Below are 288,358 nucleotides of genomic sequence, written 5' to 3' on the forward strand. Positions count from 1 at the left end.
GCTGAAATGTAAACAAAGTTTGTCGGTCAGTGGTTGTTGAAGAAAGTGTGAACAGTTCTAAACATTGGAATATTTTTCACTCGGTTTCACTGACAGTACTTCAGTTTGGTTGGCAATTCGTTTTTTTTCTAAAAGTGTAGCATATAAAATGTCTGCAAACATACCATGTTTGATCTCATGTAGTCCATCTACTCCAAGAATATGAGGCAAGCTTACACAGTGTCTTGTAGCTTATCTAGAGCCACCAGCCTTGACACCTTCACGTGAAGAAACTGTCTTACAGAGACACAGTTGAATAAATCTGTTAAATGATACACACAGACCATGTTAACACGGCTCTATAGTTCTGTTCTTCTAGAGGAATGTCTAGTGTAAACCATCTGAAGGCCCTGCGCACACTAGCTGTTTGCCCTCAGAAGACTGAGTCTATCGACATGAGGAAGAGCAGAGCCGTATGGAAAAAACACAAAGACTTCATGTTTGTGTTGATACAGACAAGATATATAAAGGCTATTTTTAGCATATACAAACAGTGCCAGCAAATGCTTTTGATTGGAGTCAGGTCTCTCAGCTAATGGGAAAAGCAGTAACAGAGAAAACGCATATGTCACATTTACATATGGAAATAATACTTGGTGAATCTCAGTTGAGTCATATTCCACCCCCAAATCAAGATAATATACAAAACTTTAAATGTAGATATTTTCATGACTTAAGACATAAATTAAGCACACTCCCATTACTGTAATGTGAAAAAAGTGGAGTTTTTAAATCAAAATACTAAATTCAGTACGACATATAGTCCTAATTTACTTCCAATTATATTTATCTACATAACAGTAGATTGCTGACACTTGGGAAGGGGATTAATTGTTATGAAAATAATAACGAAACATGAATGGTCTGAATAACAGTTCTATTCTATTCTATTATGTAATTCAAATAGGCCCACTAATAATTTCACTTTTTTTTTTATTTGGAATGAAATATGATCCAGACATTTTCATGAAAGTTTTCGTAATTCATATAAAACTATTTTAATGTCTCTCTTCCTATTCAAAGTCAGTCACGTTTTATAATTTAAACAAATCCTATAGAATCTGCTTCCATCTTGTGGTCGTGTGTAATAACGACAGGATGGTTTTCGTCATTTTACGACAGTACGCATTACTTTACGGTAAGTTTCCAGTAGTAGTAGCAGCAGCATGGCGACTGCAGCAGCAGACATAAGCGATGGGGCTTCACGTGAAAGTGATAAATGTAAAGAAGATGGAGATAATAACCCAACACCGAGCCAGAGTTCATCTGACGAACAGAACACAGAATCGAAACCGGTGTGTCTCATAGTTTTAGGCATGGCAGGGTCAGGAAAAACAACGTTTGTGCAGGTAAGACTGCTATCACATTTTTCAAATTACATAGCATTTAACGTTACTTGCTTATAGTAAGATTCTGTCAGTGTCAAATGTGATAAGTAATTCTGATAAGAAAATCTAATTATAAATGATCATAAAGAAATCCAAAACACATTAACTTGAATTTCTGATGGGCTATAATTGTTTACGTTAACGTAAATATGATTATTTTTTTCTATCAGAGGCTCACAGCTTACCTGCACTCCAAGAAAACTCCTCCATATGTTATCAATCTAGATCCTGCAGTTCATGAGGTCCCTTTTCCAGCCAACATTGGTATGTCACTGTTACTCTTTTCGGTGCTGGTTCTCGTACCTGAGCAGGTAACGATACGTGCCCCCGTTTCTACAGTAACCATGACGTAACTAGTAGTTCTCACAACAACTACATCCCTTTGTCTTGTCGCTAAAGTAGTGTATTTATAGACTAGATATGAACGATCATGCGAAGCATATTGTATGTTTTATAAGCAGTGAAATAAGCATGTATTTGACCGAAATTCCAGAATTGTCAGCGAACTGCATATATAGCGCGTTTGCTACATTTTATTCTTTCCGACATTAAAGCACTTGAATACGACAAACTTCATAAGTGGGAAATAGGACATTTCCGATAGCACGTGAAGGCAGCATAAAACGCTGTCGTTGTTTACGAGTTTTAAAAACAAATAAAAAAAAAAATCCAAACTAGATTCATTCATAATTTTAGTAATTTTACAAGTTGTCACTTTACTCATGTTTTTGTGTTTGTTAGCATAAAATAAAAATGTAAAATTCAAGATATAAGAATTTGAGAACATATTTAAAGTTCAGAATGATTTGATATGACAGATTGGGCACTGGAACCAGCACCATGTAAAAGCAGTGGAGTTTCGCTTGGGGTTAATTTATTGATTAAAAAGCTGAAAAATAAGACGCCTTTGGAATTTATCATGGATAAATGTTCATGATTGGTGAGCATCTTCGTCTGATTGTGTTTTTCCTTACAGACATCAGAGACACTGTCAATTACAAGGAAGTCATGAAACAGTATCCTTTCAGCTTTGTGCTGTGAATCATAATTATCATGCATATTTTCACTGAAATTTGGATAGTTTTACTAAACATCTAAACCTTCTCTTTACAACAGATTTAAGCTTCTTCACAGCCCACAGTCATGGAAAACTTGAAATATCAGGGATTTTTAAGATTACAATTTCCAGGCCTGGACAAGTTACATATATTAAAATCTTTTCTAAATATTCTTCAGTTTCTAAATATTTTTTAATAATGTAATTACGCGCAGCTCTCATATTATTTTTTGATATACGTTACTTTTAGTGAGTGCATTCTCTATGGAATAATTTTTAAAGATCCTTATCCAGTGAATCACAAATGACTGGAAAAGTTATGGAAATTCATCGGTCAAGAAGTGTATGAACCCTGGTTAGATTTCATGTCATCTGAGTGGATTGTCTTTGACTCTAGTACAGATATGGTTTAGGTCCAAATGGAGGAATCGTCACATCTCTCAATCTGTTTGCAACACGATTTGATCAGGTTTGATGGATCCAGTAGATGTCACTGTTTTACACTTTTACGTGCACATACTTCTGTTTTAACTTACCATTTCTGTGCCTCCTCTGTTAGGTCATGAAGTTTATTGAGAAAAAGCAAAGTAACCACCGGTAAGTTTGTGTTTAGTAGATTTGCTGATATCCTTACTAATTTCTTATTGCTACAGTCTCATGCATTGAATGTTCTATTTTGTAGATATGTTTTGATTGACACTCCTGGACAAATTGAAGTGTTCACATGGTCTGCATCTGGGACCATCATAACTGAAGCACTGGTATGTGACTCTCACTCTAGTCAGGTTTATTGTTACTTGGATATATTTGCATTGCTTAATTTGGAGTATAAAACAATATAAAGTTTCCTTTCTAGGCCTCTTCGTTTCCCTGTGTGGTTATTTATGTGATGGACACATCTCGAAGTGTAAATCCGGTCACCTTTATGTCCAACATGCTCTATGCCTGCAGGTCAGTGTCTCAGACTTGTTTTTTTTATTTTATTTCTTGTTTATGCATTATTTTGGAAATATAAACTGCACTAAACATTTTCATGTTGTTTTCAAGTTCAGAGCACTGAGTGTGCTTCTGCACTTCTTAGTGTTACATTCACACTGTATAATTCAGTGTTAACCGCAGCATCAAAGTTATGTCATGATTTCAGTAGATCTTACCAAAATATATTTTTTTTTTTTTTTTTTTATTCTAGCATTCTCTACAAGACCAAGCTACCTTTCATAGTTGCCATGAACAAGGTAAAAATAATAATAATAAAGCGGTTATGCTCATTTTTAATGGTCAACTGATAGGGGTTTCTCAGTGGCCAATGCTGATAACTGATATCTAGAAAGCAGGATGACCGGTATATACATTGGTTGATACATTCAAGCAAATTAGATGTATGTAGTATTTTCTAAATAAAACTAAGTTATTTAATTCATATTAATTTTAAAACAATAATATAAATATAATTATAAATAAATATTAACAAATATATTTAATTTGGCAAATTATCAATATTTACATGTTTCTTAGTATTTTATTCACATTAAATACAGTGCCCTCCACTAATATTGGCACCCTTGATAAATATGAGCAAAGGCGGCTGAGAAAATAAATCTGCATTGTTTATCCTTTTGATCTTTCATTCAAAAAATTCACAAAATTCCAACCTATCATTGAAGTAAAACAATCGAAAGTGGGGAGAAAATCTCACGATGAAATAAATGTTTTTCTCCAATGAATGTTGGCCACAATTATTGGCACCCCTAGAAATTCTTGAGTAAAATATCTCTGAAGTATATTCCCATTCATATTTACATTTTTTTAGCACGCCAGGGTGACTAGGAGCATGAAATTGTCCAGCCATGACTTACTGTTCCACAGGATTATAAATATGAGGAACACAAATTCCCTTAATCATCCATCACAAGGAGTAAAACCAAAGAATATAGTTCTGATGTGCAGCAAAAGATTGTTGAGCATCACAAAATAGAAAGTGGCTGTAAGAAAAGAGTTAAAGCATTGAAAATCCCCATTTCCACCATCAGGGCAATAATTAAGAGGTTACAGTCAACTAAAGATGTTAAAAATCTGCCTGGAAGAGGACGTGTGTCTATATCGTCCTAATGCACGGTGAGGAGGAGAGTTTGAGTGGCTAAAGACTCTCCAAGGACCACAGCTGGAGAATTGTAGAGATTAGTTGAGTCTTGGGGTCAGAAACCTAAAAAAATATATATATCAAACATCCCCTACATCACCACATGTTGATCGGGAGGGTTTCAAGGAAAATTCTCCTCACTCATCCAAAAACAAACTCCAGCATATTCAGCTATCAGACACGACTGGAACTTCAAATGGCACTGATTTCTATGGTCAGATGAAACTGAAAAAAGAGCTTTTTGGCAGCAAACCCACCAGATGAGTTTAGTACAAACAGGGATAAAAAAAGTACCCCATGTCCACGGTTAAATATACTGCTGGATCTTTAATGTTGTGGGCCTGTTTTTCTGCCGGAGGTCCTGAACATCTTGTTCAGATGCATGGCATCATGGATTCTATCAAATACCAACAGATAAAAAAAATCAAAATCTGACTGCCTCTGTTAGAAATCTTATAATGGGCCGTGTTTGGATCTTCCACCAGGACAACAATCCTATAAAAACATCAAAATAAACACAAAAATGGGTCACTGAGCACAAAAATAATCTTTTACCATGGCTGTCCCAGTCCTCTGACCTGAACCCTACAGAAAATGAGTGGGGTGAACTGAAGAGAAGAAGTACTAACATGGAGCTGTGAATCTGAAGGATCTGGAGAGATTCTGTATGAAGAAAATGGTCTCTGATCTCTTATCAGGTGTTCTCCAAACTCTTCAGGCATTATAGGAGAAAACTCAGAGCTGTTATCTCGGGAAAAGGACATTGCAATAATTGGGTGCCAATAATTGTGGCCAACATGAACTAGAGAAAGCATTTATTTCACAATGAGATTTTCCCCTCACTTTCAGTTGTTTTACTTCAATGATAGGCTGGAATTTTTTGAATGAAAGATAAAAAGGATAAACAATGCAGATTTATTTTCACAGCCGCCTTTGCTCATATTTACCAAGGGTGCCAATATTAGTGGAGGGCACTGTATATGTATTATTGAATTTATATGAACACAGTTTCTGTTCAAAGATTAAACAGCAGATAATATCCATTGGCCAGGCTGTTGGTGTATAACAATCTCATCTCCTGTGTTTTTAGTTTTAAATAGAAAAATCAGTGTAAGTTATTACTGCAAAATTATTATTATTCTGCAAAACATGTATTTTTCTGACTCCTTATCAGACTGACATCATTGATCACAGTTTTGCGGTGGAGTGGATGCAGGACTTTGAGGTCTTCCAGGATGCTTTGAATCAAGAGACGTCCTACGTTAGTAACCTGACCCGCTCTATGAGTCTCGTCCTGGATGAGTTCTACACCAACCTGAGGGTGAGTCCGAAGCTCTGGTCCAGTTAAACTGCATGCACATGATATGGATGATTGTTAGATAGTTGCTTAATAGCCCAAGCTGAAGAGCCTAGATTTGTAAATCTAATTGCTTAGAAAAAAATGTAATTCTTTAGAGTTAAAAAAAAAAAAGATGTATAACTCTCTCAGTGTCTGAAATTTATTGTTTGGCTTTAAGGTCACAGATGCAATCAGCCTTTTGTGCCTTTGCAGGAGCATTACAGACTCTTTTTGTGTCCTGTAGGTTGTCGGTGTGTCTGCAGTCACGGGTTCTGGGCTTGATGAACTGTTTGTACAGGTTGCTGATGCTGCTAAAGAGTATGAAACGTATGTATCCCAACACTGTGTAATAAGGAAATTCAAACTTAGACTATAGACTAACATTTTCGTAAACACTGTAAATAATACTAAAATAGCACTGCTATCTACACTGAAAACACTCAGCATGGACCAAGAAGCTGCTCTTCAGAAAGAATAAAAATTAAATCTTCTTGGTCTTTTTAATTAGTGCAAAATTGAATTTGAATGGACCGTTTTAGAATATTGAATTAATTTTACAGCTTAATAAAGTTATAAATAAATTGTTTTTTTTTTAACTAGCTGGATTTGGTCAAAAGACCATTTTAATAGCACTTCCAGCTTGGTGTAATATAATGGAAATAGGAGCAGATTCATTTTAATGTGAATTATAATGATGTATGTGTTGTTAAGGACAATATACATTTATGTTTAAAGATAAAGTTTTTTGCAAATAGTTGATGTGTTTTACTGTTTTGCAGCGAGTATCGCCCTGAATATGAACGTCTGCACAGAGAGTTGGTGAGTAATCAGTGGTGTAGGCTGATGTACTAGTCATAAATCAACTGGCCATTCCACAAATATCCTTCCAGCACTTATTAAACTATATATATATATATATGTATATATGTATATGTGTTGTTTTTTATTTAAAAGGCAAATAAAAATGTCCCTTTTTCGTTCCATGAGAAAAGGTCAAGTCTGACTGTTATTAATGCTTTCATCTCATACTCAGGCTGAAGCTCAGACTCAGAAACAACAGGAGCAGTTGGAACGCCTTCGGAAGGACATGGGAGCAGTTCCCATGGAAACTGCAGTTCCTACGGGTACATTCATTCAGAACGGTCACGTCTCTGTTCATTCAAAAAAAGATATTTGAAAGTCATTAATCAACTTTGAACTCTTGACATATAACGTAAGATCCGATATTTAGATGAGAACACAAATGTCTTTTAAATTTGTTTCGTAAAGAGAGTGGGTTAACAGGTTTGGTAACACTACTGTTCAAAAGTATAGGGTTGGCAAGATGTTTTTGAAAGAAGTCTCTTATGCTCATCAAGGCTGTAAAAACAGTCATATTGTAAAATATCACTGCAATTTAAAACATCTTTTCTATTTTAATATACACTGCCCGTCCAAAAAATAAGTCACACACTCTAATATTTCGTTGGACCGCCTTTAGCTTTGATTACGGCACGCATTCGCCGTGGCATCATTTCGATAAGCTTCTGCAATGTCACAACATTTATTCTCGTCCAGTGTTGCATTAATGTATTTAAAACAAATCTTACTGCGCCCAAATTTTGAACAGTAATGTATATTTTACTTTAAATGCTTTTTAGAACAGGTGCATATCCTATTTGGCTCTTTCTGCATTCATCTGGTCTTTGAGAGTGATTCGTCATTAGCATTGTTTCCTAAAAGTATGCATGTATCCTGTATACACTGGCTATTTATTCTTCAAAAGCCCCAGATCTTGGTGGGCCCAGTGACCTCATCTTTACTCGCGGGAACCCTGATGAAGCTGAGGAAGACCAAGACAGTGATACTGATGATATCGATCACACAGGTGAGGATGCTTCAGATGGCTCTTAAAGAACCATAATCGCTGTCACACCATGTAACACACGTGTTTGTGATGTCACTTTTTCCCCAACAGTCACAGAAGAAAGTAAAGAGGGCGGTGCTTTCAGCAGCTTTCTGAAGGAGAGAAAGGAAATAGTGCAGGTGCGCAACAGGAAGTCAAAGTGAGAGCAGGAAATGGTCACTATGTATGTATACTGTTCCCCAACGTTGACCTTTCCACATTGAAAGACTCTAAAATAAGTCGTTATAGATCCTTCTGCCAACATTAGCTAGTCTGCGCTGAGATTTCAGAACTGCAAGTAAAGAAATTTGTGTTAGAATGTGAAAACAGGTTATGGACTGCATTAGCTCGAAACCGAACATCAGCATGGAGTTGAATATCTTGGGTCTCCACTGAGCATGTATTCAAATAAATACCCTCTGAAAAATGTCAGAACATAACTTGTTTATCTTTTGCATAATATATTTATGTACACTCCACAAACTTATTTGTCTGTTAATAAAAATGCTTAGTATTTCCTAACAACCTGGAACAGAAACCAAAATCTGCATTTTCTCTTCTGACTTCCTGTACCTTTAAAGTTCATGTTTCTATGATGGGAAATAAAATATTTTTTTATATATATATACAAGATCTGCCTTGCTGCAAACTTTCTGCTTTGTCTTTTCATAATGCTCTTTGAGTAAGAAGTGTTCAGAGTGTTCGTATCGAATGGAGCCGAGCGTGTGCTGAGATGACGGGTGGGCAGTAGTGGTTTTGCAGCCATATGGCAGAGAGATCCAGTGGGTGTAGTGAGACTGTAGGATACAGATTCACGCCTTCAGCCCCTCTGTTTCATGAGTTAAGATTCTTGTAGACCTTCACATGTGTGAAATACCACTCGGCAAGGCCTTCAGCTTTCAGTTTCTTTGAATGTGAATGTGAGTACTGGAGAGGTAATTGAAAGTCGACTTTGAGGAAACAACTCAAAACATTTATTTCCTGTACTTCACAGTGTAGGTGCTAGAATGACCTTCATTTAATAATTTGCATGCTGAAATTGCATTTAATTATTGAATTAGCTAAGTGCTGCTTTAAGATTGGCTTAAAGATAGATAGATAGATAGATAGATATTTTTGGGCCAGGTTTTGCAGAAATCTAGCATTATGCTTAATTCACCTTTCCACAAATTTATGCCCTTAAAATAGCTGCAGAAAATTGTAAATTCATAAAGGCATGACATTAAATGTTGCATGTACTGCAAAAAAGAATATCTTGCTCAGTATTTTGGTACATTTATTTTGATACATTTACTGGAGATGCAAAATGAATGAAAAAGAAATTGTTTTCTGAGCCATTTGGCAAAAATGTATTCTTGTTTTAATCACAAACTTCTCAAGTAAATTGATCTTTATTTAAGAATCTTTTAGACATTTACATTTTACAAAATTACTGAGGATGGACATCGCCTTGTGTGATCAGAAGGTAAAAGTAAGTTCCATATTCTAGTGGTTAGGAACAGAAGTATTCAAACCCTAAGCTCATTATTTTAGTAAGATTAATTAAAAAGTGCTTAAGATCTGTATTTTCAAACTTTGAAGTGTCGCTAATATAATTTATCGTGTGCTGCCTGGACATTTACATTTAGAGGACATTGTTGTATTATGTGCCCTTCATTTTGCTTGGTCTTAAACCTGCAGAAATCCTTCACACAGATAAGAATTTTTGTAGGTTATGGTGATTGATTGTATTTGACACTATAGGTGCTTCAAAACTCTGCATCATTGATTTGCATTTTCTCAGAGGAATTGCATTAATAGTAGTCGTCTGTACTTTTAAAGACAACGAAAGGTCATGTTCTCATTGTTAAGAGCTACACTCAGTGCCTCCAAGTCCTGCAGACTCTAACTTTAGTCTGTAAGAGTAGTCGTGAACAGATGCGAGCACGCTTTCGCTGTGTGGGTGACTCATCACATTCTGAGGCGTGTAGGTTGTGTGGCAAACCTCTAACAATGGCAGATGCCTTTGGATTTTCACAGAGCGTGAGTCACTATGTGGTTGAGTTTACCAGCTCTCAATCTTAACACCCTTGCATGCTGCCACCACACACATACACATACAAATTCTAGTTAGCCAAACATAAAGGGAGAAAGGATGAGTTGAATGGAAGCGGGAAGTGTCAAGACGCCTACTATAATTGCATGTCTGGGAGGAAGAACATTGCCTGGTGAGATGCAAAAGTCAGTCATAACTGGTTTTTACCGGTTTACGGTTGTTTTATCAATGTTAAAGGTCAAAGAGGTAATAGTAGACACATAGACACCACTGCACTGCTTGGATGGCAGTATTACCGTAAAATACTGTACTGTGCATGCACTTGATGGCCAACAAATGCTTTCCCAGTGAGGAAAGAATAGAATCTGTTACTATATTGGAATGATATACTATTATTTATGCGTGTATGCACAGTGTGCATTTTTGCTGCTTGCTGTATACTGTGTGGTATACAAGGAATACTGAATAATATTATTTTATAAAATATCATATGAAATTGAACACATGCATTGGGTGGATAACTTGTGGATTATTGTGAAATGTTTTTATCAGCTGTTTGGACTCTCATTCTGACGGCACCCATTCACTGCAGAGGATCCAATGATGAGCAAGTGATACAATGCTAAATTTCTCCAAATCCATTCTGATCAGGAAACAAACTCATCTACATCTTGGATGACCTGATTAAAATTTCAGCAAGTTTTTATATTTGGGTGAACTAGTCCTTTAATTGGATGCCATTTGTGGACTGTTTTGAGACCAAACTACAAGATCACTGCCAGGGGGGGAAAAAAACAAGCATTTATGCAATTTTAGTCGTAGTCAAAGCATGACTATGAATTATTCACTGAATCAAGTGCTACACTGCATTGAAATATCAAGTGCTACGCTTAATAGTAAGTATGGTAGTATGCTATTCCAAACTTATAGCAATTATGTGATGTAATTGAATTAAGAATTCAGAAAAAACATATTTATATACAAGTTGATAAATGGATGCCATTCACTGAATTAAACATGCACAATAACAGCATGTTGCTGTTTAAAACATTCATCATGTTATTGCATGCAGCTTCACATACTATTTTTAAGAAATAGCAGGTGCTGTTCAGTACACCATATTCCATTTTCAACATAGTCTTTATCTTTTTATGACTGAATGTGATGTCATCATCTTTTGTTCTCTGTTTATTTCAAGTAAACAGCATGTCTATGTAGATTAGTTTTGACCGTAAGTCCAGGCCTGAGAGATACTGACATCCAGAGTTAAAAGCTATGAGTCATGCAGCATGCGACCATTAGAGTGATGTCATGTCCTGAGTTTAGAGCCTGCAGATATGACCTACTCTCCCATCACACTATCCAGAGCGCTTCGCACCTAGATTACAGAATCAGATCACGTAAAGCTTTGACTTGTATGTTTAAATGCTACAAATGATGCCTAATGGATCGTAACATTTGGACATGTGGATTGAATATCAATGCTGCAGAAGAAAAAATTGTACATTTATTGCAACATCAATTGACTTGATATTTAGAAAAACAACACTTGTCCTAAGAATGTAATTCAGCGAAAAATCTACATTGTTTTGTTGGCCTTGATGTATGCCACTGTAATGGCAATTTTGAGACCAAAACACAACATCACAACCAGGAAAAAGACAAGCATTTGTGCATTTTTAACTCAAAACAAAGCATGACTATGAATTATTCATCGTTTTGGTCTGTATTATTCAAGAGAGGTGTGTCAGAATGAGCTCATCACAATATGTTCTAATATAATTCAGCTGGATCACCGTAATATTCCTCTTAAGCAAAGTGTGCCCATCAGTCATTCTGCCACAAGGATCACAAGCCATTAGACTGATATGTTACTGATGTCAGAATACTGAGTGTGGTTTGTTAAGCCCAGCACCCCTATTCCTATATTTGTTTGTTTGTTTGTTCCCGTTCTAATAATTTTTTAACGATAGCTTGTAAATCTCTCATTATGCTCTATTATCACCAATTCTTGAATTCAGTCTTTTTGTCAACTTGTTTTTGAACAGTGAATGCAGCATTATTTGTGGATAATTTTTGCAATTTTCAGCTAAACACTATGATCAGTTCCAAAAAGAAATACAAAACCTGTGATAATTGAATAAAAATAAGGCTGCATCCAATATTTGGCAATAATACACAATATTGAGAAATTAATAAGCAATTTTTTTGTCAGGGAACACCACAAATGTAACAAGGTGGGGAAAAAAGTACAAAACAAATATCAACATTTGAGTTGCATTTAGTCCAAACATATATATATAATTTTTTAAATGTAGTTATGCTAAATCTGTAAAAACATCTGTATGGCTTGTGCTTGTATTCATGATTATCTTCACTGCTGTCAGGTCAGATGTGAACTGGAAACTGCATCATTCTGACTAGAGAATCCAGCGCACCGCTCCTGATTGGCTGGAAATGACATCATAGCAGGGTTACCAGTGATGATCAGGCTTTCCTTGCAGGCACATTGTTTTCCTTCACTACATCCCCCACCCTTGTCTTTTCAGTCCCTCGTTGTCACTCAGCAAAGGATTTCGTTGCACCTTTTGCAAACAATTCCCAGTATGCGTTCTTTTTTTTTGTCCTTCATGTCTGTGTTAATCCATTCCAGGACCGCGTTTGCTGCATTCTTTGCTCTGTTGCCATGTGAAAAATCCTGCATGCGTGCACACCACTCTCCACCTAGCAGACAGCTGGATGACATCATCGCTAGAGCACTGCCGTCTCCCCTCCCCCTGCGGCCCCCTTCAGTGATCACATCCAGCATATACGAAACCCAACGCTCCCCTCCAGTTTATATGGGTGGGTGATCCTTTCTTGCACAAATGATGTGCTTATATATCATTTTGTTGTATTGTTAACTGCAAAAATGTTTTTTTTTTTATGCAATCTTTTGTTTTGCATTTACCCATGTGCATTGAGTTCCTTTGTTCTATTCACTTACATCTTGGTTGGAGATGTATGGCAGGTAATTTAGTTTGGTTTGGTAGGGTAAGTGCCTGACGTCAGTGTTCTTGACGCCACTGGGAAATAAAGTAGGTACAGTGTGTTCTGTTCTGCCATATTCAACATCCATATCAGACCGCTGGGAATATTTCCACTTCACCTGAGAGACCTCGAAACTGCAAACAGGTTCATATAAGGGCCTTATATGGATGCTGAAATCATCAAAGAGTACTCTGCACATTACTGGCTACGTTCAGACAGCAGCAGAGTACAGTTGCCAGTCCTGTATTTGAGTCATTAAAGGGATAGTTAAACCCAAAATTAAAATTTTATCATAGTTTACTTAGCCTCACATTGTTCCAAGCCTGTATGAGTTTCTTTCTTCTGTTGAATGCAAAATAAGATATTTTGAAGACTAGATAGCCAGTTGCTGGTAGCCATTGACTTCCATAGTATGAAGAAAAAAATCTATGGAAGTCAATGGCTAACAGAGTCTCAGAAAAACAAGGTAAGAAAGCTGTCACTAGGATGGTACACTTCTGTGCATTTTAGTTTTTTTTAGGGTAAGTAAATGATGACAGGATTTTCATTTTGGTGCAAACTATCCCTTTAACACGGTTACGTTCACACACATTTCGGTTATTTACCGAACTGACAACCGCATTCTATAACCCAGCTCACACCCGTAAATTTTCAGGACTCACAACCATATATTTGGTGAAGTCCGGCTGTGTGAACAGAACCGTACTGGACAGCTAGTTGTTTGTCACATGCTGTACAGGGCGAGAAAACCATTCTGCTGCACATAGGCCTTTGGCGTATTTCTGATTTTCATTTATAATACGGATAGTTCTGGTCCTTAATTCTGATTGGTTGAGCCGCTTTCAAAGCTGTTGTAAATTGCTCTACAAACATACACCTCTTTGTTTCTGCGCCTGTGTGTTGCTCAGCAATCACTTTGTTGCAACCACAACCATTTCTGAGGAACTACATTGTTTGGTGGAAGAATGTTTTTATTAATATCATTACATTTTATTTGCTTTGTTTTATTTTGGGAAACCTTGCTATATGGAATAACCGTTTTATAATAGCAATAAACCCAGTGAATTTATAACAGCTAACAATGCCCCTTAGCTGTTATAATTTGACCGTGAACCACGGATTCTTGGGGCTTATTGCTTTATTATGGTTTAATTTACCAAGTCAGCTGAAGGTTTAGATCCAGTCACTGTCCTCAAACGGAGCTGCTCCCGTCAGTTTTATGGTCTGTGTGTGACACAAATTCTCCATTCTTTACTGAGGTATAAAAGCTTCTGTCGGTTAATTAAGATTTGATAGATGAAGCTGTGCCTCAACTGAACTTTTGTCTTGTCAAATGTGATAAGACTTCGCAGTTTTGTACGTTGCATGTTCATACAGACCTTATTCAAGCCTCTATTGTAAACGTATGTGTGAACAGGACATTTTGAGACTCAGTGCAGTTGTCAATCCCAAAATTTGACAAATCCCATACTAAAATGTAATAAAATCCATCAAGAAACTATGAATTCCTGAAATTAGAGATGCAACATTCATATATTAAATATAATTTAATGGTTGTAAAATCAGGTTTTTCTTCATAAAAGGAACGCAATGTTCTACAAGCTGTCTTTGAAATAGTTAAAACACCAGTAATTGATTTGGCACAGGACCAGAGCAACAGATGGACCATTGACAGACTGTTCAAACAGGCCCGGTCTGCCCGTATCCATACGAGCATGTTGGCAAGGTTACTGTGTCATAGTCATCAAAAAGACTCCAGCCATGAGTGAGTGAGAAGATGACACATAAATCCCTGTCCTCCTCCGTTTTTAGACATGACATTTCGAACAGCTCCCAAAACCAGATAGAACTGGATTAGCACACGATGTTGCACGTAATTAAATTCTAAACTGAAATGAACTAAAAATGGATTGCATGAATTCCAAGTCTTTATTTGCTAAGGAATGACATGTAGGAAAGCAAATGAAAATAATCTTTGTGCTATGGCTCCAATAGCCAGTTTTCCATAAAAAAAAATACATTTGAAAAATCTAGATATTATTAAATATTTCCTAATTACTCAATATTTTTCCCATATTTAAAAATTTAAGAAGAAATAATGTTTCCTCTGCATAAAGCTGCAAAATCTATGCCTTTTCTTTCTCTGAAACCAGCTTTCAACAAAGAGTTAACCACCCCCTATCTGCACTCCCAGCCATTCCAGCCCATCAGGAGCCTGCATCCCTCTCGACCAATCACAGTGCTGGGAGGTGATGTCATGCTTTATCTAGCAGAGGTGGTGCTGATGCTGCCAGGTTGAGCATCCAAACAGCAGCAGACTGTCAGACTGAACACGAGGGAAAGACTCTGACGAGAAGATCACAGCACACTGTCGGTGAGCTAAGGTAATATTGTATATCATAATCTGTTATTTACTGTATTATTCTTTTGCAGGACAAAAGGAGACTGAACGATCGATCTGTTGGACTAAAGTTTTATTCACTATAGCAAGTTGCATTAATTACATTTTTGTTCTGTTTTTAATAGCGCAGAAATCTAGTTTGGCAGATTCTGTTGCATTGCAGATTTGCATGCTTGCAAGATTCAGAGCATGCAATCGAGGTTATTAGACTTCTATATGTGCATAAATGCATATATAAGCATGATTGTTTGGGGATTTGCAGCTGTTAAGAGTCTTAATAGCATATCAGAATCAATTTAGAAAGTGGTCATATGATATTGTGCTTGAAACCATGTTATAGTCTAAAGAAAAGATGTGCATTGCATAGTGCAAAGTGCATTGCATATTCGTGCAAGGTGAAAAAAAGCTAAGCGGAAAAAGTGCATTGCTAAATTTAAAAAGGGGATGTAGGGTAAAGTGTATATTTGAATACACAATGGTTTTAGAGGTCCTGCAGTGAGCGTGCTAGTCTGCGCTGTGGGTGGTACTGAGAGGTGAGATTATATAGCATGTTGGTGTGCAAAAGGCCACGGCCCCTTAATAGAGCAGCACTTCCTTTGCTTTCAAAACAGAAAGCGTTTATTCCGATCAGAAAGCAGTGGGAGGTTAAAAAATGACTTGCTTTGTGAGCTGCAAACAAATGCATGTGAAATTTTGATTTGTCTAACGTAAATGATAGTGCTGACAGGGTTGTGTACCAAAGCATGTATTATTTATTATATCAGCTGTGTTGCTGGCATCAATAAAATAGGAGGGTTTTCACTTTGTGTGCATGCGGTGTGAGAGGGAAAAGGATGCATTGTCCTGTAATGACCTACAGAATCAACATTTTTGCCTTTTATGTTATCACCTGACCCCTAAAAGTGTTGAAATGTATTATAGAATAAGCCCATGCATTGAAAATGTCAGAAAGTTTCAAAGGTGTTAGCGGGTGCAGCGATCGTGAGCGTGGGAAATGAGGGGGCACAGTGAGGGCAGAGGCAGGATGAACGAGAGAGACTGATAGAGAAGGCGCGTAGGCTGAGAGACGATCATAAACCCTGAACAAACCTAATTCATTCATGCTCTCTTCTGCGAACAACCGCCATCAAGTATATTCCAGTTGAATTTATTTGTTGCTTGCTTTGTTCTGTGGATTTGAATAGATTTTTAGATAGCATGCATACTATTATGTGTTTAGATGTAGCTGTGTGATTCTTTTACATTTTTTTTGCAGTATAAAGGTTTGATTTGCGCTTGTTATTCACAATCTACATTTGCTTGTGATGTTAAACCTTGTGGGACCTTTATGTGAGGACAAAGACATCCAGAGGAATCGATTGACTGTGGTTTCTGATTACATCATCCTTTCTCTCTCCTGTAGGATCAGCTGAGTTTGAAACGCCTCAGAGGACTCAGAAGGAGAGATGACTCTTGCAGGTACGTGTACATCCACCTGCTTGTTCGCATGTGTACTTGGGAGTGTTTAATGGAGCTGAAGGAATTATGTGTGAGCACATGGCCTTAGTGATGATGTTACCTCAAAATAACTCTGTCTCTCTTTTGCAGCGTACAGAGAGAAGATGAAGGAGCTCCCTCTAGTGTCTCTCTTCTGCTCCTGCTTCCTACCAGAGCCTCGGGAGAGGCCCACCAAGAAAACACAAGGTATATCACAAGGTTTTTTTATATATTCCAATGAGCTAAATGGAACATTATACTGTATTCACATCAGTTCTCAATCAATCATTGCATTAATATGTATATCCGTCAAATCAGTCATTGTTGATCTTCTGTTGTAGATGTTGTGGACCTCAACCTGGGCATTATTAAAGACATGGAGGTGATCGAGCTAAACAAGCGGTCATCGGGCCAGGCCTTTGAGGTCATCCTCAGACCTCCATCTTTTGACGGTCAGAGGGAATTCCATCCCACTTTCCCACCTCGCAGAGACCCCTCACTAGAGGAGATCCAGAAGAAACTGGATGCAGCTGAAGAGAGAAGAAAGGTAAGGAACAGAGCTGTTTTTGGTGGAGGATACTCTCAGTAATTAGTAATTCAGTTTTAATAACTTTAGTGCTTCAACTTGCACTTTTTTGGTTGCTGAGACAGCATTCTAATTTTCCTTTTTTTTTTTAAATTTAAGTATCGATAATGCAACAGTATCCGATAATGGATATTCTTATATTTGAATCTCATATTGAGTTACATAAGATGCATTATCTCCACAGTGTCAGGAAGCTGAACTTCTGAAGCACTTGGCTGAGAAGAGAGAGCATGAACGAGAGGTGGCCCAGAAAGCCATAGAGGAACACAACAACTTCATCAAGATGGCCAAAGAAAAGCTGGAGCAAAGAATGGAGATTAACAAAGAAAACAGGGAGGCCCACATCGCTGCCATGCTGGAACGTCTTCAGGAGAAGGTACGGTGGATTTTGACATCCTAACTTTTTTAAAGGTGCATATTATTATTTCTGCACCACTAGTGGGACAAAATGGAATTGCAATATGTTTGTTTGAGCTGCCCAATATAGTAATAAAATGCTCAACAGATGGCATGAGTTTAGGGCGAGACCATCTGAATGTTGAAAATATCAGTTTTGCGATTCCATTTGGTGTCACTAGGTAGATCTTTTCAAACACTTTAGAGTTAATAAGATTGAGCTATTATTTAATAGTTCTTCTTCTTTTTGTCTTGTGTTTTTCCAGGACAAGCATGCTGAGGAGGTGAGGAAAAACAAGGAACAGATGGAGCTGGACTGGCAGTAGAATGACATGAATCAAGAGCATTTCTTGTCCAGAATTTTCAAGAAAAACAACTAAATAAGGCCTAGCAGGTCCTAGTCATGCTAAGAAAGGCCGTTTTTTTGGAATTGGAAATGATTTGAAGGCCTATCATATGATATTTGCAGCTAAAGATTCTTCTTGTCTGCTGCCAGGCAAAGCACTGTATATCATGGATGTTGAATTGAGAATCATTTAGAAAATGCAGAAAAGTCGTTTGATTTGTTTGCCACCAAAAACTTCATGAGTCATCATCCATCGCTTTAGTCTTTAATAATGGCTTTGCATGTACTGATGGGATGATAATAACGAACGACGAGACAGATGAAAACTACCAAGATGTGTATTTGTGTTGTACTGCTGTGAATTAGCTGTTTGTTAACATTGTCATTCAGTGTGGTGATGTGTACTTAGTACTGTAGTTTGGCTTTGTATTTATGTGTCTTAGTGTTGGTTTCTTGGAAGAATCATTAGAAGAATATCTGTTAGTTACCTGACAACAAATAATGTATTAAATGTGGCTGAAATCAACGTTTTAATGCTTGCATGCCGTGGTACACTTGATAAAACTTGTGAAAAGCCATTTGGTGTGTGACCGTGTGATTTTTGTCCTGTTATTAATGGCTATATCTCTGAACTTTATGTTCCAGGTGCCTTGAGATCTTCTCACAACACATGCTGATCATATGGGAGACCATTCACCAAAGGACTGACTATCACGCTGAGCTTATTAGCTTGGATCATAAGAGATTATGACTCTGAAACCAGATTCTGATATCGCTATATCATTGTAAGGTACAATGGCCATGTTGTCAGATGAACGGAACTGGCCGGCCAGCAAAGATTGTGATGGAATCTTTACTACCTTAATCTGAGAAATGCAGAGATGTGTTTGTCTCTGCGATGAGCTTGTATGCCAATAGTGCCAAAAAAGATTGAATGTGAGTGGTAACTTTGTGTGTTTCTGAGTATTTGGATGACGTTTGGACGGTTTCATGTACTTTGCCCATGTGGATGCAGTCAGTTTGTCCTCTGTCCTGTCCCTAAGGCTCTATTTTTGGTAAACTGCTTAGGCTTTTGCTGCTGTACATATGTTCACTTGCCTCATGATCAGCTGGTGTCTGATTTGGCTATATAATTCTGTACAGAAATTGTGATATATTTTAGATGCAGAGGGAATTAAAGGACTGCTGGTATAGTTTTGTCCTTGTGACTTTCTCATTATTGATTTTGAGTTTTTCTCCAAAACAGAAAATAATAGACCAGATCAGAACAATATTTGTTTTAGGGTTTTTTTCTTATTTATTGCATCAATCATAACATTAAAAACTCATTTGGATCAATAAATAAATAGTTAGTACAAAATAATAAAAATAAAAAAAATTCAGTGAAAATAAATATCCTGCATTTGAAATCACATGTAATGACATAAATAAATTAGATTATTTGATGGATCAGGTCGGATGAAGTGTTGAACTCATTATCCAAAAATCATGATGATGATAGATCGAATTCTTCTATTTGCAAAAATTCTCAAATATATAATCCATCAAATATCACAAACATAAATATATATCCTACATGTATATGAGACCATAAATAAATGATAAAGTCATAAGTCTTTAGCCTTACGTTCTGGATTTGTAATACAATAACACTAACGATCAAACATCTATAGTATTGTAACTCCATCAGATTCCACATTTTAAACTTGTTGTACATGTGGACGAACGCAGGTGCATCCCACTGCGATGGTTTTGTACTCAAGTTTTAAGGAGTAGCTCTGCTTTTCTCCTCGAATTTTCCTCAAGACCATGATTTGGGTGTAAATCGGCTTGGAATGGAAATCCTCAGCGCCTTCTAGCAAACATCCAGTCAGTGAACATTTCGCCTCTGCGATGCTAGAAGGGTACAGGCTGTCATCGTGTGTAAACCTATGAAACAAAATGAATCATGTGAAGTTTTAGGTTAGTGGGTTGCAACAGTCATATTCTAAACATAAAAACAATAAACAGGTGTATGTGAATATGATACAGAAATGACAGTTCATTGTCATCAAATCATAAAAAATGAACATTCCAAAAGGGGGTTTTGGCAGTGATGCCATAAAAGAACCATTTCGGGTTCCGCAAAGAACTTTTCAGTGAATGCTTCTTAGTGTAAAGAATATTATAGTAATCGAAAGAACCTTTTTCCACGATAAAGAACATTTTGTGGAATGGAAGGGTTCTTCAGTTTCTTCAATGCCAATTTTAAGGGTTTATAAGAAGGTCTTACGTGTAGGTCCATGGAGAGATGGAATCATTGTTGATTGGATGGATCGGGTTGGCTGAGGATTTGAACTCAGGATCCAAGATCAACCGGAATGAGGATGCATGAGATTCTTCTGATGACTTGTGGTTTGCTTTCTTCTGAGGATGTTTTGATGGTGCCCCCTCAGCTCCAAATGATATTAAAACGAGCCCCATCATACAAGCCACCTGTGAAACACAGACACTGTCATTTCAGACTCAATCGTAGTAGCATTGCGACTTAGGAGAACAAAAATCCTTAAGAGATAGTTAGCAAGTCGTCTTCGAACATTTAAACAATACTCACCATGAGGAACTGGATGTTTAGCGCTGATGACATAGTTGCATTCATTTGACCTGTTTTTGTTTTTTTTTCTGATGTCTTCTGTCAGTCTTAAGTCTTGCTGCTCTACATTTGAAGTGGTATGTGCAGTTTATATAGAGAGGCCTGTTCGTGCAATCGCAGCAGTGTAGGAGCACTTCCTGTGATGAATTCTACCCTTTGACGGTACGTTATGTTGTCATATTCAATGTGTCAGCAAAAATCACTTTGAATGCATTGTGTCACTACAATCACATGCTATTTCCGTTTGCCAATACGTGGCTGACAAATGGGTTTTAAATAAATATTAAATATTATGGACTGATAAATACACAATATTTCATTTCATTGTATGAGGTACCAATATGCAAATAGATGATTCTCTCAGAGATTTTCTCAGAATTTACGTAGTTTTACCACCCTACGGAGCTTGATTCCACCACAGGATAAAAAAATGAAAAAGATAATCTCTACTTTTTACCCCACTATTCTGACTTTTTTACTCACAATTCCGGTTTTCATATTTGGCATTTCTAAGAAAAAAAGTCAGAATTGTGAGATGTAATCTCAGAATTCTGATAAAAAGTCACAATTGCGAGACATAAAGTCCGAATTCTGACTATTTTCCTTGCAGTTTTGAGTTTATATAGCACAATTATATAGAAGCTTGTTTCTGCAATGGAATGAAACATAAAAAAGGTAATTGCGACTTTTTATCTCACAATATTCTTTCAATTTTTAATCTCGCAATCTTTCAATTCTCACAATAACTTTCCTTCTCAGAATTGAGCATCTTCAGATTTTTCTTCCCAGAAGAGTTTATATTTCAAATTTCTAACTTTTTATCTAACAAGTCGATTCATTTCCGACAATTGCTAGGGGACAAAAAGTCTGAATTTTCAGACAAAAATTTCACAATTACCATCTTTATTTATTGTCCCATGAGCTAAATTTATTTTTATTTTTTTTGGTATTAAATTTAACCAACTGGACCCAAAGGGATATTTAGTGGATGTATGAACTCATTGATGTCATATGGACACATTCTACTAACATTTTACTACCAGAAAATACTTTTTGAATTAATTTTGAAACTTTTGGTAAAATATTTAGTAAGTCTTTTTATTTCACATAAATGCTATTTGATTTGATATTTTGTTACCTAATGCAAAGAAATTCATACATTTTGTGTTTTTGAAGTGCCTAAGTACATTTTGTGCCCACATATTATTGTGTTTATTGCATCTTAGCATAGCAACCATTACATGCCAACATAACCTACTTTCATTGACCGCCATCTCATAAGCACTAAGATCAGAAGGAATATATTAGTATGATTAAATAAACTCTTGCTGGGGATGATTCTGTCCACTATATACTGCCTTCTGTTAATGCCAGTGACCTCGATTGACATAGTTTGCAAAAAGTCATATCGACATGGAGACTTCCGCCCCAGTGTCTGTAATGGCATGCATCTCTCCGATGCACAGTTTCCCACCGGTGCTGGTTTACGATTGCGTCAGTTGCAGAGCAATTGCGGTTTTACCCTCTCTTACTCTAAAATTTCTAAGGATTGTGGGGAAAGGACAAGGCTGCATTTTCATGACTCAGAATTGAGGGCGATGCACATGCAAATGACAGTAATACAATAAAAGTAATCCCCCAAAACAGTATGACAGCTTTAAATGCATGCATTCCAAAAGTGTTCTTGTTGTGAAGATCAAAAATGAAACTTTATTCAGCGTATACTGTGTATTATGATTATGAAAGTCCAGTATGACTTTACTTCATCTATGGAACAAAAAAAATTTGATGAACGCTGGGGTCCAAACAACATTGAACCCCACTGACATTCATTGTATGGACAAAAAAATGGTCCATAAAAAAAGCCATACCGATGACTGAATTTTCATTTTTGGATGAAGTATGCATTTAAAAAATTCTCTGATTCATCATCTTAGACCATTAAACCCCCCAATGTTACCTAAAAGCCATTGGAAATGTGACGCAGGCCTCTGACCTACTTCTTGGAGTTTCAAAAGGTCCAGGAATCTTAAATCTCCTGCTTTGTTACTCATGAAAATGATTTCAGTTACTCAACGTCCAGGAACAGGGGCTTTTATAGTGACCCACATAAGACCACAAATTTGGAGAATCTTCAAAAGAGCTGAAATCAATAACCTAAATTTCCACGCTACTTATTAATTGCATCATTTTCATAGTTTCATCAGATGTGAGATTATTTCCACATCCTACTCTGGATTTTTACTACTGAAGGTATATTGTGAATATTTCTTCTAGTATTCATATTACTAATATATATATATATATATATATATATATATATATATATATATACTGTATATATTTAAATACACATACTGTGTATATATATATATATATATATATATATATATAGTTATTTACTTATTTATTTTTATACCATTTAATTTTTTTCAGTTACAAAACTGCTATGATCTATTATGGATATTTCATTTCACATTGCCAGCTGATTAATTACAAACTTGGGAGAATCTTATAGTTTCATCTTATAGTATTTCTTTGAATTACATAGTGATGAAGTTCAACTAAAATGTATCAGCAGCTCTAAGTCTTTATTTAATTATTATTTATTAAAGCAATTAGTAATATTCTTATTTCGTCACAGTGGTCATGCTAATGGTTTTCTTTTGGCCAGTGTATTTTATTCAGAGGCGGACAGAAGTGAAGTATTTTTACTTTACTCAAGTAAATTTAAAAAATATCTGTAGTTTTTCAGAGTGTTTTTCTTTGGAAAACTTTACTTCACTACATTCCAAAGCATAATGTAATTTACTGCACTACATTTCATTTACATCTACATTTAAATAAAAGTTGTTGTTTGGTTTACCTTTAAGAACAGTGTAAGAACATTAACAATGTAGTATTTTCTTGTACTCAAGTAAATCTTTGAGTAAAAGTAAGAAAGTAATAGATTTCTAATGTAATTATGTATTAAATGATATTTAATATGAAACGTTGTGCAGTAAAAAGTACAATATTATGCTTTGGAATATTATGAAGTAAAGTTTTCTAAATAAAAACACTCTGATAAACTACAGACACTGGAAAAGTACTTTTACAGCAGAGTAAAAATGCTTCACTACTGTCTGCCTCTGATTTTATTGTGGTGAAATTGCATAATACAAGGCCGACTGATATATCTCAAAAGATCTTCGCTATATTTTTCTTTTATCAAAAGCAGAATGGTAAAATGAGGTCAGTGATTTGCTGAGTAGCTTCCGCTCGCTGTGTAAATGGTTCGTCATCAGTCAATTTGAAAGCAAGTAAAAAAAAATAAAAAATCCTGCACAGAGAGGATTCCCGCATTGGCAGCTGCCACATCAAAGAAAGGCATAACAGTGACATAACTCTGGGTTAAGCCACAGGGCGCCCATGATAAAACTGCCCATTAATAGACGTCACACACTCAGACTGATTAACTGTCAACTTTGCAAAATCTGGTTTCATAATTTTTGAATGGCTGCTTAATTATTCCTAAATGAAGCATTTTCTTCTTATTTATTGTCTGTAAATGTTAGTTTTAAGACACGCTTTTCCAAACAAACTCACATAATACATAATAAAATTATAGGTAATAAAAGAAAAAGAACAAATACACCAAATTCAGAATACTGACCAAAAAAAGGAGCTGTCTTTGCAAATGTGAACCGTTATGTGGGTGGTGAAAATAGGCCGGTTTGGATTGTAGCGCTCAGATGCTATAGATCTTACCGCATAGAGACACCGTATCAGTGAAAACAATCTATTAAGAGCACTTCTCACTTTGAGAAAGCTCCCATGCATCAGTACATACCAGCCACAGTGTCTATATAAGAATAAGCACGGTTAACATGTTGCATTTACACTTTCGACATGACGGAATTTCCAGAAAGACTCTTGAGATGGCAAATAGTTTAATGATAGTTGATCGCTTTAGATAATCAACTTTCGTTTTTGATATTTGGCACGTATTTGATAAAGAGAGCATTGCATTGTTTTTTTCATTGTTTTTGCTTATTCATAGAGTTACCAATATTTCGTTCATGCGTTGTTTTGGTTCCGTACTGATCTGAATCAAAAGAGAATAATGCAAAGACAGTGAGTAAAAGAAATGTTATAACATTCAATTTACAGCTTTATACAATTACATTCTGTTCTTTTCCATATAAAAAGTTTAATTTGTGGCGAGAACAAACCCAGCTTCAACCATGTGCATGTGAATTGACCATTATACAATGGTTAAATATTCTAACCAGCATAGGCTACCCTGCTCCAGGTTCCCAGCTAATAAAAATATGCTCTAGGAACGTTTTGTTAAGATTACAATTAAGTAATAAAATTGTTATTTCTGAATGTTCTCTGAATGTTCCAAATGTTCCAAAAAAAAATAATAAAAAAATTTCTTGGTTATGTGAATGTTAGGGGAACGTTCCATTTAATTTGCAAGCATTATTGAAATGTTTCTTTTGAATGTTCTCTAAACCATCTTAGATGAACATCTAACTAAAATGTTTCAGAAAAACGTCCCATAAATTATGCATAATAATGTTTTGTTTTGTTTTTTGCTAACGTTTTGAGAATGTTATTAAAGATCACACTGTAAAAAAATTTACGGTACAAAACCGGCAGCTGTGGTTGCCAGAATTCTACCGTAAAAAAATACGGTAACAACATTTTAGGATTTACGGGTTTAACTTAAATTTACAGTTAAATACCGTTAGTTTTCATTAACTGATATAATGTTAATATACCAACCTATTGAAGTACTGAAATCTGTTTTGTACCTTTGAAATACACTGATAACCACCAAATGCAGGTGGTGATGAGAAAGTCACATGATGAACCAAAGCCCATCACAGGCAGCTTTTAAATAATAATATATAGAAGGTGCACAGTGTCATTCACACAAACACTAAACGCCATCATGGTGAGACTCATTAAACTGAAATATGCAGTAAACATTAATTTAACAACATTAGATGTAACATACAACCCTAATAAACATAACTGATAAGAAAAAACTAAGAAACATAGTTATTTCAAAGAAAAAACATCCAATTCAAACAAAATTTGAAATGCAACGCAGGGAATTCTGGGAAGGTCAGTTTACATTTTTTCCCTGTAAATTTTACAGGAACTTACCGTTAACCATTTAACAGGTTTTTACTGTAGCATTTTCACAGTTTTTTACCATTAAAATCACGGTCATTTTTTACAGTGCAGATAACTTTGAATGAACGTTCTATTAATGTTATTGGAAGAATGTTTGTTCATAAACTTTAAGAGAACCTTGCCATAATGTTAGCTTTGATAAGTTCCCTGTTAGATGGGTTAGTGCATGTCTAGTTGGTGAAAGAATAGAAAAGCCATCCAGTGAAATTAAAGGGATAGCTCACTCAAAAACATTTACTCACCCTCATCTTGTTTCAAATCTGTATGACTTTTTTTCTTCTATGGAACATGAAAGAAGATAAATTGATAAATGTATTTTTATACAATGGACATCATTGGTAACCAAAACAGTTTGGTTACCAACATTCTTCAAAATAGCTTCTTTTTTTGTTCCATGAAAGAAAGTTATATAAGAAACGACATGAGGGTGTGTAAATGATAAAATAATTTTCATCTTTGGTTGAACTATCCCTTTAAATAACAACCAACAAATTCTTTCTGGTGTAGTTGGTTCACCAAGGTGGTCTCCTTAACTTAGTTGTCTAATGGTGCAAACCAACCAATGATGGTAGAATACAAGCATCCAAGGTGTAACATATGCTGGTCTTTTGTGCTTTCTCAATAAGTTAGAAAGCAGGAGATTCATGTTAGTTTTTAATAGGAACATATTTTCATTCATAGATTTGGCACATTAGGATGACTGTAGAAAGCCTTCCTCACAAAGACCAGATAAAAACATTAATTTATTATTTAACTTGGGTTTCACTATAAAAATTAAAATAAAAAAAAATTCAAAGTTGTAAATAAATCTTTGAAATAAATAATGTTACTGTATTCAATGTGTTAATTTCTTTGTAATTATTAGTGACATTTACTAGCAATTTCTTAGTGAAAACTGTTTCAAAGCCATTTTGCAATGTATTAAACTGGCATGAAATTAATGCAAGTTGTGCTTAATAAAAAGTTCTAAATAATTCTCCATGTATGAAACCTAATCAGACAAGACACAACCAAATAAAGTTCTGAAATGTGACTGAACAGAGATTGAACAGAATCTAAAATCTTGATAACTCACCCCAAGATCCTGCTGATTATGATTCAGCATTTTATTTCGGTGAAATGGATCTGCAACAATGCCAACATAGACTGATCTTTAATCCGTAGGCCAGATTACTGGCAATGAGAGGAAAAATGTAGGTCTAAACATAGCAGCAAACACCTATCAATTGATCTGATGAGGGAATCCAGGTCAGAGGTAGGCCATATTATCTATGCAATCACGAACAAGCATTGCATAAATAGATGGGGTGAACAAGAAACATTTTCACACTGCACGAGAATAAGAAGAGGGCATTAAAGATGTTTCTGAGCTTTGTCAACGCTAAATACATGGTGAGATGACCGAAACATTCAGTAGTTTAACTCTGTTAGCGATGCTAATAGTTATGCTAGCACTATATGCTTGCTTTACCAGAGATTAATCTTAAAACTTTTTAGATTAAGTTTAAATGTAACATGTGCTGATGAAAACAGGCCTCCGCTCAGAAATGGTTTGATTTGAATGAAATATAATAACAGATCATGATCTTTCTTTCAGGTTTTGCTGAGCTTTGCGCTGGCGAACCTCACATTTGCCAAACAAGGGCAGAAAAAAATATGTGACACTAGTTTGACGATTTCCAATGACTTTCATGACTCTCTGGATGGGGACGCAAAGGGAAATGGCAACATCCACAACCGCTCACTATCTGCATGGACCTGGATGTGAGTTGCAAAGTCACAGAAACTAATGATACATTCGTCAAATTCATAAGTGAATCAAAATACTATGATTTAGAATTACGGAAGTAGAATGATGTTGGAATCTGTTTTATGTCGCCAAAAATAATTTACAGTTCGTGACATACGTTTAATAAGTTTAATGATGTATCAGGAATCAGATGTATAGTTTGGGAGGCTAACTGTCATGCTAGCTGTCATGGCGACTATGCAAGCATTTTTAAGGTACAGCAGGCCATGTGACATCAGTGTGAAACAAAGTAAATCAGGTCTTGTTTATTTCTGTGGGTTTTGTCTCAGAGCACTTATTGTTTTCTCTGCTTTCAGACCGAAGTTTTCACCACGCAGAATACCGCAGGTCATCTTTGAAGCCCAGTGCAATTCAGAATATTGCACCCTTCCCAATGGCGTGGATACGAGACTGAACTCATTGCCCATTTATCAGGAGATCCTGGTATTAAAACAGGATGCGGAGGACAGGAAGTGCTTCATGGCGACTTTTGAGAGAGTAATAGTGGGCTGTACCTGTGTGTGGGCTAAAACCTCCTAAAATTACTCGTATGTTTCCATGTTAGAATGAGCTTATTTATTTGTTCCGAAGAAGCTGCGACTTTTAGCAGATTTTAAGTTATTTTGGAGACAAAATAGTTCCTGAATTAAATTTGTATTACATGTTTGCATTTATTCATTTAGCAGACACTTATGATATTTATGTATTGAGTACTAATAAAATATTTAAACACGTTTTGATGTTTTTTTTTAATTAATCATAACATTTATCACTGATCATTATTGTGAACTCTTTGTAAGTCTTGAGGTAGTTAAACACTGTAACACTTTTTTCCTAAAAATGTCTGGATGGTAATTGATTTTGCCAAAAAAAAACATAAAATAAAGAAATGTCAATAAAAAAAAAACATGTTGTCTGGCTAATAAAAATATGTTCTAAGAATATTTTGCTAATGTTTCTTTTAGAAAAAAAATTCGGAACGTTCTCTGATAGTTTAAAAATACTTTTCTTGGTTATGTGCATGTGAAGGGAGCATTTCATTTTATGATTTTGCAAACATTACAGGAACGCTACTTTTGAATTTTCTCGGAACATTCTGAAACAAGTTTAAAAAACAACAACAACATCCAACTAAAACATTTTTTTGGAAAAAAAAGTTCTATAAATGATGCATAAATAATTTTTGTGCTACGATTTGAGAACGTTCTTAAAGACCAGATAACTGGAAGAACATTTGTTCAAAACTTCGAAAGAATCTTGCCAGAACGGTAGCGAAACTTCTGAGAACGTGTTAACTGGGTGGCCTCTGTTGTACTATATTTCAATCAAAGATAGTAGTTGCATTAAACACCATAATATAATACACCAGTATTGTCTCTCAACTCTTTATCAGAATACCCTGTTGCTGAAACAGGATACGGAAGACAAAAAATGCTTAAGTGCAACTTTGCGAGAGTATGTGTGTGTGGGCCGAAACTCCTAAAATATCTTGTTTGTTTCAATGTTACAATATACTTAATTAATTGTTCCAATGATGCTGTGCATCTGCAATTTGCAATGTGTATTGCAATTTTAATGTTATTTTGTAGACAAAATAGTTCCTGATTTACAGTTTTATTACATGTTTGTTTAATTTAGCAGAGACTTATGTAGTAAAAAAAAAAAAAAAAGAGTAATAAAACATTGAATTTTTTTTTTTTTTTTTGATAATTGTATTTGACCAACTAATAATTGACAATTAACATTTTATGAATTTATGAATATGTCTACAATAGCTTGTCACTGGAGAAAAACTGGGGAACAATTTTACCTTATCTATGCCTAAAAGGTGCATATTAGTATCTTAGAGTAATATGTACCTATAAGGTATCCATTTAGAAGTAAATAAGGTAAAAAGTTTTACATCTAAGGATACTGCCCCATTGAAGCTGTCAGCTGTGGAACCCTTAAAGGTACAACTTTTTTGCATTTTTACCGATGCTTTACTATGAAGAGAGAAACTCTTGTCATTATATAATGAAGTAGCCTAACTAAAAAGCAACAATTGCATCTTTTACCACATACATGTCAGGACGTGGATGTGGTCTCTGGCACCCAACACTGTACAGCCCTGACAAACATTCACTATGGTAACCATAGTATCTGTTATAGACAATATAAGTTGTTATTGTTACTACAACAAATCATTGCCACCAATGTCATCCAAAAATAACATAACTATATCAAAGCTATTCTGAATGCTTCATACAGTACAGTGTTTTCAGCTTAGTGTCATTTTTAAATATATGATGTGCAAATTCCATGTTTTTTCTCTTGTGAGTAGATAAAAACATAAAAGTACCAAAAATAGCTCGAAAAGAACTGTCAGACAGTCTAAATTAGCAATCCTGCTATCTTATTTATGAACAGTGCAATGAATAAGATAATTTATTATTATTTTAAAGCAATAATAGCTGGAGTACTAATATGGTAACCCCGACCCTATGGACTTTTTATAAGGGAGACCAATTATTTATAATGCACGACATGAATGCATAGCAAATTTAGTTGTAAAAATCATCGAGGCCGTGTCACAGCCAAACCACTAAGTGGCGATATACAGAATATGAAACGGAAGATACATTGTCTTTTACCGCCAGCCAGCGGACGGGAGGTGCAATTACATGCAAGAGCCTCAATGAATCATCTGTCTGTTTCTACATAAACAAACATCAGCCTGGGGATGGACAAAGTTCCTTAGATCACCATCCGATCACCACCTTAGATCACCATCCGATAATATTTTATTACTGTTTTACACATTTATTAAGCGATTAATGAAGGTTCTTTAGCTCTAGCCAACGGGATTCTGTAAACTTTTCCTGCTGTACACGTTGTCAAACTGTGGATTTACAGATAGCCAGTCGAGCTAGCTGGCTAAGGTAAATATTACTCTGAAATAATATGCAATATTAAGCCGAATTACATGGTTTTCAGTCGCGCATGTTCAGATTATTGACAACTCTTTGCTGATTAGACTTCGCGCTAAAGTGCTGAAAGATTATATTTAGCTCTGCAAAGCTGTTTAATGTTTCATGCGGTTTTTAGCTCAGAAATTATTACGTCATGTAATTATTATATTATTTACTATGTTTATACTATGGTAACAACTGTTATAACTATACGATTTTAGCTTAAATGTTCAAGTGGATTTTTACTAAATAATTTGTGAATGAATGAGTCAGTGAATGGTTCTAATAAATGTGTATTACAACTTTTAGGATTAACTTGCTATTTTTCATAACTCATTCTACTATGTTTTATAGAACCCATATTTGTATTAATCTAACCACGGTAAGAGTTGAAGGGTTAGTTCACCCGAAAATGAAGATTCTGTCATCATTTACTCACCCTGGTGTTGTTTCAAACTTGTATGAAATTCTTGAAGTCAGTGGCTACCAGCAACTGTTTGGTTACCAGCATTCTTCAAATTATTTCTATTATGTTCAACAAAAGAAAGAAACTCACAACTTGGGTGAGTAAATTACAGGATTTTTATTTTTGGGTGAACTATCCCTTTGAATATTGTTCACTACACAATAACCTTGGTAACTAACTAACTTTTATTTTATTTTATTTTTTTATCTAACTTTATTTTAGTCTTCCAGTGGATTTACTGATATCAAATTCGACAGCATCCGCAGCATCCATATCCTGTAAATGGGGAACAGTGCGCTCAAAGCTCATTTGGAAACATCTCAGAAGACCGGAGTCTTTCAGCTGACCGGAAAGGGTTTGGCAGAGGTACTAATAGGCTTGTTGTAATCATATTCACCACTCTGATGCACTTAGCAGCGATGTCCTCATGGATTATTAACAGCTCACATGTCTTTGTTCATGTAGTTCCCAGAGGAGCTGCAGAAACTCACCGGAAACCTGCGGACAGTCGATCTGTCCAACAACAAAATCGAGGTGCTTCCAGCATTCATAGGAGGCTTCCAGCAACTCAAGAGTCTCACCATAAGCAGCAATAAACTAAGTACGTGTACACAAATAGCTAAATATGGCCATCATAAAGATAAACTTATCATTCTACACTTTTATTTTTGTTTTTTGCAATCAAAACATAGTTTTATATAATTATTTTGCTCATTTTTTGTCCCTTAGAATTAAATATGCTCATTTTGCTTCTGTAGTTTTTAAACTTTTGTATGTAAATTACCTCTGTTGTGATTGGCTAACATCTTTGCATGTGAAAGTAGTAATCCCCGGTCATATTGATGAATAGTGAACAATTTCTAAATGGCCCATTTTTGGTAGTTGACGACAAACATTTTCATAATAGCTAATCGGAATTTATAATAATTTTTAATGATTTTTAGTTTTTGGCCTTCACTAATTAATTTGTGTTCATCTTTTTTATTTCATTGTAATTGTAATATAAACATTAAATATTATTTAAGTTTTAATATTAAAAATTTTATTATAAATTCTAATTTTATTTAATTGAAAACACAAACACTTAAAATTGATATATATATATATATATATATATATATATATATATATATATATATATATTAAAAATGTAAATGTCTTTGAAAGTCTTATACTCATCAATGCTGTGTTTATTTGATCAAAAATACAGTAAAAATGCAGTATTAATATGTAATATTATTGCAATTTAAAATAAGTTTTCTAATTGAATATATATTAAAAATTTAATTTATTCCTGTGAGGCAAAGCTGAATTTTAGCAGCCATTACTCCAGTCTTCAGTATCACATGATCCTTCAGAAATCATTCTAATGTGCTGATTTGCTGCTCATTAAACATGTCTTACTGTAGTGTCTACATAGTAAATCAAAGTCATATTATTGCATAGGAGCCTGTATTCTATGATATGAACCCTTAAGCACTCCATTAGTGTATGATTTTTTTTTTGTTTTACCTCTATAGCCAGTCTACCAAATGACATCGGGAAACTCAAGAAGCTGGAGACTCTTATTTTAAATGGGAACCATTTGAATCATCTTCCTTCATCGTTGGGTCAGCTGAAGTCCTTGCGCACCCTAAACCTGTCTGGGAATCACTTCAAGGAGTTCCCTAGTGGACTCGGCACCCTTCGCCAGCTCGATGTTCTGGACCTGTCCAAGAATAAGATCCATGTGGTTCCTGCAGAGGTGGCCGAACTGCAAGCCATTGAAATCAACCTCAATCAGAACCAGGTGAGTTTTTTTAGTGTATTGCGTTTAGGAAATGTCATGGTAAAGATGTTTCAGGGTGACTTTTTGTGCTGTGTTTGTTCTGTTTCAGATTTCAACCCTGTGTCCAGAGGTGTCTCGTGCTCCCCGACTGAAGGTCTTACGGCTGGAGGAGAACTGTCTGGAGCTGTCCTCTATCCCCATCTCCATCCTCTCAGACTCCCAGGTGTCCCTGCTGTCCGTGGAGGGCAACCTCTTTGAAGTTAAAACGTTGCGTGACCTAGAAGGATATGATAAAGTAAGTTTGTGTCAGTTTAGACTACTCTTACAGCTCTGAAGCCTTTTTTAAGAAGACATCAAAATTGTTTTGTTTTTCTTTTTAGTTTATATTCCAGGTCCAGTGTTAATAGTCAGTTTTGTGTGTCTCATCCTCTTCTATAAATATCACATGTTTTTCTCAGATGGAACATACCACAGTTTAAGTTTGAATGTAAAACAAAACTGGTCTAATTATTTGTTTTTGAAACAAAGTCAAATCCCCCAAAATCATTTCAGCAAGGTGTAATAGGATTTTAGAAGCGGTGAAAATCCAGGAAGAGATCATACTTTTTGTTGAAATCTAGCTCTGAATTTAGTAATTCACTTCAGTTCAATTCAGATTTATTCTTGTTTCACACTTGTCGCATTTACACCAGGGATTAAAAGAGAAAGAGAAAAATTTCAAATAGAATTTCCCCCAATTATAGTCCTTTATTAATCTATTAAAGAGCAATTTTAATGTTTCAAGCAGTTATTTTCAAAGAAAGTGCTGTTTACACTGTAGATGTTATGTTATTGTGTGTGTGTGTGTGTGTGTGTGTGTTGTCAGTTCTGAAGTTTGATTAAATCTCAAAACATTTTGAACCCAGTTTAAACATCTAGTTAGTCCACTTGTTATTAGTTCGCCCCAAAACAGATCTTACTTCCAGGTGTAAACAGGGCCAAGTGGCTATACAAAAATTTAATTCAATCTGACCTTTGTTATCTGGCTTTGTTGCATTGACATCAATTGAAAGCTTTACGAGTTTGATTTTCACATTAAAATGTTTATTACAATCACGTTATAAGTAGAGGTTTCATTTTCCAAAATGAGCAGATCATTTATGATTACACTAACTTTTAAATAGTAGTGTAACCCAGTTTCCAGAAAAATATTAAGCTGAAAAATTGATAATAATAATAAATGTTTCTTCAACATCAAATAATCATAAATAAACAATAAAAAGCAGTTATTTTAAATTTTAATAATATTTCACAATATATCTTTTTGTTGTTGTATTTGTGATCAAAAAATGCAGCCTTGGTGAGCAAGATCGCATTTCAAAAAGATGAAAAAAAAATCCTAATTATTCCAAACGTTTGACCAGTAGCATACTTTCTAAAAATAGTCTTAATCATGTGAGTTAGGAGCCTAATGTCAATCTACATTAAAAAGACATTTAAAAAAAAAAAAAAAAGTATACTCTTTCTTTCTTGCATAGTCATATAATGCCTTACTTTAATCTTTGTTTTTTCAGTACATGGAACGTTTCACTGCAACCAAGAAGAAATTTGCGTGAAGAGTTAGAGGCTTGCTGCACCTGTCCTCTGCACTGGGCTTACCGTAGAAAGGTTTCAGCTGGGACTGCTTGTGAAAACGGCAATATGGGAATGGAAAAATGGTCAAGACTGCTTCACAACTTGGTAGAATGATGGCTCAGAAACCCCAGCCCTGCTGTTCATCGCATTACAGTAAAGACAGCAGTGTATGGACCTTGCATCTCTCTTTCTTTTGCAAAGATTTTATATTCTGAAATATAATGCAGACTCAGCTTCATGAGGACATTTACACTGGAGAATGGTTTATTCCGTATATTCAAGTGCACTAATGCCATGCCTGTTTATAGAACATCAGTCTTTCAGAGAAGCTAACATCTAACTAACATACTGTACGTCCTGTACCCTTATAGTATGTGCTATTGCTCAGCATTTATTGATTCGTTTATTTTAAAGCATTAGAGACTTTGTGTCTGTTATTATTTAATTTGAACATTGTTTTGGGCATCAATGAGGCTTTATCTGTTTAACAGTATTTTGATTGAACTGTGATCTCAAAACTTCCGTTAAAGAATATTTGCTGTGATATTTATGAAGTAGCCATTTTTTTTCTGTCAACAAAGGCTGCATATGAGTTTCAATGTTGATTACTGTCCATGAAATGCCAGTGGATATTCATATTTATAACACAATATTCAGTTTTAATGCAGTGCATTTGCTTTTGCACATTTATACATGCTGCATGTTCTCTTACCATAAAAGTGTGTAACTCAAAAAGCATTTTTGTGAACGATTATGTAGTTTCATGCAGTTTTTGAGATCTAAATCTATTGTTCTTTATGGTCATGACTATGTATCCCATCTATTATTTACACACTTGAATGGCATCTTATCTGTTTAAAGGGATAATTAATTCAAAAATGAAAATTACTCAGCCTAAAGTTGTTCCAAACCTGTATGACTTTCTTTCTTCTACTGAACACAAACGCAGATATTTTGAAGAATGTGGGTAACTAAACCGGTTCTGGTCCCCATTGACTTCCAGAGTATGTGGAATGTTGACAGAATTTTCATTTTTGGGTGAACTATCTCTTTAATCTAGTGTTTCTCTCAGTGATTGAATATATGCACATTAATGGAAATATGTTAAACATCTGAATTTTAGAATCAGAAATATAACATATTACCCAAAAGCAGTCATGAGTGCTTTAAGCCAGTACTCTAAGGCAGCATTTGTAAAATACATGTTCCTTGTTCTCAATATACTATGCCACTACATTATTTTTATGCTGCAACATTTAGCCACAGAATAAAGCTTGCACTGTATTAAAACTACAGCATCATCAAGCAAATTGTACCTGAAAATTCCCCTCAGGATGAATAAAGTACATCTATCTGTCTACCTACAGTATTATTATACTCATGATTATTGATACAAGAGAATAGTGTGGTGCATAAGAACACAACTCAGGACATATCAATGATTCAAATGATTTGCTTTAAGAATTGAAAGCAAATTTTTTTTTTTTTTAATGTTAGCTTCAGTTATGGATTATTATAATGTTTTTATCAGCTTTTTGGAATCTCGTTCTGACGGCACCCATTCACAGGACATATCAATGATTCAAATGATTTGCTTTAAGACTAATAATGTTAGTTTCAGTTATTATGGGTTATTATAATGTCTTTATCAGCTGTTTGGACTCTCATTCTGACGGCACCCATTTGCTGTAGTGGAGCCATTGGTGATGAGCAAGTGAGGTGATGCTAAATTTCTCCAAATTGTTCAGATGAGGAAACAAACTCATCTTGGATGACCTGAGGGCGAGTACATTTTAATTTTTTTTAGATGAACTATTCCTTTAATTCTCTGGCAAGCATTAGCAAATTTTAATGCTATCACTCCACTAACTAAATTAGTTTTGCAAAGATTATAACATTACACACTTTTCCTTTACAGAACTACTTCCCAGTCTCTTTTTAAACCCATGATATTTCTATTCTAATTGGACATATATTGAACTGTCGTATATAAAAGACTATGACAACAAGGCTCTAATATTGAATGCTATATTTGAAATTTTGTTCAATGTAATTTCATAATAACTGAAAAATACATTCAGTACAGAATTATGAATCAAGAAAATAAAGAAACAAAAAATAACAGGAACAGTACAACAAAAACCAAAGGATGGTGCTATAACCCAACATAGAAAAGAACACTGAACTAATGACCAGAACTGAAATGCACATTACAATGAATTATATAAAGTATTCACCATATTTATGGCTTGTTTAGACTGTAAATAGAGCAGCAAGATCACATCTCCCTAGAACACAATAAACAGTAAACAGCTGTTCAAAGAGCTGAGACTCGTGTGATAATGTCTTCTTGTTTATTCACTCCTAAAATATCTGTATTTCATAAGATGTTGCACAAGCAAGACCGTTTCAATACACTGTCATGAAAAAAAGCCACCAAAAATGGCAAACACAAACTGTTTCATATAATTTGTATTTGAATACAGTGATGAGGCAGAAATGTAAAAAAGTAGGAAACCATTTGCTAGCCAGACATGGCATTAAAAATGACTACACACATCAGAATTGGGTTCTAATGCCACTGAGCAGAACTGAAATGGAAAATGAGCCCAGTCATCAAAATACAAAAGCACCACATTTCATGGTAATAAGTAAACCTGTAATTATACTACATTTTTTACCTGTTTGGAGTAATAATCTTTCAAATGGTGTTACATTGAATATACAATAAAATAACATCAACTTTCCTCACATTTTAAATGACAGACAATACACCAACGTATCCGTTTTTAAACATCAATAAAGGTATTTAAATCATGATATACTGTACATAAAATGGCACTATTAAACATATCAGACTGGTCAGATCTCAGGCAGATCAGGCATGTTTTATGGTGTATTTGCCTTTCTGAAGCTGTGAGATGTAGAGTTTTGACTTGCTCCCATCGACTCGTTTGAACCAGACTTCATCATGATTGATTGTAGTTATTATAGCGCTGTTTGAAACAGAAGACAGGAGAAAAATAACTCACAAATTTGCTGCAAAATAATCAATATGAGCTTGGTAATTCAGGATCCCTCACCTCGTAGGATGCTCGTCTTTCTTGTCGATACATATGGCTTGTCCGCGGCTGTACCATTCCCCGTCGTAAAACAAGCGTCCATCCTCTGAGCGGGCATTGTGCTGGTGTTTGTCACTCTTTGAAGAGACTAGAACAAATTATGCAAGTTCTGCTGTTACTAATGTAACAACAAAAAAAACAACGTATAGGATAAACCAATATAGCTGCAGCAACTACAAAAACATGTCTATATTTAACTGGCATTTGTTAATAGGTTACCACTTAGGAGTTAGATGGGGTCATTATGCACCAAAACTCCAGGAAGTTGCCCAGAGCAAAAGGGACTTAGAACAGTTCAAGGTCATTATATAGGGAAATTCTACAACAGTTTACTTTTTGGTTTAGTAATGAATATATTTAGTAGGTTTAGTAAATATATATTATATATTAAATTTTGTTACCTTTTCTCTTCATCAAAGAACCCTAAAAATTTCACAATTTCCACAAAAATGCGCGGATGTTTTCAACATTATTATTAAGAGATGTTTTTTAACAGCAAATCAGCATATTAGAATGATGAAGAGTAATGATGCTGTAAATTCAACTTTGCATCACAGGAATTAATAAATTTTAAAATATATTTTAATAGAAAACAATTATTTTTAATATTTCACAATATTACTGCATGTACTGTATTTTTGATCAAATGAATGCACCCTTGGTGAGCATAAGAGACCAAAAAGTCATCCTGACCAAACCTTTGAACTGTAGTATTTAACTAATAAATAATGTAATACTACATTAGAAGAGTAATTTACTTTAAAGATGCCATAGAATGCATTGATACAATATTTTAAATTGTTCTTTGATATCTACATAGAAGGTATGTGGCTTAGATAAGGGCAAAAATTCTCCAGAAACGGTTTTACATGTGCATTTACTACCCTAGGATTTCTCCCTAGAATGAAACGGTCTGTTATTGGCTTATTTGGAAGGGTCATGAATAATAATGTTGAGCTCTGCTCTGATTGGCCGTTTCACAGTGCGGCTCATTTCAGTAGCTTACAGGAAGGAAACACAGGGAGGAAAATATATATTTCAACATATATACTTTCTCTTACAGTTAAATAGTATACAGTAATTATACTGTATATAAAATGTGGGCATCAGGGAGCCGCTATTAATATGCTGGGCACTGAAACTGCTTTCAAATGCACAATCGCTTTTTACTTTCACTTTCGAGATTTGCAATCGCACAAACTCTTGTTTATACTATGTAGTGGCAGTACTTACCACACATTTTACAAGATCAGATGCTTGTCAGTGGTGCTCAGGATCTGTAAATCATTCGCCATCATCCTCAGTCATCTCTCCTTACTCTGTTTATGTGGTAAGTGAAATCTTATGTACTGCAATGTAACAGGCTACCGATACCGATACCGATGTCCCTTTAGTGGCTCGCGTTATTTGCCTTCCGTGCCTTTCTGAATACAGACACCAACCCATCCCTGCACTTCACATCCCCTGCACAGCCTGAAACATAACATTTATTTCCATGATCTGCCATTTTCCCTGTTGTCCTTGCATGTTTCTTCACAATACCTGCAGAGCTTCTTATGCTTCGGCTGGTGTACGTTATGCAAATGTTGGGGGCGTAACTATTAGAGATCCTGACTTTTACGTCACAGTCGGTGTTATGTTCTGATTCGCCTATTTTTCAGTGGGTTTTTTTATTCATGAGATTTACATAAGGAGGAGGAAACAATGGTGTTTGAGGCTCACTGTATGTCATTTCCATGTAAATAACTGTAAATACAGTTTTCCATTCTATGGCACCTTTATTATAGTTATGAAAATTAAACACAGTAATAGATATGATCTTACCATCAGTCTTTACTCTGTGAGGTCCTAATGTTGCCATGGCCTACAAGATATTAACATAAAACATCATTTACTTTACAATAATAATTTCATAGAAAAAAGGGGTTATGTTTTTGACAGTCTAACCTTTCTAATAGCAGTCCAGTCTTCCAGTATATCCAGGTCTTGCAGCATGTAAACTATATATGGTCGTGCACATGTTAAGAAACTTACAAATGACAGACTTTTCAAGCACATCCTGAATAGACTGATTGTAGGTATGTACAACAGGTTGAAGTAAAGGATATCTGACACAACGACAGGCTTTTTCTTTTTGTCTGGACTGAAGGGATCTTTCTTCTTATTTTTTCTTGATTGTAACTCATCGTTCCAGAGCTCTGTAGGGGAAATATGACAAAGACTGTATAAATAACACAAACAAACAAAATTATTTGTGACACACTATTCACAATTTCAATACCTGAGGTAATATCTATACTGTGACGGTCTTCCTCCAAACGTCTGATCTTCTCCTCTAGTTCACTTTGCACCGTATCAAATAATAACAGTTTTTCACTCTAGAAGAGATCAAATGAACCAAATTAGAATTGTTTTTCATTTTGAAAGTTTGTTTAAATAGATACATGTTTTAATGTGGTAACTGGCAGGCTTTTAGTGCTGTTAGAGCATAAAACAGCTTCAAGTAATATAAATACTACTGTATGGCTCTGTTATGATTACTCAACAAGACATTTCAGACATGCACCGTTGTTTAGGCAATAGCAGATCACTTCTGTAAAGCTCACCTCCCAGTGTTGTAACGCTGCTTGGGTTTCACAGTCGTATTTATTCTTCACTGATTCCAAGCACAATTCTCTGTAGATACCTATGCATGAATGTATTATTTGACAATGCACTTTCTTACCTAATAAAACTCGTGTAAATGCACAATTTTAAACAACAATAATCCCATGTTCAGTTTGGACATCAGACCGACCTGCAACTTTAGTTCTAATCTGCATGTTCTCCTGAAGATTTGCAAGGGGTTCCAGGTACTCTGGTGCCTTTCCTGACATCACTTCCTGAAGTTTGGCATCAACTTGACTCAGTCTCTCTTTATATAAGCTAAAGAAATTATGAACACTTTGTGACCAGTGTGGAAAAGTTTGTATACACTTGTAAACAACATATATTCATGCACAGATTAAATACAAACAAGAGGATGGTACATACTGGTCTTTGAGGTCAGTGAACTGTTTTTCTAGATTTGTCATTTCGTCAATGCATTCCATCCTTCTCCTTTCACAGTCCTCATCATCCATTTCTGTAAGTAAAAAAATGTTTCTGTTTTATTCATTTAAAGTAGTAGTTTACCCAAAAATGAAGATTTGATGAAAATCCGCTTACCCTCAATATTTAGATGAGTTTGTTTCTTCATCAAACCATATATGGAGAAATTTAGCATTACATCACTTGCTCACCAATGGATTCTCTGCAGTGAATGGGTGCCGTCAGAACGAGAGTGTAGTCACAACACATTAATTGATGGTCTTGGGTCACATGGAAGATTTGTAGATGACTTATCAGCTGTTTGGACTCTCATTCTGACAGCACCCATTCACTGCAGAGGATGTAATGCGAAATTTCTCCAAATCTGCTCATATAAAGAAACAAACTTCTACGTATTAAATGGCCTGAGTAAAATTTGCATGGTTCTTCTATTGCAATTTCAATTGCAATGCATTTTAACATGTATTTATCTATTCCTATGTATCTACCCAGTGAAAATCAAAAGTCTCATTCGCACCTGAACTTTCCCCATCTTCAGAGACAGAAGAGCTCTCTGTATCCTCATCTTCTGAGCTGCTCCCCTCTTGCTCTGCGAAATCCACATCCATCTCTTCATGGTTGCTCTCCTTCTTTTCTCTCGAATGCACTGGCATCCCGTCTTTTTAAAACTAAGACTACCGAGAAATCTACGGAACTACTTCTCAACTTTAGATCAATATTTTATGTGAGCAGATGTGTTTGTTAGCCTGATGTTATTGCTAAAAACAAAACAGACAAATACAGATCTAACGTTAGATGTATCATGCTAACAAACGTTCAAATCCTGCAAATTGCCAGTAGTTGTCGATTAGTCTAGATATGATGAAAAGAAAACAGGCAGCTCTTGCTTATTAAATCGCTTGACCTATTTTTATATTTTTGCAAACCAAAAAAAAACCCTCTGTTTTGCTTTTTTTAAGCCATGCTACCCTCTGAAAAGCTGGGACACTGGCGCGGAATGTGCGCTGATGTATCTTTCTGGGGTTTGTAGTTTTTTTGGGTGACACCAATCCTTCCGGTACTATTGTTCGTAGTGGACTAAAGAACTACAGTTCCCTGTCGTCACTCGTCCTGTGAAGAGCGTGTTTACGGCTACAAAATACAGGCTTTATAAATCAATGGACGACTGGATGAAATGATTGTGTTGTTTTAAGTGCTGTATTAAGTAAACTTATAAAATCTAATTTATTATTAACCAATTTTATTTTAATTCAGAATCTCCAAATATTATCATACTATTTCTTTTGATGCATGGTTTTTTACTTGTCAAGTTTTTTTTTTTTTTTAAGTTTTTATTGATTTATTCTCAAAGGAATGTCACTCAAAATAAAATGTATAACATATGGAGAAAACAAATAATTTTTTTCTATTTTGGAAAAACTAAACAATGAAGATAAAGTTTGAAGTTTTATTGTATTTTCATTCATTCATTCACTCACTCACTCACTCACTCATTTTACTTGTTTGCTAGAATATACTAACTAATACAGAACAGTATCAGGGCAGGGAAACAGCTTACAACTTATATCACTATTATCTTACAATTATTAAAAATCTGATTAAAGACAGCGTGCAAACTTTTCCTCATAAATCAACAAAAATTAAAAAGAGGTTAATTCTGAGGTGATTACTTCATTAAATAATGTATTTCATTGTAAAGTATATGTCATATTTAATTTAGGCTATATATTCAAGTATGTGTTTATATTTTTAAATGCGTCATAAAACTTTATGCATTTTTTAAGTCAACCTCTGTCTATTTAGCAAGTTTTCCCCCTGTTTTTTTCAGTCTTGAAGAAATGAACACATTAAATTGATATAATTCAGTTTTAACAAATAGATATTTACCCTTTATTGAGCCACAAAGGCAAAACATACAATGAAAAACAGAAAATGGCATACTAATTAAAACAGCGTACATACAAAATGAATGCAAAAACATATAGGCTAATAAATAGATCTCATTATAACAGTTTAGAAATGTCTTACACTTTTTTTGTCAAATCATATATTGATACTTAATGAATGAATATTGTTTATGAATGTGAAATATTTCTCCTGTCCTGTGGATTCTGCTGTGTGATAGCGCTTCAGATGACGTCTGAGCGTTGAATGACTCTGGCCTCGATTAAGGTGTTTTTCATGTCGCGTCCTCCGCCATGTTTTCAGATCTTCAGAGAGGTGTGTAGTTCACAAGACACACACACAGAGAGGAGGGCTGGCTGCTCTTTTCTTTTGTCTGACCTCCTCTGCAAAAATGCACGCCTCACCTCTATTTCATCAAGTTTCCTTACAACCCATAACACCTTTCGAGCCGTAAATTTGGCAACCCCCTCCATGTTTGAGGGAATTAACGGAAGATTATCATTAGCTCTTCAAAACATCTCGGAATGTTCTCTAAAAAACCTCATGGAGATGTCAGGAAATCGACACAGAAAGTGCTGGACCCCAAGAAGGACGTGCTGACAAGATTGAAACATCTGAGAATCGTTATCGGTGAGAAATAACATTATTTGTACTCCTTTTATGATCCCACTGTTGCCTTGCAGGGAGCTAACATGCTATATAGACAGGAGAATGAAGGCAGCATCAGCAATGGGGTGTTTACCCGTATTTTTTGTTTGAAAACATTTGACAATTATTGACAAGTTTGCATTTAGAATCGTGGCCAGATATGCAGGGGTTTTATAGTGTTTTGTGTTGTTCATTAGTACGGTTGAGTGTTTTTATGTCTTTGTAGTGGGTGTTGTTTTGATATGACACATGCATGGTTTCACTGGAACCACTTTAGATGTCAGTGAATCTGTTGAGCAGATGTTCTGCATGCACATTTTGACTTTTTTTTTAAAAAATTAAGTTTAATGGTTATTCAAATAAATAATTCACATTACCTTGTTAGGTTTATTAAGCTGTGTATGTGTGTGTGTGTGTGTGTGTACATACATACATACATTTTATTTATATACATACATACACACACACATATATATATATATATATATATATATATATATATATATATATATCAAATTTGAATCTGTCATTTTTTTATATTTAATTAAAATGATCATTTAATCATTTAATTATATTTACTCTTTTACACACATTTGCCAAAACATGCAATATGCTTAAATTAATAAGACATTCAAATCTTGTATGAACAAAAACTAATTGTTCAGAGATCAGAACGAATTGTTTTGAGAAATAAAGAATCCCATTCAAGAACTGAGCCAAAGCAATTTGGAAAAACTGTAAATGCAGTTGTTGTCTCTCAATATCAACAAGAACTGTCAAGTTTATGGTCTTTAATTCTTAAAACAATAAAGGTAAAATTTGCTGGAGATTAGTTCATGATTTGGGTGGGGGACAGAAAAGATATGGTTCTTCAGGATTGGGTGGGACGTCACAGAATAACAGAAATAAACCAGCACTTCCTTTGGGATTTGTCAAGGAAGTCAGAGAAGGAGTCTATCTAAGGCCGGTTCCCTCAGATTCCTGAGTTATTTAGTTTTAAAGCTGCACTGACTTCCTGAATGTTGGACATGAGGATGGTTTATGTAACATGGCAGATTCTTCAGTGAAGGTGCAGTGTGGTTAAAGAGTCCTGTTTGAGATGTTGGCCTGCCCTGGAGTGGTTACTGTCCAATCACGACCCAGTTTCCTGAATTGCTTTCTGTGGTGTTATCTGGCTTCCTGGTGCCATTGTGTTATGCTGATGATTGTTTAGAAACTGAAAACTATGTGATGTTGCTATGAACGGCAAGGAAACTGCCTCCATCACAGTGGAAAAGGAATTGTTAAAATGTCATTGTGTCTGTGATTGTTTGATAGTAACACTTTTAGTAAAATTTTTACATTTATTTATATATATATATATATATATATATATATATATATATATATATATATATATATATATATATATATATATATATTTATTTTATTATTTTTTAAATGAGCTGAATATACACTACTGTTTAAAATCTGGGCATGGTAAGATTTTTAAACGTATTGAAAATAAGTCTCTTATGCTCACCAAGGCTGCAATTATTTTTTTTTTAACTGTAAAATTTGACAAATTATTACAAATGAAAATAACAGGGTCTTATATTAATACATATTAAAATGTAATTTATTTCTGTGATACAAAGCTGAATTTTCAGCAGCCATTACTACAGTCTTCAGTGTCACATGATCCTTCCGAAATCATTCTAATATGTTGATTTAGTTCTCAAAAATCATTAAAATTTTTATTATCAGTGTCGAAAATGGTTGTTCTGCTTAAGTTTATGGAGTTTATGGAAACCATCATATATTTTTTATTACTGTTCTTTCATGAACAGGATGTTCAGAAGAGCAGCTTTTACATGAAATCTAAATTTTATAACATTATAAATGTCTTCACTGTCACTTTTGATCAGTTTATTGTGTCCTTGCTGGATAAAAGTATTAATTTATGGAAAAATTTGGTTTTGAACGGTAATGTACCTTCACAAATCACCAAAGTGAGTGTGAAAAAGATTGCATAGAAGTTTGAATGCATTAAACATGAAGAATTGCTAAATATTATGGTATCATGACCCAGATATTGATTTAATGTTGTATCACCATGTCACTGCTGATTCCACCCTGAATTTACAGCAACAGGGAATTTTTATTATGTTTGGTCCATTTTGGTTTTTCTCTATAAAATGATAGGCCCAACATTCATTTCATGCGTCCACTTATTGTGGCCTAGATCAGAGCCTGTGCACAACAGCTTTTGTGCATTGGGGAACCTGAGGAAGTGAAGTGTAGCCTAAATAAACGGATGGGTGTGTTTGCAGAGAAATGGCTCTGATAGGAAACACACGGTTTGAGATTTTAAGAACTACCTGTTATTTGATTCAAGTGGGACTGTTTGAACTGTGTGAACTTGTGAATATAATTTGTATTTAGTTCAGACTGTAGTCTGTTGAAGTTCTGCATCACTACATTAGCCTTTCTGTGCACTAGATCAATCGGCATCCTTAGCACGCTGGGCTTGAGAATTGCTGATGTGAACGAGTCATATTTTATGTGAAGTCAATCATTAAATGGCCTCTCAACAGTTTGCCGCACACTCTATAACTTGTGAACTACCACAGATCTTAAGGTTGATTGATTCTGATATTTAAATGACTGCATCACTATTACTACTGCGCGTACTTAGGGTTAGAGATTTGAACAAACTAAAAAAGTACATGTAATTTGACCTGCACCATTTGTACTATCAATGTTAAAGGTGTATCATTAAGAAGAGGTATACTATTGCTTTTCCTATAGACTTACATTCTTTTTACTTTGGTTAGAAAGTGTCTACCCAGCAACCACATGGCAACATCCTGAAGTCAAAAGGATTGTATTTAGTACTGCACCCTCATGCATTGTGCGATCTTTGAGATTGACAGTTTGGGAGCGTCTGTGGCATTGTTCTTTTCGTGGTGTTCAGTTCATCTTTAAAGATGAGGGCCATTATCTTTGAGTGATTCTAATAAACTGTCAGGCACTTGGGCTCGCTGCTGTGTTCTATTTTAGATCACAAATATTTCCGACAGCAAGTGTAGCACCATCCGTTAGTCTGTTCTCTCTCATGTTGTGTAGTTTCAGCCAAAATTCCCCTCCGTCTGTCTGTTCTCAAAGATTTTTGAAAAACACCACAATCTGTAAAATTCTTAGGGCTTTGGTTCACTACTGCACTGTTAGTCATTGTCAGTTTGAATAAGGGATGGACATTGTGAGGATTTTTGTTACCAAAAAGTTCAAATTATTAAGAAATCAAAGTTCAAATGTTTTCTAAATAAAAATAACTATTAATATATTATTAATAATGTTCATTTAGAAATGTTATTATAGCATTATTATTTTTGACATCCCTATATGATACTGTTGTCAATTACTATAAAAAAAATAACGAGTTTAGTAATGTGTATGTAAAAAATGATATTTTATCACAAATAATGCCCTTATAAATGGGGTGTTTTTGAAAGTGACATGAAAAAAATAAAAATAAAATAAAAACATCAGATTTTGAAAATGGCAATAAAAAAAAGTGCAATTGTACATGCTTTCTTGTATGTTTCCTATTTCTTTCTGTTTTCCTTGTATTCTCTTTATAAAAGACAATCCTCATTCTGTGGGTTGAAGGCAAGAGTGAATCATTTTGAGAAGTTCAAATAGTATTCTCTCAGTATTTCTAGTATGCCCAAAGTGATTTGCTGAACAAGTATGACTCCTCAACTGCTTATGCTGTCTCCATAATGGCATAAGTAACCCTTGGTCTGAATATTATCAGCGTTTATCTAGACCAGGTCTCTGTTTTGGCTCTGGTGTTCATACTGGCTCCCAGATCTATAAACAGACTGGAGCGGGCACTTGACTGAGGTCTCTGGATGCTGCGTGAGCGTGCAACCAGGACCAGCTGCATTAGGGGTGATGAGTCGAGCTGGACTGTGTGGAGGAGCTTTAAAGCACAAATATTGACTTGTGTTGCTGGGCTGCAGCTTGCAATAGACCTCAGCATCAGTAAAGAGACCCGCTCTGATCCTGATTTCTGAAAGAGACAAATCTGAAGCTAGACAGATTGTGTTCATGCAAGAGAGACAAAGCATAAAGGGGCATTTTACACAGTACATAATGACATAGGTCTGATCTTTGTTTCTCAAGATCTTGGAGATCTTTTGATCTAAAAGTTTATGCATTTATTTTTCATGCTATTATTAAAGATATTAAGCATGAGTTGGATCAGATGGTGAAGGAAAACAGCAAAACAAGCAATAACACTCTTAAAATTTTTATCACACACAGTATAAATGGGCTGTTATGCATGAAAATATGTATCTGCCTTTACATTTATTCAGTGGGGTCTATTGCAGTGGGATCATCATATTTGAGGGTTCTTGGCATCTAAACATTCGTTAAGAGATAAAACTTCTCAGAGAGCATTTGTCAGTGCTGACTGATTGCACAATAAAGTGCTTTCCAAGAAGTTTACATCTTGCATTAATTATTTGAGATGTCTTTTCCTTTTAAAACACCACCAAGAAAATCATTCAGTTTTAAATTGTACAAAAAAAAAAAAAAAGACACATCCTAAAATCACTAGTTGATTCATTGTTTTTTGTTTTTGTAGAAAATGCGGAGCCTGCTGAACTCAAACACCTCTTCGAGCAGAATTACTCCCACATCTACTATGTGTTCTTTGAAAACTTCGTCACCATCGAGGTTAACCTGAAACAGAAAGGTAAGACCTGCGGCGCTTCATTTTATCTCTCACCCACTGTCTCATGAGAATGTTCTCTGCACTGTTGTTTGATAGGTTAATGTTTTTCAAGGTTCGATTACGTTATTTTGCTGGCCTACTCATTGTGTGCTCTCACCAAACACACAGTCAGAAGTCAGTGTTAATGAGCAAGTTTCCATGAAATGGCTTATGACGAAAATTAGCCAGCCCCCAGTTAGCCATGTCCGGTCACACAGGCTCATTATAGTGCACAGAGAGCGCAGCCAGTGTCTCGGAACACTGCACAGTTGCTCATTGAGTATTCAGAGAGCTGCTCACTGCCTTTGACCTCTCATTTGATGTCTTAACATTTCGTCTTGTTCTGTTGCAGCTACGGTTCAGGTTGTTCAGATTGCTCAGTACAAGCATTTGTCCCAGTCCCCTCCCCCCCACGTACTTTCTTTATAATTTCATTTTTTAGTTAGTTTGCCTTTATTTCATAGGACACTCAAATGTGGATAGGACAGAAAGGGTGAGAGAGGTGGAATGGGTTTGGTGCTTTAACTTTTGCCACTTACTTAATATGTGTTCTTGTCTTACTCTCTGTGCTAATAAACACAAATATGTTATTATTCAGATAGTTGACTAGAAACCTTGAGAGTTTAAGTTTAACTAATTTGTTCAGCAAGACTCTTTTCAGACTGTTGTACCACCATTACAGTAGCTGACCTGAAAGAGAAAGATAACTGTAGGAGGACCTAGCTTGCATTGACAACATTTGCACTGCATTATGAATTAATTTCTGATGCAATTCTTAATTCATTGACATGTGAAATCAAGCTTCTGTATCTGGAAGTGCCAGTGTTCATGTTTTTTGCATAGAGTAGGTTCTTAAGGTTGCAATGAAACGAAAGTAATGTCAGAAATTTTCTTCTGTTTTGTGATGACTATCTGAGTGAAATGGATTATTGAAAAAGAAAAACATATAAGATGAGATCTTGGTTCTATCCACTGGTTCTTGATTGAATGAAGGCAGATCAGATGCAAGCTTAGTCTGTGTGTAAGAGAGGCAGATTTAAGTGGACAAAAGGATGACATAAGCCACCAGGCAAAGGTCTGTCATTTCAGAATATCAATTTGTCATTTTGATTAAAAATGACATGGTCTACAAAAATAAAATAAGCACATATATGAATGAATTGTTCACAATAAGACATATAACTTGCATTTTGAAGATATGTAAGGTTAATTTTGATGTCATGCCAACTTAAATTTATGAAATCTCGAAAGCCAAAAAATTGCAGTTGTGCATCTTTCGATAAAATGGTTTAAAAAGATTGTTTTGAGCTCCTGGTCTTGATGCCACATGTTGAGTGTCCCATGTTTCCAGCAGAGATACTCCTTGAGTACTCCTTGTTTGTTGAACTATTAATAGCAGCCCTGTGGGTTTCTGTGATCCCTTGTTGACGTTCAGTATGTTTTGTTCGTTTCTTTTTTTCCTACAGGTCACAAATCACAACGAGAAGAGCTTGATTCTATTCTTTTTATATTTGAGGTAAGAAATTTAGATAATCATTGATGGCTATTTAAACACATTAGTTCAACCTTGTCAGCTTTGATTTCATTGTTATACTCTCTCCTGTCTCAACATTCATTCACATACTCCCATCTGGCACAATATGACTGGATGTTACGGGATCCACTAAGTTCATATTTACTGAGGCATCAGTTTCATCAGTAATGAGATCATTGATAAGAGAGATTGACGTGCACCTGACAGATAACTGCAAGTCTCTCACACAGAAAACAGGTGTTCTTTACCACACCCTAAATGCTTCTTATGAGTCACGCTGTAGCTTTCGCTCACCTGGTATGCCCCTATGGGCTGTTTGTAATGGTGAAGGCTGGAGACACTTTAGATGCCCTTTCATGATGAGATGGGCGTGATGTCTGCGTGTAGGAGAGCTATTGCAACATCCCAGCCTGTTGTCACAAGGAAGTCCAGTAATGCGTGTTTGCACAAATCTGTTCATTTGTTTTAAAAATGTGCTATACTCTCAACATTTTTCCATCTCTTGTTACATTGATCGAGTTGTTTAAATGCATGTGCTAACATGAGTACATATAAAGGCATGTCTGTAGTCAAATCCATGTGCTTACCTTGCAGAAAATCCTACAGCTGTTACCAGAGCGAATACAAGGAAGATGGCAGTTCCACAGCATAGGTGAACATTTCTACTTTTGTAAATGCTGCTGTTTAAAAGTTAGGGGTAGATACGATTTTTTTTTGTTTGTTTTTCTGGTGTTTTTGCCTTTATTATGACTGGACAGTGTAGACATGACAGGAAGCGAACTGGGATAGAGAGAGGTAGGGGTGGGACAATAAATCGATATGGCGATATATGGTGATCCTTCTCCATGTGATACAAGAATCGATATCTGGCTCCAAATATTGATATTTTAATTAATACAATAAGGTGCTCTAAATAGATTTCCCTGCTCACAGCGTCTACAAATGCGCGGAAATCGCAGCCGCGCCATTTCTAGCTTCTTTCCAAAAGAGCTCAGACTCTGAGCAACCATGAACTGTGTTCTCTATGAAGATGGGGAAGCACGAAGAACCGAAGGATGAACAGATTTCCAGCCACTGTATTAGCTTTACTGCTATATATACAGTCATGGCCAAAAATATCGGCACCCTTGGTAAATATGATCAAAGAAGGCTGTGAAAATTAATCTGCATTGTTAGTCCTTTTGGTCTTTTATTTAAAAAATTCATAAAAATCTAACCTTTCATTGGATAATAAGAATTTAAAATGGGGGGTAAATATAATTTTGAAATAAGTGTTTTTCTCAAATACACGTTGAACACAATTATTGGCACCCCTAGAAATTCTTATGAGTAAAATATCTCTGAAGTATATACCCATTCATATTCACAATTTTGAGCACTCCAGGGTGATTATGAACATGAAATTATCCAGCCATGGCTTGAGCACAAAACCAAGCTTCTGCTGGCCATTCCAGTCCTCTGACCTGAACCCTATAGAAGATGAGTGGTGAACTGAAGAGAAGAAGCACCAACATGGAGCTGGGAATCTAAAGGGTCTGGAGTGATTCTGGATGAAGGAATGGTCTCTGATCTCTTGTCAGGTGTCTCTAACCTCATCAGGCATTATAGGAGAAAATTTAGAGCTGTTAAACTGGCAAATGGAGGTTTCAAAAAGTATTGAATAAAAGGGTGCCGTTAATTGTGGCCAATGTATATTAGAGGAAAAACATTTATTTCATAATTATATTCCCCCCCATTTTATATTTTATTATCCAATGAAAGGTTAGACTTTTGTGAATTTTTTAAATAAAAGATCAGAAGGATTAACAACGCAGATTACTTTCCACAGCCGCCTTTGCTCATATTTACCAAGGGTGCCGATATTTTTGGCCATGACTGTATGTTTATGGAGATTAAAACTAAAAAAACTGCCCTGGGACAGCTATCAGCGTGGACCATAGGCACCGATCACGTTATTATTGCAGAGCGCATATTCAGTTCATGAACCTCTCCGCTCTTATCGCAGGTGGATTTCCCTCACTATATAAGTGAGAGAGAGCGCCGCCGGTGCGTCCAGTTTCATGTGAACAAAACGGCTATTTTAAATTGTAAAACTATTTCACAATATTACTGTTTCTACTGTATTTTCAATCAAATAAATGCAGCCTTGGTGATCATAAGACACTTCTTTCAAAAATTGTATCTGTCGGCAGCACGCTAACATATAGAGCCGTTGTGCTACGGGCGTCCTGAGTTCGAATCACGACTCGAGGACCTTTCCCAATCCTGCCCCCCTCTCTCTAGGGGTGGGAATCGCAGGGTACCTCATGATACGATATAATCACGATACTTGACTCATGATAACGATAATATCACGATACAGTGATTCTATGATAATCAATATATTTCTAGAAAATCCTATAATGATACATCACGATATCTGTCTAAACAAAATGCCTGTGAAAAGGTTAAATGCAAGTTTTCTTTCTTTATTCAAGTCCAAACTGTTAGAAAACAGCAAAAAAAAGTTCTGTAAATCAATTGTAGCATGTTGAGTAGACTAAATTAATCACTTTATTCTTGGACTTATCAAAAGCTTACACTTTTCTTTTTCTCTGTGTGTAAACAAACACATTTAAATGCTTATCAAACAGAAAAAAACCCTATATATATATATTTCAAAATTTACCTGGAGTGCTTTCTCAACTTTTCTTCTCCTCTCATCATAAAAACGGAGCTCCACACGAAAAAATAGCCGTTCACATTGCGTCTTTTGCGCACTCAGGTTCGTTATTTCAAATGTAGACGGGCGGCAAGCACACAAACTGCACACTTCTGCGCCGCATTGTGGCTCTGACAAGGTATTGTTTCGTCCTCCATGCCATAGGTGCAGATTTATGTTTCTGCCGGTCGGTGCCCACTGTTCACACTGCATAACGCACACTTGTAATATCTGAGAGAGAGAGAGAGTATCCAGTTTTCTATTTGAATATATTTCAAAATGTAATTTATTCCTGTGATGCAAAGCTGAATTTTCACATGATCCTTCAAAAATCATTCTAATATGCTGATTTGCTACTCAATAAACATTTCTTATTGTTATCAATGTTGAAAACAGTTGTGGAACTGTTTTTTTTTTTTTAATTCTTTGATTAAACAAAGTTCAAAAGAAAAGCATTTATTTGAAATGGAAATCTTTTTTAACATTATAAATGTCTTTACTGTCGCTTTTGTCGATCCAGTGCTTCCTTGCTGAAGTAAAAGTACTAATTTGAAAAAAAAGTCTTCCTGACCCCAGACTTTTGAACGGTAGTATAAATGGAGTGTGGCTCTGGACTAATGAGCTTTCGCTATTGGCGGAGCTAAAACAGAAACCAAGTCACATGTAGTTAAGGCAGAAAACTCAAATTAACATGGAAGAGATCTGATGGTGATACTTTGTGCCTGGTTGGGGTGGTCTTAATATCTTGTATTGTCCGGTGGTCTCTCCTTTTCCTCTGCTCTGAAGTCTTTTAGCAGAAGGATACACAGACCACCAAGATAAACACAGAGAATGCCAAAGACCTGGGGCCCAGAAACACCCAGATCTGACCGAGAACTCTGACATTACAGTCCTTCATCAGTGAGATAAACAATATGTGACAATAACAATAACATGAAGGATTTTCAGATTTATTTTACTTTGCTCTTTTCTTAATAAACCCACATTCCATACAAACAAATAAACATCACTGACGGATTATAAGCAAAGAGACCAGAGCAAACATGTTTTCCTGAATTATCTAGAAAGTCAGCTCATTTATAAGCTATTAAACGACTGTGTTGCTTCATAGGTCTCATTCTGAAGAAACTGCTACACACTGGAAACTCCCTAAAGGTATTAAATGTCTAAATAATTACATAATTTACATTGTATAAAAGGTCAAAATCTCAATAAACATTGTCATTGAATGAGTTATTATTGTTCTTTTGTTTTTAATTTTAAATAAATAATTTGCAATCCTTATTTTCTTAAATGATTTTGTCTTTGAGTGCATAATTATTCAGAACATGTTATTAAGGGTTTTTTTTTTTTTTGCTGACATAAACCATTAATGTGGTTGTATGTTTGGGGTATAGATCCGGAGGGAAGGGGTGCGTCTCTTCCTTCTGTGGATGCAGGCTCTGCAGCACAATGCTCTGAGAGAGCAGCTCTGGATCTTCGCCTGTCTAATCCCAGGATTCCCTGCACCACAGTCCGAGCTAGGCCCTCGAACCCTGGATAATCTGATCAGCCCTCCCCTTAACCTTCAGGAGCGTGAGTGTTTGTTTGCAGTCTCTCACATCTTATGTCCCAATCAGATAATAAAATAACAAAAACTGATGAGCAAAATCTTCCGCAGAGATTTATTTTTGCACTTTTGTAGTATTTTTATTTAGTCTCTAAAGGACATCTTTAATGTTATTCAAGATTTCTCTCACCAAAATAGTCAATTTCATTTTTCATGACTATTTTCCATCCTCTTTCTGACATTTAAAATTAAACGGTGTGATTTTTGCCTCTGTAGCTTTAAGACTTGTTGGCTATATTAAAGTGTTTATTAATGTTTTGAATTATTTGTTTTAATTTCACAGTTTACTGTGTGCTTTTGTCTTTTTTTTAATAGTTTTTATTATTTCTATTTAGCTTAAATGTATTTTTTTATTTTAGTTATTTAATTATAATTTTAGTACTTATTGTCTGTTAGTTGCCAGAGCAGGTTTCTAATATTAATTTATATTTTTAACAAATATTTAAATTTGATTTTACATTAGATTTATAGTAATTACCAATTTATTTGTAATAGATTTAGTTGTTTAGTAGTTAATAAATAACAACACTGGCTCATTGTTGTGATATCATAACCACAACTACTTCTGAAGTACTGAAGTTGTGCAGTTTAGCTTCAATAAATGTTTTTTGTGGACTGTGCAGGAAGATTTGTGTTAAGTATCTTCAAAGTAAACACATTTTTGTCCATTTCTGCAGCTCAAGTGACCCCAGAGGAGATCAGTCCCCTGGTGCCGCCCCAGTCAGGAGACAAATCCCAGGAGGATCTAACTGGCTACTTCCTGGAGGCTCTACTAAAATACATGGTAAACCAGGTACTCCCCTCCTCCTACTAACACTGCTGATGCTAACACGGCTGGCGCAGACCCAACGCTAAAGCTGCGGAAACCAAACATACATGCCACTGACCCCAGATCTGCATGCATTTGATGCCAGATACCCTTGCTGCAGTGGTGTGTTTCCCTGGCGCTGTAACGGCTGCTCTGCTTCACACCCTCCCTAATGTAAACAACAGCACCATGCACTGCCTGCCTCCACCAAACCCCACTGTCCTCCACCAAACACAAACAGGCTGTTCTGTCCCAGCTGCTGTGTATGTGCTCAGCTTTCCATGTGTGTTCTGTCTGCCTACAGGCCAAAAGTCTAGAGTGGAAGTGCAAGGAGAACCACGAGAAGGGGTTTGCCTTCTTGTTTGCCAATTTCAAAAAGTATTACCTGCCCCATATCTTCCCCAACTTCTCCAAGGAGACCAGTTTGTACAATCCTATTCTGGGTAAGAGTTAATGATCATCCTTCTTTATGTCAAAGCAAACCTAATTTTTATTTCTCCTTGTTTTTGAGGAACTATTTAGCCAGTTATAATTGCTCAGGATGATATGATGTCTAATTTGGACTTGTGTCCTGTTTTATAATAGAGGTTCCACCCATGAGACCAAAGCCTTACTACACAGTTGTAAAAAGAGACCCAGAGACCAATGAAGCCCTGTACTGCACTAAAGAGAACTTCCTCAATGCCAGAGTCATATTTATTCGCTGGCTGGTCTCCTTCTGGCTGGAGCCGCGGTCAAACACAGGAACACACATCCCTGGCATGGAAGGAGAAAACGTGCCAAAGAACATCCAGGTAGCAACACACAGATCTTCACATGTATGATGCAGTAATGGTTTTAATGTAGTTTTAGGGTTGGCATTACTTTTAAAAGGGATAGTTAATCCAAAAATGAAAACCTACAGGTTATCAAAACTTCCATAAGGTCCATAAAGGCATCGTAAAACGAATCCTTATGAATCAAGCACTTTAGTCCAAGACTTGTGAAGAGATACATTTGCTTCATGTGATTTAAAGGGATGTGGTACACACATATGGTAAACACGGAAACTCAAATGTGCATGCATGATGCACGAGAACCAGTGTTCTAGCATGTGATGCACGTATGTTTACCATATGTAATTCACTCCATGTATTTATGTTTATATTTAAGTAAAGGCCTGAATTAAGTCTATTCATCAAGTGATTGTATCTCTACATAAGACATTGATTAAATCAATTAATATGGATTTGTTTTGCAGTGTCTTTATCTTCAAAGTTTTGGTTTCCTGGACTTTTAATGGAGGGGCAGAAACCTCTCAGGTTACATTAAGTAGATCTTAGTTTGTGTTTCAAAGTTGAACCAAAGTCTTATGGTTTGAAATGACATGAGGGTGAGTAAATGATGACAGAATTTTTGGATGAACCAGCCCCTCTAAGGTCTGGACTGGTAACCGGGAGGTTGTAGTTTAGAGTCTTGCTACACAGTTACACATTTAACCCCAGGTAGCTCCTAGTGTTGTCTCAACATCATTGAACAAGCTGAATGTTTTTGCAATGCTGCTGCTGTTTCAGAGAGCGGCGGCGGGCCTGGCGGCCCGAGGGGAGGATGGCGGCCCGAGACCAGATAGTCTGGATGGGGGTGGAACTGGCGAGCCGGAGCAGTCGCACTCCAACACCAGCACCCTGACGGAGAGAGAGCCCAGCTCCTCCAGCCTCTGCAGCATGGACGAAGAACACCTCACCGACATTGAGGTGGTGCGCCGGGTCCTGTGCTCCTCTAGAACCAATGTCAACTTTATCACCGAGATCTTTCGACAGGTAATTGTATCGTGAGGAACAGAAGGACTTCAGCAAATGTATATATCATTGAAAGAGGAAGAAGTCTGGCACATTTTGAAGAAGTTGTGATGAGAGAGGTTGATTGTTCTGATCAGGGACTTCTTTGTCCTAGAGTGATTGGAGTTCACAAAGAGGAACTGCAATGTGTGAGAATTGTTAAACATGAATGAGGATTGTAATGGCCCATATTCTGAAGATCTCAAAGACCCTGTTCAAAATGGTGCACTTGTCTTTTTTTGCAGTGACCTCTTTAGTCACTGATACCTGTAAGTATATATTATCTGTACACTGATTCTGTCTGTGAATATAAGAGTGTATTATATTTTTGCAGGCATTTCTGCTACCCATGTGTGAGGCTGCAGCCATGCGTAAGGTGGTGCGGGTGTATCAAGAGTGGGTCTCTCAGCAGGATAAACCTGTGTTTATGAGAGAGCCAGAGGAAGACCGATTCACAGGCCAGCTGGACTCCACCCACGAGCAGAGAACTGATAAAGAGGAGGAGGTAGGTGTCTCTGAAGTTGACAACAGAGGAATGCAAAGGCAGTTATTACATGCTGAGTCAGCCTGCACAACAGCTTGTTTCCTATTTTTTTTGCATCATGCATATCAGTGGTGGTATTGGCTAATATCCACTTTTTTAATTATTGGCTTCTGTCTGGCTAAGTTGATGTAAGAAGCTTATATCAGGGATTATTTTTTCCCAATTCAAAAAGTGTGTACTTTCTGAAGTATTAAGTCACCAACATTTACTTTCTATTTTATTATGGTATATTACAGTGCATTATAGTACATTATATTATAGTATGTTATATTACATCATTGATGATTACAACATTGAAAACAACATTGGAATTTTAGTGTGAGATTTCTTTTATTTGTTATAATAGAATGTATTTATTTTTTTATTTTTTTTATAAAACAGCATATGTTTTTATATTTATTATCTAAGCAATTATCTGTTATTAATTCTGTACTTCTGTTGTATAAACACCAGTCAATGTCTGCTTTGTTTTGTGTGTAGGATATTGGGCTCACGGTGTCCGTTCACAATCGAAACCCTAATTGGTGTAGTAGGAATTCTGGGAGTAAATCCTCTGATTCTGAGGTATTGGAGTACAATGTCCATGCTGGTGTCCAGGCCACACTACAGGTAAGTTTAGGTGTTGGTGTACAGGTGGTTTACGATCTAGACTGGAAACCGAAAGATTGTAGGTTCAAACCCTGCAAAAATAGTTGACTGTTTTTTTTATTTTATTTTTTTTGGGGGGGTGAAGCAAAGTTCAGTTCATGGAATGTTTTGTGAAACATTTCTCCTTCCAGTCTCAGTTCACCACTACAATCTGTATTTCTTGCAGGTTTTCATCACCAACTCCTCCAACGTCTTTCTTCTGGAGGCAGCCAATGAGCTGAAGTCACTTCTGGAAGAGCATGTTGACATGTGCAAGCGTGTGCTCAATATATACCGCAGTCTGGTCATGCATGAAACCATGAACCAGAAGACCTGGTATGACCATGACATTGCATTCATTACTCTGGTCTCAGGTGTCTGCTTGTAATATCTGCTCATCCTGATTGTATTTGTGTCCGTCACAGGGAGCAGATCTTGTTGGTGTTGCTAAGGGTAACTGAGTGTGTGATGAAGAGGCCCCCATCTATTATGCCTCATGGGAAGAAGAGTAACACTTTATCGGGCCGTTTGGCTGGGGCCATTTTTCAGGTACCACCCCACTAATGGTGCTTTTCCACTGCGTGGTATGACTCTGCTCAGTACGGCACAGCACAGCTCAGTTTGTGTTTCCGCTGCAGTTTAGTACCGCTTTAGAGTGGGCGGGATTATTTACATGTCGTTGTGGTATCTGTATTATATGTCGTATAATATAGTATAATATGTTGTTCTGTTGTTATAGTTGCGCCGCTTCTACTGCCATGACTGCTGAAAAACTTTTTAATTCCACGTCGCTCCATCTGCTCTCGCTGGATCTGCTCCTCGGCTATGAACGAGAGGAACGTCTGTACTTCCTCAACAGACAACAAAACAGCCATTTTTTGGTTGCTTAAAAAAAGGGTGCGATCATTCAAAACAGTTGCGTTTGATGCTTCGCTGGCTGTGCTGATTTAAATCTAGCGGGTCTGTTGTGTCTGTCGCAAGTTTGCAGTGATGATTCTCTCTGGCCAATCAGTGATCAGCAGAGTTTACACATCACGTTTTAGTAACGGTGCGGTTCGCTTGGAACCTCAGCTGAGGCAGTACTGAAAAAAGTACCAGGTACCAGGTACTGTACCCAGTGGAAAACCCCCAAAAGTGAACCGTACCATGCAGTGGAAAAGCGCCATATAATACCACATAAACTTAAACTATAATTAAAACTGAAAATATAAAAATAAAAGCTCATTTAGAATATTATTAAATACTATATAATATATAAATATTTAACTAAAATAATTAGCTAATAATTAATTAAATTAAGTAAATAAATTACTTGATTAATAATTATTTAAAATAACTTCTAGTTAATATGTTTAAATGTCTGATGTAGTCCATGCTTCCTGTTCAGACTCTGATTGTGGCCTGGATCAAAGGGAATCTGAATGTGTACATCTCTCGCGAGCTGTGGGATGACCTGCTGTCTGTACTCTCATCTCTCACCTGCTGGGAGGAGCTGGTCACTGAGTGGTCCCTCACAATGGAGACACTTACCAAGGTACTAGCACGCAACCTTTACAGCCTGGACCTGAACGAGCTGCCCCTGGACAAGCTCAGTGAGCAGAAACAGAAAAAACACAAAGGCAAAGGTGAGTTTGTACAAAAATGCAAAATCACAATGAATACTTTTAATGCTTGTACACAGATGAAGGTAGTTGCACAACATGCAAACTTAACCTCTCATACCAGCTTCACTATCATACGTAAACATGATATATTTGTCCCTGCTACCTCTAGGTGGTGCCCATGAGTGCCAGAAAATCACTGTGGATAGGTCGTTCTCCAAAGGCTGGAGTCGAGACCCACCAGGCCAGGCTGTTGCCATGAGACAGCGCAGCGCTACCACTGCTGGCTCACCAGGCATCGAGAAGGCCAGAAGCATCGTCAGACAGAAGACAGTGGGTGAGTGTGTTTCAAACCCTTCTTGTCCTCTCTTCCTGTCAGTTTAAACCTATTTTAGGTTGTTTTAAATTGTGCAACCTTTGCTTATGTTTTTATCTGTATTACTCTGTTATCTTGGTTCAGAAAGACAACGATGAGCAAAGATGAAGATATTTACAAGGAGAGAACATGATTGTGTTAAACAATGTCCTTTCATAAGATGCAGTCACATTAGTGCAATTTCGGCAAAATTTTGTGGGCAGAAATGTCTGTTATCAATAGTGTAGAGATGTTTGAAGCACCGCTTAAACAGATATTACTTTCAAACCAAGCAGCTTTTCAGCATTGTGTATTCGCGTAAACAACTTGAACCTACTTGCTCGGGAAAATATTTCATCCTAACATGAAATGCCAGGTCGAGTGGATTTCTATTGAAATGACTGGATTTCGCCCCCAAAAATTCTGCAAAATATGATAAATGTGATTGCATCACAATTTGCATACTTAGCATGCACTTTTTTTGTCAGTATGACATTTTTTTTTTTTTGTATATTATGATAGTATAATATAATACAATTGCTTTTGATACCATATACTCTATTGCATACATTGTGCGTTAGCTTCGAGTTAAACTCATTTCTGAATAACTCACAAACTCCTTTTTTTATAGTGCAAGGATTGTGGGTAATATTAACCCATAAAGCATGCACTGATGTACAATAATATACTACTGTTCAAAAGTTTGGGGTTGCTAAGATTTTTAAAATGTTTTTGAAAGAAGTCTCTTATTTTCTATTATAGTAAAAATGTAATTTATTCTTGAGATGTCAAAGCAGAAATTTCAGCATCATTACTCCAGTCTTCAGTGTCACATGATCTTTCAGAAATCATTCTAATAAACTGATTTGCTGCTTAAGAAAAGTTTTTTTATCATCAATGTTATTTTTGTAATACATTTTTTCAAGCTGATGAAGACAAAGTCCAAAAGAACAGCATTTGTTTGAAATAGAAATCTTTTGTAACATTAAAAGTGTCTTTAACTTTCTGATTAACTTGTTGAATCCTTACTGAATAAAAGTCTTTAATTAAAAAAAAAAATTATACTGATCCCAAACTTTTGAACAGTTGTGTGTGTACTGCATTTACTGTGTGTAAATTTATATTATGTAATATCAATACCTTAATATGTCACCTAACACCTAATCTAGCAGACTACATAGTGCACATAGTATGTAAATGGGAATGCAGCCTTAGGCTAAAAAAACACCTTCATGTGACTCATCCAAAACAAAATGGAATGTCTTTAACACATCATGTTTCTCCTATAAACTTCACAATCTAGATTTTCCAGTGACATGATGTTCATGTGTATGTCAGTGCTAATCTGATATGCACTGATAAGGTCACTTCTTTACCTCTTGTTTGTAATGCTCACTGCTTTCTGCCATCACTTTCTCTTTTTCTCTCTCTCCATCATGTCTTTCTCTTCCCTAACTTCTCCTGTGTCCCTCCATCGCTCCTTATCTCTCTCTGCCCCATTTCCCTTTCTCTCTCACACTCTCCGTCTTCTTGTCGTTCTTCTCTTTTTCTCTTTCTGGGTGTGTGCGCGGTCTGTAGCTCTGCGTAGTTGCTCTACGGGGGACAGTCTGCTGTCCTCAGCCTTTATCCGCAGTGCTAAAAGCGCACCTGTCCTGATCCACCCCGTACACCCTCTCCTGCCTGATTCTGTCCTCACTCCCCTAGCTGACGAGCTGTCAGGTAGAGCCCTCTACGCCTGTATCGGCACTCTCGCCTCTGACTGCGTCCCAGCCTATGGATGTGCATGTATATGTATGTGTGCACACTTCCTCTAGTTAACGTCCCCTGTCTGTGTGTTTTACTTGTATAGTAATTTTCATTTAATAGACCTGAATGAGTTTGTGTTTAATGTGCAAGATTTCCTTCTCATTCATCATTGGTTTGAAGCCTCATGCATTGATGCAGATGCTGTCTGACAGGATGAATCTCAAGACAAATGTTAAGAAATGTTTTGGTCACATTTATCCACAAATTCAAAAGAATAGAAAATAAATCATCTTTTGCTGAAATAAAAATAAATTTTATCCTATTATATTTTCCCATCTGGATTTATTTTATTTTATTTTATTAAATTTTTTGGCTAGAAATAGTATAAATTTGAATATTTTGAATTTGAAATTTGTACAATTGGTACAATTTTACAGTAGGGTACAAGTTGTTAACAATAGTTAATTTAGTAGTTGTCATAAACTTAACAATAAATCAAATTTGTAACATTAGTCTAGTTTTTTTTTTTTTTTTTTTTTGAAAAATTTTTATTTTCAAGGATTGTCATACAGGTTAAGACAACAGTTAAATTTTTCATTATAATGGAATAAAAATAAATGAATAATAATAATAATAATACATAAATTAACTCAATACAGAAAAACCAACAATAATAATAATAATAATAATAATAATAATAATAAAAAAAAATAAAAATAAAAACTCAATACCCTTAGTAAAAAATAAAATAAAAATAATAATAAAAATAATAATAATAAAAATAAAAAATAAATACAGCAATAACATACTTGTCTATATATTTTCAATGTCCATTAATTCCACAAAAGAGTCACCATCTAGACTCTCCAAAAAGTCATAGAACACCTTCCAGATGGACCAAAATACATGAAGTTTGTTTTTCAAAAAGTAGGTAATCTTTTCTAAGGCAAGGCATGTGGTCATCCCTTTATCCATTGAGACACGCCAGGACTCTCTTCTTTTTTCCAAGAACATGCAATTACACGTTTAGCTTCCAGCAAACAGAGAATTAACAACAATCTTTCATGTTTAGTCATTTTAAAGTTCAGAGGACGTATATGTAATATACACAACCTGGGATCAAGAGGAATTACTTTATCAATGATTTGACTTATAATATTCAATATTTTAACCCAAAACAGTTAACTTTAGTACATTCCCACATACAATGGATTAAAGTTCCCTTTTTGTTTACATTTATAACATATATCAGGAATATTCGGGTTAAAGTGATGTAACTTAACTGGAGTGATATATTGTCTACTCAACCATTTATACTGAAGCAGTCTCAAATGAGTACTCATTGTCTGAGTTTGGGCTTTTAAACATGCTATTTGCCACTCTTCCTCAGTTATATCAGCCTGCAGGTCAGATCGCCAAGCTTGAAGTCTGTCATTAAATGATTCTTTAGATTTGGCCACAAACTGTTTATACAACACAGATACCTGACCTCTACCTTTTAAACAGTTAAGTGTAATATTTTCCAAAGTAGAAAGAGGAGGCTCAACCAGACTTTGGCCTTGTCTTGATAGAATAAAACTACGTAATTGCAAATATTTGAAAAAGTGTTTTTGCGGAATTCCAAACCTTGTCCTAATTTCTTCAAAGGACATAAAATTTCCTTCATTATAGAGATCAGACACTTTACTAATACCTTGGATTGACCAGATTTTAAAACCTGGATCGGCTCTACCAGGACGGAAATTTTCATTACCGTCTAGTTTAATGTTAATTTCTTAATATACCCTTTTAATTGTTCAGAGTACATTAATGTAAATTCATTAGTTAAATTTGAGTTTTAACTTAAAAAATTAAACATCTATTAATATGTGTGAAAAATAGCATTTGCAGCTTATAATAATGCAAGTAAAAAGTTATTCTTTGCTAGTTCAGGATATGGAATTCATCAATGTTAATCAACCTTTTCATTTGATTTTGAGGTGGATTATGACCCAGACATTTGTTTGTGTGCACTTCACCCAACAGAACTATTGAGTTCTGCATGTGTGTGTTTGCATCTGTACTGGTTTCTTTTCCTCATCTTTGAAAATCTACAGTATTATCCTTCTTGCATCACCATTCATCCAGTATAATCCCTCTTCTCACCAGAACATTTGAGAAAAATACCCTCTACAGAATTTTCCTTTGTCTGCATTTTGTGATCATAATATTAATCTAGAACAACTGGGAGAATGTCAAAATGGAAGCATTCATTTATGTGTCTTTTAAAGTGATTAGCTTTCTTTTTGCTTGTGATCTTATACGTTTCATTTACCTTTGAGATTATTTTTTAATATTTCATTAGATTTAATTGTTTTATGTATGCATGTGTTTTTTGCATGTAAAATGTGGATAAAAACTATGTGGATCAGTTAATATGATAATACTTTCTAGGTCTTTTCATCACCTCTTAGGTATCTAAAATTTTAAGACTTAAAATGTAAACTTGTATCTTTAAGATAATATTACTGACCATATTCTTGAATAAACACACTTTAAACGTGCTGATTGATACATATGTTCGTGTACAGACCTGGAGGAACCTCCCATTGTCCAGCGCGGGTTGCGGATCCGCCACTGCTCTCAAAGTGAGGAGACCCCATCGTCCGAGGTGTTTTCCGCCTCCGGTGAGCTGGAGCAGCCTCCGCTCCCCCGCAGCAGCAGCGCCTCTGACATCATGGAGCCCTTCATCACAGAACGGGTCAAAGGTGCACTTCCTGTCTCTGACAGTCCCTCTCACTCCTCCCACTTTACCACCACCACCTCTGAGTCCCCCCACAGTTCCCCGACCCCACACCAGCTTACTGACCCACACCAACCCCCCGACAGCCAGGCATCCCTGGAGGTGGGCGAAAGCATCTATGACCATCTCTGCCAGATGCCAGGGCAGCAACCCCCCTTTATCCCTGATTGGTCCTGTCCAGCAGCGGCCTCGACCAATCAGATCCAGGGAGAAGGGGAGGAGGACGTCTTCAGCACTTTTAGAGAGATTCGTAGCAAGGAGGATGTGAAAGTGGAAGCAGGTGTAGATAACAGGCAGGTGCAGTTTGGGGGAAGTGGGGATTGGGCGCTAGAATGGGATAAAGAGATGGAGCAGAGTGAGAAAAGTTTGTACGAGTGCTTAGAAGAATGTGATTGGGATTTAAGTGTTAGTACGAAGGCAGCAGAGGGCAGCAAAGTCCCGCAGCTACACCGGCAGAACGCTACGGACAGGGCTAGCGAGAGCGAGCTTAGTCCGCAGGCTTCCCAGGTTGCACCGAGGCCCAAGCTATCCCATCTTGACCCCAAAAAACGCCACAGCGGTGGTGTCCACGTCAGCTTCCGCCCATCCACAGAGTCTGTGCAGTTTCACAACCCTCTGGACCCCAAAGAGGCGCACTGGAAGACCCGTCTCCGCCGTTTCGGCCACTTCAGCAGCCACTCGGTTGGGGCGAGCGGGGCAGTGGCGAAGGGCGTGGGGGAGGGGGTCACCTGTTGTGAGGCGGTCGAGCGGGATAGAGGCTCCATCAGCGGGGCTAGACGCGGTCGTCTCGGCCGCCCGACTCTCCGCCCGCGGGGGTCCCGCTCTAGGTCTCAGGAGTCAGGGTGCAGCCCGTCACGGCAGCAGCAGGTGGCGCTGTTGGGCGGGGTGTATAAGTCTATGGTCCACGCTCTCTCCAAACCCAAGGCCCAGGCGGCGTCGCCCCAGCGTCACAGCAAAGCGCCTGCCACTGAGGCCCACCTGAAGGACCTGTACTCTCACGTTATGGGCTATTTTGGAAGAAAAACATCAGGTGAGGACTCGGTCGGCTCGATGTCAACATGGAAGACATGAAAAATGTGACCAAAGCGCCTGTGCGTTTTTCCTTTTTTTCTCTCTTTTCTTGTGACTGTTTGATTTTTGCTGAATGTGGATTGAATTGAAGCCTCTTTTTGTATTTTCTTTCAAAGTAGCTCAATTCCAAAAAAAAAAAAAAAAGACTCCCAAAAGACCAACGGTCCCCTACCTGTGGGACGGCTTCCCCTCCTCCTCCAGCTTCTGGGACCTAATCTCTGCTGCCCCTCTTCCCTGGATGCTGCATGCAACCTCATGCCTACCTCCCCGCCCTCTGTCAATCTCTCACACATGTACATGCACACACATGATCACTGACACATTCATAAAACACAGTGATCTTTAATACTACCTAATGTTATGTGTTTTAATCTATACAATTCTTAATAATGTCATTTTACTGAATAGTGCACCCAAAAACGATAATTGTTTCATCTTTTATAACCATGTTGTTTAGCGGAATTTCCTGAGTGTTCTTTTTTCTTTTTAGGGCTTCAAAAATGACAAAAAAAGCACCTTAAAAGTCGGCTTTCTTAGTCATATGATAGAGGTGTGCGATATTATATAGTCTGCGCAAACATACTATATGCATATGTGTGTACAAATGAGATTAAATAAAAGAATACTGAAAAGGGGGAAAAAAAAATTTAATTAAAAATTAAATTACACTTTATATATGAAGGTAGCATGAATATATTTACACTGCAATTACCATTGTATGTGTTTATAGAATAATATTTTTTAAAATAACACATTATGAAATTATTTAAAAGATTTAATGATGCTTTAATTATGAACAAAAAATAGTCATTGAGCCAGTCATATAAATGATTCCTTCATAAACATTATTCATTCAATAAAGAAACCATTGTGCAACAGTTCTGCTCCAGACAGTTTGGAACTATTTTTGTTGGCATTCTAACTGCATTCTAATGCTGCTGCATAATGCAGTGTATGCATGGACTCTTTAAGGCATGTCTTTGATTGTTTTTTGCAAAGTGAGTGACATAATTAATAGTTTTAGCTTGCACATTTTTAAAACAACAATTGTGATATTATTGTAGACAATATATATTGCACACCACTATGATACTTTTTTGTCATTTTTGAAGCATTTTTGAACAGTTTCTGAGGACAGAATTTAACAGTATGTAGCTGGTGTAGTTGCAGTGTTTTCTATGGCCAGTAGAGAGCAGCACTATCACGCTCAAAGAGCACTGTTTTCTAAACTGAAGTTTTGTGGTACTGTGTGTTAAAAGCTTGCCGACTTGCCTGTAGTGTAGTAGCAGGAATCACCTTAGAACGGCTTCTGTGAACAGTTCAGTTGCACAAGCTATTAGTTAATCAGGGCCCTCGTGACTTAAACAGCTTGTAGTCTAAACTAACCAGACTTCTAGAAGTATCCAAATGCCCAAAGTCACCACCCCACCACGTTGTGCTGCCGTGCTGGTATGATTTTTTTGTTAACCAGTGGCTCCCTAACCCTTTGCTTTGGGATGAAGGCTGCCTCGTCTTGATGTGGGTGGCTCCTCTAACATACTCACTGCTGTCTCACTTTAACATCAGTCAGCATAAGGCTCACTAACTCTTAGGTTTGGACTTCCAGGGTTTGCTCTGTCTCTCTCTCTGTCTGTCTCTGTTTGGGGACTGCATGAACTGTGAGTAACTGCATCGCTTCACTGGATGAAATCAGTTTTGTGGTTGGCTTCCATTAAAGATTTTGTTTTTCTGTATGTGTTCTGGTTTAGTGTTATATGAGTTTAATGTCAACGGATTTTGGTTTTGTTTAAAGGGCAATAGTGTTGAGTTTCATTCGCTGAAGTTTTTCACCACAAACTATTTTCTTTTGAATTGTGAATGTTTAACGTAGATTCAAGAATCACATCCATGATTATTTGGTTTCATGCTAATTTTAGCTGATTTGACAAGATTACATTTTTCCCACAATGTGAAAAACATTCACTCCTCTTCAAAAGTTTGGGGTCAGTACGATGTATTTATTTATTTATTTTTGAAAGAAATTAATACTTAATGGGCACGTACAATAAGGACGTATTAAATCATAAAAAGTGAAGTTGTTTATATTTAACAACGGTTTCTATATCAAATAAATGGTGTTCTTTTGAACTTTCTATTAATCAAAGAGTTATCTCATTTTTCACAAAAATATGAAAAATATCAGTTTCCAAAAACTGATTTTATCATTGAAAATGATAAATATTTCTTGAGCAAATCAGCATATTAAAATTTATTTCTGAAGTGTGTCATCTGACACTGAAGATTGGAGTAATTACTGCTGAAAATTCAGCATTGCCATCACAGGAATAAATTGCATTTTAAAATAAATTATAAAATTAGTTATTTTAAATTACAGTAATTTACAATAATATTATTTTACTATATTTTTGTAACTTTTAAAAACATTAAAACATCTTACCCACCCCAAACCTATGAAACAAAGATATATTTTATTATTAATAGAATGTGAACAAAACAAACAAAAAAAGATATGACAGAGGCGAATGTAAAACATGAGCGAAAAAACCTAATGGCACTGTTGTCCTTTAAGAAAAATGTGTTTATTACTCACTGTCCCCAAACTCAAATAAACTAATTCATAATTATATTCAAGTGCTGTAGAGAGAGTCAAGACACCACTACAAAGACAGAGTCAGTTAGTACTTGTCATTCTGCTAGGTCATCTGTGTTTGCACCCTTTTTGGGAGGTCCCTGTAAAATACTGATGTGCATTTCTGTGCCTGTTGTCTCAGCCAATAAAGATGAGCTGACGCCGAAGATGAGGCCCATGTCCAACGATGCTGGCAGCAGCAACCCTAATGTCAGTGACCTAATGGACGAATTCATCCAGGAGAGACTGAGGGCCAGAGGCACTTCTGTATGTCCATACAAGCATTCAGTATGCATAGTCTCTAAAACTACATCTAATTAAAGGATAGTTCTATCTAAACTTGAACAAAGTTTAAAAAAACTTTAATAGAAAAATTGAAAAAAGTTCAAATATGTCAATTTAACGCAGTATTTTCTTTATAATTAATCACACTAAATGATTGCATTAAATTGAAATGTCTGATAATAATTGTAAACAAATAAGCAAATATAATAGTATTTAAATCTACAAAAGTATCACATGTCCGCTAAATGCTGTATAATGCTTAACTAATAATCCAGTTTTTGATTCTGCTGTTGTATATTATTTTTAATGTACATTATGGTTTTCCTATGTTCTTTTTAGGGCATGACGAGGCGTGGCAGTAGCCCAGGAAGTCTGGAGATCCCCAAAGATTTGCCAGAGCTCCTGAACCGTCAGAACGCCACGCGTCCTGCAGACGACCCCGGTGTGCCCTCTGAGTGGACTTCCCCAGCCAGCGCCAGTGGAAGTGACCTCATAAGCTCCGACAGCCAATCAGATTCCTTCAATGCTTTTCAGTATGACAACAAGTTTGAAAGTAAGTAGTTCAGGTGGAATTTAAAGAGAAAAACCAGTACTGGGTTTTAAAAGAGGCTGATAATGAACACGCATGTTTGTCTGCAGATTTCAGCTTCCCCCCTGAAACATGTGCTCTGGCTTCTGTGGATCAGGATAGTTTGGGAGGAGCAGGTCAGACCGCAGAGGAACAGGAGCTTTCCAGTCTCACAACACTCCACATTGACTCAGAAACCAGCAGCCTCAGTCAGCACGGCCTGTCAGCTGACACAGTCACTATTACTGGTACACACTCACACTCATATACAACAGGGTGTAGACAACAGATAACTGACAGTTTGTAGGTTATGAACTGCTATCATCACTGTAAGTAGCGATCTTAAATGGATAACAAAAGTCAGCATTTTTAGAAGTCTTTCATTTTTGGGGGACGGAAAGACTGTAAATCGCAATATGGTCTGTGGTTATTAGCATTGTGTTGGATCCGCCATAAGTATTAGCAAAATCACATCAACAAAAAAAAATAAGTCCATAGCTACAACCAGGGGTCAGTGTGAAATTGTGATGGTCTTTAATGACTCTCGCTTACGCAAGGACAAAGGTGACTTCAGACATCTTTTTGATGACAAAAATATGATCAATCAAATGTTCAACAAAATACAATCCCATTCACATGGACACAGTTGGAGTAGAACGAGTCACATTGCATTGCTCTAGCCTCTCAAACTCACAGAGGACAAACTACAGCACAACTTTACCAGTACAAGTAATATCACCATCTCCCCTCTAGATAAGACATACACTGAATTTAAAGGAGGTGGCCCGCACCATTTAAGAAGAAAAAGGGGAGTAACAAAAATTGCAAATACATACAGACATGAAACACAAAAATCCTGAAATTAACATAATACATTTGACTAAAATTAGAGCCATGGATAACTTTAGTTAATGTAAATAGCATTGTGCTAGACAAAAATCACATTGATCAAGACATCACATTTTCAATGTTCCTTCCAACTAAACATAGTTGGTACATTCCAACTTCCTTCAGAAATCTAATAAAACAGCTCAACTTCCTGTTTGAACCCCTTTGTTAGAAGTCTGGCTTGGGTACACAACACAACAGGTACATTTTATTATCTAAATCCTTTTTTTAATCTGTATCTTCAAGTTAAGAGAATTTTAACTGGTTTTAACATTTTAGCCTTAAGCCAAATAACAAAGCCCGTGCACCGACTCAGTAAAAATGACAATAAAGATATCTTGCTAAACCAATTGTACAAATGTGCTTGCTTTTATTAATCAGTACAAAGATATTCTGTAGAAGTTATGTGTGACCCAATACATGGCCATCACACACCCCCCAACCTAAGATCTCACGCTGGTAAGCGGGAGAGGAAGTCGGCAGCAGCGTTAGTCTTCCCAGGAACGGATAGTAAACTTATAAGGCTGTATATAAAGATACCAGCGAGTAATTCGAGCATTTGTATCTCGCATTCTGTCCATCCATTGTATTGGCCGATGATCCGTTTCAAGGGTAAACTCTCTACCTAAAAGATAGTACTTGAAGGTATCTAGGGCCCATTTCACCGCCAGGCACTGCTTTTCAACAGTAGAGTACCGTACCTCTCTCATGCAGCTTCCTGCTGATGTAGGCTACTGGATGTCTACTGTCTGACTCACCCCGAAGGAGCACTGCCCCTATGCCAGTATCAGAAGCGTCGGTCTGCAAAACGAATGGTTCTTCAAATTTGGGGCAATAAAGTACTGGGTCCTTACATAAGGCAGCCTTTATGTCCTGAAAAGCATCCTTTGCTTCATTTGTCCAGAAGATCTGATTAGGACAGTTCTTTCGAATCAAATCAGTCAGCGATGCCACACGAGTAGAAAAGTTTGGTACGAATCTTCGGTACCAACCTGCCATCCCCAAGAAAGATAAAATCTGGGTCTTTGTGTGTGGAAGAGGACAGTTTTGAATAGCCTCAATTTTTTGAATTTGTGGTCAGATGACACCATTACCAACAACATACCCTAGGTACTCTGTTTTTCTTTTAGCTATGGCACATTTAGAGGAGTTAATGGAAAGACCTGCTTCCTGAATACGCCGAAACACATTCTTTAAATGTTGGAGGTGTTGTTCCCAGGATACACTGTAAATAATAATATCATCCAGGTAAGCAGCTACATAATCACCCAGGCCAGATAGAACACAGTCCATAAGTCTTTGAAATGGGGCTCCATGTAAACCAAAAGGCATAACAGAGAACTGGAAGAGCCCCCAGGGGGTGCGGAAAGCAGTCAACTCTTTTGACTGAACGCTCAAGGGAACCTTCCAGTAACCCTTACATAAATCAATAGTGGTAATCCATTTAGCCTTGCCCAGACGTTGGATAGGAGTCGAATCTGGACACAGAATTAAGATATCGAAAGTCCACACAAAAACGAAGACTACCATCCTTTTTAGGGACCAACACCACAGGACTACACCAATCACTTCGAGAGGGTTCAATGATGTTCCTAGTCAGCATCTGATCCAATTCCTCTTTTAGAGATGTCAAGAGACGTTCAGGGACACGATAACTCCTGCGCCGAGGGATTGCTCCTTCACAGAGTACTATGTCATGCTCTACCAAACTAGTTCTTCCAGGAGTCTCTCTAAACACTTCTGGGCTACAAAGATCTTAAAGCTCAGCTTGTTGGTGCAATGAAAGGTGCCGGAGGTCCAAAGTAGCCCTTGATGAAATAGGCAGGTACTGTTCATGAACTTCCTCTTCATCTTCCACCCTGCGGAGCATTAGAACCTCCATCCCTGCATCTGACCTCTCATGCCATTCTTTTAACAAGTTGATATGGAGTATCCGTTTGGACCGGATCTGCCCTGGCAAGGCAATCTCATACGTGGTAGATCCAAGTTTCTGAATCACCTCAAAAGGCCCTTGCCATTTAGCCAATAGCTTACGGTTGTCACTCGGCAGCATCACCAACACTTTGATATACTCTCCAGCTTTTCCCTCATTTGGAGGACATAGGCAACAACATTTTGGGGATCAGGGATCTTATGGCTTCCTTTCCAGGTTTCCACCAGAAGGGACAGGGGTCCTCTGACCTCACGGCCGTACAACCAGTTCAAAAGGGGAAAATCCCAAGGAAGCCTGAGGTACCTCCCTATATGCGAATAACAGATAAGGGAGCCATTGGTCCCAATCAGCCCCAGTATCGCTGACAAATTTACGGAGCATTTGCATCAGGGTCTGGTTGAATCTTTCAACCAGACCATCTGTCTGTGGATGGTAGGGTGTGGTCCTTAACCCTTTTATCCCTAACGACTGATACACTTGTTTTAACAATTTGGACATGAAATTAGATCCCTGATCAGTCACTATGGTCTGGGGAAAACCCACTCTAGAGAACAGTTGAACAAGACAAAGAGCTACATTTCTGGCTATCACTGTTTTAAGAGGGAAGACTTCTGGATATCTAGTGGCATAATCTGTGATAACCAACATGTATCGATTTCCTGTCTTGTTCCGCTCCAATGGCCTTACCACATCCATTCCCAACTGCTCAAACGGTACGTCTGCAACAGGCAGGGGTTCTAAGGGAGCTTTAGGGGGTCCTCAAATAGCTGTAAACTGACATTCTGGACAACTCCTACAAAAGTCACCCACATCTCTTCTCAAATTGGGCCAAAAGAAATGACGGCTTATACGAGCAGTTGTCTTTTGTCTCCCTAAATGGCCTGCCCAGGGAACTGAATGACCTAAATGAAGCACCAAGTCTCTAACCTTTTGTGGCACCACCATCTTTGTCTCTGCACCCTGCTGTCTATACAGTACTCCATCCTGCATACAAAACTTACTCTGATGGTCCTCTTGACTACTCTGGCCCGAGTACTCTTGTGCCTTCCTGTATAAAGGCCCAATTTCTGAATCATCTTGTTGCAACTGGCCTATATCTGTTGGAACTTTAAAGTTTGATTTAAGTTGTTCAGAAAGAGATTCTTCATCAGTACCATTTGCAACAAAGTGGAATTTTTCCTGTCTTCTTTGTCTCTTAGACTTATGGGTTTTACCTGGTTGACTGTCTAGGTCTGAATCAAAGAAAGGCAATGCACTAATATAACAGGTGTCTTCCTCTCTCTTCCTAGCAATAGACGGGGTTTGGACCATATTACATTCCTGACTACCAGGCAACAAATCAAACACCACTGGTAAATCTTGGCCTAAAAGCACTGAGTGTGGAAGATCATCAACCAGCCCAACATTCAGCAAATAAACTTGCTTCTGCACTTCAATATGGACATTAGCTGTAGAGTAGCATTTCTCATCTCCATGAATACACTGTATAGGCACCTTCACAACCGAATCTCTAAGGTTTTCTGCAACTAGCTCAGTACGAACCAAAGACGGCATACTACCTGTATCAATTAAGGCTCTTTCTTCCTGACCATTTAGGATTACAGTAGCATAATGTAAGGGAACATGTCTCTGCTCAGTGTGAACAGGTCTTGGTACACAACACAAATTTGCATTAGCAACAGGATTGTTGGGACACTTTGGTTTAGTGTGACCTTCCTGTCCACACTGATAACACACAACACCCTTTCTACTATTAAACTTTTGGATAGGGCTATGATTAACAGGACCACCCCGATCACCCACAGACTTACCCTAACTTGTAGATTTGGTCTTGGCGGGAGACATCTTCACTTGATTCTTCGAGTCTTTGGATCCCCGCCACTGGTTGTAAGTCTATAAAGAGTTCTTTTGTCGAGCTGACATAAAAACATCGGCTAAAGCGGCAGCCTCAGAAGCAGTTTTTGGGTCACGTTCTTTAATCCATATCTGTAAGTCAGGGGCTAACATGCGTAGAAATTGTTCCAGCACAATCACTTCACCAATGTCTTCCTTGGTTCCATTTTGGGGTTGAACCCATTTGTGATAGAGTTCTTTCAGTCGCACATATAACTCTTTTGGGGTTTCCTCCCTTCCAACATCTGAAGACCTAAACTGCAAACGATAACTTTCAGAGTTGATGTCATATTTGTTAAGTATGGCAGCTTTGACTTTCTGGTAGTCGAGAGACTCAGTCATATCCATATGTACATAGGCACTCCTAGCTTTTCCTATTAACAGGGCCACTAGTCCAACTGCCCAGTCAGTCATGGGCCACCGACACGCCACAGCTATCCTTTCAAACGTAGTGAGGTAGTGCTCTGTCATCTACGTCTGATAGCTGTTGCAAATGTGGCTCCTTTTGTATCACCTGTTGTCCTAAACCAGGATAGACATACTGATGGGGGACTGGTGATGCTACAGGCTGTCTACTACTAGGACTTGGCTGGGATACTTGAGAAGTTTGTTGAATAGAAGGATGGGACGCTGAATCATCATGGCTACTACTAAGCCCGGGATTGATTACAGGAGTAGTGCGAACATGCACCTCTTGCTGAAGGAGACTTCCATCTGGCTTCCTGACGGTCCGCTGCTTGTTCCATGCGACTGTCTCGTGCCTTTTGCATTGCCATGTGTGCCTGGAACATGTCCCTGAGCTCCTGAAGAGAAGCATCTTGAGAAAAGGTACCAATTTCCACCTCAGTACCTTCCTGTCCTCCGATAGCTCCTTCTGTTGTCTCCTTAGCTTGACTTGTCTGAGCTTTCTTCGGCCCCATGATGAAATATGGCAAAAAAAAACTAAAATCCAGATGTACAGCAGCAGGCAAAAAGGGAAAAAAACAACTCACTACTGCCCCTAGTGGCATCCCACTTCTGACACCAGTTGTGATGGATCCGCCATAAGCATTAGCAAAATCACATCAACAAAAAAAAATAAGTCCATAGCCACAACCAGGGGTCAGTGTGAAATTGTGATGGTCTTTAATGACTCTCGGTTACGCAAGGACAAAGGTGACTTGATGATTTTGATGACAAAATTATGATCAATCAAATTTTCAACAAAATACAATCCGAGTAGAACGAGTCACATTGCATTGCTCTAGCCTCTCAAACTCACAGAGGACAAACTACAGCACAACTTTACCAGTACAAGTAATATCACCATCTCCCCTCTAGACAAGACATACACTGAATTTAAACGAGGTGGCCCGCACCATTTAAGAAGAAAAAGGGGAGTAACAAAAATTGCAAATACATACAGACATGAAACACAAATCCTGAAATTAACATAATACATTTGACTAAAATTAGAGCCATGGATAACTTTAGTTAATGTAAATAGCATTGTGCTAGACAAAAATCACATTGATCAAGAGATCACATTTTCAATGTTCCTTCCAACTAAGCATAGTTGGTACATTCCAACTTCCTTCAGAAATCTAATAAAACAGCTCAACTTCCTGTTTGAACCCCTTTGATAGCAGTCTGGCTTGGGTACACAACACAACAGGTACATTTTATTATCTACATCCTATTTTTCAATGTTTCCTCCAACTAAACATAGTTGGTACATTCCAACTTCCTTCAGAAATCTAATAAAACAGCTCAACTTCCTGTTTGAACCCCTTTGTTAGAAGTCTGGCTTGGGTACACAACACAACAGGTACAATTTATTATCTAAATCCTATTTTTAATCTGTATCTTCAAGTTAAGAGAATTTTAACTGGTTTTAACATTTTAGCCTTAAGCCAAATAGCAAAGCCCGTGCACTGACTCAGTAAAAATGACAATAAAGATTGTACTAAACCAATTGTACCAATGTGCTTGGTTTTATTAATCAGTACAAAGATATTCTGTAGAAGTTATGTGTGGCCCAATACATGGCCATCACAAGCATATAAGTAGATAAATAAATAAAATAAAATTAATAGGTAAAATAAATAAATAAATGTGCGGACTGGATATGTATCTGGCATTTAATTCAACGTAAGCTCTTGTGGTTTGAAATTTGAATTTAAAAACTTGTTTTAAAAAGTTGTTTTGATTTCCTGGGCTTAATGCATATTTGATTAATTTTCAGTATTGTACTATTTGATTCCAAACCATTCACAAGTTTTCTTTAGTTTTAAGTTTCAATTTTAACATGCACAGAACAACACACATGTTGTAGTTGCATTGCATGTAATGCAAAGAATGCGAACTGATCACCGAATGTAATTTCTGCAGAAACCAGCAGCAATGAGAAACACATTATACTGTAAAAGGCAAATAATTCATGATCAGTGGTGGTTCCCTTGGGCAATTAACCCAGATTGCTTTCATTCCGATTGCATACCATACTTAAGTCCACACAAACAGCATAATCTCTCTAACCCTTATTTTCAAGAGCACTAGGGTGTTGTTTGGTAAACCCAAAACTATCCAAACTAACCAACGAACATTCCCCATGTTAAAGGGACAGTTCACCCAGAAATGAACATTTTGTTATCATTTACTCACCCTCATGTCATTCCAAACCTGTATGAGTTTCTTTCTTATGGTGAATATAAAATAATATATTTTTAAGAATGCTGGTAATCAAACAGTTGATGTCCCCATTGACTTCCACAGTTTCCCTACTATAACTGTTTGGTTCTTCAGAATTCTTCAAAATATCTTCTTTTGTGTTCTACATAAGAGAGGAACTCATGCAGGTTTGGATTAACATGAGGGTGAGTAAATGATGACAAAATTTTCATTTTTGAAAATAACTATTCCTTTAAGTGTACAGAAAGTTTCTTTGGGTAAAAGCATCTGCTGCTTGATTCCTTACTTCAGAACACTCTGGTATCAGTCACAGTGTTCCCATATGCTGTATTACTGTCAATGGCACATTGCAACACATTTCTGTGACATGTTTAGAGATCTAAGGCTGTATTTACACTGCATGGTGATCCAATTCCGATTTTTTTCCTCCCATGTGGCACAGATCGGATATGGCCCACGACCGTGTAAGCAGAAAAAAAAAATCACATGAGCCCCGTTTACACTGTCAGTTAAATGTGACCCAATTTCCGATTTTTTGCTCATATGTGACACAGATCGGATCTGTTCTATGACAGTGTAAACAGGAAAAAATCGCATGCATTCGGATATAGCGAGATCGGTTTCAGGCCTCATTCATATGTGGAAATAAATCGGATATGTGCCAGTGCGACTGTCATGTAAACGGGTAGATCGGATTTTCTGAGGCATCGCATTCTGTACGTCATTAAAACTGACAATTTGGTACTTCTACAATTTGGCAAAATGAGTGTAAATACGCACGGGCTATTTTGAGCTACAGGCAAAAAAAATATTTTTAAATGTCGATTTTAGTCGAATTTGAGGCTTTCACAAAAATTTGTTCGTTTAGCTATCCCAATGCTCCAAATAGTAATTAGACATCTAAAAGTATCTTTAATTGTATATTTTCTGAGAGGATTACCTTTTCTGAACACACTGAAGTGATTTTTACATTTGATAATTAGTTTTTCGTAAGTTATATGAATGCTTTTGTTTAGATGTAAAATGATAAAGGTAATGCATTATTTGTTTCTTTCTAGGCTATTTGTTCCTATACTGTTTTATTTATTTATTTATTTATTTATTTTTTGCATCTGTTCTTATTTGTAATAGGAAAGATAAAATAAAAAAAACAGCCATATTGTGATTTATTAATATAGTAGCCTAATTAATAATAAGAAAAGAACTGGAGGAAAACTTTAATCTTTCTCATAATCAACCTTGCTGACTCTATATCGACTTTATCTGACTCTAATAGTCATTTTTTGTCCGATTCCAAAAAATCATACATAATTTTGAAGGTCTTTTAATGGAGAATGTGAAAATAAAAATAACTCATTTTTCAAATTGGCGTGACTCATTTTGTCAGCACAGGTCACATTATTCTCGGGAGGAAGTACGTGTGGAGGCGTTAAATGACAACAACGCATGCGGGATGTTTCAGATAGTATGGCAAGTGTAAACACATGAATCGGATATGGGTCACAATTGAAAGAAAGTGTAAACAGACAGCCAAAAAAATCAGATATAGGCAACAAATCGTAATTGAGCATCAAGGCCTGCAGTGTAAACGAGACCTAAGTGTTGATGCTCTTGATATTTCCTCAGGTTCTGAGAGCGCGTCTCCAATGCACTCTCTGGGAGGCTCACGATCGCAGACGCCGTCCCCCGCCACGCTGACTGCCGAACACGTCCAGCATAAAGATCTACAGCTGGATGAGAAAATGCACCACTCTGTGCTGCAGACCCCTGATGACCTTGGTAACGTATAGATGGATAGATAGACATACTTGTCTATGAATATGCAAACTAGTACTCTCTCTGTTGCATCTTTGCCATCTTTATAATGAGCCTGCTTGATTGCACTTTTCAGAAACCAGCGAGTTTCCGACAGAGGACTGTAGTGTGATGGCTGGCGGCACTCTGACGGGCTGGCACGCTGATGTTGCCACAGTGATGTGGAGGAGAATGTTAGGCATTCTGGGAGATGTCAACTCCATCAAGGACCCTGAGATCCACGCGCAGGTCTTTGACTACCTCTGCGAACTCTGGCAGAACCTGGCCAAGGTGAACACACACACATACACATTTTGAGTCCTTCAGAGTGCTCTGAAAGGATGATTTACAGTGCCGTTACTAATCGAATTCCAGTTGAAAAACGTCCTTGTGTCTCTGTGTTTTTCTAGATCAGAGACAATCTCGGGATCTCCCTTGACAACCAGTCGTCTCCACCCCCGCCGGACCTGATTCCACCTCTGCGGATTCTGACTCCCTGGCTTTTTAAAGTGAGTTCATCAATATGCGTCTATCTGTCTGTCTGTCTGTCTGTCTGTCTGTCTGTCTGTCTGTCTGTCTAAACAATAGGTTTGTTCAGTTATTCTACTGTTTGTTCTATCTGTCATTCATTTGTATGTTTGTTGTATTTTTTTCATTCTATAATTTTTGTTTGTTTGTTCTATTTATTGTTTTAACTGTCATTATGTTGTTTGTTCTATCATTCTTTCATTCATTTGTTCTGTCATTCTAGCTATCTTTCTATTGTTTGTTCTGTTGTTCCATCTATCTATCTATCTATCTATCTATCTATCTATCTATCTATCTATCTATCTATCTATCTATCTATCTATCTATCTATCTACCTATCTATCTACCTATCTATCTACCTACCTACCTACCTATCTATCTCTCTGTCTATCTGTTTATCTATCTCTCTGGCTATCTATCGATCTATTGATATATCGATTGTTTGTAAAGGTTTTGTGCTGTCTGTGTGCAGGCCACTATGTTGAGCGAACGCTATAAGCAGGGCAAACTCCACGCCTATAAGCTCATCTGTAAGATAATGAAGAGAAGACAGGATGTTTCACCCAACTCTGACTTCCTTACGCACTTCTACAACATCATGCACTGCGGCCTGCTTCACCAAGACCAGGTGTGTTTGTGTGTACCTGGTCACCATGTGGTTTGACAAGTTTGCACAAAACTTTTGCGTTGACCTCTTCCTCTTTGACTCACAGGACATTGTGAACACCATCATTAAGCACTGCTCTCCACGCTTCTTCTCTATTGGACTTCCGGGTGCCACTATGCTCATCCTGGACTTCATCGTGGCAGCGAGCCGTGTAACTGCCTGCTCGTCCCTCAATGTGAGAAACCACCAAACTGCTTCCAGATATCACTGCCTCTACATGCATTAACATCTATGCACATACAGTCATGGCCAACAATATCAGCACCCTTGCAGTTCTGTCAGAAAATGCAACCCTTCTCTCAGAAAATTGTTGCAGTTGCAAATGTTTTGGTACTCACATGTGTATTTTTTTATTTTTTTTTTTGCATTGGAACAACACAAAAAAACAGAGAAGAAAAGTCTGATATAAAACTGATACAATTCCACACAGAACCCCAAAAACGCACTGGACAAAATTATTGGCACCCTTAACTTAATATTTGGTAGCACCCCCTTTGGAAAAAATAACTGAAATCAGTCGCTTCCTGTAACCATGAATGAGTTTCTTGCACCTCTCTACTGGAATTTTGGACCACTCTTATTTTGCAAACTGCTCCAGGTCATTCAGATTTGAAGGATGCCTTCTTCCAACTGCTGTTTTGAGATCTCTTCACAGGTGTTCTATGGGATTCAGATCTGGACTCATTGCTGGCCATTTCAGAACTCTCCAGCGCTTTGTTTGTAACCATTTCTGAGTGCTTTGTGAAGTGTGTTTCGGGTCATTGTCCTGCTGGAAGACCCATGACCTCTGGGGGAGACGCAGCTTTCTGACACGGACCACTGCATTGCGCCCCAAAATTCTTTGGTAATCATCAGATTTCATGATACCGTTCACACAGTCAAGGCATCCAGTGCCAGAAGCAGCAAAGCAACCCCAAAATATCTTTGAACCTCCACCATGTTTGACTGTAGGGACTGTGTTCTTTTCTTTGAAGGCCTAATTTATTTTCCTGTAAACAGTGCCATGATGTCCTTTACGAAAAAGCTCTACTTTTGTCTCATCTGTCCAAAGTACGTTCCCCCAGAAGGATTGTGGTTTTGTCACATAAGTTTTGGCAAACTCCAGTCTTCCTTTTTTATGCCTTTGTGTCAGCAGTGGTGTCCTCCTGGGTCTCCTACCATAGCGTCCCTTTTCAGTCAGATGCGTTGGATAGTGCGATCTGACACTGTTGTACCCTGTGTCTGCAGATCAGCTTGAATTTGTTTGGAAGTTAATTGGGGTTCTTTATCCACCATTCAAACAATTCTTCGTTGTAATTTTTCATTAATTTTGCTCTTCCGTCCACGTCCAGGGAGGTTAGCTACAGTGCCGTGGGCTGTAAACCTCTTGATGATATTGCGCACAGTGGACACAGGAACATTAAGATCTCTGGAGATGGACTTGTAGCCTTGAGATTGTCCATGTTTTTCCACAATTTTTTTTCTCTCAAATCCACAGACAACTCTTTACACTTCTTTCTTTTCTCCATGCTCAGTGTGACACACAACATTTTCTCCATTTTAACTGGTTGTATTGTGATTACTGTATTGCCCACACCTGTTACTTGCCACAGGTGTGTCTAATTACAAATTACAGGAGCATCACATGCATTGAAAAGCAATTATTTCTTACAATTTTGACAAGGTGCCAATAATTTTGTCCAGTCCATTTTTGAGTTCTGTGTGAATTTTTTATCAAGTTTGACTTTTCTTCTCTGTTTTTTTTGTGTTGTTGCAGTGCAAACAAAAGCAATAAGCATGTGAATACCAAAACATTTGCAATTGGAACAATTTTCATAGAGAAGTGTTGCATTTTCTGACAAAATTGCAAGGGTGCCGATATTTTTGGCCATGACTGTATGCTGTTGTTAATTGCTTTTGTCTTTCTCTTTTCTCTGTCTTTCTCCCAGGCTCCTCGGGTGGAGGCTCAGATCTTGTTGGGCTCCCTGGTGTGCCTCCCAAACTTGTACAACGAACTTCCTGCCCTGCACCCTACAACGGCTGACATCCTCATGACGAAATTCACAGATGTCAAGGTATTTTGTAAAAATTACAAAACATATAATAGCAAAAAATGATGGTCAAGACAGGTACAGTAGTGAGGTCAGATATCTGTCTACCTTTTTTCCCCTTTCTATAATAATATTTTTATTTTATTCATTTATTTTATTTTATCATATATTTATTTTTTATTTATATGTAAAGTTTTTTTTAATAATTTTCATTTATTTTATGGTTTTAATTATTTTTCATTTAAAAAATGAACGTCCATTTCCTGCTAACATTTGAGCGCTGTTGAGTTGAGCTGAGCTGGTCGGTATATCTGTATCACGTTCTGACGGTTTCACAGTTTATTCGCGTTTTTTTCCCTGACTGTGCAGAACCACTGCATTTTAATCACGATCCAAACAAACATGCTGCATGTGACATGAGCAGTTTTTGATGTAAATTAATTTGGATAATTTCGAAATTTAAAGCAAAAACAGAGTGGTCTGAAGTTAGCTTTGTGAAATTATGCTATATAAAAACATCTGCACGAAACAAAAGCAGCAGACAGGCCGAATGAGACGCAAATTCACTCTCTGACAGCAGGTGGCGTTTATGGAACAGCAGCGATGCAGCGTTTCCTTGGTTACTGCTGTAAACAAAGCACCTGCTTTCAAATGCTACATTAATATGCATTGTATGGAGGTAAGATGAAAAGAAAATACTATCAACATTTTTCTGAAGACAGTCAGTTCCTCTCAGAGATACATTCATATAAACCCCAACCCACAATTCAGTATTTAGGATTTTCTTCCAATATTTTGCGCATGGTGAAGTGATTTTGCTCTGCCTTCTACAATAGTTGTTTAGTTGTTCCATCAGCTAAACAGTTTGGAAAATATGCAGTTTTGTGCATCTTTCCTACGAATAATCTCTGATTTCATGTAGCTACATTTTGACCACTGATCTTCAATGAGGACTTCCTCATGTGCTTGTATCTGTCATCTGCGTTTAACCTCTGATCCACCGCCTGCCCTTATGTAAATCCAAGTGGCTGAATGTATGCCACTCCAACGGTTGTTTAGAGTGCAGGGAAATCTGCTGTAATTGTTCCTGCCGACACTAATGTGCTAATGGGCGATCAGCAATGCAGGCTGCATTGAGCCAAGCTCCATAGAGCTGTTGTTATTGTGTTGCTGTGTTGTTCCGAGCGACAGTAAGGAGCTAATGCCATGCGGGGAGGCGTCCGTCACTCGCATGCAGAAATTCACATGATGGCATCTGATAACCAGGAGCAGGCCGTGAATGACAAGACCGTGGTTAACGTGATCCTTTTTTCTGTGCGTGTGTGCGCGCGGACAGATGCTTCTTTTCCAGATGGTTGGATATGTCATGTTCCGAGTTGCCAGATTGCTGGTTTTATGTCAGATTTTGTGTCTGTTGTGAGCGGTTCTGATCATTATCTGTTTGTCTGTCTGCATTATCTCGCTCTGTGCATCTGTGTCTCTGGTGGGAGTGTGTGGGGTATTGTGTATGTTTCTGTGAGCGAATGTGCTGTGTGGCTAAGAAATGGGTGCATATTATCTGACACACTCTAGATGGAATGAAATTGATCGGTATCAGGATGTCGCCAGATCCTTGAACAGGATTTTATGCACCCTGTATTTTCATTGACTGCCTTTCAGAATCATCTATTTGTTCTGACGCAAGGGTATATTAAATTGATCACAAGTACCAATAGACATTTATAATGTTGCAAATTTCTATTTCAAATAAATGCTGCTCTTTTGTTTTGCTTTCAACATTGATAATAAGAAATGTTCATGATCATGTAAAGAGTGGAGTAATGTCTGCTTAAAATTCAGCTTTGTTATTACTGGAATAAATTACATTTTAAAATAATTTAAAACTGAAAACTATGGAATAAAAGTTCATTGCAATTTATCTCACAATTCTGACTTTTTTTTTGTCAAATTCTGAGAAAAAAAAAATCTCTGAGGGTAAAAAAAAAAAAACTAAATTACAAGATATAAGCAAGCTTCCATAGAAAATCATTACTTTAAATTTGAGTAATATTTCACAATATTAGTGTTTATTAGTTGCTGTATTTTTGAAGAAAAAAAAATTATAGATAGATAGATAAAGAAATTGTTTACATTTTTAAGTGTGAAATTCACCAAAAACGTAAAAAAAAAAAAGTATGATATGACCCCGTTAATAGTGATTGTTTTGTGTTTCTGTTTCAGGAGCATATAATCAAGCACATCCTGACCTCTGCCAGAGATGAGCCTTCTGCACCTGCAAGGTACAAGCCCTGAACACAAATTCAATTCAAGTTTATTTGTATAGCGCTTTTCGCGATACAAACACCTTGTCCTAGTCAAAGCTGTGATTTAGAAGTTACAACATTTACTCTGACATGTTGTACTGTGGTGCTTAGGTAAACGACACAAGTTTAAATTTGGCTTGCAGCTTTCCTGATCCCATTCCCCTACACTCTCCACATCATTTCCTCTTCTAAATAAAAAAATAAAAAGTGTGGAAAAAATGTCATCTTAGCTAGGTGTCACATTCAGTAATTTACATGTTCTTGCTGAATGCAAAATGCTGTATGAAGCAACTAAATCACAGCTGAACGGACAGTATGAAATTTCAACCAGAGGACAAAAAGTTGGGTATGACAAAAAAGATACTGTAGATACTTAAAATGTGAACATCACTAACATGAACACGCAAATAATGCAGAGCATACTGCAGCAGACAGAAAACATGTCATGTCATGTCATTGTGCATTAAAATGCATTGTACCAATTCCATAAACACAAATCTCATTTTATTGTATAATTATGATTGTATAATTAATTAATTGATCCCTTGATGTAGCTTCTATAGTATCTTTCATCAGGAATGTAATATTAGTCCTAAAAAAGAAAAGAAAAGTCTTGTTTTTTCCAGGTCAGTGCATCCTCCTTTTTAGATTTGGTTTTTAAAATGAAGCAAGCAAACCCCATGGCAGACAGAGTAATAACTCTGTACATTACGGTCAGTGTTAGACCAGTGTGGGCTATGTGTCTGGTCATATCTAGACAGATTAGGAGCAGTGTCATTTAAAGTAATCCAGGACTCAGTAGGATTAGAGTGGATTCTAATGGGGCTCAATTCATTAGAAGCCCCCATAACTCCCAGTGGAAAAAGTTTGGCTGTTTTTTCAGGGAAAAGCTTGAGGAAGCCTTAGATCATAGAAGGGGCAGACAGGAGGCAGGATTAAATATCTATATGGTCTAGTGGTTAGTGCACGTGCCCCAACACATTGAGCTGTGGGCCTTCATCAAGCCATGCAAATTTGAGTCACAGTTGTTGTTTTTTTTTTAAATGTGCAAAATGTATGTATAGAAGCAGAAGCTGATAAAGATTAAAAAAAAACAGTAAAGGCAAAGAATGAAAATAAATAAATGTAAATAAAGTTAAAAAATTATTTACACAGACACACACACACACTAATTTTAACTTTAATTTACATTTTTATTTTTATTTATTTATTTGTAATTTTTTAATGCTAATACATGTTTTTGCTTGTAGTAAATTCTTTACATGGCAGATTTAAACGTGCATTTCCATATCTAAAGCACAAATATTATTGGTAACACTTTACAATAAGGTTCATTAGTTAACATTAGTTAACAACATTACTAAACATGAACTAAGAATGAACAATACTTCTACAGCATTTATTAATCTCTTAGTTAATGTTCATTTCAGCATTTACTAATGCATTATTAAAATCAAAAAAGTGTTTGTTAACATTAGTTAATGCACTGTGAACTAACATGAACAAACACTGAACAACTGTATTTTCATTAACAAAGATGAATAAATACATTGTTCATTGTTTTTCATGTTAGTTAATACATTACAGATGCACAATCTCTTTAATAATATGGTAACACTTTACAATAAGGTGTCATTTGTTAACATTAGTTAAATTATTTGGATGTTTATTTTAAATGTGTTGGAAGTTATCAGTTGATTTTAAATTTAAAGTTATGTCTTTGTTTCTTTTTTAAGGTGTGTGGCTCTCTGTAGTCTGGGTATTTGGCTCTGTGAAGAACTGGTTCATGGCACTCAGCATCCGCAGATCAAAGAAGCGCTTAATGTCATCTGTGTCACTCTCAAGGTAATGGATGCTTGATTATACAACAAAATGTACATATATTCTGCTGTTAAAGATTGATTATAAACGGAATAGAAGCATCTGTGTTGTAAAAGAACCTTCACTGGCTACATAAGTGAGCGCAGCAGAGAAATGATGGCATTGCCCTTGGCCTGAGCCTTCTGAAGCCGTTCCTGATGCCTGGGCTCACTGCACTGGCACAAGTGTGTTCTGTTCATCCAGAAGAAGATTATTCCATACTCCCTGCACCCACCCCTACCAGCCTTCCTAAATCTGGACCGTCAACATGTTTGGCTTCTCTGCTTCTCACAGACAGAAGGCTAATCCACTGAAGAATGCACGCTTCAGAGACTTCAAGGAATTATTACATTTCTGTCTGAAATGAAGGCTAGGGCCAACAGACACACACACACATACATACTCAAACTCTGGTCCAATCAGAAAAGTCTGTTTGTGATCGGGTTGATTCTATTGGCTTTTCAGAGAATCTGGTGTCAGTGGAGGGTTAGACATGAGGGTCTCTCTTCTTTGGGTGGGTTCCATGAAGCAGAATTAGGCAAAGACTCATCCCGTCTTAATCAGCTCAGATGAGGCCCACAACACAGTTTTTCCGTTTTGCTCCACACATGTCTGAGCACATTAAAGTTGCTGATTGCTTCCATTTTAACCATTAATACCTTTCTTCCAGTTCTCAAATAAAACCGTTGCTCTGGTGGCCTCGGATATTTTGCACCTGCTCATCAATTATGTGGACGAACTGCAAAAATTCCCACCTGACACTCCAAAGAAAATAGTGGAGGTAAAGTCAGTCACACTACAAGTGAGCTGAATTTTAAGTTAAGCATGGTTTGGATTTGTGATGTTAATTTTATGCTTTTTAGGTCCTTATTGCAACCATCACTTACCTTCTTCCAGCCACAGAGTCCTCCCCTCATGAGCTGGACAAGAGGGTATGTCTTATCAACAAATGCACCCCAACACAATGAAAGAACACACTCATGTACATGTGAAATGAATGCTTTTTGTCAACCAACAGCTCATGATGGTTTTTTATCAAATAGAACGTACACCTAAAAAAACAGAACAGTTTGTCCTATCTAGATGCAGCACATCAAGTAATTTTCCTGTTCTTACTAAAAAAGTAATGCTTTATAAAGCAACTAAACAACTTGTTTGCTACATTGTAAGTCTTCTAAAGAAATTTGATGGGTTTGTGCGAGGAAGAGGGTGAAATTGTCATAACGGTTTTGGGTGACATGAGGGTCATGCCGAGTTTTCATTTTTGGGTGTACTTTTTCTGTAAAGGGGACATCAGATGCCCATTTTCCACAAGTTGATATGATTCTTTAGGGTCTTAATGAAAAGTCTATAACATACTTTGGTTCAATTTTCTCAATGGTAGTGTAAAACAGCACCCTTTTTACCTTGTCGAAAACAGCACTGTTCACAACGACCCGTTTCGGTGCATGCCCATTTAAATGCTAATGAGATTTGCGCACCCCGCCACCCTCTCTTCCATGGGGTGACAAGCAGTTCTCTGAGACTGTTAATTTTAGCCGCATTTAGCTGCGGAACTTGCTAACTAGTACATTATTAGGAAAGGTGATTTGCAAAGATACATTAAAAAAAAAAAACCTTATACTCACTTCTTCTATAGGTGAAGCTGGAATGAATGATTCACGCAAACATAGATGCATTTAGATAGATCGGGGGCACATTCCCTTCAAAAACAAAATTAATCCACTGCGTCCTCAGCGTCTCACATGTCGGGAGTAAATGACAACTGCTGTTCATTATTACATTCAACAACAAAACACCTCAATCGTTTAGGAGACAATCTTGTCTACCCCTGCTCCGGCATCAAAACAATGGCAGACTGTTGACAGCTCACTCAGGGTGGGTCTGTGCTAAAACGGCCATGTCAGTAAACAATCGGGGGAGTGGCCTTGGCCTGTGTGATGTACATCTGGCCAGAATCTGAGAATGGCTTGATCTGAGAAAGTGCTTTTCATGATTTTGGGGGATTTAAAAAAAGCACTGGGTGGATTTTTGTCATTATAGGGTAGTTGTGTACACACACTTCCAACACACATTTATGTTCAAACGCCATGTAAAAGTGAATTTTGCATATGATCTCCCCTTTAAATTGGTCACCAGATTGACTGACTTGTATATAAAAAAAGTGGCAGTAAAGACTTTTACACTGTTACCAAAAAATCTATTTTAAATAAATTATAAAAAAAATAGTGCTGCCAAACGATTTGCGTAATGTATGTGTGTGTGTACTGTGAATATTTATGTATATATAAATATACACACACACAGCATATATTTAGAAAATATTTACCTGTATTTACATGTATATATTTATATTCATATAATTTATATCACATATAAATATATTTAATATATAAACGTAACATATTTTTCTTAAATATATACATGCATGTGTGTGTATTTATATATACATAATAAATATACAAAGTGCACACACATATATTATGTAAACAAAAACTTTTTTTTGGGATGCGATTAATCGCGATTAATCATTTGACAGCACTAAAAAAAATTAAGTTGAAAAATGTACTACTCTTTCAACAAAAATATTAAGCAGCACTGTTTTCAACACTGAAATGTTTCTTAAGCAGTATTTATTTTGAATAATTTTCGTAATTATTTATTTATTTTACTTTGTCTCTTTCCAGCTGGTCGTGTCTCTGCTGCTATGCTTGCTGGACTGGGTGATGGCTCTACCTCCAAAAACTCTCCTGCAGCCAGTCCAAGGGGCCTCAGACAAGGAGAAAACTGACAAGTCCGTCCTCAGCTGCATCTATAAAGTATGAGGCCAACACGCACATCTGCTATTAAACATAATTTTTCTCAATATGCATAATTTTATTTTATATCGCTTTAATTTTTATCTTTCCCCTTTCAGAACAGCTAAACACATAAACAAGTGCACCCCACTCTTTATTTCTTTGTATTTCTAACCCATTTGTCCACCCCTCAGGTCCTCCATGGCTGTGTATATGGGGCTCAGAGCTTCAGTAACCCCAATTACTTCCCCATTCACCTGTCAGACTTGAGCAGCCCAGACTACGACCCCTTCCTACTACTGGAGAACCTGAAGGAGCCAGAGCCGCTTCATTCACCCGACTCTGAACGCTCCTCTAAACTGCAGCCTGTCACTGAAGGTGAGTGCATGTCTTCTGCCTCTCTCTTGTACTTGTTTTGACCTCTCCGGTTTCTATTTCCTATGCCTTGTCCTAACCAGTTGCGACATTGCAAGTTTTGAGCATCAAGTAATTTTTCTGTCCTCACAGAAAGCCATTGAGAATGATTGACTGTTTAATATGCAGCTATGCAAAGCACAATTTTGGACCAGTGAGACGTTACTGTGGGTCAAAGTGACCTAAAAATTATTATTTATGTATTTATTTTAATTATTGTCATGTAATTTTGTTAAATAGCTTTTTACTTGGATTAACACGGAACTAGATTGATCATTTCTCACTGTTGCTGCAGGATAAGACAAAAACATGGAAAAAAAAAAAACAGCTTGTTGCACAATGTTAACCGCCACCCACCACATTTCTCCTGTCTTTAACACCTTCTGTAGTTAAAACAAGCAGAACAAATCAGAAGAAGCAGGAATGAACTAGTTAAATGTCTTCATTACCAAATCTGTTTGCTCCCTCATGCTAGTTTCCGTGTGTATCAGGGAGGGGACGGGTTTGAGATTGACAGCAGGGGGCTGGTTTCCTGTGCTGCCGTTGCTGTGTCTCTCTCCATCAGGCGAAAATAACTAATCATTACAACCCTGAGTGAGACATGTGTCCACCACTTTCCTACCTCCATTACTCTTGAAATTACTCCTAGCGCTGGATTCTTGCTAGATCGGAGGGCACTCGGCGGCTGAGGTGGTCTGTACAGAAGACTGCTTCATCAGGATAAAATCCCTCCCCCTGAGAGCTCCGGTCTAAGAATGTTTGGCTCATTAAGGCGGTTGAGTGTCGCTGAATGTGATTGGTGTGTTGTGTTGATTGGGGGGAGTGGGCCTCTGGCACGTCGAGTGTACTGGTATTGGGCTGCTCTCTGCATGGTTTCTTTGTGAGTTCTGGCAGTGTGTGAAGAAGGAGTGTCTCCATCGGGAGCTTCTTACCAGCATCGAGGCATCTGCACCTCTCCCCAGGCATCCTGCATTCTTCATCACACCCTAATGTCCCTGTATTCACACAAGCCGTCTGCACCTTCACTCATCTCGTCTCCGCAGGAGTTTAACACTGATAGATCTGAAAATCACTACATCCCTGATGAAACGAGTGCCTAAACTCTATTCCTTTACTTCTTTCTAACACCTTTTCATCATCACTGTAGTCTCTCCATCTCTCTCACTTTCTGATTTTTGATTAAATTCTGCACGATAGATTTAGGAATGGATCACCCGATTAGTCGATAATGAGGTCAACTGCCAACTACCTGCAAATTTAGTTTTGATTTATTTTATATATATATTTTTTAAATTCTTTCTTAATTTGTTAGATTTTTATTTTTTTTTTCAATATGTTTAATGGTGGTTTAGTTAGTGTGCTAACAGCATCCTGTTAGTTTGCACAGTAAAACCTCTCTAAAAAGTTGCATCTTTAAATTTATCCATGTTAAGAAAATTGAACTTTAAGGAAAAATAACTGGCCATTGTGTCTTGTGCTTTTTTTTTTTCTCTCTCTTTTTTCTTTTTTCATGGCTGATTGGTCAATAAGATGTTCGGTAAAGTTGATCTAATTACAAGAGATCATTCCAAATAGTTTTAAACTGAGCTTGAGAGTACTTCACTGTTATTAGTTACTAAAAACGTCATCAAATTAGCCAAAATACTTAAATACATAAATGAACACCTAAGAGATATGTAGAACCTTATGAATGATGGACACTTGTCTTAGAAAATCTCTAGAAATGTCTGCACATACATCTTCCTTAAATACATCTTTGTCTTTCTTTCTGTTTGTAGTGAGGAGTCGTATTCAGCAAGGCCTGATTTCAGTTGCGGCACGCACGGTCATATCTCACCTGGTCAACCACCTGGGTCACTATCCGATGAGTGGTGGTCCAGCCACTCTGACCAGCCAGGTATGCGAGAACCAGGATAACCCATACAGCGAGAGCGCAGACCTGACCCCTGAACTCTTCGACGCACCCAACTTGCAGTTCTTTGTGCTCAATGGCACCACCCTGCTGTCCTATCTACAGATCCGGGCAGAGGACGGCCTGCCCGGTGGCGGGATGTCAGCTGGCCTCACCACCACCAGTGCCTGCGTTCGGGTGATCGTGAGGGACATTTCCGGAAAACACTCCTGGGACTCTGCTGTACTGTATGGTCCACCTCATTGCATCACTCCAAGTCAAACTTTGCACCTCTACTCGTCTTCCAATCAAGCAGGCGGCGATAGAGAACGTGGCCGAGATGAGGACAGTCTAGAAAGAGGCAGTCAAGAAGAACCAGAGGATGTTGCTTTTCAGGAGAACGAGGAGGACCTGGATGAGGACGAGGAGGATGTGAAAGAAGACAGGGAGGAGGAAGAACTTGAAGAAGAGGACGAGGAGGAAGAGGCAGGGCTGGAACCGATGGCCCCACAGGCCAAACGGCGGTGCAGAGAGGTGATCCCAAGCTGGGACTCCCTGCAGGATGGGGAGGACTCCCTGGACGAGATGCTGCAGTACTTGGGACACTCCAGCCCAGAGTGCCTGCAACGTACTGGCGCACCGCTCAACATTCCAGCCCCGCCACCCACCTGTGTGTCTGAGAAGCAGGAGAACGACGTCATCAACGCCATCCTGAAGCAGTTCGACGAAGAGCGGGACTTTACGTTGCATCGTGGGAATGACCTGAACATGAGGGCCGTAGTACAGCAAGAGCCAAGCCCACAGAGACCCCAGTCGGCCTTTTACTACTGCAAACTGCTCCTCAACATACTAGGCATGAACTCCTGGGAGAAGAGGTAAGACTCAGGACCACTTGAACACACATTGCAGGTGCAAATGCTTGGGAATCCTGTAGGGAAGGGGTTCTGGAGGCCCCCCAGCACTACATTTTGTAGGTCTACATCAACAGACATGCCCAGTTCAGGTCTTGCTACTATCTCTACTAGCTGATCTGATTAATTGAATCAGGCGTGTTAGATGAGGCAGGCATGTAAAATATGCAGTGCTGGGGGGCCTCCAGAACAGGTTTGAAAACCCCTGATATAGAGTATCCATAAGTACAAATCGTATTTGTAACAAACGTGTTTTGGGATGGTGTACCCCAGCCTTTCCCAACCCTGTCCTGGGAGGCACCCCAACAGTACACATTTTGGATGTCTCCCTTATCTGAGCCAATCATGTCAGGTCTTGAAGTCTCTGCTGATGAGCAGAGTTGATTCAGGTGTGTTTGATTGGGAAGAGTTTGAAATGTGTAGTATTGGGATGCCTTCAGGAACAGACTGGACAACACTGGTTACAGGTATGGGATAGTAAATCAAAATTGCAATGTTAAACATGTATAGGAGTGATCCTTCAAAAAATCCAAACACCAGGCATCATGGTGTGCCAATGTGGTTTCCCCATGCTAGATTTGTTATTTAAAAAAAATTAAAAAATTCCAGAGTCCAGATTCATAAGAATGTTCTTGTGAAATTCTTTGAAAAATGCTAATATTTTTTAAGAACATCTTGAAAATGACAGGCATTGTTGTTGTGTGATTTTATGACATTTTTTGAAGATTGTCTGATTAGGACTTTTTTGGGGGGATTGCCTGTAAATTACTGCAGATATACGTACGATAATCATAAATGTGCTCACTACTTGCATTGCAACTGCCTCGACAGGAGTTCAGTCACGTTTTTTTAATGCACTGTGTTTTTTTTATTTGTTCATTATTTTTAAAAAGCCTGTCTCAAGAGTTATTCAAATAATAAATTCCAAGTTGTTAATTCCATCATGTCCATGTCAAAATCAACAGAGAATATAATTGTATTGTTTGTTGTTAGATTGTTACCAAAGCTAGTCACTTTTTTTGTGAATATTATCTTTTTTGGGCAGTTTATTACTAATAACAGAAACAAATTCCACCAACCATAATTCTGCCAAGTCTTTTTTAGCATTGTTTAACCACCATATCAGAGAGTTTAATCCTTTGGTCTAGGAATTAAATGATCAGCAACACTTCCTGCCATTTTATCCCCAAAAGAATCACTACGTTGTTTTGCTAGAGTTTGTTAGCACTATCTGGGTGACGCTGTTGTTGAAGGCCGATAATTCATGTAAACATCCTGTTTGCTCGCACCTCTCCCTGATTGCGCAGAGCCATGTTAATCTGCTTTAAACAGTCAACATTTTTCTGATTAGCTTATCCACCAATAGAGACCATAGTGGTGCTAACTTACTGCCCAAACCTCAGTTTCCATCCCACTCCAAAACGCCTAATGGTTTCCCTCATTGCATTTGACTGTGAGGGTTCAATTCCACTCCATTTTGAAGTATTACAGAGAATGGTTAAATATTTCCAGATGACAAATAATTGGAAAATTGGGGTTATTTTTCACCTTGAATGTAATGGCATTAATTTTCATGATATACATGCTCTGTGCTATGAGATTAATGAAGGAAAATTGTTTTTTCACCATTCCCTCATAGAGTCATCAGGAGGGAAAAAGCTTTTCTTCAGCAGCTCTGGGTGAATGGTGTGTGTGTGTGTGTGTGTTCACGCACGCAGCTTTTATGGGGGGATTAATTCTTGAGGGGTCTGTTATCTGCCGAGCAGCGGCGGTACTTTTCATTCTTGCCTGATACGCCGGGTGAAAATAAAAGGCTGCTACCTTTCGAATGTGGCTGGAGGGTTATTATGAGTTGGAGAGCTGGGAGAAAATGCATAGGGGCTGTTTAATGAGGAATTGTCCTGCTGCCGCTCTCCAGGCATTCATGTATCATTTATCCGTGGTCAGAGACTAAGGCATTGCAATCCGCCGGGCCATTGTGTGTGTGAGCGCGCGCCTAATGTCGGCCTTTTATGCCGTTCGCGCGTTCGCCTCCTGAAATGGCTCACTTTCAATGGAGAAAATGAAGACCATTACATTGCAACAAGCTAATAAAGAGACCCCTGCTCAAAGAAAAAGAGAACAAAACAAAAAGTCCTTTTAGAGAGCATCGTGTGGCTTTTCCACATGACTCACGCGGCCACTTGGAGGGAGCGAAAGATAAAGAGGGGGAGAGGGAGAAAGTAACTGAACTCTGAACTATAAAAGCTGCAGACGAAAAGAAGTCGCATTATCTTAGATTTATGATTTTTTTTCTTTTCATGACATCATGTGTAAGTTTTTGTTTTACGGCTCGTGTCATAAGATGTTTTTCAGCGCAGGATCTTCCATTGTTTGTTTTCATTTGCCTTTCTGTCGTGGGGTCAGATTTTCCGGGAGACTGTGAGAAAAACAAGGAAGACTGTAATTAAGCAGGCGGCAGCTTAATGAAAGAGATCTAACACTCAGTCTAGAACAGCACTTCTCCAAATAGGGTCTGTGAACAATAGCTAGAGCGTCCTCACAAAAAGAAAAATATCCATCCATCTATCTATCTGTCTATCGTTCTGTCTATAGTTCTATTATTGTCTGCCTATTCTTCTGTCTGTCTGTCATATCTGTCCATCTAGATATATTTTTTTATTACATTGATGTTGTTGTTGATTGCCTGTCTAAGTGTAAGCCAATTAACCTGTAGTGATCGAAGATGAGTCATCTGGTAGATTATTTCTCTTCATTAGCTCTCATGTTTAAATGTCCTGTCTCCAGGAACAGTTTCCACCTGCTGAAGAAGAACGAAAAACTACTGAGAGAGCTGAAGAATCTGGATTCAAGGCAGTGGTATGTTATGCCACTTTTTATCCAGTGTTGCTTCTTTTAAAGCTATTAGGAACGATCTTGTAAGGGCAAAGGGACATTATTTTCTAAAGTCTTTGAGACCACCTGACAAATTGTACACCTGTTTTGCTCCTAAATTTACTTTCTTATCTATTTACTTTTTTAGCCGTGAAACGCACAAGATTGCTGTGTTTTACGTGGCAGAGGGGCAGGAAGACAAGCACTCAATTCTGTCCAACACAGCTGGGAGTCAGGCCTATGAAGACTTTGTGTCAGGCCTGGGCTGGGAGGTAAAGTCTCGATGATTAATTGCTGGGTAGCAACTCATTAAAAAATGTCCTATATGTGACCCTGGACCACAAAACTAGTCATAAGGGTCAATTTTTCGAAATTGAGATTTATACATCACCTGAAAGCTGAATAAATCAGCTTTCTGTTGATGTATGGTTTGTTAGGATAGGACAATATTTTGCCGAGATAAAACTATTTGAAAATCTGGAATCTGAGGGTGCAAAAAAAATCGAAATATTGAGAAAATCACCTTTAAAGTTGTCCAAATGAATTCTTAACAATGCATATTACTAATCAAAAATTAAGTTTTTATATATTTACAGTAGGAAATTCACAAAATATCTTCATGGAACATAATCTTAACTTAATATCCTAATGACTTTTGGCATAAAAGAAAAATCTAAAATTTTGACCCATACAATGCATTTTTGGCTATTGCTACAAATATACCCCAGCGACTTAAGACTGGTTTTGTGGTCCAGGGTCCAGTGATATATACACACACACATTTTACAAGTATATATATTCTCTCTCTCTCTCTCTCTCTCTCTCTCTCTCTCTCTCTCTCTATATATATATATATATATATATTTAAATATTACTTGCAATATTTTATATGGTATTAATGCATGGGCCCTTACAAACTCTTTCCTCAATGCTCAGGTGAACCTAACGAGTCATTGCGGTTTCATGGGCGGCCTGCAGAGGAACAAGAGCACGGGTTTGACCATGCCGTACTTCGCCACCTCTACAGTTGAAGTGATGTTCCACGTCTCCACACGCATGCCTCCGGACTCAGATGACTCGCTCACTAAAAAGGTAAACTTGTAGAAGTTGCCATTTTGTTCAGGTTACATGACAAATTTCCACCGGAGTTACTTTAGTATTGTTTAGATACTATTTTAGCATTTATTCGTATTTTGAATTAGCTTTTGTTTTTATATTTTCAGGTTTCATTTTTATGTTAGTTAAGGTTTTAGTAATTTTGTTATGTGCTTATTTTATTTGTATTTCATTTATTAGTAAATCATCACTTTTTTCAGTTAGTTGCCAAGGCAATATTTTGAAGTTTAACTTTTTTAATCAAATTTTTGTTTTATTTCATCTTGATTTCAATCAATTATAGTTTAATTTGAATTAACAAAACAGAATTTTACCACATACTGATACTTAAGATTTTTAGGACTTTATGTAAATAACCTCTGCATTCTGTATGACATACTCTCTTCTGCTAAACATGAAGAAGTATTTCTGAAGAGTGTTATTTTTTGTTCACAAATTAAAGTCTAAGTCTTCGGGTTCAAAACATCTAAATAACCCATTTTGCAGCTTGGCCAACTAGACTGGAGCTTTGCCTCGTGAACACTTGTCTGCATAGTACACCAGTCTCAAAAGAACAAGGAGAAATCATGTTTTCCTTCACTCAAAAACTGCTGATTCTCTAAAGAGTTAAACTTTCCCCCTGCCAGCTCACCTGTGGCAGGCCTTTTAGATTGTAGTCTGTCATTTCTTTCATAGCTCTTCTGTCTCGAGTTGTCTCCAGCAGTGCGGCTCTGCTCCTCCTGTGCGGCGGGTGAAGTGGGACACAGAACCTCACTGACCTGTGCGTTCACACCTCTTCATTAAACCTAACCCAGGCTAATCTGAGGGGTGGGACACTTATACCTGCCGAGAGCTGCACTTTTGTGTTTCTGGGTTCCCTGTTGAGAGAAAAGGTCCTATCTGCTATCAGAACAGAGAAAAGGAGAAAGTAATGACTCCTAACAGCTGTACTTTTATTCTCTCATTCTGCCTCTCCCACTGGCTTTTATCTTGTCTCTCTTTTATTTGAAGAGGGATGCCGCACCCTTTCTTTTTGTCACTCTTCCTCGCAGTCGATGTGACCTTATGGAGAAACATTGCTCTCTAGTTTTTCTCTTTGTAAGGGTGTTTCTTCAACTATGGGCACTTTTTTGCCCTGTGGGCTTTTATGAATTAAACTCTCTTTAAACACAGTTTTTACATTCTAACTAGTTTATTTTATGTCAACTAATAATATCCAACAGTGTACACACATTTCAAATGATGTACTGTTTAATAGTATTCAATGGTAGAAATGATAGTGGCAAAAAAAAAACCCTACTTTGTCTTGCTAAGGCTAATTTCATTGCAAACATTTATCCTAAATATACACAATTGATATTTGTATATTTTCTTGCATAAATTGGCACAATCAGATTTTGACTGGAAATGATGAAAGTAAAGTATTTTGTTATAAGTTATATTTACTTTTCTATTTAAGTATCATTGTGTAATTGTGTCAAAATCATTATTATTATTATGATTAATGGCAAAATTGTTCATTGTGATGGTAATCAAACCACAACTGAGAAACGGGCGTTTTTTTTTTTTTTTTATATATATATCTTTTGGCTTAATAAATATTGAAATGTGTTATGATTATTTCTTTAAGATAATCATAGTTTTAAAAAATGCTAATAAGTTTATTGTGGATTTTCATGTTTTAAGATTGACGTTCTGGATCTGGGACAAAGGTAGAATCTCTTTATCCATTAAGAATGTTTTATTAGATTGTGCTGGTGTTAACCCTTTGAGAACTTTTTTTATTCAGTTAACTCTTTTGAAGAGCAAAAATAAATTATAAAAACATGATATAATTTATCCATAATATTTCTCGCCATAAAATAGCCACAGAAGCTGGAATGGCATTAAACACAAACAAACAAACAAACTGGCACAAAGGGCAATAAAATATAGTAGCAAAAATAAAAATAAAGGCATGGTAAAAAGTTGCCATGCCAAGTCAGTTTTATTATTGTTTTGGTGTTACAAACTGTTAATGTTAATAAAAATCAACCCCTGGGACATTAAAGTGTCCATACTTGAAGAAACAGCCGCAAATGTCTGTCTGCATGGGTATTTTTTTCTGTTCGCATGGGCAGCACAAATCTAATAATGTGCAGCATTATCCTTAATGAGCTTGGCTGGAAGGCTGTGATATGGGGCTGTTTGTGGAGCGGCCAGCCCCATGCCGAATGACCAATCGCTTGTCATTAGAGCTGTCCCCTCACTTCCTCACTCATACGTCTTCTGGGGCAGAGACGAGGCGATAAGGTGCTAATGCGCCCCAAAGACTTATTAATGAACGCAGATAGAAATGTGATATTGTGGGGAGGGAGGGAGGGATACAGTGGACTGTAAGAGGGACATTTCATGGGGCGCTTATTCGGTGGTAAAGGGGGGCTCTAATTAGATTACCACGTTTAGTCTGAAATGGTCTCGCCTACAGCTTATTGTGTCTTCTCTGTTCTTATGAGCTGGGCAGGTATGCTGAAAGGGGGGTTGTGGGATATTGTCGGGAGGATGTTGGACTGTAATTGACTTTAAGCAGAAGGATGACAAGATGTTAGGTCCGTTTTCATGGCCCACTTTTTTTAAACCGATGTTTGTCCCTGTTGAGAGAAATGGAGGAGGATGTTTTTTCTTCAGTTTATCACTTTTTTTTTTTTCTGCGCATTTGTACAAATTTGAGCTCAAATAACTGTAAAATGTACAAATGCACCAAACTAAAGATTTTTAGATATTTAGCAGAAGAAAAGGCCATTGTGTTAGAGGCCAATTTCTGATGTGACGCTACAAACAGATGTGCCATTTTTCATGACGATATATGATTTAAGCTAAGATAGCTGAGATGAAAGAGCATCTTTCAATCCTGACTACTTTGTTGTTACTCATTTTATTTGAGAATAGGTTGGCCACTCACTTATCAGGTAATTTTCACATTTCACATCACAATATCGTCCAAAAGTTTGTGGTTAGTAATATAATGTTTTTAAAGAAAGTCTATTATACTCACCAATCCTGCATTTATCTGATCAAAATACAATAAAGTAATTTAGTGAATTATTACAATAATTATCTACTGTAATAACTGTTTTCTGTCTTGAAATATGTGTGATGAAAAGCTGAATTTTCCAATACTCCATTACTACAGTCTTCAGTGTCACATGATCCTTCAGAAACAATTCTAGTGCGCTAATTCTAATTTTGTGCATTTCTTATTGTCAGTGTTGAAAACATTCGTGTTGCTTAATATTTCAGGATTCTTTGATGTATAGAAAGTTCCAAACAACAGCAATTATTTAAAGTAGAAATCTTTTTAAGAGTATAAATGCATTTACTCTCTCTTTTGATCAATTTAATGCATCCTTGCTGAATAAAAGTATACATTATATACATTTTTTTTTTTTTAATCTTGCTGACCCTAAACCTCTGAACAGTAGTTGAAGTACAGTAGCAAAAACTGTTAAAGGGTTAAAGTCATCTAAAATATGACACATACATGGCTTTTTTTGTAGGAAAATAAAATGAAGAACTGTAGAAACGTATCTTTTTAACACGGTAAAATCATGGATTTATACATTCATTACCATAACTGCAGTAAGCCAAATCACTTTTCTTCTATAATTCAAACATTTGTTTTCTCTCTTGTTTTTGTGTCATTGAAGTGACTGAGCACATCTTGCAATAATAAATTTAATGCAGATCTATATCATCTTATCACAATGAGGACGGGCCGTTTGAATTTCTACCAGAGTGTTGCCACGATCTGCTCTACGGGCAGGCAATCGAATGTGGCATTTCTCAGAATGATATTACATGATTAAACAAAGATGGCTGAGAGATGAAAGAAATCTCTCAGTCCAGACCACCTTATCGTCCAATAAAACTCCAATCATTTTGTCACACGGACACACACCCTGGAACGAAATGGCAGTCCCTGGTCTGTGGCAGTGCAGCTGAAGGCTGGATGTAATTCATGGCTGTAATTTGAGCGTGAGGTGAAGTGACGTGTGGGGCGGTTGGGCCAGTGAAGGGGTTTTGGACTGCCGTCCCTGCCCTGCAGGGGAGCTGAGGGGACCTCCACGCCACACACGGCTATATTCCACCCAAATTAGATTGGGTCTGTCCCTGTGCTGCATTGCCTATCATGACTTCTCAGAGGCAAATTGGATTTGCAAGGGCTGCTGGAGAGGCTATCCAGAGCACGATCTTCCGATAGCAACTCTAAACCATGTTAACTAGACACTAAAGCGTGTCAGTGCGGCCGCTGGTGCCACAGTGCGCACACTTTTTTTTTTTTCCTTCTCGCGGCTGCTGTTTTATGCACTGTTTATCATCTAACATGCTCTTTAAAGGATTCAAAAAATGTTCCATACTTGCCAATTGCAAGTGAATTGAGAAAATTTGTCAGCCATTATTGTCCATAAAAATGATAATCAATGTATTATTATGAAATATGTTTATTATATTTCTGGCACACGAATGCAACTAAATTGAGAAAATTTATTAGCCATGAATGTTTCTTAGTCAATTATTTATATATATATATATATATATATATATAATAAAATTGACTAAGAAACATTTATGGCTAATAAATATACTTTTGTACAGTATATTTATTTCTTTTTTACATTTATCTACTTATTTGTTATTTACATATTATTATTATTATTATTATTATTATTATTATTAATTTATTATGTCATATTACCTTATGGCAGTTATGGCAATTATTTTGCTGCTTTGATTTTTTTTTTTTTTTTTTTTTTTGTAGCATCATATAAAAACTAGTCACTGCTATATACATTTGAAGGTTGGAGAGTATTAATTTTGGACCTGTTCATCTTCACGTTCCTATGATCCTTGCTGTTTTAAATAACTTGAGCCGTAACCGCAAAGTAGAACTCTGCAGTTAAAGAAATGAATGATGTCCATCGCTGAGTCCAAAAGACAGAGTTTGTCATTGGTTGTAAAGGTTGTGGCCGTCGCCAGGGACAGTTGACGGGTCGCTGCGCCCATGGCCGTGGCAGTGATTGAGAGGGTCCCGGGAAGATGGAGTGATCGGTATAAGATAGATGAGAGGAGGAGAGACGGACCGAGTGTCCGTTCACTCAACTGTCACAGCGCAAGGTTAATAACGCTGGAGTGGATAGCACTGTACCATGGCTACATGCAGTCAAGATTCAATTCAACCCAGTTAAATTTGTGCTTTTGTTTTGGAGAACATGACGGTCATAAAATATGACCAGCATACAAGCTCAAGGCTTCTTGTATTGTTGCAGAGTATACAATGCATACAATGAAAGTGAGGTATCACCATTCAGCATTAAGTTACTATAGAGGAACCATATCTTTAATAAGTATACTTTAAATCTGTTCGAACAAAAGCATAATCTAAATGACATCTTTCATGTATTCTCTTTCTCCATACAGTTAAGACACTTGGGTAATGATGAAGTGCACATCGTTTGGTCCGAGCACTCGCGGGACTACCGGAGAGGCATCATTCCTACTGAGTTTGGAGACGTGCTTATCATCATCTACCCCATGAAGAACCACATGTACAGCATCCAGATCATCAAAAAACCTGAGGTGAGCTCAACACTCTCAGAGGAACCAATACAGATTCATGTCTGTAACTAGAGATGTCACAAACAACTTTATGAATTAAATCATTTTTTAATCTTTTTAATTTATTCAAATAGATTTGTAAAACATATTTAAAGCACCTGACTCCAGTAGAAAACAGTTATTTTAAGTTGTAATACTATTTCACAGTATTATGTTTTTACTGTATTTTTGATCAATACTTACAGCCTTGGTGATCATATGCGACTTTTAAAAATATTCGCAAAAATTTTGAATGGTCGTGTAAAACACTAATAATGAACAACGTTTTATAAATAAATATTTATTTTATTACCAGAAGAACGTTAGAACCTAGAATCTTAGACTCTTTTTGAGTTTTTTGAACCAGTTAATTGAAGCAAATTGTCTGAATGGGGCTATAGGCTAAATGCATTCGAATTCCCTGAAACCGTCGTCCATACTTTGAGCAGGAAAAAATCGATTTGAACGGCTGCTGAACAGAGAGATCGTTATACAGTAAAGCAGAGATATTTGTTTGTGCATCACATCCATTTGTTTTTCTGTAAATGAGCTCAATGTTTCGTACAGGAGACAGTGGAAGCATATCTGTCTTTGAGCACTACCAGCCATTGCTTCCTGCTCAGTTATGTCAGGCCTAATTGAATGAATGGGATTCTCAGAATCGAATTCCGCTGTGGAGATGGATCCGAGACGAGAGGCTCAGTCTTTCATGCAGTCTGAGGAAATGTAGAAAGATGGAGAGATAAAGAAAGACGAGGCCTGGCTTTTATGAAAGTCCATTTAGATCCCATTTCAGTGCATGAGGGCTATTCACTGTGTCTTTTCTGCTTAATGTCAGGGATTTTTTTATGTAACAGGCTGATATACGTCAGAGGTTTTGACATTTCCATGCCTTCTTTTATTTGAAGGATAAAGCTGCTATTTTATAGGATGTGTAAAGCCCTGTTCACAAAAAGTATGACGAAACTAAGTATTTGCAAACAATGTATGCGTTCTGAAAACAAAAGTTTACCTCAATATAATGTTCTTTATCTGAAGAAAATTTAATTCACTACCGTTCTAGAGTTTGGGGTCGATAAGATTATTTTGATTGAAATTAATACTTTTATTCAGCAAAGATCCATTCAATTTATTTAAATAGAAATAAATACCTTTTATAATGTTACGAAAAATGTCAAATAAACGCTGTTCTTTTAGACTTTGTTGTTCAAAGAATACTGAAAATGTATCATGGTTTCCACAAAAATATTATGCAGCAATGATTTCAACATTGAATAAAAAGAAATGTTTCTTGAGCATCAAATCAGCATATTAGAATGATTTCTGAAGTTATGACTGGAGTAATGATGCTGAAAATTCAGCTTTGATCACAGGAATAAATTACGATAGGAAACAGTTATTTTAAATTCTACTAATATTTCACAATATTTTTCTGTATTTTTGATTAAATAAATGCAGCTTTGATCAGCATAAGAGACTTCAATTAAAAACATTAAAAATATCTTAAAGACCCCAAACTTTTAAAAAAGTACTGTATAAAATAAAATGGATGAGAATGAAAAATGAACCATCACAATACAATATTTCAGACTCAATGTGAAGGAGTTTATAGAGATTCATTGTTTCATTTTATAATCTTGTCATGCACATTTTTCATGCTGAAAATGTGGACTTATGGGAGTGTGAATAGGCCTTAATACTGATTGAAATGTGTGTTTTGTTCCTGCTTGGAGCTGCTCACATTTTGCTCTTCACAGGCCATTAAGTGTTCATATATCATGTCATCTCACTTTCCACAGGTGCCTTTCTTTGGTCCCTTGTTTGATGGAGCCATAGTAGACGGAAATATCTTACCCACAGTGGTGCGAGCCACGGCCATCAACGCCAGCAGAGCTCTGAAATCCCTCATCCCTCTTTACCAAAATTTGTATCCTTTTCCACACTTTAACGAGTGCACATGTGGGCTTTTGTCATGTTTAAGGTGGCAGAAGCCTATTATCATTGTTACAGCCTGCTTGGTTGGTTTTCTGCTCTCTCCTCCTGCCGTACAGACCTGGCTCACATATGTACGGATTGACTTGTGAGCGGTCAGGTTGGTTCTGATGGGAGCAGGTAGAGCCGCTCGATAATTATTGATGTCTTATTTCTCAGCTCTGCACATGTAGAGCACCGCTCTCTGCTCACCCAGTCAGGCGGGTGATGGAATCATTCTGATCACTCGTCAATGCCTGCTAACCGTGATGCACAACCATTTGCTTTTGAAATGCTTCTCTGGCAATTTAGTGTTCTTTTCTATCTCTCTTTTTCTGTCACACGATCTAAACCTCTGCTGTTGTACTTAATCTTTTCTTTTTTTAGGCTTTTTAGACCTCTTTATTGTTATACATACAAGTTATTATTACAAGTTATTCTTATACATACACAACATGCATTGTCTCTTAAAATAAGCTTAAATAGTAGTAGTTTTGGCTTGTTTACCTTTATGTAATATTAGGGCTGTCAACTTTAATGTGGAAAAAGTTAACTGAAATGCATTTTTTATAAATGAAACTTGTATGAAATTTTTCTGCACATTAAGACAGCAATTTGATCAAAAATACAATAAAATCTAATATTGTGAAATATTATTGCAAATTAAAATAACTGTTTTCTATTGTAATATATTGGTCTTCAAGAAACATTTCTTATATATTATTAATATTTTTGTGGAAATTGTGAATATTTTTGAGTATATGTGTGTGTGTGTATATATATATATATATATATATATATATATATATATATATATATATATATATATATATATATAATACACACACATTGTACAACTATTGTAAAAAAAAAAATTGTGCGAATTCAACAATTTTTATTGTTAATGCATCTTTGCTGAACAAACGTATTATTATTAATAAAAAAAAACAAAAAAAAAAACATTTGAACAATAATGTTTATTACATATTGTTGTGTTTTCATTGACTTGGTCATGTTTATTTTGTTTTTTTTAATTTCTCGTCTAATTCTGATCCTTTTTAACTCTGCATTATATTATGAGATTAATTGCAATTTCTAAATCTAATAAATTGACAGCCCTAATAATTAGAGGTGCTTACCAAGGTTGTTAGAAAAAAGCAATTTTTAAGAAAGAAGAAAGGTTGAAGGCCTTTGGTCAGAATGAGACAAGCAGCCTGGATTTGAACTTGTAAGCAACCAACCATCCGTCATAATTTTTGCATGGTCAAGTGCCACTATAAAAATCTAGTTTCTTTTGCTTTGTTTTGTCCAAAAACAGTTATTGCTAACTAATTACAGCCACTGTATGCTTGAGATGATAATGTTCAGTATCCGAACATTTCCAAGTCCAAATCCATCCTCTCTTGTATCGTTGGCACCAAAGACCTTTAACCTTTTTTTAAGAGCGCTCTTTTCTTCTCAAAGAGATGCTACTTCCAGAAAACAAAGCGAAGTCGGTGAGGAGGGGAGAAAAGGGGGGGGAAAGCGATTCTCATCTGCCATGTCCTCCAAGCCAGAGAGATTGTTTGGCTCAGCTTGAGTCTTTCGCTCGCAGCAATCTCGCCCATCTGTGTGCCTGCGCGGAGCTCGATAGTGGACTGAGCTATTGATTGGCGTGAGCCGCACAGGTCGATGCTCCTGACAGCCTGAATTACAGTAATCTGTCATTATCGACGGATGTCTCTCCAAACCTTTTCTCTCTCTCCGTCTTTCTCTTTTCTCTCTCTTGGTCTGTTTTTCTTTCAGTCTGATTCCCTTTATTTTGAAACTATCCCTCCCTCTTTTTTTTCTCTTTCTTTGAGTGCCCTCGCACCTTCTTTTCATTCTGTCCTGTGCAAATAATTGATGACTGTGAGGGATGGATTGCAGGCTAGTAGTGATTAGAAGATCTATGTGCCAGACGAGCTGCTCTCCTACAATGAAAACGGGCCGTGAGACTGAGAGGACCCCAGGGATGTAAGGAAGGAAGTCACAGTATCTCCTCCTTACCTGTTGATGGTGCCGCCACATGCAGTCATTGCCGAGAGAGAGAAAGTGATGTAGCCTAATTGTCCCTCTAACATCCTCGTATCTATGAATCAATCACTAACGGGAGGTGTGGTATAGTAGTTAAAGTGCAGAGCTGGTAAAGTTGCTGGTTCAGTACCCATAAGGAACTAGTCATGTCGTTCCACTCACCCTCACCGTAAGGTCATAAATGATAAGATATCTAGAATTTTAGTGTTGGGTATCGATAGAGTTTTCCAAAAATGTATTCAATTCCAATTCAGTTCTCAAATTTGATTCACTTTGGTTCAATTCTGATTCATTTGAGTATATTGTAGTAATTTTTTTTTCTTAGAATTGCTTACTTTGTGTTGGGAATCAAGTTACATTAGTCACACTTTTTTGATTTAGTTAAAAGCTTATTTGTTGATTAATTGTTTTGGATTTAGGCTACACTGGTCATGTATATTTTTGGTTATAATTCATAAGAATCATTCATTTTTGGATTCACTTTACACTGGTCGTATAATACAATGCGTGTTATTTAAGTCACTAAAAGAACCGGATCAATAGAATATTTTGTTTTGGGATTTAGGCTACAATGGTCATTCTGTATGCTTTTGATTCACTTAAGGAATTGAATCCTAAGAGGCAATGATTGGGTGAATTGGACTGCACTGGTTGCAGTCACACAGTTTCGGTTGAATTGTGTAATTTGAAAGAAGCGGAAGTAGTTAAAATAAGTACACTTGGAAAGAATACATTGGCTTTCAAGTCTTTTTCCATCCATATAATCATACTCATTTTCTTCCACCTGAATTGCGTTGCACGCTGAGCCCCACTTTACCTCCTTTAGTTTACAGAAAAAACTAAATTAGATTTGGTTTGGATGCAAATGTCAGGTGCTGTTCTTGCTGAAGAGGTCCTCATTTAGAAATGTTCAAATTATGCACCAGCTGACGCATGATCACAGTAGCCCTCTTTAGCTCAGCAGAGACATGCGTTGTGAGGTAAATTATCTAGATTTAAGAAAGACCGACCAGCATTTTCCTTTTATAAAAAGTCTGCAGTATGTCAAAACATATTTTTTCCCTAATTTTTGCCCTGAAACTCTATAAACTTTTTAATTCGCTATTCTCACTTTTTTTTTTCCCTTCGTCTCTTCTCTTTTCTCATTCTGTAAGCCAACACGCCTCAACCTCTCTTGTGCCTGACTCTAAGTTCCAGTTCCTTCTCTTGGCCCCGGGCTGCGTCCATCTGCCTCCCCGCACACTGATCCCTCATTCGGCATGACTGTGAAATTAGGGTCTGGAATGGAGAGAAAGGGGCCTCTTTGGTCTTAATGTCTGTTGGAGGGAAAGGGAGAAAAAAAACAGCAGATAGCAGGTAGCTGGCGTGGGTCAGTGTTATGAATGCTGGGCAGACAAAATAACAGGGTTAAACCGCAGATAGCACAGGAGTAATCCAAAGGGCCATGTGTGGAAAAAGAGCCCGAGCTCGGGGCCTTCCAAGCAGCCTTAGTCTCTGAGGGCACCATGTTGGGTCTGAGTGATAAAATGTTCTGGGCTGCCATATGTGGAAGTGTGTGTGCGTTTTAAACACCCCACTTCGATTAGAGCTAGTTGACCTGTCTCGCCCCCAGGCTACCGGATCGCTACAGCTGCTAGTCTTCTTGTAACGCATCCTGGAATGAAGTGGATCTAGATCTGGTCCTTCAAGCCCCGATTGCACGGCGAGAGAAACCCACATTATCTGATCCGTCTGGCTCATGGCTGCGAGTTGGCCAGGGGGAGATTGGGTGTTGTTGGCTTGGACTCTGCGAAAAAACCCCCCCAAAAAAACACGCAAGTCTAAGAGTCACGGCCATCTTCCATCTGTCAGTGGTCGATTGGGACGCAGGGAGAGAGGAGGGAACATGCTAAGCGGCTTCCCCATTGGCCGTGCCAGTCCAGTGGTGTGTGTGGGACCGTTCCAGCTCTGGCGTGACAGCGGGGGCAGGCCCGCTGGCTGCTGATTGGCAGCGATAAGTGCCGGGCTGCTGGGGTCAGCATATGGCAGGGCGTGATAGCGGAGAGAGTGGAAGAGCTTTGGGTCATAGCCTCCTTCCTTCTGACTCTGGCTTTTCCAAAGGCAACCGAGCTGATGGAAGCAGCAGGCCAGCGCTTCCCCTTTTGTCCCCATGCTTGAGCGACCTGCGCGCACACACACACACACACACATATACACACACTCATATACACACACTCGATGTAGCCACAGCCAAACGCCTAACGGGCAGCGCTGCCACACACTGCCAGCTCTCACAATGGGCCCTATTGTGTCCTAGTAACAACGTGGTTTGCTGGTGTGTGTGTGTGTGTGAGAAGGGGGATGGAAGGTTGCACTATTCACTAATTGTCCCATCAGTGCCGAAAAAGGGGGTGGAACAGATTAAGGGGGGGTTTGGGGTATTGGTGGGGTCAGTGCTTAATTGCTTTTGCCATTTTCTTTCTCTTTCTGTCAGTTTATCTCTTTATTTTTATGCATTAGTCATTATTGTAACTGCACAAGCAACACCCGTCGCTGTTGTTTTTTTCCAACACAGTTCACCTCAGTGGCATTAATATGTCTATCAATCACTGAGCCACTCCTCCTAACTTCTCTCCTGTTTTGACCTGTTAGCACTGACAGCTTCATCCCCAGACTTTCCAGTCAGTCAAACACAGGCCGTGTGTGAATGAGTGAGGTGCAGGGTGTGTTAACAAAAAAAAAATGTTGTTGTGTGGCCCCCTCCGGCTTGGGATAGATTGGTAAACAACAAGCTCCCTGGGGGTGCATGGCAATGGGGAATGTGGGTCTGACTCTTACGAAGTGTTTAGGATGCGCTGCAGGCTTCTCTCATGGAGTTTGTGGTTAGTGTAGCAGAGACACATGTCTGTCTCTATTTTCCTGTCTGTCATTTTTATCTATCTGTCGCTGTCATTCATTCTACCATTATATCTGTTGTTCTATCTTCCTGTCTGTCTATCTATCTGTCTGTCTGTCTGTCTATCCATCTTTGAAAGCAGTCTTAAAAAAACAGCTTTTTTCATGTATTTGCAAATGAGTTCTGTGAACTAATTTTTATTGAATTTTTTTAGTGTTTTGAAAGTTTTACTTGACTTTATTAATGACTTTTAAGGGATGCATCCAGAATGAATTCGGAATCTATTTTTCTATCGTCCTGTCTGTCATTCTAACATTCTATTGTTCTGTCTATGATTCTGTCTATCTATTTGTAAATCTGTCGTTTTGTCTGTCTGTCATTCTATCATTTTATCTGTCGTTCTGTCATTCGTTCTACCATTATATCTGTTGTTCTGTCTCCCTGTCTTTGTCTTATCTGTATATCTTTCTGTCTATATATTGTCTTTCATTTATTCTATTTTCATTCTATCTATCTGTCTATCTGTCTATCTGTCTGTCTGTCTGTCTCTGTCTTTGTTTGAAAGTTTGACTTGAAAAACAGCTTTTTGCATGTATATCCTAATTAGTTCTATGAATTTTTATTAGTTTTATGAAAGTTTTACTTTACTTTTTTAATGAAAAGGGATGAATAATTGTAAGGGATGAATTCAGAATGAAGAGCATAAAGAGAAATCACACAATCACTTATTTTTAGGGAGGGTGGAATATTCTAGAAGTGTCTAGAATTGCCTAATTCTACATGAATAAAGGCCTAAATAAAAAGAAAAAAGTAATAAAAATATCTTCACATCTGATATTGTTTTGACTGGTAGAGCTGTGAAGACAATCCACAGAATTGGATAATAATGTATTATTTTATTTAAATGTTGCAAGTTTGTCCAGCGGCCCATCAGAACCTGCTGAAACATGTTAGAAGATAAACACTCCTTGTGCGAATTCAGACCTCGACTGTTTCTGCGAAGCTAAATGTGATTTAAAGAATTAATAGCCATGGCATTTGAAAGCCGTAGTGAAAAATCTCCACTCTCGGTAAAACCACAAAATCAGGTTACTGTTTAAAAAAGACATGCACAGGAGGCAGATGGCAAGCCCACCTTCACTCATTCATACTAATCAGGCCCGCCACGTACGTGTAGCTCGGCGTACACGCAGCCCTCTCTGATAGCATTAGCGCTGACTTGCACGTCGTGAATGTTAAATAAATGTTGCATTTGCAACGGCAGCACGCACATCACTTTCCCCCTGGGGCGCGGGGACAGGACGCAGGGCGATAAATCGGGCCGGCCGCTCTCGGGGCTGTATTTCACGAGCCCTTCAATTTGGTTTCAGCGGAGATTAATAGGAGAGGCTGTGATGCTGGAGCCCGGGCCCAGATCAGTGTCTCGGAGCCCCAGGCAACGGTGCATTAGCCTGGGCTATCTCTCCTCTCATCTGCTTGTGCCACGCGGAGACATTGGCCGTAATGACGGGGCTATGGCAGCCAGCCGCAGCACCGTGCCTTGCTAATAAAATCACTGTTAGGGCCACGATATCAGCAGGCATCAGATGGAAAAATAAACCGATTAGCCTGCACTTCAGGGCACACATAGATTTCTGTAATTATACTCTGTAAAACTCCTCAAATTTGATTATTTGTGTGATGTTTTTCTCTGTCACTTTTCTGATCTCGTTCTCTTTTTCTCTCTGTCTCTCTAGCGTTGGTGCGGATGTATTTGTATTGGCGGATTTTGGCAGCTGATATCTTCATTTTTAAGGTTTATTTTCTAACTTGGTTTGATCAGCATTTTAATATTTGATTCAGAATTTTTCAGTGTGTATACATGGGTAGATCTGATTAGATTTCTTGATTGATGGCAGATCTTTACGGCAAAAGTTAGTTTGAAGTGTAGACTTGGAAACGCTCAATTTAAAGGAATAGTTCACACAAAAATGGACATTTGCTGAAGAATTACTCAGGCCGTCCAAGATGTAGATGAGTTTGTTTCTTCATTGGAACAGGTTTTTGAGAAATTTAGCATTACATCACTTGAGATGAAAATGAGATGATCATCACAATAATCTGCAAATAATCTGCTATAAAATACAAGTCCTCTATTAATATTGCATTCTTCATTGGAAATTGTCTAATCTGAATCAGAAAAGAAATATCCACACCAAGCACAGTTGTTTAAGTGAAAACAACAGTCTAAAAAGAAAAGACAACAGGGGAGGAACTGGAGGAAGCGTTATTATTTTGCTTCACAAGAGGCTAATTGATAGACTGAAGTGGATTGCTTGTGGATTATTGTGATGTTTTTATCAGACATTTGGACTTTCATTCTGACGGTACCCATTCACATTGGTGAGCAAGTGATGCAATGCTTAATTTATTAAAAGAAGGAAACTCGTCTACATTTGTGATGTTCTGAGGGTGAGAAATGTTCAGCAAATTTCGTATTTGGGTGAACTACTCCTTTAAGCAGCGTGACTGAAACTGTATATTGGCTAAGTGATTTCTCACAGGGTTTGACAGACGTGTCCTGACAAAAGCACCTGTGGAGACCCTGCGGTTTGTGGTTTGAGCGAGCGGACTCCTCTGTGCGTATCCCATCAGGTTGTGTGTGAGGATGCGAGAGCCGTTCGGCAGCCGGACAGTGGCTCTCTCTGTGGGGCTGCGGATCCTGTTCTGGGTTTCTTTTGAAAGGTGCCAACACTGTCCTACAGAGGAATTCTCAGCACAGATAATAACAAGCACACCATGTGGAGAAAATGACTGATCATGTGTGTAATTAAAATGAGGCATGTGTGTGTGCGATTTGGGACAGTGTTCTCACCAGGCGCATCAGTTACTGTGCTGTGTTAATTTGCAAGGCGAGAGCAGGGAATAGCTGTGCTCTCTGAGAGTGGAGATATTGGCCGTGTGTCACCCTTGTACTGTCACACATTCGATTGTCCCAGAACTCTCGGATGAACTGATGTTTCCAGGCACAAATGTCCTTTGAGATGCTCCCTTTTTATTTGTGTTCATACTGTATGTTAAGATTCATTTAGACATCAGTTCTGTATAATGAATATGTTGTAGCTGAAATTGAATATTGGATTTTAATTGAGGTGACAAACAGGATGCAGAATTAACTTAAATTTAAAAATTTGAATGTAAAGAATGTGGAATTACAATTAATTGAAATTCAAATTCATGCATTCAAAGTAACTTTTAAATAGAAAAACAGATTTTTAAGACAAACTTTAAATGTTGGAAAGTATGGGGTCAGTAAGATTTTTTTAATGTTTTTCAAGTCTCTTATGCTTAAGGATGCATTTTTTTTTTTTTTTTTTTGGAAGATACAGTAAAAACAGTAATATTGTGAAATATTATTACAATTCAAAATAACTCATTTATATTTTAATATATTTTGAAATGCAATTTCATTTTTTCTGTGATGGCAATGCTGAATTCAGCATCATTACTCCAGTCTCAATGTAACATGATCCTTCAGAAATAATTCTAATATGCTGATTTGGTGCTCAAGAAACATTTCTTATATTATTAATGTTGAAAATATTTTTTCTTCTTAATATACACTACCAGTCTAAAGTTTTGAACAGCAAGATTTTTAATGTTTTTAAAGAATTCTCTTCTGCTCACCAAGCCTGCATTTATTTGATCCAAAATACAACAAAAGCTGTAATATTGTGAAATATTTTTACTATTTCAAATAACTGCTTTCTATTTGAATATATTTTAAAATGTAATTTATTCCTGTGATCAAAGCTAAATTTTCAGCATCGTTACTCAGTGTTCAGTGTCACATGATCCTTCATAAATCATTCTAATATACTGATTTGCTGTTCAACATTTATTATTGTTATTATCAAAATTTACAACAGTTCAGTGCAATTTTTTCAGGATTCTTTTGTATAGAAAGATCAGCATTTGGGAAAGAAATGATATAAATTAATACTTTTATTTAGCAAGGCTGCATTAAATTGATCAAAAATGTATTTCAGATAAATCCTGTTCTTCTGAAATCTTTCTATTCATCAAAGAAACCTGAAAAAATTATACTCTGTTTTCAACATAATAATTAATGTTTTTGAGCACCAAATCAGAATATTAGAATGATTTCTGAAGGATCATGTGACTGGAGTAATTATGTGAAAAATTCAGCTTTGAAATCAGGAATAAATTACATTTTAAAAATTTATTCAAATGTAAAGCAGCTATTTTAAATAGTAAAAATATTCCACAATATTACTGCTTTTGTTGCATTTTGGATCAAATAAATGCAGGCTTGGTAAGCAGAAGATAATTTTTTAAAAATCGTACCGTTCAAAAACTTTTGACTGGTAGTGTATTTTTGTGAAAACAGTGTTTTTTTTTTCAACATTTAATAAATTGATAAATAGAATGATTTCATTTATTTTGAAATAGAAATCTGTAACTGTCAAACTGCAAGAAAAAAAAATCCTACTGACCCCAAATTTTTTCAACTGTTATTGACATTTCATCACATTTTTGTGGTCCAGGGTGGAATAAAAACTTAATTTCCCAGAATAATCTGTGTTAATTCTTTGAATTACAGTCAGTAAATTCCTCTTCTGTCATTCCAATTCCAACTTCCTGTGGAGTGTGGGCAATTCCCAATCATGATTTAAAAGGGAGCTAATTCTTCAAATTTTCACCATGGTCATTGTTTTCTTATGTCAGCGGTTCTGATGTCTCTCAGATGTCATTGCGGTCTACCTAAAAGTGTTCGCCAGACACCGTGTTGTCATAGAGAATTTGTCAGGGTCAAGGTGGCTGACATGACTTTGACATCGTGAAAAGCTTCTCCTCCTTTCCAGAGGCGTGCTTCTGTTCTCCAGTGCTGCCGCTGGCTTTGAGAGGGGGAGGGAACGGAATCGAGGGTAGCAGGAGTGATCAATTTGGAGGCTATCAGCACCAGCATGTTCGGAGTGCTGAATTAACACACCACCAGGGACTGTTCCTGGAGCCCACCACGAGCCCTTCACTCCTAATGTGCTAACAAGCTCACTTTTGCTGTCTCTTCAGTGGCAATTTCTCTCTTTCCTTCCAGAGCCCAGGAGTTCAGCGCGGTGACAATGAAAAGCTCCGTAGGAGGGGGGGAAGAGGCCAGGAGTATTTTTTTCCCCCCTTCTGCCTTTCATCCACAGGGAAAATGAGTTTCTGGTAATGCACAAAAGGCTCTTTTTTATCCTCCTCTCCTCTTCTAGCATGTGATACTAGAGAGGGCGCGAGAACCCGGCACGCACTCTCTTAAAAGGACTTTCTCCTTTTTAACAAGCCGTCATAAAAAAACACCACCCATCAAAAATTCAATTACAGTGGATGCAAGGCCCGGGTTATTTGGGTGAATACATGGTGCAAAAAAGAAAGAAGGGAAAAAAGAAGAACTGTTTTTCCCTTTACCTCTCTCTTTGTGACACACAAAGAGCATCTGAAGTCAACAGCGGAGAGGATTTGTTGTCTTGGTGACAGGGTGGCATTAGAGGCTCATCTCAGGTTCAGGATGGTGACCACATGTTGGGCGGCTCTGAGAGGGCTATTAAGACGCACAGCAGTGCTGCTCACGCTCTGCTCTCGCTGGTTGGAATGGTTGCCCGGTTGTAGCCGGACTATCGGCATAAAATCTGGTCCACTTTGCAGCTTATTCTGGCCATCAGGCATCTACGAGTCGTAGGCAGGACTAGTCCCTGTCAGACCCAGACCAGTAACAAACCCCAAAGATCCAGATCTCGACTAATACCAAACAATTCAAAACCAAGACCTCTCAAGACTCTTAGACTTTTTAGTCTAAAAACCAGGTTCTTCATTTTAGTGTCCTGAAATTGCAGAAAAAGCTGATTTAATTCCAGCTTCAAAGTTTTTGTATATTTGTACTTTTTTAAAATATAGATTTGATATTTTAGATGTAAATATTTCATGTCATATTCATTGGTAGTCAGCTTTATGCTGACTGAAATGGCATCTAAGTTTTAACTTCTGTTTTTAATGTCTCACATTACACAAATTATTGTCAAAAATACAGTAAGAACAGTAATATTATGAAATATTATTACACTTTAAAATAACCATTTTCTGTTTGAATATATTTTAAAATGCAAGTTATTCGTGTGATGCAAACCTGAATTTACTGGAGCCATTACTCGAGTCTTCAGTGTCACGTGATCCTTCAGAAATCATTGTAAATTGATTTGGTGCTCAAGAAAAAAAAAAGATCAATTTTGAAAGCGGTTGTGCTGCTTAATAACGGAAACTGACACACTTTTTTTAGGGTAGAATAGAAAGTTGATTATTTATAAAACTATAAATAAATGTCTTTTAACATTTGATTAATGCATCCTTGCTGAATAAAAGTAATAATTTGGTTGCACTTTATTTTACAGTACGTGCACTTGTACTTACAATGTACTTGCAGTATACTTACCCAAGAAAGGTATACTGGTCATATAAGGTAACTACATGGGGTAGGGTTAGGTTTAGGGGTAGGTTCAGGGTTAGTACCTAGTTATTGTAATTACTACAATAAGTGCATAGTATGTACATGAGGAACAGGACTGTGAAATAAAGTGATACCAATACATTACATTTATTCTCTATATATATATATATATATATATATATATATATATCTGATTAATCTCTTATGTATATAGGATTTTGTGTATGTATTTTGGCTGGCAAGTTTTGTACGATATAAATTAGTCTGTGTCTGCTGAATTATCTGTTAGTGGTTCATGAGACAGTAGCACTTTTGGTTTTAATAATTTGGCAGTGCAGAACAGGGAGGTGACAGCCGTTGTCTACAAACAGAAGCTTTAAATTTATTTGTAGCAGTCGTGACTGAATGTTATATGAATGCTATTCTAAGCTGTTAACACGGCTGTCAAGACCGTCACCGGCTCTGTCATATTCTGCTTATGGTTGTAGTACAGCATGTGTCTAATTACGTCGCACCCACAGACACTTTCTCTAGCTGCTTTCTCTTCTTCTCTGTGGGAACCTCTCACCCACTCACACTAGGGTTCGCTCTCAAACAGCAGGACCCTTCGGCAGGAAACGGGTCTGCTGGAGACAGGAAAAGGCAAACGACAGAACTGTGTGAGTGTTGCGTTGCCTAACGGAGACGCTTCCTACGTGTTCCTCTTCACCGGCAGAAACACCCAAAATACTGGAGCTGAGAATATCTTCCCCCTACCTCGTCCCAGCAGGACCTCAGTTTCTCGCTCCGTTTCTCGCCCTGTTTCTCACCGCTCCTCCATCAAGTTTCTCCAGTGACGCAGCATCCGTCGTTATCCGAACCGTGTGCTTTTGGCTTACTAAGTTATGAATGCAGCACAGACCATATGCCACCGGTCTACTTAATCAAATCGTCCCCATTAACAGAATCCCTCCGTTTTTAAACCCATACACAGCGATATAATCCAATCCCTTCCATTTACTCAATACCATCATTTTTCTTAACCGAATAACACAGACAGTAAGATGTCCATTGATACCCAATGTCACCATACGTAAAGCAATGACAGCTTCATAATATGGTTTACAGTATGATGGGAGAATTATTAACCCATGGCATCCTGGCTAACTGTTTGACCCCTATTGATGTGTTTTTGTCGCTTATGAAATTGACGCACCAATCTTGTTTGACTTTAACTCGTATGTTTATCAGCTACGAAGAGAGAGCGAGATATCTGGAGACGATAGTCCAGCACCACTTGGAACCGACAACGTTTGAGGACTACGCAGCTCGTGTTTTCTGCCCTGCACCTTTCCACCATCTTCCCTCTGAAGCAGGTGGGCATTGACTTAATGAATTGATTCTTAATTCATCTGTCGTTTTACACCACTCGCTATTCACCTTCACTCAAAATTTCATTCAGTTCCAGCCTTATAGAATAACATGCACACTTAATTTCTGTCCAGTCACTACATTTGCATTTTTATGCATTTTGCAGATGCTTTTATAAGAAGCAACACTGCATTCGATATACAAAAACACTACCATTCAAAAGTTTGGTGTCATTAAGATTTTTGAAAGAAGTCTGTTATGCTGATCAAGTCTGCATTTATTTGGTCAAAAATGCAGTAAAAAAACAGTAATATTGTGAAATATTATTACCAGCTGGAGTTATCAATGTTGATAACAGTTGTTCTGCTTAATATTGTTGCAGAAACCATGATGCATAGAAAATGAAAAAACATTTATTTGATTTGATTTGACTTTACAGTCACTTTGACCAATTCAATGCATCCTTACTGAATACAAATTCTTCCAAAACAAAATCTTACTGACCTCAAATATTTGAACATGAACTTTTGCTTTCTGGGAATTGAACCCATGGCCTTGGCATTGCTAGTGTCATGCTCTTCTGTTTGAGCTACAGCAATGCACCTTAAAATGAACATGGAAGCTGAACTTGAAGCAAAGGTAGTCCAGAAGTAGCCTTAAGCCCTTTTTGTGGGAGACATTTCCGACAAAACAATTGCAGATAAATTAATTTCAAGAGAATTCATTGATAATTTCCCCCAATCACTCACTGAGAATGTAATACACAAATAAAGAGTTGTTATCCAAGCCTTTCATTCACATGCATGACTATACACAAATTCATTTGTGTTTTAGTTCAGTTATTGCAACACAGTTTGCTTTTGGGCTGAAAAACATTGTTTAGTTTTGTATTTTTGTATTAAGTTGAGTTGTTTTTCAAACCCAAAGCTTTTATTCTGGCTTTTGTGTTGGGCTCCTGGTACCTTCTAAACCCAAATGATCATTTTTCTTTTCTTTTTTTCATTCCCATTTAATTTTTTTTATTTTTTTATTATTTTTTTATTTTATTTTGTTTCCCCTTCAGATCATAATCTTTCACTTGTGTGTATCTAAAGGTAAGATTCCTGAAGATGCCGTACACTGAGGCTGCCTGATTGTCTTTTACGTTTGTTTGGCTTGTAACAACGTTATGAGCTCCTCCTTGTTTGTTCGATTCCTTTCTAGACTGAAACGTGTTCCCTTCTTTTTCCATGTTTTGTTCAATGGGAAGTCTGGAGCATTCATTGCATGGCATGTTCACACAAGATCCCTAATACTGACCAATATTCACACTGTTCACCTCTCTCTAGGTTTCTAGAATTCATGTGTGTGTCCAGCATGATCTCACAGCTTCACTCAACTCATCTTCTATTCTTTATATCATGCATATGTCTGTCTATCTGTGTAAATGTTGAATGGTACAGTATAGCAGCTCTCATGTGGATAATAGAGCTCAGCAGTGGCAGCTGCCAACTTTTTTTAGCAGCCTTCGTTCCGGAAGTAAGTGTTTTTGAAGATTCTTGATTGAATCACAACATAACATTAAAAAAAAAAGGTGCAAAATCACTACAGATCATAATTTAATCTGAGATTTTTGTGCCTGACTATTTCACCAATAACATTCTTTTCGGTAAACACTACTACCACTGTGCTGTAATGCGAACATCCAGTTTAAATAACTGCCTTTACAACAATGATCATTTGACTGTACACTACCAACATTTAGGGTCTGTATGATTTTTTTGTATTCATAAAGGACACATTGTTTAATTGCTAATTTATTTGAAAATAAATTCAAATAAAGCATTAAAGCATTTATAATATTACAAGAGTTTTCTGTTTAAAAAAAAATTACTTTCTATTCAGCAAAAAATCCTGAAGAAATTATATAAATTAATTTCCATAAACACCTGAAGCAGCACAACTGTTTTCAATAAATCATAATCATAAGAAATATTTCTTGACGCTGAAAATCTTTGCATCACACAATAAATTTAATTACTGCTAATTTTAAAATATACTCAAACAGAGAACAGTTATTTCAGTTGTAGTAATATTTAACAATATTACTGTTTCATTGTATTTTTGATCAAACAAAGTATTAAAAATCTTACCGACCCTATATTTTTGAATGGTAATGTATGTTGTCCCTTTTTCAACAGCTGCAGAACTCATGTAGGTCTTTTTTTTAAATACTTCTATAAATAATGTTGCATTATGTGAATGGCATTTTACTTCCGGAACCTTACTGCTGAGCACGATTGCTTTACAGAAGTCATTCAGGTACAACATTTGCAGATGATTTCCTTGTATTATTCAAAACCACCAGAGAGTATTACATGTGGTGTTGCAGTATCGTTTCAGTGAGGTTGGTGTCACAGCATTCGTTCTTAGACTTTAGCTACTAGTGGGTGGTAATCCTGACATCTTTTTGCATTTTGTGTGTGTGTGTGTGTAAGTCGAGTGGATGAGCGAGTGTGTGTATGAATAATAAACCTTCATGAGCGTGTGGAGAGACCAGCTCTTGCATTTGTTGTCTTGTATTTTATGTGCACCTGCTACTGTTTTCCCTCTCAGCCTGCTCACACCTTTATCTTGTATCTCTTCTTCTCTTTTTCTTCCTCCTGTCTTTTTTGTCTTTATTCTTTCTCTACTTTCTCTTACATTCCACATCACTTTGCATCTTTCCCGCCTCTGCCTCTTGTCGTCCTTTCTATCTGTCACTTCTGTCCATTCTCGCACCCCAAGAGAGAAATGCTGTGATTTTTCTGCTCCTTCCCAAACCTCAACTAGAAAACATTGGGCTCATCAAGGTAAAGGGAAAAGGCTTGAAACGGAAGGTCTTTCACGCTAGCTGTGAATGGTATGCTGGAACTGAAAACGGCAAAGTACCTTCTCTGTTTTTTTCCTCCCCATTCCTCTTTTACTGTGTAGTTTGTGTTGCGATATTGTAACTGCACCCCTGTTGGTCTCATCGAGGGACGAGGTGTCAGATCTCAGCGTTGATTAGTCCCAGCATCCCCTGTGATTCACTCTGTGAACTTCACCCACAATGCACTGGTGCATTAACCTCTCACGCCCCTCAGGAAGGGGTTTTCACACTTATTTTGCTCTCTATTGGTTACTTCTGGCCTTTTTGCAAAAAATTTGCAAAAAATAAATGTCTAACCGAGAGGTTTTTCCCGTTCCAATCTGAGTGAAATTCACAATGATCACAAAAAAAGTCTTTAATATAGACATTTATTCCCCACATTTCAACCCAATATGTATTTCATATAATCTAATTCACAAACCCAAGCTAAATGTAACCCTGTAATGAGATGTCACATTCGAGATGAACATGTGTTTAGCGTGTGAACGATCTAGCGTCGTGACGTTCTGATCTCTGTCTTTTCTTCTTCCTCCACCCCATCCCTCCCCGACAGGCTCATGCCTCGAGAGTCAGCTGGCAGAAAGTCCAGCAATGCAGGTAGACGGGAGCGATTTAGCCTCGCCAATGTCACCTCGTGCTAGCAAGAGCCGGATGTCCATGAAGCTTCGCCGTTCCTCGGGCTCCGCCAACAAGACTTGACCTGAGTGAGCAAACACACACTTCACTCCATTCGCGCTCGCTCCAGAACTCCGCCCACTGTCAGAGACAAACCACGCCCACTTGCCTGCAGTAGCCACGCCCCCAATGCTGTCTGACTCCTCCCGTTCAGAGCCAGAGTGATCAAAGATGACCGAAATGTTTATTTTTGTCGATCGCTGATGGATATCGCGTTGCGTTTTACTTAAATAACTTCCTCTGCTGTTGTTGTAGCTGGTGCCACTGAAGCTGCCCGCTACTCAGAGTGCCAGTGGTCATTTAAAAAAAAAAAAATCATATGAAAATGTTTCTTTTTGATTGCCATCGTATCAACCACAACTTTTTATATTTGTACAGAAGACGCGACAAATTGATGGCGGGAAAAAAGTGTTCGAAAACATGTTTGTGGAGCAGATTTGCATTTAAACTGAAGCACTTCTTGCTGTTACGTATTTCAGTTTGTTTTCACTCCTATTGTGGAACATGTTTTTATATAACATTGACACTCACATTTGTTTGTTTATTTGCTGGTTTTCTTTATGGATCACGGTTTATTGCAATTTGTATATTCAGTTTTCTCTTCATTAGAATGTTACAGATTTTTTTTTTCATGTTCATGAATGAACTGCCCCTTTGTCATTTGTAACGGTTATTTGTGCGTGTATATATCTATAAATATAAAATATATACATATTTAATGTATGTGTATAGTGTATGAACAGTATCTGATCTGTGTACATATTTAACAGTATTTAAATCAACCAAAAAAAAAAAGTCAAAAGGCCACTTAGAACAAGTCAAAGAACAAGTCTTCAGCTTGAATGTCTGTCTGTATGGCTAGATTTTTGCTGGACTCGGTCCCGTCGTTTTGTTTCGTTGCACAGCAGCCTTAGAGACGAGCTCATGCAGGTTTATCAGCATAAATCATTTGACTGCAACGCTCTTTTTGATTCATTTCATCTTAGATGGGATTTTTAAGGAAAGTGTGAATGAGTTGCCACATTAAGGAGTCTTGCAAGGAGATGGCGACGTTGCCAAATTGAACCGAACTACCCGCTTCAGGACTTTTTCGAGCTAGTTCAACAGTGGACGGCATGAGACATTTGAACAGCCTTTTTTTTTCTAAATGTGTAGATGTGGAAGTGTACAAAAAACATTGACACTAGCTTTGGTCTGCACTTTTCCGTTTAATTTTTGAACGTTTAAGGGATATAAGGGTATCTGGCCCTGTAGACTACGGATGCAAGTTATAACTGTTGCCATGTTTAAGATAAAATCCAGTTTGTATATTTTCTTGAAAGCTATGTGAGACTTCATGAGGGTCAGATTTTATTTTTCTTTTTAATTTGAAATCATTTAGAAATTTATCAGAAAAAAAAAACAATTTGTGGAAATCATGCAGCACCCTTCTGGATTGAAATTATAACGTGTATATTAAAGTCCTGCACACAAGCAACTGAGACCTGTGCGTAATTTCAAGAGGAAAAAAAACATCCTCATGGGTAGATTTTGTGTATGTTACTACTGACCAAATGCTGCATGATTCCAGTACTAACTGCATGTGTTGATATAACAGCTGCACAACACACAAGCACACACGCACAGATCCACAATAATGTCATATGCTAGTATCTCTATACATTTGTATCGGATGTCGAAGGAGAGTGGATGTGCAACTACACTTAAGAATAAAAGTATTCTTACAACATAGCAAATCCTGTGCAGTTACTGGGTGCATCAAATGTTTCACCATTTATGATTTCTTGTAAGTGCACTGATTTCTGTTTTTCAGTTTTAAGCAGCAGCTCCGGTGGATTTGTGTAAATAACACACATGCTACATTTAAAAGGATATTTGAAGACAGTTTGATTTATTGACCTCTTCAATTCCCCCGTAACAGCTGAAAATGACTACATATGAAAATATAAATATGACACTTGTGATTTATTACATGTCGGCCTCTAATAGTCTTGATGTATGCTATGGCATTTCCTGGTAGTTATGATATAAATACACTTTTTTTGCAGCTACTGTTGTCAATCAAAATATAATGAAATGTACAGTACCTTCATTTATGATCTAGAAATCAAAGCACCTTCTAAAACGATTGAGATTACGTAAGCTTTCCATGGGAGCTACTTTTACAATGAGACACAAAATATATTAATTCACTTTCTCCATATTATAAGGACATATTAATGAAAAACCTGCTGTGAGCCTTGAGTCTCAAGCCTAATAGATATAATGTTTTCCCGCTATAAACATGAAATAAATTAAGTACCTTTAATGAGTAACAGTTTATAACCTTCAATAATAATTTATATAGATATGAGTCAAGCCTGAAAATGGTTATAATCAAATTTAAATGTATATGAGCAAAGTATTATATACTGGGTTCACGTTGTCATGGAAATATCTGAAAATTTCAAAGAACTGAGATTTCCAGGCCCGGAGAAGTTACAAACATTAAGAAATTATTAAAATTAAAATTTATTTTAAAATGTAAAAAAAGTCATTAGAATTTTAAGTATTTAACATCTATATTTCTTGTTATTCTCCGTTCTGATACATTTAATTTTTTTGTAATTAAGTTTTAAAATAATAAAAGCTGTGAGAAATTTCTATAGTTAATGTTAACTATTTCTATAGTTAATATAGTTCTCATCTCTTGATTTAATTGACTATATATGTATTTGTGTGTGTGTGTGTGTATATACACACACACTCACACATGCATATATAGAGAGAGAGTGTATCAACTGGAAAATTCATGCTCAAAAATGAAGGAACCCTGTATGTAATGTCTGTTAATAACTTGCTGTACTATTGGAAGTTATAAAGTGATACCCAAGATTATCAAAGGTTACATAAACTGTTTCTGCTGTCGACAAAGAAAATCTGCAAGTTCGATATTCCCACATAAAGACACTGGACGAATTATTAGTGATAATATCAACAACGAGCCGTTAGACTCAATCTGAAGTGTTTGTGAGATCAGCATCCCGGCCTGACGGCCATCTGTAAGAGCATCACCTGTCTGTTCTCTGTGGGATGAGTCTTGTTGATGTGTCTGGTCAAACCCGGAGAACTGAAGAACGTGGAGGGACAGTGTTTGCATGAGTATATCTGCTGTTCTCCAGGACTCAGATCAGGTCTGAGCAGTAAGTCATCTCTGACCGCGTGCCAGAGTCGGTGTTTGTCCCTGATCTCCGCGGAGGGGAAGTGCGCTCCGCACAGGTGACACGGGAAAGTGATCTGTCCGCTTTCAATGTGAGCGTATGAGGATGCTTTGATCGTCTCGTGCGCGGCCAGGTGTTTCCTCAGGTAGGCTTGCCTGCGGAACTTCTTGCTGCAGTAGTGGCACTCAAACACTTCTTCCGGACTGGACGAGGGCAGGTAGGGGGTGCTGGATCTGTCGGGCTCCTCGGGGCAGTGATCGAACAACCTCGAGCTGTCCGCGGAGCCGATACGCATCTCAAAGCATTTCTCCGAAGACGTGAACCTTTGGTCCATAGGAGTGTCTTGGGATCCCCTGTGCATCATGTTGCTGTCCGGTGCTGATCTGTGCTGTTGGGAGCTGTCCGGACTCAGCTGGTGCTGATTGTTCAGTCTCAGCTTGCTGGCGTTCTCCTTCCCCTCCACTGAGGTCTTCTCGTGGTTGCGCGCCTCCAGCGGAGATTTCTTCGCGTCTCCGGTGCTCAGGTTGCGAGGTTTGTGCCATCTGCGATGGGACGCGAGGTTGGCAGGACAGCTGAAAACTTTGTCGCACTCCGGACAGCGGTACTCAACCCGGACGATCCTGGAGCACTTGTGCTGGGCTAGAGAAAACGGATCAGGGTATTCTTCCTTACAAAGCTGGCAGATGAACTCACCGAGCGGTTTTTTTCTACCACTTTGCGGTGCTAGTTTTGTCTCGGGGCTTTCTTTTTTGATTTTAAGCCCGAGGACCGGTGAGGTGGTGACTTCGTCTTCAAAATTGAGCTTTCTGATGACTTTAGGCTTTTTGGGTGGTTTGCTTTTGCGCTCCGAGTCCATGAACGCGCGTTTTACGCACTGGTGAAAGGCAGGGTAGGTGGGCACCGATGAGGGCACCGGTGTGCCAAACTTCATGTCAGAGTGGTTCATTAGCAGACGCTCGATTGAAGACACCGGGGTGGCCAAGGGGAATGACTCGGCCATGGCTGGTGAGCTGAGACACCTGTCCAAAAGCTCCGTGCTGATGGGTTTGATCGGGCTGTAGGAGTCGGTGCTGTTGCGCGGAGATGACGCGCTCTGCTCCGGATGGCTGAAGTAGCTCTGTGCGTAATCGATGCTCTCTCCGACAACCCCTCCAGAGTCCTCCAGAAGATGTTTAGAACTTACATCACTTGTCCATGATTCCGTTATAGGTTCCAGCACATCCGGCACACTTGCATTTGGAGTTTGGGTAGGCAGGTCCTCCGTGCTCGGCTCTTTTTCTTGCGCTCGCACCTTGTAGGATGCAGATGAGGCACGTTTACTCCGTTTCACTAAAAATCCTCGTGGCATCTTCACCCAAAGTCCAGATGAAACTACTGAGGAGAAGATGCGGGGTGGATATTGTCGCCGTGATGCGCCCCGCGCGCGTTTTATCCTTTGGGTCGCCTTCAGGTTCTGTGTGAGGTCACTGTCAGTGCCGCAGTTGTGCCCAATCAGTGCTGACATTCAAACGAGGAGGGGGCGGGGCGAGCATTAATGAGTTGTTCCAGTTACAGATTCATTTCTAATGGGCAGCAGATTGTTATCTCAAAGGTCTCAAAGGATCGATGGACTCTTTAACCTTCCCATGTTTTACAGTTTCCTGTTCAGTAATGCGAGATCAGTCCACCGAGCTTAAATCTAAAGAATATGCGACTGTATAGAGCAATAGAAATAAACATATATGAACTTATATTTAGAGGGAATTATATAGGCTATACATAAATTAGCTTCAATTTTAAATGTTACCCTGTCCCAAGACAAAATAATAATATTTTCAGAATAATAATAATTGTAATATTAGTAACTAGTTATATGTGTATATATACACACACACACGTATATGTGTATATATACACACACACGTATATATGTGTGTGTGTGTGTGTGTGAAACGTATATGTATATATATATATATATATATATATATATATATATATATACACACACACGTATATATGTATATATAGACACACGTATATATATATATATATATGTATGTGTGTGTGTGTGTGTGTGTGTGTGTGTGTGTGTGTGTATTAGTGCTGTCAAATGATTAATCGCGATTAATCGCTTCCAAAATAAGTTTTATTTACATAATATATCTGTGTGTACTGTATATTTATTATATATATATAAATACACACACATACAGTATGTATTTTTAAATATTTACATGTATTTACATGTATATATATATATTCATATAATTTATATTATATATAAATACATTTAATATATAAACATAACATTTTTCTTAAATATATACATGCATGGATGTGTATTTATATATACATATTAAATATACACAGTACATACACATACTATGTAAACAAAAACTTATTTTGGATGTGATTAATCGCGATTAATCATTTAACAGCACTAATATATATATATATATATATATATATATATATATATATAATTATTAACTTTTGTCAATTTTAAATAAAATGTTTAGAAATTATATTCCTAATTTGTATTTATTTATTAGTACTACTTTGTAGATTTGTTAATATAAAATAATTCATTATTTTGAAAATTTTATTTGATTTAAAACAAATAATAGTTTTTTGTTTTTTGTAGCCTAGTTCAGCAAATAGGCCTAATGTTATTAGCTTTAACATTGTTGTTTTGTTTTTGTTTTCATTTTCATTATTTTCTTTCTTTCTTTCACTATTATTATTATTTTTTTAATAAAATTATAAGAATATTAGTGTTCCTAATAATATTGTATTATGCCTTGGGTGACAGGGAAGCAAATTTCAGTTCTGATAGTCATTTTTCTAATGATATCAGAAGCTTATTCAAGTAGCCTATATGCTAATGATTAATTCCCCCTAAATAAAAATTTAATTTAAATTTTTCTTAATCTCTTTTTTTAAGTGAAATGTCCATATACAGAAATCGCAATCTATTTACTTAAATGTGATGTCTTTAAGGTTAACACGTTTATAGCTACATAGCAAGAACGCAATTAATCTATCGCAGTGTTTTCTTAAACAGCAGTACAGGCTGCAGAATAGATCATATTGTAATTGGTGGCCAAACACGAGTGCGCAGTGAACGCTGGGAATACGCGCCGCTGGTTTTCCCATGTTGAGTGTGTTTGGGGTCAGTCAGGCTGCTGATAACCTGCAGAAGCTGCGGACGCTGATAACAGACGCAGCTCTTTATTCTGTGGAGCAGGGGGCGGATGGATGCTGAAGCCACAAACCTGTTACCATCCCATTATGCTGAGCTGGGATTCTCCTCCCAGGACACTCATCTGGACGGCAAATGAGCGTGAGAAAGCGCCGGTGGAGACGCCTGGCCGGTTTGTTGGGGGGACGATCAATTAAAGAGAGTTTACTGATTAACAACAAAGTAGCATAAAATTACAGACAGACAGACAGATAGACAGATAGACAGATAGATAGATAGATAGATAGATAGATAGATAGATAGATAGATAGATAGATAGATAGATAGATAGATAGATAGATAGATAGATAGATAGATAGATAGATAGATAGACAGATAGACAGATAGATAGATAGATAGATAGATAGATAGATAGATAGATAGATAATGCTGGTTGGCTCTTGATTTCGCTCTGCAGGAGATGATCAGCTCCAGCATCAGACTCTGGCAGCTTTATACAGACAGATTGTTGAATAATTAATGTTTAGTCATATTTAATTAGGGCTCGTGATGCATTTGTCACTAACACAGTTTTGGTCCATTAGCTTAAAATTATCACATGGACGTCACATCAATTTAACTGAAAAACTGAAACACCGGTGTAAACAAATAAATAGCCTATAGTTAGAAGAAAAAAAAATTGAAGAAAAGAAAGAAAAGAAAAAGGAATTGAATGGTCCTCTCCATTAATGCATTTCTTTAAAATAATGAATAATTGCACCGACCTGGTTTCACTGGCAGTATCAGTTTAGTTCAAAACAGGTTTAGTTTTAGTACAGGATGCTTTTTAAAAACTTTTGCATTAATAGGCCATTTAGATTCTTAAATGTTCAATTATTATTAAAATATATAACTGTCATTATTGTAAATGTATATGCAAATGTATACATCTATATCATTCAAAGGCGATGACTATTATTAATGGCTGCGTGTGATTTATGTGTGCACTGAATCTACTGTTTATTACAATCTGTCGCCATCTAGTGGAATATTCGAGTAATTGCGCTTTTAATGTTTTATTTTTATTTTTATTGCAAGACCTTTCCTTCTTTTATTCATTCACTCTCTCCCTCCCTCTCCTTCGTTCTTTTGCTCTCTCTCTCCTTCATTATTTTACTATGTCTCTTTCTTTCTTTCTTTCTTTCTTTCTTTCTTTCTTGCTTTCTTTGCAATTTTTATATAAACAGCCATTTTAAACATGTTTAACACACTGTGTAATAGAGGTATTTCATAGATAAATTAATTTAAATAAATAAATAAAACAAACAAACTGGACCTAAGCATTTAAAGAACGCGGAACATTCAATAAATAAATAAATAAAAGTGTGTCTAGGTTTTTAAAAAAAAAAAAAATGCGTGGTCACGGTGGTGTCTGTGTAAATGTATCACAGGAACAGGTTTGTCCGTTAGAGGGCGGTAGGGAGCAGAAACGTCTGCGCTGGTGTGTGGAAAATCCTTCACAGGTTCCGTCTGGGACTGTTACATTGGCAGACGTATGTGCCAGAAATACTTCGTTATGCTGCTAAATATTTTATTTTATTTTTGCGTCACTATTTTACAAAAAAAACTTCAGAAATTCCATGAGATTTCACATTTCTGTTGCATCTACAAGACATTGTGTTTGCATGGATAAAAGCATCTGCTAAATGAACAAATGTAATTTGCAAAAAAAACGCTTGTCACGTTATTGTTTCTAGAACTGAATTGTCTCACTAGACAAAAAAGAAAGAAAGAAAAAAAAGGGAAATACCACCTACCCTACATGCATATGCTTTGTCTCTGGGCAACTTTTGCGTGTGTGTGAGTGAGAGAAACCTGTAAGTGAAGTATGCAGGGAATGCACTGGCCCTTTAAAATAAATACAGTCTCCTGCATAAAGGTTACAAAACTACTCATAACCATTACATAACCTGTTGGACTGCTGCACCCTTTCAGGTGATATTGGTGTGGAATCACATTCCATTCATACTGTTTAAGCAGTGTGATTCATGGAGGAGCTTCAGGATTCCCCTCTGCGTAAAATGTCCTCTGCTTGAAACTGGGAAAACTGTGATGACCTGTTTAAAAGTCCTGTGCAGTGACACACACTGCAGAATTCCCATTCTCACCTCTGGGACTTTAAACAGCATGTCTGGAAACCTGAAGGTTAAAGGTTAGTGATTTACCTTATTTTCATGTTTCAAAAGTGTCCTTCATGTCTAATGTATAAGAAATGTAAGTCTGGAAGAAAATGGAAATTCCAGTGGTGTTTGGAAAGGGTGGGTCACACGTCCTTTGCTTCACATCTAAACCTTCAGTGTGAGTCAGCAGGTGGTGTGTCAGAACATGCCATTTCATGTGAGCAAGTTTCATATAAAATCACATTATGTTTACACATGAGTGAAAATGTAGCATTTTTTTACCCTGACAAATACTGGGAAAGTCACCATCGTATATCATAGACACCGGGTGCCTTGTTTAATCAGGTTCAAGAAATAGTATCTCAAATTATTTACAGGAATTTACATACATTACCATTCAAAAGTCTCTTATAGTCACAAAGGCTGCATTTATTTGATCAAAAATAAAGTAAAAACAGTAATGAGCTAATACAAACTGTACTATTATTCAAATATTAGAATATATCGTAAAATGTAATTTATTCCTGTGATGCATAACTGGATTTTCAGCATAATTACTCCAGTCTTCAGTGTCACATAAACCTTCAGAAATCATTCTAATATGCTGATTTGCTGTTTAAAATAAATAAATAAATGTTGAAAACAGCTGAGCTGCTTACATTTTTTATGGAAACTGCGATACATTTTTGACCACGTTTTTTGATGAATAGGAAGTTCAAAAGAAGAGCATTATAATTCATATATATTATTTGTAACATTATAAATGTATTTATTGTCACGTTTGATCAATTTAATGCTTGCTGAATAAAATAAATAAATAAAAATAAAAAGTACTGACTCCAAACTTTTGTGTATGTAAAATATATACTAAAATAAAAATATATTAATATATCAAATTTTAATATATATTATATATTAATATATAAAAATGTTTTAATTGCACAAGAGGTTTATGTCTTGTAGCCTATATTAAATATTGCAGCACTGCATAAAAACAAAAGTGCAACAATTAATGACATATGCGTATGAAACTTATATAATTAATAATTCATTCAAAAATAAAAAAATCATTCCTTCACCATCGTCCTGTTCCAAAGAAGTCCATATGGCTTCCACGGAAAAGAAAATGTTAGATTTGACAATGTTCACACAAGTCTTTTCAACTGAATTGAAAGCGAAGAGTAACGCCATCAAGTTACAAAAATGATAACAAGCATCAAAAATGCACCATAAAATCAGAATATTTCAAGCTTTCTGAAGCCATGTGATTGCTATTACAAGGAAATTATTGAAATGTAAGTCACTCTTCATTCATAATCAAAAGATTATATTAAAATATGGTCACATGTTGAAGAGTGATTCATCGTGGCTGAATTATTCCTTAAGCATCACATCTAGATGTGTTATTGTGTTATTTCACATGGCAACAATGCCACATATTAAGTATATAAGATGGTTTGTGATGAGTCAGTGATCACGTTTAAATGTGATGGTCTTGTTCCTGATGTTTAGCTTGTGAACTCAGAGGAAGTGTGTGTGTTTATGCTGGTGTCAGAACTGCCTCAGCAAAGAGTCTCCCACCAAACATTCCTGCTCTTAAACAAGCTGATCACAGCCTTCGTCACCTATCTGTGTAAGAACCGATATCTGGACAGGACGTCCTATATCCACACTGATCACATGAGACCGGAAAGGAACATTTTCAGAGTTTCCAGTATTTGATCAGGTTAAATGAGTTGGGACTTCCTGATAGCACTGCAAAGCAGTGTGATTGTTGTGATTCGTAGGTCACTTTTCATACAGTTCCACTCATAATCATCTTATCTTACTTGAATTACTTAGATTGTATCAGAGACAAGATACTGAACCTGTTTCTAGGTCACAGTGATACAAGTTTACAATAGTAAAAGCATTCCCTCCTGGGAGTTTGCTTTCTGTTGTGCTCCTGCACAATGTAGTTGCGTTTTAGTGGAACACTCTCTGACCTCGGGCTTTACCGCGCTTGGTTACTGTTACTATGGCAGTTGTGTTTAAGGACAGGCTGTTTTGGGTTGTACACATGCGTCTTGAGCAAAAACGACGCATTCTCTGCTTCCTTTGTGTAAATGCCTTTGTGGGCAAATGCTCATGGCAGAAACACACACAGAGGAGTTTCCCAGTCTTCACATTATGAGGAAGCAGTACTATGCTGGCACCAAACAGTCTACTTCCTGGACTTTACATTAATGTACATTAACTTACTATATTAATTATAAAAAATATATAATGCTAGGAAATTCATTTAGATTTTTACATTTAATATTTCAAATTGTTAATACAAAAAAAAAAAAAAAAAAAATTTTGGACCCCTCTGTATTTTTATATTTTATATGAAACATATTATACATATTAAAATATTTTTATATTATAAATTATACACATGTATATAATTATATACATGTGTATAATTTATATATATATATATATATATATATATATATATATATATATATATATATATGTATATATATGTATATATATATTATAAATATAATATATTTCAATATTTTTAATATCATACATTGTATGAATCAAAGACACCATCTGAAATCTATATGCACGATTCAATATCTTTTAGCTAAATAAATCAATTTTTTTACCTTTATTCAAAAATTGTAATTATTAAATTATTAAAATTATAATATCATTTTACAATTATGTTAGTAATAATTACTATTATTATATAATTTAATAATATAATTTTATAACTAGATTTTTAATTATTAAAAATATTATTAAAAATATAATTTAAAATATTATAAATATAAATATTTTAGGATTTTTAATATTATACATTATATGCACCAGCATATTTTATGCATTATTTTGTCCAAATTACGCAACATCCGAATTATGGAAACTATCTGAAATCTATATGCATGATTCAATAACTTTCAGCAAAAATTCTGAGATGTTTGAACATGGGATTTTTTGCAAACCACCAAAGTACACATTGTGATGTTGTGCACTAAATATTTTCTTTTCTGACACACAATGTTTATGGTTTTCTTTTTTTTTTTCTTTTTTAGCCGGCCCCAGCTGGATTCTGGAATATTTGGAACTGGAAAAGTCGGTCTTTCAGTATTACTGATCTGATGAGCGTGTTTAATGAAGTAGAGAAAATTTCCCCAAACTCCAGACTCAGTTAATTCCCTCTGCAGAACCAATTCAAGACGTCAATCACGCTGGAAATCCCCTTCCCTCAGTCAAGCTCCGCCTCTTTCTCTCGTTCTCTTTTAACGCGGCTCAAACTCTCACAGTCCACAAGAGCTACACAGACCTCCGACACAAACATGGAGCTTTACCGAGGCAGCAACACCAACCAAATGGATTATAACGAGGATGGCCGCGGACCCAAATCTGGGAAAATGCTTGCGAGCAACGACGACCGTTTAGACAGCGGTTTGGATTCGCTTAAAGAGGACGAATGCACGTACGTGGAGTCTGCTTTCGAGCGGATGAAAGTGGCCGAGGACGAGCCCTGGAAGAAAGAGTTCACCGAAGACGGAGACACGTAAGTGCGCTGACATTTTTTTTTTTTTTTTTTTTTAAACAATATTATGCAGTTCATGCAAAGCATTTACGTGCATCTGATATTTTAAAGTGATACACATAAAGTATAATGCATGAAAGCGAAACAGCTTTTAGGTTGCAGAGAACTATTTATTTAGACCCCATTGTTGTTTCTTAGCAAGTTATTAACGTAATGCAAAAAGTCCTTGAAGTTCATGATTGTCCTTCGGCACAGTTAATTAATTTAATCATAGAAAGACTATAATAAATTTTAGTTTTGTAAAGAACTTTAGTATAATTAATACTTGTATTTATTTAGCTATTCGTTTTTAAAAGTACTTGTTGCACTGCAAAAAATAAATAAATAAATAAAAATCTTCAAAGGTTATGATTGTTCTTGAGCACATTTAAAGTCCTGCTCATTCCATTCACAAACCGTAGTGCGCATGCGCAGGCACCCTACAGTCATAATGGGCTTTATGTAAACAGAAACGCCGCATCAGTACGGACTGTTCTCTGGCGCCGCGTCAATGTGGGCGGGGCTTGTGCAGGTCTCTGGCCTGGCGTCAATGTGGGCGAGGCCTCGCGAGCTCGGAAAGTCCCGGGCTGCGAGCCAGACAGTCAGACGCGCGAGTGCTGCGCATGTCCCTACTAGGAAAAATACAGCTCTCTGCACACCAAAAAAGTTGTTTTATAAATAAAAATGTTTTACAGTTGCATAACAATGTTATTACTTTTTTTTTAAAGGTATCTACATATTGCCATTATTCACGAGGCCACAGAGGCTGCAATAAAAATGATTCATTTGTCCTATGGTGACCCCTTCCTCAACACACAAAACAACCAGAGACAGGTACATCAAGATTAGTTTTACAAACATGTGCATATAATAATATTACCTCTATTTATGACTATTTAACTCATACTAAACCACTCTCCTCTCCTTTCAGACTGCCTTGCATTTGGCCGTGGTCACAGATCAGCCTCTTATAGTGGAGCAGTTACTGAAAGCCGGCTGTGATGCATCTCTGGTGGATGACTGTGGAAACACGGCCCTCCATATCGCCTGCAGGAAAGGTTCTCTGACCTGCTTCAGCCTCCTAACGCAGGGCTGTCGGCAGCAACTCCCAGCCATCCTCCAGACACCAAACTATAACGGTAAGATGGTGTTTTCCATATGCGTTTGCTTGCGATGTTCATCTCTGACCTTCATTTGGACATTTTTGATCTGATTTGAATCTCATTTTACTGTCCAGGTCAAAAATGCATACACGTGGTCGCCAACCAAGGCTACCTGTCGCTGTTAGAAAGCCTCATCCAGCTTGGCGCAGACATTAACGCACAGGTAAAAATGTTTTCTTTTTCTTTTTCTTTAAATGGATCTGTTTGTATCTTACCCACATTGTGAAACCAAATGGCTAAAAATACTTGTATTTGTTTTTAGGAGCAGTGTAATGGACGAACCGCTCTCCACTTAGCAGTTGACCTCCAGAACTTTGAGCTGGTTAAACTTCTAATCACCAAAGGTGCTGATGTTCACAGCTTCACGTACGGCGGTCACACGCCTTATCACCTGACCTATGGCCGGGCCAACACAGACATCCAAAAAGTCCTGTATGAGCTCACAGTGCCACACCTAAGGGAACTTCCAGATAGTGAGTCAGAAGACAGCGACGAGGATTGTGAAGACCAATGTATATCTGATGATGAAGATGTAAGCATTCCTTTTCTGGTGTTCATTTGATTCCTTTCAAATAATAAGCACGTTTATGAAGTCCTAATGTCATTTTTTCTCACTTCACAGATCTATGATGATATTAAAATGATGGGGCCAGTGTAGAAGGACTTCTGGTGAATGGAGAAAGATTGATGTTCTCACTCAAGGTGTCCAGGAACGAGTCCGCAGTGGAGCTTGCGGGGTCTCAGGTGGCTCACGGCTCATTGGCGGCGCAAGTACAAGACAGATGTAAAAGGAGGCCCGGAAACGAAGGGTGTATTAGAGCAACACTGGAGAGAGGCCGACTAAAGCGCACCGTCGGCTCTCGATGATGGACTGTACTGTCAGCTGAAATGAACGGCTGCGTTTCTGTTGTACTGTGATGTAAAATATTGTTCATATAGACAGATTTATTTTTATATTAACATGTACATGTGTATATATATATAAAAGATTGAAACTTTTGTTTTGTGGAAAGATATAACATTTTAAATTAAAACCTTCAACTTGACACTGTGTCCTTCCTTGGAAATGCATGAGAATGGTTCTACAAGAGAAATGAGGAAGTTAAATATCCTTTTATGTCACTGAGGAGAAGTGTTTGTAACTGCAGAACTTGTACACTGTTTTCCGTCAGCTGAGTTCATTGGAATTTCCTGAACAGGAAGGGCCATTCAGATTAAACTGGCAACGCTGAAAGTTCCCGACTTCCTGAATTCCCAAAATAAGGAACTTTGTGGAATTGCACAATGCTGCTTTATGAAGAATTTATCAGGACGGTTGAGTAGTCAACAGTTTGCACACAGGGAATTTTTTGAGATTACATTCCTAGAAAGTGCCCCCATCATTGATGTTCTTGGAAAAGGGTGTAGTGTCCATTTAGCATGTTATTTGAACATTGTTTACAACTCTGATCTTGAGCTTATATTGACACAGAACTTCCTTCATTAGCATGGTTTAAAATATTCCTAGTGTTTGCAATTTAAAATCACATTTAAACCGACAAAGTGAAGTGAAACTCTTTGAAAATTTCCTCAAACTTTCATATTCACAAGTCATGCAGTTCAACTCGGTGTCACATTTTGCTTTCGTCTTGCTCTTTACAGTAAAGGAGAGTCAATAAGTGTTTGTGGTTTTCTTGATTTGAATACAAACCTGAGATCTCTAAAGGGAATCCACCTTCATCTTAACCCTGCTTATTTCCAAACATGAATCCGGACTGCACGCCTTTTTGATTTTGAGATACCGTTGTGCGTCTTCAGTCCCTGAGACACCTCTTGAAAAGTTCCATGCAAATGATGTAGTCATAGCGCTCGCTTTCTGAGCCCTGAGGAGTCGGGTTAGGACATGTAGGGCCCTTGACAGCTCCTGTAAATACAGGAGAATACTCATATGATTCAACCAGATCCGAGAAATGACAGCAGGCCGGCACTTGGAAAATCCGACTTTTTTTCTGTCTCTATATGAAGTGCCGCAGCACTACAGCTATGCAAATGCTCTGTCTGGAGGGGATTCTTAAGTGAGAGTTTAGGAAATGCTATTTACATCTTTTAAGAGAGTGTGAGAAAAGACTTACACCGCTTCCCATAAATGAAGGCGACTGTGAGACCCTTCCTGGTGATCGAAAAGATAAATTACTGATATTTTATTGGCGCCAAATGAAATGTATTGTAAAAAGCAGGAAACGGATTCAGGCAGCAACACATTACCTTATAAAATTTTACAATCTGGAAAATAATACGGTGACTCATAAGTTCAAGTTAAAGTTGAATTAATTTAAATGTTAATTAAATGTTTTTTTTAAAGAGCTTTATATTATATATATATATATATATATATATATATATATATATTAAAATTGTTAATAATAAATGGTAATAATGTAAAATTAAAAAGAATTACAAAATTAACTAATATTGAAGATCCAACTCTTTCTTATAATGCAATTTGTAAGTGAAAAAAGCATTTTCACTACACTTAAATCTGACTTGCTTAAAAAAAAAAAAAAAGAAATTAAACACACTGTTTTCCAAAACATTTTTTTATTGTACTGTTGCAAGAAAAAGCTACATAAACAGCAAAAAACATCAGTTGACCTGAATATTGATGACATGATTGTAATTCTCAGACTTTTTTTTTTATCACATGGTAAGACTCGTGCAGATCTTCTCAATCCCGTTCAGTAAGGGCCATGAGGTGGGTGTCGATCTCCGACTCTGACAAAATTCTGAAAAACAGAAATATACATAACTACCAAAATGAACATCATAAATGTGACCCTGGACCACAAAATCAGTCTTAAGTGTCAATTTTTCGAAATTGAGATTTATACGTCATCTGAAAGCTGAATAAATAAGCTTTCCATTGATGTATGGTTGTTAGGATCAGACAATATTTGGCAGAGATACAATTTACTATTTGTAAATACTATTTGAAAATCTGGAGTCTGAGGGTACAAAAAAATCAAAATATTGAGAAAATCGCCTTTAAAATTGTCCAAATGAAGTTGTTAGCAATGCATATTACTAATCAAAAATGAAGTTTTATACATTTACGGTAAAAAATGTACAAAATATCTTCATGGAATATCATCTTTACTTAATATCCTAATGATTTTTGGCATAAAAGAAAAATTGATAATTTTGACCCATACAATGTATTTTTGGCTATTGCTACAAACATACCCCAGCGACTTAAGACTGGTTTTGTGGTCCAGGGTCACACATGTACTCAATCATTTTACACAACAAATGACAACAAAAGGTTACATGACCTAGTGGTCTGAAACACATTGACTACTGTTGAAAAGTTTGGGGTCAGTAAGATTTTTTAAAGTTTTTGAGGGACGTTTCTTATGATCGTCAATGCTGCATTTTTAAAAAATGCATTTTAATATATTTTAAAATGTAATTTATTACTCCAGTCTTCAGTGTCACACGATCCTTCAAAAATCATTTCAATATGCTGATTTGGTGCTTATGAAACATTTCTTATTATTATCAATGTTGAAAACATTTGTGCTGCTTAATATTTTTTCTGAAACCATTTTTTTTTTTTTCCAGGATTCTTTGATGAATACAAAGATTAAAAGAACAGCATTTATTTAAAATGCAAATCTTCTATAACATTATAAAAACTTTACTGTCACTTATAATCAATAAATTTCCAAATAACAAATTCTTACTGACCCCAAAAGCTTAACCTGTACCGTATGTACATAGAATGAAAGCGCCAGCCTAGTAGTAATAGTGACTCCGAGTGTCTAGTGGGGATTTTTCTCCGTTTATAGAGAATGGTTTGGTGGTTGACATACGTAAATGCTATGTAGTGATATGTAAATATTACATCCTGTTCTATCTGAAATGTACAAACATACCTGAACTTGGGCTCCTCTGTGGTAACAACCCCGATCTCCAGCTCTGAAGGCTTGAAGTCGATGGCCAGAACGGTAGCCAGGCAACTTATTGCAGTCTGTGGGGATGAAAAGTGCACAGAAGAACTAAATGTAGGAGGATACAACCACAACAAAGGGTATTTATTCCATTTGGGGTGAACGTTTCATACCTCTACTGTTTGGTCAAAGGTCCAATCCAATTTCTTCTTCACTTTTTTCTCCAGGAAGCTGGTGGCTTCTGTTTGTTTCACCCCTGCAGCAGTGGCCTTGAAGCCGCAGTAGTAACCTGCAGGATCGCATTTATAGACCTGCGGCCCCAGCTCCTCATCCACACCAATGACAATCATACCTGACAGATTAGAACAATACACAATATTGACAAGCATGCCTTTACATTGATGCCACATGCACATATAACAATAACATTCCTTAATATGGAATTCTGATACGTACAGAATGATCTACTACTATGTCTTTTTGTATTCGGCATGCAGTATTATAATGTGTGCACAATTTTTGCATGCCTAAAATACATGGATTTCATACTAAATTTCCCAAAATGTTACATATACAACCGGAGAACACAATGTAATGTTTTAGACTTGACATTTATTTGAAAAAAATCTTTTGTAATATTCTTAATGTCTTTACTGTCACTTTTGATCAATTTAATGCATCCTTACTAAATTAAATTACTAATTTCTTAAAAAACAACAACAACAACAAAAATAAAACTTACTGAGCACATTTGAACGGTAGTGTATGTAGATAGTTTAAAAGTACTAGCCTAGTACTGCTAACTGGTGGTACCAAGAGGGGATTTTTTACCGTTTATAGAGTATGGTTTGGTGGTTGACATACAGTATGTAAATACATTTATGTAAATGTTATGTAATGATATGCAAATATGCGTTAGACTTAATATTAGATACTGTCTATTTCTAGGCTCATTATTTCATTGGCCTATTAAAAGTTTAGGTGTTTTACACACACATATTTGATTAAACATAGCAAAAATTTATATTTGAGATGATAACTGTGCATCTCTTGCTGCAAGGTCACATGATAACATTTTAACAATACTACACTTTAAATATTTACTGTTGCATACAACAGATTGTTTCAAAATCTACAGTATATACTGGATATGTAGTTAATGAATTGAATCAACTGACTTGAGCTGAATATTTACATTTTATGAATTTTGCAAACTTGACACTAATTGAACTAATCTGAATCAACACTGAACTAAACTGAGCTGACAAATGACACTGTCTTCTGAAAAGCTGAATCAAATTCATTCATAGTTGATGAATTTTGCAACATTAACATTCACTTAACTAAACTGAATTAACAGTGAACCAACTTCAAACTGAATATTGATACTATGTCTTTTGTAGAACTGCTTATGAAATAAATTCAGTTCAGCTATAATTTATGAACTTTGCAACCTTGAAACTGCTATTAAACTAAAATATATTTTATAAAATACTGAGCCGAAAAAATGTAGAGCTGATTTTTAGCTGAATCAAATTCATTCATAATTGATGAAATTTGGAACAGTCATTGAACTGAATCAACATTGAATTTTTTTCATAATTTATTCATTCTGCCACCTTGACACTGTTATTTACCAAAACTGAGCTGAATTATAACACTGCTGCCTTCTGTATAGCTGCTTTGAGCTGATGAATTTTGCAAGTTATTTTCCCGTTTATTTCTATGTAGCTGTATACTGTATAAACCTCTACACAAATAAATGTGACTTGATGCCATTCATACCGTCCTGAATCAGACCGTATACTTACAGCAGCCCAGTGGCCTCATCTCTGCGTTCTGTGTGTACACCTGTGAGATGTCTGCAATGCGCTTGCACAGCATGTCTACTGGGATCTCATAGCCGTATTTATACTTCCAGTTAGCAGCTTCATATCGCGCCCTCTGCACCTGCGACCTGCTGTCAGCTTCACAGAGAAACATAATACATCACATGTGGTGTAAAATAATCCATAGTTTTACATTTCACCATACAAAAGAGCCAAAGGAGATATTCTAAAATTCACTTAAGCTGGACAATTGCTGAGATGAGTTTACCTGTCATGCCAGACATCACACAGCCAATGTTTTCTGTTATTCTGAATAAATGAGTGACGGTGGACTCATCGAGAAGCTTATCCTGGGTAATTAAAAGAGTGAAACGTAATAAGAGCATGCACGAATATTGCTCATACAACTTCCATTTACATTTTTTGCATAGTTAACATAGAACAGGTTGCAGTTAAACTGAAATCAAATTGAGTTTATATTTAACAGTGTGGTTGACAAACAGTGAAAACAAACTTACTGGAACTTTCTTTTGAGTAATAACAACTGCACAGTCGTTCCCTCGAACAGCTACTGATGTAAGACCTCCCTGATTAATGGCCTTGAATGCATATTCTGTGGAAAATAAAATGAACACGTTAACTATGATCATAAATTGTTCATAAAATGCAAAAATTGTAAGCCACTCAATTTTGTCAACAAAGTGTTTCTTTATTTTATTATTGGCGTTTTATTAATATACAAAAGAATATGCAACCACACATAAAATATTTTATAATTATGTCATTTTTATTTTTTTTATTACTTTTAAAAATATGTGCAACACAGAATATAAGGGTGAAAATAATTCATAACGTGTAGTGACTTGTAAAAGACAAAACCAATGAGCTGCTCAAGTGAAACGTGAACAAAATTGAATAAATCTCTGCATGCATAATATTCATAATTATAAACATGAAACCGAAAGTGCTTTTATCCATACTGTTATAAACAAAGAATTCAGATGGATCTGTCATAGACCTAAAACTAAAACATACAAGTGCAGAAAAAGTGCAGAATGACCCTGGTGCAAAATGACTGGGCATTTATTCTTTCGATTTAATAAAGACACACTTTTATCGATACGCACCGACTTGATAGAGTCTCCCCTCAGGAGAAAAGATGGTGATATGTCGATCAAACCCCGCGCTCGAGCCTCGGGACATAATGCGAGAGATTTACAGTTTAATATTGAAGTTTGTAAACAGATCTAACCACACAGCTCTGCTGTACACCGGAAACGATAACGCCGGCTCCAGCGTTCATATCCGGGTGAGATGTCATGACGCGTCGCACTCAAATGTGTGTAAAAAGCACTTGTAGTTAACAAGAACAGTTTTATTTTGGGATATAGTTTATGTTTGTATAATACAAACCTTCTGCAAAGAGTACAATATTTACAGTGAGCTGTTCATTACATTGTGTTTTAGTATATTAATCGTGTAATAATGTATTGTGTAATATTCACATTGACAATGAATGTTAATTAACTGATTAAATTGATGTATTTGACACGTATGATTTTTATGGTGAGGTAAAAATTAAGTTAGAAATAACGTTAGTTCATTTCTGTCATCATGAGTATATTTTCATAAGGGAGTGTAAACTTCTAAATGCAGAATTGGTTAAGTCAGTCTTTGAAATATTATGCAAAACAACGATTTGTGCTATGATCTTTGGTCCAAGGAGATGTAAAATTTGCGACACCCCAAATTTGTGCTGCCCAGGTATTTCAGAATTCAAGTGCTGTACATATTTTGATGTTTCCATAACTAGAATAAGTAAAGAGATTAAATTAATCGCGATTAATCACATCCAAAATAAAAGTTTTGGGTTACATAATATATGTGCTTACTGTGTATATGTATTATGTAAATATAAATACACACACATGCATGCATATATGTATATTCTTATAATTTATATTATTTATAAACATATAAACATACAATTTTTCTTAAATATATACATGCGTGTGTGTATTTATATATACATAATAAATATACACAGTACACACACATATATTATGTACACAAAAGCTTTTATTTTGAATGCGATTTATCACGATTAATCGTGGTTTGACAGCACTAGTAAAGAGCACCAAATACATGTTTTATTACTATTTAGAATTTGCCACCATCTGACAGTTATGAAAAACACAGTGCAAATTGTCAGTTAAAATTTACCTTTATAATATAGCTGAACCTTGCCTTAATGTGTACCATTAACTAAAAACCTACATGGTTAACCTATGCTAGTGAAAAATAAGCATTTATGCAACTGGACTTTAGACTCACAGCCTTATAGCTAAAGACATAGCCCTTGTGACTTAAAAATATGGGCCTCTGAGGATGATTTTATACAAGGAGCAGTCAACATTACATTACCTACAACTGTACCTGTTATAAAATAATATAAATGTAGAAGTGCAGTAAAAGAAACAGAAATGGACAATTGTGACCCTGGACCACAAAACCAGTCTTAAGTGTCAATTTTTTCGAAATTGGGATTTATACATAATCTGAAAGCTGAATAAATAAGCCTTCCATTGATGTATAGTTTGTTACGTTAGGACAATATTTGGCCGAGATACAACTATTTGAAAATCTGGAATCTGAGGGTGCAAAAAAATCAAAATATTGAGAAAATCGCCTTTAAAGTTGTCCAAATGAAGTTCTTAGCAATGCATATTACTAATCAAAAATGAAGTTTTGATATATTTACAGTAGTAAATATATCAAAAGCAGTACTCCAGGGTCAGAATTTATATAGGAGGTTTTACAGAAGAAAAGTCTTATTAATATGAATATAAGAAGAAATTGAATTAAAATTAAATTATATATATTGTGTCATAAGCCTTATATATATATATAAGCGGTAGAGGAAACACAATTGGACATTTTGCAAAGCATTATTTATTTGATATTTTTCAGCGAGCACACTAGTAGTAACTCCAGCCTCAATGTTCTTGAGTGAGGCAGAGCCATTTCTGAGGAACTTCATATGTGGCTCTATCTCCTCTATTCTCATCATAAGGAATGTGCCAGGAGCCGCCAGACGTCTGAACGATGGTGTCATAAGCCAAGATCCTCTGAAAAACACAGAGCAAAGCCAACAGTCATCCTAATAATCTTGATTATATAAGATCTCTCCATTCGTAAACCTACCTGAAATCGAACTCTTTTTCCCGGGACATAATGACTGATCACCAACTGATGGCCACGTTGCCACTTGAAGAAGAGGCGTCTGGTTGCGCTGTCTGACAAGCAGGCTTTGTGATCTCTCATCAGATCACGACTAAGAAAGTTGCAGTGAACGCCAGAGTGCAAAGCAGCATACAGCAGAAACGGGTCATCCTCAGATCTGTGGCAGCAATCCAAGAAAATCAGTGCACTCTAGTATCAAAAATACCTTTCATACTTAGTGAATGAAATCATTATGGGTTTATATTGACTTGCGCAGAGAAGGGAAGTGATCGGTACATGCGTCACTAACACATTACAAAACACAGTGAGGTCTTCTATGTATAACACACACACACACACTACTGCTCAAATATTAGGATTTTTTATGTTTTTGAAATAAGTCTCTTATGCTCACTGAGATGCAATAAAAATACAGTAATCAAAATAGAGTAAAAGCATTAATGTGAAATATTACAATTTATAAGAACTGTTTTCTGTTTGAAGATATTTTAGTTGTAATTCATTTATTTTAATTTATTCCTGCCTCACATGATTCTTCAGAAATCATTTTAATATGCTGATTTGGTGTTCAATTACTAATAATGGTTCTTATTAACAATGTTAAACTTTTTGCTGCTTAATATTTTTGTGGAAACCTTATTTTTTCAGGATTCTCGGATGAATACAAAGTTCAAAAGAACAGCATTTATTTAAAATTCAAATATTTTGTAACATTATAAAATGTCTTTACTGTCACTTTTGATCAATGCATCCATACTGAACAAAAGTATTCCAAATAGCATATCATGGTTTCCACAAATCAGCATATTTGAATGATTTCTGAAGCATCATGTGACACTGAAGACTGGAGTAGCGATGCTGAAAATTCAGCTTTACTGTCACAGGAATAAATTATATGTTAAAATATATCAAAAGAGAAAACAGTTCTTTTAATTTGTAACAATATTACTGTTTATACTGTATTTTTGATCAAATAAATGTAGGCTTGGTGACCATAAGAGACTTCTTTTAAAAACATAAAAATCTTAATTATTCCAAACCTCTGTCCAGTAGCATAACAAATGCAAAATTGATAAAGTGTGATGTTAGTGTGTTGCTAAACTTACAGTATATTATGATACTCTAATAAAAGTAAGAAATATATTCCAGATTAAACTATTTCCATCAGTACCAATCTTGCATGAATTGTTTCAGTGAACGGGCCGCAATGCATTATGGAATTGTTGTCTCCACAAAGCACCTAATTTGACCATAAAAGGCAGCGTAATCAAGTCATGTTTTAACGGTGATCCCCGTGATCCCTTAAAATGCAGCCTACGTAGGCAGCTCACTAGGTTTTGGAACAGCGTGTGCAGTATGTGATTGAGGAAAGTGGGGTCATACTAACATGTTCTCGGTGAAGAAGCAGTGGGCTTTCTGCTTGATCTTGTTCATGTTTTGTCTGTCCCAGTTCCGGGAAGGTTGTAGCATGTGCTTCCTGCCAAGGACCAGGATGTTCAGACCCTGCTGTTCCAGCTCCGATACGACTGCAAGCAACTGCGGAGATAATTCACACTCTCAGTGACCTTTTACCATTTCTATTTAGATATTAGATATGAATGAGGTCATTCATGATTTTTTTAATGAATGAGAGACCTTAGTTCATTCAGATTGTTTTCTATTAAATGAGCTGCAACTCATGACTTTTTTGGAGGAATTTCCCTTGGCATTACAGATGAATTCGGGACCTTTAGCAGGTCAGCTGTAGGGAAATTATTCTTGCTCACATTGTTTTAACCTACTTCTGTACCACTCACGCACACACCAAGAGGGGGAGTTTCCTGATTACACAGGAAGTTGTTTTTCCAATACCCCCTATACAAAGTGCAAGCAGTAAAGGTTACAACTGCTTGCTAAAAATATCCAAGGGTCTTTGTATGTAGATGTTCAGATCTAACACCCCGTATTTGCATGAACTATTCATAAGACAGGCCTAATTATTTTTACTATAGTGTGTAGGTATTTGTTTTTCTTACTCTTACTTCCAGGAGTTACACAATTATATTTTAACTAGCACCAGGAAGTTATGACTAATTATTTAATTTTTAGATGGATTTTTTTTTTTTTTTTTTTTTTAAATATTGAGTAGACAAGCTAGAACATAAGTGCATAATAATAATAATTACATTTTAAGTTATATTTTTAATATTACATATTAAATTAAATAATGGAAAATTATTAAAATAAAAATAAAGTAATATAATAAAATAATATTCTTTAAAGATTACTTTTCCAGCAAAACATTTTTCCAAAAAATAATGTTCACTTTAGAACCAGTTGGTTAGAAAACAATGCAATTATTATGAAAAGTTAGATCTGAAAAATAGAGATAAACTGTATCTATATTTTAGTTGTAATAACAGTATATATACACATTAAAAATAATAAAAAATACACACACATATGCATGCATAACGCTATTGCATAAACCAACGGCATTAACTTTTCAAGCAAAACATTTTTCCAAAATATAACGTTCACTTTAGAACCAGTTGGTTAGAAAACAATGCAATTATTATGAAAAGTTAGATCTGAAAAATAGAGATAAACTGTATCTATATTTTAGTTGTAATAACAGTATATATACATTAAAAATAATAAAAAAATACACACACGTATGCATGCATAACACTATTGCATAAACCAACGGCATTAACTTTCTAAATATATCCCTCATTAAAATTTAGATTACGGTAATGTCATCTATAGTTTGAATATGCAAAGTGAGTCCCAATGAATTCCAGTTTATCTTTTATCCTTCATTGTGCTATTTCAGACATGAGGAAGTGCTAAATGTGGAATTGCAGGTGTGATCATTTTCTGCTAATTCATGATAAGGAAGTGGACGGTGAGCCACAGATGGGCAGTTTCACTCTGGAAAGCACCGTACACACCGTACACCGTAGCACCCTGTTTTACAATCCACCCTTAACCTCTGCCTATAGTCACCTTTGCTTTAGAATTTCTAGATTAAGAGATGCACTTCCTTTCAGCATGTTAGTCTTGTAAATTTACAATCACTTTCTTGCATACAGTCTGGTTACTTAGCCTGTAAGCAAATCATATAGGCCTACTTTGGTCTCAAGTTCACATAGGCCTTCATTTTCACACCATGCTCAGACTGTGTGCAGACAAAACCGGTTAATACTAGCATGTCAATGAATGCGCCATTTAGCGAGGAAGTTGGGTAAATGTTACCACAAAAAAATACACAACCACAAAAGGCACATGTCTTAAAATACAGGGTTAGTCATAGCAAAATGAGTGTAAAATCCCCAGCCTCCTTATAAAATTGCTACAGGGAGCGTCCGTGTTAATAATGTGTGACTGTGTGACGCTCAGATGGAAGCCATGGATAAGTGGGCAGAAAGCAAAAGGATCTGGTCGAAGGTCAAGGGAGTTTGTGTAACATCAGAATTTGTAGCTTAATGTTAAGTGAAGAATTAAGTCTTATATCTGTTGAAGCAAGACACTACAGTTTTTTTTTTAATGCACTGGTCTATTTTTTGATTTTGGGCTATTTTGCTTACATAATTTGTCAGTGTTTACTGTCTATGGAATTTTTTTTAAATGTAATTGCAAATTTTTCATCTCACAATTCTGACTTTTTTTCTCTCAATTGCTGTGAGATATAAACTCGCAATTGCGAGTTATAAAGTCAGAATTGCGTGATATAAACTCAGAAGTGTTTATATCTTCCAATTTTGACTTTTTTCCTCTGAATTGCACGTTTTTATTATGCAATTCTGAGAAAAAAAGTCAGTATTGTGAGATGCAATTGCGTGAAAAAAAAGTTAGAACTGTAAGATAAAAACTTGCAATGACCTTTTTTATTTTTTATTCACTGGTGGAAACGGGCTTCTGTAATTTTCTGATTTACAGAATGATAAAAATAGATATCCAAAATCCCCTCTATGAAAACTACAATATGTCAACAAAATAAAACAAAAAGTTTGAAAAAGTTTCAAGAGGCTTGTAATACAAAGCAACCGTCTCAACGTACTGTGATTACTTAACTGGGCAAGTATGGTGATTTACGCTCTTAAAGTGAAGGTTTTCAAATGGTTCTTTTGGAGAACCTTCCCATTACACAAAAGGCTCTTTGTAGTCTAAAAAGTTTATTTAGGCTGTAAAATGGTAGTTAAACTGTGTTTACCCTATTTACCTGTGGTATCTAGCCTTAAAGGGATAGTTCAGGCAAAAATTAAAACAGTCATCATTTACTCATCTGTACAAAACCTGTACGAGTCTCAAAAGAAGAGATTTTGAAGAATCTTGGTAAGCAAAGAGTTTGTGGTAGCCACTGACTGGATAAAAATACTATGGAAGTCAATGGCTACCGCCAATGTTTTGGTCACCAATAACTTTAAAATATATTCTTTTGTGCTCAACAGATGAAAGAAACTCATACAGGTTTGGAACAAGTGGAGGGTGAGTAAATGATGACAGAATTTTTTTTTATTTTTGGGTGAGCTGTCCCTTTAATGTTGCTCAATGGTCCTAGGCCATTGAAAGTCTTTGGTTGTCAGTTAATGGGTGGTTAAAGATTAGTTGGGTGGGTGTGGGTACTTAGCTAAAAATATTAGCCTATTTGTTGGCAAAAAAATCCCTTAGGTATTATTATAATGGAGCATAACCAAATGTAAAGCCACTTCTGTCTGGGACTGACACCACCTTGTAGGAGGGAGGATGCGTAACACGTTTTGTGTAACATTACATGGACATTGAACTTTCCCTAATTTTTCATTTGAGTAACTGTGGGTTTCGTGGGTTTGGGGGTCTTTCAGGTTGGAAACTATGAGAAATTGGGGCTGTTCCCCAAACCTGTTCTGCTGCATTAAAAGTAACCATGTTTAGCATTGCCCCCTGGTGGAACCCCTGCCACTCATGTCAGTTTTTATGTGTTTTTTTTAGAATGCCGACTAGTTGAACACTATAGCATGAAGGTAAACAAACATACATCTGGCAATTTTTCCAGCTTTAAAGCTTTAAATCAGAGTAGGTTGACTGTCTAGCCAAATAAGTGATTTAAAAGGTCACAGACAAACCAGCCCTGTCTTGGAACGTCCAAGCAGTGAAGTTACCATCACTTACCGTCTCAGAGTGGGTGGCCTTGGGTGTTGTGTTAGCCACATTAAGACCGTCAATGACAATATCAAAGGGAGGTCTCTGCTTCACAAAACTCTTAAAGCTTTGAAGCTCCTGTACAGAACACAAACAAGCGTGTTATTCTCAAATGGTGATACAGTTAATATATTTTCAAATGGTTGCTATATATTGGGTGTAGACAATATGCATTGTAAAAAAAAAAGATAAATAGATATAAATTCAATAAAATTAAATTAAATTTAGATGTATAGTCAAACATTGCAGTCTTTCCATGGTGTTCTGATGCTAAAACTAGTCAGAGTTTAAAACAAAAGGCAGCAAAGACGCACTCCAGTAACCATCGTTCAGTTTTTTCAACTAAAGGAACAGATGGTTGCCTGGATGTATGGGGGTCTTCTATGTATATTTCCTCATTTTGGTGTTGTGCAGAACATTGCACAAGAGAAAAGCAACCAGTGTTGCACAAGACAGGGAGGACCGCTGAAAACATTACAGTTAGTTCTTAGAATGGACAGAATTAATATCAAACCAGTGTTTTTATTGTCAACTACAACTATTAAAGACATTAAAATATCTGAAATAAAATGTAAACATTAGATGACAAACTTAATCTTAAATGGAAATTATAAATGCTACGTGAACAACATTCAATAACATTTAAACAAGTACATTTACGATGAAGTACTAAAATTTAAAAATTAATAAAATACTAAATATTAAAATAAATTAAATATTTAAAAAAAATTAAAAAGCACAAAATTTACTAGAAATATATACAAATAAAAGTTAATTCAAAATATTAATAAATGTCATAGTATATAAAAAATACATTATAAAATATAGCAAACAAATATATATCATTGTAAGTGATCCTGCCTGGAACTCATGAAACTCTACATATCAGATTAACTGAAGAGCTGAGATATGTGCAGTCATGAATGTACAGGAAGTATAAGAGCAAAACATGCAACTGTGAGATAAAGCTGTGTGTTCACAGATAGTCTGACAAGTACTGGCCAAGAACTGAACATAGTACGTTCTTTCTGTCAGAGCATTGTACAAAAACAACTTTTGTTGAACTGAATTGAATTCATCCCAGGACAGTTTAAAAAAAAAGTTTGACTTTTCCTATCTGTCTTAAGGGATATTTAAGCATTTGTTACCAGCATGCAATAGAGCTTCAAACAGAACTTGACCACACCTGGCTCACCTTCAAAAGCGTGATCAGGTTGTGTTTAGCTGAATAACACAAGAGCATATGGGCCCCTTGAATAGCAGGGCCAAAAAAAGCTAGAACTTCCTCCTTCTTTGTTGTTGTTTAAGAGGAGGTTGAAATACGTCCCGAATTGTCCTTGGCACAACATGTAAACAAAACAAGGGAATTTCCAGCTGGATTGGGGCCAGGTCACTCCCTCACCTGTCTGTCCACGAGCCTCAGAGCAACAAACAGCTTTTGATTTATTGACTTTAGCTTCGTAACAAAGTGTGATAGCTAAGTCATGCACACTCATGCTTAGAGTTCATCAGTGTTGAACAAAGTACACTATAAATTTACCCTGATGAAATATTACATAAGTAAAAGTACTAGCCAGACAGTACTAAAATTACTAAAACAAAAATAAATTAAACCTAAAGTAGACAAAAGCACATAACAATATTGCTAAAACTGAAAATTGAAAATACAACCCGAATTCCGAAGAATGTTGAGACGTTTTTTTTTATTTGAATAAAATGAAAACTAAAAGAATTTCAAATCACATGAGCAAATACTTTATTCACAATAGAACATAGATAACATAACAAATGTTGGTAACACTTTACAATAAGGTGTCATTTGTTAACATTAGTTAATGTATTAACTAACATGAACAAACAATGATCAATACATTTATTACACTATTTATTCATCTTTGTTAACGTTAGTTAATAAAAATAGAGTTGTTCCTTGTTAGTTCATGTTAGCTCACAGTGCATTAACTAATGTTAACAAACACAACTTGTGATTTTAATAATGCATTAGTAAATGCTGAAATTAACATTAACTGAGATTAAGAAATGCTGTAGAAGTATTGTTCATTCTTAGTTCATGTTAACTAATGTTGTTAACTAATGTTAACTAATGAACCTTATTGTAAAGTGTTACCCAAATGTTTAAACTGAGAAAGTTTACAATTCAATGACTAAACTCCAGAAACTCATGACCTCGATGCCCAGACGTCTTCAAACTGTTTTGAAAAGAAGAGGAGATGCTACACAATGGTAAACATGTCCCCGTCCCAACTATTTTGGGACCTCAAATTTGAAATGAGATCATTTTGTGCATAAAATTGTTAAATTTCTCAGTTTAAACATTTGTTATGTTCTCTGTGTTCTATTGTGAATAAAACATTGGCTCATGTGATTTGAAATTCTTTTAGTTTTCATTTTATTCAAATTTTAAAAACGTCCCAACATTTCCGGAATTCGGGTTGTAGAAAAATAATTCAAAATATTTATGAATAGTATGAAATGATTTTCAAAATTATTGCTAGGAGATTTCACAAATAATTAGAAAGAAATGGCAAGTAACACTGAATTAAACATCAAATTGTGAGGTGAAAAGACTGAAATAGCATTTAAAACTTATCGATAATCTTGTTTTAATGAATAATTTGCAGTGTAAAAATAAGTCTAAAATAACGCTGAATCAGATCCATCCAATTCACAAATGAATCATTCTGTGGAATCCGTAAACCAGTTCAACAGGCACATTGATTCAAAAGAATGATTCATCTCAAGTCACATGTCGTTTTCATTTTCTTTACTTCTAAATAATGAGCAATAGTACATTTCTTCTGAAATGTAGTGAAGTAAAAAGAAATTTGGTCACACTTTATATTAGGTGGCCTTAACTACTATGTACTTACATAAAAAATAAGTACAATGTACTTATTGTGTTCATATTGTATTGCAAAACACTTTTGCTGCTATTGAGGTGGGATACGGGTAAGGTTAGGGACAGATTTGGTGGTTTGGGTAGGTTTAAGGGTGAGTTAAGGTGTAAGTGATGGGTCAACAGTGTAATTATAAATGTAATTTACTATGCATTGAAATGCAGTCAAGCAAAGTTTTCCAAAATTAAAATTCTCCAATGTTTTAAAAACATTTAAACAATGAAGTTTTGTAATGGAGGGAAAACTATTTGTATCATTGTTTTGAGCAAATTGCAAACTTTGCAAGTTCTTCCTCAAAGTTGAGGAAACAACAACAAAAACATGGTGAAGTAAAGTCCAACAGCTAATACACAAGCCTCTGTTTAATACACACTGTGTTTGTCAAAACCACAGGTATTCCTGGACTGTCAGGTGGCTGGAAACCAGCACTTTCAGTTCTGCCTGAAGCGTGAGAATTTTTCCTTCTAAAATTCCAATTTCCGCTCCTCCAAAGCGCTAACATGCAAAAACAGAAGATTGCGACCCACATGTGAAAACAAGACACCAAAAACGATTAAGTACAGCTACTTTGCATGCTACAAAATCCTGTTAAGTGTGTGTTAAATAGCGTGTCTGCGCTAGTGGGTGAGAGGATGCATGACTGGGGGAGGGGTGAGTGCCTCAGACAGAGAGGGGGGGAGGGGGAGCTGTATATTTGGGGAATTCCTTTTTGGTTTTGGTGGGGGTAAGCGGTTGGCGATCAGTTGTTCAAATCTTAAAAAATCTTGCAGCATTGAGTAGGGTTAGTACTCTCAGCTTGGAACGAAATTAATCCAAACATGCAATTTCACCTGGTTTTAACTATGTGCATGCAATAAGATATTGACGACAAAGATCTAGCATTGTAAGTGCATTTTTATTGTTTTTGTTTCACTCTGCATCCTCTCATGGCCATGGAGAGGTTATGTTGAGTGGGAACAGGAACACTGGGGATTCCCCAATGGTGTCGAGAGGTCACGTGCATGCGGTACCAGCTCGCCCTGCAGAACTCTGTGTACCTATAAAATGGGTGTGTCGGGAATACGCAAATTCAAAACAAGTTTAATCCAGATTTGATAGTGATCACAGTCTATTTTTTTTCTTTTTGGAATATACACAATAGCCCATGACAATTAAAACGCTCCTTCAGCCTTGAGTGATTATTAACACAATGTACAATTGCAAGCTTTTGCTTGAATCATTTAAAACAAATGAACAGCATTTCGTAAATCCTCAAAAGTACCTGTTCCGTTTTGTTCAAAGCATGCATGAAATTCCAATAAAATTAAAGGCAGCCACACACAAAATTGACAGAGAAAAAAGAAATGAGATGAATTAGAGTATGTGAAAACCACACCGTGCCCCACGGCAGACATTAATGAAAAGGCATCTGCAAGTCCTGTACTTTTCCGTATTACAAGCTTGCTGTTTTTGAAACGGGAAAAACAGGCTCCCCCAAGCTCACACTTGACCTGAAAAACTGCAGGCCACTGAATGTAAGGAAACTAAAAAAGGGGCTTTTTTGCTAATGGTTCATATGCTAATCTGGATATTATACTTACTTTCTGATTTCTGAATGTGTGAATAACTATATAGTGCATTAACTGAACACCACATTTAAAATCCACTGACAATTAAAAATGTTAAAAAGGTGTTTTTTTAACACCAGCGTTTTAAGATTTTAAATATATATATTCATTTTAAAAATGAAACATTTTCACTTTATATACAATACCATTCAAAAGTTTGTGGTCAGTATTTTTTTTTTTTTGGAAAAATTAAGATTTTTTATTCCGCTATTAGGCACTAAATTGATCAAAAATGACAGTCCATTTCAAATAAATGCTGTTCTTTTGAACTTTGTATTCATCAAAGAATCCTGAAAAAAACCCATTAGCAAATCAGCATATTAGAATGATTTCTGAAGTGAAAATTCATCTTTGCCATCACATGAATATATTACATTTTAAAATATTTTAAAATAGAAAACTTATTTTAAATTGTAATAATACTTGAAACTTATTATACATAGTGTGGAAAAAAGACAGTGTTGTTTAAAAGTACAAATATTCCATGTAATCTTGCAATTACTATAAGGTGATGTATAATAAGTATGCAATATTTTAAAGCTATTGTTTAAAACATTTAAAAGTTATTTTTGATGAAGTGTAGCATGTCACACAGCAGGACACAGTTGCCATTGCTTGGCAAGTCACGTCAACCACCCAAAAGCACCAAATTTTTTTTCCCTTTAAAGGCAAAATGATTGTCTAGGGGTTGTTAAATGCTTCTGCAGAGTTTTGACTGGGGGTGTTTTAACTGTCTTTCACTGGTTTCACTTCATAAGGCACTGCTGCAGCGATGGCGGGGGGGGAGGGTTGGGGGCTGGAGTCCATGCAGCGCTGCAGACAGACAGGCAGGGACTTTCCAGGGTCACTCATGTGAGAGGCTTTTGAGGGCTGCAATGTGAAAGCCCATTGTGTTGTGTTTAGTGACAGCAAAAAGCACATAGGCAGTACACATGTCTCGGCATCAATCATGTGCACGACCAAATTAGAGATTGTTTATGGCTATACTGAGTACTTTGTTTTTCCAAGATGTACTGTATAAAAATGTCCCTTTCTGAGACAGTGCATGGAAATCGAATGCATTTCCGAACCGTGAGAACAGTGTTTGCAAACAAACATGACTGTTCTCTCTGGGAAATGGAATTTCAGAGGAGTTGCTTGCCTTGTGACCTTGTGTCTTCAGTTGGACTGCATTCATGAGCTTTCTAAACAGGGACCCGACAGACACATGAAGGAACATGTGTTGGAAAGCCCCTGCATCATATCTAAATGTGGAACTAGACAGGATCACATGCTTTTGACATCTATAGACCCCATGGCCTGAAAAAAGCAGCCCTCCGGACAACAACATCATCTAATTCAGGGGCAGACTCCATTTAAGACGGAGCTCAAAACTGCATGGAACATCTTCTAATTCTGGACAGCAACCCAAATTGCCTATCATGAAGTTGCAGCCTATTTGGCGCAACGCAGAAAGTAGCTTATTTTTAGTAATTTATTTTAAGTGTCCTTATTGTTTTATCATTTTCAATGATAAAATGATCTAAAAGCATTTAAAAATATTAAAATGTTTAGCATGGATAACATGTTTAATCTGTCATGTAGAAATGTAACTATAGGGTGTATAGGACGCTATCGCCATCTAGTGGAGTGAAACAGAACTACATTTACATTTACGCACTTAGCAGACGCTTTTATCCAAAGCACTTACAGTGCATATTTGTATTTTTTTTTAATCAGTACATAATAAAGCCTTATAAACTTCAAAAGACCCATCCTACATAAAGGCGAATTTCAGAAAAACACACCCAGGTCACCAAAAAAATAAAAAAGATTAAGAAATATTTTGCATAAAGATTAAACATGTTTTAAAACCTTTAATATTATTTTTGAAATGATTTTCATGACAATTAAGCACCTCCCACCCCCCCGAAACATGCATTCTTTGGTAATATATATTTTAATATGCTAATAAATTCTGCTAATAGATGTTACTAATATTTATTAAAATATGTTATACCATTTTTTCACAATTCAAATAATTTATTGTGTTAGTATAGTATTTATTAATATTTTTCCCATTATCATTGTAATTTTAGTTTACGATTTAGTAATTATTTTATGTGCTTTTATAACTGCTATTCTTTTAAAAAATATTTCTATTTAGCTATAGTTTTAGACATTTTAGTACTTAGGTTTATGTTTTTCATATAGTATTTATATCAACATTTTTTTCAGCTTCAATTACAGAGAAAATTACTATTATCAGTTTTAGTTAACTACTGGTATAACAGCACTGGTTTAAATGTTTATTTGATCTATCTATCTATCTATCTATCTATCTGTCTATCTATCTATCTGTCTATCTGTCTATCTATCATTAACTTTGGTAAATCTACTCTGGTAAAAGGCTATAATGTTGGGAGACAGACCTCTGGGGTGGTTTTCTTGAAGACGTCACTTCCTTCTATCACTTTCTTCATCACTTTGTCCTTCAGCGCAGCATACTCTTCCTCAGTCAATTGAATGGATTCAAGTGATGTCTTGCAATTTTTGCACTCTCCACTAAAACACAAGTTAGTTCCACACCAATAATCAGTTAAAAATAGGCTATATTGACAATATTTTTGGCTGAAACTGAAAATTGAAATTGGTACCTGGGGGCCACGTATGAGAACTTCCCACTCCATTTCTGATCCGGTAAACTGTGCAGATGGAGAAAATAAAACAGTTAAATGAAACATTTGCAATCATTTAAAAATATAATTAATTATTTACATTTATGTAATATAAGAATTACAATATCTTCATGTATTTATGTTCTAATATTTTACATTTACCTCTCAAACCAAGCTTTGATCGTTTGAATCAGCGGCTCCTCTGGGTAGATCTGATTATCTCTCATATGTGACAGGACAGAAAAGAGTTTGTCCTCTTGTCCTCGCTGAGTGATGCCGCTCTGAAACAGGCACTGCCAGGTGTCCTGATTAGGTACGAGACCCAGTTCCAGGAGCTCATCGTACAGCATCCAGCTCGTCTCAGTGTCACCGTGAAGTGCCGCCCCAGCGATGGTGTCACTATAGTTACGAGGAGACGGCAGGAGGGCCTTTTTCATCCCCTCCAACACCATAAGCGCCTCCCTCCAGCGTTCAGTTTGACTGAAACCTTTAATAAACAGGGACGAAGCTCCAGTGTCAAGAGTCTTAAAGCAAGTTTTCATGATGTCGTAAGTGTCAAACACCTCCGAGTGGTGGCCACCTGTGACACACAGTGTGAGGTATCTCAAAAGGAGTTCATAGGAAACTGTGCCTTTGTCTTGAACCACGTAGGCCAAGAGAGATTTGGCGATGTTGATGTCTGCATTAGTTGCCAGCAGTCCTTCCATCATTTGCATTTCGAAGCGTTCAGGTTTGGAGGAACTCTCTTTGACCTTTGCCCATTCGGATGTGGTCAGCGGATGGTCAGGAAGGGCAACTTTTACAGATCCTCTTCCTCTCGCGGGTGTATTATTTGACAGCTCTTCTGTATCCACCCCAGCTCTCTTTTTCATATATTCAGCAGTTCTTTTGGCCGTTCCAGCAGTAAATACTGAATTGGGGAATGCAGGCCTCGTTCTGGGAGTGAACCCTTTTTCTTTGGCAACTCGGTCGTGTGCTTGTTTGTCTCCTTTTGTGCTGTAATATTGTGTGTGTGGATTTATGATAAACCTGACAGTATGCATAATGCTTTGTTGTGGTAAATAAGCCAAAGTAGGCCTGAAATACAAGGGGTTGACAACCCATGATGTGCAGAGATGCTTTATGCAAGTCCTTGATTTTGACACAACAAGAGATCCCATTTCCCTACCAGTCTACTTGACTTATCAGACTACGCACTACTTTAAAGGTGCTTTATGTAAAATGTATAATAAATGATTATTCTCATAAGCTCATTGCTTTGTGAATTAAGGTCAGTTTTACTGTTCAGCATAAATACAATAATACACAGTAACTTTATAGAGTTATATTAAATAGAGTATTTATATCTAAAACTAATAGATATAAATAATATTCAGCAAATTATCTTCTAAAGAAATGTCCTTTTGTATTTAAAGCACACATTCCTCAGTTCCTCAGACCCACTAATATATCGCATTATTTTCTTTTAAAGCCAATTTTGTCAATACAATCGTCGGTAATTTAAACAAGAGCATCTAACTCACAGGATCTGGACAATAGTTCGTGAATTCTAACCAGAAGGCAAGTACATGCCAGCGCGAGCAGCCATTCACTCTCCGGTGTGGTCGCACTTCGATTACGTCACTCGTGCGCCTGTAGGTCAGAGATGTAAACAGTTCATCAACAGCACAGGCTACTCAAACATACTACAATTGTTCAATAATTAGTGTTAATTTTGTTAGTTTAAAATATATTATGATCAAATAAAGTTAATAATGGCAAACGATAAAACCGCACATTGGAAAGATTTACTGCGGAAAAGACTCGCCTCTGCGAAACAAGGTAAGATGATGAATGTTAGCTAATCAGGAATTATAGAGATTTTTAACAAGATCAAGGAGCGATGTTTTAAATAACATAAATTTGTATATAAATCTCCCATTCAACTGGTATAATCACGCTAGAAAACATTAAGAGTCGCTTAAGAAAATACCGTGGTTTTACTATAGTAACACTAACTGTGGTAAATATTACATCTACTGGAAATGTTGTAGATTTAGACTATACTAAATATATTTTATATTAGGGGACTAAGAGATTAGGGATTAGTTGCAACAAATATTATAATTTGTTGTATAGAAACCATAGTAACTCTACCCATTGTGTGTAGTTCCTGTTATACAAAATCTGTTGAAAAATTAATATGATTGTGCTGTAATTTATAGAAGTACTTGTAATGGGTATACCAGACTTAAAAAGTATCCTTTGGTCAAGTTTAGACAATTAAGCTTGACATTAGAAATTATGTATTTATTTAATTGTAATATTGTGATAAATGAAAACTTGGCTAATGTGAACATTTGAAGCGTTACTTAAACGCTTAGTATTTTATTTAATATATTAAGACCGTAAATAATGGAGACATGAAAAAGTATTGCATACTGTAGGAATGGTAATGAGGAGCCATCCATGGTTTTGCTAATGATTACTTTGATTTTACTATGAATAGTAAAATTCTGAGGAGGTCTGTACAGTGTGAATAATCATAACGTGTTTAAAATCTTTCTTTGTACTGAACAGATGGCAGAACAGAGGAGGAGAAGAAAGCAGAGGAAACTGAACTGTTCACCAAGTATTATAGTGAATGGAAAGTAGGCGAAAAAGGAGAAAATGACTCATTTAAACACATCCCACGCTTCTACTACAGGGTGAGCTGATCACGCTCTAATCAGTAAAGAGAACACAGTGATATCACATTTATTTGATCAAAAATACAGTAAAAAAGTAATATTGTGAAATATTATTACAATTTGTTTTCTATTTGAATGTATATCTTGAAATGTAATTTATTCCTGCGATGAAAGCTAAATTTCAGTTATCAGTGTCACATGATCCTTCAGAAATCATTTTAATATGCTGATTTGCTGCTCAAGAAACATTTCTTATCACTTTTGAAAACAGTTGTTTTTTTTGGTAACAGTGATACCTTGTTTTAGGATTATGGGATGAATGGAAAGTTCAAATGAACAGCTTTTTTTATTATTTTCTTTTTTTAACATACTAAGTGTCTTTACTGTTGCTTTTGATCACTTTAATGCATCCTTGCTTAATAGAAGTATTCATTTCTTAAAAAATAATCTTACTGACCCCAAACTTTTGAACACTGGTGTACGTATTGCCTTCTTAATCTTAACACTTCAATATTTAATATCAGCTTCCTGCAGAAGATGAAGTCTTGCTGCAGAAGCTCAGAGAAGAATCGAGGGCAGTGTTTCTCCAGAGGAAAAGCCGGGAACTACTGGACAATGAAGAGTTACAAGTAAGAGAGCATTTTATTGGGCCTGTGTCCCAAACTAAACATTCATTATCTGCTTTAGTTAAGTTATTAAATGCGTTTTAAATGTTTTTTTTCTTTCCTACAGAACCTTTGGTTTCTTCTCGATAAGCATCAAGTGCCGCCCACGACCGGTGATGAGGCCATGATCAGTTATGAGAGTTTCTTAAAGGTCGAAGAAAAAGCGGGCGCCAAATGCAAGTAAGTGCATCACAGAGAAGTGTATAGTGATCAATGATTTTCATTCGAAACCATGAGTATGACAGGCTGATAACTGTATTCTAAGTCCGTGTGATTCGTAGGTGGACAGTGCTCATGACTCACTGAGATGTTTGTTTCACAATCATTACACCCCATCAGGCTTTTCTTCACCGCCCGAGTCTACGCCAAACTACTTCATAATGATCCATATGGGAGGATATCAATTATGCAGTTCTTCAACTACGTCATGAGAAAAGGTATTGCATTCTCATCTTATGATGCAAGTTAATTATGAGTCTTTAAGTTCTTTTAAATGACTCTGAACATATTAATAGAGATGTGTAGATGAATCACATGCTGCCCTGCGTTTCTTCTCTTGCAGTGTGGCTGCACCAGACCAGGATTGGTTTGAGTCTTTATGATGTAGCAGGTCAGGGTTATCTCCGTGAGTCTGTAAGTAATCTTATTTTACCCTCAGAAACACAGTAAAAATCACAGTATCTTTTTTAGGAGTAAAGCTGTATTGTTTAACGTAAAGACTTTCTTTCTGCAGGATTTGGAGAACTACATTCTAGAGTTAATTCCTACACTCCCCCAGCTAGATGGCCTGGAGAAATCCTTCTACTCGTTTTATGTTTGCACTGCTGTTCGCAAGTTCTTCTTCTTCCTTGATCCTCTACATACTGGTAATTCTCCAGTGGTCTTGCTGCTACAATTTGCCTTTAAATTTACGTCAGAGCACCTGCAGACATTATTTAGATTTTACCCTGTGGAAAAACTGGAATGAAAAGAATCATTCTAATGTTTTGTACTTGCTCTGCAGGGAAGATAAAAATTCAGGACATTCTGGCTTGCAGTTTCTTGGATGACCTACTTGAGGTAGTGGATAGATTCTCACTCAAGTGAATCTTTATTACTAATTTAAAAATATCTATAATACACTACCTCTAAAAAGTTTTTAAAGATCCTTCAGAAATCATTCTGCTCATTTGCTGCTCAAGAACTATTTATTATAATCAAGGTTGCTTAATATTTTTGATGACAATTTTGATATATTTTGAATTAGAAGAAAGTTCAAAAGAACAGCATTTGTTTGTGACATTGTGCTAATCAGATTTATTCATTTGTAGCTTCGAGACGAGGAGCTGTCCAAAGAGAGTCAGGAGTCTAACTGGTTCTCTGCACCTTCTGCTCTTCGAGTTTATGGTATGCCTGCAAAACACACTTAATCAGTGTCATATAAGTTAAATCTCATATGTTAATCATCATATGTCCTGGTTACAGGTCAGTACCTCAACTTGGATAAGGACCATAATGGGATGCTCAGTAAGGAAGAGCTGTCTCGCTATGGCACAGGAACTCTAACTAGTGTTTTCCTAGACCGCGTCTACCAGGAATGCTTAACCTATGATGGCGAAATGGTATAACCCTCTGTCTTAATTAATAATTTGCATTAGACTAAGAGTTAGATGAGAGAAAATCCCTGTCAAAATGATAGTTTTGTGGTCCTGTTTTCAGATATACATGTACACTACTGTTTAAATATTTGAAAAGTCTGTTCAAAGCCTCTTATGCTCACCAGGGCTGCATTTATTTGATAAAAAATACAGTAAAAATTGTGAAATATTATTACAATTGTATAAAACTTTTTTTTTACAATTGTTTTCTACTTTAATATATTTTAAAATGTTATCAATTCCAGTGATGGGAAAGCTGAATTAGTTCGGCAGCCTTGATTTGGTCATCAAGAAACATTTCTTATTATCAATGTTGAAAATAGTTGTGCTGCTTAATAATTTTGTGGAAACTATGATTAATTTATTTTTAAAAAAAATCGTACTTAAATTTTAAACCGCAGTGTACTTTTGACTTTCAACATATATATATATTTTTTAATGTAATGATGTTAATCTGGAAAAAGACTTCACTTGGATATAGCCAAGCAGCCACTGAAAATAGGAATATGATATTCTTAAATGCGTGGAATGTCAGTATCTAAAAACATAACCATGCAATTTTTAATGATTTTTTAACACCCCCATTTAGGACTATAAGACCTATCTAGACTTTGTGCTGGCTCTAGAGAACAGGAAAGAGCCTGCGGCCCTCCAGTATATATTCAAACTGCTGGACATGGAAAACAAAGGCTATCTCAATGTATTTGCCCTCAACTACTTCTTCAGGGTAAGGAAACATTTTTGAAATCAAGCAAAAATACATGTTAGCTTTTATATAATTACACTAAGCAGAAACTAACCTATTAATCTGTGATATCAGGCCATTCAGGAACAAATGAAAATCCACGGGCAGGAGCCAGTTTCCTTCCAGGATGTTAAGGTAAATGGCCTTTATATAGTAATAAAGCAATCTATTAACATGTAGGGATGTGGGTGTTTTGCGTCATGAAATGGTGATCAAATTTTTGTGCATACAGGATGAAATCTTTGATATGGTGAAGCCTAAAGATCCATATAAGATCACACTACAGGACCTGGTGAACAGCGGTCAGGGTGATACCGTCACTAGTATCCTCATCGACCTCAATGGCTTCTGGACTTATGAGAACAGAGAGGTGCTGGTGGCTAATGACACTGACAGCAACACAGCTGATTTAGATGACACATGACATCACATCCTGTAGCCAAATCTAGTTGTGCTATTGGACCAATTGAGCTACTCTGAACGAGGAAAAAACGTCAGCCAAGAGGAATCCACAGAACAGCTCATTTGTATATTGAATTGTTTATTAAGTAATATGTACAAAACAAACTGTATTTTTTCACCTACATTATAGAAAGGTAGGTGTGTTTTCACCTACATAATACAAAATTATTATAACAAATAAATTACACACTCTTCAAAATGAAATGCTTTTTTTTCTGTGTGTGTCAGAGGGGTGGACAAATTGAACTCAAATCTCATGGGTAAAGCACACATTTACATGCACACCAAAAATAATGTGTTCACATAAAAAGAATATTTGGTTACAAAAATAACTTCTTGAATGTTGTCAGCTCTGAAAGCACTGACATAAGAAAGAGGGAATATTCCCATCTGACAGTTTACTCTACTTTCGACAACTCCTAGCATCACCAGTAACATAGAAATGTCTAATATAAGCACTCACATTTTACAGCATTGTAAAAGACTGGTAGTCCATGCAGTTGTTATAGTGTTTAGATTAGGCTTTTGAGGTGTTTATACTTATTAAAATGTATAATGAATTGTTGTAGTGACTATGGAACATTATTTCCACCACAGAATTAAAAATATGTAAATTTTTTGAAAAAACTGTGAGTGGTGCTTACCGTGGCAAAACTCGCCACTGGGCAGTTACTAGTCTTTTTATATATTTTTTTTAACAATTAGCTAGAATTTTTATAATGTTTTAATACATGGCTAATCACTATTAGCATGTAGCTATTCACTGCTGGCATGTATAGCATGTTGGAAGTCCTGCTTACTAACACGAGTCAAAAGAGCCAAGTCCCATGTCTACACAATTTTCTGATGCAGAGATTTAGGTCTCGCTAAACTGCCCTCTGATTGGTTGCTAATTGTGACTTTTTATATTAAAAATTCTGGCTTTTTTCTCAGAATTGCGAGTTTATATATTGCAGTTGTGAGGTTTTCTTTTTCTTTAAATTCAGTTTAGGTGTCTAAAAAAAAAAAAAACAGAACTGCAAGATGTAAAATTCAGAATTTGAGGTAAATTCGCAAGTATTATTTATTATATATTTTAATTCCATGCCAGAAATAAGCTTCCATAGTTTTATGTGTGGCTTGTAAAATGATTATTCAAATAATTCTGCATTAAAAGCAGAACCATTGTCAGCTATGCATAAACAACGCTACCTTCATGTTTAACTTCATGTAAACTTCTCCTCCAAAAAAGAAACCTAGCACACCTTATAAGGTTAATATGGTAAAAACCATCTAATATGCTCAATCTACTAAACAGTATTTTAGGAGGGAATGGGGGCAGGCACTTTATTAGCATCAGATGTAGCATGTGATTCCTGCTCCAGTTCAAAGGTCACGTTCACAAAAGAGGCAGTTCCTTCTGGTTGCTCGATCTTTGGCTGCTGGCCCTCCTGATTGTGCTGCTCCTCAAAACGACGTTCTGCCTCCTCAGAGAGACGGTTCTCCTCCTCTTCTTCCTCCTCCTGTGGATTACACATTATTAGGGTCTCACAATGTGAATGCTGTTCAAAATCTCTCAAAGCATGTGCAATAGTAATTGTACGTGCTACTTTTGAGAATATCAGCTAATAAATGAAGGCTGTAGAATTATAACAGCGGTGTACATACCTCCTTCTTCATCCTGTAGTACTCATCAATTGCATACTGATATTTTGGCGTCGTGATTCCCAGCAGTGAGGCCATTTTTTCTCCAAGATAGTCACAAACTGAAATATTTGGGTTGAAATGTTAATTTGTGTAATCAGTTTTGTATGACTAAATGTCACAGGCTGGAAAGTGTTTCATTACCTGAGATGGTTGAGGTAGCCACTCTCCACATATGGAACCAGACATATGGACCCCAGGTCAACTTTGACTATAATCAGAGATGCAAAGTGACTAAGATGTTCAGATTATTAAAAAGAAGCAACTGAAACTACACTTATATTTAATGATTTGATGCAACTCACCGTATCCACTGTACTTAAAGTTTTTGCTTTCTCTGGTTCTTCTTCCTCCTCTTCATCTGTACTGTACTCTTCCATGGTTTCACCAGACGCAAAGTAGATTGTTCTGCGAGGAATCTTTGGCTTCTTTTTGCCAAGATCTCCAAGTTCCACATTTTCAAACTCCTTCACCACCGTAGAACCCTAAACCAGCAGATACATTTATACATTTAAATTGAATTTACCAAGAACATTACACACTGTTACAGAGAGGTAGACAGGCCTATATAAACTACATTATAAGATCTTAATATTATATTACACTTTCGTTATGTAAATTAAATTAGATAAATAGACCCGTAAATCATAATATTATTCATCATTAATATTATATAAATGACATATTATCAAACTAGTTTAATCGCTAGACTAAGATGTAACGTTACGTTAACGAACAAGGAAGTAGAATCATATACACCGACTGTTGTCTACAGCAAAACAAAGTATGTAATTCCATGACCTCACTTATTATATTTAAAAATGTCTTTACCTTTTCTGTGTCCATAGTTTGTCCCAGAGACACGTTAACGTTTGTGAGGTACAGTGACAGTTCAGCCATGTCTTCTTCAGTCCTTTCTGTTGCTTTCTTGAGATCTTCCTCCTAGTAGCGTCAACCAGGAAGTGACGTCACATGTAAACAATTTATATTTAAATAGATTATTAGAACAGAAAACGCTGGCAGTTTTACTAAAGACTAGTGCTGTCAAACGTTTAATGAAAAAAATAAAATAAAAATAAAAGATCAAATAAATAAAAGTTTTTGTTTACATAATATATGTGTATATTTATTATGTATATATAAATACACACACATGCATGTATACATTTAAGAAAAATTGTATAGATTAAATATATATATATATATATATATATATATATAATATAAATTATATGAATATAAATGTATACATGTAAATATTTTCAAAATATTTACTGTATGTGTGTGTGTATTTATATATACATAATAAATATACACAGTACACACACATATATTATGTAAACAAAAACTTTTATTTTGGATGCAATTAATCGCGATTAATCGTTTGACAGCACTACTAAAGACATATAAATGATCCATACAAATTCATATTGAAAGTTATTTTTTATTCAGGCTGACTCCAGTCTGTTGAATGTGAGTTGATGCAGAGCAGAGGTCTGACTTAAATTTTGCAAATGCATTTCAGTTTTGTTTCAATGTAGTTTCAAGCATATGAGGTCATCTGATTTTGTAGTTTTAGTAGTGCAATAATTATGAAAAAAAAAGCTTAAATATAATTCAATATCTAGCTCTATATAAACCTATAATGTGTAGCCTCTTCTGGAGTATTCACAACAAAATAACTATAGTTATCCTGTAATTTTATGTTTTAGGCATCACTACATGCTTCTTTTCTTCTTTCACCCTTTAATTGAAATATTTTCTTTAATCATTTCTTCTTTCATCTTTCAATGTGTTATTAATGACACAAATTATGATAGCCTAATTCATAACTCCTTAAAAGTCAGATTATCTGTGCAAAAATTAGTCTCATTTTGTTCAGCGTGATTAACCTTTGACAAGATTATAATTTCACACAAAACAATTACCAAGATTTCTCTTTCCTCGCCCAGATCAAGTTCAATCAAAAAAGAATGGCTTAGTGTTGTCTGCACTCGCCGTAAAACTTGTCAGTAGTGTTTTTGAAATGACTAATAAATGAGAGTTAGCACCACCTTACGCAGGCCTTCTCGTGTTGTATGTGTATTTCTATTATGCATTTTTTAATGTATATATATATTTTTTTAAATATACACTGTTTACAAAGTAAATATTTTGTGGATTATTTTAGAATCATACTATATTCATTATTTCTTTTGTCTTTAAAAACAATCACAGCATACAACCAATGCTTTACGTGTTTATTTTTATTATTGTTATTTTTTATCACATAGCATAGTCTTAATACAGTAAAAATACTTATCAGTCTTTCTATTTTAGGAAGAGGCAGGGGTTGTGATTTTAGGGGTCCCTGGGATCAGATTGATCGAAAACCCCTGTGTTTCACAGCTAAAATAATCTTTGGAGTCCAAAAGTCTCCATTTATGCCATTTTTTTTTTTGTATTCTTTTCAGGTCTCTAAAAGTTATTTTCCAGTATTTACTAAATTGTAATTCAAACAGTGAAATAAATGAGGGGGTCATTACAATTACAGTATTGATCTTGCAACTAAAAATTAAAGAATCATTAAATCTTTAAATCAGTGGAAAATAGCCTACCATTTGGTACAGCTGACCTATATATTGATTTATGTATATAATATTTCCCATAAAGGATTAGAATTTAAATTGTATTATTTTCCCATATCACCATGTGCACATGACTATTTGATTTCAATAATAAAAGAGATCATAAATTGGTGCTGTGGTTAAGATAAAAAAATACTTGCGCCCTCCTTCGGTCACTCGATGTATGGCAAAAATAAGGCATTTTTGGAAGGAACCACTGCAACCAAATAATTGACTAAAAATGCATTACACGAAATAAACAGTTAAATTAACACTACCAGACACTAGTTGTGTCTACTAATATGTATATTTCAGCATAATATATTTACATCTCATTTTAGCACAGCACGTGCTCATTATCTCCTGATAAATTTATTGCCGCCCCTATTAGGAAAACGAAAGTGGACTGATCCAGTAGTATTGAAGGCAAAGCTCATCGCGCAGTTGTTTGTTTTCACTCAGCGCAGTAGCAGAGCGGAGAGGCGCGGAGTTGTGTAACGGTTACGTTTTTAATCTTCATTGCATCTTTCCAGCCTCCTGCCATGGCTCTGTGCAGCAGCGTCGGAGCCTTGGCGTTACCCAGCGAGCTTATCGTTCACATATTCTCCTTCCTGTCGGACCGAGACAAGCTCCGGGCCTCGGCCGTATGCTCTCGCTGGAGGGAGTGTCTCTTCTACCCTGCGCTGTGGACGGAGCTCAAGCTGCGCGTCGGTGGCGGAACCAACGGCGGCGGATCTGGATCAGAACAAACCCCACGATTAGAGTTCCTCATGCGCAAGTTCGGCTCGTTCGTGCGGGAGCTGCAGCTGGAGTTCGCCCCGCTGGACGGCTGTTTAAGCCCGCTGCAGCACGGAGTGGAAGCCGTCGAGAGCGACCCGCAGTTCGCGAAAGATGCGATGGTGACATATTTAGACCAGGTGTTGTGTGTGCTCGGCAGTCTGCGTAATAACAGGTATATAGATCTGGGCACGGTTTGCATGCGTTGGTGTTGACGTTACACCTCCTTCCTGGCTGCTTTGCTTTGCTTGCATCTGATGAGCACCAGCAGCCATAAACAAACCCTGCGCATTACGTAACGCTCATGTCTGAAGCATCGCATGGCTGCCTGCTTTGTGCATAACTGCTATCACCTCCTATAACAAACCGCACTAACTAGTACCTGTTTTTGGTTGCTAGTACTGTATATCGCTAAAAATACTTTAATCCAATTATGACTAGCATTTTTCTTAGTCTTACTAGCACTTATTCATTGGATGCTAGTACTAGTTATTGTTCCTTTAATGGGAGGTAACTGGTAACAAATTGCTTTTTTAAAATTGTATAAATACCACTGAGTTGTATGGGGATCTATGTGTGTTTATTTTTATTTTTATCTAGTCTATTGAAATTGTTCAGCATTATGTGATTTGACTTCTAATAACGTCTAATGGTTGCTAGTACTTTAAGTAGATACTAGTACATTTTTTTTAAAGGTTTTAATATCTACTTCGTTATTAGTGACTTTTTTTGTGTGCTTATAATTTCGCACTTGTCACATGCAGTGATTAGTTAGAATAGCTAATTTATAGGTAAATAGAAAATTGAATAAGACTACTAAGATTAAAAAATATTGCTAGTAACAGTACACGAAATGTTAACGATAAAAAAGTGGCTTGAAATTAACATGAACTGATAGAAAAAAATATAAAAAAAACTATTATTTTAGCTATTTCAGCAACATTTGTACCGTTTAAATATTTACTAAAATAACTATCTAATATTTAGTATAGTGTATATATATTCAATTGCTACTGGTGAGCTGTTTATATATATATATATATATATATACACACACACACACTGTTATAATATATTAGAAAGTATTTGAGTAGTAGCTCATAAAAACAATATAAAATAATTACTAGTAATAGTGTAATACATTCTGGTCTAAAGCATAAATCTTGAATCTTGATGGCAAAATTTGCAGTTTGTTACAGTTGTATTGGGAGGATTGTGACTAGTAATAAACAGTACTTGTGTGTAATGAATATTTGCTAGTGAAGTTGAAAAACATTTGAGTTACTTTTGTAACTAGACTTACATGGAAAGAATAAGCACTTTAACAAAATAAATGCTGGTTAGTTCTAAGTAGCAAATGTTAAAACCTCTGTCTAAACTCCCACAAGCCTTACTGCATTGTTAACATTCTAACAGAATCTTTAGAATCTTACAAAACAATGTTTAAACAAGACTGGCTTTGTGTTTCATGATGTTTCCTGATGCTGATTTGAACCTACAATTCTGTTTATGCACAATAGAATGGCACTAGAAGGACTCATAGCCCAGCACCTGCCTTTAAAACAACAGGCTTTAGTTTAAAATGCACAAACAAAAGAAAAAAGAGCTGAGTCTAGGTTCTTTGGTGGGATGAGAGTTTGAGAATTTACTTCAAATTAATTGGCTGATTCTTTGTATCATTAGAATAGTTTGTATTGGTCATTAAAAAAGACCATATCTGTTGATCTTGAAGTTTCAGGAGCAATGTTTTTGTGTTGTGAATTCTATTTGGACTATTTCATATTCTACATGTTGTGATTATTTATATTTGGTAGTCAATTAATCTGGTTCGTTTTACATTATACACTGTTCTCATATGATTTCATTAATGTCGCGTATGAATTGAGAATGGAATATTTGGTATCTATCAGTTTGTTTGCTTTAGTCTAGTTTATTTACATTTGCAAGGCATGAGATTCTCACTTCCTCTTTTTTTCCTCTACAGAAACCTCCAGAAGCTGAGTCTCTATGGAGACACATGCATTCTTCAGGATGATGGCATTTTGGACAGCTCTTACCTCAGCCAGGTCGACCTAGGAGGCAAGAGAATGAAAGAGTATGTTTTAAAGCTACCTTCCACTCATGTAAATTGATTGCAATCTTATACTGAAATGACACATTTAATGGGAAAAATCTAATACAGGAAGCTGGCTTTGCAAATATTCTGACTATTTTGTTAGTTCTAGGTATTAGGCACTTGGTCTGCTTTGGGCTGATCCATGAAGCATGTTTTATTAGATTGTGCTTGTTTTAACCCTGTGAGAAACTTTTTTTTTTTATTTTATTATTTTTTTTTTAATAATCGGTTGACACCAAAGTTAACACTTAACGAAATACAGTTTTGAACTTTTAGCAAAAATAGACTGTAAAAACCCAATACATAGTTTTACCATAATTTTCTTGCTATGGAAATGGCCACAGAAGCTAGCATGGCGTTAAAAAACATTTGTTTTGGGCTGTGTTCAAATTTGAATACTAGCATATTGCACAGTGTATATACTGTACACTTCCTACTGTTTAAAAATAGCATTGATGTTGAAAACAATAAATGTATAAAGTAAAAAGTCATACTGTAAAATGTTATTAATTTTAAAATGACTTTTGTTTAAATTAAATGTTTTCCAGCAAAGCTGAATTTTTAGCAGCCGTTACTAGTCTTCAGTGTCACATGATCCATCAGAAACTATTCTGATATGCTGATTTGATTGTCAGGAAACATTGATGAAAACAGTCTTTTAATATTTTAGGGTTTTCAGGATTCTCTTTATTATTATTATTATTATTATTATTATTATTATTATTATTATTTTATTATTTTTAGAATACGTTTTTCAGGATTCTTTAATGAACATTCAATAGAACAGTTTTTATTTGAAATGTAAAAGTCTTTACTGTGTAATTTGATCAATTTAATGCATCCTTGCTGAAGAGAAAAATTAGTTTCTTTATAAAAAAAAAAAAAGAGAGAGAGACTGCCCCCATACTTTTGAACGTCAGTGAATGTCATGTCTCATTGTGCTGCCTTTGCAATAAGAAAACAAAAAAGATTTATAACTGTTTATAATGTGTTGTTCTTTATCCTGTTGTTCTAGGATCCAGCAGCTCTTCGAAGAGATCCTGTCCAACAGCAGGCAGTTGAAGTGGTTGTCGTCTGCGTTCATGCTCGGTGTGGTGACCCCCTGCTCACTGGCCTCTCTCTCCAACCCCAGCACCAGCTCCCTCGAGCACCTCAGTCTGATCGACAACCAGCTGCCCAGCCTGATATCCACCGTCGAAATAGAAAGGCTCACTAACCTGCGGTCTCTGTCGTTAGACTTCTGCGATTTCACCTCAGACATGTGCCGTCTCCTTGCCGGCGGTGACCGAGCGCCCCTCCACCGCCTCTCCCTCTTGCTCAACGGCGCTGCTTTGGACGTCAAGCCTTTGGATGGTACCGCCACCGAGGACGATTGGAAAGCCCTGGTCCGTCGCAGCACCAACCTGCGCGTCTACATCATGGCGATGGATGTGTGCAGCCAGGACCTTCTGCGTGTGCTGAAGCCCAGTGTGCCCCTGGAGCGGATCCATCTGGACAGCTACAGCATGCTGGTGACCGATGGTGTCGTGGAGCTCATCTCGCAGCAGTACCACAAAACCCTGAGCCATTTCATCTTGATGAGAGACGACGCTGGATTCCCAGACCTCAGCGTCAACCGCAACGAGGACCCGCTGGTTCTCCTCGCCTGGCGCTGTGTGCACCTCGCTGTCCTGATCATCCATGGTAAGTGGAGATTTTAAACTTTTCACTTGATGTTGATAATTCACTGATTTGAGACGTGGGACAAAACGGACTGTAATTTTTATAATACTGCCAGAAAACATTTTTATTCAGAAACATGTTTAAGTTAATATTATTAAAAAATTGATATATCTGAAAGGTAATATGTGTCTTTTTGGGAAGTTGTTGTTGCTGTTATTTATCATGTGGCTTTTATTTAATGTATGATTTTGTTTCATTTTTGAATGTATTTTTTTCATCCTTTCCAAAGCATCTTCAAAAAGTCTAATACAATTGCAAAATTGAACACTTCCTCTATACATAAACCCATCTATCTATTGTTACGTAGGTATTTATTCATATTTTATATAATAATGTATGTCTAGGAAAAATAAGTGTTTATTTAATCATCTAAAAAAAAAAATTACCTTTTTTATATATGATGTTTTGGCTCCATAACCGTTTTTAGATCATTTCTAAATCGGTGACATTAGTAGCCAATAACAGCAGGAAAACAAAATGGTCCTGGATTTAAAACGTGCTAAGCAACACACTATTTTGTCATGATGACTGTAAGCCATCAACTGTGTCAGATTTTCTGTCTGAATTCAATAGAGACTGTAATCTCAATTTACCCATTCATCAATCTGAATACTAGATTTGCAAGATGTTTTTGTATCTGACAGTATGTACAGCACTGATTAATTAGAATAAAAATATTATGTTTTATTTATTTTTTATTTTTTTTAACTTGATTTTGTCGCATGTCTCAATCAGTGAGTCAGTAAAGTGTACTTGTTCTCTGGGTTCGATGGTTTCTCTCGCACCACAGGCTACACTGTGTGGTCGCACAACCTGGTGGCCATCTCTCGCCTGCGTGGGTCCAACCTCAAAGTCCTGGAGGTGTCCGAAGAGAGCATCGACTTTGACCCGGACCAGTCGGTGTACATCGAGGGTGACCCCGTCCACAACTTGGTCAAGGAGGTGTCCCTGGGCTTGGGCCGCGTCTGGCATCCCTCCATAGACAACAGCGTGGTCCTGAACGAACCCACTCAGCACTTCCACCGCGAGATGCAGAGTTTCAGCGCGGGCATGTAGACGCACCAAGGGCCCGTTACCAAACGCCCTCTCTAACCCTGTGCTTGGTGATCTTTCACTAAATGGGCCCTTCTCATTTTACATATTGTTTCTTTTTCTTTCATTGCTTTTTGATTTTTTTGTTTTGTTTATTCTTGTAGTGTGAATTTAATCCTTTATATGTGCTGTGTTTAATCAGTATTAGCTCTATATTTATATCTATATCTATATATCCTGCTTATTACTAGGAAAGTATAGTTGGGTATTGGTTTAGTAGCTAATTGAGTGAATGGTAGAGAGGGGCTTTTATACAGCTAGCTTACAAGTTGTACAGTGAGTTGTTCATTCTCTCGCTTTGTCTGTTTGTTGGTTTCCCCCTAGAAAGTGTGGAGTTACCTCAAACTATCAGTTGATCCTTCTTGGCTTCCGCAACGACGAAATCCCATGTTCACATTGACCTTTTTATAGGGAGATTAGTCTTCCAGCCAAGGGACAGGACTGATCCACAGCAGTTACGACCCTTCCTCTTTGTTCCTCGATACGTAATTGTTATTCAGAAATGAGGATTGGTGGAAACGACGTGTTCGGGACGCAGATCCCGCTGGTTTTTCTCAACCTGGAAGTAGACGCACCTCTGCTGGTGAAACCAATCGTAGAGGTTTTCAGTCTGGTGTTTGACACCTGCATGCTGACCGCCCTGCAGCACAATATCTGGGCCCAGCCATAGGTGTTTTGTTCTTTTTCTTGTTTTCTTGTGTGTTGTTGTTGTTGTTGTTGTTTTAAGAAGTCCTTCCCGTCTGTCTCAGGTAGGCAAAAATTATATGACAAGGAAGATGAAGATGAAGGTTAAGATATTTTGGTAAGAGTGAAAACAATCAGCTGTTCCGTCAGTTTTAATTGTTCTTCTTGAGTCACAGTTGCCTTGAACTCCCCCTTACTTCATAATCAATGTGATTTTGGCCTCGGCCTCAGTCGGTTCGGAGTTAATGTCTTCGTAATTCCCAACCGAAGTGTGTCAACTCGATCGTAATTGAGGGCGAACGCGCTCCGAGCGGATTGAATCCAGGCCGTGGTATTTCATCCGTAAAGCATTAGATGGCGGGAGACAGACGTTTGCTTGTTCCATATCTCAGGATTCCTGCACTTGCGGTACTTTTCCAGCCGAAAGCTTTTGTTGAAGCTTCGTTCAAAGGGTTGGCGTGCTCGATGGGCAAGACTTTGTAGTGTTTTTGGAGGAAAGAGAGCTCTTCCAAAAGAATGTGCTTTAGAAGTTGCTGGTTTTATTATTTTCTTCCTGTGTCTAATTTCCCTAGTTTAGCAATTGCTTTTACATATATTGTCTATTTGCTCTTCTTTTTTTCTTGTTTTTTTTTTTTTTAAGAAAATCATAGTCGAAGGAGGTCGTGGTTGCTTGCATAGCTGAAAAAGTGAATGTCAAACTAAGCCTTCTTGAAAGCGGCAGCGTTTTTGCTCTGTAGAATCCCCTCTTTCATGAGCATATCTTTATTTTGCCGTGCTCGAATATTGAAGTGAATTGTCGAAGAGCGGAGTACTTTTTAAAACCGTTAAGTTGCCTCGCTAACCGTTACTCTGTCAGGCCTCAGAACTTCCTGTTATTTGGCGGGATCGACTACCTGAAGCCAAACCAGGTTTGAAGCCATTGCCCCAATCTTCCTGGAAGATCTGCGCTTATGACAAAAACAACGTACAGCCAAAGCAAACCTTCGCAGCATGAAAACCATCTTTATATGCAAGCTTATCAAGTGAGGGGTGACCTAGCAATTTAGTTTACGATCTTGTCGTGATTTGTCGTTTGTGGTCCAAAAAAAGGTTTGAAGCAGTTAACCAATGAGGTCGAACAACTCTTGGCATGTGCACGAAGGGTTAATGTAATTCGCCGTTTTATAAGTGCGAAGCAGAGATCCAGCTTGACTAAATGTTGACAAGTTTACAATCTATCGCGGTACCCATGTCAACATTGGTGAAAACGGCAGATTTTCGTGGTTGGTGGCACAGAACGCAAAAAGGGTCGTTGTGGTTTAAAATCTGTTAAATTCACTCCCTTTTTGAATAAACCACAGACTAAAAATGCTGTTTTCAGGTGCGTTGACATAGGTGCCAAACATGCTGTAATGAATATGTCGGAATGCTCTTAAACGTGTGCCAGGATTCTGTTTTTTTTTTTTTTTTTTAAGTTCATTTCAAAAAGTTCTATTTAGTACAGCACCAAAAAACAATTTCAATAAGTGTGTTCTTAATTCGGAGCTTGTTCGTCGTGCATCGATTTTGCCGAACGACTAGAGTTGGCAGAGAACGACAGCGTACGACACGTTACAAACTGATGAAGCATTCATACCGTGCCTAAAACCCAGAATAGCTTTCATTTCAAACCCAAGTCACCGTACGTTCCCGGTCGACCAAGTCTGCGACGCGTTACAAAGACAGCATCAGTGTTTTCGTCTCGTTTTTTTCTTTGCAATCTCTGTGTGCGTGCGAGTGTGTTGTGTAAACGTTCAAAAAGTGCATCCATCAGAGAAGGAGGTGTGTGTTCAGTACAAAGCGTACCACTTCCTCAGCAGTGAACAGGAAACAGCCATTCTCAGGGTTACTGTTAGACGTGTGGAGGAAACAAAAAGGAGTCCAATAGCTCAGGCCTCTCACCATGAAAGTTTCCATTAATGAAGAATCTTCTCAACAGAGTCACTGGATTTAACTTCTGTCAGCGCATCATCTGCCAAAGATAACGGTGATACGATTCTTTTTTCTTTTTTTTTTCGAAGTGCCCACATGCTGGCAGAGGGCAGGGCCAATGTCTGATGGGCCGAGATATACTACTACTACTACTATCGTATTACGACAACTACTATTAGATAAATGTACTAATGGTTGGACTTGGGCAGTGGTCCACAGCTGTGCTGTGGCTTTGGTCAACATACGTTAGATCTCTCTTACAATGCACCTGTTTCACTGTGAAGAGTGAATGTAATTTAACTATTGAAAATCAAGGTTGGTTCTATCAGACCTATAAGCTGCTATGAGACGTGTTAGGAACATTCCACTGGGGAGTTAAAACAAACTAAAATGGCCAAATGTCTGCATGAAATGATTATTTTTTTACTCTTTTATTCTGTTCTGTTTCGGTTTGGGCAGGGGCGGGATCCTGTCATCAGCTTTCGACTGGTCCTACGATGAAATTCTTGAGCCATTTGAGAGCGAGTGTAGGTTTTTATTCCCGATCGATGCGACCAGTCGGTTGTTACAACTCAGTTGGATCCCAGTTTTCTTTTTGTTTTTTTCCTTTCGGAAACGTTATATGCATTTCACAATCTCGTAGTAAGGAGAAAGAGGGCTGCTATGACCCCATCTGAGACAGTCAGTGTTTTACAGCTTTTTTTCTGACAGCTACCTTACCGATTATCGACCTCACGCCAGCCTTTGGTATAAAACGAACAGTCCGAGTTTCCACTGCAGGTCCAATGCAGGCCTTTCTTTCTCTCTCTCTCTGGTCGGCTTGCGTTAACGGCAAAGTCAAAAACTATGCAAACGGAATGCATACGATCCAATGGCTCTTAACTCGGTTTTTCTTTTCTTTGGATTTTTCTTTTCTTTTTCTGTCACTCAAATGGAAATAACCTAACTTGCAATGATACTTGGCCTTATTATTGTTATTATTATTGTTTTAAGATCTTGATTCTTCGGAAGCCAACTCAGTTTCAAGGGCGACCGTGGGTTACAGACATGGTCTCTATGAGACTGGCCAGAAGGCCCCAGTTATAAGTGGTACGAATGTTGTGCATTTGTTTAAAATCAGGACAGTTTGCAATAAAGAAGTGGCCATCATGGGGCACCAGCAGTGCTAAGACCACGCTGCTACCTTATAAACTTAACGGGGAGTTAAATAAGATAACAAATGTGCATATGCGTATATATATATATCAACGTATATACTTTTATGCAACACATGTCCGGGTTCTATTTATGAACATTGAAAAAAGTTTATAAGCGTTGTTGTTTTGCAAAAATGGTTTTACCATCTTAAATGTTTAATATTTGGGCAGGTGTGTTCTGTCTACTTTTTTGTCTCCGGTGAGCACATAGCATTGGATTTTATATGTACATCTGCAAACAGGAAGTACTCTGGCACAGGTGTGAACATGCCAGGTGGGAAGATTTTAATGAGAAAAAGTGATCTTGAGATTCCACGATAAAGAAGGAAAACCTTTGAAAAACTTAACTGACAGATATTGGGTAAACCAGCCGAATGTTGATTTGAATTAATGTTGAACGAATGCATTTTCTTTTAATCGGTAAAATAAAAGCATAAAAAAAAAAAATCAATGTTGTCTCTGTTTTATACCGTTGTGATGTACAGTGCACTTTATTTTATTTATTTTTTTTATCCTTTATGCTTCAAAATACGAGACCGATTGGAAAAGTAGTAGATTCTCACTCTTTTTAACCAGAAGGTTATAGTTTGTTTTTTTTGTTTTTTACTACAGTGATTACAATTGATTAAAGTTACATTTCTACGGAGTTAAAAAGATTTTAGTGCTTGGCCTTGCTTTTTTTCCAGGTCTGGAAATTAGAGATGCATGTTCTTGGTTACTTCTTAAAATATGTTCCAAAAACTATAACAATGTACCTTCTGTGCTTAGGCAAAATTATTTTCATAACTAAGTAATTCCTGGAGCACCATATTACTCAAAGATTATTTAATACTCTACTCTATTTTTTTGATGCCTAAACTCATTTGAAGCACTTGAACGATAAATTAGTTTTTTAATATTTGTTCATTTTATTCAGTTATCAGGCATAACAAACTATTATCAACCAGAATTTTAATATTTGTGCATCTCTACTGGAAATGATTTAATTTTTTTTAATTTTCACACACTAGCACTGTCTCAGCAAAAAATCCAATATTTTTCAAATGACATCTTTATTATTAATGTACATAATTTCATCAGACCACCTATTTTAAGGCATGAGTTGTTATTAGAGGAAACTATAAATATATACGCTACATGGACGGTTCGCTGGAGTTGTTGGATTTGTCAAGATGGTTACCAAAGTCTTGTTTCAACAGCATCCTATTCACAATATATACTTTCTATATATACAGTTTGACAAATATGAGGACCTTTTATTAACTACCTTCAATTAAAAAAAAAAAAAAAAAAAAGCATCAGAACATCACAAACCTGAGCACCTATAATCCTGTTAAAAGGCAGTCTCATTGACTTTTTACAATTTACCTACAGGTTCACAAAGGCTGCACACTTACACTGTACCTGAAATACAGACATCAACTTCCTCTTCATAATATTATAACCAGTGGCATGTGCTGCACCCTTTGCCATGCTTGCGCGTTCACCTAAGACAGAAGTAAGAGATAACCACAAGGCTACTGCGGTTATATATCAAAGGAAACACCCCCTGAGCACAACAACAGGAAGTCGGAAACAGTTTGCAGGAGAGGAAGAGAGCGTGAGAGATCAGATGACATCATGAGGAGAGGGCGACTGGTTGGGGGGCTGCTCGCTGCCCGGTGGGGAGGGTCTGGGTGGCGGTCCTGGGGGAAAGCTGTCAGATGGAGGTCTTTGTGGCAGATAGCCCATATGTTGAGGGAGCGGCATTGGAGCTCTGGGAAACATTCCTGGGGGAAGTGGCCCTCGCACTAATGGAAACAGTAATAAAGGCTATCAGTTTGTACTAGGACACAGTATCAAATAATCAGACTGAAAACCCTGAAGCGATGCAGCCTATTCTTATAAATATATGTATATATTAAGTAATTAAATAACCTTAATGTTTAAAAAAAAATCCAAGTGAGTAATATCTAATAAAAAAATCAAACAGAAAATAATTAAGTAAAATAAAATGGCAAAAATAAAAACTTGGAATGATATTATTACTACTACTACTAATAAGAATAAACAAAATAAATCTATTTGAATTAAGGCAGTTTCAAGTAATTGGACAGAAAATTCTGAAATGATGCTACCTCAAATTTCCATTAAAACAAATAAATCTAGAAATAAATTAATAAATGATTTCATAAATTTGTAAGTATAAAAAAGTAGTCCTATCTGGTGATAAATCAAATGGCAAAATTTAAAATGTGTAATAATAAAATTAGATAATGTGTAATTATAAATAATAAATGATTAGAAATTATATCATAAAATAATTTTTTTTTTTACCAATATCAACTTCATCAAATCAAATTACAAAAATAAGGTATTTCCCTAAATCATGTCCCATTAAACATTACAACTATTATCAACATTGACCAAAGTTTTAATATTTATACAATCACCACTGGAAATAACACTTATAATTATGTTAGTGTTCGTGGGAACCATGAAGTTAACGGTTTTAATTGGGTAGCACTTTATTTTACAGTACGTGTACTTCCCTGGCACATACATGGTAAATATCTTGTACCTAAAGGCAAATGAGTGGTAACACAAGGTACTTACCTGAAGTGTATGTACATGGTAACAAATAAGAAACATGGCTGTACTTAATGCATGGTAATTAGTTTGTACATATAGACAAGTGTGGGTAAGAACGGTCACATACAGGTACATGGTAACTAATTAAATACTTTACTGCACTTACTAACGTATATACATGGTAAATATGTAGTACTTACGGACAAGTGGGTACAAACAGGCACGTCCTTACAGTATCCGTATATGGTAACTAATAAGACACATTACTGTACATACTAATGATATGTACATGCTAAATGTGGTATTATGTGGTAACAAACAAGACACATACTGTACTTGGTATATACGGTACGCTTGGTAAGTCCTAACCTTACCTAATAAAAAGAGGACCGTTTTTCAATTGCTTGTGTAGGACTGTTAATGCTGAATTGCTCTCCACAACAGTGCTTACAAAGTTTGAAGAACTGGTAATTCCGGTGTAATGCTTATGTAAAGCGGTGCACTTTATTTTACAGTCCTATTTCCATATACTTACTATGCAAGTACTGGTGTATGTACCTATTAGTTAATGTACAGTATAAGTTATGCGGTACTCAAGTTGGGAGTATAAACATGGACCAAGGTACTTATTGAGTAATTGATGGTAGGTGCCATTGCAGTTAACTTGCCTTATCTTTAACGAAACTGATTCTCTTAACTAATTGGTCCAATAGGGATTTTTGATGACGTACATTCCTAATAATTGTGTGTGTAGACAGATTTTATTTTGGAATTATACAGTAGCTACCAGACTCATATCCCTATTTAAAAGAACTGTGCCTGCTAAGTATTAACACTATGCAGTGCTGCACAGTTACTGCCATGTTCCAAACCAACTTCCGAAGTTCCAAACTGCAATGGCACCTACCATCAACTACTCAATAAGTACCTTGGTCCATGTTTATACTCCCAACTTGAGTACCGCATAACTTATATTGCACATTAACTAATAGGTACATACACCAGTACTTGCATAGTAAGTATATGGAAATAGGACTGTAAAATAAAGTGTACCGTTTTACATAAACATTACACAGGAATGACCAGTTCCTCAAACTTTGTAAGCACTGTTGTGGAGAGCAATTTAGCATTAACAGTCCTACACAAGCAATTGAAAAACGGTCCTCTTTTTATTAGGTAAGGTTAGGACTTACCAAGCGTACCGTATATACCAAGTACAGTATGTGTCTTGTTTGTTACCACATAATACCACATTTTTCCGTAGGTGCTACACATTTAGCATGTACATATCATTAGTATGTACAGTAATGTGTCTTATTAGTTACCATATACGGATACTGTAAGGACGTGCCTGTTTGTACCCACTTGTCCATAAGTACTACATATTTACCATGTATATACGTTAGTAAGTACAGTAAAGTATTTAATTAGTTACCCTGTACAGGCACTACCTGCAAGTTCTTACACCACACTTGTCTATATGTACAAACTAATTACCATGCATTAAGTACAGCCGTGTTTCTTATTTGTTACCATGTACATACACTTCAGGTAAGTACCTTGTGTTACCACGCATTTGCCTTTAGGTACAAGATATTTACCATGTATGTGCCAGGGAAGTACACGTACTGTAAAATAAAGTGCTACCCCTATCTTTCAATAAATCAAATGATAAAATTAAAATGTGTAGTAATAATAATAAATTATATAATAATTAAAAAATAACATTTACCAATAATATGAACTTTATCGATCAAATCACTAAATGAAGGCTTTCCCTAGATCATGCCCCAGTAAATATGCATTTAATTTGTGAAAGTCACTTTGCAGAAGTTAAATGTGCTGCATTTTCAAGCTGTTATAATACAAACTAGGGGTGTGCGATATGACGATTTTTGATCGTGGACGATAAAAATGTCTCCACGATCTGCTTTTGAAGAAATATCGTAGTATCGTGCTACAGCGCACATTCTATCAGCTGCAGTTCTTATTCCTCCGTCTCAATATACTGTACATTATTCGGATCTGCTTTAAAGCCTTGCCGGTTAAATGTTTTATTCACGCGTTGGTCTGACGTGCGCTTTTTCTGAGCCCGTACACCCGAAGCGCGCGTGCTAAAGCCTGTCAAAAAGCGCCTGATTACTGAAGTTATCTTGTGCACTAATATTGTCAAAACACACAAGGTTTATGTATAGACTCCGTTGCTTATGTCTAAAATGAGTAAGTAAACAGCTGAGAGAAAACGGATGCTTGCAGGTCTTAAAGGGGCAGTACTGAACATGCTGCCGACTGTCATTAAAGGGATAGTTCACCTTAAAATACAAACCTGTATTAATTTTTTTCTTGTGCTGAACACAAAAGAAGATATTTTGAAGAATGTGGGTAACCAAATAGTATCTGGTCCACATTGACTTTTGATAGAAGGAAAAAAAAAATACTATGGAATAAGTCACTGGGGACCAGCAACTGTTTGGTTTTCCATGTTCCTCAAAATAGCATTTATGTTTAGCAGAAGAAACTCATTCAGGTTTAAAGAAACTTTTGAGTGAGTAAATGATGGTATAAATATAAAACACTTTTTATTTTGGGGTTAATTATTCCTTCAATGTTAATAAAACACAAAGAGAAAAATCACTCACTACTCTTGACTGAAAAACGTTAATACAGTTGATTTAATAGGAATCAATCTATATAGTGTTTTATTTTTATATTTGTTGATTCAATTTCTCGAATGCTCCTGCTAAATACACCTATTGTACCTGAAAATAAAACACTGTTTTATTTGTATAGTATGTGTATTTGTAATGTGTATCTTTGTTCTCATTTTTTAATAACAAAGATAAAATAATGACAAAGATTTTTATCTTCGCCCACTTTGGCCTAAATATCCACCATTCTTTTTTAATATTTTTGTTACCTTGAAAGGTTTTGTCTTTATAATAGGGAAATTAGTTTGGCTGTAATGCTCAGACAACTTGCAAAATAGTAAAACCAACATAACAAAGAATCGTGATAAAATCGTGAATTGTGATTTTTCTTAAAAATATTGTGATATTAAATTTTTGCCATATCGCCCACCCCTAATACAAACTTTTCAAGTTGAAAGAGTTAACTTACTGCCTATGGGGGGACCACCAGGACCACGAGGGGGAAAGAACTCTGGATGTCCATAAGGGCCCCTGGGTGGGAAATGTGGGTCCCTAGGGTCCATCAGTGGGGGCATTCCCATTAACAGGGGGCCAGGAGGAGGTCCCATTCTTGAATCTGGATCAGGGGGCAATCTCATGTCACCAAGCATTGAGTGAGGACCCTGTGAGTAGACACATCTTAGTTATGGGCATGTAGAAAAACGACACGTTTTTCTCATCAATCAGAGTTTTACTCACTTCTCTGCTCTCATTCTCACTGATGGATGAGCTGTTTCTTAGAAACGATGAATCTGGGGAAAAAAAGAGGAGAAAAATACTCTTAGGATCTTTGAGCCAAACTCCCACGCTTACATTTTAATTTGAATTTAATTCTTAAGGATTGCTGAAAAAAAGCGCTCATTCATGCCTTGGTAATGCTATTACACGAGCTACATAAAAACTAATTAGCAGGGAGTTTCTGCCACATTATGTTGCTCCATTTACTATGAGAATGTGTACCTCAGTTATTCAGTATTAGTTACTAAGTTACTATTAGGCTTGTATATGTGAGTCATATGGGCTACTTATAATTCCACAGGTACAAATGACCTTTAAGAGAAGCAGAGGAGAAGTCAAACATATTTTAGAGGAGGTCACATGGAAAGACTCACCTGATTTTTCACCAAAGTATGGCTCAGGAGGAAGTGGAGGTCTAGGAGGCAAAGGACCCATAGGATACGGACCTGGAGGAGGCCTCCTATAGGGCAAACCGGGGTCTGCGAGAGGGTGACCTTTCATAAACATATTTAAAAAAAGAATATTTATATAAAATACATTTACTTGTATAAATTTATCATCAAGATCATAATTTATGTAATGTAATATTATATTTTTATATAAATTTATTAATTTATTATAAATAAACTAGACCCTTTACATGTTAATAGGGAATCAGAAACATATATAAATAATTTTGTATTTTATTATCATACTCAATATTCTAATATTCTCAAGAGCCTTTCGAACACTTTATACGGGATTAGAGAAATGTATAATTTATACAATTAAAAACAAAAACTTACAAATTAATTATTTAAAAAATGAAAACATAAATGAAATATATAGTGATTATTTATACATATAACTATCCAAACTCAAGACCCTTTCGAAGAACATTATACATTACAAATAAAAATAAAACTAAGCATTTGAAAATGATTGGCCAATGGACACAGATGGTGTAACAGGAATGATGCACTACACATAAAAAAAGAATGTTCGTGACGATAATGACATTAAAAAATACAGTGATGTTCTGTGCTATTCACAGCCACAGTATGAAATAACTAATCACTGTGCTGAACATTTAGTCCACAGCATTCGACCCAACAGTGAGGAGCAGCAGGGGGCAGTGGGACAAAGCCTGACGTACAGGCCAAAAACACAAAAACGTCTAGAACAAAGAAGGCCCAGTTCTGTGACTCTTCAATGAGCTGTGCGGCTGAGTCAGCACTTCTCAGCCACCTCTGAATAACTGAGCTTGAGCTTCAGTAACAGAAACGCCTCTCACCTCACACTGTTGGCCAAATTAAAAGCACAAGACCGTTGTGTGATTAGTATTCATAAATCAAAAGTAAATCAAGCAAATAAGCCTCCTAGGCTTCATATTCTACATTTATTTAGCATTTATAATATTAGTATATTTCTTGCATCATAATTTAGTTTGATGCAACCATTTCCTCCCTCTCTGATCATTAGAAATAAACAGTGTTAAACTTTTTTTTTTCTTTACTGTACCTTTAAGACTAAAAGACCTGTTTTGTTTGGCTAACCTATTGATATGTTGTAAAAATGGGCAGTCATGGTAATGTGCTCATGGTTTTTCCATCAATAATTCTTGATCAGTGAGAGCTAGAGAAGTATTTCCTCCTGCTACAGGGCAGCCAAAGCAGTGGGAACATCACTGTACCTGGAGGGGGGGGAGGGCCCCTGCGTTCCCTGTCCCAGGAGGGAGACAGTGAGCCACTATCAGAGTGAGGGCCACTCCGCTCAAAGTCTGGCCCACCACTAGGGGGCTCTACCACGCCACGGGATGCTGATTATGTGACAGTGAGAGTGAAGGAAGATGAATGGAGTGGAGAGAGACGGCACATAAAAATGTTTGAGGACATTAAGAATAGAAAAGGGAGGAAAGGGAGACAACCAACAAAATATTAACGAGGGTAATGAAACACAAAAAGACTTGTCTAAATGCAAACTTGCGGAATGATTTGCTACCCACGGTTTAGTATGCATTTAAACTGCAAAAATGGTAATGGAACATCTTGCAAGTCTTTAATTATTAGTGATATGCATTAACTAACCTAAAATAAATTAAAAAAAAACTCACAGATTCTAAATTTAACTGGAGCAATTTAGGAAATAGCACTGAAATGTAACATTTAATAAAATGTCAATTGCTGTCTCTGATTTTACAGTATGGTACATTTTGCTGTAAAATGTGGTCTCTTGTGCCAAGCAAGACATTTATTTGATCAAAAGTACAGTAATAAAAATGTAAAGCATAAATAAAATTAAGATTTAAAAGAAATGTTTTCTATTTTTACTCCAGTCTTCAGTGTCAGATGATTCTTCACTTTTCGATCATTCTAATATACTGATTTGCTTTTCAAGAAACGTTGTTATTATAATCAATGTTGAAAACAGTTGTGCTGCTTAATTGTTTTTGTTTCATTTCAGTATAAAATGAATCGATTTAAAATAAAAATATTTTGCAGCATTATTAATGTCTTTACTGACACTTTTGATCAATTTATTTGCATCCTTGCTCAATAAAAGTATTCATTTCTTAAAAAAAAAAAAAAAAAAAAAAACTTACTGACCCCAAACTTTTGAACAGTAGTGTATAGGCTGAGTATAGGTAACTGTGACACAAACCAAACCTTTACACCCATAATGCAAACATATTAACTATATCTTATGGGAAGTGAACAAGATTCATGCATGTGCTACACACACACACACACACACACAGAATACTACTAGATAACCATGCTAAACTAAAGACTGACAATGCAAAAAATGAATCACATTTTTCATACTAGCTAGAAGACTTTCCCAGAATTAAAAAAGGGAGGGATGTGTGTATATCACCTCTGCCTGGACCCATAAACTGCGGTGAGAGTCGAGGGGGGCCGTCCATTAGTGTAGGAGGGGACAAGAAGGCCCGTGTTTCTGAGGATGGTCGACTAAGAGGAGAGGGTCCATATGGAGATCTTTCACCTGTTAGATGGGGAAATGCATATTTCAAGGTTAACACCATTTTAAACAGATATGTACTAGCCAAAGGAAAGTGGAAAGTATCTGACCTCTAAATAAAGGTCTGCCCTCTCGTACATCCTTTTCAAGAATCTCAGACTTGAATTGGGCATCGGTCAGCCTGCATTTGTAAACACATTGATATGTATGAATAAATACAGCTTATGCTGTATATAAAACACTAACGTAAAATACTCTGTAGTCAATCTCACTTCTGGCGGAGATGAGCATTTTCTCTCTTGATATCAGCTAGGTCTCGATCTGCAGCCCTTGCGGCTAGCTATAACACAGACAATAGGAACAATATAAAAATAACATCTGACACAATGAAGCTACTGATGACTGGTTTAGATCAAATAGAAGTGGTCTGAAAACAACTTACCCAGTTATCATGAGCCTTTTTCTCATGAGAACTAATCTGGTAGAAAAAAGAACAAACATATATAATAAATATTCACATATAAAAATGATAAACTGATATTATATCAATATTTATGAGACATCACTCTCTTTTGTGGTGGTAAAAGAATAGTTAATATAATAGATATTTATATAAAATTATTATTGTGTATTTTTCAATATAAATTTATTTATTAGACATCCTTGTATTGGTCATACACACTAGTCTTATTTGTGGTAGGAAAAAAAAAAAAAAGAATAATTTATATAATAAATATTTATTTAAAATAATTGTAATTAATTAATTATGAATTATACATCCTCTTATCAGTCACATAGGTCTATATCATAATGATAGACTGATATATGGACGTATAACGTCTCCCCCCCTAATGTCAGTTCCAATATCTACCAACAATTTCATCACTTGACTGCACATTTTGTGGTTTCAGATATTTTTATATGAGAGTATTTTGAGTAAATATTGTATATAAAAATAATAGGCTGTAATAAACATTATATTCAGTATGAGTATCATCAGCATGTGTCACTGAAGAACTTTTATCAATATAAATCATGTAGAAATATTGCAACTCTATATAGCATTACTAGTGTGTAACCTGATTCTTGTAGGCCTGTGAAGTCCTTTCCAGTTCTTCCTCTAGGTCTTTGGCTCGTTGTCTATATAAACAGTGAAAGAGACTATAATGTAAACTTCCTGTTTTGGTGAACGTTCATCTTGCATCATGTTTCCTGCCCTTCTCAGACACCATTTCCTTTGATTTTATCACATACTATATAATGCTTAACTTAACTTCCTCATGTGTGCGATAAAAGTTGCTCTGACCTGTAAGTGTTGAGCTCCTCTGCAGCAAGACTGATCTTCTTGCCTGCCTTGTTGAGCTTCTCCTCCTTCTGTAAGCGCTCCTTCTCCTCCACTGTCAACATCCTAACAACAGTACAAGAAATAATTGAATTATTAGCATTAGTGTTTGAATTTCCAATAAAAAAAAGACACAGTATAATGAGTGGAAGATGAAGATTTTCCATGGTCCAAACCTGTGTAGTTTGAGTTCATTCTCCTGGTACATTTCAGTCATGATCTGGAGTTTCTGCTGGAGTTTCTGGCTTTCGCTAGCATAGTTGCCACTCTCTGATTCCAACACCTCCTTCTGCTCCTCAAGCTGTTTGATCCCCTCTGAAAATACAGAGAAACAAGAAAACAAGTCTTCCTTTACAGTCTGAATGATCACGTTTGAAATAATGAGGCCAAAGCAAATCAGATCCACTTTTATTGCTCATGATATTTGCATAGCAGGTGTTTTCCTAGAAGATCATGTAGGAAAGCAAACACGTTGTGATGTTATGATTAATTCAGCAAGATAAGAGTACAAATCAATTGAAAATAAACTCGTAATGTGCCTAAAGATTCCCACTATGGATGAATAACTCACACCGTTTTCTACATTTATCAAATTAAAAGGTTAATGCATCAGCAGCTGTTTCAACTTTAATGGAACCAAAGTTTTACCTTGGAGATCGTCTTTGGCTTTAATTTCATCTGCGAGTTTAGCGAACACTCTGTTTTTGTCTTCCTCCATTGACTTCAAGTCTGCACTCATCTGTGACAAATAGGAGGACTAATCTTATCTACAGCATCATATCTGTTAGCAGCATATCTGCATATTCTGGATGTAAACAGACATTATTCATTTAATCTGACACATAAGTGTTGTGTTTCAAACCCCAGTGAGCTGCCATACTTGACAGCATGATTGGCAGTCATATGTGGTTTCTAGGTGTTTCACTAAGTTTCAGATTTGAGTAGGAATACCTTGGCCGCTTCAATAAGTTTCTGTACTTTCTGCTTCTGATGGAAATCTGCAAGCACAAAAAAACACATGAGATGATATTTCAAGACCTGACTTCAAATCAAACTAACAATATTCCCAATTGAACCTCAAGAGTTTTGTACCTGAACTGTCTCCATTCTCAGCTCCAGCTGTGTTAGTGCTGCCGTCAACGCAGCTCTCGTCCTCAGAATCCCAATCTCGCATCTTCAAAAGGCACTCAGTCAGTGACTGATATAAGAAAGAGAAAACTAGTTTTTTAGAAATGCAGTTTTACCATGTTGTGCACTAGACTGTCTGTGATAGACCAATATATTGCCTTGTCAATTAATGATTTTCTGTTTTCAAATACTTTTGAGTAAAGTTTAAATAAATATTGTCTATTTAAGAAAATATTTTATTATTTAATATATATTGTTTAATTAGATCACATTCACTACCTTTTTGGGTCAGTAAATTATTATAATCTTTTAAAGAAATTATTTATTTTATTTAGCAATGATGCATTAATATGACCAAAAGTGACAGTAAAGACATTTACATTGTTATATATATTACATACTGTATATATATACACACACAGACACACACCCACACAGAAATATTTACTGAATATATACTATATAGACACTGAAAAAAGTAAGGTACTTTTTTTTTTCTATGAGTTTCTGGTGTGATTGTTTTTACCTTGATGCGATCATCTTTATTAGCGCAGTCCTCCAGCATGCCAGTATGAGATCTTTCACACATTTTCATCTCCTCCTCCAGCTCACCGAGACGTTCACCCCAGTCCTCTGCCTCCTGCACCAGCTGTACGAGAGATGAACACGTAGGTACTCATGTTAAATGTATGTTTAGGCAGTAAGCCATGAAATGGTTTGCATTACAGTGATTTTATTGATCTGTTCATCTTCTCCACACTAAGCAGTCTAAAACAGATCTCACCTGTGCTTTACTCTCGAGCAACATTGCATGCTCTTCTTTGGCCACCTGCAGGTTCTTCTGCAGTCGCTCTGTGTTGATCTCATGGATCTTCAGTGTTGTGTTGTCCTACAGGAGAAACAGATAACAGTATAGAATTACAAATGATTGTGTTTTAAAAGGAAATATGACTGAAACATGTGTCATATACATTGTCAATACCTGTTCTAACTGGGACTTTCGTTCTTTAGCTTCCACTTCTAAATTTCTTAAAATCTTCTCGAGTTCAGCAAGCTGTAAAACAAATATAACAGCCTTTAGGACAGATACAGACAACATAAAGTGCATCAAGCATGAAGAGGGTAGTTTGGATATGTAAAGTGAGTCTATCTGTGTGTATGACAACACCTGATCCTCTTGCTGTTTTCTTGCTTTGTTTTGTTGGGACAGCTCTTCTTGCAGCCTCTCTATTTCTTTTTTCATCTCTGCATTTAATTGTTCAAGCTTCTGTGACGCCACCTAAGGGCAGTATAATTGGTTTAGGTAACCAGTGCTCAGGGAGACACATTTATAAACATTAGTAAGCTAAGTAACTGCATGGTTTTTAACAGGAAGATTTCAGACCATAATGACCATTTTACCTCTAAATTGTCTTTTTCTGCAGCTTGTGCAGACATGCCATTGTTCTGTAGTGTGGACTCTAGTTTGTCAAACTGTTGAGACAGACAGACATTGTTTAGATGGACTGATTCAGGAGAGTGCATTTATACAAGTATGAATGTATATTTTGGGATTAGAGCATATAACTGCATTTCTCACTTTCTGTTTAACTTCACTGAATGTCTCCAGCACTTTGCACTTTTCATCAAGCAGTTCAGCCACTTTCTGTGCCATTTGCTTCTCTTTACCTGCAAACAAATCAACAGAGAGGATCAGTTGAGAGCTGACAGTGGAGATCAGTTAAAACAGATAATGAGGATAGATTTAATGCAGATAAAGAGATGGAAAAACACTCACTTGCATATAGTCGACTTCTGATCTGCAGAACAAAACAAAACAGAAAAAGTTCATTTAATGAAATGATAACACTCATAAAATGTGCATTTTTTTATGTAGCAGTAATACATGACTTACAGAATGAATGAACCTGCAGCTGAACAGAAGCAGTGTGAATAAACCTAAAAATCCAGTGAAAACCACAGCTTCCCATGGCAGTCCATATAAGTCAGGACCAGGCCGGATATCATCAGGAAGTGATGACACAACCTAAGACACAGAAGTTAAACTGTTATATGAATTCTCAAGAAAGTATAAGTTAAACAACTGTACAAGCTTTCACATTATAAGGCTTTCCTTAACCCTTTCTCTGTCTCTCTCTCTCTCTCTCACACACACACACACACACACACACACACACACACACAAAAGTGGACAGATGCTTTTAAAACCTAAAACCACATTCACATGATCATACAATTTTTAGTAGTTTCACATAAATGTTCATTATTATTTCTTAAACGCAGCAGTAATAATAATGAAGATTTATATCACACATTTTGCAAAAAACATTTTAGCACTTTTTACTTTACTGTTACATCATTTTTAGTCAATAAATCAAAACCATTAAAAGGTTTCTAACAAATTAACATTTTAAAATAGATTAAAAAAAACAATCTCAGACATCCTCCTCTGTCAATAACTGACCAAAGCCAATGCCACTGTAAGATGAAAAAGACAATATACATTACACCTCTCAATACGCTAAAGCTAAACCGTCACAAACTGGTAAACAAGGCCAGTAAAGGGCAGTTGAAGTCATTGTAGATCTATAAATCAATAAGTTTAACACAATCACACAAATCCATGGTAATTTAAGATGAAATGAGCAACATGTACATTACCAGATGCTTCAATGCTAACCAGCTATATGTCTTAATACAAAACTATTTACAAAGTATACATCTAATTAAACACTAGTAAATACTGCACTAGAATTAATTCGGTCTCCTGTGACAGCTGACTTAATAGAAATATATATATATATATATATGACACCTGCCATACACACTAACGCTGTTTCATCATACACACTGTGCCACATACATCTTTGATTTTCTCCACGGCGAGTGTGTAGTAAATCTTCGCTGCTCCTTTCATGTCAGTCGCTTCTGTGACGACCGACTCGGCCTTAAATTCGTCTGCCATGATTATATTCAAACTAAGTTATTCTATATTCTATAATCTGTTAATTTATCTGTTGTTATGCCATGGTGCCGGATGCTGCTCTACTCTGACTGCTAGTGCGCACTGCGTTGAGAGGAAGAGCGCACTCTTGTGTTTTAGGGACGATTTGTAAAGCAAATGATCTTGTGTCTCGAAAATTTAAACCGAACTTCAGTGTTATTCGTTTAAATACTACTTTTAAAACATAAAATAAGTATTTTTATACATAAAAACAATAATATTTAGATTTTATGCGAAAAAAAGTAAATTCCACTAAATTGAACACCCCTACAAGGGTTATGGTTTCTTCCACACGTCACCAATTGCTGAGTGCCACAACGAAGTTCGAGTTTTAAAGAGACAGACGTATCGACACTGAGATATTAGTCAGTAAGCATACATGCAAACATATTTGTCATGAGGTAGTTATGAAACGTTATAGTTTAAAATGTGGGTAAGTATGTTTCATTAGTGGGTGTGCCAGTTAAATATATATCTATAAACAAAGGTCATTGATCCAGAGACCAGTTGAGCAGCTCAAGTCTGTCTGGATTCAACTCAACTCAAAATTACTACTTAACTTACCTTTGTGTCTGCATTAATTATTTATTTATTACCTATGTAGGTTTTATAGGCTATTTAGTTGTAGAGACAGTAAGTATTTTTCAATATCAATCAACTTGCCTTGACAGCAAAATAGGACACTTTTTGGCGACATGTCAAGACAGAAAATAGACTGTAGTCGTCGGTGGTTTCCACAAATAGGGTACAAAATATTGCGTTAAACACTTTAAAATATATTTTGAACATAAATTTGCTTCAGAAAATCCTCAGGAGCTAAACAAAATATTATATGAACCGTTTTATTTATCCGTGTAAAATTTGGGGAATGTGTAACTTTACTTTAGATTCACTTTTACTGCACATGTAGGTAAATTTTCGAGACATAAACATTAAATAAACATCATAATTAAAAAGTCAATAATAATAGGCTAATAAAAATAATTTTAATATAGCCTACTAGAATGAGTTGAATATCAAATCGATGTTTTAAGTAAAAAAAATTACATTATTGAGTGATTTTAATTGTCCAAATGACTATATTAGTGCTGTCAAACGATTAATCGCGATTAATCACGTCCAAAATAAAAGTTTTTGTTTGCATAATATATGTGTGTGTGTACAGTGTATTTATAATCTATATGTAAATACCCACACATGAGTGTATATATTTCAGAAAAATATGTTTATATATTAAATATATTTATTTATAATATAAATTGTATGAATATAAATATAGACATGTAAATATTTTCAATATATATACTGTATGTATGTGTATGTATACATAATAAATATACACAGAACACACACATATATTATGCAAACAAAAACTTTTTTTTGTATGCGATTAATCGCGATTTGACAGCACTATATTATATATATATATAAACATGGGACAGGCTACTTTTCCTGAGACACTCACCTTGTCCACTATAGATGCAATTTCATTAATTGTGACTTCAACAAAAACTGCCATCTGATGAAATTGCCCTTCACCTGTCATAAAAACAACAACAACAAACACATTTATGTTTTTACAATCTACAATGTATATGTAATGTGTGAAATGTCACCCCTCAAAATTTAATTTTTTCATGATGGGTTTGGACCGACAGGAGGATGAGTAAATGATGATAGAATTTTCATTTTATTATGAACTACTACTTTAAAAAGAAAATAAGTCCAAAAAAGTGATTACCTTTCTGTGATTCAACATACTCCTCAGAGATAAGACCGTGGTTTTGGAAAGTAGTTTTCTTGGTTCCAGAAGATGTCCAATCCTCATACTTTTGTATATCCTGCTCATCAGTCCGAACATCCTCCACATTAGCTCTGTTTGCTAAAAGGTCCTTTTCCTCAGAGACTGGCTCATTCTGAGGTTTGCCCAAGTCGTTTATATCAGCTTTGTCTTCGGTAACTTGATTATTTTCAACCTCTGTTGTGGAGGTTTCTGTATTCTTATTCACATCTAGACATGCTTCATGAACACAGTCATCTTCGCCGATCCCTGTGAGGACAGAGAAGGAACATTACAGAAAATCTGACAACTTTTACATTACCATCACAAAGCAGTTTTTGTCCCATGTAGTATTCACCAAAATTATGAAATCCATTATCTGTCATGCTCTTAATATTTTCGAAAATGATCAGTGCGAATCATCAGTACCTGGGCTTTCTAAACTGTTATCTGTTATCACTGGTGAATATTTCTTTCTTAGAGAAGATAAGAGGGTTAACAGTTTTTGTAGTGCTGGATATTCTTTAGCATTATCCTTGCCAGGAAAACCGTTATCTTGTTGAATATGTCCCAATTTGGTGTTCATCTTCATATGGTAATCCAACAGCTGTTCAAAGTCACCAAGTTCATCAATGTCATCATTATCTTGACCTGCATTAACATTTCCCATTTTGGAATCCAGCCATGATAGCTTCTGCTCTCCAAATAAGTCTAAAAGATGTTTAATATTCTGTTCGCTCAGATGAGGATATAAGTTTGTATATTCTTTAGAGGTTTCTGTAGGTTGATTGACAGTTTTTTTGTCTTGAATTTCAAGGCTTCCACACTGTTCTTCATCACTATGTTCTTCTTTATCTTCTGACTTCACTGCCATGTCACCATCATCACTTTGATCCCAGATGGCACCTGTGTCACTTTCCTCCCTTCGCGTGACACTTTCTGAATCGGTTTGACGATCCTCATTATTTGCTGTGTCAGTCTCTTCTTTGTGCTCAACACTTTGATTTTGATCATGCATGATATTAATATTGCCATCCTGAACTGAGTCATTCTTTGAGAAGAAATCATTTGTCAGTTCTGTTTCTGTGGAAGTTGTATAGCCATCTGGGTCATCAGCCATAGGAATATTATTAATGTCTGAATTTTCTAGTAAACTGGGATTGTGACCAGCATCTTCTAAATGACCAGATCCATCAGATGTGTTTAGTGATGGGTTTTTTGTATGTGTTTCCTGTGTCTGAATTTCATGTGTGATTTGTGTGTCATCCTCTTTCTCTTTTTTTTCAAAATAATTCTCTGTAGGTTTGGAAACTGTATCTGATTCCTCCTGCTCTTCATGAACTACAGCCTCATCGTCATATTTACCTACTGAATCAGTATCCTTAACAATACTTATACCTGCGTTTTCTATTACCAGTGATTCATGATGCGATTCACTGGTATTATCCATCTCATAATCTGTGACGTTTAGGGATGAATTTGACTCAAGCTCTGAATGCAGATTTTCTTCACTAGTTACAGTAAATGCATCTGCTACAAGAGTATGAGAAGATCTTTCATCAAGAGGATTTATGTTTGTGTCCAATTTATGTTCATTGCTCATTTGTGTTGCATGTGCTTCTGAATCTGATAACTTTTCTTCATGAAATGTGATGTCTTTTGGTAGTACTTCATCTAATTGTGCCTCATTTCTTTCCATAACTAATTCATCTTTTCTGTCTATAACGAACTCATCATTTTCTTTTGATATACCTTGGTCACCTTGAGCTAATTGTTTTTCATTATTATATTCTGATAATGCATCCATAGTCGGTTCTGTATTTCCATCTGCATTTACATTTTGACCAGTTGTGAGAGTTTCAATATGAGAGTCAGTGTACAAATTTGATTCTTGGGTTTTTCATAATGTAACTGAGTATCTGTTTGAATATCCGACTCTGACAGTTCAGATGTATTAGCATCAGTTACAGGATCTGTGCTAATTTCATGAGAATAATTTTCTTGCTGTCTGATAGTGTCTAAATTGCCTTGATCAGACAGACTTTGTGTCAGCTTGCCCTCTGAAATGTCATCAGCTGAATCAGTTAAGCTGTTTGTGCTCTGACTAACTTCACCGTTTGTATTATTTGCAGACTTAACTTCATTATCTATATCTCTAATGTCATCAGACGCAACGCTGTCATTTAAAGTCATTGTTTCATCAGAGAGAACCTGAGTTTCACCAAGTAAATCAACATCCTTTGTGGTTGATTCTTGCTTGACAGCATCATATATTTCTTCATCTTTTACATTCTGTTGCTCAAGAAAGTCCTCCTTACCTGAATTTACCTCTTTTACTGTCTTTTCCTCATCACTTTGCTCATCTTTCATATTTTTCTCTACAGCTCCTTCTAAAACATCAGCATTGTTTTCACTTTTACCTTCTTCAGTTAAATCATCTGCTGACTTGGTTTCAAGGATTTGTGAATCTATGCTGTCTTCTGTCATATTAGATTCTATATCTAGTTTTTCAATGCTATCAGATGCAATGCTATCTTTTAAAGTCATTGTTTTATCAGGCAGCACCTGAGTTTCACTTATGTCAGTGTCTGTTGGGCTTGAGTCCTGCTCATAAACATCAGCCAACATTTTATCTTCTTGATCCTTGTAATTATTTTGTTTCTCATCAAAGTTTTCCTTACCTGTCTTTTCCTCATCATTTTGCACATCTCTTGTATCTTGCTCCACCTTTCCCTCAAAAAAATCAGCATTGTTTTCACTTTTAACTTCTTCATTTAAATTATCTGCTAACTTGGATTCAAGGATTTGTGAATCTATGCTGTCTTCTGTCATATTAGATTCTATATCTAGTTGTTCAATGCTATCAGATGCAAAGCTATCTTTTAAAGTCGTTGTTTTGTCAGACATTGACTGAATTTCCTTAAGTACATCATTGTCCATTGGGTTTGAGTCCTGTTCATAAATATCAATCAACACTTTTTCTTCTTGATCCTTGTTATTAATTTGTTCCTCATCAAAGTCTTCCTTACCTGGATCTTCTTCCTTTCCTGTCTTTTCCTCATCACTTTGTACATCTCTCGCATCTTGCTCCACCTTTCCCTCAGAAAAATCAGCATTGTTTTCACTTTTAATTTCTTCGTTTAAATTATCTGCTGACTTGGATTCAAGGATTTGTGAATCTATGCTGTCTTCTGTCATATTAGATTCTATATCTAGTTGTTCAATGCTATCAGATGCAAAGCTATCTTTTAAAGTCGTTGTTTTGTCAGACATTGACTGAATTTCCTTAAGTACATCAGTGTCTATTGGGTTTGAGTCCTGCTCATAAATATCAATCAACACTTTTTCTTCTTGATCCTTGTTATTATTTTGTTCCTCATCAAAGTCTTCCTTACCTGGATCTTCTTCCTTTTCTGTCTTTTCCTCATCACTTTGCACATCTCTCGCATCTTGCTCCACCTTTCCCTCAGAAAAATCAGCAACGTTTTCACTTTGAACTTCCTCAGTTAAATTATCTGCTGACTTTTTCTCAAGGATTTGTGAATCTGTGCTGTCTTTTGTCATATTAGATTCTTCATCTAGTTGTTTCACATTATCAGATGCAACGCTAAGTACATCAGCGTCTGTTGGGTTTGAGTCCCGTTCATCAATGTCAGTCAACATTTCTTCTTCTTGATCCTCATTATTATTTTGTTTTTCATCATTGTCTTCCTTACCTGCATCTTCTTCCTTTTCTGTCTTTTCCTCATCTCCATTTGCTACTGTGTCTGCCTGAAAAGGAAGCTTAAGCATTGATGTCAGGCCGTTGACTGAAAATATGGACTGAGAACTTGGTTCTGAATCTTTGGTTTCAATGTTCTCAGTATTTGTAGCAGATCCAGGGCTTTCTAACAAACTGTCTTTGACTCCATCATCTTTAGTTTGCTCTTCTCTGTAAAGGTTTGTGATTCTGTTGTACATATTTCCGTACCACCCCGCCTGCTCCTCTTCTTTTTCATTTTCTGTTCTCCTGTCCTCCAAAGGACCATCCTTATTTTCCACACTGTCATCTGGGTTGTTTTCATCTCTCTGTATGTTGTCAACAACATCTATGTTCTGACTCAGGTTAAGAATGCTCTCATCCTCCACGTTTGTGATTTCATCTACTTTCTCAGCTTCATGTTTAGTCGCAGCTTCAGAATTGTCATCACTAAAGTCCAAGACATCTCTACCCATCCTTATCCAGGAGCTAGACTGCTGAGATGATGTATCTTCTTCATTTGTTGGGTTCTTAATATTGTCCTGAGTATCAGTGTTTAGATCCTTGTTTCCATACCCAAAAGCATTGGTGAGTTCACCCCTGATCCACCCAAAAGTTCCAGAGTTTGTCTTCTCCTCCACATGGTTCTCCTCAATATCCATCACAATTTTTCTGCTTTTGAAAGATACTTCACTGGTCTCATCCTGTGGTTCATCATTGCTTTGTTCATTCCTGCCAAACCATCCACTAACAGCAGAGCCTATCCAGGAAGACCCACCTTTTTCTGTTGTCTTGGGGCTGTTTTGATCAGAAACATCTTTAACAGAAATCTGGCTGGGTTCACTCTCTTCTGTTTCAGTAGGTTTATCTTGGACTTCATTGAGATCAGTTTCTTGTGACAATTCTTCCAGATCATCAAATTCAGTGTTACGCTCAATCTCTAAACCATTATCATCAAAGCAGATGAAGTCATATTCCTAAAGAGAGAATTTACACTGATTAATATTTATGTTCTTTGTAGACAATTTTCTTACCTAATCAGCAAATGGAAGAATGAATTCTGCCGTATAATCCAGATTTCTTTGGAGTTAACATAAGCTACGCCAGTTTATTTGAGTCAGATTCTGTACACTGTAAAAAGTGAAAAATTATAATTTTTTACCTGATCCAAACCTTAAAGACGCGAATGTAATCTAATGTATGGATTTAATGTATGGATCTAATGTAATGGAAGTTGTAACAGATCTTTTCTTCTGTATTATGACATATATCTGTGAAACGGATTATCAGAAACATGTTTTTGTTGCTGTAACTGAATGGATTGAGGTTAATTTGATCATTTTAAATAAATTAAACCAGTTGATGTAGACGTATAACATGAAATACGTTTTTTAGGTTACCTGACAAAACAGTTTTTTAAAAAGTACATTAAAAAAAAAAAAAAACTACATTACCTGGGTCGGCACCTGGATTTCCTTTTTTTCATCAACAAACAGTTGATCAACTTTGATGGCATCTTTTGGGAACAATCCAGACAGCTTTTCTATCTACAAAATGTAAAATATTGTAAATATTATTAAACAAATGAACAAATAATACAGTTTATATGTCAGATTAAAGCATAAATCTTGTATATTGATTTTACTTTATTGATTTATACATGCATATTTTTAATCAAGACAGAACCAGAAAAGAGTACTCACACTTCCTGCCCAGAGATCATTTCTTTTTCCAGTAAGTTTGTAGTAAACAGTGATGATATCCCCTTTTTTGAAGTTTAGAAAGCGGCAGTCTTTAGCACTATGGTCTCTCTGTGCCTGCACCCGGCTTATCATGCCTGAAGAAATGGACAAAAACTAAGATAAGAAAGCAATAACCTGAACATGAATCACATAATTTTGCATGAATCCATATAATCATTTGATAAACAGCAATCACACATCACAGGTTCAGTCTCATCTTTCCTTTTACAGTATATGAGCATAAAGGATGATCTTACTTTCACATTCAGGGTCTCCACATAGTTTGTAGTCTGAAATCAAACCCAAACCCTGGTGTAAAAAACCGAAGACAATATGAAACAAAATGAATGCATGTACAGCTGCCATGTTTGGATTTATCCAGCAATTCCCTTCATCTCATTAGATCAGTTCCTTTATGTACATTTCCAAATCCAGTATCAGAGGGAAAGACAAGCAAAGTCCCGGCGAAATGTCATTCCCTTGGTCTTGTCACAGAATGAGCCAATCCAAGGAGATCACAGTCTGACAGGCAGAGATTGGATTAGAGGTTACCGTCAGTAAATCATTAACATCAACACACGCCACATCACAAACTCACACTGGACCAAAGCCACATTCAAACAGATAAGGTTTCACAATGTTAGACTACTTGAAGCAGTAGTATTTTTTACATTGTTTGGAATTTACCTGAGATATTATAGTGAGTAAACCTCATAAAACAGGCATAAGAAATACTAGCCTCATTAAATTATCATTTGATTAGATTATAACTACGAGACTAAAAGAGCAGTCATTTAGAATGCATAAAAATATGACTACAGAAAATATTCTGTACACTCTTAATGGTCCTAAAAGAAGGTTTTCCAAGTGATGCCATAGATCAACCATTATTTGGTTCCCAAAGGATCTTTCAGCGAACAGTTGAAAGGTTCCATTGATGTTAAAGGTTCTTCATGGATCCATAGATGCTAATTAAGGATCTCTCTCTCTCTCTTTAAAAAAAAGAAAAAGAGTTTAGGATTTTTATGCTTTTCATTACAGTTGGTTTCATAACAACCACTGGCAATCGATTAATAAGATACCGGTCAGAACTTTTTCATTATAGTGAGTATAACAGATCAGAGTGCTCTTTCCAGTACAAGAGTAACTAAATAGGACAAATAAGATGCATATGGGTAACACATCAGCTCACATGCTACAGTGTTGTTAAAGGAGAGATTACTGATAAGACTGACTGACTGAGCAAAGGTCTACAGAGTCTGAAATTCTGCCAGCGGCACAAACCATATTTGAGATATCAGTCTATAAATAAGGTGGATATTTCCATGCTTAATTTAATTTCACTATTTAACATTATAATATAACATTGTTGACACACTGTGACCCCCTCATGAACAAATAATTACCTCATGAAGTTATCAAGATGCCCATAGAATCGCTTCCAGGAGACAACTTAAAACGTACAATTCTGACACAATTCTAATACACTGCATGCATAGAACTACTGTATTGTATTATCCTGTTTATATTTCTTTTCATATTCCTCCTAAACAACAGATGTCACTATACATCATTTCCGTCTTTCCATCTGTAGCTTAGCGAACGAACAAGAGTCACCACGGTAACCGTCGCGTCTATTGGTCGTCATCATGGCCAATGTTTTCAAAATGGAGAGGTTGACAAGCACATAGAGAACGTGCCGCAGCGACTCGTGAATATTGATTTATTTTTGATGGTTGAGTATAGAAAATAACGCAAAGACATGAAGTCAGACGTGGAGGAGTTAATGCCCAGACTTCTGCCTGTGGAGACCTGCGACACAGAGGAATATAACTCAAACGAACCGCCCAGAAACCCTCAAGAATATCTCAGACAGGTCCAGTAAGTCATTCTTCATCTATTCTTTTAGGTTTTAAAACAGACGTAATTTGAACTTTATGTAAGCACCATTGTGCTTTACATACGTACAGTACATAAATATGAAGTTCTACTCGTATTGAAAGAGAAAATGAAAAAAATTGAAATGAAAAGAATAATCATAAAATGCAAAACCAAGTAAAGACAAACGAAAGTTAAATATTGATTTGGGAAAAGTCTCAGTGATATACTGTGTGCTTTGAGATACTTTTTTTTTTCAAGTTAAATTTAATAATATGCATGATTTAGCGTGTGTATATTTAGTCATTCCATTGCAAAATTAAAAAGACATTTAATTATTAATATCTAGAAATTAATTCTGTACAAAACAGAGGCATGGGGCATTTTTTAGGGTAAAAATCTGGTTACAAAACTTTGTACTTTATCACTTGGTTTTTATAATTTTTGTTACTTTCTAACGTTTTTGAAAAAGTACTTTTAATTTGTTTGTCTAATGATTTTGTTTAGATGCTCATTGTAAAAATTATAAAGTTACATTATGTTTTTTACAGGAGGGAAGCATCTCTGTGCCCAGATGTTGTTGTGGCACAAATTGATCCAAAGAAACTAAAGAAGAAACAATCTGTGAATGTGTCTGTGAGTGTGACAAGCGAACAGTGACTATTAAATTTTAAAGCTTGTTATGTGTGTAATAATTTTGCATATTATTATTTTTTTCACAGATCACAGGTTGTCTGGCTGCACCTCAGGGTTTCTCTCCCAGCTTGAAATGGCAGCAACAACAAGTCAGCAAATTTTCAGAAGTCAGACAGGTGTGCAATTTTAACTTTTACTTGTACAATTACTTTTACAATAGTATCTAGCATTTGTCTGTTTGCTTTTTAATTAAGAACTATTAATATAACTCTTTTTTTCTTCTTTTTTTCAGAGTGTTAACAAACATCGTCAGCATTGGAAATCTCAATTTTTGGATGATAATGTTGTCATGGTAAGGCAATTGATATCTGGACAGAAGAAATTATATAATATCATATGATATTTTATTGTCAGACTGAGTCTGAAATGTTTGCAATTATTCAACAAACAATCAATATACCATTATATCTTACAATCACAAATACAAGATTCCACACATTATACAATAGGCTCACTTAAACATTACATTACACAGACATTAAACATTACACTCACATAAAACATACTTGTACGTTACAATCCTGTAGTACCTTCAGTTACTGTACTTTTGATTTTTTTAAATTATGAAAAAGTTGCTTTAAAAGCAAAGTCCTCTCCCCACTTTAGCCTAAAATGGAGGATGAGGATGGATGGAAGAGGTTCTGCTTGGGTGAGAATGTTTGCCTTGACATCCAGCTGAAAGAAGAAGACAAAGTTAATCCGGGTCTTGATTACATCAAGGTAATAATAATAATTCCCCTTTAGAAGATTAACAACACACTGTGATAATGGTTGTCAGTGTAAGTAGATTACATTAAGTTACATTGAGTAGATTTATTATTACAAAACGTGAGCATTCTGTCATGATTTGATGTTCCTTAATCTCTTTTTATCAGACTGGCTTTCCACCTTTCCTAAGCATTGTCAGCAAACTAAACCAGGTAACTGCCATTTGACAGCAGATGTGATTATTATTCACACATAAATCACAGATTCTAATATTTCATTGTAATTTCATTGCATTCCCTATTCAGTCAACCATTTCAGCTGTGCTTGAGTATTTAATCAATTGGTTTGAGGAGAGAGACTTTGTACCACAGTTGGTAAGTTCAATTTCTCTAGTGTGTCACATCCAATATTCATTGATGTATAAAAAAAAAAAAAGGGTAAAATATTTATTTCTTTGTATCGAGTAAATTGTATGTTTTGTATTTTTTCCCGTATAAAATTTAATGGTATTATTGAACTGTATTTCAGTCTAGCTGTACATTGCACATTTATCTACACAGGGCAGATGGCTTTATGCATTACTAGCGTGCCTTGAGAAACCACTGCTTCCTGAAGCACATTCCCTTATCAGACAGTTGGCAAGACGGTGCTCTGCAGTGCGTGCCAATCTGGTAAACACCTTTTGGTTTGCTCTGAATTAAAAGCTGGGGTGTCATTATTTTCTCCCTGGCTTCTGTTGCAGTTGCACAGGTGAAGGCAGTTTGTTGCAGCCTAAAATAGGTTGCTTAAAATAGACTGTATATTATTTTTTCTCTTCCAGGAGAGCAAAGATGATGATCGTTTGTCAGCTCTTAACTTGATGATTTGTATTGTTGCCAGGTAACTGACATGGTGCTGTTATAGCCAGATTTAGTGTTCCCTGAAATATATGCAGGTGTCCTTATGAAGTATAATCACGCTCCTTTCTATTAAAGGTATTTTGAGCAAAATGATTTGGCTGACAAAGAATTAGAAGAACTTGGAAACAGACGAAAGAGCCTTTGTGAAGAAAATTCATGTGCGTGAAAGGAATCGTGAGAGATTCTCTGGAGATTTTGTAAAAGACTATACAATATTTTGCCAATTGCATTGAGTTCCATGTAATGTTGAAGTACACCTGTTACAACTATAAATTACTGTCCTTTAAAGCATTTTTATTGTCAAATAAAACTTAATTTCTGACATAAAATGCTAACATCTTTGGCTTCTTGGTATTTCATTGTCATGGTGGTGTTGTGCTGTGTCTGCTAAATAAAACCATCAGATTTATTAACTCACTAAAAATCATCCTTATTTTTATTAAAAAATTCATATAGATAGATAAATAGCTATGTAAATGTCATAGATGTGGTATGCAAGATAAAGAGACAAGATTTTTCAAGAACCTGTCTGTCCAAAATAATAATAATTATTATTTGTAATATTTTTCATGAAAAGCAAGAGACGTTTGTAACCCTGTTATATGTGGAAATGGCAAGTGTTATAGCAGCCATAGGAAAATCTGATATAACAAATCTTGTAATGAGGGGTAAAAAATTAACTTTGGGACATAAAAACATATTTGCATCCAACAGCCTGACACTGAAATGAATCCTGTCAAATCACAAGGGCGGTTCTTGCGCGCCACCTGTACAGGACCGCCCACGTGATCAGTGCTACGCGCCTTCATTGAGTCGAGTGCGCGCACGACGCTCCACGCGCTGCTGGAAGACGAAGAGCAAGATGGCGGTGGTCGTGCGAAGTTTGCAAGACCAGCTAGAAAAAGCCAAGGAAAGCTTGAAGAGCGTGGACGAAAATATTCGAAAACTAACCGGCAGAGATCCGAGCGAATTAAGGTATTACTCAATGAAGCGTTTTAATCAGTAACTTATCTATTTGGAGGAAAAAAGTCAGGGCCTGTTAGCAAGCTTAGACTGCGGCTAGCTCGCAAGCTAAATAATCACGTGTTTAATTTCAAGGGTTAAAACAACGATATATTACACCAATTAGTCTTTATATTTGTGCAGTGATATCTCACAGCTATGTATATCACCAAGGCCGCCATAAATAAATATACTAGAAAGCTAGCAGCAAGTCTGCAGTTTGTGTTTGAAAGCACAATGACACGCCTCATAAAACCAATCTCCGCCTTAAATCTTCATAATGAAGGCTGGTTTTAAGTCTAGCCTCGGTATCGTGTTAATCAAATTAAAAACAAGGTTCTCTTCAAAGATTGATCTTTAGAGTTGAGCTATTTGCAAAGGTGATACATGAGTCCTGCAGGGACTTCCTGCTTTGTTTGAATGGAAAGTAGTAGATTTGCTTCAAGAGCTTTGCTTTGGATAGCAGCGACACAAAACAGTACCGTAATTGTTTGTCTTATGAAAGTATCAAATGCTCTTAAAGATACCCCATATAGCTTTAGATGTGCATTTTTATTTGCAACATGTTCCTTGGACAGTCACAGGACTGGAAAGACTTTACCTTTTTTAATAGCCAATAGGCTTTAAGTAAGTCACAGCAATGGATGTGATTTGCAACGTGTCAGCTGGTATTAAGGGGGCGGGTCAATCTCATTCTATGGAAGATTTGATTGGACAAAAATCTTTTTTTGCTGTTGAATGTGATTATTTAAAATAAGTTGAGAAGCTTACAGCTTCAACAAAAGTGTAAACCATCACTTAATTGGGTCTGGAATTACTAAACTAACTATATTTAGTGTTGTCTATGTCTGTGATTTAAATATTAATATCCACTGACCTAGACTATGTGATTGAGAAGCTTGTGCACGTAGCCGAGCAAGAAGTCTTACAGTCATAGTTGGGTCTGTTCTTTTATATAAAGGTATAGTTATTAACTCTGCATCTTCCACCTTTTACCTTTTCTAGACCGGGTCAAAATAGGAGACTTACCATCGCAGGCCCAGGTGGAGGTAGGGGGCGTGGGATCAATTTGCTGAGGTAAGAATCTGTATTTATGTTAGCAACTGCTTGTAGTAATTTCATGTTGGATTTGTTCTTAATGTTTGTCAACCCGTACCAGGCGTGGACTCTCAGATAGTGGTGGAGGACCCCCAGCCAAACAGAGAGACATCGAAGGGGCACTCTTGAGGTGAGGCATCGCTTACCAATTACCTGATTTCTAGATATGTTATGAAATAAGTTCATTTGTGTTTAGCGTGTTTCCAAATGTATTTACAATCTGTTTATGCCAAACTAGGCTGGCAGGGGATCAGCGAGCCAGGAGAGATTCACGCCATGACAGCGACGCTGAGGATGATGACGATGTCAAAAAAGTATGCAGACTAAATGTTTTTTTTGGCCCCCCCCCACTTTCATAGATTTGTCTGCTTATGTTTTTAACATTCTTGCTTGTTCTTGTTTTTTTTTTTTTTTTTTCTACAGCCAGCGTTGCAGTCATCTGTGGTTGCTACCTCCAAAGAACGTACGCGCCGTGATCTTATTCAAGATCAGACAATGGATGAGAGAGGAAAGCAGAGGTACTGCTATTGATTTGGGCTTCGTCTGAAAAGCTTTTTATTATACATTTCCTTGTTTTTCACCATATTTGCTTACAAATTAAATCTATAACTTAACTTTTTTTATTTGCTCATTCAGAAACCGGCGCATGTTTGGCCTATTGATGGGAACATTGCAAAAGTTTAAGCAGGAGTCTACTGTGTCCACAGAGCGGGTGGGTTTATTGCAATGAATTAAAAAAAAAAAATGCTTTGTGTCCTATTTCTTGTTTCCTTTTGTGAGGCAGTGTCTTTGATTATATTTGTCTAGAATAAAGAATATTATTTTTCTCATGTGTTCCTCAGAGCTGAATTATTCCCAACCTACATTATTTGTATTCAATTCAGGTTGAGATGGAGTCAGTGAATTGCACACAACACGAAGTCAAACCACATCTGAAACAAAGTGCTGCTTTAATTTTAAAACTTCATGTTTTTTCCTCCCCTCCAGTTAAAAAGACGCCAAGAAATTGAGCAGAAATTGGAAGTGCAGGCAGAACAGGAGCGTAAGAAAGTTGAGAGTGAAAGGAGAGAGCTCTTTGAAGAAAGACGTGCCAAACAAACAGAGCTGCGGCTTCTGGAGCACAAAGTGGAGCTCGCTCAACTGGTATGTCTCACAGCTGCAGGGAGACAGCAGCTCTTTTCATGTATACCTGCAGTAGTTTTATTTGGATAGACTGTTCTTGGTCTGACTTTTTCATGCATTATGGTATTCTCATGCGTTTCAGCAAGAAGAGTGGAACGCACATAATTCAAAGCTCATCAAGTTCATTCGCACGAAGACCAAGCCCCCGATCTTCTACCTGCCTGGGCGAATGTGCTCCGCTACTCAAAAGCTCCTGGAGGAGTCTCAGAAAAAATTAAATGGTGATTTTAATTTTAAGTTACCTTTAATTGATTTGCTTCTGCTGTCTTCCTCTTTTTGTATAAATTTTTATGTTTTAGACCTTGTGCTACACCTGGTATTTACATTTTGTGTGGTCCGGAACATGCATTTATAGTGCAAATGCATCCTTATACTCATACTGCAGATGCAAACTGCTCACTTTTCAGTGACCACTCCCTTTTTTGAGATCAAAATCAGGTCACCTATGAGATTTGCTTAGATCCAATGAGAAATCCAATGGCAATAAGTTTTGCATAGTGTTTTTTTTTTTTTTTTTTTTTAACACTTTACCTCAAAAACTATGTCTTAGAGTAATATTTTATGTATTTGAGATCTGAGATGTGGGAACGGTGAAGAGCAAGAGGTCGAACATTTTGCATTTTAGGTCAGCATTGATGTCTAATCAGCCAATATAGTCTTAAATAGCATGCATAGCACTTCATCTTTTCTAACATGAGATTTTGACCAAATATATTCAATCTTGATTTTTGTAAAGTGTTGCAACGAGATTTTTTTTCTGAAAAAATAACGGTTTTGTACATAAGGTAATAATAAAAAAATTAAAAAAACCTTAAAGTTACTACAAAACAGCATGTAAAGCAAATATCTTTAAAAGAAATTCAGTGTGGATTATGCCCCCAATCCGTGCGGCGTTCTCACCCCTTTTTTCCCCCCTTACCTGTTTGCATCTGATTTACCATGTACTTTTTTTTTTTTTTTTTTTCGTTTTGTGAATTTATTTTATAAGTATTGCATTGATTACCTCCTTTTATTCATAAGTTGCCATCTAAAAAAAAACTATAATTTTCAAACAGTTTAGTAAATATTATATTAAATATTAATTTTATCCCAGCATATTGATTGCTATACTTAAATTAAACGAGTGATAACCTATATATCGGTTTAATGTTGGCCACCATGCTCTAAGATGTAGGCATCGGGCAACAGAAAAATCCACCACTAGTATTTAACAACTAAAACACAGTAAAAATCTACATTTAAATAAATCAAGCTGTGCGTTTTACTGATTGAACGCAGAAATTGATGTACCATGGAGTGACATGCTATATTCCATGTTAAATTATTTCAAAGCCACTACTTTCTAAATTATGTATGCAATTGTGACTTTTTACTGAAAGACTTTCCATTGGACATTAATATCTATCCCCACCCCAAGGTGTGTTTGATGAGAGACGTGAAGCCTTTGCAGAGCAACTCAACAAAATGGAGGCTCGGCCAAGGCGTCAGTCCCAGAGGACAGGTGACAGAGAAATGGAGGATAGCCGTCGGGCTGAAGAGACGAAGAAAGAAGATCAAGAGGAGGGTAAGGCTGGAGTAGGGCGGACAGGTAACAGGCATGATGTGGAGATGGAGGACGAGGAGGAAGATGTAGTCGAGGAGGAAGGAGAGGAGAGCTCAGAGATGAGGGAGAGAGAGGGGGAGGGGGATCAAGAGCAGGAGCAGAGTGAGGAGAAGGATAAACACGAGGAGAGTGAGCAGAAGGCAGAGGAGGAAGATGAGGAGGACGAGGATGATGTAGGAACAAGTGAGGCTAAGGAAGAGGGGGAAGAGCAGATGGAGGTTACAGAAGTTGTGAGGGAAGATGAGGCACAGGGTAAGTTGCAGGTTGAGAGTCCAGAAGCCACAGTTGAAGAGGTAGGTAATGTGCAAAAGGAGGAAGATCAGGAGACCGAGAACGAGACTCAGCAGGACGTTGTAACAGACTCTCAGCAAACCCCCGAAAGCCACATGGAAATGCAGCCTGAGGAGTGTAAAGAGCCTCAACTGGACGTCCCGACCCCTAGTGTGACGGAACATGACACCAAGCAAGATGACACAGCGCCTGAGACCCAACAGACACAGCTTGAGCCTGACCCAGAAATCCCTCAAGAGCAAAGCCAAGAGCCATCAGTGCAACCACAAGAAGCCAAAGCAGACACAAAGGAAGCTAATGAGGAAACCGATGAGGCTCGCGGACGGGCTAAAGTCCGCGGCAAGAAGAGCAAGAGCCGAAGTAGCAGCAGTTCTTCTTCCAGTTCCTCTTCAAGCTCCTCCTCCAGTGGATCCAGCTCCACTTCCAGTGGCTCCAGTAGCAGTTCCTCTGGCTCCTCCTCGTCGTCTTCCAGTTCACGCTCCCGTAGTCGCGGCAGGGATAGAGATGGCCGAGACCACAAACGCCGCCGGAGACCGTCGGACAGGGAGCGCAGAAAGAGCGGCAGTGAGAGGGGACACAAGTCCTCAAAAGGCAGCGGACGAGAAAGAAAGGGCTCCAAAGACAAGAACTCCAAACCTGACAGGAAGAGGACTGGTTCGGAAGGAAGCAGGTCAGGGAGAAGGTCCTCCAGAAACGAGAGGGATCGGAAGTCTGATCGGAAGGATCGACGTTGAAAAGATGCCAGTCTTGCATAGTTTCTTGAAGGACATTGTGTGGTTACCCTAGTTTTTTTTTGAGGTGCAGTTGCCTTGCTATTCTTCTTGAGTGGGTTTTACTTTTGAATTCTCCATCTCCCAATCTCTTTTTTTTTTTTCTCCTAGTTTTGTCTGGCAACTGGTAATTTCAGTGTCTCTTGGAATTTTTAAGATTTATAAACTGCTTTTTAGAACCATCACTCTAAAAGACCTTCAAACCTTCTACGTTATCTGACGAAATGTGCTTCTCGTGCTGATCCTTCATCTGTTCCACCATGGTGTTGCCAGTTCCTGTCATACAGTAGCTTAGCCACTGATGTTTTCAGTTATGCAACGCCATACTAATGTGATTTTTAACATTCAGTAAATATAAAAGTAAAAGCATCCATTTTGACAGTATCTTACAGTGGTGCAGTTCTTTTCTTGGTGAAGCAAAATTGTCTTTCTTTTTTTTTTTGTATAAATCACCCGTTAACATAGAAAGACATTAAAGACAATTTCTCTTTATGTGTCCTTTCTTGGTCTTTCATATTTGCATGTTTGAAGTGTTTTTTTTGTCATTTTATCGCTTGACATTGTGTATGCAGACAACACTTTGAATGTTTTCAGTATGACAAAACAGACATTTATGCTGAATTTAAATTGTTTAATTGCACATGAGAATTTCTACAAATTTAGCTTCTTAAACCTAACACATTAAATCCTATTTTAAAACCTCTGATTTCAAAGTGTTGCATTTAAATTAAACAATCTAAAAATGTGTTCTTGGTTTGAAATTTCTTTTTTCAAACAATGTCCTTTTTTTTTTTTTTTTTTTTTTTTGAAATTGCTTTATTTAAGACCAATTACTGGTCTTATTTAGATAATCACAACTAATAACTCAATACAAGATCAATGCAGAAAGAATACAAACATCAATACAAAGAGATGGTTTATTTTATTATAAACCCATTAAATTATTTTTTTGACTGGGGAAAATGGGTAGAAACTACAGCTGAGTTATACATGCTTTACTTGATGCACACAGTATAAAAAAAATCTTCCTAGGATGCAAACAGTTGTTTCTTGAGCTGCTTATGATTGAACAAGCATGTTTAAGTGTTCACCTGAACATGTGAACAATCAATTTCAGAGTGCATGGGTCGTTGAAATCTGCTGTGATGGCTTATAAAAAATTGTGATGGTTCAAACCCAATAAGAAAAGATTGTACCTATTCAGAAGTTAAAAGTAATTGCTTGTGTCACAAACTTGTAAAATTTAGCCTTAAAGGGATAGTTCACCTAAAAATGAAAATTCTGTCATTTACTCACCCTCAAGTAGTTCCAAACCTGTATGAATATCTTTGTTTTGCCGAACACAAAGAAAGATATTCTGAAGATTGTGGGAAACAGAGCAGTTCTGGCACACAATTGACTTCCATAATAGGAAAAAAAATACTATGGAAGTCAATGGTGCCCCAAAACAGCCTGGTTACAAACTTTATTCAAAATATCTTCCTTTGTGTTTGGCAGAACAAAGAAATTCATACAGGTTTGGAACTACTTGATGGTGAGTAAATGATGACAGAATTTTCTTTTTTGGGTGAACTATCCATTTAAGGAAGAGCCGATGTATATATATTTATTAATTTTAGTATCTGTTCTGTTCCTCACCTCATGATGGCAGTAGTGCTTTACAAAACACCACGAGAACATACTGTCTTTCCCCAGGTCTTCTGCAGTGTTTTTGTCAGCTGAATGAGTATCTGGTTGTTTCCACACAGTTACACTCAACATCAATGCAACTGAGCATAAAATTTCATCTCAAACTTGGCCATACTGAAATGGATATATAACTATGTTTGTAAATGGATATGCACTCTAGCCTTCCATTTGCAAGAATGGGCCTTCTTTGGCTAAATAGATTTCTAGATAATTAACTCTAGAACAAACTACGAACAAATTCCTCATAAATGGATTGTTACATTTGAGAACTATTCTCAACATACAACAATAGTCACAGTAGAAGAAAAATAAAGCTATATATATATATAAAGTTTGTAAAAATGTATGAAATGTCTTCATCCTAAAGACAACAAAATCACAGCTCTATATACTTTTATAAGAATTACAGAACCTCAGACACTTTGAACTTCTGAGATGGACAACACCAACACGGTGTATTAACATACAGACATCTGTCTCCACATCCCACTGAGAGAAAACGCCTCTCTCACATATGCATCAGTTCCTTTTCATCCCCTTCCTTCCCCTCACCCATCCTTCCCTCCACTCTGCTCAAAATGGTCAATAGTAGATTGTAATGTTCTACATGAATGCAAGTGATTACAGTCATGTTTGGTATCATTTGAATTGTCTCAGGGCGTCTGGTACAATGGGCTCATTCTTACAAGAAGTAAACTAAAAGGTAATACAGATCCTAAGAGTTTAGAGATATTTTGCACACTGTAGAGGGCGGGTCAGTTTCCAGTGGTTTCTATGTAAAATTACCTTTTGTCCCAAAAGGTATTAACTCGGTCAATGCAAATTCCAATCGTTAGCTCCTGTCTCCATCTCGGGGGATGTTGGTGTTGGTCTGGGGTACTTAAGGAAATGTTGCAAAAGGGTCGGGGTGATCTGTAGCCAGAAGCCCGTAGTGTGGTGTGTCTCTATGCTTCACACTATGTATTTCTGTAAAGTCAGGTATGCATCTTTTACTAGTAGATTTATCTTTGAGAAATCAATGTTTTGTATTGATATGATTTGATATCTCTGAATTGGCTATGTAATTGACATAATACATATTTACCTGACTGATAATAAATTGTTACATTTGATCTTATTCTGTTTTACTCTGTAATTATTGACTCTAGTAGAATACGTTGTATCCTTGTTAGCGACATGAGCACCTGAATGAACGAGTAAATATAAAATAGAGTCACTAGAATAATCAAATATCAGAAGAATACTAATTAGAAATAGACAAACAACCAATTTGCATTTCAACCTAAATTCGAGGTTATAATAAAATGGAGTCAGATTAGTTAATAAAAATGGAGTCAGATTTGAAGTTAACCTAGATTTAATAACTTTGCGCGCTGAAAAGACCGAACACGCAGGAAACCTTCACCCACGATTGGATACCGTCCTTGGACCAAATTCGTGGACCTTACACTTTCTTAATGCACATTCATAATGTTATTGTTAGGGATAATTGGATAATGTTAAACATATAGGCCTATAAATATGTTCATGTTGAAGTTACATGCTTTTTGACGAGTGGTCATTACAATTTCTTGGATCTCTGTTCCTCTTCCTAACCCTGCGTGCCCCCTGTGGTCCTTCCCACTCAGTGGAAAGTGAGCAGTCAGCTGTTCTGAGCCTCATTAGTGGTGTCTGTCTCTGATGAGCGGGATGATGAAGCCTTTCTATTGATCCGTCTCCAGAGGAAAAAGTGCTGGGTAAACAGGACAGAGTTACAGCTCAGAGGGGACCGGCTTGGGCATCGCGCTCACAGGGGTGATGCAGGGGAGAGAGGAAAAACTTTATCATGCTGTCTACATCTCGTTTGAACTTCTACGTGTCTTTGTGTGGTACAGTCATTACTTTGTGTGAAAGGTCATGACACCTGTAACAATTCAGATAATCCTTTATAGGATGTCGGAATCTGAAGATATTCGGGAGTTTGAATTTAAATTAGTTTATAAATGACATGTTTTATAGTCTGATGCTGAACTTCTCACAGGGTTCCCACGTTCACTGAAAACTGGAAAATATCAGGAGTCATGGAGCTTTCTATAACCAATTAAGTTTTTTTTTTTCTACTTATGGTCAGCCCTAAAATACTTAATCAGCTAGAATTTTTTTTTCTCTGTGCTGTCTCTTTAAAATGATCTCCTTCAAAATCCTTATCCAATTATTATGAGCAATGGCGAATGTTATTGAATTTCATTGTGGTGAACCTTGTTTTAAAAGTTTCGCACAGGAACTTTTTGTTCTGTAGCTCTGTATTTAATTAAAAAAAAAATAATTTTTTAGAAAACCTATGCTGGGTTTTTGGCACTAAGTAGCCACAAATATGATGATTCCCACTTCCTAAACTAAGAAAGTGAGTGTAAAATGGCATTTAAACTGTACAAAATACAAAATATTTATAAAATGATGTAACTGACTTTTATATTGGAATTTATCATTACACTAATGCCAAAAATATTTATTCAAATATTATCTGGAGAATGTAAACTTTTATTTAATGTTTCTTTTTCTACCCATTGATAATGTTAGATGTAATGTTTAAATCATATATAAATTATATTACTAATTTGCTTTTCAAAATAAAATAAATATAAATAAAATAAGTGTGATAGGCTACTATTCAAAATGTTTGTAAAATTAAATAACTGACTTTTGTATTGGACTTCATCATTGCACTAAAGTCAAAAATATTCATAATATCTGGAAAATGTAAGTGCTTAAAAATAAACAATTTACCATAACTACTGTTTAAAAGCAGATCTACTGAGAATATTGCTGTATAACCCAAGTAAACAGCTGTTATCTGTTGGGTTATACAGCCACTGTAAAAAAAAAAAAAAAAAAACGTGCTGCTTTGTTAAAGTACTGTTGAAATTTAGAGAGCAGCACATTAATTCAATTCAGTACATTTAAAACATTTCTTTCTCTCTGATATTTTGTCTTGCACTCTGTAAGAGTCCCCAGAGCCCAGTTTGAAGTTTTAAAGTAGTTTGAGTTTAAAATGTTCGAGAAGTTTTAAAGAATCAAATGGCTAACTGAAGAACACTATACTGAAGAAATATTTCTTTATAAGGAAAGGATTCTTTGCAGAACTATTGCAGAACCTTTATTTTAAAGAAATGCTTCATAATAACACCTGCTCCTAATACGAGTAACAATAAGAACATGATAATAGATGAATAAATGTCCTCATTCAATTACTTTAAATAATATAAAGGTAAGTTACCTCTTTAATAAGGGATTGTGAACTGCTGTGCAGGTAATTTTTATTCACTAAATGAGTCTGAATAATGGCTTTATAGTACTCTTAGGACATGAATAAATGATTTTGTTCTACATTTTATCTGTGGGTGATTGTGCAGCGCTAGTCAGTGGTCAGTGTTTTTTCTCAGCAGTCATGTGAGAAGAGTTTGATTTTTAGATCAATAGCAAGATTCCTTCCCCCAAGCATCAAAGGCAGAATGATTGAGCACAGCTCAATGAAACCAGGGTCTTTTAATAAGCGGGTGTGGGAGTCCCTTATAAATGGCTTAACTGACTTGTTCACTGACACTAGTGTGTGTCACTTAGGCCAGTTTAACAGTTTGTTCTTTCAAAAGCTGAGTTGTGAGGCTCACAGGGGACCGGAACAAACTCCAGTCTCAACAGTGCATCTGTCCGTGACTCTTGTTGTAATGGAGAAATTAAGCTGACTGGATTGGTGTTAAGTTTGCTTTGAGCTCGGTCAACTGGTGAGTTTCAACTACATCTGCTACTGCATTGATCAAGGATAATTTTCACTCTTCATGTCAACATCCATTATGCAACATTATGCATTTGTACATTCTGCATTAATGTACATTTTTTCATTATTCAGTGCTGGTGCTAATTTTGTGTCTTATAAATGATACAGCAATCCAACTGACACACTCTGATCAAAAATGCAGTAGCGAGACATTATATTGATTACAAAATGACTTCCGCTTTGTGGCCTAATGGTTAGTGAGTCGGACTCGTTATCTAAAATTTGCGAGTTCGAGTCTCTGGTCCGGCAGGAATTGAGTGAATGTACAGCGCACACCCTTGAGCTTTGAGCAAGGCACCAACCCCCCAACTGCTCCCCGGGCGCCACAGCATAAACGGCTGCCCACTGCTCCGGGGGTGTGTGCGCTTTGGATGGGTTAAATGTAGAGCACAAATTCTGAGTATGTGATAATATTAAGAAGTGATACTGTCCTCTGAGCATCTATATCAACACTGTTAGACATTTCTGTAATTTCTACTACTGTATATCACCCAGTATAATACTGCAAATTCCCTTTACAGTAAATAACTGTAATACCATTTGCATCATGGGAATTTTCTGTGACGTCAAACCCCACATACAGAGACTTACTGTATTTTTAAAAATTGCTGTATACTACTGTATTTCCCGTAACAGCCTCTTTGGCCCATTTTATTGAGGCTGTTTTATTTTCCTCATTTCTTACATTTGAATTGACACCATTTGCACAACACCGTGTCTACAACGCCGCAACAGCTTGGGACTGACTACACTGGACGTGTTACATAGCTTGTAATGATCGGAAAATCTGTTTGTCCTTCATCGTGTCAGAAACAGCGCGAGTGCTTGGAGTACATCTGTAGGCTACGTCAGAAATATACGGGGGCATCACTTTACTGTCCGCATCCACTGTAGATAGTATAATAGATTATATATTGTCTTTTGGAGTTGCGCTGCGCCGCGCCACTCGCGTCCGAGGAAGATATGAAGCAGCGGGGCAGCGCCGCGTGGAAGAGTGGAAGAGTTCCGGAGAACACCTGCGCTGTGTGTCCATGCACCTTACGAGAGAATAAGACCAGCAAGCAAGGTAAAAATATATGTGCGTTTGTCTGTGTGTTTGAGTCAGATTTTTGCACACCAGTTTAACCCATAGTAACATTTACTCCTCAACATGGCGGTAACAAACTTTACTATGGTAAACTGCGCTGTCGTTACAAACGACTTTTGTCAGCTTATTTAATTAAGTTACCGAATTAAAATGATTTTTAACGAGCAATGCTTATCTTGTATTAACATTAATTTAACTAATGTGACATTTTGTTCAGGTGTTGGTAGTTAATGTTGGCCAGTAGCCTATTGAGAAAATAAAATCAGCTAGGTTAAACAAGTTGTATGGCTAGCTGCCCTTTCTAGTTTTAGAATTAGTTTGTTATAGTTTTTAATAGAATTTAAGATTTACTGCATTTTTTAGTATTTGTGTTTTAAAGGCAAAGGCAAATGCAATGAAGCATCAAGAAAGACATGAGCATGCCAGCCACCCCGAGACTGATAATTCATGGTAAGAGAACAACTATGGTTTTGAGAGGTTTGTGTATTTTAAATGGAGTTTGCCTTTTAAAAGTGTGTCATTTCTATTTCTTGTTTTTCAGAGAAGACATTTCTGTCACTAACAAAGTGGATGGTGAGCAAAGGTGGTGGCCACGTTTTGGAGCAGCACCTGGGTTTTGCAGATGGCTATGTATTTTTGTGAGGATAAATCCCTACAGTGGCCTAGAGAGCTTAACTCGCTGCAACTTCAGAAAACGCATGCAAGTAGAAAAGGCACCAGCAAATCAAGAAAAAGTATTTTTGACAGCAGGTGGTGCAAAAGATCACAACGCAAACAAATGATGCTCAGTGAACAAATGAAACGCAAATGATGTTTTTGTGCAAAGTAAACATTTTAAATACAGCATATGAGGGGTATGCAAATTTGAGGGTCTGTTACAGTATTAATGTTTGCATCCCAACCAGTTTGGCAGAGTGGTTAAGGTTTTGGAATTAAGATCCAATAAACAAATATCCTTGTGGATTAAAACCCCACTCTTGGTAAGAAATGTCTATTCTAACCTGAGCTAGCACAGAAAATCTGTTTTATCTTATGATGATGAGATAAAACACACACTTGAAGCAATATTAGAAGTTGTACAACTACAACAAAAAGCACCAGGATGGCTGAGTGGTTAAGATATTGAGCTTAAAATCCAATAGACAAATATCCTTGTGAGTTCAAACCATGCTCCTGGTAACAAATATCTATTCTAGAATTAATACAGGGAATCTGAATTATTGTAAAATGCTGAGATAAAACTCTTGGCAGTAAAGTTCTGGGATTTTAAATTGAAACCGGCTTTGGTCACTGACCAGTTGGGTCTAGTACAGCGGTTCTCAATTCTAGTCCTTGCATATTTTGCATGTCTCTCTTAGTTAACACACCTGATTCAGATCATCAGCTCGTTAGAAGAGAGCTCTGTGCATGAACTGTGTTCCGATTGACATGCTCCCTACACAGTGTTCGTTGCTCCCTACTCCCTGAGCAGGGGAAATCCATTGAAGTTTACTCCTTCGGAACATTCATTACATTTTTACGCAACGCCACTGCCTGCAGCATCTTTAAAAACCGCCAAAACTTACTAGAGAAGTGTGAAGTGTGACAAATGCATGTGTAAATAACGAGGACTGGAATTGAGAAGGTCTGGTCTAGTAGGTGCTACACACACTTTATCAAGTGGCTTTCTACATTCCCATTGGTAGTTGCTGCACATTTTCAAAAAGTTGCACTCTTCCATATAAAGATATTGCAGACATGGTAAGAGTAATATGCTAGTGTGCTATTCCAAATTCAATCAATGAGACCAGAACACATGGCATTTAGTGCAAGTGACATTTTTATGTTTAGATTTGTGTGAGATACACTGTTGATCTTAGTATTTGCAATCATTTGAGTGTTGAGTGTGGCGCTGCGGCAGTTGTGTTCCAGTGGGAGATGGCATTCAATCTTTCATTTTGATGTAGTGTGGAAAGCCCTAAGGCACAGAGCAGAAATCTACACCATGTTTGCACCAGCAAAGAGCTTTGCGGTTTCTGATCTCAAATGTTCTGAAAGATCCGGTGTGTTTTCCTCAAAGACTACCCTAAATTGTTAAATAAAATGCAGTGCTGAGTCTTCCACCTAATTGCTATTCTGTAGGGCTCCCTTTATATTTCTTTTAGATTTTGTTTTTGGCTTGGTTGGGTTGCTGCACCGCCATCCGGTTGAGATCCTTGAACCGGTTGGAATGCAGCACACAGATTTAGATGTCATGTGAAGCGCCATGGCAACAGCAAATCTAGCAAATCTGCAGAGCAAGTTACACTTATCCAAGCAAATGCACAGAATTTTGAAAATACCAAAACGCTCATGTCATCGCTTCCTGATTTGCTTACTTTGAATGCTGTCAGGGAAGTGATCTGAGACTTTTTTAGAGGTTTCTCTACAATTTTTTTCAAGTTTTTTTTTTTAAGTGTTTGAAATGGCATCAAGTGAGGCATGAAATTAAATGCAGTTTAAACTTTTAATGCTGGCTGTTTAACTAGAAGATTTGCAGTACCTCCAATAATACACAAATGATTCCATGTATTTATATACATCCTCAAGAGTCACACACACCCACATGATGTCCATAGATGCCTACACAGAAAATATGAGAATAATATCAGCAAATGCACATCCAGTACACTGAGACCTAAATATCTCAGTCGTTTTTGCCTGAAGTGGGTCTGAAACTCTAGTTCTCTCCCACACGGGTCTGCAGAGCAAAGGACAAACTCATGCTTATATTGTTCTTCTGACAAATCCTACTACAAAGCTCTGGCCTCCTCTCCATGCTGGCCTAAGGCTTAGACTCTGGATTTAACTCCAAAGCCACTGGCTCAAGTAGCCACAGTCAGTTGCCGGGTCTCCAGAACCATGTGCGCTGACACACATCCCATAGGAGGCTACTGAAAGGCCAATTCTTTCACCCCGATCTTGCTCCTACCACCCTCCGCAGTCCCTCGAGCCGTAAAACAGACAAGCCCGTCATTTGTTCTGAAGTACAGTAATCTCCGTGAAGGGCCGGAGCAATTGTGTTGCAGTTGTTCAATCTTGGAGGTGACTCCAAGTGGACTGCTCGTCTTTTTGGGTGGAGGAAAAGCACTCAGACGGATGCTCTGCTCTTCCACTGAAGCACTCTGACAGAGATGAACTGAAAATAGACAGGCTATTTTATTTACCTGGGCAGTCAGATTTTTGTATTTTCCCCTTATGAAATGGCTTGTAGTTTTTTTTTTTTTTTTTTAATAATAGAAAGGGCAGCTGATTCCTTTTTTGGATGCATGTCATTTCATTCATGTAAAGTATATCAGTATAATCATAATATTATTACAATAATATATAATTAGACTGCTGCCAGTTGCATGCTAAATACTGCACACAGCATTGAAGCTACTAGATTTTTATTTATTTATGTATTTACTGAATAGTTGACTATTTGCATGAGTGGTCGGGATTCTCAGTGACTCTTTCTGCAGATTACATAACTACGTCAGTAGGTGGTGACAAGTGAATGTCTTTTTAAGTTGGTCAATTGTTCATTCATTCAACTGATTTGTTCAAATAGACTAATTCATTCAGGAACGAAACAATTGATTGTCTTTATTATTCGTTCGTTCATTCATTCAATCGATTCCTTTAAAACATTGATTCAATTCACTGTGTGTGGGTCACTGATTCATCCACTCACCTAGTTTGTTCAAAAACACCTTCATTTAGTAAAATAAGGGTGCAGTGTCTGGAATTGCCCCCTATTCCCTTATATAGTGCACTATTTTGGGTATCAGACGTTTTGTAGTTGTAGTTGTGAAGGTTTGTATCTAGAGAAATATTATCTTCAACAAAAATAGTGAATAAGGGTGTTGGCGGAAAGCTATTATGAAATGAATCATTTGCTTAACGATTAATTCAAAACATTGATTGATTCTGCTATGCGTTCTTCAGATTTCACCCATGAAAATTGGCCGAACAATGGTAAACATGACCGCACCTTAACAGTCAAGATTGTGTATAAAATGTCAGGTTCTCAATATTAACTTTTTGTTTATTGAATTGTTGTGTTAGCAATATGTTATTATATGATACAAATGGTCAAGGATTCCAGAGCAGCCTCTGAGACAACTTGAAAATTGTCATCAGGAAGTATTTAGGCTATAGGAAAGAAAAACAGAACACTCTCAAGGAGATTCAAAGGTAAATTCACCACAGAGTAACCTAGTAGGATACTAGTGATAGTCATACACTAATGAGATTTCCTTCAAATACAAACTTGGAATCTTTCTAATTTGTGAAGGCAATAACTTAAGTAACTATGGGACTGTGGAAGAAACTATGGTTCCCATGGTACATTTTTGTAAAGTGAAGTTATATTTATTTTAAGCCACAGTTCCTTTTTTTTTAAAAATAACACTTTTGTCATGAGTCATACAGATAAATACAGGTTAGAACAAACTAATTGAAATTAAAGTGAGGAGAAATCACATTTCTAGTATGATTAAGTCATGTGTGCCTGAAACTGAATATGAACACATATTTAATTTTCAGATGCTACAAAAATATTGTCAGAATAAGACAGCTAATTGTACGTGCCAAAAAACAACCTGTTTTGTAATTTCTCATAATAGGCCTTATTAAGTAGATATTTAGTTTTTGACTTTCCACAAAATAGCTTTGCACCCTGACAATTAATTACCTCACGACAAACACCGAAATCACAGTTTCTCTCTCATCTACAAACCTCACCCACTTTAAGATCAGATTCTGCAGTTCCTGTTTTCTGCTCTGCGACAGGTTTCATGTACGGACGTTAATTCGATGGTTTCTATTTTTAAATGCCTCAGAGCCTCAGGTGAGGTTTATTCCTGCACAACGAGGTTCCAGTCAGCCAACTCCTATCAAAGAGATAACGCCAGTTGCTATGGAAACCTGCTCTCCGTTCAGGTTATAAATCACAAACACGTGTATACACACTCGCACTTGTTTCTTTGTGGAGTGCAGGTTCACAAAAGCGCTATCTTCGTGATGCCTCTCCCAGCAGACCTGTGTTTTGGGTATAGTGACTACGAAGCAAACTTTCCAGACCGCTCCGCGCAATCTTCTGTGGTCCTGCATGGAGAAAAATGGTTGCTTGTTTGCAGTTTTCTGTGGTTATAACTCAACAAAACTAGCTTTGCGTTTCTGTTTGCACTTTGTTCCTAGGCTTCTTGGCCCAATAAATCAGGTTCTCTGTGGCCGCTGAGAGAGATGGAGACACAGGGACTGCTCCATGTGACAAGATTGCAATTCTGGCCTCTAATCACATTACTCTTCCCATTCTTTGCCACTGCTGTTCCAGGGCTGTCATTACCGATACTGCCAGGGGGCCGACACTGGCTAAGGCTGTTGGCTTTAATTGCTTGCCTGTCACTAGGTGAAAAATCTACACATTGGATGTAGGCAGCAGGACTGGAGATGTAATGCTGAATCAGTGGGTATAGTATGTTTCCCCTTCCTTCCATAAAAGCGAGATTGTCTCACAGTGTGGCCGCTGTGCTTTGTGGTTAAGGCCGTTTTCTTTTAACTGCCGCATTGCTTTGCGTGTTTAACCGGTCAGAGTGCGGTCACTGTCTGTGCTTTTGTGTTGCCGCCAAGAACTGAGTGTCCCTGATGTTTTGGGGAAGCACACATTGCACACGTTCAATATTGCGAGTTAAGTACATTTAGCTTAATTCTGCTGTTGTTTATTAAAAAAAACAAAAAAACAATTAAATGCTAAACTCTGTTTAAACTGTGTAATTAGGTATGTAAAAATGTTTTGAAAAATTATTTTGAGATCAAAAATGCAATGTGCAGCAGGATTAGACTCGTATGGGACACAGTTTGGAGGAATGAATATGTAATGTGGCCATAACGCTCAAAGGAGTTGCCAACTGATTGTCAGTGTTAAGGGTGGTTTTGTTAAATGAGCTGAATCTGATTGTCTGATAGTCACAAAATGTTCTAGTGTTCTTGTTGTTGCATGTGAACAACTGATTAGATTAGTCATGTGAGATATTTCTGAGCCAAAACTGAATATGCAATGAGAAAAAAACAAAAACAAAAAAACTAGGAACTGCTTTAACCAAAGACACATTTGATTATTGTAGTTTTTTGGTTTACTTACTATTTCATTGTTCTAACAACTCAAGGGTCATTCACAACGTAGGACTGGAGAAAAAAAAGTGCAAGGTAGAAATTAATTTTTGAACTTTAAGTTGAACTAATGGATGCCTGTTCATTGTGTATTTATATATGGAAACAATGGTAAAGCAGCGCAGTGGAATGTAAAAATCTGTTTGGTGTGAACAGCCCATAGCGTTTTAAAGGAGACCTATTATGCCCTTGTTTGCAAGATGTAATATAAGTCTCAGGTGTCCCCAGAATGTGTCTGTGAAGTTTCAGCTCAAAATATCCCACAGATCATTTATTATTTCATTTTGAAAATGATATAATATTTTGATGGGAAGCAGAAACACACTGTTTTCATGCATGTCTGTTTAAATGCAAATGTGCTGTCTATCACGCTGAAATCATGTGTTTTAAACCATATTGTAAACTTCTGATATGTTTTTCTGAGTGCACACATCTGAAGCATGCACATGTGAGTACTAAATAGTGTTGATTTCGTCAGCTATTTTAATTTTAGTCTTATTCCCGTGGTAAAATGTCCTTGTTAGTTTTTATCATATTTAGTCAACCTTAACTTATTTAGTTTTTGTCAAAGAAAACTTGAAGTATTTAGTCTAGTTTTAGTCGATGAAAACATCATTTTAGATGATAATTTTTTGACATTTTAGCAATAAGATTATTATTAACCATACAGCAGTATTAATTTTGGCAGCCATTTTTAATTTAGACTTAGTCTTACTCAAAAGTACATTTTAGTTATCATATTCAGACAACCTTGTCCTGTTTTCGTTTAGTCAAGTTTAAGTCAATAATATGTATGAGCATTTTGGTCAGGTTTTAGTAAAATCTTAGTCACATTTTCGTCATTCTGTATAATGGTTAAACTGATAAAAATGATTTTTGCTCAAAATTCTAATCGTAATGATTGTTGTCATTTAAGAAATGTACTTCTGCATTTCAGGTATTGCACTTTCACCAGTAAGCACAAATCAACAGAATGTGAAAACACGCATTATGGCAGGTGCTGCGGGAGTTTGCTCGGTCAAAACCAAATACAAGTACAAGACTAATTTCAATAAGAATGGTTTTTGTTGCAAATCAAACTTCAAATCGAGAAATGGAATTGGATTAAGGCAATTTAGTGGAAACATCGCGTATGGAGGTGGCATGATTATCTACATCTTTGCTCTTCTGCTGGTTTCGCTCCGTTGTTGCTGGTCGGGCCGAGTTAGTGGTGTGGAGCGGGCGGACCTTGCTGTCTTCGCTCAGTGGAGTCATCAAGCTGTATATTCAAATATCCTGAACAATGGAAGGGCTAATATACCAACTGCTGCTCGGCCACGCTCTGTGATAAAATCTTCAAGCCCGTGCTACAGGCTAACCGGCTACCTGCTTGTTACAATTCTACTAGCAGGTGATGTTCATTTAAATCCGGGACCAGTTTGCAAAGTTGAACGAAAGCCACTTTGTCCAGATACACATGAGTTTGTAAACGCTACCGAATTACATCAAGGAAGCGACAACCGATCTGTATGTCCGACTACAACTCTGCAAAATACTATTCCTAACCTGAATGGCTGTACACATAAAGAATACTTAAGTAGAATGATGACTAAAAGGAAGTTTGAACTCTTTCATCCAGTAAACCAGGCTAAAGTATTGTGGGATAAACGATTAAAACCCAAAGGACTGCTCGGACGGACATTTACAGTGAGGAAAATAAGTATTTGAACACCCTGCTATTTTGCAAGTTCTCCCACTTAGAAATCATGGAGGGGTCTGAAATTGTCATCGTAGGTGCATGTCCACTGTGAGAGACATAATCTAAAAAAAAAAAATCCAGAAATCACAATGTATGATTTTTTAACTATTTATTTGAATGATACGGCTGCAAATAAGTATTTGAACACCTGAGAAAATCAATGTTAATATTTGGTACAGTAGCCTTTGTTTGCAATTACAGAGGTCAAACGTTTCCTGTAGTTTTTCACCAGGTTTGCACACACTGCAGGAGGGATTTTGGCCCACTCCTCCACACAGATCTTCTCTAGATCAGTCAGGTTTCTGGCCTGTCGCTGAGAAACACGGAGTTTGAGCTCCCTCAAAGATTCTCTATTGGGTTTAGGTCTGGAGACTGGCTAGGCCACGCCAGAACCTTGATATGCTTCTTACAGAGCCACCCCTTGGTTATCCTGGCTGTGTGCTTGGTCATTGTCATGTTGGAAGACCCAGCCTCGACCCATCTTCAATGCTCTAACTGAGGGAAGGAGGTTGTTCCCCAAAATCTCGCAATACATGGCCCCGGTCATCCTCTCCTTAATACAGTGCAGTCACCCTGTCCCATGTGCAGAAAAACACCCCCAAAGCATGATGCTACCACCCCCATGCTTCACAGTAGGGATGGTGTTCTTGGGATGGTACTCATCATTCTTCTTCCTCCAAACACGTTTAGTGGAATTATGACCAAAAGTTCTATTTTGGTCTCATCTGACCACATGACTTTCTCCCATGACTCCTCTGGATCATCCAAATGGTCATTGGCAAACTTAAGTCAGGCCTGGTTTAAGCAGGGGAACCTTCCGTGCCATGCACGATTTCAAACCATGACGTCTTAGTGTATTACCAACAGTAACCTTGGGCGGTGGTCCCAGCTCTTTTCAGGTCATTGACCAGCTCCTCCCGTGTAGTTCTGGGCTGATTTCTCACCTTTCTTAGGATCATTGAGACCCCACGAGGTGAGATCTTGCATGGAGCCCCAGTCCGAGGAGATTGACAGTCATGTTTAGCTTCTTCCATTTTCTAATGATTGCTCCAACAGTGGACCTTTTTTCACCAAGCTGCTTGGCAATTTCCCCGTAGCCCTTTCCAGCCTGGTGGAGGTGTACAATTTTGTCTCTAGTGTCTTTGGACAGCTCTTTGGTCTTGGCCATGTTAGTAGTTGGATTCTTATTGATTGTATGGGGTGGACAGGTGTCTTTATGCAGCTAACGACCTCAAACAGGTGCATCTAATTTAGGATAATAAATGGAGTGGAGGTGGACATTTTAAAGGCAGACTAACAGGTCTTTGAGGGTCAGAATTCTAGCTGATAGACAGGTGTTCAAATACTTATTTGCAGCTGTATCATACAAATAAATAGGTAAAAAATCATACATTGTAATTTCTGGATTTTTTTTTTTAGATTATGTCTCTCACAGTGGACATGCACCTACGATGACAATTTCAGACCCCTCCATGATTTCTAAGTGGGAGAACTTGCAAAATAGCAGGGTGTTCAAATACTTATTTTCCTCACTGTAAATATTAGAAGTATTGTATCAAAGACTGAGCAAATTGAAGGTTTGCTGATGGGTTCGAATTTGGACTTTCTTTTTCTCTCGGAATCATGGCTAACTGAGTTATCACCAAGGACTGCTTTTGTTGTACCTGGGTATCATGTTTTTAGAAAAGATAGAAAATTAGGTAGAGGAGGAGGAGTTCTTTTGTATGTTCGTAATCAGTTTAAATGTGTAGAAGTTCAACTTAATTCCATGCAAGACTTAGAAGGTATTATTGTTTCTATTGTTTTATCTCCCCAAATGTCTTTTACTTTGGTTGGATTATACAGACCACCTAATTCTACAAAAATATTTTATGACAAATTGAAATCAGTATTAAAGGAAATAGGTTCGAAAACTGAATTAATTGTTTTAGGTGATTTTAATATAAATTGGATGGAAAAAGCTAAGAGATCTCAACTCAAAATTATATCAGATCATTATAATCTTACACAAATGATCCTTGGTCCAACTAGGGTTACTAAATCGACACAAACTCAGATAGATTTAATTTTTAGTAATAAACCTGAAAGAATTACAAAATGTTATAATTTGGTAACCGGTATGTCAGAACACAATTTGACCTTAATTGTAAGAAAGTTGACAATTTTTATATAAACAAGAAGGTAAAAGTTTTTTTAATATTATACCAAAATCCCTAGTTGGTCAATTTGAGGAGAAATTAAAGCACCTGGACTGGAATGATGTTCTACAGTCTGGGGATATAGAGAAAGCGTTTAATACTATGATGGATAGAGTTAATAAGACTAAAAATGAATTTCGTAAAAAAGTCTCTTATTCGAATAAAATACATTTGCCGTGGTTAAATGAACATCTTTGGAAGTTAATGAAACAGAGAGACTTGGCATTAAAGGTTGCTCTTAAATCTAAATTACCACATGATAAGAGAAAATTCCAGGATCTGCGAAATAAAGTAGTAAAAGAATTAAGGCAGGCTAAAGCTGATTATTTTATTAAATTAATTGATGACTCTAAAGGAAATAGTAGAGCAATTTGGAAAAATATTGATAAAATTACAAAGAAGGAGAATAAATCAGTTCAAAATTGGGCAATAAAGGACCGATCAAAATTGATAGAAGATAAAGAACAAATAGCTAAAATTTGTAATTAATTAAAAAAAAAAATTCTGTACAGTGTCTGGCCAGGAAATTTGATGCTAGATTAGGAGTAGCAGAAACTATAAACAATGAAACTACTCTTTTTACAATTGAAAATGTCTCGGAATCTATTGTAATGAAAATAATTGATAATTTAAAAGGATCTAGGTCGAAAGATGTTTATGATATCGATACACAATTTTTAAAAACTTATAAAGCAATTTTTTGTAAACCTTTAACACATCTGATAAATTTGTCAATAACAAACTCTTATTTTCCATCTTGTTGGAAGGTGGCAGTAGTGATACCCATTTTTAAAGCAGGTGATAGGACTCTCCCATCAAACTATAGACCCATAAGTATCCTTCCAATAGCATCGAAAATTGTGGAAAGGGTAGTTTGTGATCAATTAGTTTCTCATTTAAATAAAAGTGAAGTGAATTTACATCCAATGCAATTTGGGTTTCGAAAGAATCATTCTATAGAAACGGCTAATTGTTTTTTTTGTTGAACAAATTAGAAGACAACTTGACAAAGGTGGTGTTGTTGGTGCTGTGTTTTTAGATCTTGCAAAGGCATTCGACACTGTTAATCATGACTGCTTAATTTCTAAACTTCAGAATTTTAATTTATCTGCTACTGCCTTGACCTGGATGAAATCATATCTGACTAAGAGGAAACAATGTACAAGAGTGGTTGATAAGTGTTCTTCTTTTGCTAGTTGTTCTATAGGGGTCCCTCAAGGGTCTATTTTAGGACCCATTTTATTTAGTATTTATATTAATGATCTCCCTCAAGTATGTCCAGGTGTTAATGTTCTAATGTATGCAGATGATACTGTACTTTTTGTCCATGCAAGAACTAAAGAACTTGTTGCAAGCAAATTGACATCTGCATTAGTGGAAGTTTTTGATTGGTTAAATATGTCTTGTCTGTCTCTTAATGTAAGCAAGACAGTTTGCATGTATTTCACTGCACAAAAACATAATTTGGTGAATCCAGACATTGTATTTAATGGTGAAGCAATTAAATGTGTGACGCATGTCAAATATTTAGGAATAATAATTGACCAGCACCTGTCTTTAAAAAAACAAGAAGGATTATAAATAATGTTAAATTTAATCTAAATAATTTTAAAAACATCAGGCATCAATTGTCTCAATCAGCTGCACTACTTTTTGTACATACTTTGATTCTCCCTCATTTGTCATATTGTATAACAACATGGTCACAGGCAGGTGCGACTACACTTAAACCTGTGTATTCTCTTTATAAACAAATTTTGAAAGTGCTAGACAAAAAATCAAGGGACCATCATTATTGTACTATTTTGAAAAAGTTTTATTTTTTACATTTTGATAATTTTGTATTTTATAGTGATGTATGCCTGATGTACAAAATTATTCATAATCTTGCTCCCCCTCCTCTTAGGGGATGCCTGGCCCATAACGGCAGTGCCGGTAGGACAAGAGCATCTGCTAGGGGAGATTTAGTACCGCAATATAGAAAAACAGCGTTCTCGGTTAGAGTAGTGAGGTTATGGAATTCCTTACCTACAAATATCCGAAGTATTGACAGTTTCACAGTTTTTAAAACTAATCTTAAGCATTGGCTACTATCTGAACAAATCTGTAACCACTAATGACGGTGTTGTAAGTTCTGTGTTTTTTCATATACTGTTTTTATTTATTTTATATTTTGGATATATGTATTGTGATGTTTATGTGGTGTATATGTAATATTGTATGTTATTTTATTTGTTTACCTGCCCAGGGACAGCAGATGTAAACTAGCTATTAGCTAACTCTGGTTCAATTACTTCTAATTGTACATTGTCCCTGTAAAAATAAACAATAAAATAAAATAAATAAATGTGGACATATACATGGTGTATTTTACCTCATCTAGTGTACTGATTTATTATAGGCTTTTTATTATATAAATGAATACCAAAGACTTATGCAATCTCTCTGTCTATATTATGAAAACTGGTAAAACAAACAAAAAATATTATAACGGTGAAATTCCCAGTAATTCTAATTCCAAATTGCAACAGCCTTTGTTTCTCTGCTTTTCAACTTTTCAAGCGCCAACAGAGGCGTCAGCCAATCAGATCACCTTATGCAAATACCCTGGTGCAGACGCTAGCCAATCACGTTCATGCAACACCAGAAACCGAATGTGATTGGCTGTTGTCACTATGAATGTCGCATCAGCGCCAAGCTTCAGACACGCCCTCCAACAAGAGTTGACGCCGACGAGGAGCGAGCGCATGCGCATGGTTGTCAGATTGCTTAAAATAAGCAAATGACCGGGCAGAAAGTGTATCCATAGCCGCTTTTCCACCGAAGGAACTTTACCCAGGAACTAGGGACTTTGGGCCGGTACTCGTTGTGTTTTCACTACAGGAACCATGGCTGTATCCGAAATCGCCCCCTATACCCTCAGATAGTGCACTATTTGAGGGGACAGCCATTTTAAGTGGTGTTCAACCTGAAGAGGGCAGCACTCAGACGTTTTTACACCATATATTGTAGAATTAAAATACTTTATAACCAAATGTCAAAACATTTACTCGAATCAATGCACAGAACTAATGAAGACACAGTCTTGCAGATCATTAACTCAAAAAAGTTGTTTTAGGGTTTAGTTACCCTTTAATATGTTAAAATGAAAATGAAAACAGGCAATGTTTGATATAATATTTTGTTTCATTGTTCCTTGAACTACATTTCTGCAGCTATTAATATGTTTAAATGAAAACGAAAAGAGGCAGTGGTGTTTGATATATTTTGTCTGTAAATACAGTGAGGAAGACTGCAGTAGCCGAGGCGAGCTGACTGACGTTATCAAGTACGCTGCTGTTCCATTTACAGAATTACCGGACTTACGTCGTTCCGTCCGCGGGAGTTCACACTCCCGAGTCTAACTCGTGAAGTCCGAACTACCGAGGATGCAAGTCTGAAATTTGCGTACTTGGTATTGAGAAACGCGCGCAGACCTAACGTTACGTCACCAGGTACTTTAGACCGCGATGGAAACGCAGACAGCAACAGGGCTGGGGGGAAAAAAGTTCCTGGGACATATTGTTCCACATTTTAGTCCATACGTTTTAGTCTCGTCTTATTTCGTCATGAAATTGCATGTTGATATAGTCATAGTTATTGTTTATTGACCTTATTATCGTCTCTCTTTGTCTTGTCTTATGCTGCCTTCACGTGCTATCAGAAATTTCGCACTTATGAAGTCACGATTATTATTGCTTTAAAGTTGGAAAGGATAAAATGTAGCATCCCATTGGCTGAAAATCATATAAACATTCACCGTGCTACACATGCAGTTTGATGACAATTCTGGAATTTCGGTCAAATACATGCTTATTTCACTGCTTATAAAACATACAATATGTTTCGAATGATTGTCATATCTAGCCTATAAATACACTACTTTAGCGACAAGACAAAGGGATGTAGTTGTTGTGAGAACAACATTGACAGCAGCAATGATTGTCCCCTCCACCATGTTTAAAATGTATGCCCCGCCCAACTCGGAAACTCTGGTATCAAAATTAATTCTGAATTTCCCAGTAGTAAATACGACTTGAGAGGCCGTTCACGTCCAATTTCCGATTAGGAAACTTGTATTTACGATAATTCCGATAGCAGGTGAAGGCAGCATTAGTCATGGGAAAAAAGCTTGTCAACGAACATTTTTCGTCATAGTCTTTGTTAAAGAAATGAACACTAGTACTAAAATAATTCTCTTTCATGTATTATTGCGCTTAAACTGTCAAATACATGCTTAACATACACAAGTTTATGTTAAAAACACACGAGTTACAAAAACAGTCGGTTATGTCTGCGAAGGTAAACAGCTGGGAAAGAAATTGCATGTTTATATCAGAACCAGTTGCATAAACTTAGCCACCATGTTAAGACTGTGGCCGTTTCTCAATATGCGTTCTTGTCTGTACTTGTGTTCTTGTGGACTTGTGAAACGTCATCAGTCGTCGCCCAAGTACTGTTCCAATAGAGTGGGGGAACTATGATATCACTTTGTAGGTGGATCGGCGGTTAGCATGAAACTGGTTCCTTCGACAAAAAGCCAATAGGATTTTTCCATAGGCTTTTGGATTATCGCAAAAAATAAGCTCTGTGTTCAACCATAGTTCATGAAACTTACACGTTTTGTCCATCAAGATAATCTTGACAAGATAATATAAATTTGACGAATTTTGAAGCCGAAATAAAAGCGCCAGAACTGAAAAGCTAAACTTAGGCTATAAACGAACTACAGCACCACGGTCGCTCGCCTTCAACGTCACCACCACCGCGCTCCCGACAACTGTTTCAAACTTATTTTTAACATGTTCAGTGAAGGATTTACTCTGTATATGAATTTTAATCCACGCTACAGGAACCGTTTCATGAATAAATACAAAACTAGAGACAAACTAAAACTGAAATGAGACATTAGTAATAAATAGTATAGTGAATAAATGAAATAATCATAACTAAAGGACATTTAAAGCACGTATTTCTGTACATTTCGAAATAAGGTGCATTAAAAGTCAATAAATCCTTGATTAATATGAATATTTTAATTAAAAACGTATCCCCGCATATTTAAATAACAGCAGAGTGAGCGAGTTTTTGGATATGGTAAGATTCAACTTATTTAGTGAACAAAGTACCACATTTCAGCTCTGATTTTGTTAGGATTGGTACACAAAATGTTATTTTATCCGTGCTTCAAGGAAATCCTCAATCTACATTTTCTAACCGCTTCATGTGGCTGCAAACATTTAATTTTTACGTGCCTTTAAGCAATATGCATCATTAAAGTTTAACTTTCACCACGTTAAGCCGGCAAATGTGGTGTTTACATGTCATAATTGTAATATGCGTTTACCTTATGGTGTGGAGAGTCTCCGTGTCGGTAAACGATAAAACAAGCATTTTCCCTCTGAAAACATGTCGCATTTCGGGGCAAAGCAAAAAAAACAACATCGAACAACAATATAAAATGCTGTAAACTATTCATTGGTTATCCTAAAATTAATTGAATTACAAATTATACTACAACTGGAAAATACTGTATATTGATAAACTGTTTGGCGTGATGACGTTTAATGTCTCCGACAGCGTCTGTAGTCCCATTTAGCAACTTGTTAGCAACCATCTTTTTTAAGAAACATAACAGCTTAAAAAAACCACGAGTGGGGTGTAACTGGTGTGTTTTATGTCGTAGAATAAAACGTGAAAGTATCTTGAGCTTGTGTGAACCACGGACCTTATTTTAGGGATTTAACCAAAATCCCATTCAAAAAACCCATTGACTCTGAGACGTTGGAACCGGAAGTGCTAAAATGCTAACTTGCTTCCGGGTTTTCACCTACAAAGTGACATCATAGTTCCCCCACTCTATTCAAAGTTCACATCGAGCCAAGTACAGTTCAAATCACCGGATGTGTTCTTGCTCCGCCCCCTTTATCAAGGATGCATCCAGAGGTGACTTGTGCGAACTTGAGGCAGCCAGGTATCCCAGAATGCATTTCGCACCAATCAGCGAGTGTTAATGGCGGAGGGGAAAATCGCAACATTTTCAAAATATTACTGTTATTGTGTCATGAAATGCCGTTCTAAGAGTATTTCAGGCGAGAATAGTTGTTTAAAACTCAAATCTGCAGTTTATTTATAAAGAGAGCGCCTATTTGAAAATTTGTTTCGCCGATTTTGGAGACGTGAGCTCCACGCAATCAACGAGCATGTATCCGCCGAGAGCAGCCTCACCGCGGCTAGTCCTTCTGACATTTGCCGCTGGCTCTGATGTCTCTGTAGTGGTTAAACATGAGGTAAAATTCGTTTTGGGTAAATCTAACAGACAATCTTTGGTCTCACGAATCTATTATTTCTTCCAGGTCATATCGTTTTGGCTGAGCACAAATGTTTCATAAATTATTTATTTATTAATCGTGAGAGCTTACTTTGTTAACGTGACAGAATTGTTTGCTTTTGTCTTTATTTCCGATTACATAAGTCTCTTATACTTTATACTTTTATGATGGCTATTATTGTTCATTAAAACTGACATTTAACAAAAAAGGCAGAGTTGTGCTTGTCATATTTCATTTTATTATACATGGTGAATCAGAGTATATGTGCACATATTACCTAAACCACATGTTTTATATTTTTAAAATGAAAACGAAAAGAGAGTTGTGTTTTATATCACTATCAAGCACTCTGCTGTTCCATTTGCAGAATTGACTTGTGTCCTCCCGTCCTCGGGAGTCTGCACTCCCGGGTCGAACTTGCGAAGTCCGAACTACCGAGGACGTAAGTCCGAACTTTGCGTACTTGGTATTGAGAAACGGCCTGTCCTGTGTCTTAATAACTAGTTTGACCAACTAGCAGTTGCCAAGGGGTAATCAGTCTTACTTTTCCAATACAAATAAGACCAATCTACCTTTTCATAACTGAATTAAAAAAGTTATGACCAGTCTTGAAGAAAAAAAATTAGGTGACTAACGTTTTAAGACTAGTCTAAACAGTTTATGCAACCGGCCTATCTGTGTGGCAGCAGTGTAATATACAGCAAATAGATCAATAAATGCACTGCTCTCTTGTCTCCTCTGAGGCTGGGACTCTAAATAGTGTTCTGTGCTCGTCAGTGCAGCCAAAGACAGATGAGTTAGCATGCTTTGCAAAATGCTTGCGAAAACACAATGATGGCATGGTGAGTGGAAACTTGCAGATTAAGGGGTGGTAATATTATAATAAGATCCCCTTTCTACGTCATGGTGGAGCAAAATCTGAGCGGCTCGTTTTTTTTCCACAAGCTTGCAGAGAAAGGCTTAAAAAAAAGTACTGTTTTATTTTTTTTTTTATGGGTTGGTAGATACACCGGGGACCTGATTATTAAACATGGGAAACATTTAAACATGGGAAAAGTCAGATTTTCATGATATGTCACCTTCAAGTGATTCATTTTTATGCAGCTTTTCAATTATTATACGAAAGCATTAAATAGGCCTACAGAAATAGTATTGTTCAGTCCCATTTGGCCTCTTCCCAGCATGCACATGGGCATGAATATTTAATATGTTTGAATTGACTGTTTGATAGTTTTGTTTCCTTTGTTGCTTATTTTTTGTTGTCACATTTAGTAACTTGTTGTCTTGTGATGTCAGAATGAGTTTGTTTCACTACTCAAAAGGAGTTAGTTTGTTGTTTTCCATTTGGTGTAATTCTTGAGATCTCTGTGGCATTTCAAGGTATTTCATCATTTATGTCTTGTGAGTTTCTTGTGATGTAGTTAATAGTTTGAGACAGCAAGTGTGTTGCTTTTCAAGATGTTTGTCATAGTGAGCATGAGCTGAAGCACATATTGGACAATGAAAATCCATGTAGTGTGAATAGTTTTATACTCTTTTAAGTTTAATATTTGTAAACAAAATATGCACAATTAGATTTTTAAATCATGGCAACTTGATTTTTATATATGCAAATTAATTCAACTTAGAAAAGTATGGTGGCCCAGTGGTGCACAACAAAACGCAAACATAAGCAAACATAAGCTCACAACACAACATAATTAAAAAAGCAAACATAAGCTCACAACACAACGCAATTAAAAAAGCAAACATAAGCTCACAACGAAATTAAAAAAGCAAACATAAGCTCACAACACAACACAATTAATCCACAACACAGCGGAACTACTCCTGGCCATTAGGGAGCAGTGTTGGCAGTGAAACACCGATACTTCCTCGAGACGCCACAAGATTGATCTTATTATGTGTAATCGATTTTTAAATGAACAACGTGCTTTTACTGAATGTTTTGGCTCTGGAGATAATACAGTTGATAAAGTGCGACGCTGAAATCACCATGAGCTTCACGTGTTTGAGTTTGTGTAGTAGAAAAACTGTGCTATTCATATGAACAGACACACGGAACATGCAGCCTTGTAAGAGACATGCATGCTTTGACTGGCTGTTGTTGTGTGTATTTCTGCTGTGTAAAAGCCTTAACACCTTATGCTGTGGGTGAAACTCATGTCATGTAATAGTTTGTGACATCTGTCTCTCCATTCTTAAGCTGCCAGGTTTATATTCTTCAGGTATATACACATGAGGATCTATCTTCACTTTAGGCGGCCGCGGTACATTATAAAAGTAGCCCAAAAAAACTCAACCCGCGGCTATGTAATTTTACCCGCGAATGCAAACCGCGACCCTGGCAACACTGGACTACCTGGCGGCACCCGCAAATACTCGTGACATGCGCACAATTGTCCTTTCTGCAGACCAACTGCCCTTAGTGATCGGGAGCATTTCCGTTGTGTTGTCGCTTAATTTTGTTGTGTTGTGAGCTTGTGTTTGCTTTTTTAATTTCGTTGTGTTGTGAGCTTATGTTTGCTTTTTTAATTGCGTTGTGTTGTGCACTACTGGGCCACCGTAGGCCTTGCAGAGAACAGTTCCTAAAAGAAACCTTTTCTTGGTGCTACGAGCATTTTACAAGAGTGTGTATGACATTCCCCCTCATGCTTATATCAAGCAGATGTTTTGGAGATTGGAAATCGTCCACCAGGATTGTGTATTTGTGTTCTGCACTTGGGGTCTATTTCTCCCCTATAGTCATCTTCTTTCTCTTCCATCTCTAAATGCTTAGCAAACATTGAATCTCAGCATTGGAGGAAACTCTGAATCGGGCATTAACGTCAGTCTGTCGTGAGAATAGATGTGTGTGTGTATGTGTGTGTGCATGCTCATGCAAGTGTGTATGATCTGTTTAAATCAAACATACATTTCGGAAGTGAATTGTCTCGTTTCCAAGTAACATTTGAACCAGTTAACTGGAAAAATGACAGCCTATTAAGGGAAAAGGGAACTACATGCTGTGATGGTTCTCTGACTGTGGTAAAGGTGCCTGTTCCTGTGTTAAGGAACATGAGATAGGAATATGTATATATTGAGGTGTAAAACTACTTCTGGTGTAAGTGTTGAATGGTAATTAGTGCAGGGAACTTTGCTTTGTGCGATAATTTACTCAACTTCATTTCACTCCAAACCTGTATGACTTTCTTTGGTTTGTGGAACACAAAAAGTATTTATTTATTTTTTTGCTGCTGTTTACTGCTGTGACGACCCCTGTCGTCTTTTCATGGAACTGCCGCTGAGTCCGCAAATTACCTTGATTGGCAGTCGTTTGAAACACCTGTTTGTTATTAGATGCTTTGTTAAAAGAGGCCTCCGCTTGGGTCTGAGAGCTGACTTTGGTTTTGGACTTTTGGTTTGGTTGGCTTTTGTTTTGGCACCTTCAACACTGCAGCACACTACATTCCCTTACATTCATGCATCTTACATTACACCCTGACATTACTGACATTTTCCAATTCATGATTGTTTCTTTATAGTTTCTTTATTTTTCTATGTGGTTTCAGTCCTTAAATAAATTATATTTTGAGTCAACATTTTGGTTTCGCGTGTGTCCTCTGTTTGTTGCTTCCCTTGAGCCATGGGTCGTAACAAATTGGGGGCTCGTCCGTTTGTTTAAATTATTTCGTTAAGCGCGTTTGGTTTTGAGTATTGTTTGATAATTTGAGACACACGTGAGTTAGTTTGTGCCAAAGTAAATTAGTCGCCATGGAATGTCGCCAGGTGGTGAGTAATTATGTTGTGTAATGTTGTTTGAAGGAGATTTTCCCTGTTAGGCATAGCGGCACGTTTCTTTTGAGATGTGTCGAGTTTGTTGTTTTTCTGTAGTGTTGCGGTGAACGTGGGTAGTAGTATTTATCTCGGGAGCACATCCGTGGTGTTGAAGGCGTCGCTGGTGTTACCAGTTGCGTTTTTCACCCAGCGGGCTACAGTGCGTAAGTACCCCCCACAAATAATCGCATGAAGACTAGGGTTGAGGTAGGTAGTTGTTGGAATATAGGTAGAGGGAAAATTCTCGTTATTTAATTGCACATTATAATTGATTTTTGGCGATTGTTTTCATGGCTGATGTTGATTTCTTTAATTCGCCGCCTTGTAATCTTCTGGAAAAATGCACAAAAGAACAACTATTAAAAATTGCTGATAGGTATGAAATCGTAATTTCTGATAAGAGACTCAAAGAAAATATTAAAGTAATTTTAAGGACAAATTTGATTGAAAAAGGTATTTTGAAAATGGAAGAGTCTGGATCGGTTGTATCTTCCTTGCAGACTAATCTGTCATTTGAACAACAAAAGGAATTATTGCTTTTACAGATGGAGCATGAGAGATTGAAACATCGTTCTGAACAGGGTAAAATCGAGTTGGAAAAGGCAAAGTTGGAATTAGAAGCTCTCAAATTGAATGTGATGAAGGAGGGTAAATTTTCTAACTGCGGAAGAACAAGGTATGTCTTTTTCACTCGTTTCAAGTTTAAAACTTGTTCGAAATTTAATGAAGAAGATCCTGACACTTTTTCACTCTTTTGAACGTGTGGCAGAATTAAGAAACTGGTCAGATGAGAATCGTGTTGCGCTGTTACAGTGTGTTTTGATTGGGAAAGCGCAAGTTGCTTTTTCTTCTTTGTCACTTGACGATTGTAAGGATTATGACAGAGTTAAAACTGCAGTTTTAAAATTATATGAGTGTGTTCCTGAAGCATATAGACAGCGTTTTCGATTACAGAAGAAAGAAGAGTGGCAGTCTCATCTGGAATTTGTGCGTGACCTTAGAAAACACTTTAATCGTTGGTGCACAGCAGTAGGTGTTAAAACACTAGATGATTTAAGTCACTTAATGATTTTAGAGCAACTTAAAAATTCAGTTCCTGGTCGAGTTGCGACATACATTTGTGAGCATAACGTTGAAACGCCCGAGGAAGCGGCTGCATTGGCAGACGATTTTGTATTGACGCACAAAACTGTTTTTTCTGATTGGCGTGCTCATTTTTACTTCCCACTTTTTCCAGCAAGTGATGAAACAGTTGCGCATCAAACACAATCAGTCTACCTCGTATCACGCTCAAAGCCAAGGTGCTTTAGAGAGATTCCACCAGTCGTTAAAGTCACTACTTCGGGCGTACTGTGTGCAGCTGGATAGGGACTGGGAGGAGGGTTTGCCATGGATGATGCTAGCAGCACGTGAAGTGGTGCAGGAAAGTATGGGTTTTAGCCCTAATGACTTGGTCTTCGGCCATAAAGTGCGTGGGTTATTGTCCACATTTCAGGAGGCTGGTAGAGTTGCCAAACCTCTTGAAAACTTGGCGTCGTATGTTTTGGGTTATAAGAACCGACTTCTCCAAGTGAGGGAGCGAGCTAAGGAGAATCTTAAGAAACATCAGGGGAATATGAACGATTATCGACCGCACAGTTGAGCAGCGAATTTTTAATCCAGGCGATCAAGTGCTTGTTTTACGACCTATTGTATCTTCTCCTTTTGAGGCTAAATTTGATGGTCCTTTCGTAGTACAGCGTAAATTGAGTGACACAAATTATGAAGTTATAATGCCATCACGAAGAAAATCTGTTAAACGTTGTCATGTAAATATATTAAAACCTTATGAAGTCGAAAGGAAGCCTTTTGGAGAGTTAATATCTTCGCATCCCGCCCTTTCTGTTGTTTCTGTGGGTAGGGGTAGTGCGAGTTTAGTGGGAGAGGAAGAGGAGACCCTCTCGCCGGATGATTGCGTGTTTCGTGGTCGGTTACAAAATTTACAGTCATTACAGAATTTAGAATTCACTCTTCGTCATCTGCCTTCTGAAAGAGGTCAGGAGCTATGTGAATTATTACGTGGTTTTCCTGAATTGTTTGGTGATGTGCCCTCTCGTACTGATTGGGTTGAACACGATATTGATGTGGGGATGCAAAGCCAGTTAAACAACGTTTTATCGTGTTTCACCGGAGAAACGGAATTAATGGAAAGAGAAATTAGGTACATGCAGGACCATAATATTGCGGTGCCTTCGTCTTCCGATTGGGCCTCCCGTGCCTTTTAGTAGGGAAGGCAGATGGTAGCGTTCGATTCTGTACAGATTTTCGTAAAGTAAATTTAACTAAACCAGATTGCTTTCCTTTACCTCGTATAGAAGATTGTGTAGATCAGGTTGGTTCTGCCAAGTTCGTCAGCAAGTTTGACTTGCTGAAGGGCTATTGGCAAGTGCCTCTTACCAAGCGAGCACAAGAAATATCATCTTTTGTTATTCCGTCTGGGCTATACTCCTACCAGGTCATGAGTTTCGGCCTGCGGAATGCTCCAGCGACGTTTCAGCGCCTTATGAACCGAGTGGTGTCCGGTCTCGAGGGGTGTGCTGTTTACTTGGATGACTTGGTTGTCTTTAGTGACAGCTGGGCGTCTCACTTAAAACGGTTACGTTCCGTGTTAGAACGCTTGTCTGAAGCTCAGCTTATGGTGAACTTGGGAAAATGTGAGTTTGCCAAGGCGTCGGTGACTTATCTTGGGAAGGTAGTGGGGAGTGGGGAAGTGCGACCAGTGCATGCAAAGGTCCAAGCTATCCAGAACTTTCCTTTTCCCACAACCAAGAAAGAACTTATGCGGTTCTTGGGATTGGTAGGGTACTACCGATCTTTTTGTCGTAATTTCTCTACTGTAGTCGCACCACTCACAGATCTGTTGAAGGGCAAGGTAAAGTTTATTTGGTCTCCTAGTTGTGAGGCGGCTTTTAAAAATGTTAAGTCTCTGCTGTGTTCGGAGCCTGTGCTTCGGGCTCCGTCCTTTGATAAGTCCTTTACGCTACACGTTGATGCCAGCAACGTTGGAGCTGGAGCGGTCCTTCAGCAGTGTGATGATGATGATGGAGTAGATCATCCAGTTAGTTTTTTTTCAAGAAAGTTTACTTCCTATCAGTGTCATTATTCTGTGGTTGAAAAGGAAGCGTTGGCCCTTATTTGGGCATTACAGCATTTTGCCGTGTATCTAAACTCAAGTGCCCCTATTGTGATATACTCGGATCATAATCCATTGACTTTTCTGAATTCTTTACAGTGTCCGAATCAGCGGCTGATCCGTTGGTCTCTGTTTTTACAGTCCTTCTGCCTGGATATCCGTCACGTCCGAGGTTTGGACAATGTGGTAGCCGATGCGCTGTCTCGCGCTCCGGACGTATAATGTAGCCATGATTTTGTGCTAATTTGGATGTTTTCTTTTGGTGTTTTTGTAGGAGCTGTCCTTGGTTCTGATTCATGTATGCTGTTTGGCTGATTTGTTTTTATATTCCGTTACAGGGATCTTGTGGGAGTCCCTGTCGTATGGGGAGGGGTGTGACGACCCCTGTCGTCTTTTCATGGAACTGCCGCTGAGTCCGCAAATTACCTTGATTGGCAGTCGTTTGAAACACCTGTTTGTTATTAGATGCTTTGTTAAAAGAGGCCTCCGCTTGGGTCTGAGAGCTGACTTTGGTTTTGGACTTTTGGTTTGGTTGGCTTTTGTTTTGGCACCTTCAACACTGCAGCACACTACATTCCCTTACATTCATGCATCTTACATTACACCCTGACATTACTGACGTTTTCCAATTCATGATTGTTTCTTTATAGTTTCTTTATTTTTCTATGTGGTTTTAGTCCTTAAATAAATTATATTTTGAGTCAACATTTTGGTTTCGCGTGTGTCCTCTGTTTGTTGCTTCCCTTGAGCCATGGGTCGTAACAACTGCCAAGATTGTTTTTGTCATTAATGGGTTAAATTTTGTCCAGTTCCTTACACAAAACTATTGTTGAATTATAAATGGATAATATATAATGAGGACCATATTGGTTATTGTTAATTCTTTTTTTTTTTTATAAATGCATATATATCAGTCAATATTGTATATTTATTTGTTCATTTTCATTTTCCCTATTTTTGCATTCAGATACCTCTGCCATCATCAAACTCTCATATACAAGTTCATTTTTGAAAAACATAAATATTTGAATAATTTAATACTGTTAAATATAATCTAGAAAATTTCAATATGAATATCCATTTTTCATACTGTACATTAAAATGTTGTGATTCCTAAATTAACTATCATTAAAAAAATGTGTGTATACAGTGGGGCAAAAAAGTCAGCCACCAATTGTGCAAGTTCTCCCACTTAAAAAGATGAGAGAGTCCTGTAATTTTCATCATAGGTATACCTCAACTATGAGAGACAAAATGAGAAAAAAAAAAAAATCCAGAAAATCACATTTTAGGATTTTTAAAGAATTTATTTGCAAATTATGGTGGAAAATAAGTATTTGGTCAATAACAAAATTTCATCTCAATACTTTGTTATATACCCTTTGTTGGCAATGACAGAGGTCAAACGTTTTCTGTAAGTCTTCACACACTGTTGCTGGTATTTTGGCCCATTCCTCCATGCAGATCTCCTCTAGAGCAGTAATGTTTTGGGGCTGTCGCTGGGCAACACGGACTTTCAACTCCCTCCAAAGATTTTCGATGGGGTTGAGATCTGGAGACTGGCTAGGCCACTCCAGGACCTTGAAATGCTTCTACGAAGCCACTCCTTCGTTGCCAGGCGGTGTGTTTGGGATCATTGTCATGCTGAAAGACCCAGCCACGTTTCATCTTCAATGCCCTTGCTGATGGAAGGAGGTTTTCACTCAAAATCTCACGATACATGGCCCCATTCATTCTTTCGTTTACACGGATCAGTCATCCAGGTCCCTTTGCAGAAAAACAGCCCCAAAGCATGATGTTTCCACCCCCATGCTTCACAGTAGGTATGGTGTTCTTTGGATGCAACTCAGCATTCTTTCTCCTCCAAACACGACAAGTTGAGTTTTTACCAAAAAGTTCTATTTTGGTTTCATCTGACCATATGACATTCTCCCAATCCTCTTCTGGATCATTCAAATGCTCTCTAGCAAACTTCAGACGGGCCCGGACATGTACTGGCTTAAGCAGGAGGACACGTCTGGCACTGCAGGATTTGAGGCCTTTGTTACTTTGGTCCCAGCTCTCTGCAGGTCATTCACTAGGTCCCCTGTGGTTCTGGGATTTTTGCTCACAGTTCTTGTGATCATTTTGACCCCACGGGTGAGATCTTCGTGGAGCCCCAGATCGAAGGAGATTATCAGTGGTCTTGTATGTCTTCCATTTTCTAATAATTGCTCCCACAGTTGATTTCTTCACACCAAGCTGCTTACCTATTGCAGATTCAGTCTTCCCAGCCTGGTGCAGGTCTACAATTTTGTTTCTGGTGTCCTTTGACAGCTCTTTGGTCTTGGCCATGGTGGAGTTTGGAGTTGGACTGTTTGAGGTTGTGGACAGGTGTCTTTTATACTGATAACGAGTTCAAACAGATGCCATTAATACAGGTAACGAGTGGAGGACAGAGGAGCCTCTTAAAGAAGAAGTTACAGGTCTGTGAGAGCCAGAAATCTTGCTTGTTTGTAGGTGACCAAATACTTATTTTACCAAGGAATTTACCAATTAATTCTTTAAAAATCCTACAATGTGATTTTCTGGATTTTGTTTTCTCATTTTGTCTCTCATAGTTGAGGTATACCTATGATGAAAATTACAGGCCTCTCTCATCTTTTTAAGTTGGAGAACTTGCACAATTGGTAGCTGACTAAATTTTTTGCCCCACTGTATATATCGCTAAGAATATATATATATATATATATTTTTTTTTATTTATTTTTTTTTTCTTAGCAATAGATGCTATTTACACTAAGTGCAAATAGCAATGAATTCTATTTACACTAAGTGCAAATATAATCTATTTACACTGTTAAAATAGCAAGATTTTCTGCTATTTATACTACTTATTGCAAATCGTGGCAATTTTCTGCACCTCAGTACTGTAGTACATTATGAAATAGTACGCAATAATAAAGTAAATTGTAATTTTAATTCAAATTATTAAATGGATGCCACCTTATTGAGACAATAAAGCCCTCCCCCTACACCTAACCCTACCTGATACTTTATTTTAAATTTTTTGATTATTTCCTTCATTTTTATAGAAAATAAATGCCTTTCTGATGTGATATGTGATCTGAAAAGGGAGAAAAAAGTTCAGCAAAAAAAAAAATAGAGGGTCCTAACCTTGCACCCCAGAACCTCAATGACCTGAGGGCAGCCCTTCAAGAAGAGTGGAATGCCATGCCTCAGCAGACAATGAGTCGACTTGTGTACGGCATGAGACGTTGTTGTCAAGCTGTAATTGATGCTCAAGGACACATGACAAGTTATTGAGACATTGACTTTTTTTGTTCTGGTATACCCACCACTGTTGGTAGCTTTTGTTTCAAGAAATAGTTTGAGATGAAGAAATTACCATTGCATGATTCTACTTAAGTGCCCTACTTTCATGATATAATATCACTGTAGCATGAACTTTTTACATTTTCCTTTAATTTCACCCGAAAGTTGAATTTCCTTAACATTTTGTGAGTAATATATATATATATATATATATATATATATATATATAATATTTCACTTTCATTTTATGCTAAACAGCATTTTATGCTAACATTCTGCGTAATATTTTAAGTTTCACTGAAGAAAGCCACACTGATTTTTAACGACATGAGGTTGAGTAAATGTGACTGAATAGTTTTTTCTTTTATTCATGATTTCCTTGGCATTTAGTACTGTACACACTAGATGTTGCATCCTTCACAAATCTGTGAATCTGTATATATGATGTAACATGTCTGCGTATCAACAGCGCTGTCTATACCAAGCATCCTAGACTGTCACGCTCTAGTGAGACTTTCAGCCCGAGGGGAATCGTGTACCTCTTTTTCTTGTGAATTTCTTTTTCTGCCTTGAAGAAAAACTGATGATCTAGCAACATGCCACTCAGTTCGATGCCATATGCTAAATTACATGCCAGTCATGAAATGAGACACTATATAAACCTCACAGACTCTCTATCTATCTTTATGGAGCATGATTAAGTCACCCTAGAATGAAGAAGTGTGCACCGAATGAAGCTTTAACAATCATGTATGGAGTCCGAAGAGCCGTTTGAGTTCCCTCTGATCAACAGCAGTTCAACAAGGGCAAATTTAATGGTGGATTGAAATCATGCTATTTTTCTTCAGGCAGCAGGGTATTGATCGACCCCATTTCTGCTGCTCTATTAATCTTGGTGGCCAGAGGTCATGTGATCTACCCCGGCCAATCCAGAAACAAGTCTCGACTGAAACGAGATTCTACTGCTCCAAATAAGACACTCTTCGAGCACTTGAACCGGAGCTCTCCTCCTCAGTCCTCCAACCTCCGCTTTTATAAAGACGTAAACATCCCTTTGATCAATTGATCTTATCTTACAACCCTGGAAACTCTTAGAGGTTACAGGCAAAAACACAAATCTAAATTGAGATTGAACTATCACAAGTTATAATCTGAAACACAGTTTTTATCTGCGTTTAGAAACATTTGAACATCCGCAACACAAACAGTTTTTGACTGAGAGTTAAAACCACAGATGAACCCGCTGATAAATTCCACTCATTTTCTCCTTGCAAGCAAACAAAGTGCTGCCAGGAGTTTACCGGAGCACTCGTAACAAAGCCAATCTCATTCGTGATGGCAGATGTGGGATATGGCAGGGGAATCCACGTGTTCAAACAAAAGTTTTCCGCCACCCGAGGGGGAAAACGCTCACATCGGGTCTCTGTTTAAGAGTCTGCTCTGTAATTCTCATCGGTTTCAGGCTGTTCAGGCACCTGGTGGCAGACATCTGCAGATCTGCCAAGGCTGGCTTTGTGGCTACGGTTAGATCTTTTGAAAATGTGCCATTTGTGGCAGATCAAAACGCTTGATGTTTAAGTCCAACTGGCCTGAGGTTTTCAGGTGCTGCCTGAAAGTCGTAGGTGCCAGTTGAATAGATCAGCATTTTCTTTGTAGTTCTCTGTGTGCAAAACAATGTTAAAATACTTGCTTTCTCAACTTCACCTCAGAATGAAAAATCTGTTTTTATTTACTCAGCATCGTGCTGTTTTAAACCTACGTGACTTTCATTCTTCTGCAGAACACAAAAGAAGATATTCTGAAAAATTCAAATAACATTGGATGCCATTGACTTTTATTGTATAATTGCATATACATTTAAAAAAAAATATATAATAAGTCATAGTTGGGTGAACTATGCCTTTAACATGTAGAGATGACTAGTCTAGTTTACAAGAGTAAATTAGAAAATCTTGTGCTAATATTTTCCTGGATCAATTTTTTTTTTCTGTTTTTAATATTCATGACTATAATACAGCAGGAAACCAACAGCTCTTTTTGTTTTGTCAAAGCTAGAACAGTCTTGTTATAATCAGTGAAGCCGTCTACACCTTTTTTGGATTATAACAAGACTGTTCTAGTTTTGTCATTTTGCTCGCTTGCAGATTATATGGAAGTCTTTCCATTACATTCTAAGTTTATCAATAAAATCATCAGTGTTCTAGTCTGCCTGCTACTCTGTGTGAATTCTCAAATCAATTGCTGTAGCATTCTTAAAGGCACGTAGTAAATTTTTGGGGTCAGTAAATGTTTTTGACAGGTCTGTTATGCTCACCAAGACTGTGTTTTCTTGGTCAAAAATACAGTGAATAGTGTGAAAATTTTTCTTAAAAATTTTAATATATATAAATTTAATGTATTTCTTTGATATTAAAGCAAAATTTTCATCAGCCATTACTCCAGTCTTCAGAGTCACATGATTCTTCAAAATTTGTTTCTTTACACTTACACTTTTGGTCAATTTAATGCATCCTTGCTGAATAAAAATATTACATTATTTTTCCAAAAAAAAAAAAAAAAAAAAGTCTTACAGATCCTAAACTTTTGAACAGTATGTGTAAATTCAAGCTCATGTTGTGCACGGCACTGAAGGGAGAAACTCAAACAGTGTCTGTGCAACTCGATGTCTAATAAACTGACAATAAAAAAAAACAACAACTTTGATGTGTCTTAGATTTCAGGCTTTGTTGCGTGTCCATGAGGCTGTTCAACCTTTTGATTTAGAGTCCAAATGCCGTTTCACAGTCTCTATCCCGTACACGCATCTTCCTCATTTCATCTTTTTAAATGTCAAGTTTTGCATAAAGTCCAGAGTGATGGGCAAATTACCACAGCAGCTTTCAGAGCTCCAAAATATCTCATTGCGATATAATCTTTTTCAAATGTCTCCCCCTGCCAGCTTGGCTTCTCTCAGTGGATGGGTCATGTCAAGTATAAAGGACTTGAAGAGATGTGGATAACTTCTCTCTAAATTGTTTCAGGATTGCAAATGTGTTTCCTTTATTTTAAGGAGTGAATGTGGTTAAAACTTAAGGCTTGTAACCATAAATTTGCTGATTTAGTCTCCTGTTGATTGAACTCAATGATTCAGTGATCAGGTTGTATCTATTTCTCACACGTCAGATGGCTTCAGAATACTTGGAAAATAAAGCAAGAGTCATATGGACAGCATTTTTGATCATTTTTATGATGCACCTTTCATTGTAATTATAAGAAAAAAACAGACCAGCACGTTATTTAAAATGTATTGTGTTCACCTGACAAAGTCTGAAATCAACATAAGTGTGAGTAAATGATGCTAGAATCTATCTATATATATATATATATATATATATTATTTTGCTTTAAGATCTTTTGAGAAGATCATATAGATCATGACCTGTGCCATCTAAGACTATTCTCTATTCATCTAAGATTATCTTTTCTCTTTGAATTTTCCATTTGCTCACATTCTGTATGTGTAAACTAACTCTCTTGACTATCTGAGGTTACAGAGGTTGGATCCATAATAGTTTTATGTGTCTGTTTATATAGTGTTTTTTTTCCTGTGTGGGTGTCTGTTTGTTGTTTCAGTGAAGGAATCTTTAAGGTTAAAGGTGCTGAAGGAGCTCTTGAGTCTTGAATTTCAGAGTTAGAACCACGGCAGCCAATGGCAATTCATTGATTTGTCTAATGCTGGATACCCATGTAGGACACAGAGGTGCAGGCGTGTTTCAAGAGCACAAGGTCACCCAATTGACAGTATATGTTGTTTTGTCTGACAAATAATAGTACAATTGAACAAAACCTGAGCATTTCAGAACAGAATGACAATGTTTGTTTGCTTTTAAAGCAACAAGATGCTTGTAGGAAATCACAGGAGTTCATACAGCAAGGCCTCTCATACCTTATTGCTTACATAATCATAATATACAAATATTAAATGAAATGTTTAATGTTAATAAAAATGTTTTATCCATCTCTGATAATCTCGGGTTGCTATGGTCACGTAGGTGGTTTGTTTACGCTTTAAACTCGTGGCCACGAGAAAAATATGTTGTTCCCTCAACATAAGAAGTCCTGGCCACGAGAAATGGATATCGTTCCCTCAACATAGCATCTCAAGGCCGCAACATAAGGATGTTGTTACCTCGACAAAACGATCTCGGGGCCACGACATAATATCACGTTCCCACGAGTTAATATGACGTTCCCACAAATTAATATGGCGTGACCATGACAAAACTAAGTGAACCGAAGACGGCCCCTCCCGGGCACCATACAAATGTGTCTCCTCTAGAGTTTCAGAAGAGATCTCAATATGTTGATTTCTTCAATAGGAAATAATTCTTCTCAGATTGTTCCAATACAAAATAATTTTAGCATTTCTATCCATATTCATTTTTTATACTGTAACTCTATTCTTGCTGTATGTCAACAGTTGTCTCATTTGTGTCTTCTATTTCTCCAAAGGGATTTAAGCAGAAACATCTGAGCAAACCTTGACACCTGAATCTGAGCCTCCTGCGCAATGAAAACTCAACTCCTGAGCAATTTCATTTTCTTCTAGGTGGGTCCACAATGCGCAGAACTTTTCTTATGTTTCTTGTTTGAGTTTTTAAAGATTCCCCAACTTGCAACGTACATTCAGAGATTTTACTCGCAGTGTGTCATTCCACCAATGTAGGAACATCTAACTACAAAGTAGTGACCCTTATCTGGTTAGTTCAGACTTGACACAGAAAGTTCATTTCATTGTCTTTCTGCTAGAATAGTGGTGACTGGAGAATGTCACTCCCACAGATGTCTTTTGAAATGAGGATACATTCATTAGGAAGGGTAATTAAGCTAACAGCGGGAGATACATTCAGGTTTCCATCCTCTGATGTGGCTGTAATGAGGGAGAGGAGGAACATGCCATGTCCTGTGGCAAGCGTTCACACATTCACCACCAGATTGGGCTCCTGTGATGTTCTCCTTTGTCTCGTCTCGTCTTCCTAAAGCTTCATGGTGCAGAACAGTAGATATGGATGGCAGCCTCTGTTGTGCTTTAAAAAAACTTTACGTTGAGTCTCAGAGAAAAATAAAGTCAAATTTAGATTCCTCCAAGTTTTATGTAGGTCCTTGTTTTTAGCCTTTGGAAGCAAACTAGAACGAAAGGCATGTGTTGGCAGCCATATAAGAATAGCACACCTTTTTTTTCATTTTGGGTTATTGTTTTTTTCTATCATTGTTATTTTTCACCCTCATCCAGGGGCAGGGCAATAAGAATCTCTCAGTCAAGGCTGTCGAGTGAAAATATTGCGGAGGAGAGAGCAGTAACGATTTCAATAAGGGCTATCATCTCTCATTCCCAGTGTGGCTGAACTCCGAATGGGGACAGCTCTCAGGGGGATGGATATTAGAAAAGATGTGTCAAGGTCTCCTCTGCTGGTTCTCGCTAGCTCTGGAGCAAAGGGTGCCGGAGAGAGGGGAATAGAGGGACCGGCTCAGGGAATTGTGTGTAACCTTTCCTGGCTTTAAAACAATCAAAGGCAATATCCATCTGGGCAGGCTATAATAATCAGTTTCAGATCTGAAATGACTCCATCATAGACGAATATGGCTTGGAATGATGGTAACGCAAGTTTGGCTAATCTTCAGTATTTGTTATGAGAAATATACAGGTTTGCAGACTGAATTTTAGCTAGTTTACTTGGCGTTTGCACAATTTAGTACCAAATATGGATGTATTTTCTGTCTTGGTGGAATTTTAAGAGTTTAAATATATAGTAAGTTTCTTCAGGTAAGTAAGATAAAATAAGAAATGAACCCTTTTATTCATTATTAATGTGATCAAAAGTGACAATACAGAGATTAATGTTACAAAAGGGCTTTCAAACTTTCTATTCACTGAAGAATCCTGAAAAGAAATTTCCATGAAAAATACTAAGCAGCACAATACTGATATTAACAAGAAATGTTTCTTACGCAGCAATTCAGTATATTAAAATTATTTTTGAAGGATCATGTGACACTGAAGACTGGAGTAATGAAGCTGAAAATTCAGCTTTGCATCACAGGAATAAATTACATTTGAAAATATATTCAAATAGAAAACAGTTCTTTTAAATTGTAATTATTTTTCACATCATTACTGTTTTTATTGTATGCAGCCTTACTGAACATGAGATTACATAACGTTAAATAACAAAATAACATAAAATATTAAAAAAAGGTTTACTTTAATATGAAAACTAATAGGCTTTTATGCTCTGTGTATTGTTTGCAACTTTGCACCTTATTCAGTTCATATTGTCAGGCAATATATTCAAATTAGAAGTGCTAAATTTGTACATCAGTATGAATTGTCAGGATTTAAAGATCATGTGTATTGCCCTCACTTTTTCCGTAACTGCCAGTTTGCTCTGTTTTGTGGTTTATGCTGACATATAGCCAATATAAATCTATGTCACCCGACCTTTTTTCCCACAGACTGAACTCAAATGGCTCTTGGAATGAGAATTATGACATTAGCACATTTGGATGCTAATTGTTTGTCAGGGTGATGTCTATAAAAGAACATTTGCATGCCTCATCTGCGATAAAACAGCATTTGTGGGGCAATTAATTCACAAGAACGATGGAGTTGCATTGTAATTTTCCATTCATATTCATATACTGTAGGCCAAGTACATCCTGCCTTCATTATGGTCCAGAGAGAGCATGATATTGAAAATCAAGCAGCTTAAACAGCATAATTAAAAGACACCACCTCTGTAATACACATTTGGTCGCTAATATTACTTTAATTAACAATATGTTACATCAAAGGGTTAAACTGTTGCCATTCATGTTTTCCAATTTTCACCCTGCTAAAAAGAAACCAGCCTAAGATGGTTTGCTGGTCTTATCTGGTTTAAGTTACACCAGCTGTCAGACTTTTGTCCTGTCTTGTGTTTTGTTTTGCTCCCCATGTGCCTCCTTTGCCCTAATTTCTCCCTCCATGTCCTTATTTGGTTTTTCCTGTTCCTGTTCTCATTTGGTCCTAATTAGTTATCATTTGTTTCCAGCTGTGTCCCATTCATCTCCTCGTTTAGTTCTGATTATTTAAGCCCTGTGTCTTTCTATGTCCAGTGTCCGGTATTGTTTGTCTTCACCCCTGCTAGACGTGTGTTACCCCTGGATTATGCCATTAAAAGAAATGTTGATTATTCTCCTCGTCTCCTCGCTCCCAGCGCATCGTGACAGAATAGCCGGCCGCCGCTGTCTCAAGCCCGCCGTCCGTGGCTCACTCAAGCCCGCCGTCCGTGGCTCACTCAAGCCCGCCTTCCGCCGCTGTCTCAAGCCCGCCATCCGCCGCTGACACAAGCCCGCCGGTCGCCGCTGACACAAGCCTGCTGGCCGCTACAACAAGCCTGCTGGCCGCTGCAACGTCAAGCCCGCCGACAGCCCAATTCTCAGCCCACATCCGAGCCCCAGGGCTCGCTCCGGTGCCAGCTCCTCGAAAGCGCTTTGCTGTGCCTGCTCCTCCAGAGTGCCCTCCAGTGCTAGCTCCTTGTAAGCACTTCCCGGATCCCTAGTTAAGCCCAGGGAGGGTCCCTGATTCCTTGTTTAGCCCAGAAAGGGCTCCTGATCCCGAGTTGGGCCCAGGGAGGGCTCCTGATTCCTCATTTAGTACAGGACAGGCTTCTGGTCCCCGCTTCGGCCCGTTGAGGGCTCCTGGTTCCCCATTCAGCCCAGGGAGGGCTCCTGATTCCTTGTTTAGCCCAGGACAGGCTTCTGATCCCCAGTTGTTAAGCATGTTAAGACTGTGTCTTAAGAACTAGTTTGACCAATTAGCAGTTGCCAAGGGGTAATCGGTCTTACTTTTCCAATGCAAATAAGAACAATCTAAAAAAATTAGGTGACTAACTTTTTAAGACTAGTCTAAACAGTTTATGCAACCGGCCCCTGATGTCAGTTAACTTAATTAGTTGCTAGATGTTCTCCCAGCTGAATCTTTTCAAAATGTCTTGCTTTTTCAGCCCTTTGTTGCCCCCGTGCCAACTTTTTTGAGACCTGTAGCAGGCATCAAATTTGAAATGTCATTTAGTGGATAAAAGTATAAAATTTCTCTGTTTAAACATTAAGTTCTATTATGAATAAAATATTGGCTCATGTGATTTGAAAGTCTTTTTGTTTTCATTTTATTCAAATTTTAAAAAACATCCCAACATTTCCGGAATTCACGTTGTATTTTACAGTGTCCTTGTTACACATGTTACTTGTATTTACTATTATAATAACAATAAATTATGCATAATTACATGCAACTAACCCTAAACCAAAGCCTCATCCTAACCCTATAGTAAGTACATGTAGTTAATTAATATTAATATTACTAAGTACTTATATGTATAATTACACTGTAACAAGGACACCTTAAAATAAAGTATAACAAATAAAATATAGATAGAAAACTTTTTAGAATGTTAATGTAAAAACTTTGGAATGTTGATGTAGAATGTTTCTAATTAAAAAAAAAAAAAGAAATGGAAGAAAAGTAACTTGAATTAAAAGAAAAATATACAAGGAAAAAAATAAGAAAATAAGAAGAAAAAAATTAAAACTAAATTAAATCAAACGGAATTAAAGATAAATGGAACAAAACAATAAAATTGACAAAGAATAGGAAAAAAACTAAAATGAAAACTGAATATATAAAAATAGAAGCTAATTAAAAAAAAAAAAAAAAAAAATACGTAAATAAAATTAAAATAACACCAACTTATACTCTGACTAAAGAGAGATTCACTACTGCATGTGCCAAGCATACAAATTATCATTATCTGCAAACATATCAAATATCCCCACTTACTGTAGCAGGATTTACACAGTCACTTTTATGCCACTTCCGCCTTGTCAACTCCGAGATGATAATGAACTGAATTAACCATACGACCCTGGTGTTTGTCAAAAAACAATTCAAAGAACATTCACCTCGGTAATGCAAGAAAAAAACAGATTTGGATTCGGACAGCAATAAAATGGCCTGCTAGCTCATGTAAATGCCGAAATTACATCTCCATGTAAAACAATTATCATCTAAATATGGCTATAGACACCTACGAATCAATTTGCATCTCCCTGATGGTGAGGTAGAGAGTCAGAGGGGCAGTCTGTGAATTGCAGCCTTACAAATGCTAAATGCTACCAGTAAGATTTTATGTCATACATTTAGCAATTGTTTAGATTGGTTTGTGGCATTTGGCATTACACTAATGCCACACAGGTCTTTAGCAAGCTTTTTGAGGACAGCACAATTTTAGTAATGACCTAGATTGCATACTAGCAGTCTCTCATGTACAATGCTTCTATGTGGCTCTGTAGACAAAACATTCTTTGAGACGTGATGATACAGGCTTTGAGTAGAGAATAAGCTATAGTCTGTGAATATCTCTGCTCACTCTTAAAAATTAAGTTTTTTTTTTTTTTTTTTTACAAACCTTTAACATCCATGGATGTCTGAGAGTATTTTGGTCTAATGATTTAGTCTTTCATAACTGTCCTATTTTTGCATTTACACTCTTAAAAATAAAGGTGCTTCAAAAGGTTCTTCAAGCAATGCCATAGAAGAACCATTTTTGGTTGCACAAAGAACCATTCAGTCAAAGGTTCTTTAAAGAACCATCTCTTCCTTACCTTTTTATAATCTGAAGAATCTTCTTTCACCACAAAGAACCTTTTGTGAAACAGAAAGGTTCTTCAGATGTTAAAGGTTCTTTATGGAACCATTTAGACAAAAAGGTTCCTCTATGGCAGGGGTGTCAAACTCAGTTCTTGGAGGGCCGGAGCCCTGCAGAGTTTAGATGCAACCCTAATTAAACACACCTGATCCAGCTAATCATGTCATTTGGGCTTATTTGATAACTACATGGTTTGTCTATTGGAGCAGGGTTGGAACTAAACTCTGCAGGGCTGCGGCCCTCCAGGAACTGAGTTTGACACCCCTGCTCTATGGCATTGTGAAGCACCTTTATTTTTAAAAGTGTAGGTCCAGAAACGATTGGATCAAGAAGAAGCTAAGAGGTCTAATTTACCTGAAGAAAACTATCCATTAGGACTTCCATTGATAGCAATGGTGCACTCAGCCCTGTACATTTCATCCTTTTAAGAGCCCTTGATAAATGTTACTTGTAAAATATTGACTTTATACTAAAAAAAAATATTCTTTTAATAACTGTCCACAGCAAGGTTCTTTGGGGAGCCCAAAATGGTTCTTCTATGGCATCACTGTGAAAAACTATTTTTGAGCATATAGGTGAGTATCTGTGAGTATTTTAGTCTAAAATAATGTCTTAGCCATTTGTAACTGTCCTGTTTTTGCAATGTTTTTGGTTGTGTAAACAATAACTGTTTTTTCAAAGATAAAACCAAGAGGTCTTACACCACAGAGGTTCTTACACAGCCCTGCAAGTACATATCAAGCTTTTAAGAGCCCTTGAAAACTGTAACTAGTAAAATATTGACTAACATTGACTTCAAACTAAAATGGTTCTTTTAATAACTGTTTACAGAACATGGTTCTTCTGTGGCATTGCTATGAAAGCTCATTTTTGGAACCTTTGTAGAGTGTATTGCTGAGTATCTGAGTATTTTAATCTAAAATACTGTTTTAGCCTTTATAACTGTGCTATGTTTGCATTTAGGAGAAAAATACCAAAGGTATGCAAAGGTATTAGAGTACACATGTGATGCTATTGAGAACCCTTCAATAACTACAGCTATACTGTAATAAAATATTTACAATTCATTTGGAAAACATGGCTACTTTTGAATGGCTAGCTTTATGGCCACATAATGTATTTTATGGAATCTACCAGCAGGGGTTAACTACTGCTGCTAACCAGCCAAAACTTGACCTCTGAAATAACACTATTTGTTATAATGAAATACCACACCTGCTTTCTGTCAGTGATTTCACAGAGATTAATTCCCACCTGTATCCTTTTAAACTCCAGGGGTCACTGTTGCTCTTTATTCTGTTTTTCCTCATGCTGGTCTAATGTTCCTGAGCATGAAGCATTTATAACACTCAGCCAAGACAGACAATTTGATAATTTGATGCATTTTATAAGTACTGTAGAAAAAATTGTAATTTTGTAATTTTAATGAAAGCGGTTTTACACAATCTTGCTATACAGGAAAGGTACAAAGGCCAGACTAACAGTAAATTACGGACTGGCTGCCCACCGAGCCGTCCTGCCTCTCTTTCTCAATAACAAAGGGAACTGGGAAACAGCAACATAATCTGGAGGGAATGCTTTTTTTCCTTGAGGGAGTTTAAAACTGGCACCTTTGTCTGTGCTGGGTTGAGATAACAATACTTTTTCTTTCACTCTGCCCCACAATGAATTATTGCTGCAAGTTTCATTCGGTGACAGAGGCTGATGAATCTTTAATAAGAGGATGTGTCTTTATCTGATTCTGTAACCCCTGCAGCAACTCAAGCATCTAAAACTAAAAAGATGACATTTTGCCACACTGATTTTATCTGTCATGATCTTTATCACAGTCAGTGTCTCTCAAACACAAGAACTTTTGAGAGTTTTGGGTTACCTCTGAAAAAGCATTAGCTTGTCTTGCTCCATCTGCATATATTCCAGAGGCCTATAATCAGTGATGCCTTTTTGTCCACATGGAAAAATTAGCATCTAAAACAGCATATGCATAATTTATAAAGACTATTTAATGCACAGATGCTGCATAAATGTATTTACATATGTATCACAATGAATTAATTCAATATATATATATATATATATATATATATATATATATATATATATGGCATTTGTTGATTCATTAGCCCAACTTGAATCAATTGTTGAATGGCTGTAAAAATAATTTTAATAACATTTATTGTAACTGTTCACAATGACAGCCATAATACCTTGTTAAATAAATAGATAGATAGTCAAAATAGTCTCTCTGGGACCGATAATTCATTATTAAATTAAAGTAAGAAATAATAATAAACTATGCATTGTGTGCTGAATTGAATTATTAATTATTTGTGAGTCAATACTGGATGAATCATAAGTCTCAGGGGTATTTTTTGATAGCTTTATTAATCCTTACTTTATCAAGGTATGGCTGCCAACATTAAATACTGAAAATGAGGTCTGAGAGTTTTTACCTTTTTTCTTTGTCTCCCAGTTCTCCTGTTGTCAAATGACATTTTCTTCAATTAAGTGTACGATGTGTCGCAAGACAGTGAAAGATGCTGTCCTGCCATTTTCTTAAAATGTTTGTGTATTTCTTACAATTTGTATTTTTCATTGTACGTACCACATTCTACCAATAACGGCAGAGTCCTAAACTCCAGCTGTTCCTTCAGTTCTCCTGCATTCAAATAAATCTGAATGGCGTAGATTCGAGAACGGCACCGTCGTGTTGTAATTTGTGCTGCATCCGTTTGAAATTATAAACTTGAGTTACACTGAGGGAAAATGCACTCGGTTGGAGTCCCGTGCAATTATCCAAGGAATCATTTAGCAATGCGTGTGATGGTCCGGCTTTTTTGCGAACACACGTGGGCTGATCATTGTGTAAACGGCTGTGAATCAGATACACAAGCCAGCCATCAGCCTCCCCACAAGCTCTCCCATTAAACTCTTTTGACAGGAAAATACCTCAGACATCATATTGACAATTTATCCCTCCCTTTCAGACTGCAACTGCAATAAATGCTCTCCTCACTCCATGAAAGAGGTTTAGTTTGAGACATCTGAGGTGTACAGGCGGGCAAATCTGACAGTAAAAAAGAAGCAAGCTTTTCTAAGCATTTTCACTTCAACTGACACGTTGCAATGTAGATATTACTATAAACCAGACTTGTGGATATCTACAAGTTCTTGCATTGTGGCGTGAAAATTGTAACTCAAGCTCTTCATGTACACATAAACTTCTTACGATGTGTGAAATCTTTTCAGAATGGCGCAAAATGGCTGCAACGGATCCTAAAAGCCTGACAAAGCTACTATGTCCACCCATCTCTACTACAAAAGATCACATAATTCACTCTTTTCCTTCACAGAGATGCTCTTGTGGCTCTGTATCTGCGTATTTGGCATAGATTAGTATTTTCTTCCGTCGTAACTGTTGGCGATCTGACTATGAGTCACTGAACTGCCAGCTACCCGCTGTAGAAGCAGGTGTGATGGTGTCACTGCAGCCCTGGCCGGGCTCCATGCTGCCTCTATGGGGAGTTAAAGATGAGTAGTTCTTATGATTTTGTAGTTAAGGTCAGTTGCAACGTGCCGCCGGACAGAAAGAGTGTAAAATGAGGGCAGACTAGTCAGACCACAGCAAGCATTAGCCTTGGGGGTTTGTTAGAGGTCACTTGTTATCTGTCTTTTTCTAAATGCTGTTTGTATGTTAAGGTGAAGTTTTATTATATATTTTAAGTACTTTCTCTCATCTCGGTTTAATATGTAGAGACAGCTAATCTATTTGTAGGTTGAAAGGTGTGTTGCTTTGTGGCGGCTGAGTGCTCTTGATGTTTCTGGCTTAAAGAGGGATGCACCGGTATTTTAAATTCTGGTAATTATTTTTATAGCTGATTAATGGCTAATATTGAAATATACCCTTATGACGAAATACATTAAATATAATGTATATTTAAATATTATAATATTTGTTAAATATTACATTTAACAGTGCTATTCAACGTGTGTGTTTTTTAAAAGATTTATTTAAACGATGACTGACTAGGCAGTCTAATCTATTTATCTATACACCTTTAAAACTAAACGCACACACACACACACACACACACACACACACATATATATATATACATAATAATAATAATAATAATAATAACAATAATAATTATTATTATATGAACATAAGTAAGATGAGATACAGAAATGTCATACCTGAAATCACCTTTATGTAGTGTGTTCATGGGGTCATATTGGTGTTTGTTACCATTTGTCTAATTTATTAAGTTAAGTCACATTACGAAAGAGTGCATAATTACTACATGACATTGCTTTGCAGAATGCAGAACTCAGTTCACCCTCAGACATTTAGCAACTGATTCTGAGCTGTTGACGTTTTTCTTCCATTTCCTTTTTTCTTGCTTGTACTCTTTGACCTTGCAAAGTGATGTAAACAAAGTATGTGGGTGCAACACCTGTTCTTATCACAGTATAAATGTGGCAGTAAGTGCTTACTAATGCAGCCAGTCTGCAGGGAAATAAGTGCATTATTGTACTTCACTTTTTGGAGTGCATGTTAAGTTGATTTAATTCTGGGCTGGTTTGTTTGCTGCCAAAAAAAGGACTTCTTAAAAGTGTTTTATCCCCCACTGGTCTCAGTATGAATTGTACAAAATGTTTGTGCAGCATAACAAATGGCACCCACTTGCAGAGAGTTAACAGCAGAGAACTCACTAGTACTCCTTTGCAGTTTAGTCACCCAGCTTGCGCTTTTTCCAAAGTTTTGTCCAAAGTCAGTCCACCTGGAGCGACCTGAGAGGAGCTGTCTTGCTCAAGGACACAATAGTGGCATTTTATGGATTTTTGAGGGGCTTACAGTAAAGGCATGAAAATATACAACAATCCTTTAACAGATAATATTTATCCCAATTTTAAATCATAAATTTAAATCTTAATTCGCAAAACTACAAAAACACCTGTTGCTCACCATGTCAGCTGCTGAAAATCAGCATCAGTTTTATGCAACAAGGCTGCTTTTCTACGCCCCTTTCAAGATTTGAATGCTTTCTATGAAATGAGCACTGTTGAAAGTAAGCTGAAGGCATCCAGAGGAGCATTTGATGCAGGTGGATGCCATTTCTTCAGCAATTTCCTGCTGTCAGTAATGACATAATTGCATGAGAGTCACCATAAGCAATCTATTTACAGTAAGATGCATGATGTCACCGCTTTAAAATGATTCATAGTGTTCATAAGAGTCATATATGGAAGTGATCCAATTGTCCTTTGACAGTATAGTCTTACAGATGCATTCATGCGAAAATGAAGATACATAAACACTCTACCTTGGTTTCCTGCACCACTTTTAAGGTTTAGCTAAATCATTTTTTTTTATCTGTAAGTGCGAATTACCTCGCGCCAGCCTTGCACTGCAATTTGCACTAAAAGTGTTTGTTGGCAGAGATGTTGTTGGCCGCGAGGCAAGAGGGAGAAAAAGCATCTTCTTTAATATCTTCAATGCAACACTTCTCCAGGGATCAGGCCTGTAGCTTATCATTGAACCCTGACAACTTTTCATTTCCCTGGAAGGAGCTCACAGCAGCATGACATTGTTGTCTTTATTTACACATTTGTCTGGTGCTGCTTCTCTTGTAGAATAGATATATTTTGACTGTGTTGTTACAGAATGTCAATGTTGTTATGCTGAAACACGTATCCGAACATGACAGGGAATTACTTTCACGTGATTTTATTTATTTATTTCTTTTGTTGTAGCCGTCTGGATGTATTAGTGTATACAAAACAATTGCGTTTTACTAACAAATGCTAAAAAATGTAAAAGGTTGCATAACATCGTAAGGGTGAACTGTTCATTTTCCTTTTTTCGTCATTGTCAGGGTTTTTTCTTGACAAATTGTGTTTTTAACGTAGTCGATATTTTGTCATCTTTTTTACTTGGACACTGATATAGCATGTAATTTTAGTTTACGAATATAATGTTTGTTGTCTAAAATGTGACCGACCTTAAACCCAATTTTCAAACATTTAAAAAAAAAATTAATAATTGATTAATTGATTATTGATCTAACTAAGCTCCACCCCTCAGTTACTTTTGCTGACAAGCTTTACCAAAGTACTAATTTCCATGAACAGTGCGATGTTTCAGTAAAATGTGCTCATAAAGTTGTAATATTTTATTCATGAATTGTGACATTGCAAAGAATTTTTTTTTTTTTTTTTTTTTGTCAAAATATTGTTAAATTGCGCAGTAACATGGAGCAGCTTCTCACAAAATCAATAAATATGTGGATGTGAAATATTAATTTTAGTTAAAATTAGTGGTGGGCCGTTATCGGCGTTAACGTGCTGCGTTAACGTGAGACTCTTATCGGGCGATAAAAAAAATATCGCCGTTAATCTATTCTCAAAGTTGGGTTGGGAGCTGGGTCTATACTACGCAAGCTATGATGACTTTCACCTTGATATTTTAGCGCGGATGTATACCTAGCCGAATTGCACTGTAGGGGGCGAGAACGAGTCTTCGAACCTGTGTGTATGCGTGCTAACATGGATGCAGCTATGAAGCCGCCAGGTTTGCTTCAGGGAAAATTTATTTTTAAGAAGCTTCCCAATGGAAATCGGCAAGTCATTTCTGTTTCTACGTTACATGGTCGCGCTCTCTGTATCGCGCGCACAGCGGAGTTCCGCCCCGGTTCGCACACACTCGCACACACACACACACACACACAAACAAACGTACGCGCATACACAAGTGAGCACACTCCCACTCCTATTTGTAAACATTAAGCCGCAAAACGTCTATTTAAATATGACTTCTGTGTGTCTCTGTGTTAATGTATGGCGCAGACGCACGGGTTTGTTCACTACTCATACAGAAGACCGCGTGACGCTTGCGGCAATAACGTCCGTCGTCTCACTAAATGAGGACATAAATACATGAACAACATCTCCAGAACTGCTCTGAGAGTCACTTCATGAGCATTCCAGCGTTTCATTTGAGAAAAACTATCCTCACGGCAACCCGTCAAAATAAAAGTTCGGTTTCACTTGAAGACACTGGGCAGAACGTAATAGGCTACTACTACTAAAACTATTATAACCTTATCTTTAAGGAATAATCATACAATGTCTTCAATGTTATTATCAATATTAAATTCTTGATGACTGCTAGTTGTTTACTACTAGTAGTGAACTTATTCTGATCTACTTGGCAGAATTCAAATGAGCCATTTTAATCTAGATTAATTCCAAGATTACAGTGAAATTAATCTAGATTAAAAAAATTAATCTATGCCCACCACTAGTTAAAATATTTGATCACACTATATTTTAAGGTCCAATTCTATTAACAAACTGTTTGCCTCAGTAAACTACTAATTTTCTGCTTATTAATAGATAGTAAGGTACTTGTTAAGTTTAGGATTAGGGATGTAGAATATGGTCGTGCAGAATATCTGCTTTATAAGTACTAATAAACAGCCAAAATGTTATTAACAGGCATGCTAATAAGCTATAACGTGAATTGGTTCCTATACTAAAGTGTTACCAAATATTTTATAATTTTACCTCAAAGCTTTTGTTCATTACATTGTTCGAGACAATCGGAACAGAGGCAAGATGATTACTGCAATAATATTAAGTAATATTAATACTGAAGTCCTCTGAGGTCATTTTCATTACATTCGATCAGATAGTTGGCGCAACCAAATCAACCAAATCAACCATTGAGTGGTTATGAATTGCATCTTTTTAAATCTAATCTTTGCAAAATTTGAACAAATATTTCAGTAAGTAATTTTCTTGACTGGACTGAAATGCTATGACTTTTTATCTTTGTTTTTTATGCAGTTTCTGTTAGAGAAGTTGCATCAAAAACAGCTCATGAAACAGAAGCTTAACAAAAATCATTCTAACCAGCCCTTAAAACAAAGTACACTTTGTAGCATCAGGAACGACCTGGCAGTCAACCGAAAAAGCACTTTTATTCAGCCCTAAAACCAATTTGTGCATTTTTACCAGCATTATTTTCTGGTGTGTCTGGCCAGGTAAGATAACGCACTTTCCGTTGTCTAGCTAATAAGAATATATGAACTCTGTTGGCCAGAACTGGTTTAGAGTATTGTCAAGGGGCTAGAATGGTACTTGGGTAAATAAAATCGAGTAGACAAAAAAGCTTGCAAATGCCAAGGCACAAGATTCTCTTGGGTGAAGTCGTCCTCTCATTGTATCCCTGAGTACACTGGTTAACATGCAGTACAAACAAATACTCTGCGGGACAGAGAAGAGAAACGGAAAGAAGAAAATCCTCACTTCAAAGACTGTACAGCCTTTTGACTGCAGCGTTCAAGGTGATTTAGTTAGTGGTTAAATGGGAAAGAAAGATGTAATGTTATGCACTATAAAAGAACAACATGGTGGATAGGCTCTATATTTTATGCATTATTGCCTCGTTCAAAGTTAATATGTGGGCATATTAACTTTAAAGCCATCTTTATCCTGTTAGTTTTGGGATCGTAAGAGCTGTCTTTGCCAACTAGGTGGCATTTTACAGCTTCATCCAAACAGAGTTGGTGAAATTTAGCATTATATCACTTGCTCACCAGTTTATCCACTGCAGTGAATGGGTGCCGTCAGAATGAGAGTCCAAAAAACATCACAATAATCCACAAGTAGAAACAAATTCATTACTAAGATGTTTTTAACTTCAAACCGTTGATTCCTTTATCCATAATATTGTATTCTGAAAAAGTAATCTCATCTGAATCAGGAGAGAAATATGCTCAAATCAGACACAGTTTACGAGTGAAAACAGTCCAAAATAGTCCTAAACAAATATGTTGGTGGATTGATGATGCTATGTGATGCTAAATTTCTCCAAATCAGTTCAGATAAAGAAGCAAACTATATCTTGGATGACCTGAGGGTGCATTCAAGCAAATTTTCATTTTTGGGTGAATTGTTACTTTAAGTATTAAACTTGTGTAGCTTGTTCAGAAATATTTTTGCTATGGAAATGAATAGTAAGAATAAACTATAAAAATAATAATAAATGTTTCTTAAACACCAGTCAGCATAAACAATTTCATAGCAACATTCATACATAATCATAATAACAATAAATCATATTCGCATTAATGTCACAGGCATAGTCTTCTATTTAATGGCCATTTTGCAAATATAACCCAGACCCAAAAATAAAACCCTCATGGTAATGTTGACATAAAACATTTACACAATTCTTTCTGATTATGTGGCTCAAGTATAAAAGATCAGAAATAATAACATTACAAAACTAGAAAAAAAAGAGACCATAATATAATTTACACTCTAAATGGGACAACAAGTTTGATTGAGTTTAATTCTGCATGACAGTAAATGTTGTAAAGAGCGCCTGTCTGCTTTTGTAGAGCCAGCATGTTCAGTAACTCCCACCAGGGCCACACAAACAGCTTGTATCGCTCTTAATCGGTAAACAAAAGCCTACATCCATAAGCTTTACAAACAGAGTGATAAGTGGCAAATATCACTGAACCACAAAGCTTTTGTCCAGCAGGATGTTTGATGAGGAATCTGCCTTGACCCACACAGCCCTGTGCTGGAAGCACATTTAAATCCACTTGTGCTCTTCAGATTGATGAAAAGGCCTCCAGGTGAATGTGTCGACTGATTTGTCTCCTTTGTTTAATATGGAAAGGGCCATATGCAGAGAAGCGAGAGGTTTATCATTGTGATTAATGCATTTTGGCCTGTGACAGTTTCTCTCTCTTCTGTTTTTGCTCACTCTCTGTATTCCCTCTGCACCCATCCCTTATCCTAATGCTAATGAGTTGGGCTGTCAATTTAACATGTTAATTTAGTGTAATTCATTATATATTTAAAACAAAAACACAAAAAATGAGCCAGACGTTGGCGTGTCATTGCAATATATTAGGAGAGTCACACATTTAAAAATATAGTTCACCGAAAAATGAAAATTTGCTCAAAGTGTACTCACTCACTCAGGTCATCCAAAATTTAGATGAGTTTGCTTCTTCATTGGAACAGATTAAGAGAAATGTAATGTTACATAATTTGTTCAACAGTAGATTCTCTGCAGTGAATGGGTGCCGTCAGAATGAAAGTTCAACTGATAAAAACATCCACATAACGCAATTAAAGTCTTGTGAAAAGCTTAATTTTTTGTAAGAAACAAATCTATCATTAGGATGTTTTTAAATTCAGACTGTTGCTTCTGACTAAAATATGAGTCCTCTAATCCATATTATTGCTTTCTCCTGTGAAAAAGTTGTCTCGACTGAATCGGGAGAGTAATATACTCAGATTATTTATAAGCAAAAACAGTTCTAAACATATGTTGGTGGATTTTGATGTGAGAGGACTTTTTCACTGGAGGAAGAGTTATTATGGATTATGAACTGATATTTTGGCCAGAGGGGACTGTTTAAAGTTAAAATGCCTTATTGATGGATTTTTTTCTTGCAAAAATGTAGCTTTTTACTTCACAAGATGTTAATTGATGGACTGGAGTAATGTGGATTACTTGTGGATTCTTGTGACAGTTTTATCAGCTGTTTGGACTCTCATTCTGACGGCACCCATTCACTGCAGAGGATTCAACTGGTGAGCAAGTTATGTAATGTTACATTTCTCCAAATGTGTTCTGATGAAGAAACAAACTCATCTACATCTTAGATGGCCTGAAGGTGAATATATTATTGCCCTAATTTTGGTTGAACTACTCCTTTTAGAATCCTTAATAAGGGAGTAGTTTGAAGAAAGTCTTGCATTGCTCCATGTTTACATTGCATCTCAGATGCTATGAAGGTGTTTACTTCACTGCCTATGCAATAAGGGCACAGTGAAGAATCATTTGAGTCTTGGGACTGTTGGAGTTTCTGTTTCATTGTCTGTATTCTGGTGTACTCACTGTACTGTACTGTACTGCTGACAGCACTGCTTTCTAATGAAAACACCCTAATTTACTTCAACTATAATTTATCCCACTGGGGCCCCTTTCCAAAAGGGCTTCAGAGACAGAACACCAAAGCAAGTCAAATATCCATAAGCAAGAATGGTGTTAAAACTTAGAGGGGCACACTTTGTTCTTTTAACAGTGTTTGGCTGAATAAATGACCTCACTGGTGTTTGGAAGCTTACTTTGTGAGGTACAGCCAATGAATACTTGATATATTGCAGTTTCTGTGCTTTAATACGTTTTGTTGTGCAAGCAGACTTGCTGTAGTCAGCCAACAACTGATTCATGGAACTAAACTGAGTAGAGTTGGTATATGTGAAAATTATTTGGACAGAAATGATTTGAAGTAGATAATGTGCTACTTTTCTCCCCTTACACATTGCGTTGTGTTTTAGGATTAAAGGAAATGTCTGTGAACTGAATGGATGTCCTGACAGAAAATTACCTGTAATTTTCAGTTTTTCTATGCATTTTTTGTTTTTACAATGCATGCAAACACAAGTGGCTAGACAGACATTTTTGACAGTTGCACTCACTTTTAAAAAAAATGCACCTCGAGACCTTGTATTTTTTCTATTCCACTATCCTGCAAAAACACATTTTGTATGAACGACCCCAAACAAAATAATTTCTAATGCATAGAAAATAAAATATCAAAGCATAAACAACTATCTTTTATCATTACATTGAAATAAATTGCACTGGGTTTGATCATTTGTTATTTGTCCAAGTACATTTTGGGTAGCATTGGATATGCAAGCATATTTATTTTATTTTATTTATCAAATTATTATTTGAAAAGTATAGCACTAAATTATGTTATTATATTGTTATTTTCAAACATCAGGATCATATTTTCACATTTAAAATCAAACTATATCTAGTTTTTATAAGTGTAAACCAAAAACTGACAAATTATTTGATGAATAATAAGTGTGGAAACATCACCTTGATTATATCATTATAAAATTATAACGGCTGGTTTAGCAGCACTGCGGTAATGTGGACTAATGCTCTGTAGTGGTTGATGAACATTAATTTAAACAATTTCTATGGAGCGAAACACTTTTTAAATCAGAATACATTAATTTTCAAGGCCTCAGAAAGCCAGACAGCGAAAGCACTCTGGCAAGGGGAGAGATCTGGCACCGTCTGAGCATTTGAAGCGAACTCACAGCGCTGAAAATAGAGCGGCTCTGCCGGTGAGAGTGCGGTGCCTCCTGTGTGAGAGGAGAATAAGACTCCCTGCCTAATTGAGTGAGGTGTTTACTGCAAATTAATTACAAAACAACCTCGTAATTAGATTCAGAATCATCCTCCTCGGAGACAAAGAGACAAACACAAGGAGACTTGTGGTACAGGAGCTGAGGGAAAATGGTGTAGATCATGCTAAGAGGTGGGCCGTGCAATGATCCTTTGAAGAGGTGCCAGTAAAATGGGTGAAAACGCAGGGAGTATATCCGTAGGCGGTGTATTTTCTGTAAGGACCGGGACCATCCATCACGGCTTGGGTGGCCCCCACCCTAAACACGCTTTCACACACACACATTGACACACTCAACATTTATTTACCTTCTGCATCTGACAGCATGGGGCCATTGTTCTCTCTCGCTCTCGCTCTCTCATTATCACCCCCATGGGTCCCGATGACAGAGTGCAAATTTAGAATGGAGGAATGTTAGTGACTGTCAGCCTACCGCACACAGGCACCCATTACTAATGTACCTACAACAACAAGTTCTCATCAGGACACATTGCTTTTTTTTTTTTATAGAAAAACATCGTAGGTTAACTAGTAGAGTAGCAGGTTTGGTGCTATGTGTGTGTGTGTATATACAGTATATATATATATATATATATATATATATATATATATATATATATTAGCGCTGGGCAACGATTAATCACGATTAATCACGTGTTACTGTGTATATTTATTATGTATATATTTACATACAAGCAATGTATCAAAATTTCTTTACACAGAATCTTAATATATTAAAAGATCAGTCTTTCACTCCCTAAAAAGCCCACAAACACTATACAGTAAGTCTCACTTTAAGTCCTCTGAAGTCATAAATTATAGTTCGGAGTGAGATTTAGAACCATTTTCTGATAATCTTACATTCTTTCCTCTAGACTATGTTCTTTTAAAGTGCTTTACTGTGGAGTGCATTCACTGTGGACTGGCATTTTATGCATGAAGATCTCCAAAATTTTTCTTCCATGCTCCACAGGAAACAGCTTTGGAAAAAAACAAACAAAAAAAAACAAAACAAAAAAAAAACAAGAGGGAGAGTAAATAATTTAAAATATTGCATTTTTGGGTGACCTGTACCTTCACTCTCAGAAATAAAGGTACAAAAGCTGTCACTGGGGCTGTCCTATTAGGTTCAAATATGTACACTTTAAGCACTAATATGTACCTTTAAGGTACTAAAATGGACCCTTTAGGTACAAACAGCTGCCCCAGTGACAGCTTTTGTACCTTTATTTCTGAGAGTGTTTAAATGTTAGGTTTATAAGGTTAGGAATGGAGTTTACTGCCTCAATGTAAGTAATGTAGCCCTGATATGTTTTTGATTGCTTGTATGTCTTGCTGCACAGACTAAACCTTTCTTATAACTTTCCATGCAAAAAAATAAAAAATAAAAAAAATAATAAAACATACACAAAGGCATGAATGAGCAATGAGACAGGCCTTATTACAAAGGTAGGAAACCAAGCCATTAATTCCCAAACCAATTTACAAGAACATATCCGAAAGAAGAGCAAAATGAGGGTCTGAAAATATGCAATATGAACATCAAAGAAAACTAATAAGAGGCAGTATATTAGCATTTTTCTCAAACCTTTGTGAATGAGAGCAGGAGGAGGGCTGCTAGCTTCATTAGCATGGCTAGTGCGCTGCTCTTTCACTGCTTTGCTTCTGTTAAAGAGCATTTTTGAGTAGTTAATCCTCTTGATTGAAAAAGCAACGTGCCAGAGATGGTCTGTGTGAGCAATTTGTGTTAATTAGCTCTTCCAGCCCTCGTATTCTTTCAGACTTTACTATGACTATTTATTGGCAAAGGTGCTTGCCCAACAGAAAATCATTTCTGACCCAAGGCTAAAAACACTGTAATTGAGCCTCTATGGACTCTGGACTATAAGACGAAGGATTTATAGTGTTTGTTAGCAAGTGTATCCGACTCAAACCCATTTAGTTGTTTGTAGTCTGAACCGAGGAAATATAATACCAGGAAATACTGTAGTTATCTGTTAGCATGCCAATTCATCTCAGTAGCATGAGATTTGAATATGCCGGCTTTGCTCTTTTTGAGTGGTTTTTTTAACCTCTGATCCACCGCACTCTCCAACTGTCCTGAGCGCGTTCACAACAGCCGGCGCGTGGCGCGTCTTCTTCTTCTTCTTGCTTTACGGCGGATCGCAGACTTATAAGTGCATTACCGCCACCTATCTCTCAAATGGACCATTGACACTCTATCTACAATCTCAATTAGGAGTGTCAATGGTCCATTTGACCATGGACCATGGACAGTGCGGTGGATCAGAGGTAAAAAACGATATAGATACTGTTCAGTTTCTTGCACAGACCGATCGTTTCGTGTCTTTAGACCTCAATGTATCGTCACGAGCCGTAGGGTTTAATTTGGTTTTGTCAGTGTATGTTTTTTCTCTCTCAAAGCTGTGAGTCCTATTGACTGCCATTATATGACTGACAGATTGCAACGGTTTGAGTTAAAAATCTTTGTTTGTGTTCTACTGAAGAAACAAAGTCACCTACATCTTGGATGCCCTTGGGGTAAGCAGATAAACATCAAATTTAAATTTTTGGGTGAACTTTCCCTTTCATATTATATTAATAATAATAAAAAATGTTTCTTGAGCAGCAAATCAGCATATTAGAATGATTTCTGAAGGATCATGAGACACGAGAATGGAGTAATGATGCTGAAAAATTCAGCTTTGCATCACAGGAGTAAATTACTTTTAAATTAATTTTTACTTTTAAATTAACAGTTCTTTTAAATTGTAATAATATTTCACAATATTCCTGTTTTTACTGTATTTTTGATCAAATAAATGCAGCCCTTGTAAGAGATTTTTTACCAATCTTACATTTTTTTCCCATTTAAGCTTTTCTCTAAAGTCATTACTATTGCAACCCATTATATTTCCTGTAGTTCAAACAGTAGCACATGGCACTATAGCACCACCAAGATCATTGCTTCAAACTGATAAAATGTATACCATGTGATGTAGTTGCTTTGAATAAATGCATCTTCCAAATGAATGTAAATATACTGAAAATTGCCTATACACTGTCTGAACAAACAGATCCAAGTTCATTACTTGCAAAATCGTCAGGGTGACCAGTCAGTCAGTCCTAAAAATCAGATTTGAATAACAAATTGGTGCAAAGTTGTCAGTGTAAATTAGTTCTGAAATGATCTGAAATGTAAAAAATATTAATAAAAACAACAGAATCTGAATATGATCCATTTGAGCAGGTGTAAAATGCTGATGTGTTGCGTTCAGGAACAGCCCAATTTCCTCCCCCGAGTAGCTCACCTGCTAAATTGTGACACAGATGTCTGGGCAGCTAAGTGCTTAGAAAAAGAGCTGTAGCTCTGGCAGCCCCAGAAGTCCGTGCCTAGAATCTCATGAGTTCTGATTTTAGACGGCCACCTGTGACTGTGCTAAGTGGGACTAGCGGATGCTTCTGGATGTTAATGTTTGACAAAGAGCCACTGCTCTCTGTGTCACTCTCAGGCTTTCTAGGTGTGGGACCAGCAGCGGTTCTGACACCACAGTAACTGTATGTTAACAGTTTTCTTAACATACTTTCAGGATTATTTCAAGTCATTTTTCACTGTCATGTATCATTCTGCAATCTCTAGAGAAGCAGGCAGAGGGTGAACCAACTCAGTGTAATTAGCACTTCATAAAGAAGAACCAGATATGGTTGTCATAATGTTTTTAATACGACTGAATTTGTATTTAACATGATTCCAATTTAATCCAAACGTAAATTACTAACACTTTAATTTCCAGGGTTATTCAAACAGTGAATGAATTATATACAGAAAGCGAGCAAAGAACATTTACATTATCACATTTCCGTCTAGTGCGAGGCACTCTCAAAAAACTCTTGTTATAATCAATGAAGCTGTCTATACTGTAAAATGAATCTCTTACTTACATCGTACGTACATCTGCAATTTGTTGTTTATGATGAGAGAATTCGCGAGAGAGCGGAATTCAGTCAGCGAGATTGGTTAGAATGCGCAATGCTGTAATATATAAAATAAGGCAAAATGAGGAGATCTAAGTTTAATGCCACAAGTGACAATTTTTATTTCATTTTCACTTAAAGGTGCAGTCTGTAGCTTGTTTTGGATAAAAATGATCCGAAATCAATTTTTGAGCAAGGACATAACAGGCCGGTGTTCCAAACTCTCCTTTCGAATCTCCTGACCTTAGCTCAATTCAGAACGGTAAGCTAGTAATAATGTTTTCTAATTTGAGTGGTACTGGTAGGTTTTCATGGGAAATACAAGCATGCAGCCGTTCATCTTTGCGTCATTACGTCACGTCTGTAAACGTAAAGAATAAGTCCCCAGCTAGTAGGCTATATCGCTTGTGAGGATGCTGAAGGTGGCAGATCATATAGGATTATATTATTGACTGAAATTATATTATATTTCAGTTTTAAATGTGCATCTGATTACAGATACGTGGGAATACAGAAGATTTGTATTTCCAAGAGAACCATTTTTAAGGATCATTAATTTGCCTTTTGGGTTAAAAGATGGTATGACAATTAGACATTAAACTGAGAAATCTACAGGCTTAAATCGAAATCTACAGGCAATGCTAATATGCACACATAGTCACGCAATGCTGATATTAACATTAACAAATTGAGAACAAAGTATAACAATAATTTGCATGTGCTATGAGCTAAGCGATCAATCATTAGATTTAATCACCATGTATTGAGATTTTTTGTATTGTTATTTTTCCCCTCAGTTGGTCAGATCAAAAATGGCAGACATGTTACTTACTTGGGCAGATGACAATATCTGGTGAAAATTCTTATTTGGGTCATACTTCCAAAACGTAGAATCTGTGATTCCTAAGTGTACTCACACCAGTGCAGTGACTGACAGCCACACACACACCTCAAAACACAGGATAATTCCGCAAATAACTGCAATTTCAGATTTCAAACAGAGATGGCGACAAAGAGGCAAAACTTACGGACTACTGCTTTAATATAACAGACGTAGTTTAATTGTACAGGGGCATTTTTGTCCAATTTAGTTAAATTTTTCTGTACCCAAAATGTTTTGTGTGGTACCATTCCAACCCCTCCCCCTCCCCGCTTGGGACACGATTGCGTGCGGACCTAAGTTCAAGGTCACCGTTCCCGTTTGGATTAGTGTTCCAGATCTGCAGTCTTTGACTCCGGTGACTGGGCTCAGAAGCTCCAGCCAACCTTCTGGCAAACTGATGACAGGAGAGATCTTCTGGAGAGAAACACTAACTCTGCTCTAGCATTTCTGGTGGGGATATCTTTCAAGGTTGACGGGAGCATACTAATATTTTTCAGATGCACCAAGTAGATTTCAATCTACTTCAATTTTTTAAAGTGTAGAAACCTATTTACTTCAGTCATGCTTGGAGAGCGGCGGACGGCTTCTGCAGCTCCCACAAGTGTCTGATTGTTAACCAAGTGAAAAGATTCATTTGATATAATTACCCACTCCAGTCTCACCAACTTTCTGCAATTCATTTTGACCTCGCGGTTCTCAGAAGAAGACGATTAAACCCCCCCCCGTGCTCTTCCTACTTTCCAGGTTAGTGCAGCCGATGCAGGAAATTTTGCCATTTCAGCATGGAAAGTCAATCAGAATAATAGGAGAGACTTCCATAGGAGACTGATGATTAGCATTTGGTACTGTGCTGAGACTAGTAAATCTTAGTAATTGTGTGCACTTCTTCACGTAGGGCAGAGAGGAGAGAAGATGCAGTCGAATAATTTTGAGTCCCCTTTGAAGACAACAGGCTCATGTAAACAGCTTGTGTTAATGCTGTTCTGTTCAACTTTCTATTCATCAAGGGTCCTGAAAGAATCTAGTAAGCAGCACAACTGTTTTCATCACTGACAGTAATAAGAAATGTTTCTTGAGCAGCAAATCAGCATATTAGAATGATGCCTGAAGGATCATGTGAAACTGAAGACTGGAGCAGTGATGCTGAATCACATTGTAATAATATTTGCAATATGATAAAAAATATAATAAAAAATTTCTGTTTTACTGAGATTGTAATGAAATCTATTCAGCCTCGGTAAGAGACTATTTTAAAAAGTTTTGTAAAATTGCATGAAACCCAAACTGGGTTAAATGGTTACAAAAGTGCCTTATAGTTCTGTCTATTCTATGATTCTGTCTTTTACTTACACTTTGCTGCAAAATTTTATGACATTTTGTGAAACTGATAAAAACAAATGGAAAAGAACCAACATAAAGCAATTATTTGTTCATGAATCTAACCAGACAAATGGTCAACATTAATGAAGCTTGATTCTGCCACGGGATAAAAAAGGTAATTGTGACTTTACATCTCACAATTCTGTTTTTTTTTCTTTCTTTTTTCAATTCTGAGATGAAGTCAGAACTGCGCAGTATAAACTTGCAATCGCAAGTAAAGTAAGACTTGTTAGAAACTCTTATTATTAACTCAGAACTGTGAGGAAAAAAGTAACAACTGTGAGATAAAAAGTCAGTTACTTTTTTTTTTCTTTATAATTGATATATAAACTCAAAATTGACAAAAAGTCCAAATTATGAGATAAACACTCCTTTTACCTTTTTTTAGATTTTTATCCCATTATGGAAAAACGTTTCCGTATACAACATGAAGTGACGTTGACTTAAATGTGAAGATTTGCCAGTCATTTTCCGCAGAAAGTGCAGCATTCAGGTTTGAAATTTCATGAACATTAGTAAATAATGATAGAATTGTATTTTTCCCTTTAATATTCTATTCAGTTTTGCTTCTCAAATAAATTTATCTTGTTTTAAGGATAGAAACCAAGACATACTTTTAAGACAGAATAAGGCTACACTGTGGTTAAAAATTCATCATGATTTCTATCATAAACCTTAATGTATTTTATATCCTGTCTGCTCCTCCTGACACTCATTGACAGTGACTCGTCAATCTTGTTTTTATTTCTGCGTATACAAAGGCCCAATCCATATGTGTCACTCAATACTTCCATATTTGTTTTCATTTTCAGTCACGGTCGTGTCTGTCAGACCAGATTGTCACCGATTATTATATTTATGTCAGAAATGTTATTAAAATGAAAGAGAAGGTTTCAGCTGATAAGTTCAACTCCTTTCAATAATGATGAAAATCAATAAAAGCAATCACCTTTGAATGATAAGAGCACCAAATGTCCTGTGCACTAATTCAAAAACAAACCCTTCACATGGGATCTGAGCCAATTAATACAGAGCGGACAAAACATAGTTTATTGTGTTAGTTAGCTGTATTTATTTATTTATTTTTTTAGTTATTATTATTTAATCAAAACAACCCAACTGCAGTTTGATTGATATCAACTGGAATGCAGGATAAAAAAACCAAAACATGATTTTTGCACATTTTTAAAAGTGGAGTTATTTGTTTTTGCAAATGAACTTTTCATGTTTAAAAAAAAAACAAATATGACAACACAATGCCAAAAAAGTAAAGTGAAAGTGTTTTATGAAGAAAAGAAAAATAAAAGAAAGAAGAGGAAATTATGTAAAAAAAAAAACCCTGATATATATATATATATATATATATGTGTGTTTTTTAAAAATAGTAAAACAATTTTCTTTTTCTTATTTTCTTTTTCTTACACTATATATAATTCTGGATTATTTTAAATACCAATTCTCTTTTTCTTATTATTAATATTATTATTATTATTAATAATAATAATAATAATAAAACAACAACTGTGTTGCAAGATGTAATTATATATAATTACACTTTATTACACACACACACACACACACACATATATATATATATATATAAACAGTTTTATTGTTTTCTTAATAATAATAATAATAATAATAATAATTATTATTAAATTATTAAATATTAAGAAAATGTTTTATGTAACAAAATGTAACTATATTTATGGTACATATATTTGTTTCAAAATATATAATTAATAATAGTTTGTAATTTATAAATACAGACATTGTTATAATTATAATTGTTTATTATTATTATTATTTGTAATATTTATTAGAAATCTGTGGGATTTCTAAGATGTAGCATGGCTCTACCAGAAAAACATTAATAAATAATTTATTTAAGATAATCTGGGCCAGACTGCTATAGCGTCTGATTACATCTAACATCCAACAAGTTTAAATTGATATTAAAATATTCAGATTTCCTCATCCCTGCTGCAAAAACAATAGTGTGTTGTAATCCATACAGCAGATGTCAGATGTCAGCCAATGACAGCTTGTTGGCTGCTTAATCAAAGTGTTTTATGAAGCTTTCCTCTTCGGCAGATGAGGACACGATGGTGTAAAGAAACCCAAATTAAAGTCTGCCTTTAATTTTCATGAACTGAACAACCAGAGGAAAATTGTTGTCACAAAAGAGCCTGAATCAATTATGTTTCCTTGTGTGGAGACGTCAAGGAGAGCAGCTCCGGCAAACAGCGCTTGATATTTGGCTTGGCTACGAGATGGAGCGATGCCCCTGAGATCAGTCAACCTGATGGTGGAAAGACAGCACGTCAGACTGAGATGTCCATATGCAGACAATCCCTTATCCCGCTTTTTAAAAAAATGAGAAAAGACTGGCTCCTCAGTGTCCCAATATGCTCTTCACTGCAAATTGCTGTCCATCTGTCTTGGCAACCTCCCACATCTGGTATGATAGAAGCCATCTGTGGCCAGTGTGGGTCTGTGCATGCACGTATTGGTCTGCGTGCGTTCATGTCTGTGTCTTTGTGTTTGTCAAGACAGATGTCTCCACGTCACTTCGTGTTTCCTCACTCTGTCTTGTCGTGGACTCAGAGAGCTGTAAAGATCATGGGTTTGACTGGCTCTCAGTGTCCTCTGTTCGTCTCTTCACTGAGTCATGGACACATGGATGGTTTGCTTGCTTCCAGGATTGACCACAGGTCAGGAAGGCATTTGAGGATTCACATGGTTGTCACTCCTCTTGAAAGCTTGATCTCATTCTGAATGCACAGGAGACTTCATGGAGTTCACAGAATTTGGTTTGTCTCAGATCTTTCCTCTAGGAGGATAAATAAAAATGTATACTATTTTTGACTGTATAGATCTTTAAAATGAATATTGTTTCTTTATTAGCATCTATGGTTCCATGAAGAACCTCAAACATCCAACCATTCTGAAAATAAAGATTCTAAAAGGAGGTTTGGGCAAAAGATGGCATAGAAGAACTATTTTGGGTTCCCTAAAGAACCTTACAGTTAACAGTTCTTAAAAGAACGTCTCGGTTACGTACGTAACCCTCGTTCCCTGATGGAGGGAACGGAGACGTTATGTCGTGACGACATAGGGGATTTACTTGGGAGCCCCAATCATCTCTGACTTAAGAGAAAACGCCAATGAATATTGGCTAGTGGATTTTGCATACCTGCGCCACTCCCCGTGCACACGGGTATAAATAGGCGGCAGGTGCATCCACTCATTAGGTTTTACGCTGAGGAGCCGAGAACGAGTCCCTGGCAACCAGCGATGGTTCAAGATTGTGGCATGGGGACATAATGTCTCCGTTCCTCCATCAGGGAACGAGGGTTACGACGTAATCGAGACGTTCCCTATCTGTCGGTCACTACGAGTTATGTCGTGACGACATAGGGGTCTTATGGAAAGCGCCACAACCTGAACCCCGTCACAACCTTGTGGCATGCAGATGCTGACAAGCGAGCGCGTGACAGACAAATGCCATGCGAAACCTTCCCATCGCCCCAGCGCAAATTCGCTAACCTTGGTGCCCGTGAGGGACCACTGAGTACATCGCTGCTGGAGATAGCTGCCGCTGTTCCTTTTCCCACAGAAGTCGGAAGGATTTCGACCTTCAATGAAAGATAGCTTCAAGTCTTTCCTATTTGTTGTTACAACTTGGCAGTAACGACGGGAAGCGAGCCTTCCAGAGAAGGGCGCTACGGAGGCCACATCCTGCCCGAAGGGAGGTAACATGTGGAGACACTGATATGGACTGACCCAGGCCTGGGGCAGTACTACATACGACTGGACCCTGGGGCAGATCCTACCTAGGGGTAGGGAGGAGAGCTGCCAACGGGGCCTGACAGAGGCTCTGTCAAAGGGAAGACACGGGTTTACCGTGAGGGAAACCTTACCGTGGTATAATACACATATGGGATTACCCGAAGGGAATCAAGCCATACGGACACCTAGCCCAGTACAGGGGCTGACCGGAGACCCGGGCGAGCTAACACAAGTACTGGGCCTGGCGTCAGACTGCTCCGCCCAGTCTGACTGCCGGGGGTGCTGGAGGAACTCCACCAGGGTTCGCCGTCCGGGGAACTGAACTGGAGGAGGAAAACAGCGCTCACATCCCCGGGTGAGGGGGAATGGCGCAGCAAGCATGACACCGGCCAGCTCTTCCCGCCACTTACCTGTTACCCAACACACGGGAAGAAACTGGCTCGACGCGGAGAAGGTGTTCGGTGTCGCCCAACCCGCAGCTCTACAGATGTCTGCCAGAGAGGCGCCATGCGCCAACGCATAGAGGGAGGCAACACTCCGTGTGGAGTGAGCCCTCACCCCTAGGGGGCATGGCTCGCCTTGGGATTGGTACGCCAAGGTGATGGCATCCACTATCCAGTGGGCCAACCTCTGCTTGGAGACAGCCTAACGAGTGGATGCACCTGCCGCCTATTTATACCTGTGTGCACGGGGAGTGGCGCAGGTATGCAAAATCCACTAGCCAATATTCATTGGCGTTTTCTCTTAAGTCAGAGATGAGTGGGGCTCCCAAGTAAATCCCCTATGTCGTCACGACATAACTCGTAGTGACCGACAGATAGGGAACCATTATTTTCTTTGTGTGAATGACATTTAAAAAAAATCTCAAGAACCTTTTCCCACTATAAAGAACCTCTTATGGAATTTAGAAGTTCCATAGATGTTAAAGGTTCTTAAAATAACCACCAATTCCAATAAAAAAAAAAAAAAAACTCTTTTTTTTTTCATTTTTTTTTAAAGAGTGTAGAACTTTTGTAAAAAGTTTATTCAGATTATTAAAATGTTCTTTACTCAAAGAAAAATAGTTATTTTAAAAACTGTTCACTGAAAGGTTCTTCGCAGAACCCAAAATGTTTTTTTTTTGTTTTTTTTTGTATGGCACTACTGTGAAAAATAAAAAAACAAAAACATTTCGAAACCTTTATTTTTGAGAGCATAGTTAGGAAAAATTTGATGAGAAATATTTGTTAAAGTCCCCTTTTAAAAGTCCCCTTTGAATTGTATTGTGGTCTCGGAGAAACAATGAAGATCATACAACCTGAAAAGACCTATCGTAGAATGCAGTCTGATGCATGAAAGAAACTTGAGTCTAGGACATTCTACTCCTGGAGCGTATTTGCACGTCACTGTCAATTTGAAGGGCAAACACTGATTTAATGTCACCCACGCTGTCCTGCCCACTCAAATTTAGTGAGTCCACAAAGGATGTCAATTTGTCAACATTGTTTTAGGATGAATTTGCTTAATTTTTCATGTTAGTTTGTGCCTTGTATGTACGAATAAGTTAGTGAACAGCTGGTAAAAAATAAAATAATTATTTAAAAATTTTGATTATTTTAATAAACAGTTATAATTAAAATGTTAAGGTTTTAAATTGTATTATTTTATTATTATAATCAAATAACAGATTATTAATAATAATAAATAATACCTTTATTTAAAAAACAAAAACAAAAAAACAATAAAATAAAAATGTTTTTAATTTGAATTTCTAATTTTTTATTATTTCTATATGAAGATTAATGGACCAAGAAGATCCGCACTCATCCAAAGGAAGGGGTAATACCCGAAAACATTTTGCACTGTTGCACCTTTGCACTTTTTATGACCTCTGAGTAATAAATGATAAGCCTTTTTGGGCTATTTGGATGAGTGCGGATCTTCTTGGTCTATTAATCTTCATATTTTTTGGATCTACGCACCATATATTATTGGTCTACTGGACTTTTGGACGAGTTTTTGGCGCTACGGCCTTCTCTATTTGTTGATTTATTTTTTCTATACCTCATGTTCTGGGAGGTAAAAAATATTCTTGTAATGGCTAAAATTCACCTGAAGGTGAAGGTGTCAAGATTGTTTTTCAGCAATAAAGCTGTATGAAGTCTGTCAAGGATGCATTATGGATTGGCAAGTGACCTGAAGGTTGCACAGCCTGAGACGAAGTATGCTGAACACAAAGGCCCTTGGTGCACAAGGACCATGATCTGGACCTGGAACCTGTGCCAGTGAGATATGCATCTTTGACTTTAGGAGATACTGTGAAATGGAGGGGATACGATTGCTCTTTTTCCAGCCTGTTCCAATTACTGCCCTTCAGAAGCACTAATGCGGTAAGATAAGAAGGTCAGCAAACAGCCAGTATCATGTAATTGACTGATGGACAGTTTAATTCACAGGAATCAAATCTAATCCCTCCCAGTCAAAACCGTACAGCCGCTATCTGAGGATGTACAAAATGACAGGAAATTTCTCTCCTCATTTATTTTAGGCCGTCCAAAATATTCTTGTGCGTTGTAAATGAGAAAAGTGATCTGCATGTGAAATAAACTTCTTTAATACGAAAAGTGCCATTTCTTTTAAAACAATACTTTGTAAGTTTGTCCAATAATGATTCAAACTGGATTTACTTCAAATTGTTTTTATAATAATGTATAGTCATATAACCTTGAATATGCAGACAAAATAGGAATATTTTTAAAAGTTAGAGGTGTGAAATTACCCACACACTCACACAACCACATAGACATGTGAACGTAACTTTTAATCACATAAATCATTTGATAAATATCAGAGTAGCAGAGTTCATTAGCTTGTTAACAAACTAATAACTGTCATAACGGTTTGACATAAAGTCACTGTGCTTTTATTCACAGCTGGTCAAGGTTGTGTTTATGTGAGGCCTCCATCTAGCTTTGATCCAACTTTAATCATCAGCTTAATTAGCCAAATGAGGGCTGTTTTTCACGAATGAAAGAACGGTTAATGGATCTTAGGAGAAACGCTAATATCTGCTGAAATTCAGAGTGCTACTTTTAAAAACCGTGGTGTTAAACTTTTAACAGGAAGACAGAATAAAACTGTCACGACAGGTAGCCTTCATAGACTATGGCTTAGTTTACAAACAACTGCTAACCAGTACTCAATCGAAGAGGTTGAATCCCACATCTGAATGGATCAATAAATAGTGAAGCAAAAAGCTATATTTCTAAAAGGTACTGATGCTAAGTTGTCCTTGTGGATTCAAACCCCACTCCTGGAAGCAAAATAGCAATTTATATCTCATAAATAAATTTCTGACTGTACTGGTTTTTTAAAGCGACTAGAATAGCTGAGTGGTTAAGGCATTGGAATTGAGCTCCAATGGACAAATGTCCTCATGAGTTCAATTCCCACTCCTGGTTATTAAATTGATGTTTTCAATTAAAATTACAGCATATGAGTTGTAGGTGCAAAGTTGAGGGTCTGTTACAGTAAAGACTCCTTGTCCTGACCAGTATGGCTGAGTGGTTAAGGCATTGGATTTAGGATTCAATGTATGCATGCCCTTGTGGGTTTGAACCCCACTCCTGGTAATTAAATGGAGGTTTTCAGTTTGACGTTTGTGCACAAATAATGCATTTCAAATTACAGCATAGAGAAGGGTTCCTCAAATCTTTCCCTGGAGGGCCAATCTGCTGCAGAGTTTAGCTCCAACCCTGATCAAACTCACCTACCTGTGATTTTCTAATGATCTTGAAGACACTCATTAGCATGCTCAGGTGTGTTTGATTAGGGTTAGAGCTAAACTCTGCAGAAAAGTGGCTCTCGTGGGCCAGATTTGAGGATCCCTGGCATAGAGGGATAGGTGCACATTTGAGAGTCTGTTACAGGAGAGCCTCATTGTCCCAACCAGGATGGCCAAGTGATTAACGCATAGGACTTAAGATCCAATGTTCTTGTGGGTTCAAGCCCCACTTCTGGTAACAAAATAATAATTGTTTCATGTTTAAGCACAAATCAAGCGTTTAAAATTATAGCATATGAGGGATAGTTGCAAATTTGAGGGGCTGTTATGGTAAAACCACCTTGTCCCTGTCAGGATGGCCTAGTGATTAAAGGGTTAGTTCTCCCAAAAATGAAAATTCTGTAATTAATTACGCACCTTCATGTCGTTCCAAACCCGTAAGACCTTCGTTCATCTTTGGAACACAAATTAAGACATTTTTGATGAAATCCGAGAGCTCTCAGACCCTCAATAGACACAACTGAAATGTTCCCAGGTCCAGAAGTGTAGCAAGGACATTGGTAAAATAGACCATGTGACATCAATTTTTTGGGTGAACTATCCCTTTAAGATCCAATGGACAAATGTCCCTGTGGGTTGTTATCAACAGAGTTCAGCAGAATATCAGTAGAGTTCTAGTGTATTCAACCTCATAATATTGCAGTAATTTGTAGCTGAAATGTAGCTGTAATTTATTTCCTTTTAGGCATATTAATGAAGGCAGTGCAAACTGAGCAATTACATTGTAGCATGACCATATAAATTATTTTACATATATAGAAAAATGTAAACATCTTCATGCATGGGATTACAATTCTCTTAATAAAACAAACAATTTATGTTAATTCTAATCTAATCTGTACTCATAAAATATCCACCACTTGACCTGATTATGTGACTTGCCCAGAGGTTTGTAATTTGTGACCCTGGACCACAAAACCAGTCGCTGGGGTATATTTGTAGCAATAGCCAAAAATACACTGTATGGGTCAAAATTATAGATTTTTCTTTTATGCCAAAAATCATTTGTATATTAAGTAAAGATCATATTCCATGAAGATATTTTGTAAATGTACTACTGTAAATATATAAAAACGTCGTTTTTGATTAGTAATATGCATGGCTAAGAATTCATTTGGACAACTTTAACGGCGATTTTCTCAATATTTTGATTTTTTTGCACCCTCAGATTCCAGATATTCAAATAGTTGTATCTCGGCCAAATATTGTCCTATCCTAACAAACCCTACATCAATGGAAAGCTTATTTATTGATGTATGATGTATAAATCTCAATTTCGAAAAATTGACGCTTAAGACTGGTTTTGTAATCCAGGGTCACATTTGGTTGATGAATTGATTCTGTTGGCAACTGCACCAATGGTTTGTTTGAATATGGGTGAAATATAAAGAAAGATGTAAGAGTAAATAGTAAGAGTATTACGGTAGTATGCTATTTCAAATTCAGAGTATCATTTGCACTCATGATGTACATTTGCATCTGTAAAAGAATCGTTCTGGTTCACTCCCATGAACTGACTCTTTCTTGAAGCCCTCCGTTTTTGGACGCAAGACTTGCTTTCCCGTGTTAAAGACTGAGTAATGACCAGTAAAATTTGAGTGCGGGCTGTGAAGGTGCATGTTATTGGTTCGACAAACTGAAAGACCACGCTCCCTTCACTGAACGAGTCGGTGCTGAAGAGACTCGAATCGGCTATAAATCAACTAAATAAATGAATCAGTTTCATGATAAAACAAATCAGGCATAGATTGTTCATTCAGTTCGTCATGTGAGCGAATCATCAAAGGAGGCAGAATTACGAAATGCGTTAAAATAACATTTAGTCTTTTTTCATCTTTGTTGATAAGTTATGCCAAGCAGTTGAAAGATGAAAGGAATGGAGGGAAAATTATATCTGTTTGGTGTCATTTATGAGGTAAAAAAATATTTTGCTTGAACACTTCTTCTGGAGTCTCTATTTAAAAAAATAAATAAAATAAAGATAAAGATAAAGGATTATTTCAGTTCTGTTCGGTTTATTAACGATTAATTTCAATGACTCACTCATAAGAATCTAAAAGACTCACCAGAAACTATTCAGCAGAACATCACTCGATGAATCTCGCAAAAGATTCGAGTCATTAGATGAATCAAAACACAGAAAATAAGACACGTTGGAAAGTGACCTCAAAGACTGCAATCTCTAAGTAAAACAACGAATAGCATGGCCATTTATCTTGGAAAATAAACCAAATCACATATAATAGATTCATGGAATCCACCCAAAGAGTTTCAACGGGACAAATATGGTGAGGTTTTGTTTAGGCTATATGCTTGGGTTTCTTTCGAAAAATGTTGTCAGAGCTGATGACTCCTGACTTCTGAAAGGCAAATATGTTTTGGGTGTGTAGAGTTATGAAAATAATATTGCTGCAGTATCCTAATGGTACTAATTTATTGAAGTTTTGCTTGGTAAAAATAAGTCTGAACCCTCCTTTGCTAATTCTTATGGGAGTAGTTAGTACGGTGGCTGAGAGAGCTCAACGCGCTGCAAATAGAAAAAACACCTGCAAATTAAGAAAAAAACTTCTTAACAAGCAACACACATGCTGCAAATGCTCAAAACACAACCAAATAAAGAAACGCACTGCAAATGCTCACAACACAACCAAACAAAGAAACGCAAATAAAAATCTTTATTTGATTGTGTTGTGAGCATTTGCAGTGCGTTTCTTTATTTAGTTGTGTTGTGAGCATTTGCACCACCTGCACCAATAAGATGGATGCCAACCGCCGTTAAAAAAGAAGAAGAAGATTGGCACCACCTGGTGTCAAATTGATGAAGATGTTTTCTTGATTTGCTGGTGCTTTTTCTATTTGCATGTGTTTTATGAAGTTGCAGTGCATTGAGCTCTCTCGGCCACCGTAAGTTAGGCCATTTGGTCCACGAAATTGAGAGGTTACCAGCTGTATCCGTATGGTGGAGACCGACTGTTTTGAATTCAAGTCAGTGGCTGTAGGTTTGATCCTAAGTAGGAATGACCCAGAGACTGGAGAGTAACTGAGGATCCTCTTCTCCAATCACAGTTATGCCCTTTAGCGAGACACTGAACGCTAGCCAGCTCCATGTTGGCTGTCCTTTAAATTAGTGTTCTGTGAGTTGACACGGATAGGATATAAATGTGTGCTAACTATCAAGTAACGTTGTAGGAGAAGGGCTAAGTAGAAAATAGCATTGTGAATTGTACTGGATCCTTTATGGTCGTTATGAAATGAACACATGTAGTTGGATAATATGGCATGTAGGGGAGACTGAGGGCTACTGTAAAACACTTTCTTCTCTCACAGTAAAGCGGCCGGCAAAACTCTTATTCAGCACGTGTTCATTTTTAATATCATTTAGATTGTATTATAGTTTTTATAAATATTTACTTTTAATAATAAATTTATATTATTTTTATTTAAGTTTTAGCTTTAGATATTTTATTGCATCAAGTTAAACTAAATGAAAATCAGAAATGCTGCTTTGGCAGCTAGCTGATTTTTTTTTTTTTTTTTTTAATTAATTTCAGTTAAAGTTTATTTTATTTTTAAAGTAACTTTTTTAAGATAATTATAATAACCCAGTAACCCAGTACCCAGTAATGGTTGGGTATTGATGCATTAGCACAAAGACATATATTTTAAAATCGAAAAAGTTATTGTTGTTATTATGAGTATTATTAAATACAATAATTAGGCTAGCTTGATGAGAGAGGGCATGTGCAAATTGGCAAACTATAAATATTGCTGACCAAAAAGATTGTATCTTTTTTTATTAAAATATCATTATTTTTTGAGCTGCTATTTGGTCAATATATATTTTAGTATTTTGGTACAAATAATTAAACTCATTTACAATATTATTTCTTTGTTTTTACATGTTGAATCCTGCTTTTCACATGGTCAGGTTGACAAGATGCTCAATGATATTAGTAAATATTAAAGCAATAATATTGAAGTGTACTCTTATTTATCATACATTAGATATTATAATTTCTTATATAGTAACATTTTGACTTCTTGTATTAAATTCAAAATTAAGATATAATCTTTTTCAGTTGCAAATTAATGAATGGTAGGTGCATATATATTCTTATACCTAAAGGCGTGTAGATTTGGAAAATGTGAAAAATGTCTCCTGTGCTTAAGCATCATCTCAGGCTGTTTCTTTGAAACGCATCTATAGTTTAGACTCAAAGGGCTGCACGCTCCCTCGGTCTCTTTCCAACAGCGAAACATCGAGATGAAGTGAAGTGGAAGCAGGCGTATGTGGTCAAAAAATTGACAATAACTCCATGAAATTCTCAAAGGAATGTTTCCAGCACCTAGTTGAATTCATGCCTTGTTGAACTCACAAAAATCTGTTCAGGAGATAAAAGACATCCTGCTTGTTTCCGTCTAGCTGTAGTAAACTGCCAACTGTACGTGCACATATGTAGGATGTGGAATTGTTAGTGTATTGCACAGGAATAATGCTGAGGTTTAAAAAATGTTCTACATTACCTTCTGACAGCCTGTTTCATGAGTGTGTAATAGCTGCTCTGGATATGTCTTCTCGAGATGTGATATCCGCTGTATCATCACCTGTCCTCCTCTACTCTGCCCACTGAAGTGGCTAAACGTTGAAGCTCCTTGAAAAGTCTTTGGCAGCAAAAGCAGAACGAGGCGATTCTCGAATGGTTTTCTGCACTGCGTAACAATTGATCGGATGAGTTTGTAAAGGCTTTTAGTGAGAGAGTTGGTGGTTTACATTGGTTTATGTTGAGTTGAGATGGTGACATGCGCAGTGGACCTGTACTGAAGGAGGTCAAAAGCTGTTCAAAGCTGGTAAATGTTGTTTCCACGGGCCCACTCACATTTCCGTCGCTCTGTATCCAGTAGTGCTAAACAAATTTTGTCATTGCAGTCGTCTAACATTGCAATATTGCTGCTGCTAAGACATCAAGGTTAAAAAGACAGAAGGCATGTGTTGATTGCTTTTTTTCTTCAAAATTAAGTCATGTTTTACACATTTTTTTACTGCAGGAAACAGTCTCTTTAGGAGTGTGCACACTTATTCTCTCAAATTTAGACTTCTTTAAATCAACAAAAAGTTGAACAAATTGAAAAAGAACCTAGTTCTTGTTATGTTAACATTGAAATTGAACTTGAAAGTGGATTTTTAGGCAGCATACTTTATCTGTTTTGAACATAGATTAAATATTATTTTTCTTACATTTGTTATTGTTTCTGTTGTGTATATATATTTTCTGTCCTGATATTTTAATTTTCTTTTGGCATTTATTCTTCACTCAAAATTTTTTTTTTTCTTTTTCAATTTAATTAATAAAAATAATCTAAAGCAACTCTGTTGAACATCTTACTTTAGGGCCCCATAAAATCGCTTTCATTTTCTCTAACTCTGATTTGTTTTTTCTGCTTTAATTTTTCTGGATTTTATTTTGATTTTAGTAATAAAAAAGCATATATAATAATTGAAATCATAAAAAAGTTGAACAACAATAACAATTTATTAAAAATTTAGCCAAAATTAAATATTTTTTCATTTTAATGGTCTAATTCTCTAAATTAACACAACTGTAAAAATTTAATATTTCATTAAAAGAAATATTAACAATTTGATATTTCAATATAACATTTACAATAATAATTCCCTATGAATTTCCCTTCCCCCCCCCTAGAAATTCTAGGCTGTCTGCTTTATTTTTTTTTCTTTTGATTAATTATTTAATGCGATCAAATATGGGCATAAAATATTAACAGTTTAATTAATCTTTTAAAATGTAATCCAATTAAAACTTAATTCCTTTTGGCCAGCACAGTAATGCAAAACAGAGGTTTGCTGTTAAAATTAAAACATTGAATAACTCTATGGTATTCCTTAAACAAAATAAAGTTTTTGTTTTAATTTTATTATTAATACTTTGCTCTGGAGATGAAGTTCATGTGGTGGCATATAATGAGGTGGAAAATGCACTTTTTGCATCCATATTGTGTTTTGATTAAGTGTACTGCCCTACTTTTAATTTATTACGAAATTTGATGAATTTTGTAACATTCTGTGATATACTGTAAATTCAATGTTTATGACTGGATTCTGTCATTCTGATAATGTTTTCTGTATTGCATAAATCATATAGGGTAAGGTAAGATGGCCTCTTAGAATAAATGTAAATTATTTACTATATTAATTAACAAATGTTAGCAAATTCCCCCATAGTGGAATACCGACAGAACTTCATTGTAAGGTTTGCAGTGCTTGCTATACGGTATTCAATCTCAGCCTTTTGCAGTTCAATAATTGCACACAGCCATATCACGATTTTGATTTATCTGTTCTCAACCCACTTCCTGCCCACATACACTATCACTGCTATAATCTACCAGGAAGCTGCAAATCTTAATTGAGAGCGACGGATACAGCTTGGGACACTGTCCTTTTAGGCCAGTCTTTCCTGTACAGACCAGTTTCTTATTTTACATGGGAAGAAGCTGAAATGACAGGTGGGGATGAATACATAGACAAATACATCAGGTGATTCCAGTTAAGGTTTGGTACAGTAAACTTTCTCAGACAGGAAAGAAAACTATTAGACACTATGCCTTGGGATGTGAGATCCTGTTTCTGACATTTGAATACGACATAACAAGCTCCAGTTTTTGAGTTTAAAGCTCAGAGACTTCCCAAAAAAGATGTAGGGAAGTGAAAAAAACATGTTTGAAGTTCATGAAGTTCACCTTCTCTTCAACTTCAGCTTGTTGTTCCTGATTTAACAGGAATAAGCCAGCAAATGTATTTAAAGGCTGCTTATGTAAGCTTGTACTGACCAGCAGCACAGGCTCTGGGTATGATTGACGTTTTATAATTGAAGATAATGCGCGAGTCACCATTAAAAGCCAGTGCAGTTTCCTTCTATGTCAGCAGTGATAGAGATAATTCCCCCGGTTCGAGAAGCTCTTGAGAATCCTCAGGTTACATTCATTAGAAATGCTGAGCAGGAGAGAGCTAAAGGATTTCACCGGGTTCAATTCTCCCACGTCCGGATCATGTACCTCCCCAGAGAACCAGCTCGTACATGGCCCTGAACACGCTTCGCAACCCCGTCTCTCAATATAACGTTCTGCATAATCGATATGAGCGCTCTCAATGTCGATGCTGAGATTCTCAAGGACATGATAATTATTTAAATACCACCGTTTTATTGATTGATTGCAGAAATGGACAGCTTCCTGCTTGAAAAATGATTAGAATAGTTTACCACTGAGATTTAATGCGTTTGTATACATGGATGTGGTACCTTTTCTTTATTTATACATTTCCTTTTAATTACAGGTTGCACTTCGGGTTATTATTGGTTTGAATTTCATTCATTTACTTTTAATACTTTTTAGATTTAATGAAATTGACAGCAATAACTTTGTCCATTCCAGTTTAGTTTATTTAATGTACATATTATTATTTTATTTTTATTTAAATTAGTTTAGATTTACTGAAATATATTTTAGGTAATCTGTTCTACTAATTATCCGTTCTTTTAATTGTATAATATTATATAATAATATATCAATTCTTTTAATGTTATGATATATGAAAAATTAAGAAATGACACTAACTTCCTTTTTCAAAACATATAAGCTCAATAGACAGTATAATATTATAATGTTGACTTTAAACAAATGCAATGGAGAAAAATACAAAGGTAAACTGAATTTGCAACGTGAAACTGAATAAAAAACGCTTAGTGCATCCCTATTATGAAAATGATTATTTTTGTTAATTATTTTATTGCAGTTAGTTTTTTAACTATTGTTTTTTTGTTTACTTGAATTAATTATTTCAGTTTGCAAAAATGTATTTAATATTGTCTTTAGTTTTAGTATGGAATAATAACCCTAGTTGTACTTTAGATTTCTTGCTGCTGTAGTTTTGGCAAAAAATGAGCATGTCAGGCAATGTAAAGCCTTCAGACAATATGAAAGACAGTTAATCTCGGACTGAGCATGTATGAGCTTCCATAAGCTGGTGAGTTCCCAAGACTTGCAGTTGTCGAGGAGAAATTGTACAAGCTGTAACTGTGTAAGGATTGGCGTGTCCATGTAAATCCATTTTTATCACCGAGGCTCTCATTCTCCCTGTTCAACACCAGCAGCTCATGAAATTCAAAATGGAGTTAGTCACCAAGGAGGTTTTGTATTTTCACAGATTGTACATTACAGTCACAACCAGGATCCAGATATTTTCTTTTATTTTTATTTTATTTTCTCTTGCAATCCACTTGCAATATTGGTCAAGAATTTTACTTTTTCACAAAAAAGGTTGAGTTTTTTTATTTTCCATTTCCTGCCCTCTGCATAACCTTTAGAATGACACAGGCTATTTTTAGACTTATGCAAATCACCTTATTTGTGGCAGGCTAGCAGTAGATGTCTAATAATAGTCATCTCAGAAGGGCCTGGGGGGCCCAGCTTGCACTGTCTGAAGGGCCCTCAGCTTTCATTGCATGCACTTGACAATGACCACAACAAGAAAACCAGCTTTGAGTTCTTAACAAACCTAAAGTTTGCACTCAGATGTTAGGCTCAAGTATTGTTCTGGTGAAATATTCATTCAGCCTGAACAATCCATAAGCTCTTGCTGTGGGGATGTGAGGCTCCTTCTGTGCTGGCTGGAGGATGAGGACTGTCTTCTGAGGGTTCTTATTGTCTGTCCAGCCTCTATCCTGCCTGTATAACTGAATTTCTACAGAAATTCATCGTCTCAGTCCTTCCGCCGAGACTCTGCCCACCTGTGCTGAATAAAAGATGTGGTACATATAAAACTGTGGACTATGTTTATGTTAATTTTGGTCTATTTCTTAGGAATAAAAGTTCTAAACCTTTATTTTTTTTAAATTATTTTTATTTAAAAGTTTTTAATGCAGGTTTTGAATTTCAGTCTGGATAATTTATTAAATACAGTGTGATAATTTATTAAATGATCTTGACAAATTGTCTTGATGGTACAAAGTACGCAAGAAGATTTATTTATCAATTAATATGTTGCGTTTAGTCCTGCCAGTTTAGTGTGGTGACATTTAATAATTAATAATAAAACCAACCATAATTAGAAATGTCCTTGCATTTGGAGTAATAATGTATTGCTTTCAAATGATCATAAAACATTAATATGCAGACAGTATGTGGTTTAACTGTTGAATTCTATTTATTTATTAGCTGATCATCAGTTACAGTAGATCATCATATTTAATCATCTGGCAGCCCTAGCTGTATTTTTATAACAACAATTTTGTAAATCATCTTAAATCGCGCTATCAGACCCTAACAAATACTAAAAATGTGTCATCCTAAGACTTGGCTCTGTTGAAGGTTTTATGTGGAGTTCATTGCTCCATTTGCATTTGTACTACAGCTTTTTACTGTTTATCCATTTGCCAGTGCTGAAAAATGCTCATGCCTGATGATCTGTTGTGGGGGATGGAGTTCACGCAAGCGTATCTAGACCTCTAGCTCACAATTCAGGTTTTAGGAAACGGCTCTACCTCATTATAAAAGGTAACTTTGACAGTCTATTTTCTAACCTTTCTCCTGGTGGCAGCCATAAATCACATTCTAATCCCAGTGCGGGTAATGTGCAGTCATGATTAAAGAAAATGCTGCCCATAATGGCCATGTGCCGCCACACACGGAGAGGAAGCCCGTCGACGACCAGGGCCGTGCCAGTCTTGGGGATAATGATAATATGAGATGAAATAATGACTTTTCCCACCTTGTCCTTCCCTGGCAGGTAATTTTCTGGAGATTAACTCCGACCCTGAGCACAATTACTGGGACAGAGGAGACAAAGTCCACACAGTAAAAATTTAATTAATGGGAAGAGGGGCATCATTAAGAACATGCTGGATGGAGACCTGGGGTCGATGAGAGGGAGGCGCTTTTGGTTAAAAGCTACTGGAGGTTCTCAGTTCATATCGCACAAATAGATTCAGTTTCATAGAATTTTTTGTGGGTCATTTTGTCATTTGTGTTGTTTGTAAATGTGGGAAAATGATGGGCCAACATGTTATTAACAGGTTGTTCTATTTTCTTTGAATACCAAGGAGCTAAGGTTAACATAGTTTAAAATAGTAGCTATTTACTTGGCTCTGTTTAATGTTAGGCGTTCAAAGTCTGTCACAGTGAATCGTGTGAATATGAAATTTACAGCTTTCATAGTATTATTGTAGAATAGATGCTCAGTAGGAGTTCATCCAAGTGAGATAAGGTGCATTGAAGCGCATGTAATTAGAATTGAATAACAGTATTTCAAGAGAGATTAAATTTTATACGTTGTTGGTCGAGTGGTATTTGTATTGCATATTTTCCTTCTTTGCTTTTAAGCTTGTTTTTATAGTTCTTTTGAACTTTAAATATGGAATATTTTTGGATTTTGTACTATGTAGACGTACTATAACATCTGCCCAGATCATATGGATCAGAAATGTTCAGTGATGATAGTAACTAAATAAATGGCTAATTCATGGCTTATCTTTAAGGAAATATTCCAGTATCTTTAAAAAAAAAGTTTGTGGTGGTGAGGCACTTACAAATGAACAGGACCAATTTCTGAAAAAATGATATGAAGAAATCATATAAAGAAAGCTTATATAAATAACACTTATATCTGTTAAAACATACTATGTCAGTTGTAGACCTTTTTTTGATTTTTACAGCCATTGTCATTGCAACAAAATTGTAAATTGGGTGTAACTTTACACAGAAGAGATCAGTAAGTGATCGTGTTAACATGCATATTGTCTGTACTACTGAGCTTTTTTAAATGTTTGTGAATCGGCCCCAATCATTAAAAAAAGGGAAAGATGAATTTTTGTGCCACATATTCCTTTAAGCAAGTGTTTACCTTCACATATCAACGGCAAAGCAGGATTCAGTAACTAAGCCTACCTTGATGAGCCTCTGTGCTCAGAGGTTAGCCAGTCTTAGCAGAAGTCATACTGTAAATATAAAAGTCTCAAAGGGTAAAGCAGCAACCACCTGAAAGGTACCAGCTTTTTTCAGGGTCAGAAAGAAGGTGGAAAATGGTAGTGCAAAACTAAATTACAGCTGTTTTTGCTGCAAAGAAACCTGGTCTAACATTATAAGTGGACTTTGGGGGAAAAAAGTGTAGAATATAGACCCTTCATTACATTTACGAACCAGAAAGTTTTATATTTCTCATTTTACTGATATGAACTTCTAAAAGTTCTGCCTTGTAGTTTAATGGTCTTATTTACAGCATTAATAAGTCTACCCAAACCTCATACCTGTCAGGTAAAAGTGATTCAGTGCTGGTCTCTACAACTTTGCAGGCAGCTTGTAACCTAGCAGATGATTGCTCTCACCTACTGCCCTGTTCACTGGAGGCCTCTAATCGCTTCCAGGCTGATTACCTGTCCCCCGAGACCACCGGAGACATCTACTTCTGAGAGCCCCTGGCATCATCATTTCTCACTCAAGAGCTTTTACCAACAAACTAGCATGAAGTATGAGCACCTGATAACCTCTAAGCCTTTAAAAAAAGAGGAAAATTGTGGAGGAACAGCACAGGAACCTAAGACACAGTTCAGTAACTTTTGAAGTTCATGCAGCTTTATGGAGCCGTAAACAAAACTTGGGTAAACAGAGTGGCGTCTGGGGCAAATTACATAGAAGTCCACACATAAATTGGCTGTAAATTATTAATAATAATTTGTAGTAATATGCCACCTGTCTATATAAATCAAACTACTGACACATCTAATGTGGAAATAGTTCAAACGACCTTAATAACGCCGGCATGAGAAACCTCACATAGATGGTTGGCACGATTGCTGCATGAGAAATTTGTGATGGGAACAGATTCGCATGACTGGTAATGAGGACTTGTGGAAAATGGTGACATTCTACCTAAAGGCATTTAACGGCCTGAATGTCTGTCTTCCACCGGGCTGTAATGAGCCCAACATCCGTAAAGCTCAATTTGTAATGGTGCAAATTCTCTATTAGCCTGTCTGCCTCTCCGACAACCTGGTAACCTTCACAATGTGTTATGAGGAATTTGGAGATATTTGGTGGAAACAGGGTGGAACAAGGTTATTAGCAGGTGATACCTAATGCAGACGTTTCTGGGTGATGACATGAAATTTGCACAGTACAGCTGTTTGTTGCAGATAAATGAGTCAGTTTTGGACTATATTTATAAAAGATGTTAGATGCAAACCAACTTTTATGGTGTTTTTTTTGTTTGTTTATGATTTGCTACTGATTTGACTATGTCTGAGGACCAATCAGACAGGTTTTCCTGGATCCTTTGAGGAAAGGGTATGATATTTTAATGTGGCCCAGTCTTAGGGCATGTTTACAGGTTTGGTTTGATTAAAACGAACTCTGGTGCTCTGTTAACAGGTAAGTTGAATTCAAAAGTGTTTACACTGCCATCCGAACCTTGGTGCGTACCAAACAGGCCGACCAACACCCTGAAAAAGTTGGCCTTGGTCCCCTTCCAAACAACCTGAAATCTGAATGCAATACTGGCCAAAGACATCTAAATGAACCAAAAAAACAGGATGTGATGTCACACGATGCTTAAGCACACCTGGTCTTCTCATCATAGGAGCTACTGCATGTTGTTGCCCATTACAGTTCGGTCAGGCGTCAGAACTGGTGTTCTTACAACAGATCCTTCTTTGTGTGTGCTGGTGCTGTTTTGACTCATTTACACATTTTATACGTTTTTTTGCGAGTTATCTGCTGGTAAAAATAACACCCATACATACACCACAAGCACATTCAGCCCAGCACACAGCAGAAACTATTTGAATAAATTAAAAAATGACATTTAAACTCGCCTTGATAATTTACTTTAAAATATGAAATCTGATGTTTAGGTTGGACACCTAACTGATCCTTTTCAGTCACTTCTCATCTCAGATATCATTCAGAAAGTCTGTATTTAATAACTCTGCAAATGTGTGGTAATTCACCTTTTTGTGTCAAAAGAAATTTCAGCTCAGCATTTTACCATCAGGAAAAAATGAAGGTCTCTTGCAAGTCTGCCAAGAGGACTCTTTTGAGATTTCATCTTTAATTGGAAAGAATTTGCAATCCCGCTTTCGGTCACCTATCATTTTTTTATTTAAGACATGGGTTTAAGAGCTTCATGTATTATATATCTCACCTGTAATGAATACAACAGGCCGTGGAATCCACAGGTCCGAGTCCACAGAGAAATTCTGTCATTTAAACATGGAAATATCGTTTTATTCATGTTCGCTCCCGTGCTGCTGCCATTAAAGCAAAAAGGAGACAAATCAAATACTAAGACATTCTGAAATTAAATTGGTTATTGTTATGCTGAGGACACAATTTGCATAGAAATTTTTGTGTAAATTTATACAACACAGAAACATAAGTTTTAGTGACCTTAGACTTTGGGGCACCGTTGTATAATGTCATATACAGCAGCTTTAA

The 288,358-nt window shown here is 36.8% G+C and overlaps 17 protein-coding genes across 38 annotated transcripts; 10 read left to right on the forward strand and 7 right to left on the reverse strand.

Annotated features, from left to right (window-relative positions):
- The first annotated feature begins 1,172 nt into the window (after window positions 1-1,172).
- gpn1 (GPN-loop GTPase 1) lies at window positions 1,173-8,480 on the forward strand. Its single transcript, XM_058748332.1, has 14 exons — window positions 1,173-1,388; window positions 1,598-1,691; window positions 2,404-2,443; window positions 2,887-2,953; window positions 3,044-3,081; window positions 3,167-3,245; window positions 3,341-3,435; window positions 3,674-3,719; window positions 5,799-5,945; window positions 6,208-6,290; window positions 6,743-6,782; window positions 6,997-7,087; window positions 7,729-7,830; window positions 7,921-8,480. Exons 1-14 carry the CDS (start codon window positions 1,206-1,208, stop codon window positions 8,010-8,012), a joined length of 1,197 nt encoding a protein of 398 aa, XP_058604315.1. The 5' UTR covers window positions 1,173-1,205; the 3' UTR covers window positions 8,013-8,480.
- Window positions 8,481-12,245: 3,765 nt separating this feature from the next.
- On the forward strand, window positions 12,246-19,267 carry stmn4l (stathmin-like 4, like). 5 transcript variants are annotated; one of them, XM_058749325.1, is made up of 8 exons: window positions 12,247-12,727; window positions 15,067-15,297; window positions 16,717-16,772; window positions 16,902-16,997; window positions 17,132-17,337; window positions 17,561-17,752; window positions 18,039-18,056; window positions 18,764-19,267. In XM_058749325.1, the coding sequence occupies exons 3-8, from the start codon at window positions 16,760-16,762 to the stop codon at window positions 18,770-18,772; spliced, it is 534 nt and encodes a 177-aa protein (XP_058605308.1). In that variant the 5' UTR covers window positions 12,247-12,727; window positions 15,067-15,297; window positions 16,717-16,759; the 3' UTR covers window positions 18,773-19,267. The 5 variants fall into 5 exon arrangements, with proteins under 5 accessions (XP_058605307.1, XP_058605308.1, XP_058605304.1 ...); XM_058749324.1 differs by lacking the exon at window positions 18,764-19,267 and having other exon boundaries at window positions 12,246-12,727; window positions 15,067-15,287; window positions 18,039-18,746; XM_058749321.1 differs by lacking the exon at window positions 18,764-19,267 and having other exon boundaries at window positions 18,039-18,746.
- A 143-nt stretch (window positions 19,268-19,410) lies between these two features.
- il17a/f1 (interleukin 17a/f1) lies at window positions 19,411-27,087 on the reverse strand. Of its 2 annotated transcripts, none has more exons than XM_058749769.1 (3): window positions 27,016-27,087; window positions 20,391-20,593; window positions 19,411-20,047 (listed from the first exon to the last, which is right to left on the reverse strand). In XM_058749769.1, exons 1-3 carry the CDS (start codon window positions 27,043-27,045, stop codon window positions 19,819-19,821), a joined length of 462 nt encoding a protein of 153 aa, XP_058605752.1. In that variant the 5' UTR covers window positions 27,046-27,087; the 3' UTR covers window positions 19,411-19,818. The 2 variants fall into 2 exon arrangements, with proteins under 2 accessions (XP_058605752.1, XP_058605751.1); XM_058749768.1 differs by lacking the exon at window positions 27,016-27,087 and adding an exon at window positions 20,712-21,410.
- Window positions 27,088-27,286: 199 nt separating this feature from the next.
- il17a/f2 (interleukin 17a/f2) lies at window positions 27,287-28,457 on the forward strand. Its single transcript, XM_058749141.1, has 3 exons — window positions 27,287-27,332; window positions 27,538-27,704; window positions 28,047-28,457. Exons 1-3 carry the CDS (start codon window positions 27,300-27,302, stop codon window positions 28,267-28,269), a joined length of 423 nt encoding a protein of 140 aa, XP_058605124.1. The 5' UTR covers window positions 27,287-27,299; the 3' UTR covers window positions 28,270-28,457.
- A 1,924-nt stretch (window positions 28,458-30,381) lies between these two features.
- On the forward strand, window positions 30,382-35,904 carry lrrc57 (leucine rich repeat containing 57). 2 transcript variants are annotated; one of them, XM_058749140.1, is made up of 7 exons: window positions 30,382-30,650; window positions 31,157-31,243; window positions 31,369-31,512; window positions 31,612-31,747; window positions 32,667-32,935; window positions 33,024-33,209; window positions 34,468-35,904. In XM_058749140.1, the coding sequence occupies exons 3-7, from the start codon at window positions 31,429-31,431 to the stop codon at window positions 34,507-34,509; spliced, it is 717 nt and encodes a 238-aa protein (XP_058605123.1). In that variant the 5' UTR covers window positions 30,382-30,650; window positions 31,157-31,243; window positions 31,369-31,428; the 3' UTR covers window positions 34,510-35,904. The 2 variants fall into 2 exon arrangements, with proteins under 2 accessions (XP_058605123.1, XP_058605122.1); XM_058749139.1 differs by lacking the exon at window positions 31,157-31,243 and having other exon boundaries at window positions 30,383-30,650.
- Window positions 35,905-36,865: 961 nt separating this feature from the next.
- Window positions 36,866-41,773, reverse strand: brms1la (BRMS1 like transcriptional repressor a). 2 transcript variants are annotated; one of them, XM_058750407.1, is made up of 10 exons: window positions 41,258-41,763; window positions 40,684-40,774; window positions 40,448-40,575; window positions 40,257-40,336; window positions 39,932-40,028; window positions 39,759-39,848; window positions 39,598-39,662; window positions 39,475-39,514; window positions 37,612-37,738; window positions 36,866-37,524 (listed from the first exon to the last, which is right to left on the reverse strand). In XM_058750407.1, the coding sequence occupies exons 1-10, from the start codon at window positions 41,391-41,393 to the stop codon at window positions 37,407-37,409; spliced, it is 972 nt and encodes a 323-aa protein (XP_058606390.1). In that variant the 5' UTR covers window positions 41,394-41,763; the 3' UTR covers window positions 36,866-37,406. The 2 variants fall into 2 exon arrangements, with proteins under 2 accessions (XP_058606390.1, XP_058606391.1); XM_058750408.1 differs by lacking the exons at window positions 36,866-37,524; window positions 37,612-37,738 and adding an exon at window positions 37,747-39,123 and having other exon boundaries at window positions 41,258-41,773.
- Window positions 41,774-42,941: 1,168 nt separating this feature from the next.
- ralgapa1 (Ral GTPase activating protein catalytic subunit alpha 1) lies at window positions 42,942-119,937 on the forward strand. 9 transcript variants are annotated; one of them, XR_009266838.1, is made up of 43 exons: window positions 42,943-43,275; window positions 47,930-48,040; window positions 49,525-49,574; window positions 50,187-50,244; window positions 53,405-53,448; window positions 53,691-53,868; window positions 54,580-54,695; window positions 55,015-55,153; window positions 55,296-55,504; window positions 56,264-56,509; window positions 56,862-57,032; window positions 57,552-57,680; window positions 57,886-58,034; window positions 58,124-58,247; window positions 59,086-59,323; window positions 59,472-59,636; window positions 61,233-61,373; window positions 63,971-65,212; window positions 68,025-68,149; window positions 68,507-68,720; window positions 68,807-68,983; window positions 77,746-77,898; window positions 78,011-78,204; window positions 78,324-78,422; window positions 78,914-79,069; window positions 79,155-79,283; window positions 81,037-81,162; window positions 83,359-83,417; window positions 85,178-85,286; window positions 85,972-86,082; window positions 86,165-86,233; window positions 87,989-88,120; window positions 88,294-88,477; window positions 90,292-91,279; window positions 94,103-94,174; window positions 94,338-94,461; window positions 95,126-95,281; window positions 100,742-100,900; window positions 102,718-102,845; window positions 115,534-115,658; window positions 116,717-116,747; window positions 118,420-118,534; window positions 119,097-119,230. XR_009266838.1 is itself a non-coding variant. In XM_058750373.1 (42 exons), exons 1-42 carry the CDS (start codon window positions 43,170-43,172, stop codon window positions 119,182-119,184), a joined length of 7,608 nt encoding a protein of 2,535 aa, XP_058606356.1. In that variant the 5' UTR covers window positions 42,942-43,169; the 3' UTR covers window positions 119,185-119,937. The 9 variants fall into 9 exon arrangements, 8 of the variants coding, with proteins under 8 accessions (XP_058606356.1, XP_058606351.1, XP_058606349.1 ...); XM_058750373.1 differs by lacking the exon at window positions 116,717-116,747 and having other exon boundaries at window positions 42,942-43,275; window positions 119,097-119,937; XM_058750368.1 differs by lacking the exon at window positions 118,420-118,534 and having other exon boundaries at window positions 119,097-119,235.
- Window positions 119,811-124,095, reverse strand: LOC131523735 (insulinoma-associated protein 2). The gene has a single exon (XM_058750374.1). It carries the CDS (start codon window positions 123,920-123,922, stop codon window positions 122,234-122,236), a length of 1,689 nt encoding a protein of 562 aa, XP_058606357.1. The 5' UTR covers window positions 123,923-124,095; the 3' UTR covers window positions 119,811-122,233.
- A 6,928-nt stretch (window positions 124,096-131,023) lies between these two features.
- On the forward strand, window positions 131,024-133,538 carry nfkbiab (nuclear factor of kappa light polypeptide gene enhancer in B-cells inhibitor, alpha b). Its single transcript, XM_058750356.1, has 6 exons — window positions 131,024-131,311; window positions 132,058-132,163; window positions 132,261-132,468; window positions 132,567-132,655; window positions 132,755-133,024; window positions 133,115-133,538. The coding sequence occupies exons 1-6, from the start codon at window positions 131,091-131,093 to the stop codon at window positions 133,148-133,150; spliced, it is 930 nt and encodes a 309-aa protein (XP_058606339.1). The 5' UTR covers window positions 131,024-131,090; the 3' UTR covers window positions 133,151-133,538.
- Window positions 133,539-135,058: 1,520 nt separating this feature from the next.
- On the reverse strand, window positions 135,059-139,556 carry psma6a (proteasome 20S subunit alpha 6a). Its single transcript, XM_058749271.1, has 7 exons — window positions 139,375-139,556; window positions 138,766-138,860; window positions 138,516-138,597; window positions 138,230-138,385; window positions 136,592-136,770; window positions 136,404-136,498; window positions 135,059-135,254 (listed from the first exon to the last, which is right to left on the reverse strand). The coding sequence occupies exons 1-7, from the start codon at window positions 139,448-139,450 to the stop codon at window positions 135,197-135,199; spliced, it is 741 nt and encodes a 246-aa protein (XP_058605254.1). The 5' UTR covers window positions 139,451-139,556; the 3' UTR covers window positions 135,059-135,196.
- A 1,059-nt stretch (window positions 139,557-140,615) lies between these two features.
- On the reverse strand, window positions 140,616-154,997 carry prorp (protein only RNase P catalytic subunit). The gene is made up of 7 exons (XM_058749826.1): window positions 153,998-154,997; window positions 153,815-153,862; window positions 153,590-153,722; window positions 146,624-146,731; window positions 142,878-143,026; window positions 141,452-141,647; window positions 140,616-141,375 (listed from the first exon to the last, which is right to left on the reverse strand). The coding sequence occupies exons 1-7, from the start codon at window positions 154,993-154,995 to the stop codon at window positions 141,244-141,246; spliced, it is 1,764 nt and encodes a 587-aa protein (XP_058605809.1). The 5' UTR covers window positions 154,996-154,997; the 3' UTR covers window positions 140,616-141,243.
- A 451-nt stretch (window positions 154,998-155,448) lies between these two features.
- On the forward strand, window positions 155,449-161,045 carry ppp2r3c (protein phosphatase 2, regulatory subunit B'', gamma). The gene is made up of 13 exons (XM_058749829.1): window positions 155,449-155,656; window positions 156,395-156,522; window positions 157,029-157,133; window positions 157,237-157,349; window positions 157,509-157,606; window positions 157,732-157,802; window positions 157,903-158,035; window positions 158,173-158,228; window positions 158,480-158,555; window positions 158,634-158,770; window positions 159,396-159,533; window positions 159,627-159,686; window positions 159,784-161,045. The coding sequence occupies exons 1-13, from the start codon at window positions 155,590-155,592 to the stop codon at window positions 159,973-159,975; spliced, it is 1,374 nt and encodes a 457-aa protein (XP_058605812.1). The 5' UTR covers window positions 155,449-155,589; the 3' UTR covers window positions 159,976-161,045.
- On the reverse strand, window positions 160,076-162,678 carry fam177a1 (family with sequence similarity 177 member A1). The gene is made up of 5 exons (XM_058749831.1): window positions 162,528-162,678; window positions 162,002-162,181; window positions 161,841-161,907; window positions 161,661-161,758; window positions 160,076-161,515 (listed from the first exon to the last, which is right to left on the reverse strand). Exons 1-5 carry the CDS (start codon window positions 162,594-162,596, stop codon window positions 161,315-161,317), a joined length of 615 nt encoding a protein of 204 aa, XP_058605814.1. The 5' UTR covers window positions 162,597-162,678; the 3' UTR covers window positions 160,076-161,314.
- A 1,971-nt stretch (window positions 162,679-164,649) lies between these two features.
- Window positions 164,650-171,329, forward strand: LOC131523439 (F-box only protein 33). Of its 2 annotated transcripts, none has more exons than XM_058749828.1 (4): window positions 164,650-165,254; window positions 167,064-167,174; window positions 168,211-168,878; window positions 169,147-169,668. In XM_058749828.1, exons 1-4 carry the CDS (start codon window positions 164,845-164,847, stop codon window positions 169,179-169,181), a joined length of 1,224 nt encoding a protein of 407 aa, XP_058605811.1. In that variant the 5' UTR covers window positions 164,650-164,844; the 3' UTR covers window positions 169,182-169,668. The 2 variants fall into 2 exon arrangements, with proteins under 2 accessions (XP_058605811.1, XP_058605810.1); XM_058749827.1 differs by lacking the exon at window positions 169,147-169,668 and adding an exon at window positions 169,708-171,329 and having other exon boundaries at window positions 164,661-165,254.
- Window positions 171,330-172,121: 792 nt separating this feature from the next.
- On the reverse strand, window positions 172,122-197,045 carry mia2 (MIA SH3 domain ER export factor 2). Of its 6 annotated transcripts, none has more exons than XM_058749819.1 (29): window positions 195,789-196,166; window positions 195,493-195,626; window positions 195,244-195,336; window positions 193,080-194,766; window positions 190,012-190,320; window positions 189,736-189,809; window positions 187,161-187,292; window positions 187,044-187,065; window positions 186,846-186,934; window positions 186,668-186,739; window positions 186,435-186,545; window positions 186,249-186,320; window positions 186,051-186,155; window positions 185,793-185,915; window positions 185,231-185,336; window positions 185,090-185,136; window positions 184,787-184,877; window positions 184,315-184,453; window positions 184,103-184,204; window positions 183,876-183,936; window positions 183,239-183,274; window positions 183,069-183,136; window positions 182,907-182,977; window positions 182,692-182,820; window positions 181,508-181,633; window positions 180,210-180,329; window positions 179,797-179,849; window positions 179,528-179,720; window positions 172,122-175,629 (listed from the first exon to the last, which is right to left on the reverse strand). In XM_058749819.1, the coding sequence occupies exons 1-29, from the start codon at window positions 195,895-195,897 to the stop codon at window positions 175,448-175,450; spliced, it is 4,656 nt and encodes a 1,551-aa protein (XP_058605802.1). In that variant the 5' UTR covers window positions 195,898-196,166; the 3' UTR covers window positions 172,122-175,447. The 6 variants fall into 6 exon arrangements, with proteins under 6 accessions (XP_058605802.1, XP_058605805.1, XP_058605808.1 ...); XM_058749822.1 differs by having other exon boundaries at window positions 193,446-194,766; window positions 195,789-196,152; XM_058749825.1 differs by having other exon boundaries at window positions 194,568-194,766; window positions 195,789-196,063.
- A 98-nt stretch (window positions 197,046-197,143) lies between these two features.
- Window positions 197,144-200,047, forward strand: gemin2 (gem (nuclear organelle) associated protein 2). Its single transcript, XM_058749830.1, has 10 exons — window positions 197,144-197,412; window positions 197,961-198,045; window positions 198,132-198,221; window positions 198,338-198,397; window positions 198,712-198,825; window positions 198,981-199,025; window positions 199,119-199,187; window positions 199,374-199,484; window positions 199,634-199,692; window positions 199,788-200,047. The coding sequence occupies exons 1-10, from the start codon at window positions 197,294-197,296 to the stop codon at window positions 199,876-199,878; spliced, it is 843 nt and encodes a 280-aa protein (XP_058605813.1). The 5' UTR covers window positions 197,144-197,293; the 3' UTR covers window positions 199,879-200,047.
- Window positions 200,048-200,526: 479 nt separating this feature from the next.
- pnn (pinin, desmosome associated protein) lies at window positions 200,527-206,150 on the forward strand. Its single transcript, XM_058750115.1, has 9 exons — window positions 200,527-200,687; window positions 201,720-201,791; window positions 201,874-201,942; window positions 202,051-202,126; window positions 202,236-202,330; window positions 202,449-202,524; window positions 202,800-202,955; window positions 203,077-203,215; window positions 204,412-206,150. The coding sequence occupies exons 1-9, from the start codon at window positions 200,575-200,577 to the stop codon at window positions 205,620-205,622; spliced, it is 2,007 nt and encodes a 668-aa protein (XP_058606098.1). The 5' UTR covers window positions 200,527-200,574; the 3' UTR covers window positions 205,623-206,150.
- Window positions 206,151-288,358: the final 82,208 nt, after the last annotated feature.

This window comes from Onychostoma macrolepis, chromosome 17 (assembly GCF_012432095.1).
Source record: "Onychostoma macrolepis isolate SWU-2019 chromosome 17, ASM1243209v1, whole genome shotgun sequence".
NCBI lineage: Eukaryota > Metazoa > Chordata > Actinopteri > Cypriniformes > Cyprinidae > Onychostoma > Onychostoma macrolepis.

What these genes read in the sequence shown, in the direction of transcription:
- gpn1 (XM_058748332.1), top strand. Translation starts at nt 1,206, where the DNA reads ATGGCGACTGCAGCAGCAGACATAAGCGATGGGGCTTCACGTGAAAGT. An exon ending in AAAAAGCAAAGTAACCACCG is followed by an intron (nt 3,082 to 3,166) that starts GTAAGTTTGTGT and finishes TCTATTTTGTAG; the next exon opens with ATATGTTTTGATTGACACTC. An exon ending in AACATGCTCTATGCCTGCAG is followed by an intron (nt 3,436 to 3,673) that starts GTCAGTGTCTCA and finishes TTTTTATTCTAG; the next exon opens with CATTCTCTACAAGACCAAGC.
- stmn4l (XM_058749324.1), top strand. An exon ending in GCCCACCAAGAAAACACAAG is followed by an intron (nt 16,998 to 17,131) that starts GTATATCACAAG and finishes CTTCTGTTGTAG; the next exon opens with ATGTTGTGGACCTCAACCTG. An exon ending in TGGAACGTCTTCAGGAGAAG is followed by an intron (nt 17,753 to 18,038) that starts GTACGGTGGATT and finishes GTGTTTTTCCAG; the next exon opens with GACAAGCATGCTGAGGAGGT.
- il17a/f1 (XM_058749768.1), bottom strand. Translation starts at nt 20,756, where the DNA reads ATGAATGCAACTATGTCATCAGCGCTAAACATCCAGTTCCTCATG. An exon ending in TAAACATCCAGTTCCTCATG is followed by an intron (nt 20,594 to 20,711) that starts GTGAGTATTGTT and finishes TGTGTTTCACAG; the next exon opens with GTGGCTTGTATGATGGGGCT. An exon ending in ATCTCTCCATGGACCTACAC is followed by an intron (nt 20,048 to 20,390) that starts GTAAGACCTTCT and finishes TTTGTTTCATAG; the next exon opens with GTTTACACACGATGACAGCC.
- il17a/f2 (XM_058749141.1), top strand. Translation starts at nt 27,300, where the DNA reads ATGTTTCTGAGCTTTGTCAACGCTAAATACATG. An exon ending in TTGTCAACGCTAAATACATG is followed by an intron (nt 27,333 to 27,537) that starts GTGAGATGACCG and finishes TCTTTCTTTCAG; the next exon opens with GTTTTGCTGAGCTTTGCGCT. An exon ending in CTATCTGCATGGACCTGGAT is followed by an intron (nt 27,705 to 28,046) that starts GTGAGTTGCAAA and finishes CTCTGCTTTCAG; the next exon opens with ACCGAAGTTTTCACCACGCA.
- lrrc57 (XM_058749140.1), top strand. Translation starts at nt 31,429, where the DNA reads ATGGGGAACAGTGCGCTCAAAGCTCATTTGGAAACATCTCAGAAGACC. An exon ending in CATAAGCAGCAATAAACTAA is followed by an intron (nt 31,748 to 32,666) that starts GTACGTGTACAC and finishes TTACCTCTATAG; the next exon opens with CCAGTCTACCAAATGACATC. An exon ending in TCAACCTCAATCAGAACCAG is followed by an intron (nt 32,936 to 33,023) that starts GTGAGTTTTTTT and finishes GTTCTGTTTCAG; the next exon opens with ATTTCAACCCTGTGTCCAGA.
- brms1la (XM_058750407.1), bottom strand. Translation starts at nt 41,393, where the DNA reads ATGCCAGTGCATTCGAGAGAAAAGAAGGAGAGCAACCATGAAGAGATG. An exon ending in GATTAGAACTAAAGTTGCAG is followed by an intron (nt 40,337 to 40,447) that starts GTCGGTCTGATG and finishes ATTCATGCATAG; the next exon opens with GTATCTACAGAGAATTGTGC. An exon ending in AAAGCCTGTCGTTGTGTCAG is followed by an intron (nt 39,663 to 39,758) that starts ATATCCTTTACT and finishes TAACATGTGCAC; the next exon opens with GACCATATATAGTTTACATG.
- ralgapa1 (XM_058750373.1), top strand. Translation starts at nt 43,170, where the DNA reads ATGTTCTCTAAAAAACCTCATGGAGATGTCAGGAAATCGACACAGAAA. An exon ending in GAAAAAACACAAAGGCAAAG is followed by an intron (nt 59,324 to 59,471) that starts GTGAGTTTGTAC and finishes TGCTACCTCTAG; the next exon opens with GTGGTGCCCATGAGTGCCAG. An exon ending in TGAGGGCCAGAGGCACTTCT is followed by an intron (nt 68,150 to 68,506) that starts GTATGTCCATAC and finishes TGTTCTTTTTAG; the next exon opens with GGCATGACGAGGCGTGGCAG.
- LOC131523735 (XM_058750374.1), bottom strand. Translation starts at nt 123,922, where the DNA reads ATGTCAGCACTGATTGGGCACAACTGCGGCACTGACAGTGACCTCACA.
- nfkbiab (XM_058750356.1), top strand. Translation starts at nt 131,091, where the DNA reads ATGGAGCTTTACCGAGGCAGCAACACCAACCAAATGGATTATAACGAG. An exon ending in CACAAAACAACCAGAGACAG is followed by an intron (nt 132,164 to 132,260) that starts GTACATCAAGAT and finishes CTCTCCTTTCAG; the next exon opens with ACTGCCTTGCATTTGGCCGT. An exon ending in CCAGACACCAAACTATAACG is followed by an intron (nt 132,469 to 132,566) that starts GTAAGATGGTGT and finishes TTTACTGTCCAG; the next exon opens with GTCAAAAATGCATACACGTG.
- psma6a (XM_058749271.1), bottom strand. Translation starts at nt 139,450, where the DNA reads ATGTCCCGAGGCTCGAGCGCGGGGTTTGATCGACATATCACCATCTTT. An exon ending in GGGGAGACTCTATCAAGTCG is followed by an intron (nt 138,861 to 139,374) that starts GTGCGTATCGAT and finishes TATTTTCCACAG; the next exon opens with AATATGCATTCAAGGCCATT. An exon ending in TGTGATGTCTGGCATGACAG is followed by an intron (nt 138,386 to 138,515) that starts GTAAACTCATCT and finishes TTCTCTGTGAAG; the next exon opens with CTGACAGCAGGTCGCAGGTG.
- prorp (XM_058749826.1), bottom strand. Translation starts at nt 154,995, where the DNA reads ATGGGATCTCTTGTTGTGTCAAAATCAAGGACTTGCATAAAGCATCTC. An exon ending in TTCTCATACGTGGCCCCCAG is followed by an intron (nt 153,723 to 153,814) that starts GTACCAATTTCA and finishes CTTGTGTTTTAG; the next exon opens with TGGAGAGTGCAAAAATTGCA. An exon ending in TGCTTCTTCACCGAGAACAT is followed by an intron (nt 141,648 to 142,877) that starts GTTAGTATGACC and finishes TTGCTGCCACAG; the next exon opens with ATCTGAGGATGACCCGTTTC.
- ppp2r3c (XM_058749829.1), top strand. Translation starts at nt 155,590, where the DNA reads ATGGCAAACGATAAAACCGCACATTGGAAAGATTTACTGCGGAAAAGA. An exon ending in AGGGTTATCTCCGTGAGTCT is followed by an intron (nt 157,803 to 157,902) that starts GTAAGTAATCTT and finishes TTCTTTCTGCAG; the next exon opens with GATTTGGAGAACTACATTCT. An exon ending in TTCTGCTCTTCGAGTTTATG is followed by an intron (nt 158,556 to 158,633) that starts GTATGCCTGCAA and finishes TCCTGGTTACAG; the next exon opens with GTCAGTACCTCAACTTGGAT.
- fam177a1 (XM_058749831.1), bottom strand. Translation starts at nt 162,596, where the DNA reads ATGGCTGAACTGTCACTGTACCTCACAAACGTTAACGTGTCTCTGGGA. An exon ending in CTTTAAGTACAGTGGATACG is followed by an intron (nt 161,908 to 162,001) that starts GTGAGTTGCATC and finishes CTCTGATTATAG; the next exon opens with TCAAAGTTGACCTGGGGTCC. An exon ending in ACTACAGGATGAAGAAGGAG is followed by an intron (nt 161,516 to 161,660) that starts GTATGTACACCG and finishes TGTAATCCACAG; the next exon opens with GAGGAGGAAGAAGAGGAGGA.
- LOC131523439 (XM_058749827.1), top strand. Translation starts at nt 164,845, where the DNA reads ATGGCTCTGTGCAGCAGCGTCGGAGCCTTGGCGTTACCCAGCGAGCTT. An exon ending in GGCAGTCTGCGTAATAACAG is followed by an intron (nt 165,255 to 167,063) that starts GTATATAGATCT and finishes TTTCCTCTACAG; the next exon opens with AAACCTCCAGAAGCTGAGTC. An exon ending in GGAGGCAAGAGAATGAAAGA is followed by an intron (nt 167,175 to 168,210) that starts GTATGTTTTAAA and finishes CTGTTGTTCTAG; the next exon opens with GATCCAGCAGCTCTTCGAAG.
- mia2 (XM_058749819.1), bottom strand. Translation starts at nt 195,897, where the DNA reads ATGGCAGCTGTACATGCATTCATTTTGTTTCATATTGTCTTCGGTTTT. An exon ending in CAGAAAAAGACAATTTAGAG is followed by an intron (nt 186,546 to 186,667) that starts GTAAAATGGTCA and finishes TACTGCCCTTAG; the next exon opens with GTGGCGTCACAGAAGCTTGA. An exon ending in GGGCAGACCTTTATTTAGAG is followed by an intron (nt 182,821 to 182,906) that starts GTCAGATACTTT and finishes CCCATCTAACAG; the next exon opens with GTGAAAGATCTCCATATGGA.
- gemin2 (XM_058749830.1), top strand. Translation starts at nt 197,294, where the DNA reads ATGAAGTCAGACGTGGAGGAGTTAATGCCCAGACTTCTGCCTGTGGAG. An exon ending in TTGTCAGCAAACTAAACCAG is followed by an intron (nt 199,026 to 199,118) that starts GTAACTGCCATT and finishes TTCCCTATTCAG; the next exon opens with TCAACCATTTCAGCTGTGCT. An exon ending in CTGCAGTGCGTGCCAATCTG is followed by an intron (nt 199,485 to 199,633) that starts GTAAACACCTTT and finishes TTTCTCTTCCAG; the next exon opens with GAGAGCAAAGATGATGATCG.
- pnn (XM_058750115.1), top strand. Translation starts at nt 200,575, where the DNA reads ATGGCGGTGGTCGTGCGAAGTTTGCAAGACCAGCTAGAAAAAGCCAAG. An exon ending in AGAGATCCGAGCGAATTAAG is followed by an intron (nt 200,688 to 201,719) that starts GTATTACTCAAT and finishes TACCTTTTCTAG; the next exon opens with ACCGGGTCAAAATAGGAGAC. An exon ending in AAGTGGAGCTCGCTCAACTG is followed by an intron (nt 202,956 to 203,076) that starts GTATGTCTCACA and finishes CATGCGTTTCAG; the next exon opens with CAAGAAGAGTGGAACGCACA.